General features: G+C 45.7%; 1 protein-coding gene across 7 annotated transcripts; it reads right to left on the reverse strand.

Moving 5' to 3' along the window:
• Positions 1-40,493: 40,493 nt before the first annotated feature.
• On the reverse strand, positions 40,494-195,245 carry EXOC2 (exocyst complex component 2). Of its 7 annotated transcripts, none has more exons than XM_060023749.2 (29): positions 194,960-195,223; positions 163,828-163,987; positions 159,795-159,971; positions 157,684-157,810; positions 146,729-146,842; positions 145,162-145,286; positions 135,510-135,590; positions 127,603-127,748; positions 127,387-127,468; positions 126,547-126,649; positions 122,764-122,882; positions 109,076-109,201; positions 104,332-104,456; positions 98,704-98,769; positions 98,373-98,530; positions 97,883-98,004; positions 96,720-96,781; positions 90,434-90,514; positions 90,108-90,167; positions 89,365-89,426; positions 87,562-87,628; positions 83,679-83,795; positions 73,427-73,568; positions 52,353-52,408; positions 50,274-50,396; positions 45,020-45,081; positions 42,823-42,882; positions 40,975-41,106; positions 40,494-40,759 (listed from the first exon to the last, which is right to left on the reverse strand). In XM_060023749.2, exons 2-28 carry the CDS (start codon positions 163,943-163,945, stop codon positions 40,998-41,000), a joined length of 2,790 nt encoding a protein of 929 aa, XP_059879732.1. In that variant the 5' UTR covers positions 163,946-163,987; positions 194,960-195,223; the 3' UTR covers positions 40,494-40,759; positions 40,975-40,997. The 7 variants fall into 7 exon arrangements, with proteins under 7 accessions (XP_059879732.1, XP_059879731.1, XP_059879733.1 ...); XM_060023748.2 differs by having other exon boundaries at positions 194,761-195,223; XM_060023750.2 differs by lacking the exon at positions 83,679-83,795 and having other exon boundaries at positions 194,761-195,225.
• Positions 195,246-288,358: the final 93,113 nt, after the last annotated feature.

Here is a 288,358-nt window from a genome sequence, read left to right on the forward strand (position 1 = left end):
GTTTTACAGCAATGTGATAAATGTTGAAAATTTTTATGAAATCCATGTGTGAAATTTTTTTGAATAGTCAAAAGTGTAAATTGTAACTCTGAGTGTTGGAGTGATGGAGATTTTTATTTTTCTTGTCCACTTTTTTGTATTTTCCAAAGTTTCTCCTATGATCATATATTTAGTACCAGAAGGGAAAAACAAAAGAGCACAAAGTGTAGTCCTTCTAGGTTGGTATATCCTTTTCAATGTGTGTGGGGGGGGTTTCTTTCTTAAGTCGCTATATGGGGTCCCCAGTGGTCCCGTTTCCAGGGGACACAGAGCTCAGGGTGGCCTTCCTGCCGGGAAGCAAGGGACCCCTGGTGCTCAGCTCTCCCCTGGCCCCAGGGGCTGCCAGTCTCCCACCTTCCTTGGGTCCTTGTCTTCCTGCTATTTCCCCTGGAAAGACGATCTCCTCAGAACCATCTGTTCTCCACCATGGACGGTCCATATGATGCTTGAGGCCCTCTCTGGTCCCTCTGAGGTCCTCCCTAAGCCTCCATCACCTCCACGCTCCCTGGGGGACCTGCATTCCTCCTTCCCCCCCGCCACCAACCCTATTTGCTCCTGCAGCCTCACTCTTTGCCTTACTTCGTGTGAATGGCAAAAGGTAGGGTTGCTTGAAAACAGGAAAGAAAAAAGCCTTGATGTATATTTTTAATTGTGGTAAAATGTATGATCTTTAAGCCCACGGCTCAGTGGCATCATGTACGTTCACTTAACGCTGTGCAGCCTTCACCACCATCATCCCCAGAACTCTTTTCATGTCTCCAACTGAAACTCTGTCCCCAATGACACTAACTCCCCCTCCCTCTCCCTCAGGCCCTAGAAACCACCATCTACTTTCTGTCTATGAATCAGACTCTAGGGGCCTCACGTAAGTAAAGTCATTCAGTACTTGTTCTTTGTAGCTGGTTGATTTCATGAACATAATGTCCTCGAGGCCCGCCCGTGTTGTAGCCTGTGTCAGGACTTCCCTCCTTTTTAAGGCTGAATAATGTTCCATTGTGTGGATGGACCACGTGTTGACTATTCATTCACCCTTCTACGGATGGACATGTGGGTTTCCTTCACCTTTCAGCTACTGTGGCTAATGCTGCTGTCAATATGGGGGTACAATACCTGTTCGGGACCCTTCTTCTAATTCTTTGGGATGTATGTGGAATTGCCAAGTTGCCTGGTAACTCACTTTTAATTTCTGAGGCTCCTCCACACCGTTTTCCACAGCAGCTGCACAGCCTCACACTCCCACCACCAGTGCACGAGCGTTCCAATTTTTCCACATCCTTACCGACACTTGTTATTTTCTGAGGAGCATTTTTTTTTAAACTCTGTTCATTAACAAACACCTCCTGAAGATCCACTGTGTTCCCGGCCCTCTGCTGGCCTGCACAGCCTCCACAGGGCAACACCCAGGCTGTCGAAGGAGGGGCGTGGACTGAACAGGCGTTGTGGGCAGGCGCCTCCACTGGCTGGGCGGCAGTGTGGCTTCCAAGAAGGATGCATTTTCATCCTTCATTTTTAAGCTGCAGAAACTGAGGCTCAGAAATCCTGAAGTCACTGCCCAGTGTTGGACAACTACTAAGAGGCAAAGCCAGGACTCTAACGTAGACCTAACTTCAAGCTGTAGTCGAGGGGCAGAGAGGCTGAGAGCGCCCATCCGCAGCCATCAAACCCAGGCTTTCTGAGACGTTTGGCCTTTTTCACCAAGACAACACCCACAGGTGGGGGCCGATCCCTTTAGATGGGAAAGTGACCAGAAGCAGAGACTTCCCTAAAGGGAGAAGAACCAAGGATGCGGGAGCACGTGCTGAGGTACGGCAACCCTCTCTCGGGTTCTCTTTACTGTTTCCCGGGTGCTAAGTTCCTGTGATCCTTGACGGAATCCTAGCGGACAATATTGTATTTCTCGCCTGTTGTTGGGGAAACTGAGAGCCGTGAAAGTAGGTACCTTGTTACAGTTGTGTGGCCAGCAAGTCCCCGGGAAGGAACCCGACCCCAGGTCGTCCTGCACCGTGGCCCCATCTTCCTGCTGTGAAATGCTCTGTTTTTGAGTTTCTTTTTTTTTTTTTTAATTTCAATTTTTTTTTTTTGGCTGCGTTGGGTCTTCGTTGCTGCGCGCGGGCTTTCTCTAGTTGCCGCGAGCGGGGGCTACTCTTCATTGTGCTGCGCGGGCTTCTCATTGGCTTCTCTTGTTGCGGAGCTCGGGCTCTAGGCACGCGGGCTTCAGTAGTTGCAGCACGTGGGCTCAGTAGTTGTGGTGCACAGGCTTAGTTGCTCCGCGGCATGTGGGACCTTCCCGGACCAGGGCTCGAACCCGTGTCCCCTGCATTGGCAGGTGGATTCTCAACCACTGCGCCACCAGCGAAATCCTGTTTTTGAGTTTCTTGAGCATCATTGTGCTAGATGCTGAGAGTTAGTGACGTGGAGATGTTGGTGGTTGTTAGGTTAAGCTTGGTACTTATCATGAGCTCCTTTGAGGGGAGGGAAGGTATCTTATTTCAGGTTTCCTAAATTTTAGTCACATATATTCTGCCTTCAAAATTTTGTTTATAATTATGTAAATATTATCGAATTAACATTTATGATGACAAATATTATTTATTCAATATGCTATTATCTATGTAAAATGTGACTTCTCAAAATACATTTAAAAGTCCTGTTATTTTTTTTTTTTTTTTTTGCGGTACGCGGGCCTCTCACTGTTGTGGCCTCTCCCCTTGCGGAGCACAGGCTCCGGACGCGCAGGCTCAGTGGCCATGGCTCACGGGCCCAGCCGCTCCGCGGCATGTGGGATCTTCCCGGACCGGGGCACGAACCCGCGTCCCCTGTATCGGCAGGCGGACTCTCAACCACTGCGCCACCAGGGAAGCCAGTCCTATTATTTTTAAAACAATCTTTAGGTTGACTCACTTTTCAAGTTTAAATGTCTGTTTTAGCATCATTGTAAGCAATGAAAACTTGTAAATACACAAAGTGGATGTGCTTGTTATATATCTATTTTCCAATATCCATTTAAAATAAATAATAACGACTGAAATAAAAAGGTCCACCCCTGAACCATCTGAAACACCCCTCCCGGGGAGACACCAAGTTCCTCAGGCCCCCATCTTCCCACAGCACCCAGCATGGTCTTTGTGTCAGTGTTTATCAAATGAATGGAGTATTTAATCAATTAGAAAGAATTAATTTCTTGATTGACTATTGACTTCATGGGAAATACATTCTATTCCTAACCTGGTCACTTTCACAAGCAGTGACATCTCCTATTAATGAAAATGCTGTAATACACTTGTTTCTTTTTTTAAAGAAGGTTCAAGGGTTCAGTTTGCAGAAATGGGACATGGCAGGTCCTAAAGACACGCCTCCCCCGGGGACCACGCGCCGTCTGCCCACTGGCCTCTCCAGGGCCCATGGGGCTCTCTAGCACTCAGGCGGGACAGGCTGGGACAGGCAGGCCCCTCTGACCCCCCACCCCCACCCCGCTCCAGGAGCGACCTCACCCCGCGGACTCTCTCTGTGATTCTGGTCTCACATCCCTGCTGCCCGGGGCCTGGATGGCTCCCGGGATGCAGCTCAGCGGCTGCTTTCCATGGCAACAAACAGCTGCAGCAAATTCAAGGTCTTCTGACACTTAGGGTCCCAGTCACCGTGTGGGACATTAAACTCTGAAGGAAAAAGAGAACCGCTTAAGTTTGGATAAAAGTGTCTCTTCCTCTTCTACTTTTGAAGCAAGTGTGAGGGCTGGCGACGGGCAATTAATTCTCTGTCCGTGAGAGGTGCCCGCCCCTCGGGCCACTTTCCTCCTCCCTCATCTGTGACCCGCGGGCGGCCCTGGGGTCCAGCTGGAGCCAGGGCTCCCATCACCATGATGACCAGGATGGGTTACAGAAGAGAAGGTTCTGCGGAGGGCGCTCTCCGACTTGAGGGTCTGGGGGGGTGGGGGAGGGGGGAGAGGCAGGGGTCGGCACACCTCCACTCATCCCACATGCCTTCTTCTGCCCCGACGACTCTGAAGGCAGAAGGGCCCTCAGAAGTCCCACTGGAGATGCCGGCAAAACACCCAGCTATTTAGCACAGCTATTTGGACAACAGCGAGATTTGTGGGACCAGAATATTTGAGTGAGAATAGGGTGGGCCCTAAGCATCCTGGTCAAAGCTTCCTTCTGGGGACGTTGGAGAGGAATATGGCCCCTTGAAGGATGGACCAAAGGGGAGGAGAGAGGGGTTCGGAGGGGGGCGTCGGGGGCAAGGTTGGGGGAGCAAACCCGGTCCTTCCCCCGACGTTGCCCAGTGAGCTCCAAGGAACTTTCGGCCTCTTCCGCTGACAGGGAGTCGGAGAGGGTGGGGTTAAGGCCCTGGCAGGCTCCTCCCCCCGCCCCGCCCCGCCCCAGCAGGCGCCCACCGGGGACCCGCGGGAGCACAGGGTGGGGCGCAGTCGGCGTCAAGGCGCCCGCCGGTCGTTCACTCTTCCCGGGCTCCTGGAGGTTCCCTCACCCCCGCCTGCCGAGGCCGGGGCGCGAGCGAGAACCCCCGGCCAGCCTGTTCCTGGAAGCCCAGCGGAACCCCCCTGCAGCCCGGGGCGTTGAATGACTGCCTCGCAATTAGAAAGCAGCAGCAGCAACGAAAGCAAAACCTCAGGTCGGGGGAAAAACGGCCCTCTGCTCATCCGACAGCCCAGGCCTCGGGCCCCCCCGGTGCCAGCAGCGTGGGCCCCCTCGGGGCTCTGCGTCCCTGGGGGCCTGGGGCGGAGCCACCCTCCCCCGTGCGAGGGTTCTGCCTTTCCCCTGCGACCTCCCGCCTGGGTCTCCTCCAGGGTCTGGAGCCCTCGGACCAGGGCGCCCGCAGGCTTCCTCAAGCTGCGAGGGCCCCCGTGGGGCTCGGCAGGGAGCGACCGCCCTCGCGCTGCGGGGCTGCGGCGTCAGCGGGGCTGCGTCGGCGCGGGAGGGCCGCGGAGGGGCGGAGCCTGAGGCCGGAAAGACGGGCCGGCGGCCGAGCCCGCGGGAGCCGCCGTATAGCTCGGGCGGCGCGTGCGCTGCACAGAAGGCAGGAAACTCCGCCGCTGCCTTCTCCGGTGCCTCTTTGCATGTCTCCTGGGGTCAGTGCCGCCTCCTCGCCGGGAGGGGAAAATGAGTGCCGCGCGGGGTTTCCTGTGAGTCAGAAGCTGGTGTGCGCGCTGCTCTGGGTGGTGGGCGCGAGAGCACAGGACGGGGAAGGCCGCGGCGACACCCTCGGGGGAGGACGCGCCGGCATCGCTGGTCCAGCCTCTGCCTCCTGCCCCCGGCGCCGGGTCTGCTGGGTCCAGTGGCCGCTCCACAGAGCCACTGCGGAAAATTAAATTATATAAGCGTGTAATACACCATATTAAAGGAAAGACAGCAGGTCCTCCAAACACTCAGCATTTCCAAATTATTTGGCTGCCGTTTACTGTCGTCTCTGCCCTGGGGGCTATGTGCATAACCGTGTCCGTGCTGCGGAAGCACCACACGGCCCTGAGCCGCCGCCCGGGTCTCCCGACTGCGCCCCTGTGACCACGGTGGGAGCGTTCGCCCCACGGCACTCGGGGGCCGTGGCACCTCCTCCAGCCGGGCCCGCGGAGAGGCAGGTGCAGGTGGGAAGGACCCGGGGCCTCCCGAGCGGGCCCAGGGGAGGTTTATAGGGGCGAGGGGAGAACGGGAGAATGCGTGCTGCTCCCAGCCTTGAGGCTGCCCCCCCTCAACGCCGCCGGCCACCTCCTTCTGCGGGGCCTGCTCTTCCACATCCGACGGCGGCCGCCCCACACTGTGGCTCGCTGGCCCTCTCTCTGTGGTCCCCGTTCCTTCTCTTGGCCATGGAAATGCGCCACGGACCTCTCCCCGGTGCGGACTCTCCAGTCCTCCCAGCAGTGTGTTTCCTGGAGCCCCTCCCTGGGCCAGGGCACAGGAGAGGCAGCCCACACCCCCCGCCCCGGGGCAAGGGACACACAGGCGTTGCCTAACGTGCAGTCTGTCACCCTAACCCTCTATGAGGCAGGAGAGGCGGTAGGGACCTGGGCAGGGTAACCCCCAGATCACTTCCCCGTTTCTTTCCTAAGCGGGCTTCTGCTCGTCTCTGGTCACTGGCTGCTTCACCAGCCCGGTGCCCCACAAATAAGAGAAGAGCTCGGGAGAGACGGGGTGTAACGCGTGTGCTTCCGGGGAGGATGGGCTTGGATGGACCCTAAGCATCCCTCCTCCGTGGGGTGGGGCAGCTGCAGAGCGCCCGGCACAGGCTTGCGCGGGCTCACCCTGGAGAGCAAGCACGAAGCCTCTGCCCGTGGCCCGCACGTGGTGAGTGTCCTTCATCGTAGCCGTATTTGCCATCAGAAAAGGGACCTCCAAGGGCGGGGCCACGGCCACGTTTGTGCAGTGCCTCAGTGGGCACACATGCTGAGGAGCTCTGTCCCTTGGTGTTTGTGTGCGTGTTTTGGGGGGGAGGGTTCAGCAGGGACCACCCACTCCTCCAGGCTCATCACTGCCTGCAGCGCAGCAAACCTGCCCCCTAAGAGGAGGTGCCCCTGCAGGGAGGCCTGGTGAGAGGGCTGTCGCCTTCGCAGCCCCTTGTGGTGGGAGGAGTCACCAGGGCGGGCTCTCCAGGACACAGGCCCAGCAGCCCCGAGAGGCTATCCTCCACCTGTGGACTCTCTCGGAAAGGTCCAGGGCCCCAGGTGGGGTCAGCCAGCAGGAGAGATGCACCACGATGGCCTGGTTAGAGGGGAGTCCCTTGGGCCCAACAGAGCAGGTCACACCCTGCTCTTCCCAGACCTAACGGTTTAACTAGGGGTGGGAAGAGGGCTATACAAGAGGGCAAAAATATACAAGGGAGAGTGGCCCAGATGGCAGGCTCAGCCCATCTCCCAGCTGTTTCCATGGCACCATTGGTTCTGTCCCATGCTTGTCACCCAGGCCAGGAAGGCACGTGGCGATGAGGCGCCCAGGTGAGCGGCGTGGCTTTCTGGGGTGAGGACTGCCTCAGACCCCAGCCCTTGACCCCGAGACAGGCTTCACACCTTCGAGTGGGTCGTGTGCACCGCACGGGTGACCTGCGTTCTGTTCTGTCTGCCATAGCCTGTTCCTGAAACACTGAAGGTCAAGGCTGATTCTCCAGATGCAAACAGGGCCGCGTGGAACAAGGGGAGACTATCGCGTTGCTGTTTCTACAGGCCAGGTTTCTGCCAAGTGGCTGAAATAATGTTCGAACTGTCGTGTAGACAGAGGGGCCCCTTTCAGAGGGTGTGCATCTGGGGTCTGTTTTCCACATCTTTATTCCAATGTTATTCTCCTAATTTGGACACCTTAAATTCAGCTGCGTACCCATACCGCCGTTATGTCATTATTAGTAATCCCAACTTCTTGTTTAATTTGCATGCAAGATAGGGCTTGCCTGTAAAATGCATTGACAGAGGCAGTGTTCTATTTTTAGTGAAAGAGATGTTATCTCCAAATTACAGGGAAATGATTACATCAAGGTCCTCTGTTGATGAAATAAATAAACCACGAGAAAGAAATAATGTGTATGAGTCGCTGAGAACCGAAGCTCGTTGGCTTTCTTGCATCTGAAGGTCCCTTTGCCCACAAGTGTTGTCCAAGTCACATGGCCGTGCGCCCTTCGTGGTTCAAGGAACAGCGACTGTGACGATCCTCTACGTCCCAAGAAAGTCCTCGACCACAACCCACCAGGGCAGGTGACTGTGTTTAGGGGGACGAGAAGCAATATGTCCCTTTGGCTTCTACGTGCAAACTCGCGGCGGAGGTCCTTCCACTCTTCTGGACCCAGAGACGGAGGTGCAGGGCGGGGAGGCTGTGAAGACAGAGACCCCTGGACGCGGGGTCTCGAGCCCCAGCGCCACTTCTGCAGGGGTAACCTTGACAGTCTTCTGACATCCTTGGGCTCAGATCTCCCCAGGTGCAGAGCAAGGACGGCCTGGTCCCCTCCGCTGCCGTAGCCACACTCTCCCTGGGGCGGGGTCCTCCCAGGGTGACCTCCCTCCAGGGTTCTGGGAAGGACGCCCCTTCCTCAGAGGACCAGTCAGGTACTTCGAGTTGTTAAAAGTGTGTATCAGAAAGCTCCCATGTTCCATCTCTCCGATAATTGGTGATGTGGAGCATCTTTTCATGTGCTCTTTGGTCCTCTGCGTGTCTTCTTGGGAGAAACGTCTCTAGTCTTCGGCCACTTTTGACTGGCTTGTTTGTTGTTTTGACACAGCGCTGCATGAGCTGTTTGCATGTTGTGGAGATTAATCCCTTGCTGGCCGCTTCGTTTGCGAACGTACGCTCCCATCCTGCGGTTGTCTTTCTGTTTCGTTCCAGACCGGCTCGGGTGCGGGACTTGATGTTTACAAAGACGCGGCTCCTGTGAGGGGATGGGGTGGGAATGCTGGACTCCCTGTGCCTACGTTTCCTGTCAAACCTAAACCTGTTCTAAAAGATAAAGCCTGTGGATTAACAAGAAGATGGTACCACTGTCGTCTAGGTGATTGCAGTCCGCGCCATGCTTAGCCTGCTGGGACCTTTGTGCAAATTAGACACACATTTCTTTCTTAAGGCATTTTATTGCCAGCAACCAGGGAGTTGTGCTGGTAAATATATAAATGCTGTATACGTCTGTGTTTATAAATATGGACACAAGACTGAGGGCCGCGCAGTGTAAGACCTGCACGACAGTGCACGGAGGCGCTGCTTCTCCATCAGTCCACGGGGGAAGCAGACACACAAGTTAGTTACTTGACAGAAAGGCAGGATGAGCCAAGTCCAGTACGAGCGGAAAACAAAACCACGGGAAGGCAGAGGATGAAGGGAACTGCACGGCCGGGAAGACAAGTGTCAGAGGCAAGAAAAGAAGCGGGGCCGCTGAATGGACTGAACCCTCGCCGTCTGCGGTCACTGTTCGGGCAAGCAGAGGGTCTGCTGACGGGCTCCTGGCCTGGCTCTGAGGGCGAGGGTCTGTGCAAACCTCGAGGCCACGCAAACATGAGACACTGAGTGGCCTCACAACTCTCCTGGGCGACACACCAGGAAGGGGCTGTCCTCTTCACTCTGGCTGTCACAGCCCCCAAAGCAGCCTTGAAACTCACTCTGCCCCGCAGGGCTGAGGCCGTGACCGCAGCACAGGGCGTGCGCGGAACTGTCTCGTGGTGGAGCCTCGGCTCCTGCGCTCGCCTTTGCCCAGATGCCCACGGAAACATATTTGGAGACGGCCGAGCCCCGGTTGGCGCCCACTGGTTTCCGGGTCATGGCTTTAGCCTCCCTGCCCTCGTTCACGAGACAAACACGCTAAACCAGCCTGGCTCCACGGAGAGCTGCCCCGGGTCCGTGTCCGAATGAGCTACCAAAGCTCACGCCCAGTGGGGGCAGAGGCACCCCTGGAGCCCCCGCATGGTGTCCTGCAGGGCAGCCAGCCAGGGTGGGATCCAGCCCACGTGGGAGCGGGGCAGCCACGGCCGGGCAGAGCCCTGGGCAGAAACAGGGTGGGGGTGTCCCATCAACCTGCACTCGCCTGGCATCCCAGCCGCCCTGTCGAGGGAGAGGCTGCAGGAGAAAGGCCAGAGCTGCCGGAGCACAGAACACACGAGCTGTCCTCACCACGGAGGCTGGGGAGACGTGGGCTCGAAGAGGTAGATCTTTAAAATTAGTGGCACTCTCCACGTCCATTGTGTTTTTCCAGAAATATTCCGTTTTCACTCTGACTCTCTAGCTAGGTTGTTTGTGTATATTTACATGTAAGGAGTGAATGAACAGAAACAGTCATAGAAATTACACTCATCAACTTCAGGCCAGAAACTAAATCTTCTAGACGTTAGTGGGGGGTAGGCAGATGGGCTTCTGTCGTATTAGTATCTGCGTGTTTGAAATATTTCATTAACAAATAAACCTCCACCAAAGAAGCTATACGGATGGCAAGTAAGCACATGGATAGATGTTCAGTATCATTCATTAGTCATTAAAGAAATTCAAATTTAAACTATAACAAGTTCATATGCCTACTGGAATGGCTAAAATAAGAAAGAAAAAACCTGACAAGAGCAAGGGTTGACAAGGATGCAGGGCAAACAAAACTCTCATAGGTTGTTGGTAAAAAGGCAAATGTGAAAGCCAGTTTGAAAAACAGTTTGGTGGTTTCTTATAAACATACACTTACCATATGACCAAAGTATCCCACTACCAGGTATTTAACCAAGAAAAATGAAAACTTATGTTCACATAAATTATTTCTTAAATGCATTTTTTAAGTGAAAGGAGCCAGACTCAGAAGCTACCTACTGTGTGATTCCACTTACATGACACTCTGGAAACGTCAAGAAACGATCAGGACAGAGAAAAGATCGGTGGACACCAGGGGTGCAGGTGTGGGAGTTTGGGGAAGGCTGACTGGCGGTGGCCACCCAACTGCATTTGTCAAAACGAGAACTGCACATCAAAAAGAGAATTCTACTGCATGCACATGAAGGGGAAAGAATCTGCATCTAAAGTAGGTTTACCTAGTGGCTTCAGATCTCAGGAAAATCATTTTCCCTTCTGAATGTCATAGAATTCTGTTTTCCTAATAGGTAACATTCCTCGAAGTGCCGACTTAAATTTCAGAAAGAAAAGCAGGAAAGAAGCTGACGTCACTGACACCTTCTGTGGGTCCCAACATGGAGGGTCAAGAAACGGTCGGAAAAGAGAGGCCAGCCCCCAGAGGGCCACGGCGAGCCCCTGAAAGCCACAGGAGGTTAAGTCGGAAGCATTTCTGAGATCGCAGTTTGTTTCTCCGTCAGTGTGGGCTGAGGACGGAGCGGGGAGAGTGGACAGCAGGGCAGGTGCCCCGAGGCGTGAACCTGGTGCTCCTCCTCTGTCTGTCACCAAACTCCCATGGCCCCTTCCCTTCCCTTGGCATTTCTCTCTTGCTGGACAAAGTTTCAAAATGCCAGGATCCAAGAAATCTTCAGCAGCCCCAGCCAGGTCCCCCGAGCATAGAAAAGTCAGAATCCCATGGTCACTCCTTTCTTGGCCTGCCCGCCTGCTGGCTCCCCCAAGACTCTGTGGGAGCCCGCGGTTTGAAGATGCGGTGGGGTCCCTGGGCGGTCGGCAATCTCCCTTCACTATAGTCCTGGGGCTGCTAGTGCTATATGGGCTGTGTCTCATTCATCCCACATCCCCAGAGACCGACAGATCGTTCCGGGTATCATTGATTTGTGAAGACGTGCAGAAAGAAAGAAAGAGCAGGGCACCTGGGCTCGGGCTCCTGCCTCTGGCTTTGCCTCTCCCAGGAAGGGGGAAACTCCTGAGACAAAAGAGCAGATCTTCTGGGGGAAAGCTAACTGATCTTCGATGGGTTATTTGCACAGCACCTCAGACCACACACACTCAGAATGAATATTTCATAACTGAAATGAGAATTACCTTAATTGCAGAACCAGCCAAGTGATTTCTAAAGAGAGTGCGTTCAGTTCCCTTTGGCCCAGCTAGAACACACAGGCGCTCCTGTGTGATGTGCTGTCTCTCCTCTATGCCGGGGGCCTTGCCGATGAGACCACTGGTCGTGCGGGGCAGCAGAGACACAACAAGGAAGAGCCGCGGCCAAGACAAGTGGTCAGAGCAGTGACTCATCTCACTCGCTGCAGGACTGATCAACGTTCGCTTTCACAGGGAAAACGCCCAGGTTAAACTCGGTTCTTCAGTTATTAGAATTGCCATGTGGTTCCCCAAATCCTTGGCCTTAGTCACTGGCATGAGCTGAAGTGCAAGAGGAGGTCTGCCTGGAAGCTGGCCTCATTTGTTTCTGATTAAGATGAACTTTGTGTTAGAAAGGGAAAAGAAACAAGTCTTTCTGAGGTCTTCGGGCCGGAGTGTGGGCTTGGGACCTGCAGAGGCAGGAGTTCTGGCCCAGAGGCTCTCCTGCTCCACAGGCTGCAGGAGAAACCTTGGAGCCGTTGCCCCGAGGGACGGGCACCTGCCAGCCCGGCTTGGCCTCCCAGCCTCTGGGCCCTGTGGCCTGGCCCAGGCTCCAGGTCTTGAGACACTCTGTGGTGGCCCCACGTGTGGGCCTCAGAGCTAAACACTGTCGTTGACGGGAACCTGAGTAATGTTTGGTGGTTTCCCCAAATTAATCTCTCCGGCAACTATTGTGAATACTCAAAGTAATGCATTATGTTCTGCTCTGGAAAGAGTTCCAGAGGAGGACACTGGCTGTGGCTCTGAGGTTTTATACACAGACGTAAAGTTGACCATCTTGACCACTTTCAACTGAGAGCTCAGTGGCCTTACGTCATTCACACGGTAGTGCAGCCGTCACCGCCGGACTCTCTGAAACCGAACCTCTGTCCCCGTTAAACTCTGACGCCCCACCCCCTCCTCCAGCCCCTGGCACCTACCCTCCTGCTGTCTGTCTCTGTGAATCTGATTCCTCCAGGGACCTCATGTGAGTAGAATCACACAGTACTTGTCTTTTTGTGGCTGGTTTATTCCACTAGGCATCTCGTTCTCAAATTTCATCCCTGTTGCACCAGGTGTCAGGATTTCCTTCCTTTCTAAGGCTGCAGAATATTCCATTGTTTGGATGGAGCACGTTGTGTTTATCCGTCATCCTTCTACGGATGAACACGGGGTTGCTTCCACCTCCTAGCTATTGTGAACAATGCTGCCGTGAATATGGGGGTACGAATATCTCTTTGAGACCCTGCTTTCGTGTCTTCTGGGTACACGCCCAGATGTGGAATTGCTGGACCACGTGGTAGTTCCACGTTTGAGGAGGCTCATACTGGTTTTCCACAGTGGCTGCCCCGTGTCTCACTCCCATCCTGCCTTGGTCAGTGTGGGCTGCTGCAACCAACTACTGGGTTTTTAGAAACAAGAAGGATTTACTTCTCACGGTTCTGGAGGTTGAAGGCCAAAGGGTGATGCAGGCAGGCTTGGTGCCTGGGGAGGACCCTTCCGGGTTCACAGACAGTCATCTTCTGGCCGTGTCCTCACATGATGGATGGAAAGGGCATGGGAGCTTCCTGGGGTCTCTTTTACAAGGCCACTAATCCCAGGAGGTGAAGCCTCAGGACCCGGTCACCTCCCAAAGCCCCCACGTACTCATTCCCTAAGCCTAACCCTGACCCTGACCCTAACCCTAGCCCTAGCCCTGACCCTGACCCTAACCCTGACCCCATTACTTTGGGGTTAGGATTTCAGCATATACGCTCAGGGGAACACAGGCATTCAGACCACAGCACCCCAGGACTGAATTTTCTTTAAGTTAGAGACATACAGGTGCAGTTTTAAGCGAATGGAGTTGGTGGGTAACTGGGGGCTGGGGAGCAGGAACCCCGGATCAACCCACCACCAGCCATCCGGCATTTTCAGGGGCCTCTTCAAAAGATGTGTCCTTGGTGGAGTTTTGAAGGAAGGCACTTTGTCAGGAGGCAGGGAGGGACGCAGAGGTGCTGTGCAGTGTGCCCATTCAGAGTCCCCGGCGGAGTAGGGCCCTCCACGTCCTCAACGTGGACTGCGGGGAAAGCCCAGCGGGTAAAGTGCAGCAGCCTGAACCTGGCAAGAGCTGGGGGGCTCAGTGCACCTGGGGACAGATTGGGTTTTCGGGTTTGGGGGGTTTTTTTGGCAAGGAGGGTAGATCTAGGAGAATCAACTGCAGGGACCCGCTGATGTGAATTCAGACGCTTTGAGGATAATGACCACAGTACACATGCAAATAGCCACGATTCGCAGGTGTTAACTTACTGATTCCCTAACACAGCTCCACGCAGGAAGAACTATACGCCGCCACTTTACAGAGGTGAAGTGAGTCACCCAAGGTCACGTGGCTTACGGGGAGGAACCCGGATTCAACTCCAGGCTGTCTGGCTTCAGAGCCCAGGCCTCTGCGCACTGCTCTGTCTTCTCTGCAGAAAAAAGCGCCTTGAAAACCCAGACGCCTGCCCTCGAGGTGAGGGCGATGCAGGCGGGGAGACAGAAACGAACGAACAAACAAACAAGATACATAGCACGGGGGCTCAAATGTAAATATTTTTGGCTCTACAGGCCAAAAGGAAAAGCCGAGGGTGTTCAGTCCGTCTCCGTGGCAGCTACTCGGTGGCCCCACTGGGTCGAGATGGCATCAGACGACACAGCCGAGAGTCCCGTGACCGTGGCTCCAATTCAAGTCCGTTTATGGAAACTGACATTGCATGCCTGATGGGCTTGGGCCCCCAGAACGGGGGCGAGGGGACTCGCACCTTCATTTTTGTCTTAGATGCGTCTCTACCTGATACTATAGGAGGGTCTGCAAACCACAGTCCATGGGTCCAGTCCCGCTTCTTAGTTCCACCGTATTTGACCTCACTGAACAATTTCCATTATCTACAGCAGCACCAGGAGTTGCTCTGGTTGCCTTAAATGACCTTGTCGACCCAAAGTGTAAATAAAGTGACTTTTAAACCAACTATACCACATGCCAAGCACACAGCCTGGGGCATGTGCTCAGGGCAGCTCCAACAGTTCCTGAGGTTGGGGGGGACTCTTGCTCCATCTGTGACCTTCCTGCTACCCCCTCCGCCAGGATTATTGCAAAATAAATCCCAGGCATCACACCAAGAAATAAATTGGTTTTAAAAACACATATGCCTTAGAAAACTTTTTATTTAACATAAATATATCAAGCAAATCAATTAAGGGTTATAGTAAATGTCCATGAATTTGTATTGCTTTAGATTCATCTGAGTTTACCAGAAAAATCCTCAATATTTCCTGATATAAATGCACCAAAGACATCTGACTAATCTAGTTGAACTGAAATCAGATTCCAGGGCACATTCATTTAAAAAAAAAAAAAAAGCCAAGGCCAAAGAGAACATCACGCAATATTAGAAAACACAGGAAGGTTTAATTTCCTCGGAGAGCCCTGCTGACCTGCGGGCGGGGTATAACGAAGCCACCCCTGCCGGAGCTGGTGCGTAACCAGAGGAGGCCCAAGGACGGGATGCTTGCAGCCGCTCCCCTGAGGAAGACGGGCTGACACACATGCAGCTCGGGCCAAAGTCGTCCCTAAGAACCAGCACGCTGTGACCTGTAACCTGTGGCCTGGGTCGCGATGGAGCATCCTACGTTCACCCAGCACTCTTCAGCCAGCAGGGCACTTTCTCTCCCACATCATTTCACTTGCGCCTCTAGGAACCTTGCTCAGAATCAGGAGAGCTTGGATCACAGCCTGTCCCTGTAAACCGCCGCATCTGGACACAGCCTCTCCCTCCGCTGGGAAGGCCCCTTCTGGTCACATCTTTCTGCCGAACTACATTTGTCCTCAACAGCCTGGCCAGAAAGAGGCCTCCGACCTCGGGGGACGGGGCTGGGGCAGGGCGGCCACGTGTCCTGGAGAGGACCAGCCGGCAGTGTCCCCGGGCGGCAGTGTCCCTGCCCGCCCGGGGGATGGGGGGCAGGTTCCGGTCCCTCCACAGTGGCCAGGCAGGGCCTCGGACACCCCGTTGCCTGTGGTTGAGGCTGCACCTGCGAGCCTGTCCCAGCGTCACAGGCAAAACCCAGTCACCGTCGCGGACTCTTGAGGGCTCCTCACCTTCTTCCTTGCAACGGATGAGATGTGAGAGGAACTGCCACGAGCCACCCGCAGTGGCCGCGCAAAGAGACGGGCTTCGCTCTGCCCCGCGTCCCGGCTCAGTGTGGGGCCTCCTCCGCCCAAAGAGATGGGCTTCGCTCTGCCCCGCGTCCCGGCTCAGTGTGGGGCCTCCTCCGTCGGAGGCTGCAGTGGCCGAGCTCCGCAGCCTCGGGCTCCGCGGGGAACACCCGCTTCAGCTCCAGACGCACTTTTCCACCTGCGGACGAAGGTCGAGTTGGAAAGGGTGGTTTAGCAGTGGGGCGCTGTGGGGCTGCGGGCTCGGTGCGTCCTGCCCTGCGGGACCCGCGCGAGGGGCGCTGGTCTGCATGCTCCACAACGGGGCACGCGGCCACCGGGACACCTTGTAGACGTGCGGCGACGGCCATCCCGCTGCCCCGTACATACTGAGGGGCGTTCCCGGACCCAGGCAATCTGTCTTAAGAATGGGACGGTCCTGGGCCCGTCTGGACAAGTTGGTCACCGCCACATGTCTGGGGACCCTTCCCTGCACTGCCTGCTCCCCCCGGGCATAGTTAACCCTCTCAGAGGGGGAGGGGTAACACTTTTCAACCCAGGCATATTCTTTTCCTCCTCCTACGGTACGCCGTTCCCTTTGTTTTCTTCCTCAGAATGAAGAGCCACGTGCACGGCGAGGAGCAGTGCCCGTGGCTCAGAAAGCGCGGGGCTGGGACCCCGCCCGCTCACGAAGGTCCAGACCCCTCTGTGTGTCCCGGAGCCCAAGGATGCGCGTGACGCCCCCGGTCCCTGGAGTCCACCGGCCACAGTGGCCCTGAGGATAAGCGGAGGGGCAGTGCAGGCTGCAAGTCTCCCCCCGTTCCGTCTGCTCCCAGACTGTGTCCCCAGAAAACGGAAAGAAGGTGGCTAAGTGCCCTCCTGCAGCACGGGACCAGGGAAGCTCTGGGCCGGATGACCCTGTTCTAGAGCTTTCTCGCAGGTGAACGGTCGGGGGAGTGCTGCCTTTGGTGTGGGGGGACGTTTCTCAAAACTCCCAGTTCCACCTTGGCGCCGGGGCGGCGTGGGCCCTCTCGCCATCTGTCTGTACCGTGTCCGTGCTGGACACACCACGAACGTGCAGGGTGACCAACCAGCCCCCGGCCCGAGCCCGCGGGGCTCCCGGGACGCAGGCTGGCCCCGCACGGAGGCTTTCTGCGCGTCCAGGTGCAGGGACACCGGCTCTTCACGGCTTGCATCGCTGGCCCCGTGGCAAGACCGGCCCATCGTCGATCCTGTCTGTGGACATGTGGGGCGCAGATGGGTTCAGGACAGACGGAGAAGCAGGGCGGCGGGAGCTCGCCTGGCACCTCACGGGGGGTGGGTGCCCATCTCACGAGAAGGTCAAGGCACGGAAGCAGGTAGCAGAGCCTCCCGGGAAGCTCTGTTCCCTGCCCGGCCAGCAGCTGGACACCACCTGTGAGCAGGGGTTCTGCCTGCGGCGCACACCTCCCACTCGACGCCTCACGGCCAAGGTCGGGCTGCTCCCGGGGCTGAGAAGCACCGCCTGCGCCGTCCACGTCCCCGACCCCGTCCCCGCTCAGAGACGCACAGGGAGGCAGCTCTTCCGCCCCCGCCCCCAGCTGCACCCACCTGCAGGGACCCCAGGCTCTTTGCCCTCCCCCGCTCCTGGCTCCGTGCCGTCCCTTGTGCCCCGCGGTGCCCACTCACCACTCCGTACCCCACAGACCTTCCCTCAGTCATCATGGGGGCCCGTCACTGGTCAGAGCACTTAGAGCCCTGGGAACCCGTCTGTGTACTCGTGTCGCCGAACTCCCATGAGGCCCATGAGGCTCCGGGCGGCCCTGCTCGGCCTGTGAAGCACTGCTTCCTCAGCCGGTCCCCCGACCCTTCACCACCGCCCCGCCCCGCCCCGGGCTCCCTCCTTGAGGGGCTGGCCCTTCTCCGTCTTCACATTTTCTGGCCACAGACCGGCTCGGTCCATCCGGCCGCTGTAGCAAAGCACCACGGACGGGGGCGGCTTGAACGGCAGACATTTCTTTCCCACGTTTCTGGAGGCTGAGCCCAGGTCAGGGTGCCACCCGGGCTGGTGTCCCGTCGCTCGTCCTGCTTGTAGCTGCCATCCTCTCGCTGTGCCCTCACAGGTCCCCTCGGAATGGCTTCGCATAAGGACACTAATCCTATCTCGGGGGACCCACCACGCGGCCTGATCACCCACAAAGGCCCCTCCTAGCTGCACACCTTGGGTTCAGCCTTCAGCATATGATTCTGGGGGGACACGTTCGTCCCATGGCAGAGGTGTCCCTCTTACAAGCGTCCCTCTGTCATCGCACGCTTCCTCCTTCTTCCAGTCATGCCTCCCGATGGCCGAGGCGGGCTGGTGCTTTGGTCCCACCTGGAACGTCGGGCCCAGGCACTGTTGAAGGGGGCACGCGCACCCTTTTGCTTTTCCTCATTCCTCTCCCGTGTTTGCCCATAGTCATGCCTGTCTGCGTGGCGGTCACTGTAGAATAAATTGCGGTACAAGTGACTCGTAATACAATCAGCATTTTCCGTGTTGCTGCAGAGAACTCGAACTGTGTGGCGTTAGTTCTCTGCTGTTAGCATGCAGTTTCCTCCATCACCCGCATTCCTGTATGTCCGCGATTATTCCCAGATGGTCACGTGGCGCGAACGATTCCCGGGAGGCCCGGGGCTCTGCAGGGCAGGCGTCTCCTCACCTCATCAACCTTCTCCCGCCGTTTGAATGGCTCTCCGATGTCTTCCTTCGTGTATCTTTAGTTTTGGACTGTTGTTTACGTTTGTCCTCCTCCTCCTCTTGGTGCTGGAAACACGCAGCTCATAAAACACCAAAGCACGCGCTGCTCTCTGACTCTCTAAAGGACCCCGGGAGGGAGGCGAGGCAGGACTGGTCACCCAGGAAGCCATCGCCCGGGTGATACCGCCTGCTGCTAACTGGCGAACCGAGAGTCCGGTTCCTCTGATTCTTAGTTCTCCGGTCGGTCTTTAAAAATCAAGGTGACGGGCACACGTGGTAGAGACCGAAGGATGCCGCGTGGCTGCGGTGGAAGCCACACGGGCCGCACCTTGTCCCCGCCGGCCCCGTGTTCTCTGACCAGCTCCTGGCGGACGCCCCTGAACCCCGTCGTTTCCCACCGCCCTTCCCCAGGGCATGGATTTTAAGCGAGTTCCTGCGCTCCTGCCTGGGGGCCACAGCTGCTGGAGCTTTGGCTGCCTGTCTCTGAGACTCAGAACCATGCCCCCATCTGGCGGAGCCTGGAGACCCTGGCCTCCTCTGTGAGCTGCATGGTGGCCCCAGGGCCCACACATTCCCTCCATCAGCAAACGGGCCCTGAGGACGCGGACGTAATGCTCCGCCAGCCCTGTCCCTGGGGGGCTGACACAGCAGCCCTGCTCCCCTGGGCCATGGGCTCTCGCAGGGTCCCTGATGGACTCCTTGGGCCCAAGGTGGGACACGGTGGGAAACAGGACCAGGACACGCTGGTCTTCGTTTCATCCCCAGGCTCAGCAGAGACCAGCGAGGGCCTCCTCAGAGCCAGAGGGCACGAGGGCACCCCTGGGGTCTCCAGCCCTGGAGGCGAGCGAGCCCGGAGGACACAGCTATGGCCAGGAAAGGCACGCAGATGGGGGTCACGGAAAAAAGGACGATTCACTGAAAGAAACGTTTGCACGTGAAATGACAGGGCTTCCTGGAGGCTGAAGGGGCGACCCCTCAACGCCCTGTGAGGCCCTTGATCCCACCCTGGACCAGAAACAACCATGGTCTTCTTTTCTATCGAGAATGTTAGTGAGATGATTGGTGAAGTCAGAATATTGCCTGGAGAGCAGATTGCAGGACCGAGGTGATGATTCTCGACGTGGGTAACAAACGGTGCCGGGCTGTGCGGGATGCCTTTGTCTTTAATTTTAGGGAACACACAAGAAGTTAGTGGTGAAGGAGTATGATGTCTGAGCTCCCAAATGGTTCAGGAAAAAAAACGTGCAGAGAAAGAGGTGGGTGGGGAGAGGTAATGGGAAGCAAGTATAAAACACCAACTCAGAAGCTGGGTGGAGGGAACATGGGAATCCTTTATACTACGGTAGCAACTCACGTGTAAGTCTGAATGGTTTGAAAATAAAATGTTGAAGAACGACCACACAGACAGGATGGGGTCAGACGAGGAACGCAGCCCGCAAGCCGTAGCGCGGATGCGCGAGCTAAGGGGCGGCGGGCGCCGGTGGGTGGGAGGTCCCGGGCTCAGGGACCCTTGTGGGGCAGGAGCTGCGGGGAAAGAGGCGGGTGGGCCTGGACCCTCTTCTGGAACTCAGAACGCTCTCCGCTGGGGACCCCACCACGCACAGTCCTGACTCTCAGGTGGTTTCCTTCCCTTCAGCTGAAGCTGTCTTTTTCCTCCACTGTCAATCCATCGGACTGGAGTTGATCCTTCCTCCGCCGTGAAAGGCTCCCTAGTTACTCAGCCCCTAATCTAACCTCATCTGATCTGATCTGATGCTCCCTTAGAAACCAAGGCCCAGCTCTGCTCCTGCACCGGAATCCCACCAGGGGACTTATTTGGCTTTTCGAGGTGGCCCCAGCTTCGTGGTCAGGCCTGTGTGCCTTTGTGTCATCCGAGCTCTGCTGCTGACCCACTGGGGCGACCCTGCTGGGGCTCTGCTGTCCATTAATCTGCCTGACAGTGGACCCCAGCCTCTCCCACCACTAGACGCTCGCTGGGACACAGCTGGGCCCAGCGCCAGCCTGCCCTCTCGGCCCTGCCCGGTGGGAGGATCCTGAGGGGGACAGTTGGCAGGGGAGAGCCTGGGGAGGGACAGCCTGGGGGTAGAACGGCGTGGGGAGGGGGCAGCCTGGAGGGGCGGCCTGGGGGACAGTGTGGGAAGGCGGCAGCCTGCTGAGGCACAGAAGCGGGTACGTGGGGAGTCCATGTGACAATGTGCTGAATGAGTGTTGAATGAACTTGAAATCAAAGACGAAACCACAGCCCGTGAGAGGAAATGAGGATGGTTCTAGAGAGAGTGAGGCTGCATACACAGCTCAGAAAGGATGGAAAAGCCGGGCCGGAGGGTGGGGTGTAGGGCAGGGCGGGGCGGGGGTGGGGGGCGGTTCAGAGGCCCAGACTGTGTGAGGCTTTGGTTTTTACTTTTCAGATGACGGCGGTGATTGTTTTCTTCTTTTTCAGACTTTGAAGTGATCCATTAGGGGGTTCCTAAGAATCATGGTAAATAAACAGCCTGGGCACATCTTCACGACCTGCTGGTGGCCACCGGTTTCCGCGGTCTCTGCGCCATTGTTATGACACAGAGTCTGGAACAAACACGGGTAGGGGTGGAGAGCTACACCCAGGAGCCCAGGTCTGGGCCTTTCCAGAAGCCGTCATGGGAACTGATCAAAGAAAATGGCAAAAAGTGGATTGGCAAAGACAAACGCATCTTTCCTCAATAAAGTCCATCTTGTATTAAAATTAGAGATTCCAGTTGGGAAGCCACAAGGGCCATGGGCCCCTCAGGGAGCCAGGAATAGAGACGCCCTGATCCTCTGGGAGCGGACGGGCCCCCACCGGGGTCCCGCACATCAGGAAGCTTGGGGCGGTGGTCTACAGCAGGTCTAGCCCTTCATGGACGGGACAGCGGGCGGGGGCCATGGACACTGGGGTCACGTGGGCGTCCAGAGGTCTCCACGGGCTCAGCACCAAGGCACATTTTTAATGGAAATATTTGGAACCTGTCCCTTAACTCCTGCCCCAGGTTCCGATCTTGTGTGGGCCGGCCCGTTCCGGCTCTGGGCCTGGGCTTCCAATCCCTCTCCACCTGATTCCCAGGACCTGGCGCCTGCCTGCCCTCCAGAGCTGCAGCTCCTCCCCCCAGCCCAGCCCCCATGCCACTCAGCAGGACGGAGAGCTGGATGCCCTCCGTGGGGCTGGGGGAGGGGCCCAGGCAGGGGAGGGATTGTTTTAGCTGCGGCACCTAGAAAATTCTAGAGCAGATACAAGTTAGCCGTGGGGCGTGAGGGCACGCAGATTTGAGTGACAAGAGGAAGGCTCCACTTTTGTCCCCTGGCGGCTGCCTGCCCGGGTCCCTGGCCTTCCGTGGCTTGTGCGGGCGTGGACACGGCATCACCCCCAGCCTGTCCTGAGCGGCGGCGCCGGGGACGGGGACGGTGGCTGAAGAGGTGGAGCTCACCTCTTCCAGCCTCTACTTTGTGACTGACGCGGTCTTCACAAACGCACAGGACAGACACACGCAAAACCACCCCGCCCCCTGATGGCCCTGGGAAGGCGAGCGTCTCAGTGGAAACAGTGATGGAGCCGCGTTTGGCCGGCTCGGCAGCGAGCGCGAGCACCCGGCCTGACTCAGGGGAAGGAAGTAGTGTTTCCACTCAGCTCAAAACAAGTGGTTTGAGGACGGCTTGTGTGTCACTGGCATTTCCCTGTTGTGTTTATGAGACGAGGTGGGAATAGGCCTCGTGGTTACTCTAATCTCGTCTTTTACAAGAAATAAGAAGCCCCTAGTGGAACACTGGCGGGGGGCTGTGCGGCCCGGGAGACGCTGGGGAAACCCGAGGGCGCCCGCGGGGAGGGGCCCCATTTCAGGGTGGAAACCTGGGCCGCCTTCTCGGGCTGGGCCGTGCAAGCAGCAGGTGTCCGGGGATGGCGTGCAGCCAGCGGTGCCTTGGAAGACGGGTCAGCACGCAGCAGGCGTGCGGGGCGCAGTGACCCCTGTGTCCTGGGGACTCTTGCTGAGGTCGGCCGTTTCCCCAGGAACCAGATCCACGGTCCAGAGGTCCCAGTTCCCACTCTGCGGGGACAGGACTGCATTGATGAGGGTTGACGCGAGTGAACTGCCCCAGAGATGGGTGGACGGTTTCTGCATCCTTGGGGAGGCCGGGCCACATTCCCAGAATGCAGCGCCAGCGGAGGCCCAGACACAGGCCCGGGCTGGGGGCCGGGGGCTGGGGGCGGGGTGTCTGGGAGCCAGGGGGCTGGGGGCGGCAGGGCTGGGGACCGGGGGCTGGAGGCTGGCCTCCTCTCCCTGGAAGGCAGACTCCACCGGAATCTCCCAGTCCAAGCAGCCCCAAAGACTAAGCTGCCTTTGAAGTGACATCTCGGGTTCGTGTCTATATTTAAACTGGAGTGAAAGAAAATAAACCAGATGAAAGAGTTCACTGAAAACAGCCACCTCGGCGAGCAGCGACACCTGCCAGCCACGCCGTCTGGGCGACGCCCACGTTCCACTCACCTGTTCGGGTTGTGATCTGGCAGCAAAACAATGGGAGGAAAAAATCCCCCCATTTTCACAGGGAGGTTTAGTGGAAAATCTTCTAACAAACAGAGTCAGAAGCACAGCACAGCAATCTCGAAACCACCTTCTCATCGTTGAAATGTTGTTTTCAAAATCGCCCCTCTCCTCGGCCACCTCTGGTGGTCCGGCGGTCACACGGCCGCACCCCAGGCTGCACCGATATCACCCGTCAGGGGATGAACTTGTCCCCCCAAAATTCGTACGCTGCACTACCTCAGGAGGTGCTGTGTTTGAAGACGGGGCCTGTAAGGAGGTGTTTAGGTAAGATGGGGTCACTAGGGTGAGGTCCTAATCCCACAGGACTGGTGTCCTCAAAGAGGCGATGAGGACACAGACAACAGGACACACACAGGATGACACCACCCGCAGTCATGGGGAGGAGGTGGCATCCCCAGGCCCAGGAGAGAGGCCTCGGGAGGGATCACCCGGCCGACACCTTGGTCCCGGCCGTCCAGCCTCCAGGACTGAGTGGAAGCAACCTTCCTGTGTGTTTAAGCCTCCCCGACTGTGGAACTTAGTTATTGGCGGCGGCCCTAGCAGACCCGTGCCATCTTCCTAGAGACTGTTTTTATTAAAAAAGGAAGCTTGGAGGTCAGCGAGCCCCCTCACTTTACAGATGAGGAAAATGAGGGAGGCCCCAAATCTCGGTGACTGAACCCACAACCACTGAGCAAACCGACAGGCTCCCTACTGTACAGAGTGGCCAGGAGGCCCCCGCAGGGTCCAGGCGAGGGTGGACAGGGTGGAAGGGAGGGTGCCAGTGGGGGCAGGTTGTGGACATATTTTAAAGGTAGACTTAACGGTATTTACCAGTAGAGCAGATGTGGGTGCAAGAGAGAAAAGAACAGCCAAGAATGATGCCAAGGGTTTGGCTGGAGCGCAGAGACCTGAGGTCCTTGGCTCGGACAAGGTCACCAAGGTCCCAGATGGGCCAGGGGCTCGGGCGAAGCTGAGGGGAGCCACAGGGCCAGGCCGTGGCCAGGACGCAGCAGAGGCCGAGACTCAGGGGCTGAGTGCCTGCTGCGTCCCTCCCACCCAGACGTGGATTCTGGGTCACGACACACGGCCATCCCTCAGTGTAAGAAGGTACGTTACCGTTTCCTCCTTCCCATCTGGTGCTCCCGTCATAAATCTTCTTCTACATGTTACAAAACCCCGTATTACCTTTTCCTACTTTTGGTTTAGACAGTCTTTTAAAGCAATCAAAAATAAGAAAAATGTCTTTGATGTATATTCTCATTTTGAAAATGTGCAGGGTTCTTGAGTGTGTGTGTGTGTGTGTGTGTGTGTGTGTGTGTGTGTGTAGATAATTTCCACCTGGCATCTTCCTTTTGATTGAAGAATTTCCTCTAGCATTTCTTGTAATGTAGGTCTGCTGTGCGTTCTCTCGGCTTCTGTTTGCTGGAAGAATCGCCTCAGCTGCCGTTTATCTGGAAACGCCTATATTTTAATTTTGCCCCTCATTCTGGAGGGAGACTTTGATTTGGTAAGAAATGCTGGATAGGCAATTGGCTTCAGTACTAAAGATGTTTACCCACTGTCTTTGGCAGGATTAGTCCTCCTCTAGTTTCCGCTCATTAAACCTACCCGTTTAGGCTAAAAATAAGTTCAATACATCTTGTACGTGATAGCCCTTCACATACTTGAAGACAAACATCATTCATCAGTATATTAATTTAAAGACTTAGTGCCAATGTGCCAGATACGAGAGTAACAGAAACTAGAGTCAGAGACGAAAACAGTAGAATTCTTGCTTTCTGGGACCTCGAGGTCTAGCAAAGACAGAAAACTATTGCAACATGGTAGGTGAACTTCCACAGAGAATTGGGGAGCGCAGAGAAAGGATACCCGGCTGGAGGGACCAAGAGTGTGAGGAACAGGCGCCTGGGAGGGAAGCAGGAGCTCGCTGGGCCTGGGGCAGGGGGTGGGGGCCCCTGGGCGCGGACGCTGCGACACAGCTCACGTGTGGGGTGAGGGCGGGGGAGCGGGCCTGGACCACATCGCGGGGCGCTGCCGTCTCCCTCGTGCGGCGAGAGCCGCTCACACGTCTGGGCAGTGGGGCAGCCTAGACACTGGGACAGACACACCTGTGACGGTGTTTCCGAGTGCAGAAGCAGAAGGGCGCTGTTCCCGGCTGTGCTCTCAGGGCTAAGTCCGCTCCTTAGAAAGAGAATCTCTACACGCATGAGTCCGAACAGGGTTTCACAGGCAGAACAGCGTGGGGGACGCCCGGAGACGGCATTCAGTGGGCTGGGCCGGGGCCTGGGATGCAGAGACAAGCGCCATTGGACAGAGACCCAGGTGCGGGCAGCCGTCTTGGGAAGCCCCCGGGAGCAGGCGAGGCCGGGCTTGGGGCACAGCTACGGGTAGACCTGAGGCTGGGAGGGAGGAAGACGGTCATTTTTAGTTAAAGCTTAGAGGGTGAGGGGAAGCCGTGCCTGAGGACCAATACAGAGAAGGCAGGGATGCCTGGCACAGAGAAGGCTGAGCGCGTGGCCTGGGGCAGAGGTGACGGCTGAGGCAGCATCCGGGACGTGGACAGGAGGGGGCAGGACAGGACTGGTGGTCGGCCTGGGCACCAGCTGGGCGTCCGGCGGGGCCCACACGCCGCACACACCAGGGTAACTGCTACCATGGAGGCCTCGGGGAGACAGGGCTGTGGGCTCCTGGGGGTGCGGGCCGCAGCAAGCCCACCTCGTGGGAGCCTGGAAGGAGGAGGGTGCAGAACAGACTCAGCAGCGAGGCTGGAGGAACGTGGCTCAGGTCAAGGGCAAGGTCGCCCTCACCGCAGCTCCCGCCAGGCCTCCCGGTGCCCTCCACCTCCGGAGCCACAGTGGGGCTGGGTAGCGGGGCGGTGAACCGGGCAGGTGCCGTCCTGTTCCTGAAGCTCTCAGCACTCCACCACCTTCCCCACCCCCGTCCTTCGCTCTCCGGGCACCCTCTGAGCCCCTTTAGGTGGTGGTGGGGGGCGGGGGTGGGGGACTCGAACTTCTGGCATGTTGAGAACATGGTCCTCAAATTGCCCCCGAACTACTTCTTCTGAAATAATTTTAGGCTTCAGGAAGATGGCAAAGACGGTTCGGGGAGTCCACAGCCGGCGCCCGGTTCCCCTGATGTCAGGATCTTACACACGTGTCATCAGTGACCAGAACGAGGCCCCAGGCCTGTAGAAACGCGGCTTTCTATGCAGGTCCGGCAGCCGGAGGAGCTTGCGTACACCCATCCCAAGAGAACAAGCCCCAGGGATGGAGCGAGAACAAGCCCCCTTGATGTGGCCCTCGGGGAAGAAGCCGGTAGCTTCCACCCTGGACGGCGCCTCCCCACCAGTGGCTGGGGAGAGACGGGCTGCCCAAAGGTGCAAAAATGACTGAAGGGGCAGGCTCACCTCTGGTGGCAGGAAGGACAGCTGGAGGCCGGGGCTCCTGCGGGGTCACAGCCCAGGGAAGCAGCTGCTCCAAGTTTCCAAGCCCATTTCTGTTCTTCTCCGTATTTCCCGGCTCAGGTGGGAAAACTCACATCGACGAGAACAGAGCTGATGTGACCGGGTCTTCTGGGCGTCTTGGCACCTGAGGTGCGGGACCGAGCGGGTGCGGGACCCGCTGCCACCCAGGCCCAGGGCAGGGATGCTCCGGGCTCTGGGCCCAGATGCGGACCCTTGATTCCTGGTTCCCGAAGCCCCTGACTTCCAGGGGAACCTTCCCGCTAACGACCGTGCTGCATCTTGATGTTTTAAAGATATCCCGAAGCACTTGAGTCTCACCTGTACGTGAAGGAGCAAACGTATCATCTATTTTTGTAAAGAAACTTTTCATTTTCTGAATGAAGTTGTGTTGGGATCTTCTCACAAGTGAAGTGACACAGAGGCTCCCCGAAATGAAGGAATGAGGTCCGCCAGGGTGGATGAGCGGGGCCTCAGCCCTCGCCTCGGGCTCAGCTGGAGGGAACCACACACCAGAGGCCGTTAGACGGTCTGGGCTGAAGGGCGATCTTCACCCCCGCTCAGCCGGCTGCCCCCCGCACCCCCTGTTCCGCAGACACCGCTCTTCTCTAGGGTCTCCTTGAAAGCGGGGAAGGGAAAACCAGGGTCTTCTCTTGGCCAAGCCCCTCCCCCAGCCCCTGTTGTAAAACGCGGAGGTGGACACGGGGGGAGGGGCCCGGCTGGTGAGGCTGATTCCGGGGCTTTGGCCCCCTGCTCCTGGGGACGCCCCAGCCTCGCAGGCAGAATCGTGTATCCAGGTGAGAAGCCGTCTCAAAGGCCGGCCGGGCCCCACCCGACCAGGTTGAGGTTGGAGGAGAGGCTCAGAATCCGGGAATTTACACCGGAAGCCTGGCTGGAGCCGTTTGGGCCCATGGACGTGGATTTAATGAAACAAGATCCCTGCAGGGAGGAAGGCAAAGTAGAGGGGAGTCCGTTCTGGGGATAAGTGTGTGGCAACAGCACAGGTGCTCAGAGCAACGCTCGGGTCGGGTCAGGGACCCCAGAAATTCTAGGACACGGAGCAGCTAAATGACTAAGTTTGAACACGTTTTCTAAAAAGTAGACCTCGGTGCAATCCCTTCCTGTCGCCTTGGCCCCGGAGCCCCTGCGCCTGCTGGGTCCCCTGTGTCCTGCACTTGCCCCAACCCATGACCCAGGAGTCCTGTCCTGGACCTGCCCGTCTTCCTGTCTGACATGATCCCATCCCTCCGTGGCTTTCTTGCTCACAGCCCTGGGGGTCCTGAGTAGTACATATGATTTCTTCAAACCCAAACAGAAATGTCAGGGAGTTGGGGAAGAAGAGAATAAATGCTTACGTGTGAACTCAGAACAAGACTGACAAAGGGTAAGTGCTCCAGGCGATCAAGGTGCCCGAGGTCAGGGCGCCGAGTCTGGGAGGGCAGATGCTCAGACCGTGTGACCAGGGTCACCCAGTGCCTGGGCCCCCGGCCCGTGGACGCTGCGCATACTGACGTCAGAAGGTAGGCGAGTGGCTGGGCGTTGGTGCCCACATCCTTTTAATCAGCGGGAGGGAGCTGGAGAAGCCGGTGACGGGGACAGTGTGGGAAGCGCACCTCACCTGTGTCTCCATATGTCCGGAGACACACAGGCAGTTTTCAGAGGTTCTGATGAGGAGCCTGCAAGTGTCATTCACACGGTCAGTGCAGGTAACACACCATGCACTCCCCCCCTCCCCACCGTGGAGGGTTTCCTGCTGTGCCCTGGCGCTGTGACGCTGAGGTGATGGGCCTCAAAGACCCCCCAGCCGCCTTCTCCTCACAACGGTCTCTCTTCTGACGAGGATGGAGGTTCTGTGTGAAGTGACAGGACCGGTCGGAGGGGCCGTTAGGATCTTGCTGGCTTGGATGTCCGCCCTCCCCATTGACCATCAAATCCAGGGCCAGGGGCTCAGTTTGATCACAGAATCGCCTCGTTTTAAAGAGCGGTTTATGTTTCCTGTTTCCTCCTTCTTTCCGGGCTCTGTCTCTGCTTCTCACGCCGTCCACCTGGCCTGTCTCTGTCCTGCCTTTGGACCTGGCCGTCCCCGTTGTATCTGTTTCTGTTTTCTTTGGGATCAGTAACTTCTTCCTTTTACCTTCTGAGTTTGACGCTTAGCTCATGTTCGGTATGTCTTCCTCCTAAAGTTTTTCTTCAGCTGCATCTCACACTTCGGTGTAAAATTTTTCATTAGTATTCAGCTCTCGATGTTTTTCTAATTTTGTGATGGCTTCTTCTTTGACCAATATGTTCTTCAGAAATCTGTTCTAGAATTCTCACACATGTATGGGGTTTTAAAAGTTATCTTCTCATTACCGATTTCTATAATAAACTTTTATTGTGGTTAGGGAACTTGACACTGATTGTTTATTTCTTGAGGCTCTGTGGCTACTATGTGGCCAATTCTCTAAGTAATGAATGTAAGCTTCTATACATTTCTGCCAGATTGTCTTCTAATTGTGCTTTTCAAATTTTCTTTAAATTTGATAATTATTTTGCCTACTTAATCCATTAATACTGGAAAAAAATGTGTTAAAAATCTACCAATCTGATTTTGGATTTCAGCAATTTAAAAATTATATACCTTGAGGTTATATTATTAAGTGGACCTAAATTTAGAACTATTTTATCTTCCTGGCAAACTATTACTTTTATCACCATGTAGTAGTTATTTTTATTCCTGAGCACATTTTGCCTTAGAGTGTCATTTGATAACAAATTAGCACTACTAGCTTTCTTTTTCATCAATATTTTCATGGCATTTTTTTTTGGCCTGGCATTCTTTTGCTTTCAACCTTTATGAATCTTGATCCTTTAGGACCCAGAAATACCATACAGACGCAGTTATTGTTGTTCTAATCTGAGGTTCTATTTTATCTGAAAACATTCGTTTGTGACATTGTGTCAATTCATTTAAAAATATACTTACCTTCGTGTTCACATTTTCCATTTTCTCTTTTTTGTGCTTCACCTCCCCCCAAATTAATTGTTTCTACTGTTTTTTTAATTCCTCACCAATATACACTGATTTGAAAGTTTTCTGTATTTTTCTTTTTAAAAAATTAAAACACAATTTTTCACTTTTAAATAATTTAAGACTTACAAAAAAGTTTCAAAAATAGTATAAAGAATTTGCGTATTCCTTCTCTTCACCCAACTTCTCCAAATATTAATCACTGCACAATGACCCAAGCCAGGAAATTCACACTGATAGGATTAATTATTAACGCATCTGCAGATCTTATTCAAACGTCACCAAGTGTCCGCTGATGTCCTTTTCCCGGTTCAGGATCCCATCCAGGACCATGCATCACAGGTAACTGTCGGGTCTCTAACCTGGGACAGTGCCTGGTCGTCTTCTGTGACTCGACCCTCTGGAGACGATTAGTTTGGGATTTTGTGTAATGTCCCTTAGTTGTGCTTGTTTCGTGTTTCCTTGTGATTAAATTCAAGTTATGAGCATTGCTTCTCTGGCATTTTTGCCAAAAAATATGTTAATGCTGCCAGTTGGCAAACTGGAGGTGTTTCACTCCAGTGTGCGTTCTCCTCCAGATACTCTGCTCATCACGTCCTGTTCTGGCCACACCCCCGAATTGGCATCTGGAGGAGCGCAGGCCCAGGCAGCCCGCTGAACCCCACATGTCCAGAACTGCCCCGCGTAGCTGCCTGGGGTGTCTGACGGGGCGGCCTCTTGGGAGCCGGTCTGGAGAACTTAACTTGAGACGGCCCAGTACTACTCAGAAGGATGGCGATCTATTAAAGTCTGAGATTTCAGTGATGTGCTTCCTCCTGGACATCAGAGCCATATTCTAAATTGTTATTTTAGGAATCCAGTAACTTTAAGAAAGAACCCTATTTAAAGAGAGCTGGGGGCATATTAGAGATGCTCCTTGTGCCTGTCTTACCAGAATTTATTTTGAGGCAGAAAACATTTCACTTTGCCGAGTGTCTGATTAAATCTTAAAAATAATGCAGACAACTCATAAAGGGAAATAGACCCAAAGAACAAAGACAATGATTTTCCAAGGGCCTCAGGAGCAAGTCAAACAGAAATCAACTTGGACCTCCTACCCCTGGTTTGCAGTGACTGCGAGCACAAAGTTACCAGCAGATAAGTCAACGGTCTTGTGCACGAGGCAGAGCCAATGTTTGTGTCCCATCTACGTCCCTGGAATACATTCCTGAGCGCTGAGAGAACACAAACCAGTCAATCTCACGCTTGGAGACGTGATCGCGTTTTGAGGCTTCATTTATTCAGCATCTTTACTGTGCAACTGCCAGTACATACCTATGGTTAACATCCCACTTCTGTTCCTTTTCAGCCTCGGAAGCACCTAGAAATCTAGAGCAGTGTGTGTGTCATCTGAGCCCGAACACTTGCTACACAGATGAGTAAACAGATGCATCGAAGGGTGAAGAGCTTTCCCAGCATCTGCAGAGCTGAAGCCGGAGGCTGCATGGAGCGGCCAGCTCAGAACCCTCCCTTACTGTCCTTCATCCCACCACGTGGGGCTTCCTTTTCCCTTCTTACCACGGGATCTTAGGTCGGCAGTTGACATCTGTTTTCTTATCTAACACAAGCATGTGAAGTCCGTAACTCTCCCCTAAGCGTTCCTTTAGCTGCATCCCCCAAATTTTCATGTTTAATGTTTCATTCCATTTATTTACTTTCCATTCAGTTCAAAATATTTTCTAAATTCTCTGGTGATTTCCTCCTCGACTCAGGTTATTTAGAAGTGTGTTAGCTTAACTTCCAAATATTTAGCTTTTCTAAATATTTTGTTGACTTCCAATTTAATTCTCTGTATGATTATATGCTATTATTTTTAGATTTGTCTTACAGCCCCATGGTCAGTCTGTCCCGGCAAATGTTCCATGGAACTTAAGGAATAGTGTGTACCCTACAGCTGCCGTGTAGTGTTTCATAAATGTCGCTCAGATCAAGGTAGCTAGTAGTATTACTCAGAACCTATGTCTCTCCTGATTTTTTTGTCTAGGTGTGTCAATTGCCTAGGAGTTTAAAACGCTCCAAATAGGAGAATAACGGAATCGCACATTTCTCCCTTTAATTCTGTCAATCTCTGCTTCATGTATTTTAATGCTCTATTATTAGGCCAGACACACGTAGAATTATATCTTTCTGACCATTTTATAATTATGAAAAATTCTTCATCTGACACTTTTCGTCTTGAAACACCTACTTTCTCTCATATTAATATAGCCACGCCAGCCTTCTTTATGCTTAACTGTGTGCATGGTGTATTTTTTCCATCCAGTTACTTTCAACCTAACTGTGCCTTTCAATATAAAGTGCATCTCTTGTATATAGCATAGTTGGTTTATGCTGTTTACAATCCATTCTGACATCCTCTGCCTTTTAATTGAAATGTTTAGTGCATTAATGTTTGATGAAACTGTTGCTATGGTTTTGTTTGGGTAAACCATCCTGTTGTTTGTTTTCTACTGTTCTGTTTTCTGTTCTTCCTTTCATGCCTTTTAAATATTATTTGAATATGAAATACTTCAAATTGTAACTGAATTTTTCCGTTACAATTTTCCTATTGCTTTTTAAGCTATACTTCTCTATGTAACTGTCTTATTGATTGTTGTGGGATAATAATTTACCCCCTTTGCACAGTCCATTTGCAGTCAATTATTATTTCATGTAACATGTAGAAATCTTACAATCACATGTCCATACCCCCTTCTCTCACGTTACACCTGTAGGTGTTATAAACCCACATCAGACATATTACGAGTATGTCACATATATCATAAAAATCTTCAGAGAAGAAAGAAGCAAAGAAAGTTTTGTATTTCCTCAGCTCTGAGATGTATTTATATCATGCACATAGGTGTCTGTACAAATACTGAGGTGTATGTACCATCTCAGATGCTCTCTGTCAATTTCTGAAGACGTGAGGCTCCATCAGATGTCACCTCCTCTCAGTTTGAAGAACTTCATCATTTCTTATGGTGCAGGTCTGCTGGCAACACGTTCTTCGTTTTATCTGAAAATGTCTTTATTTTGCTTTCATTCTGGAAGAATATTTTCACTCGACATAGAAGTCTGGTTGACAGTTTCTTCCTTCTGTCACTTCAGACGTGGCTATTTCACTCTCTCCTGGGTCTGTAGTTTCTGATGTGAGGTCAGAATGAATTCAAAACCTGCCCCACCTGTGACAGCTTGTTTTTCTACTGCCGCTACTGGAGTTGCTCTTTATCTTTTTTGCCTCTTACTTGTTCTCCTTCTAGAACTCTGATTAAACATACGTCACACTATCTGGTTACATCTAACACTTTATCCTAAACATTCTCCTCTCTATTCTACGTTTTAGATGATACCCATTGGTCTACTGAGGTTGGTCTCAGTTGATTTTCCTGTTCTCTTGAAAATGTCCTCCATTTTCCGTGTTCTTCATGTGTCAGGTGATTTTGGGTGTTAATTCTAGACATTAGGAGATAAGCTGCTAATAATCTGGATCAGCAACCAAATGCAGTTGATTTGACTTGAATTGCAAACTCAGTCTTTGCATGTTTCTTGACCGGTAGCTTTCATCTCAGGCTGCGTCTTCATCTTTAGCTGAACTGTTCTGCTTCATTCAGCTGCTGTTCAGGGGTGTCGGCCAGAGAGTTAGACAAACAGAATTTGGGGGTCTCTTCTCTGGTTCCTTCTTTTCTAAAATTCTCCCTCTCTCTCCAGTAGCTGCACTTTTCTGGATACAATCTTCTAAGAGCAGAAACACACCAGTTTTCCCACCGGCGCCCCTTGTCACCCTCTTCACACCGGGTGTGCCAACTACACCTGGTTCCCAGCTAAAAGCCACAAAAATGGGAAATCACTCCATGTACCTCTGATAATATGAGTGTGGATTCTGCCTGCTCTGTTCACTCCTTAGTGCCTTCAGGTTGTTGCTTTATGAATTATGGCTGTAGTTTATGGTTGTTATCTGCAAGAGTGTCATCTGATAGGATTTTATCCAGCAAGGAGAAGAATCAGAACTCAGTACCTTTTGAAACATTAAGCTTTACTCTGACTATAATCATTATCCCCTAAAATACTAATACTCCTAGTGTGCATAATGAAAGGGAAATACTTTCATTTTTCTACGTAAAATCACCTCCTTTTATAGAGATCATCCTTTTTCTGAGACTTACTTTGAAAGTATACCCACAACGATATGCTGGAACCTATGCCTGTCGCCATAGCAGCAGCCACCACCGCCCTACTTATGCTAAGACAAGCCTGCAGCTCTGATTCCTCATGACGCGACCCAGGAAAACCTGCCTTAGCAGAGCTCAGCCCGCACCTTCCTGTTCAGCAGGACGTGCAGCCCCACAGTGGTCCTCACGGCGCCTCTCGGCCCCTGCAGGCGTCTGATGCCCACTCACTCTCCAGTCATCTCTTTCCGGTCATGAAAGGGTTCGCTATCAATTACCTGTACTTGTTCAGTTGATGACACTTTAGTATAAATGAGCTGGGTTATTCAGTGGCTATCTTTCTATGTCCGTCCTCCTTAAAAATTTTTACTACGGAAAATTTCAAATATATCCAAAGTGAAGAGAATGATGTACGTCTCTCACTTTAAATTATTAAGCTTAGTGAGGAAGGCACGTCGAAAGGTGAGATAAGGCCCCTGTGCCAGTTAGCCAAGTTGTGAAGGCAAAGGAAAAGTTCTTAAAGGAAATGAAAAGTGCCCCTCCAGTGAACACATGAATGGTAAGAAAGTGAGACAGCCTCACTACTGATACGGAGAAAGTTTTAGTGTCTGGATAGAAGATCAAACCGGCCACAACATTCCCTTAAGCCAAGTCTAATCCAGAGCAAGGCCCCAACTCTCCTCAATTCTATGAAGGCCGAGAAAGGTGAGGAAGCTGCAGGAGAAAAGCGTGAAGCCAGCAGAGGCTGGTTCCGAGGTTGAAGGAGAGAAGCCGTCTCCATAACAGAAAAGTGCCAGGTGAAGCAGGAAGTGCTGATGGAGAAGCTGCAGCAAGTTGTCCAGAAGATCGAGCTGATATAATTCATGAAGCTCCACCGAACAACAGTCTTCAACGCAGAAGAAACAGCCTTCTACTGGAAGAAGATGCCATCCAGGACTTTCAAACCTTAAGAGAAGTCAATGCCTGGCTTCAAAGTTTCAAAGGACGGGCTGACTCTCGTTAGGGGCTCTTGCAGCTGGTGACTTTTAAGTGAAACCAATGCTCATTTACCATCTGAAAATCCTAGGGCCCTTAAGAACTATGTTAAATCTACTCTGCCTGTGCTCTATAAATGGAACAACAAAGCCTGGATGACAGCACATCTGTTTACCGCATGGTTTACTGACTATTTTAAGCCCACCGTTGAGACCTACCGCTCAGAAAGTAAGATTCCTTTCCAAATATTACTGCTCACTGACAAGGTACCTGATCACCCAAGAGCTATGATGTACAATGAGGTTCATGCTGTTTTCATGTCTGCTAACACATCCATCCTGTAGCCCGTGGATCAAGGAGCCATCCTGACTTTCAAGTCTTACCATTTAAGAAATACATTTCGCAAGGCTACAGCTGCAGTAGATAGTGATTCCTCTCATAGATCAGGGCAAAGGAAACTGAAAAGCTTCTGGGACGGATTCAGCAATCTAGATGCCATTAAGGATCTGTGATTCATGGCAAGAGGTCAAAATGTCAACATGAACAGGAGTTTGGAAGAAGTGGATTCCAACCCTCATGGATGACCTTGAGGGGCTCAAGACTTCAGTGGAGGAAGGAACTGCAGATGTGGTGGAAACAGCAAGAGAACCAGAATTAGAAGTGGGGTCTAAGATGTGACTGAACTGCTGTAATTTCAGGATAAAATTCGAACAGATGAGGAGTTGCTTCTTATGGATGAGCAAAGAAAGTGGTTTCTTGAGATAGAATTTACTCCTGGTAAAGATGCTGTGAAGATTGTTGAAACTCTAAGAAAGGATTTAGAATACTGCCTAAAGTTAGCTGCTAAAACAGTGGCAGATTTTGAGAGGACTCCAATTTCGAAAGAAGTTCTACTGTGGGTAAAATGCTATCAAACAACATTGCAGGCTACAGAGAAATCGTCCGTGAAAGGAAGAGTCAGTCCATGTGGCAAACTTCATTGTCTTATTTTAAGAAATGGACGCGGCCACCCCAGCCTTCAGAGACCACCACCCTGATCAGCCTGCAGCCACCACCAAGCAAGGCAAGACCCTCCACCAGCAAAAAGATTATGACTCGCTGAAGGCTCAGATGATGGCTAGTGATTTTTAGCAATAAAGTATTTTTTAATTAAGGCATGTACTTTTTTTTTAGGTATAATGCTATTGCACACTTACAGTATGGTATAAACACAACTGTTATATGCACTGGGAAACCAAACAATCTGTATGACTCTCCCTTTTACTGCAGTGTCTGAAACTGAGCCCGTAACGTCCCCACGGCCTGCCTGCAGTGACTCTGCTGGCTGTCCATGGATATGCTCTTCTAGCCCCTGTGCTTCCTGTGGATTAAGCAGATAGATCTAGGGGTTCAAGTTTGACTTTCTGGTAAGACTTTGTCGTCGTTGTATTGTGAGGCTTATTTCTAATCATGGGATAAAAGATGTTTTCTGCACACTAAGGCTGATTTGGTACTGTCACCCCTGGGGGTGGGGAGTGGTGTCATCAGAACAGGAGGCCATGGCTCCTCTCCCCTACTATGCCTTTCAATTTTTGAAAGTTGCAGTAAATGATCATGTCTTGTGAGCAACAAACCTGAAGACCATGCACATGTAAGGAGTTTGGTGTTATGATCAAACAAAACAAAGAAACAAAAAGTTAACCTGAACTTTCAGTTACAGATGGCAGACTAAAACCGCACATTAACCTTAGCTCTAACCAAAACCCTACGAAAATGACAGTGCATTTGTGTGTGTGTGTGTGTGTGTGTGTGTGTGTGTGTGTACGTGTGTACATACAGCATCCATGCCCAGTACATGCACACAGTCCATCTACTGCACACAACAGTACAGATGTAGTTATACAGAGATAGTTAATAATCCAATTAAATAAATATATATGTATATCTGCAAAGAAAAAGGAGAACAGGAGACGAAACAGCCACAGGAGTTTAAAAGCTGCCGAGGATATGAGTGAGTGGAAACTGATGTAGCTGACCTAAAAGTCAGACCCTAAACTGGCAGCATGAAAAGCAAGGATGCAGCCTAGTCTACATGGCAAAACTGAGCCCCAAAGGCTCAAGAACTTGTGGTGTGGCAGCTCCTGAAAGTGGGGATAAAGTTGGGCTAAAACTGAATGGTCGGCTCAAAGGCTGATAAGAAAGAGGCAGATGTTCCCAGGGCTCCTCACCTGTCCCCCTCAGCAGAGCCAGGGCTTCCTTCTCCGCGATGGTAAATGCAGGAGCTTGTGCGATACCAGGTCCAGGGGAGAGCAGGGGTGCTGCCCTGAAAACGTGACCTCCCAGCCTTCTTCCTGCTCTTGCTTCCAGACGCTGAAGGCACCTCATACCCACTTGGCATGAGATCAGAAGAACCCCGTCTGGGAAATCTGATCAGCCCCAGAGAAGTGACCTAAATGTATCAATTTAGGGGACTCCCCAATGAAAAGGCCCATCCAGACCACCCTGGTTGAAGCCCACAGTTGATAAGCCCCTTCCACCGCAGGGAGCTCACGATCCAATCCAGCTTTATAGTGCTCTACTGCTAAATATAAGTAGATATCCAAGCTTGCTACAGAGCTGAAGAAAGCTTATGATGTTTATTCTAATGCATAAGACAGAAGAATACAGCAAACTGGAGACTATGAAAAAAGAAAAAAACTTCTAGAAGTGTATTATTATTCCCAGAGAAATAAGAAATAAACAGGACTCTACAAAAAAGAATATTCAGGGGACAAAAAACTCATACATTAAAATCAACATAGCAGAAATGGAAAACCCAACAGGAAGGCTGGACAGTAAATGTCAAAGTTTCCCAGGAAGTAGGATAAAGGCAAAGAGAAAACAAGAGGGAAAAGATTTTTAAAATTTTAAAAAGGTCCAGGATAGGAGATCCTAATACTAAAAACAAAGAGAAAAAACCAACAAAACCACACACACCAGGGGCAGAGGAGATTCAAAGAAACGATTCAAGACAACTTCCCAGAATCTAAAGACATTCGATTCAGCACTAGGAACCAAAAGGCATCACAACCCAGAGCAACGTCAGGAACTGAGAACTGGGAAAAGGAGACAATCCTTCAAGCAGAGCGCGACGGAGCCGGGCACTGAGGTCGACGGTGCAAAGGCTCGAGAGCTGGGAAGGAGGCCTCCAAGCCAGAATCCTCACGCGGCTATCACGGTCTCAGACACTCTCCTCCGCCCACCCTTCTCAGGGAGCTGCCAGACCAAGGAGGGATGGAGCGGTGGCTGCTCCAGCAGCAGCCGAGGCAGGGACCTGAGGGCACAGGCTGGGCGACCTTACTTACTCCAGGCGAACCTGAGCCCGTCTGCAAGGCCCTCCCTGGAGCTGGGGTGGAGGGGCTCTGGGGTGAGGGAAGACTACGTAGAAAACGCAGCAAGGGCGGCAGCAAAGGCGGCGACCCGACGGAACTGACCGGACACCCGGAGCCCAGGAGGGGCCTGCAGGCTGACCCAGTGGCCGGTGGGCAGTCGGTGCCAAGTCTCCAGTTCCTCCGACTCCTTCCCTGTTGCTCTCTGGTCACTCAGGAAACCAGGAAGCTGCCAAGCCCAGCCACCACCTCTCCGCACTCATCCCCTGGACCCCCGCCCCGCCTGCCGACGGCCTCTGTTCTTCCCATGATCCCGTCGCTCCGTGACCGCTGTGGCTCAGCCCCACTCAAGTCCCTGGGCCTCCCGGGCAATCAGAGTCAGCAGTGGTCTCTGCTCTCAGGGGCTGCCGGTGCCCAGCTGGAGGTCTGTAGGCAGGGAGGGCGGGAAGGGAAATTCGAGAAAAACGTGACAGAAACAACGAAAACCAGCACAATGGTCAACAGTGGCCACAGTCACAAGCCGGGACAGTCATGGTTCCACAATGAGGAGGACAGTGCGGCCAGCTCCAGGGCCAGCCGGTCGAGGGGCGCGCCTGGCTTTCACCAACAGGCACACCCGCGGACCCAGCTCCTGTTTGGAAAACATTTTTGTTATGTATTTATCACCTGGCCAGGCACAAAAAGCCTTTCCAGTGATACCTACACCGAAACTGAATGAAAAGTGTGGGTGAACAGAAACTGAGGTGACATCAGTGCACAAAGAGCCCGATGAATCTCATACACAACAAATATGCAACCTGCATTTAAAGCAAAGCTAGTCACTGAAATTGATGTTCTGTGTTATGCGTATCGGACATTCAATCCATGTTTTAGATTGCAGAGCGTATTCACCTTCACGACAGTACTGGTAGGTAGTTTTATGACAATTACTTTAACCACGTATTAAATAAAACCTAGTTGACTCTTACTTTAGAACCCTCATCTTGATGTAAAAGCTGGTTCAAACACACTGTGGCTCTCATACAACCACCAGCTGCACGCCTGACAGCACGTGATCAGGACAGAGACCCAGCACCGTCTTGAACCAAATCAGAGTTGCAAGTGCAAGCTCTTTAGTTCTCCTCCTTCAAGAAAACTGGATGAAGGACGGGGACAGGACAGTGACTTGGGTGCCGCGCCCACCGCAGGGATGCTTGTCTGTGACGAGGGAATCATGTCTGGAACATGCACTTTCACGGGACACAGATACGGGGAGTCTCGGCAAGCCCAGACCACTGCCAGTACCTTCCTGGTGCTGAAGGCCAGGCCGACGTGGCTGTGCTGGACCCAAGGGCCTCTGGGCGCCTCGTGTCTTCTCGGCGCCTGTTTTCGCCTCTCGGCTTTCTTCTAACTTCACTACAGCCAGCAATCTCCTCTTAACCACTAAACCGTCTTCTGTAGCCCAAGCAGCTGTTCTTCCAGCAAGTCCTCCGTGAACCCCCTCCTTTGGGTTTGAGGTTCTCATGCTCCGACGCTCCATTCCGAGCCACAGAAGTGCTTCCCTGGTCCTCTTCTGCTTAAGTGTTACTGTGCTTCCCTGAGCCATGAAGTCCTCGTCTTGGCTCCTATGGGCCTGACAGGGCGGGGCCCCCAACAAGAGGCGAATCATCGGGACCCCTGGTAATGCTTTCCAACAACGATCAGACAAACACAAGGTAAACCGGGATTTAAGCACTGGGTTGGCCCAAAAGTTCCGAACAAACTTTTTGGCCAACCCAATATTTATTGTGAGGGTTATAACTAGACATATAAAAAGTTACACAGCTAATGAAAATGCTGAAATGAAGATGCTTAGGGAAAAAACGTCAACTAACTTACATCTCGTATTAAAGACACACTCTTTATTGGCTGAAGGCTCTGCATCAGATATTTAAAATAACACAAACACTCAGGATTGCAGTTTTGTAATTTAGTTCTCAGCCGTGGCAGATACAATGGTTAACATGCTTAGGACAGACGACAGTCCGTATATTTCTTAATAAGCTTATCCAGCACATCTGTACAAGGTGAAACGTTCCCTTCTAGTTGCCACGCCCCATCCCCCAACAGCAACAAATGCACAAACACAACAGGGACTCACTTCAAACGATGGACACTGCACATGGCCATGATGGACCGCAGAGCTCCCCGTATTAATACAGACCTTAATGCCAGTGTTGAAAAGGGGATTCTGTGACATCCCTGGGAACATCTAAAACCCTGACTCAGTTTTCTGAAGCAAACGGTGTGACAAAGTCAGGTCAGGGAAGCTGACTCTGAAGGAGGTCGCGGCAGCCTGACCTGCTCTGGTAACGGTGTAAGCGGCAGCTCCCACGCCTGGTGACACAGATGCCACCAGAGCAGACCCCCCGCGGCCACCAAGCAGGCCACTCGAGGGGCCAGAAGTGGCGCGGAAGGTGCCAGAGGGACAGCGCGGACGAGGCGCCTGGGCCCACCGTTCCCCACGCGTGCAAGGGGGTCCTGGGGCAGGAGGCACGATGCCGCAAGGCTCACGTCAGGTTCAGGGCGAGTCACACAAAAGAGGCCCGATGTCACGAGCGCTGTGAACATAGAAACCGGCAGCAGTTAACTCACGGATGGAGGACCACAGAAAGCACAGCCCAAATGTCACACCTTTTTATTCAGACCACACGTTTTTCTAAAAGTCTACTTGAATCGGGAGCCATCTGTATGCAATAAAGGTTTTAAGCACAGCTGCACAATTTAGGACAGCTGAAGCTCCAGATGCTCGCATGTAACTTCCCGATGAATCTCTCGTCGCCGCCCCAGGTGCCCTGGAAGCTGCAGGAGGCCCCGGAAGATGCTTCGGTGTAGGCCTGAGCCGCCCCGTCTTCCGCAGCCTTCACCATGCAGCATGCAGCTACGAGAGAAAACGCTGTGTTTTAAAAAGGCATTTGAAAGTCATACGGGGCCTAACGTAATGAAAGCGACAAAGCAAATGCCGCTTGGACATTTTATATCAGGTCATTTTGGTTGAAATATAACACATACCAACATCTTCCTAAGCTACCAATTCAAGGGAATGGAAAGAGAGAGAGATCGCAAGCCTAACCGGAGCTTTCCGTCCAGATATACCTGTGGGTGTTCGGGGGAGCGCGTCATCTGGAAGGCACCTGCGTCTTCACGGCAGGCGGGGGGGCGGCCTGGAAGCAGGCGAGCTGCAGGTGCACGCCGCTCCTGACCCGGCTCAGCAGCAACTCCAGCAGCCTGTGGGGAGAGGCGCTGACAGCCACGGGCGGGCGGCGGGCGGGACCCAGACACGCTCACCCGGTCCGGTCCGGTCCCCCACACGTCCTGCCCCACGGTGCCTCCCTGGGCCAGGAAAGTCACTCATCTGTGGATTCTGGACTCAATGACAGAAATAAGCCGACCAAAGAAGCTAGCTGCAAGGACATACACGTGCAGACGTCTTCACCTTACACATAAAATCGCCCTCTGTCCCCTTCCCCTAGATTAGTTAGATGCTCCCCCAAACAGACTGATGTTTGGGTATTTGAGCCTCTAATTTTAAACACTTCACATACACTGAAATGTACTCTTTTTGGCATCAGCTCTGTGCCCGTTGCTAAACGCACCGCAGCAGCCTCAAGACCCCCGCCGTCGGGACAGAGCAGTCCCGTCACCTCCAAATCCTCCTGTGCTGCCCGTCTGTCGTCACCTTTGCCCTCACCCCACCCCGTGGCAACTACTGGTCTCTTTTCTGTTGCTCTTATTTTGCATTTCTGCCTTTTGCAAACACTGGAGAAGGGGACTGAAGGGGTGAATGCAGCACAGGAACACCCAGGGTCAGTCCCAACCCCAGCAATAACCTGCCTGGTCCCTGTGCTGGCCAGACAGAGCCGCATCATTCTGGGGCCACAAGGGACCTTACAGCTCGTCTGGCTCAGAGGAAGCAGCCAAGAAACGAGCTTACTGGGGTCAAGAGACTACTTCCTGGTTTCACGGCGCTCCCCGCAGATCTGAAACAGCCCCCGTCCTGGCCTTCACTGTGGTGTCTGCTGCTCCTGACTCCCTCAAAAGCACTGGTCTTTTGAGCCTAGCGAGCACTAGCTGCACATGTTAACGATACGTGGCTGCTTCAATCTTTCATGATGTTCATGCTAGAGGAATGGTCAGCATTTGAACCACGCAGTCAGCGAGAGGAGCAGGAGACTAGGAAGGTCTCTGCCGCCCGTCCTCCCAGCCCCGTCCACACCCTACAGGCTCCCTCTGCCCTCTGAGTGTCCACAACATCCTCTGTGCTGCCCCAGGCCACACCGAGGGTGTCACGCAGTCAGGGCTCCGTAACTGTCTGCCTTGTCAGCCAGCTGCAAGGGTGGGCGGACCTCGGCCGGGCTGGGGAAGGGGCCCAGGCCGGCGGTGTTTCCGCTGTCTCAGGTGAGGGGAGCCCGGGCACTCGTGACCTTTGCCTGGCCTAGACTTTGTCTCGGGTCAGAATTTCCTGTTACGTGAGTAGCAAAGTTTGAGGTCAGGCTGAGACCATTCATACAATATTAGCGAAACGTATATAACTTTATGATGTCATGTCTACAAATTTAGTCTTAACACTTCATATTATAGAGCACAAAATGTACACTGCTGACCTACTGGAAGGAAAAATCAGTGAGTCCTGCATTTTACTATGCTGTCCTCTCCTTTACGGTTCTCGAAGTATTTTCTTAAAAATTTCAGATAAGAATATAGTTTACTGAGTGAGTCAAAATAAACTTTCTTATGGACGTTTAAGGGACTGGTACGGTCACTTAAAACAGTAAAAGAACCAATTTCTGAATCGTCATGAAACCCAGGTTTTACCTCCTTCTGCTGCGTGGGAGACAAGCTAACAACGTGTACCTGAGGGCCACCGAGTACCGCCTTCCTCAAGGCCAAGTCTCCACCTGAAGAGGAGGAGTTTAGGTCCCTGAGACCAGCACCCAGACTTACTTTCTGTCCGCTCCGCTCGAGAGCTGCGGTAGGGCTTCCAGAGCCTGCTTGAAACTGGATCTGGAACACAGACAGCATCCCAGGCAGGGACACGCCGGCCCCACCAGGAAGAGGAACGTCAGAAAAAGCGCATCTTACATACAGAGAAACATACAGCCCAGTAGAAGCAGGGGGAAAAGTGAAAGTGAAAGTGAGGGTTTGTAGGAGCTGGGCCAGAAGAATTCAACCAGCAAATAAAACACAACTTGAAAAGCAAAGGAGAAGCTGATTTTTACACAAGGGTGCTACTCACCGTGGTAGGTGAGAGCTTCGTGTGGAGTCATTAAATTTAAGGAGGTCTTTACTTTCAAAACAAAGCTGAAGTACACAGATGAAACAGCTGGTAAGGGAGGAAGAGGGCTAAGTAGAAACAGGGATGATCTTGTGCAACAGTATACAAAGGGGGTACTTCTAGAATTGACCTGTGCAGGGCCTGATTTCCAGCCAACCTCTTGTAATAACAACATGTCTTAAGAGGATTTAGCTGTTATCATATTTAAAATTTGTAATGGAGAGGGTGTGTGTGTGTGTGTGTGTGTGTGTGTGTGTGTGTGTAATTCAACATCATTTCATTTCATGAAATACGGAAAAGGGAGTGGATTTAAAAACCACCAATTTGGTATGTTTAACTTTTTAAAGTAGAAAGTACCAGAAAAGTTACTAAATCAAATGAAAAGCATTTTAGGGGAGATTATTTGGTAATAACTTGTATTGTTCACTAAGGAACAGTTCTCATCTCTTTTTGTTTTATGACTATTGACTAAAGTAAAGAAATAAATGTAATTATTTTGACTTCAAAGTGGCCTTTGATTTTTTTCTTTTCGTAAAAACGTCTGCATCAGTGGACCAGGAAATAAACTTCTGAGCAATGTTTCTCAAACTAGGGGCAGGTATCAGAGCAACACACAGAGAGACAGCAAAGTACCAACAGGGCCCCAGAAATTGGCAGGGTGCCCAGCTGTTCCTGGTGGGTCAGGTATGGGGGGGTGGGGACAGGTCACAACTTGTGGGCACTCAGTCCTCTTCCCTGACGTGGAGAGAAGTCTCTACCGCCGCCTCCACTGTCACCTGATTTCCTGTAAACCTCTTCTCATTCGATGAAGAGCAATGTGAGGCCACTGCTCTCTATTTTTACATCACGACCAAGAAGAAGAGGATGAAGGTGACCCCACCAAGAGTTTACTGGGTGGTTTGACATAGTTTCTCATTTAATTCCCCCAAAACTTTGCCTAGAAAGTATTATTATCTTCCTGTCACAGATGAGGAAGCTGGGCTACGAAAGGTCAAGTCAGTGGGAAAGAACACACAGGTCTGTCCTCATGCAGAGCACCTCACCCATGGGTCCTGGGCGGGTGCTTTCTGGTGTCTATCACTCAGCACTTGTGCAGAGCAGCAGTGGTGGGAACGAACCAGAAAGGCTCCCGGTCAGCCGCCAGAACAGAAGTAAGAGGCTAATAACCTCATGTGTTAGGAAAAAATGGAAAAGTTTTCAGCTGTCGCAATGACAGTCAGGATGACGGCACGAGCACACCGTCTAAAGCTGGAAACGAACGGTAAGTACATCGCACATCGTGTTTAAGCAGTTCCCCTGTGGACCCAACACTTCCCAGGCAATACTGCCAATGGGGTAAACAATCTTCTGTAGGTAGTGCTGTTTCAGTTCACCTACTGATGTTTCAATGATAGGAAATCCTGACTTTCATTCAAAACAGCTAAGAATTATCACCAAATTTCCACTACAAAATTCTGCAGAGAAACCACAAGGTCTTCCTCTTATGCTGATACTCATGATGCTTGAACTGTCCTTCAGAGTCTGTGATGAATAGACTGACTCAATTCTTATTTTCTCCTTTTCAAAAGAAGTATGCAATGCTCTGCTACACCGCTTATGAGACTAAGACTTACCTCAGTGAATGAGAAACATGAAATTACATTAAACCTTTTTTCCTTCTGTGCTACAAAGGAGCAGTCTCTGGAATCCTTGGCTCACTGTAGGTTTGTGCTTTTAACAAAACAACTGATCGCACATGAACTATGAGACCACAGTCACAAGCGCTCGCTGTGATCAGTCACCTTCACCTGGGACCTCACGCCTGTACGATGAGCTTTACTACAGGGGCTTTCGGAGCACTCACGGCACGGCCACGGAGCATCTCACCTGCTCTCTGGCGTCAGGTGAGCAGCCACGGTGTCCCTCAGGGTGCAGATTTCAAGCCTTGCCTGGAGGTGAGAAAGGGACAGGTGACCATGGGAACTATGTTGTCTGTCAAACAGAAACAACGCGAGGGTCGGCCCCCAGCCTGCTCCACGCAGGGCAGACCCCCATGGCCACAGTGGCAGCTCGTTACGAGTGAGCAGACCTTCTAAATCAGCCCAAAGAAACCGGCCACAACAAAGTTCCCTTTCACTGAAAACTGAGAGTCAAGTCTGACTGTGTGGAGGCAGGTGTCCTGCTCTGAAAGGTAGGGGCTGTGCCAGGGCCGTCCAGCCACCAGATGTCACCCTCCAACCAGTGCATCCCCTGGTCTCCCTGGGGAGACCAGGACTGTCCTGTCCTGAGACTGACAGGAGGTGGAAGGACGCGGGCTGCCACACTGCCTCCTGCCCTGCCCTTCCAGGCTCCACGATGCTAACCTCAGAGCTAAGCTCTGCAGACTCAGTGCAGCGCTATGAAAGTCACAGCTGGCTTTTCTCTTTCTTTTCTTTTTTCTTTTTAAAAACAAAACTTGACAAGTTGATCCTAGACACAACAATATGGAAATGGAATAGCACAGCTGGAGAAACTCAGACCTCCTCATTTCAAAACTTACTGCAAAGCTACCATAATCCAAACAGTGTGGCACTGGCACACGGACAGACATGTAGATCAACAGGAACATGGCTGCGTGCCCAGAAACAAACCCTTACATTTACGATCAGCTGACTTTCAACAAGGTGCCGAGACCATCTGGTGGGAGAGGTGGTCTCTCCAACACATGGTGCTAGGGACAGCTGGATAACTGGACGTCCACACTCAAAAGGACAGAAGGTGGGTCCCTTCCTTAAAAACTGACTCAGAATGGATCACAGACCTAAATGTAAGTGAAAAAACTATAAAACCCTTAGAAGAAAACAGGAGTAAACCTCTGTGACATTAGGCCAGGCCTGCCTTCTTAGGAATGACAATAGAAGTACAAGTGACAAAAGAAAAATTAGATAATTTGGGCTTCATCAAAATCAAAACATTCTGTGCTACAAAGGACACCATCGCAAAAGTGACAACCCCACAGAATGAGATACTGTTTCACACACACGGGGACGGCTACGACCAACCAGACAGTCACACGTGCCGACGAGGATGTGGAGAATTTGGAAACCTCATACACTGCTGGTAGGAAAGCACATGGTATAGCTACTTGGAAAACAGTCTGGCAGCTCATCAAAAGACTAAACACAGAGTAGCCACATAACCTAGCGATTCCAGTCCCGGGGGTATCCCCAAGAGAAATGAGAACATGTGTCCACAGAAAACTTGTACACAATCGTTCACAGAACCTTTCTTTGTATCAGCCAAAAAGTGCAAACCCAAATGTCCAACAAATGATGAGTGAACAAATAAAATGTGGCATATCTATACAATGGGACGTTATTCAGCCACAACAAGGCATGACACAGGCTGCAATAGGGACGAACCTTGCAAGCATTACGCTCAGTGAAAGAAGCCCGTCACAAAAAGCCATATTCTATGATCCCACTTTTATGAAATTTTCAGAAGAGGCAAACCAGAGAAAGAAAGCAGACAGGTGCTTGTCAGTGGCTGGGGTGGGGGCTGGGAGGGACGTGGACGGTGACCGCTAACGGGGCTGGGGTTTCTCTCTGGGGTGATGCAGCGTTCCACAGTGGATTGTGGTGACGGACTGCACAACTCTGTGAACACAGCAGAAGAAAATCCACTGAACTGTATTCTTTTTATCTTGCAGACGCACTGTACGGCATATGAATTTCATCTGCGTAAGACTTTTAAGAAAAAACAAGCTAACCTAACGCCTCTACCTCTTGGCAAGGGTGGAGAGGGTGTGCTCTGCACACAGCTTGCTGCCCTCGGAGCCCTAGGGCCCCCAGCGAGGACACCCTCCTTCACCTCAGGTACCGCAGTGTGCGTGCTGCCCAGGAGACCGTTTTAAAGACACAGCCCTCACCTCTAGGCGTGCACAAAACACAAACAACAATGAAAGACATGGCTAGTTTTTAAATTAACCAATCAAGATAAAAGCTGACTTACATAAGATACAGTACATTCAGTGAAATGTTCAGTTTGGAAAGCAATTGTTTGGTTTCATTTTTCAGGGGTTTAGAAGCCTGAAACAGTTTGTAATGACAAAGCGTAGATATGACAATTTGTCTCTCTTGTTTACATTCTAGTGTATATAAAAACGAACCTACAAGGAAAACATCAAAGAGAAAAAACAAGGTAGAACTTTCGGCTGAATATTTTAGGAGAAGGATTAAATCACTGTAAAACTAGTATCTGCTAGAAATTTTATTCAAACAAAGTGATAAGGAATTAACCTATGAATTATGCCAATTGTAAAAGCTGTGATTATTTATACAAAAATACATGGACCGTTTGCCAGAAAACGCCCCTGCCGGCGGCTCTCGGGAAGGTCTGAGGCTGACGGCCAGGCCAACCCTTCACGCGGGCCTCGCAGAGCCATCTGATCAGGAGGGGGTCACACACAGGCATCCCGAACGGCAGTGGCCAACGTTTCACAACACAACTGACGCCAGTCTCCAGGAGGCACAGAGCTCAGGAGGCCGGGCTGCCAGCCGGTTCCGATGTCTCTTTCTGCCCCTTCCTGCTGACCCTCCTGCGAGAGGAACTCAGTCATCAGCTAAATGGGCTGCAGAAAAAATCTGCAGGGAGGGGAGCTTTTTGTTGTAATTCCAGGACCGCCTAGGCCCAAAGCAGCTACTGCAACTTCCTTTCAATTCATCTTCACATACACAACTCCTGTTACTGATCTCCTCCTGCACAACTATTAGAACAGCCATGATCATGGAAATATTATGAAGTTTCTGTGATGGATTTTCCCCTCGCCAGCTTGCCAGGTCAATACACACGCTCAATCCCTTTCACCCTGCGTTTCTGTGTGCACTTTTTCAAGTGCAGAGACTCTGGGAGAACTTTACGGCGAGCACCTGTGCAGCACAGACTCCGCCGCCAATGTTCTCCACAGCACACGCATCTGCCACAGGCGTCACTGCCTGGAGTAGGCTGTTGCAACTTTTTTGATTCTTTGAGTTAAAACTTACACACTGCACAATGGACAAATCTTCGAGTGCACATCTGGTGAGTTCGGGCTGCTGCACACACTGTGTGTGGGAACCATCCCGAGGTGTAGGACCACCGCCTGCAGAGCCCCCTCAGCTCCCCAACTGGTGTCAACCACCCAGGGGACAGCATCGTCCTGGGGTTTTCTCCACGAAAATGATATCCATCCAGTACAAGGCCCCCTTCACGCGGCTTCCCTGACGCCGAACGGTAATTGTTTTATGGATCCACCATTTGTTTGTTTACCCTACTGATGGCCACCTGGGCTGTTTCCAGTGTTTGGATGGGTAAGTGTATACTTAGTTTTCAAAGAAACTGCAAGAACTTTTCCCGAAGCAGCGGTACTATTTCACACTCCTGCCAACGCGTGAGAACTCGCTTCTCTACAGTCTTGCCAAAACTGGGTGCTTTCAGTCTTTAATTTTCTTCTTCCTGCTGGATGGGAACTCACTGTTGTGTCAGTTTTCACGTCTCAAATAACTAACGATGTGGACCATCCTTCACCTGCTGATTGGACATGGAATCACATGTCCCAGGGTCCCTAGAGCTCTGTTTACTTTTTCTCAATTCTTCTTCTCTCTCTTCTTCATATTGGATAACTGATGTTTGGTCTATACATTCACTGATTGTTTTTCTTTTGTCCTCTCCATCCTGCTGTTATTACCATCAAGTATATTTTAAAATATTAATGTATTATACTTTTCTACTCCAGAATTTCTACTTAGTTCCTATTTTAGGGCTCCCATTTTTCTGCTGAGATTCCCTGTCTGTTCATTCATTAGGAGCATAGTCTCCTTTACATCACTGAACACAGCTGCTTTAAAATCCTTGTCTGATTTCTAACAACTGGGTCATCTCAGGGCTGGTCTCAGCTGATTGTCTTTTCTATTGAGAATGGGTCATGTTTTCCTGTTTTGTTCTGCTTGTGCATTTCAACTAAATTTGGATTGTATCCTGGACATTGTGAATGTTATCTTGAGAAGACTCTGGGTTCTAGAATATGCTTCTGAAGAGCTGATTTTTGTTTATTTTAACAAGCAATAAATGTATCTGGACTCAGACTGAAAACCCTCGGCTCTGGGGCAGCTTTTCAGTTCTTACTTCGGTTCTTGCCTTATGTGGGCTGCAGTGGAGTTTGACCAGGCGTGTGGTTTAGGGGCCAACCAGAGACCCAGGCAGTGTATACACAGAACTTACGGCTCCTGCTTTCTGCTCCCTGGGATACCTCCCTTGCTTTCCTGTAGTTGTGGCTGCCCTGAAGCCTATTCTTCTAAACTGAAAAGACAACAGGTTTTATGTAGTTTTAGTTTCCCCTGGGCCTGCATTCAGGCCAAAATCCATGAAAAGTGAGGAATTCACCCAAGTGCCATTTCTTCCAGAATCAGCCACTCATGTTCACTCTCTAGAGTCTTCAGGTTTTTGTTTTTACATTTTTTATTTTTATATATTATTCAGGATTAGAGTTGTTATCTGCAGGGGCTTGGCCTGATAGGAGGTCCTCAGGCATTACTAGATGCAAAACTTCTGGTACTTTAAGAAGATACCCTCACAATGCCCTTGGGCATGAGGGCGTACAGGGGGGCTCACACCCCCACAGGCCTGCACACCCTGGTTCCTACTGATCTGGCTACAGGCAAACCAAGGCTCATCTGGCTTACAGAAGTTACCTTTGCTATTGTAATTACGTAGTTTAAGTAAATACAACATAAACCAATGGAATATGAGTAGAAAAACAGTTATTTGTTGTTTCTATGCAAACTGCATTTGCATGCTCTGGAAAGACTATTTACAAGAAGTTTCTAAAAATTTCCTGTTAAATTGAACGTGGTGAAGACAACTGTAAAACAGAAAAACTCACAGAACTTCAGAAGGAATCTGCATTCAGATAGTTTCACAAGAGTCACTGTACTCTAAAGGGACAGGAACTCTGGACCTGTCGACGTCATGGATATGGCTCACACAGGAGACCATGTGGCTCTCCAACCAGCAGATCCACAGAAAAATACGAAGCCTGTCTGGACCTCCTGAGGCTGATGACTGAAAACACATCTCTGTGTTTTCAAACAACTAAGTTAAACACAGAACTGAGCGGCTGTTGTACCTGCAATGCTCCGTTTTTGCTGAAGGATGAGACGCACTGCATCAGCCTACTCAGCTCTTCAGAAACTGCTTCCACCACCCTAGACAGCACCCGAGGCACCAGGTCTTTGGAAATAGTGAACACCTGATAGAACGTTGAAAATAAGAAGAAATGATGCATTATGAGGACTTGCCTTGACCAGAACTTGTTAAAAACAAAGGGATGCACGTAGCAAAACACCCCCCAGGTCTCCTAAGCTGTATTTCTGCAGGATCAGAATTGACGAAGGAAAGGCAGACACGGGCTTGCACACAAGCTGTATTCACTGATTCGTTACAAAAAACATTCCTCTTAAAAAATATTGGCAAATGTAGTTTTGAAAGGTATTGTTGATGGGGACAAACTGAAATAGTTTTAAAGATTTCTTCCTCCTCTACCCTTTTCACAAGAAGAAATACGATTTCTAAAGAGGAAATTATAGAAATAAAAACATACTGGGTCAGACTCTCCTTGGGTCAAAACAAATGCTACTTCATACTGGATACGTTATTCTGTATTGGCCAACAGAGTTCCCGATTTTACTCTTTGCTGAATTAAATATATATTTCCTTTCATTTGACAAAAACGTTGTTTTCAAGCTTTGAATTTTGATATTTGCAAACTAACAGTTTGGACATTTGGAGAAACATATTACTATCCTGATTTCTAAGTTAGACTAAATCGTATTTTCTTTTTCGCTTTTCCTTTTTTCAGATTCAATCACTAGTATTAAACCTTTGGGTCAACCCAAACATAACCTGAGTACTGAAGAAAATTTGGGGCAAGTTAAGATCATGTGGGAATAGTAAATGTTAAGTACAAAATTCTGTTTTCAGCCACTGGGATATATTAAAAAGGGCCTTGAAAAGCCTAATACAAACAACGTCATGGTTATCGACCGACAGTGGACGTTAATCAAAGTTGCCTCAGTGGGAATCACCATCATCACTAAAATGCCCACATATTCTGCAGCTCCTCTGATTACCACCTGCCCACCTACGACTGAAATGTCTCCACTGCCTGATGATTTAATGTTACACTCTAACTTTATCGGAAGCTAACCTAACAAAAAAGCGCTTTTATATGTCTTTGATAAAATCAGGGTTGAAAGTATATCACTCTTCATAAAAAGATGTACATGGCAAATTCCTGCCTGAGTCAGATCACATAAAAACTTTACTTTATGGAGAAACATGTATGCTCTGCCTCACTAGGAAATGAAAATTACAAGACACCCCACTCCGCTTTCTGCTCTGGCTGCTTCAGACTCAGAGCCAGGTGGAGGCTGCAATCTGTGTCCTTTGCTCGCTCTTCTGTTTCAGCCTTAATGATCCACATTTCTCCAGTTCACCTTGGTAACCCAGGCAGCACGTGTGCATGTGGAGGGTGACGTAAACCTGACACCCCCCGATGCACCTGCACCAGACGCAGATACTCAGAAGGTTCTCGAGCAGCGGTCAACTGTGCCTGAAATCTTCTACTGAGAACTTCTTTGCTGGGCCCATTTCATCTGGTGGACAACAGTTCACTGGCCACAGCCAACCTGGAAGTCCACGACTGCGGAATTACGAAGGCAGTCACAGCAGGGACAACGGCGGGACACTAGGCACAAAGTGCCACGGGAGGGCAGGCTGGGTGTGACCAGCAGCACCAACGTCCAGGGGCACCTCTGTGAGATGCTGAGGGGAGGCCACCACCTAACTTCTTCCCAACACGCCCCACAGCTGCGAGAATAAGATGTCAGCGCTCATTTGTACACTGGTTAAAAACGGGGCAAGGAATTTTCCAAGTTAGGGAAAGACATCCTTTCAATTTCTCTTCTCTTTACCTTTCAAATATTCATGAGTTTAGTTTTAATTATGAGAAAAGAACATACCCAATTTCAGAAAAAGACTCTCTCACAGTTAAAACACACATGTGCGTGCGCTGAAACCAGAGTTGTATTTTATTTACACCAAAAATACATTCTGAAGGGAAAAAGACCTCCATAAAACCCATCGAACTGGCCTCTTCTTTCCTCCAGTTACCCACGTCCCTTAGGAATAGCTAAGGACGGCTTACCTCTGCATGCACAGCAATTATATTCACCAATGCTTCTTTTAAGTAGTTTCTGACACCTGAAATCAGATGGGGGAGGGAAAGGCATTTAGTGGAGACACCAGTGTGGGTGCTGCTGTGGCTGCCCCTGCCCCGCACCTTCCAGGAGAGACAGAGGGGCAGCACTGGCCCAGGGCGCCTGAGAGCCAAATGGCCCGAGGGCTACGTTCGGTCAAGTTATTTTAAAAAAAGGTTAAATTAATTAGGAGTTTTCTTTCATTGTTTTTCCACTTCTGTCACTGTTCTGTTCTCTGTAATTGCTGATCCGCCTGTCAAAAGTGAAATTTAAAACTGCCCTTCAGTTTCTTCATACACATATTCTTCATATGTACGTACACACACACACACACACACACACACACACACACACACACACAACCACCCCCGCCAGACAAAACCCAGAGGACAGAAGGAAGATATTTACCAAAGTTTATGAAACATATGCTAAACATCTACTATAGCATCTTACTTCCAAATAAAAGTCGAATTATTATGCGGGATGACTATTTTGATCTTAAAAGAATTAGTTCTGGGTGAAACTTCTGAAAAAGACACACTCCAACCTGATTCTGTAAAGCAAGTTAGAGACTGGACAAACCCATGACTTCAGGATGGCATGGCTGCCCTCCAGGGCGGGCACACACGAGAGGGCAGAGCGCAGTCTGCAGGCAGCGGGCATGGGTTCAGTCCAGCCTCCTCTCTACAAGCAGTGACCTGTGGCAGGAAGACAGGGACCCAGCTTCGCCTTCTATCGACAAGAGTGTGAGAACGCACCCGTGTGGGGCTGCAGTGAGGGGGTCCTGGCATTCACATGGCTCCTTAAGAGCTCCTTCGCTATTTTGCAAGAAAAAAAATATAAAAACAAAATGCTGCTTTATTGTAACTCTAAAACAATGGCTTTCACTTGGAGTGGAATTAATATCTCAGGATTCCTTCTAGAATTAATTGCACAAACTGACAATTCCTTCTCTACAAAACAGAAAATTCTACTGTATTGCAAAATCATGATGATGTTGAGGAGGCTCTTCTCCCATAATGTCGTCCAAGCTACTGATTATTCAGGGAAGTTGAACTGCAGTCACCTTGTTGGCGTGGCATTTGCAGATTCTCAATACACAGCCAGCTTCCGGTTCTGCCATGCACCCTGGTGTGTAAGGAGGCACACGGCTTTTCTTCTGAGGAGCCAACCTCATAAATATTTCTTGGGGATATGGAGGTGCAGGCATTTTTAATTCTATTTTGCTGACGGAGTAACTGAGAAAACTGGTTGAAGAATAATTAAATACAATCCAGAAACAGGTCGATTCTTCCTGAGAGAAAAGGACAGCTGCAGAGTAACAAGTCTTCATATCAGCGAAGGCGGAACACGTGACTTGTGCTGACGACCAGGAAAGCTTTCTGCCCGCAAGAGGAGGGCTGTCCCCCAGGGCCCCAGGCTGGGCGTGAGGCAGGCCACGAGCACGGGGCCCACAGGCCTCAGCCGCTGTGCTCGGGTCAACTCCGTGACCACTGGACTCAGGTCTCGAGTCTTTAAACTGCAACAGTGTGGAGGGCTGGCTCACGCATGTACAGAGAGAAAACGCGGTTACTAGAAGTTTGGCCCGACACTGGGCCAGTGAGGGTCTAAGCCAGAGGAGGGGCTCCCACGGCCTCTGTCTCCATGAAACCGGGGTCCTGTCAGTGCTGCTGGGACCAGCACCAGGAGTTGGGCCCAGCCACGTGCCTGGAACATGAGGGCAGCTGTGAGCTCCTCAGGTTCTTCAAGGGAACAGAGACGAGTGGGGCCAGAGAGCTGCCTGAGAAGCAGAAAATCGGACTTAGGACGAAGCAAGCTGAGGCCATGTGTGGGCGACCGCTCGCCCTGGGCCCGATGCCCACGCTGCCCCAGAGAAGGCGGCTCCTGGCAAGAGCACGGGTCTAGGCGCAGCCATTAAGCCCCCCAAGGAAGAGGTAAATCTAACTCACTAATCCAACTCCAAACACACAGCTGTGGAGGTAAGAATAAGAGTGCAGGCGCTTCTAAGAGTCAGGACCATGTTTGCGTTGAAAGAAAATTTGAAAACGCAATTGAGCTTCCCGTTTTATGTGGCTACAGGGTAACACGCTGGGAGGAGCATAGCGCCTCAGCCTTGCACAAGTAAGAACACTTTATCTTTCCTGGAGACTTTCCTTTGATGAATAGAAGGAATGAAATAATTACCCTCCTCCCAAATAACTCTTTCAAGGAGTAACACTGGAGGGACTTCCCTGGTGGTGCAGTGGTTAAGACTCTGTGCTCCCAATGCAGGGGTCCCGCGTTCGATCCCTGGTCAGGGAACTAGATCCCACATGCATGCCACAACTAAGGAACCTGAAAGCCACAACTAAGGAGCCTGCCTGCCGCAACTAAGACCCGGTGCAAATAAATAAATATTAGGAAAAAAAAAGGGGGGGGTAACGGAAACAGAGAAGGGAAAAGCTGTGGTCCTGGGATGAGAGGACATACAGCTGCTCCTGGACCATCACACGTCACATCAGGAGGGGGGTCAGGGGGCCCACAGTCCCATGAGGAGTGGGCAGGGGGCAGCGGCAGGTCTGAAAGAGCAGGCGGCCCCAGGGAGCTCGCGAGACGTGATCACAAACTCCGGAGCAACACACGTGCTGGTGTGGTAACAAGAAAAACTTAAAAACACAAAAATCAATCATTGACAGCCTCCCTCCAAACAGCTAATCGTTGTGCTGAAACTGGTTAGCGCTAAGGGAATGGATTCATTCACCCAGCGTGAATCTGCTGGTTCGACTACATGCCAGGCACACGTCGGAGGTGCTTGGGCACTGGGTCCTCCAGGCAGAATGTGCGTAAATCCCCAAAGTGCTAGTTCCCGAGTTTCACCCCAAGGTGCTGGGTGCTCATATTTGTGTCCAAGGGGCAGGGAGAAGTAATGCCAGGTGCCCACATGGAAGGGTTGTGTGCTGTAGAAACGATCGCTGTTCTCCGACGGACGCTAACCTGTGAACCATTTCCTTGCTGTCCCTGTTCTGTGACGTTCCTGAAAGGTGAGGGGTGGTGTGCGGGGGTGGGGAGGTGGAGGCCATCAGGGGCACTGGGCTGGGGCCTAGACGCCTCGTGTCCAGGGACTGAGGTCTGAAGGCCACAAGCGTGCAACAGATGAGACCACTGAGGTCTTCTGAGGTTGGAATCGCAATTCCTCCCTCTAAGGAGAGACACAAGGCCAGGTCACCCTGCTCGTGGCCCTGCTCCCCAGGCCCTGCTCTGAACCTCGCAGGGACCACACTGACGCTTTCAGGTGTGTTTCTAAAGCCTGAGTGCAGATTTGCTCCTTGGGTTTAACTGCCTGTTGAGTTTCCTGCTTTGAAATGTTGCTCCAAATCCACCTGTAGGAGGATGTAGGCTCTTTCAAACCTGCAGCACAAGAGGCCTGGCACAGTGGAGGCACCAGAGGGCACCCCCGGCCTGGGGGAAGCTCCAAGAGGAGCTGCAGGCACATTTTGTCATCCGCGTGGCTGAGGCCTCAGGGGGCAGCCGGGGAAGCTGGGGATGCGTCCGCAGGGGCTGTGGTCAGAGGCCCGGAGTGGGATCAGGAGAGGATTTTGGTTACAGTTTTCAAAGGCTCCACGACACTGACGAAGGGACCATCCTTAGTGAACTTCAGTGATACACGCTCTCTCTCCACTGCATTTATCTGTATGCTTTTACTATTACGAACATTAATGGCTAATGACGACTTTCAAGTTCCTCAAGGTGACAGAAGGGACACTCAGTGTAAAGTCAGAAGACTCGGGGTCTAAGTTCTGGCTCACCTGCATACAAATGGTGCGGCCGTAAGATAAAAGTCAGTTCACCCTCTAGACAGCTGCCTACTTCGCACAAGGCAGAGATGACAACATCTGCTTTGCTAACAAAGCTGTGATGAAAATGTGATGTGTGTTTATTCCCTTCTCCTTCAAACATCTGCTGGGCACGGCCAGTGGGGTGCACCCCCATGAGCCGAACAGGCGAGACCCTCCCTCCCCACTGAAGAGCACGCACGCACCCTGGGGTCAGGACTCCTGAGAAGCCTGCCTATTTCAGGTACCATTTCTTAAGACATAAACAAAAAGTCAGCTAGAAGCCATGACCACTAGAAAATATACACTGATTTCTCTTTCTGAAACACACCGTGCAGAATCTGGACAATGCATCTGGTCTCGCCTTGAAGAAAACAAAAAATTGTTTCTTTCTGAAACAATTTTTCAGGATCCATTTGAAAAACACAACTTAAATAAAGAAGGTATAGCAGGACAGAATATTGCTGAGGCTAAAAACATTTGCTTTTAAAATACGATTTTTCTAGCTGCATCCTAAAGCAAAAGCTTGCTCCAAATAATACAACACTCAACACTTACTAAACGCTCACTGTGCCAGACACCTAGGAAGACGCTTGGCTTATTAGAACGTATGAACACTCGGCAAATGTGCTGGCTTCAGCTTCGGCTTCAACAGCAGCGGGTCATAAATGCTCACTTGACGGGACTAGCTGGCAACGTGAGCATGTGCACAGGAAGAATAAAGCAAACGGACAAGAGCTACTTTACTGTGATGCAGTAGTTAAGTGTTTGTAGAAAGGTTCCTCCCGCACAGCTTCCCATGTTATTTAGACACAGAATGAGAGCAGCTTCTAAGTATTTACAATATTATCTCCTTGACGCTCTGAACGTGAAATTAGAATGTGTCATGATATTTGACCAAAAAGTGCCCCTAACCACGCAGCCTCAGTCCAGGCCGTCACTGAGCAGTTCACCCAGTGGCCCAGGTGGGAATTCTCCACGGAGAAGGCAGAGCCCAGACCTTCTGGGCAAGAGCCTCTGGGCCCCTCGCAGGGTGGGCTTCTCGTAAGGGGGCCTGGACCTCAGAACATCTTTGCCAGCAATGGTCTTGTTTTTCATAAAACTCTATTTGTCAGTTACTTGTTTTAATCAAACAGGGAGGACACTTAATTTTGGAATAACTAGTAAAATTTTTATTGAGTGCCTATTAATATTACATGCCAGACTCTATTCCATGTGCTGGGGACACGGAGTGACCTCAAGAACAAACCCACAAAGCACAAAGGCCCCCTCCTCACAGGGCTTACACACCACCGGGGACACACCCAGATTGGAAAACATGGCCACCTTCCACAGGAGACAGCCTCACCTCATCTCTGAAATAGCCCCCAAGAAGGCAAGTGGCTGAAACAAAACTGTCTGGCAGCAAGAACAGAGGGCTTCTGTCTGATGAGAACCCTCAGCACTGTTTGTGGAGAAATGCTCCCCGACAGGTGGAAAGGAAGCAGCGCTCCTATGGCCAGTCCCAGCTACAGCCTGTAACAGGCGATGCACACGGGGGCACGGAATGACGTGGATTTAAACCCTGGCTGGAAAACCAGTTAATTCACTGAAACTTCAGGTTTTCCTTGAAGTATGGGAAAATGCTCATTCAATTAAAAAGTGTTACACAGGCAGATTTGAGTCTTCTTATAAGTTTGGCAAACCACTAGGCAGACCTCTCTAGAGAACGGCCACATTAAAGAACAGAACAGTGAACAATTTTGAATTGATCAAGCCTACATTCTTAATTTAATTTGAAAAAATTAATTGCTCGTAAGGAATTAAGATACAGAAGTGTAAGTTTCCTAATAACAAATACAAGTCCAATGAGCTTTCCCTAGTTTGGTGTGTATTCTTCCAGATGTTTTCCAACGAATATAAATTTTTTCCCTAAAAAATGACATTACAGTACACACTCTTTTCTTGAAACTTACTTGCCTCCTTCCATGATGTACCACACACACTCTTCCATGCCAGTGTGCACACACTGACCTTACAGTTTTCAGTGGCTGCCTGGTATTCTACAGCACAGATCTGCCATAAGGTATTTATCTTCTCATTTATCTGACTTATTTGTTTTATTTTTCACTTTATTTATTCATAACTTACTCTCCTACTACTCGACAGTCCTGTTGCCTTTCAGTATTGACCGTCATAAATAACGACACAACCATATCAGACCTTGTATTCTCGTAGAATAACTGACTTAAGACACCTTGTAGAAGTGGAACTGCTGAGTCAAAGGTTTTGGGTTTTGACTGGTTCTGTCAACCTGTCATTGAAAAGGCTATTCAAGATTAAACTCCTGTTTCTTCATGCCTTTTTACTTTAACTTGGATTCTCTAATTACTATAATTAACAATAACCATAATACATGCTCCTCAACGATGATGATGACAAAACTTTCCATTAAAACACTAGAAGAAAAATTCAAGCGAAATGCAAAGGTCAAAGGAAATTTACTGTGTTGCACAAGACTTATACTCAAACTGACTGTATAAAGAGTATCTGAGAAAGAGCTGGACAGAAAGACGGCGCATGTACAGAAAACACCGGTACCCCCCTGACCTGTACCAGGAACACAAGCTTTCCTCTGAAGCATTTCCTGTCACATCCTCCAAACACAGACTGGTCTCTAGGTGCCCTGCCTCATGTTGTTTTGAAACACGACAGTCAGTAATAAAAGCAATCTAACGCTGGAAACTCTGGAGACGCTACCTACTTTATAAACCACACTTCCTGTTTTTAACCCTTATGCCCTAAAGCAGCTACCGGTCCTAGTCTACAGATAAAAATAGATTGAAAAATACTATAAATATCCCACAGTGTACTTTTTTTTTGGTCAAACTGAAACACTACATGAAAGAACTTTGGGGTACTGTTTTTTTCAAGTAAATTATCTATTCAATTACAGTGTGAAAATACATTATTGAAATTACTGCCTATTAAAAAAAAAGGCAACCAGAACGGTATCAATACTGTTGGACAGATTGAAAAGGCCTGAACATTCTGCAGCAAAATCAGCTTTTGTTGGAACAGAGAACGGGCTTTTAGGTCCAAGTCTTTATGTTTTAGTTCGCGCTTTCTTAAATTAATGACCTTTTCTAAACTGATAAATGTCTTCTGAAATGTAGAGGATTTTTAAATGAATACCTGGGGTGGAAAGGACACCTTTCACGTGTAGTATATGAATGAATGACATGGCCTGTACAGTTTTCTGTTTTCTTTCTCAGAATCCTTTTTTTTTTGCTTTAATTAATATATCTCCTAGCTTTTAAATATGAATAAGAAAACTTTTCCCTATGAAGATAAAACAAAATATCACCAGCAGTGAAAGTAACAGTAAAATTATTTCATAGCTTATTTTTTCCATTTGTAAGAAAGGATTTATATTCGTAAGAGTTTAGCCTTCATAAATTTCAGAGACAAGGAGCTTTGAAGAGTCCAATATGGGTAAGGGAGTCACAACCTCTCCCACTTCAAAGTTAAAGTCTGATGTGTAAAACTACATGAATTATGTAGTCTATGAATTATACTAACCTAAAATATTACAGAACACTTTATACATTTAGCATGAAATATCAGTTTCAACACTGAATTTTAGACTTAAAGGTATAAAAATTTGATTTAACATGAATCAAATTCCTTTGTTTCAATTTCTTCTTTTGGCAGAGAAAAATTGTTTTCATTAGAAGGCAACTTCAGTTAGAAAAGTGAAAGTGACAAGAAAGTAGAACTCATTCTACGTATGCAAATGTGTCTCACACTGTGAGGTGTCACAGTTGTATATAGTCCTTCATAGAGGTCTGTGGTACTGAGAGCTTCAAATTTCAAAATCTCTAGGAGTACTTTTTTCCCCCAAGAATGACTTCAGTGGACTCAAACTTAATAAATGCTTATGAGAGAAGCCAGGCCGAAGAACGTGGCTCTGGAGCCCGACGGCTTGGTTCAGGACTGCGGACCCACTACTCAGCCCGTGGCCGCGGATGGACACACGCGTGGCCACCGCAGGTGGCTCGGCCCGAGCGGCCCTGCCTCTGACGGTGGAGCCATCAAGGTGGAGCAGAGCACCGAGTCCTGGTCTCAGTACAGGGCTCCACCCACAGTGTGAGAAGTGAAATCCAATTAGGGTAAGTTTCTGCCATGGAACCAAAGAAAAGACCTTGGAGTCAAAAACAGTGGAGTTGGAATAAAGTGGAAGGCAGAAAAAAACATGAAAGCCAAGAGTTAACTTGGATTTTAGTCTTCATTTACACAATAATGGGTCTTTTAAGTCAGCATTTGGAGAAGCCTAATTGTGAGGGAGGGACCCACAGGCCTGGCCTGCACCTGCGGGAGGCCGGAGACGTCAGCTTCCACCCCTGGGCGAGCCCGGCTCCCAGACTCCCGCAGGGATACCTGCAAAGCCACAGGGGGCTCCCTTCATTGACAGGATGTTGCTTCTCTGATCCCAGAGCAAAATCTTCACCCCAACATCTCAGATCCACATAACTTTTTCTCTTGAAAATTTTACTGACAATTACTTAGCTGCTCTTCCACCTTCACCGCCAAAGCTGCTGTTACCACTCTACGGAATTCGTTGCTCAGGGCCCCGTAACAGGTTTGTGCAGATTCCTTATCCCAAAATGAATGCAACCCTTTATTCTTCCCAGTGTCTTTATCATTCATGACTATAAATCTCACAAGTCTGCCATGCTTTGAGATGATCCCGAATCAGCCACTGCTGGTCCAGGGAAAGGCAGGCCTGACATGCCCCGGCCTCCTGCCAGCCTCTGCCGGTCTCTGCAGCCGGGGAGCCTGGGAGGCTGGGGTGGGTGGGCCGTGCGCGGGAGAGAGGAAGACGCACCTCAGACAGAGGAAGGCGGAAAGCGCTTTCTAATCTAACTATTTACAAACGGTAGGACATACAAAGTTACACGGTACTGTTGCCCCTCTGGTCTGACCCATTTCCTCACCCCCCGCACCTCTCCACTCAGAAGACAAAGACTCCGGAGACAGAACTGGGCTGAAGACACAGTTGTACTGCTCTGAACAAGCCACAGACTTTTCTTACTCTCCAAGTTTAAAAAAATCTGCCCAATAGGGAAAATATTGTCTTAGGCCAATGGGGTTGTGGGGAGGTGGGTCACTCAGGCGTCTCAGCTCTCAGAGGCCCCCCTCAGCACAGGGCAGAGACAGCAGAAACCATGCGGCCCTCGGGCCCCGGCCTCCACAGGGCATGCCTGTCCTCCGCGGGCAGTGCAGGACCACCCCTCCTGGTGAGGAAAAGGGGACTCTGATGAACAGTGCATCACAGTCAATTTTTTTAAGCTTTACATTTAACCACACAAAAAGCATTTCTGAATTGAAATCAACGAGTTAAAGGTCTGAGTCTGAGCTGGCTTTCAGAGCTGAGAAAGTACAAAGCGCCGCACAAAGATGTGAGTTTGGGAGAGGTGTCAAGTGGCCATACTTGCTAATCATGACGTTTTGCTGTCGAGGTTTTTAAGTCTGCAAACAGGAGTTTTCTCCTCTTTTCAAAGTAAGTAGAACTCACACGTAGGGAAGCATGTAACTCCTGTGTACGACGTGATGCTGCGCGTGCCCCGCACACACAGGTAACCAGCATCCCGAGGGAGATGCAGCAGGCCCTCCTGCGCCCCGCCCCTGTCGCGCCCATACCCGGCAGCTCGCCACTACCTGACCTCCACCTCCCCTGGGCAAGGTGCTGGCTTTCACACAGGCAGAGGGATGAACTCCCACAGGAGGAGCACAGTTTGTGGCTCCCCTCAAGGTTACGGCCTGGTTTTGTGTGGGAGGGTCTCCCTGCCACACAGACCTTGACTGGACGAGGATATCACGCTCACGCACCCACCCCACTGGCTGGCGGGCGGGCGGGCGGGCTCTGGAGCCGCTTCCAGCCTTCGGCTACCTCAGGCAGAGCTGCAGTGGAGGCTGCTGTCTGCAGAAACACCCACCACGGCGCCCTGGGGTGGGGCTGGGTCCCTGCCAAGGGGCTTGGTTGCCCCCGCGGCTCCACCAGTCTTCCCGCCAGTCTTCTCCCGCGGAGAGCAGAGCAGGGCCCTGAGCGCCACCACACACCCCGTCGTCCACAGCAGTTTACGTGCCGTCTTGCTGGATGGTGGCCCACGTATCCCAAAGCAGCACGTGCTCTAGTTTAAAGAAAGGGTTTCCACGCCTATTTTCCTTAGCATAAGATGAAAAAGCCACAGCACAAAGGAAAAAAAGAGAGAAAAGTCCAAGAATATACACCAATTTTTCCTTTCATTAATACAACCCGACCGTGCAGCACAGGCGGGTTCACTCCTTTGCCTCCCATCACGTCTAAAGCCTCTCAAGGTGTCTTTGTGATTTCATAAGGCCTATCATCACACTCCTTCAGTACACAGACCTGCTCAGACCGACACGCGTTCCACGTGTCATCTGAAGTCCTTACTACCGTAATCAGAGGCTGTCACACCATCTGCAATCAGAAATGACAGCAACTGCAAAAATGAAAAACGCGTTTTCAAATACATCATGTTCATGAATCTACCTTGGTTGTCACTCAAACAGTTTGATTATTAGTATGAGATATTAACAGAAAATTGAAGTAAACTGATCCAAAAGAAAACTCACATCCCAAGTAAACTTCCTGCACAACGTGAAGATTTTATTCGCATCACCTTTCATTTGCTCCTAGGGACCGGAACTGCTCTGCTGACGTCTTCCTCCCGTCACCTAACACCTAGCCTCAAACCGTCCCACCACTGGCCTGTTTACACGGTGGAGAGATGGGGGGTTTGCCCGATTAATCCCCTCACTGATAGACGAGACAGAGAGACAGGTCCCAGTTTTGTCAACCAAGCGTCCTCGGCTTTAGGGGAGGGAAGCAGGTCTCTGAGCCCCTCCAGGCCTGTGGGTCTCCTTTCTACTGTGGACTCCCAGGAAACATTTGAGACATTATTGTTTTAAAAGCACACACTCACAAGTTTCCCACCGGAATGTGCAGAATAAACAGCCACCAAGGTGGCTGTTGTTAAGCTGTACTCCAAGTGGTTAGGGGTGGTTGGCCTTTGCTGCTTGTTATTAAGGGAAGATGGTTACGGACGTTTTTGCCTGGTGTTGGGAGAGACACAGACAGGGACGGCATTTCTAGCCCCGGCGGGACAGGCTAGAGGAAGTGAAGCATCCCGAGGCTGCTCTACGGTTTAGTTTTCTCACGGAGCCCAAAAGGTGTGCATCCTCCTCTCTTGGACGAGAGCAAGCCTGGCAGGTTCTGGGTGCGCGGTACGGTCAGGCCGTGACGCTCCCCGGCACACAGGGCCTGGGCCAGGCCGTGAGGGTCTGTCTGGCGGAGGAATCCCTTAGATTCTATTAACCACTGACTAATATACCAAAGCACTTTTTTGTTAAGAAGTCGAAATACAACATTTGGAATCATATGAACCTCAGCTTTCTATTGTGATAAATGATGTTTTAAGTAACTGGGAAAGTGAACACTTGCCACCATTTTCAGGTTAAAGCAACAATTTGGAGTTGTCTGCTCACTGGGCTACCAATGCACCCCATCTATCCACACACTGAGACCACTACGGTACACCACTAAAACCCGCAGCTAACGCCGAGAGCAGAGGCATTCAAGTTTATCAGCGTTCTGCAGCCATCTTCTTTACTAGAACTAGGGGAATATGAGCCATGGCTTTGGTTCTGAGGAGGAATCAGGGTGGAGACTAACGTAGCTACAACATCTAGGCTAAACTCACGAAAATGACGGCCCAATGCCCTGTCGGTCGAGCTGTCAGTGTCCCCAGTGGGGGGCCGGTGTGCTTGCTGGCTGGGCTGTGGCCAAATGGAGGGGCCGGCACAGCTGTCAGCTCACTGTGCCAGGGCACCGGGCCTCCACTGGCGCTCAGGTCGTGCCCAGAGTCGGAGACCAGAACAAAGGCAGACCCTCCAGCGCCCTTTCAAACTCCTCACACAGAACTGTCTGAAGACAAATACTTGTAAGTTCAGAGTGAGCATTAACCTCAAAGGTAGCCAAGGTCACAGGGAATAAAATAGCTGGGATGAAGAAGGCAACGCCAAAATGGCAGGATACACGTGAGTGTCCATTACTGTGCTGTTTCCCGCAGCACACACAGCTGTGAAGCGTGTAAACGAGTTTTAGAAGAAGACTCCTAGCGCATAATTAGACAAGATCAGGTGAAGTGAGGAAAAAAATCCCCAACACTGTCCGGAGGACATAACTCGTAATTACAGAACATCCACGCAGCCTTCCTAAGGCCTCACTAGCCAGAGGGGACACAGCCCGCCACGAGCCGATGGGCAGGAATGTGATGTTAAGCAACAGGCCAGCTGGTGCGACCTGAAGGGAAGCGGCGGCACCACTGGGACACAGGGCCACCAGGTAATGTGGTGCTTGTCTAATCATGGACAAGCAACGGACTTTTGGGTGCGACTTAACAAGAGTGAGAGGGATGACAAAAAAGCCAGGGGGCCCCTAGGAAGGACAGAGACATAGTGTGGAAAGAGCAGAAGAAAGTTAAGAGAGAGGAAGTTTTTCCGTGTTTCATATCATTTCATTCCCATCCAATGGCTGGTCCCACATCTGGGAGGAGAAGGCACACACTGGGTGGGACAACTGGACCACAGAAAGCAGGGAAGACCCGGGGCCCATGGGGGCGGCATTCCCAGCCAGAGAGGGGACAGCTTGATTACTAAAAAACACTGACTATGACAATGAATTGAAACTCATGAAATATGCTCAAGGTATGAATTAACGAAGATAATTAAAAAACACCTTGTTCATCACCTTTAATAAAAAAGAACAAAAGGGAACCAACTTACTCTGAAAACTCTAAATAAAGAGAAAAACCAAACATTTATCCTGCCTTTCCTACATGAACTGTACTTCAGAGTAACTAAATAGTTGATGACATTTTTTACTTTTTAATTTCGTGCTCCAGCTACCAATCATTAGTTTGCAATCTCTAAGGAAACAACAGATCATGGCAACAATTACCCATGGTGCTAAAACCAGTAGATGACAAGTTTATGACAAAATTTTAAAGGGTGGAGCAAGCTGGCAACACTTGAATCCAGTTTTCAATCTTAATATCACAAACATGGAGACAATCAAACGTGATGGACCTGCTGGTGGCAGAAAACAAATTAAAACAAAATTGAACCTGAAACTGATAAGGCTTCTTTATTAACCACAAGTTCATAGGAAACACAAGGGACAGAGGAACATGTGAAATGACACCATGAGGAAACAATAAGAAAAATTCAGAAAGTGAGAATATAAGAACCACCTGATTTAGTCAACAAATAAGCTGAAGAGGGGGCCCTAGAGAAAGAAAAAAGAAAAAAACTTCAGAGACACAGCAAGTAAAAGCAACACATAGACCTTGACAGAATCCTGATCTGAGCAAACCATCTAAACTAAAGCTCTTCTGAGAATTCTGGACACTGACTGGATATTTGCTAAAATTAATGAATTATTATTTGTTTCCAGATCTGATAATGGTACTGAGGTTATGTTTTTAAAGAAATCAGTCCTTATCTGATCTGTGTGTAGATGAAATGATCCTTCATCTGGAGGAGGGGGCAGAAGACTGGCCCTGCTGAAGCTGCCACGAGGTCAGGAGCTGCGCTTCCCTGCTCTATTGTGATAAATGTCTAGGAATGTCCAAAATAAGTTTAAACAATGGCCTTTGCAAAACAGCACGTTAGTTTACCCTGGTGCCAAACAGCTATCAGTTTCAGACACAATAAAATAAATACTTCAACAGATAAAACATGCAATGAAGAAAGTATGTAGGGCCACAGGTCCTCTCAAGGTTAATACGTTTCACACTGAACACCATCAGAGCCAACATTTAGCTTTACTGAAGAATGCTTGGCAGACAAACTGTAACCAAATGTCCGAAGCATTGTATAAACGGTTTCACAGCACTGACACTGATGTATGAAACTGCTTATAAAAAAGGAGAAAATGGCTGGGAAAAAAAGTGAAGTTAAATGATGAAAGTGTGTTTAAAAAAAGATGACTGACTAGGACCATCCTCCTTTGAAAAATGTAACATTGCCTTTCTCTCATAAATAGATGAAATGTAAGTTTATTAATATCTACCTGACAGTATGTTTTAAATGAAATTAAGAAAAACAGTCCAAGGAATTGATAAAACTACTCCTTCTGAGAAGTTCAGTACCGGGAAAGACTACTGACTTGGATGTCTCTCTTCAAAGGTGGAGTTCACGCGACTGGCATCTGTTTCGATCAGAAGCAGATGCGATAGTGTGCCAAAGTACCCCATGACCAGGGCGCAGGAAACCTGCGGAAGACAGGCACGAGAGGACAGCCGTGTCACTGGGCGTTACCACCTGTGTTCCACATTCGAGAAGAGAAGAGATTTCTAGAGTGTCCAACAAACAGCACCAAGAATGTGACGCTCGTAAAGGCGCCCTCAGAATTCTGCAAGCCGCAGTCTTCAGAGTAATTCTGGAAAGGTGAAATGACATTCGGAGACCTTTGGTGTGAGGATTTTTTCATTTTACACATAGATATAAAATTTTATAATATTCTAATTATTTCTGAATGGGTAGTCCACATGTTATTTTTGGTAACAGTTTTCTTATGTAATCAACCAAAGTTCTCTTCTTTAACATTAGCTGAATTAAGAGACAATTCAATGCGACATTCTGTTGAAAATACCTACCAGGGTAAAAACTAAACTGTAAATTAGTATTTTACTTGCTTGAGTAATTTCTGCCGAGGTGTTTCTCATTCACCAACCAACTGATGGACCAAGTCTGTCAGGGAAGGATCTCCCTGTGCTGGGTACCACCAAGGGCTGCAGGCATGGAGGGGGGGTGGCCTGGGGGCCTGGAGACAGTGGGGTGGGGCTGAAGGGGAGCGTGGGAGGGAGCGAGGGCCTGAGGGCTGCCCCCCACCCCCGAAACCAGAGGCAGGCTGTGGGCTGCGGAGGGAAAGACGTCTTTGAGTCCCCTCCTTTTCTACAGACCGTCTCTGTAACTGACCCTTGCACTGCTGGCCGCGGTATTTTATTTGCAATAGGAATTAATATTTAGATTCTGAAGTAATTCTGCTTCCTTGTTTATTAATGGGACAAAACAAGTTTTTCGTTTGCTGAAATCAGCTCCTATCTCTTGTCCGCACACCCAGAGCCAGCCACCTCTTGCTGGAAGTTCACGTCTGGTGCTTTAAAGGAGAACGGCGTCTCCCCGCCCTTCTGGTTTGAGTGGGGCTTCCCAGAGGGAGGGACAGCCTTTGTCCACCTCTGGCAGGGTCAGCAGCGCATGGGGGTTTGTCCCCTGCTTCTTCGCTACCCCTGCCTGCGGGAGGTGGGGAGCAGGCAGAGGGGCTGCTTCTCGGAGGGGCTGGGCGAGGGGTCTGGGCTCTCACTCTGACCCACCGGCACCGGCCTTCTCACCTACTGACTCTTGCGTCTTATTCTTCAGTCGGTTCGAAATGTGGACAGAGAAGAAGACTGTTATTCATCGGGATTCCCCAGGCCCCAAGATTCAGACGGTGTTTTTCTTTCTTTCCCTCTGTGCAGGCGGAGGTGGCGATGGGGCCAGAGTCCCTTCTTTCCCCTCCTCCCTGATACTGGACACGACGACTCATCTATCAGGAGGATCCAGAAAGCAGGATCGCAACAGCCCTGTTCCAGCATTTAGTAAACTCCCCGAGAACTTTCAGAAAAAGATTTTCCCTACGTGTGGTTACAGTTTAACAACTATTGAGATGAATGTTTAAATGGAGGTGCTGATTTGATGAGATAAACGGCAGGCAGCCTGGCCACTACCTCAGAGTTCTTCATGCTAACTAAGTGCGATTAGTTAGAGGTAAGTGCAACTAGCTCGCTGAAATACAAGGATCCAATTAAAATCACAAGAGTATTAGGAGAAAAGTGTTGGGGGAAGAAAACATACAATAACCAATCAAGATACTCTTCGCATGGCAGTGGAAATATATTTTCTTTAGGTAACTGCAGAAACGATGATAACTTAAAAAAAATGAGATGATTAGACAGTCAACGAACAGCACAGAAGCTATTTTTCACATTCCCTCCTCCCCCAATAATGCACTGGATTTTAACTTTAAAGGATAAAAAAAATACCTCAAGGGCTCCAAGATGATATAATTTAAAAAAATAAATGGATATAAAAATCACAAGAGAACAACGGATCTATTTTAGTTTTTTTGCCACCTCATGCTGTGTGATCTTTTTCACCAAAACAGCTGCCCTCACACATACCGCCAACCACCCCATAACAAACACAGAACCACGCACCACAGGCACAGACGCCAAGGTTACGACGTGGTCTCGGGAGCTGCCCTGGGGGTGCTGGTGCCAGGGCTCCCCCACAGGGCGGGGAGCAGCGCTGGTCCCTCCTGAGTCCCGCCCTGCTCTCCTTGGTGCCACTGGGAGCAGGCCACATGACTTGAGGGGGGACACGGGTGCATCCCAACTCCCCCGGGTCAGAGCCACCATCTCACCTCACACGCAGCACCACCCTCAGCTTCTCTACCACCTTCTAACCTTGGAAGCAGGAACAACTTGGGAAATGTGTAGAGTGCCTCGGATGTTACCAGACTTGATAATACTGGCTGAATTTGTGAATGAAAGGAAATTCTCTATCTGTCCATGAGAGGAATATTTTCTTACAGATTTTGAGTAGTCTCAGTATTCCAAATACTGGATCTGACATATGATTGATGTGGAAATCGTTCTGCTCCGGGTTCCATGCATCCCACACAAGTAGTCGGCTGACCACGCTAACACCCGGCACTCCACTCACTCACATCACCGATGACATAAATGTCTTCCCTCCTCCTGATAATGTCAATGACTACAATTAATAAAAAGGCCTTTGAGTTAAAAATCGGTTAAGTACTTTACCTTTATAAAAATGGTTAATTTTAAATTCATTTATTAAGTATCTTTAGGAATATATGTAAACTTGAATGCCTTTTAGACAGAACACCAATATTTAAGAGAAAATTTTAAGAAAGATTATTTTTCTTATTCAATATGTTTTAAAGATATGAACTTCCATGTGTATTCATAAATGAAGACTAAGACCATTCTCAATTTAGCTAAAACCTATCGGATGCAAATACTCAGAGCTCTTAATAACTGCAGATAAGAATAACGACACAGTCAGTTAAGTGACTCAGAAGTAACCAGAATAATCTTTCCTGACACATATACAAATAAAGAGGTGAGAATTTAAATATCCAACTGTCAGGTTAAAAAAGCACAGCTATGGGGCTTCCCTGGTGGCGCAGTGGTTGAGAGTCCGCCTGCCGATGCAGGGGACATGGGTTCGTGCCCCGGTCCGGGAAGATCCCACATGCCACGGAGCAGCTGGGCCCGTGAGCCATGGCCGCTGAGCCTGCGCGTCCGGAGCCTGTGCTCCGCAACGGGAGAGGCCACAGCGGTGAGAGGCCCGCGTACCGCTAAAAAAAATAATAATTAAAAAAAAGCTTTAACGAATATCTCTTCTTGAATCGTGAAATTAATCACCTGAATTTTTTTTTAAAAATCACCACAAACAGTATCAGAAACTAAATTTATTGCTAACTACTGCAATAAACAATCGGTTACCTACGTGATTTGTAAAATTCAGTTTTGGATGAAATTTTGGAGATGAAAATTCTAAAGATAATACTAAAGTTGTTAATTGAAATTATTTTGGAAGACTGAAGTCAAACTATTTTGGCTGTTCACCTTACACGAGGTCTCAAAACTTCAGTCATCTTTAAAGAAACTAAAAATCACTATATGACTATGCGAGACTGAAGTTCAGTTGGGGATCACGAAGTCAAAGCTACACCAAGAACAGAACTAAATACAGTTTATAAAAGTGAAACTAAAACCAACAATTTCTAAGAGGCTTTGGAACCAGAGAAATGGTAAATGAATGGCTGACAAAGCAGTGGTGTGTGCGTCTGCTCTGGAAGTTTATCTGAAAGACAGAGCCACAGGCCTCAATGCCACAGGGCCAGCAGAAGCTTCATTTTGTATAAAAAGTGGCCCCGATAATGATGACATCATTTTCTATCCATCACCACTCACGCTGAGGGCTGGGAAGATGGGAAGTGGCAGAGAAAGGACCCCAGGTCCCTTCAAGGCAGGATCTGGACAGTCTGAGTCAGTCACCCATCTGGAGGCAGTGGGACCCAAGACCCTAAGAGCCTGGCACTGCCCTTCCCACACCCTCGTCCTCACAGGGATTGAGCCAGACACACCTCAACTGTCCCTGAAGAGCACAGCGATGCTGCACAGAACTGCTCACATGTCAGGTATCCCTGACATGCACGTTTTAATTCAAATGCAATTGCTCAAGATTTAGGGATGCACAAAGCTTCCACAGGAAGCAAGTGCTAACATGCTCACTTCGGTTAAACAAATATGAACACCCACTGTGTTGTATTTATTAAAAAGTGAACAAGAAGATTAATGGAAACGAGAACATCACGATTTACTTTCCTATCGGAAAAACAACTGAGAAAAATCACTGTGAACCACAGAGCAAGTACTCAGAAGATAAACTGAGGCATGACCCACACGTCACTGAGGCTGTAACCTGTGAACTCCCACCCTCAGCTCGCAGCACAGGAGCCGGGGGCACAGTGACCGCCCACGTGCAGGACTCAAGGGCAGGCCGGGGAGCGGGGGGGCAGGGAAGCTCCCGGAGGAGGCATGGGAAGGGCAGAGTCCGAGGAAAGACTAGCAAGCCCAGAGGAAGCCAGCGTCCCGGGGACGCCAGGGTGCAAGGCTAGGCAGGGGAAGGAGACTGAGGGCCGGCCACCAGCAGTGGGACCGCAGGGCCCGCAGGAGGGCCATCTCTCCCAGGGAGAGGGAGCAGCCCGGGAGCACTCCGGTCACGGAGCACAAGAGCGAGCGTGTCCACGGACCCAGCCATGGCACAGAGGTGGAGTCGCAGGGGTGCCGGAGATGTCGGGAGGACACGAGAGGACACGGGGCCTCACATGGAATCTCTGAGGAACCACCCAGCCGACTTTCTGAAGCTGGGCTGTAAAGAGGAGTGTGACGGGGCTGTGAGTACAGTTAGGGGGACCAGAGCTTAGGGTTCAGTGCCTGATGTCCTAGCCACCCCTCCCCGACCCTCAGGAGGTCATAAGTAATTTGTGTCTTAGGATAGTTGAAATTTAGAAGATGGTAGTAAGTATTAAGCGATAATCATAGGCGAGGCACAGGTGTTATAGGCACGCAAATGACTGAAACTGTTTGCAAGGAGTTAACACATTTAGGATGTGCATGTGTGTGCATATGTACATACGTATGTGCAAGTGTGTGCACACGTGTGTGCACGTGTGCAGGGCCTGCTGTATCCTTCATTTGTGAACTGGGGATTGGTTAACTGCACAAGAGCTTGGTGCAGCAGGGCCCATGTGAGGTAATTCATACATGTCTCAGGGGAAGGAGAGAGGCCCCCAAGGGGAAGCAATAGCCAGGCTGGTCTGCAGAGGCTAGGGGCCAAGCACAGAGCACAGCTGATTACTGGGTATTGTTCCCTTGAGGAGAAAATGGAGAGATTTTATTGAAAAACATCCTGCGATCTGACCCTTGGAATTCTGAACCTTTCAGTCACTGCTCTATAAAAAACTTAAATGATGAGAAGTCTGGGAATGTGAAAGGAATCTCCTCACATCTTTGTTTAAAAATTTCTCCAAAACAGGGAAATAAAAAACAGATACAGAAATACATCTATTACGTTCGTGTACTGAAGAGTTACAAGAGAGATTAAAAGGACCCGAAAACAACCCCCGAGCGGAGCAGGGCCTGAGGACAAAAGTACACATGAGGGAGGATTACCGTCTAAGCAAAGGGAAGGACCTGGGGGAGGATGTGGGAAGTCTGGGCCACAAGAGGCCCAGTGTGCTGGAAGCAGCTGGAGGGGCCGCAGGGGGCGGGTGCCGGACTCAGTGCTGCCCGCTCTGTGGATTTTACCGCGAGTGAGCAGGAAGATGCCGCAAAAATTTTAAGCAAGTTACTGACAGGCTCTGACTTAAACTGTAAAAGGATATATTTGGGATGTGAACTGTAATCCAGTTTGGACACAGAAAAACATGGGTACACAAGAGTCCTGGCATTGCAGGAAAAAGATCAATTATGGTCAGCTGTAAGCAGAAGGCTCGTATGTCTATAATGATGGTGATTTCAGGAATTAAATACCTGCAGTCACATAAAATATTACTGATTTAATGATTCTGGCTCTTAGCTTAGAATTTTGGCATCACTGTATCGTTACCCCTAATATGAAAAATAACAATAAAAACCAAAGGTATTAAAGAGTAAACAATGTTATCACCATCTAATAAAAGCATCACACAACAAAAATGACAGGTGATCACAACAGTTAGTTGAAAGAACGAAGGTAACAACCTGCAAGCAGGTCACTGGTACAGCCACACTCGCCTTGAAGAACCGATGTCTAATATGAACAGAACCATTTCCACATCACGCTACATCGACATAACGATGTTAGTAGGTTGCTTGGCTTTATGTATTCTACAGTACTTCATACAAAGAAACAACTATTTGATCAATCAAAAAGTTTATTTCATTCAACAAGCAATAGTTAGTTCTAAAATATATATTATGAAGTGATTTAAGTGACTTTCATTTGATGTCAAAACGATAATACTGGAACTGTCAGTCATCTTTCTCCAGTTTAATGTTCTTTGTTAAATTATTATAATAATCTTACTCCCATACGTTTTCCTTGTATCTTTCACCTTTTTGGCATCAGTAACTGGGTCTTCCATAGAAGTGACCAAACGTCTTAAGTAAATTTTTTGATGAAGGTTGCAAGGTCATTGCATAAAACTGTCACTCACAGTCTATTATTTCTATGAAGTAAAGAAATATCATAGGAAGCAAGTGTACGTTACTGAGATGATCACACATTATGAGGTGTAATTAATTATTCTCTGGAATTTAAGAATAACTTTAACCATTTTAAGTACTAATAACCCCAGGCTACCAAAAAGTGGGTAAGCTAATAAAAATTTAAATCAACCCCTCAGTAAACATGAAAAAAAAAAAGGGAATAAACAGAAAAGCATCTTCAGCCTGTATTGAGAAAAGGAAATCCATATTTACCCCTCTGGATGCATCTGGAGACTTCAGTAACTTCAAACCACCCACCTGTCGGGGGCAGGCAGTCCTTCCAGTCGAAGTAGCCTGCGTAAATTCCAGGTTCTAAGGAGCCAACGATGGGGTCTGCCTTCAATTCAATGTAGTTTTCAAAGAGTCTTTGGTCCAACTCTTTCAGTGAGGCCATGCTAACCTATAAACACAAAGAAGAGTAATTATGAGCTGTCTGCTTGAGGGTGAAGAAAAAAGTAAAACAATTTAAATAAATACTTCAGTAGATTTTAACAGTTTTTACCAACTTCTTACAAAAAGGCAAGATTTTTATTTTACTTTCAGTAATAAAGACCACTCTAGTGCAGCTGTGTAACAAGATAAGAATTAGTCCTCTGTATAGACCAGGGGCCGTCTTCACAAGAAGGTCAGCCCGCATGAACTAGTTCTTGCTGGAAGAGCGGGTCAGTGTCAGCCCCGTGCGTCCATGCCTGGTCTCACCACCACCCAGGGGCCAAGGACTTGCAGAGGGGGTGGGCTGAGCCCTCAACATGGGAGGAGTGAGAATCTGGGGAGTGCAGGGTCGGGGCTGGCACTAGACTGTACTAGAGGTTGTAGACCATACAATACAGCATGAAAAGATACCAGGAAAAAAGAGCACACCTGTCCTTTCAATGCATACTATAAAGCTATCATAGTATACGTATAATTATAGTAATAATGAACACAATGTAATACTCAGTAAGAGACAGATCATCTCGCTGAAGATAACAGTTAAAACTACAAAGCCTCTGGGAAAAAGAAATTCAGGACATTGGAGCAGGTAAAGATTTTGACAGGATATGAAAGACACTAAACATTTTGAAAAGTAGATAAACCTCATCAAAATTTAAAATTTCTACTCAAAGAATATATATCTGACAAAGATATACACAGATTTCTAACATCACTAATAGAAAGGTAAACAACCCAATTAACAAATGAACAAGTGAAATGAACAGGCACTTCTAAAGACGGTACCTGAATATGAACAGCTAAATGCATAAGAAAGATGCTTAACATCACTGTTTATCAGGGAATGCCAACAAAAGCCAGGAGACGGGCTAAAATAAAACAGAATGTGAAGTGGTAGTGAGCAAGTGGGGCACCTGGACACTCACACGTTGCTGGCTGAGTGTAAAGGATATCCCCACTTGGGAATAGTCAGAGGTTCTATCAACTTATTCCATGACCAGCAATTCCACTTCTAGGTATATATGTAAAATAAGAGAGTACAAATGTCCACAGAAAGGCTTTTACAGCAGTGCCCACAGCAACTTTATTCATAAAGACCTGAAACTGGAAACAACCCAAAGCCCATTACCAAGAATGAGTAAGCAAAATATGTTACCTAAACTCTGCAATAAAAGAAACAGATTAGTAACAGACACACAATTTGGCTGAATCTCAGAAATGATTAGGTCTGAGCAAAAGCAGCCAGACACGGGAGGCTACAAACTGTACGGCTCCACTTCACATGAAGTTCAAGAAAAGGAGAAACTAACCTGTGCAGACAGAAGTCAGACAGCGGTGAGAGGGGTGCCCATGCAGCTGTCCCACTGCATGGGACTTGGCACAAGGAGAACATTTTATATTTTGATCTGGGTGGTGGGTACTGTGCAAAAAGTCACCAATCTAATACACTAAAGACTTATATGTTTTACTGTATATAAGGTATATCTCAATTTAAGAAAAAAGGTTGAAAATAAATGTACGCACAGATAGGTACCAGACAAATGAAACAAAGAGAATCAACGATACTCACCTCATAAATTTTTTTGTGAAGATTAGAAATGATAATTTATGAGCCTTGTGTAGCACATCTAAAATACATAATAAATGCTAGCAGCTATGATTATCATTTTTCAAATGCCCTGTTCATACCATCTGAGAAGCACAGATGTCAGCTGAGTTCACCTGACCCTATTATGCAAGGATGGGGTCTATCACGAACCCACCACCTGAGAGTGATGGATGAAAGTTACGTGAAAAAAAACTCTGTTAGGAAGGAAACCACAGTCCAGTAGGGCAGACAGACAAGAAAACACACGAAAGACAATGTTCACGGAATGTGGCTGATAAGGAAGCAGAGAGAGCAAGAGTGACCAGGGCACTGCTAAGGGGCTGAAAAGCTTCTCAGGGAAGGTGGGGCCTGACGGCTTCCAGGCCAGCCGTCTCTAATGGAAAAGGGGAAAAAAGGGTGCTAATTCAACAGTTATGTAATTAGAAATAGGTTTTCTCACACAGGTTTGAGCTGTGCAGGTCCACGGATATGTGGATTTTTTTCGGTAGTAAATACTACCATACTGTACGAACCCACAGACGGGGAGGGTGGATACGGAGGGCTGACTCTAAGTTACACGACTGGGTGGAGGGTCAGCACCCTAACCCCAGCGCATACGTAGTTCAAGGCCAACTGTAGTTCAACAACCAGTAATAACATGGAGAAATACAGAGCGTGTTAGGAGGCAGCATTTTAGAGGCTTGTGATGATCTACCAGCTCTCTCTTCGGCAGCAACGTGCAGGTCAAGGTGATCTGATGTCACATGTGGTCACGGGGGGTACGTCCAGGAACAAAACGCAGATGGCAGATGCCCTGCTTCCCCGGTGTCTACACAAGGGTCTGTAGCTCACTCAAATAGTTAACGAAACGTAAAATCATCTCATTGTTGTGATTTAATGTTTCCAACTTAAATTTTCTGGTTTACTATTTTAAAAACTTTTTGGAAGGAATACTTCTAAGACAAATAAGTTTCTGAGAAAGAAAAAAACAGTAGGAAAAAAGCCCTGTTATTTTCATTTCAAAGATGACAGAAAGAGTGCATTTAACTGAACCAGCTCTACAGAAATAAACTCGTCAAACTATAATCAGAATCTCTATGCAAGTGAATCTGGATTACTACTTTCAGTCAAATTAATATATTTTTAATTCTTTACAAACAGATGGCTGGACAGTGAACTGACATTCCTTCATGTTACTGAACCATAACTTGTCAAATGTGGACAAAATAAATGCCAAGTAAATAGTTAATTTTAAAAAATAAACCTTTAATCCCTAGTAGAGGTGGCACTATTAAATCAAAAGAGCAAACTGTGATAAAGCAGGACATCCTGTCACTCTGACACAGAAGGACCACCTAGGACTTGCTGTCGGGAGCCACTTCTCCTCATCTTCCTTCTGCCGTGGTTCTAACCTGTGACTGATTATGATCTATATATTCCCCAACTGCTGGTTTTCTGTGAATTTTTATAATCAAGTTAACCAGCTCACATCCCATTAATCAGGCTTCACCTGACTGCAAAAATCCCTCTCCATTTACTTGACTATAGCCTGCAGCTGACTTGGTCACCTACGCAGAACCATCTGAGGGCCACTGGAAAGCACTTTACCGCCACCATCTCCTACACTGGTATAATGTTTCAAAGTGTACTACTCCAGAGTAAGTTAATTGTTTTCCCTGACTTAGTAACAAAAACCAAAAAGAGTTTCTGGGAATGAAAAACAACTTTAATAAAATGTCAACAGACAGCAAATTTCAGCAAGATTAGACATAACAGAAGCAGCAGTGGATGAGGAGAGAGATCTGAAGAAATATTCCTAACCATTACAGAGTATTTAAAGATGAGGGAAAAAACATGAAAGAAGAAGGTAAGAGACATGGAGAATATAAGGTCTGATATGATCCAACAGGAATTCTTGAAGGGAGAAAAGAGTGAACAGGGGAGAATTTTTTTTTTTTTTTTGCGGTACGTGGGCCTCTGATTGTTGTGGCCTCTCCCATTGCGGAGCACAGGCTCCAGACGCGCAGGCTCAGCCCAGCCACTCCACGCCATGTGGGATGTTCCCAGACCGGGGCACGAACCCATGTCCCCTGCATCGGCAGGCAGACTCTCAACCACTGCGCCACCAGGGAAGCCCAAGGGGAGAATTTTTGATGAGGTGATGGCTGAGAATTTTCCAGGACTGCTTAAAAGTATCAATCAGAGTCAAGGCAAAAAGGCAAAAAGGCAAAAAAAAAAAAAAAGTCATACCAAGAGACACATCATAGTTGAACTACAGAATGCTAGAGGTGAAGAAAATATCTAAAAAGTAGCCAAAGAGAGACTGTACTACATCTTTCTCAGTAATGGACAGATTAAAGACCACACAAACAAACAAAAGGAACAGATATGAACAATTCACACCTTGGGTCTAACAGACGCAAACGGAACCTGGTATTCAAAACTGAAGGACAGTCTTTTCAAGCAAGGTAGAATATTTAAGAAAACTTACCATGTATCACCTGCCAAGCAAGTTTCAACAAAGTTAATTAAAAATATGATATTCTGACATCAGAACACTTTAGTCAGAAATCTCTAACAAAGAAAAAACTAACTCCCAATATGGAAACTAGCTGCTCCCTCAATTTGGAAATTTAAAATCACACCTCTACATACTGATGTGTCAAAGGAAAACACACAATTAAAATTGGAACATATAAACTGGACAATCAGAACACCATGTGTTAGCATGCGGCACGCCACTAGAGAGAGGGAAATTCATAGCCTTAAATGTTCATATGAAAAAGGAGAAAGGTTTGGAATCAGTGAGCTGTGTAGACAAAACAAGTAAGCTCAGCACCCAAGTTACTGCCTCAGAAAACAAGGATGCGAAGAGAGATCAGTGAAGACAGAGGTTGGCTCTTGAGAAGATTCTGGCAAAGCTGATCGAAAAAAAGACTAAAATATTAAGCATGCAACATTAAGTATAAAAGGGGGTCATAACTGTAGATGCAGTTGAGATTGCAAGAATATGGAACTATTATAAAACGATTTTATGCCAATACATTTGAAAATTTAGGCAAAATGGACAAAGTCCAAGAAAAACACAGATGACGCAAATTAACAAGAGGAAACGGAAAGCCTGAATGGTTCTTTAACCATTAAAGAAAATGAACCAGTCATTAAAAACTGTCTCACAAAGAAAATACAGCCCCAGAAAGTTTTACCAGAATTCTTCTAAGTATTCAGATAACGAATACTGTAATTCCAACTCTATATAAACTCTCAGAAGAAGAAAAAAGGAGACACTCTAACTTATTTTACAAATTAGCATAACCTACATGCAGCAACATGGATAAACCTCAAAAACAGTACTGAGTAGAAAGAGGAGTCACAGAAAAATGCACGCCTGTGATCCCACTGATGCTATTTAAAACTCAGAAACAGGTAACAGTAAACAACGTGTTAATCAGGAACCACAAAATGCAGAAGTGACTCTACAAGGGGAGGGAGGTGATGCAAATGTGCACCGAGGGTCCTGATCACGACACTGCATTTCTTCAGCTGCAATTTCTTCTAATTCACATCTACACAAGAGCTATTCCTCTGTAGGGATAAAACATTTCATATAGAAATATTTGAAAAGAACTCAGTCGAGAAAAGAAGCAAACCAACATTAGAGTAGTCACAATGTGAGGTGTCAAATGCGACTCCAGCATCTGAAGGAAGCACCACAAGAAGAGCAGAGGACCTCGCCCGTGCGCGCTTTGGGGGAACAGGACAGGGCCATGCCACAGGAGGCTCTCTGTGGGACGAGACACCTGCATCTGAGACGGGAGTTGCAGGATGGTGCAGAGCGAAGGGACTTAGGGCACAGAGCGCCAGGGAGCGAGGCTCCTGCGAAAGCACAGTGGTCGGCTGATGAAGGGCCGTGCCTGAGCAGGAAGAGCCAACCAGGTGGAGACAGGTTCAGAGGACGCTCATCAGCCGTCCCGAGAGATGGAGGCCAGAACACCCCCAGGGCCCAGCTGGCCGCCTGAGACAAGGACGCACAGAAAGGGGCTGGCATGAAGGCGGAGGGCCATTTTGGTTTGGACACAATGACCTGATATACCAGGGGAACTTCCAGCGAAGACGTCTCGTAGGAAACAGATCCGAAGCCTAGAAACGGCCTGCAGGTTAAAGATCACGGGCACCACTGACAAAGGGACGGAGGGAGTAGACGAGAAGAGACTGAGGAGGGCCCGGAGCGCCCGCATGAGGACGGAAATGGGAAGAGGGGTGGGGTAAAAGACAACTCCAGTGGTTGAATTTTAGCTGCCAGGGTTCAAGGTTTTGACTTCGGAACCCACATCCTGCGCCCAAGTGGTGAATCAATGGTTTTACTCACTTATGCCCTGCACATCCCCAACTTTCCAAACAGACTTTGAGCTTCTCTCTCATCTCTGAAACAACATCTATGTGAAAAAACAGCAGCACTACGTACAACGGCCAAGACTTGAAAGCATCCAAGTGCCCACTGAAAGATGAATGGAGAAAGATGTGGTCTCTGTATACAATGGAATACTACTCAGCCATAAAAAGAATGAAATTCTGCCATTTGCAGCAACACAGATGGACCTGGAGGGCATTATGCTTAGTGAAATAAGTCAGACAAATACCGGATGATATCACTTATATGTGGAATCTAAAAAAAGACAACAAACTAGTGACTGAAGCAAAAAAGAAACAGACTCACAGATACAGAGAACAAACTAGTGGTTACCAGTGGTAGAGGGGAGGTACAAACTACTGGGTGTAAGATAGCCTCAAGTATATACTGTACAACATGGGGAATAGAGCCAATATTTTGTAATAACTGTAAATGGAGTTTGACTTTTAAAAGTTGTATTAAAAAACAAAGTTTTAACTAGAATAAATAAAAACAGCAGCAAAAAAAGAGAATTATATACAATTAAGCTAAAAATAATCAAATATGTAAAATATGGTACCCATGGTTCAAGTGACTCAAAAACCTTTAAAACTGATTGCTGTAAAGGACCTTCCCTGGACATATTTAAAAAAATCAAAAACAAAACACCTGTCCTTTCTCCACCTCCATGTTGGAATACCTGAAAGTGATTTAGGGGCTTCAAATAAAACCTCAATCAAGCATTTCATGCCAGACTTTAATGGCCATTATGACTACATTCCTGAGTCGGTCAAAAATCTGCAATTATCCAAACTCTAAATTAGATAATTCCTTTTAAAAGACTGGCACAGGTTAAAATATATGTAAAAAAAAAATTCCTTGGAATTATGTAATTACAGCTACCGCAATAAAATTACAAGCTAAGGTTTATTAAGCATATAGCTCTGGTTTTCCTTTCTCAAAGGTCTCAAAGAGTTAAGGATTTGTGGTTAACCTGGGGTGCACACTTAGAACGCAAAATTCTGTAAACAGTCAATGAGCATATGAAGAAGTGTTAACCTACCAAGCAGAGAAAGGCATGCAGATGAAAATACCATGAAAGAGTATGTTTACCTATCAAATTAGAAACTATAATCAGCGATGATGGCCAAATGTGGTGAGACCGGCTTCTGGAAAGCAATCTGGCAAACCCCACCAGGAGTCTTTGGAGTTGTACTCCCAGTTGTAAGAATCCACTGTGAGGAAGTAAGAAATGTGACCAAAGACTATCTTCCCCTCTCAGTAACAACAATGAAAATAACCAGCAGGAAAAAAGTTAAAATAATAAAAATTAGAAAATGGTACATCTGCACTAACAAATATAAAGCCATAAAACTCATCTTTACAAAAATAGTTAATAAAAATGGAAAAGTGCTCACAACAGAAGAGCCGATAGAAAAAGATACATTCAAGGTAAACAGAATTGGGGAAAATGTTTCATATTTTTTTTATAACATATATACACACAGGTATACGGTATATATAAGACACTAAATTATTATATATACTAAAATAAGACAGTGTTCATCTTTGGTGCATTTAGATGATTTAAAAATTTTTTTAGATTTTCAGTATTTCTCTTTTTAAAAAATGATAATTAGGTCTTACTTTTATAGTAAAGAAAAAAAATGCGTGACTGGAAAAACACTTCCAAGACTTGAGGAAAACTCAAAGGCGCTGGCCCTGCACGTGGAAACACACAGAGTACTCAAGGGCTGGCACCTGCTGTACGGGCTCCAAACAGCACATCCACTGAAGGCCTACAATGGGGCCTATTTTAAAGGACGTAACTTGTAGGGAAAGAGGAGTTGATACTCTGATCTGATAAATTTAATGTTTATTATTTAATGTTGTTTCATCAAGTCCGAAATGATGTACATTAGTCAACCGGCTTCATGTCCTATTCCTTTGGTGTGCTTCCATGGAAACAACTTTGTTCTTTATCTTAATATATGTATGGTGCTTGGCCAGAAAGCATTCTGGATTTAGCACGAGAAAACTTAATTTTGAGTCCTGCTTTGCTCTGCTGTTTACAGGTCAAGGCATTAACCTCTCCGAGCATTTTTCTGCATGAAAAAAATGGAGATAATAATACTTTCCTTGATTACTTCACAGAGCTGTTTTCATCAAATAAAACTGTGTATAAAAATCATTCTAGCTTTAAAGGATGAGTGATGATTAAATTTTAATAAACGCCTAACAAGCGTGATTATGCACGTACTGTTCCTATGTAAAAATTAATTCTACTCTTGAAGATGGGGACTGAGACAAAGGGGACTGAAGAGGCTGGCCATTTCTGTGCCGCTCCTGGTAGAGCTCCTGGCGGAGCAAGAAAGCAGAAGGAACTATGCCTGGAGGACCCCTGGCAAAGTCCCCACCTGCAGCCTGAAGGAGACCTGAGAGAGGTGGGGCCCATCTGGTAGAAGCACACCAGGCAGAGGCCCTCGGTGAGCACTTCCCTCTGAGAGCAGAGCAGAGCCAGAGAACAGATAACCAATGTTCATGGGACCCACGTGCCCTGGGATTGTTCTAGGATCTGGGCCTCCCGAGCTATCTGTCATTTGAGAAAGGAACCGTGAAAAACAGTGGCAGTTGGCAACTTTTATACCTTAATTCAAGAAATATATTTTACTCGATTGTCATCATGAAATTAATGAATTCACTCATAAAAAACAGAATCGGCACAAACACTATAAATCTAGTTTACTGTCTATTCCTTTAATACTCAACTGAATGATTTCAAAATATTCAATTCCAAATTCTGAGTGCCCAAAATAGCCCACCCCTGATCCGGCATATCACCTTGTCTCAGAACAATCTGGACAAAGGCTGGGAAGGACATCAAAGCCCATCTGCATGTCAATTTCATTCTTCTTCCTAATGATACAAACTGAACCTGACAGATAATTCCCACTCATAACTCTGTAAAAACCTAAAAATCTCCCTGCTTGTTATATGCAGTTCCTAATCACTTCATATATTTTTAAAATGGTAAAAGATTTCTTCAATAATAATGTTAGTGTCATTATTGTTACTGCATAAAAATAAAATGCCCACTTTCTACAAATACTAACTTTCTACTGAAAGAGAGCACCTTGCAGTTCTCAACACAAAAATTTCTGGAAATAAACTCGACATTTGGCCCTAAAGTCTTAAGTCACAACATTTCTCATCAGGATGATTAATCTTTACGAAAAGGCAAGAAAACAAGACACAGCCACCCACTCTGACATTTTCAATCTTTGAAAAAAAAATCCCAATCTAGTTCATGAACTGGAACCATCATTTGTAAAAAGTATGCAATCCATCAAGAGCACTTTTTGATTATAAGATTAACAAGATCACTATCTTTCTTATTCTTTGCACTGAGAAAACTGTACTGACATTAGAAAAGTGGTTCTAGCTTAGTTTTACTTAGAAATCTGATAAACTTTTGTCCAGGAACCAAGCAGCCTTTAATAATAACATGATTACTTCATTTTTTCCTTTTCTGCTTACTTGAAAAGTAGAATCAACAAAGTGTAACACTAAAAAAAACTACTCCATTGATTTATACAGGGCTCATTTTTGTCCACCTTTCTACAGGCAGGACTGAAGAGTGGAGGGTATGTACTTTTCAGGTAAGACAAAGCAACCTAGAGCTGTGCCCGCGTGCAGGAGTGTGTGTGCACGCACGCGTGTGTGCGTGTGCTCTGGCAGGCAAGCAGAAGCAATGCTGTGGCCCCCTGGAGCGGGAGGGAGGAAGAAGAGGTGGCTCTGCAAGCTCAGGGTTTGCTGTCGGCTAGAAGTAAAAGCTTTAACCTAAAACAAGCCAAATCAGAGATGACTCCTAAAGATCTGGCTTTGAAGCCTTTCTTTCCTTCTCCTCCCTCAGTTTTGAAAAGCTCTAACCTTGAGAGGGCTTTGCTCTAGAGAAAGAGGAGAGCATTACCTCAGTGACTCCAGTGAGCTGTGAGGAGAAGGGCCCGGGCGCGGGGAGGAGCGGGGGTGGGGGGCTGAGGAAACAGCTGGGAACGAAGCGGATGACACCACCACTTGTCCATTTAACGCGATCCATTTACCTGTGTTATTTTTTCTATTCCCTGGAAGTTGTGCTTTTCAAAATGTTCTGCGATATTTCGGAAGGTGTGACGTTCTAGGTAGCAGCAATTACTCAGGACTATTAACAGTCTCTGTTCCTAAAACCAATACAAATTTTTAGAAAAATATTTATAGTAACAAATTGAAAGTCTAACAGATAACATTTATCACTTGTTAAATTTAATTATAATCTCTTGGTGTTTAATATCAATATTCAATGCTTTGTTTTTCTTGGTTCCTTCTTTCCAGTAACAGGGAGAAACACAATACAATTCTATAATTCTACTAATTGCTCACTATGACATAACACACTATAGAGCCAAACAATGTTCGACTCAAATTCCTTTTGAAATTTATCAGCTGTATGGAAAAACAGATTGATGCAACACAGTAAACTAGTAAAACAGGATAGCTGCTTTCTTAGGAAAGGGATTCTACTTTATTGGTTATTCCACTTCATACGTTTTGCACCCCAAAAAAGCTATAAAAATGGATATTTAAAAATAACTACCAAAAAATGGAGAAACTCTCAGAAAATAATTTCTAAATTTCTTATAACTTGGAAGAGAATTGTAATGCCATCCATAGATGGGCTCCTTCAAACACCAGGCCTTCACAGAATTTCTTATGTAGAAGAGTCTCCCTCTTACGGGGACTCTCCCCCGGTCAGCCATGCAGGGCGCCAGTCTACACTCCCCAGGCTTCCCGCTATTTAAGGTGACTTCTTATCAAAATTACCAGACCCCCCAGGCTGATGAATCAATCATCCTCTCAGAGTTCAGAAGAACTGGCTTTCTAAATACAGTTCTAGGAATGGCACCGTCACTGTTCTTGGGGCTGTCTGAGCACTGTCCCTGCTCCCTCAGGCGTGAGGGCTTCTCTGGAACCACTGTGACTAACTTAGGGCCTTGGTTTAGATCCTTGACTAAAAACTAAGGCAGAACTCCTTCCTAGGAGAAGCTCTCACCCATACTTTGATCACTGCTGTGTACTAATCAGGGTAGCTTAGGTTAATGTCAGGAAGGCAGATGGGAATAACCAGGCCCTGGCAGGTGCACAGACCACAGGGCTAGGCTCACTGAGCCTGGATCACCCAAGAATTCCATTCAGCTCCCCCAAAATGTGTAAAACTTTCCATGTCTTTATTTAAAACTTTACTGTTTAGTTCTGGCAGAGTGTGGCCGATTTGCTGCCTTTTGTGGTCATCAACATACATAATTAAAAGGCCCAGGAATTATTACAGTGCTTTCAAAGCAATGAAAGTTTGTCAGTGGCCTGAATGACTCTATGGACAGGAAGTGGCGGCAAAAAAAAGCCTAAAACAAATGTGCTGTGCGTCTACTCCTCGTCCACGTTCTGTGTTCAAACCGCGTGAGGTGGGCACCAGGAGGTGACACGTGAGGCTGGGGGAGGCCCAGACCCCTGCCCACAGCTAACTATCGCTGTTATGTGGCCCTTGTAAAGCGTGTGACATAAAGTCACCGTGACGCTTCATCAGCCACTCTGAGCAGTGGCATCCCAAATATCTCAACTGGTCTCTCAGCCCCACGATCAATCCTTAACTACCCTCCAGGCACCGCCTCCCAGCTGCCCACCCCAGCCTGCCACACCTTCTCTGCCCTCTTCATTAATTAACTCTGGTTGATTTTTACCCTTGTAATCTGAATGGTTCTTCCCCCAGAATGGAAAAACTATTTGAGTGATTTGAAGTCTTACTCTTAGTAAGTGTATTTTTTCCTCAAATATAACCAATCACAGGAAACAAAAGTGGGAAGAAAACCTGACAAATAATCAAATTCTTAAAATTGAATGACTCATCAAAAGCTGACAAACAACTCAGATGAATACACATGTTTGAAAATAACAACTCAACCTATCCATGGCAGCGCCTGCAGACTGAGGACTGCACGGCCTTGTGTACTGTTCTGGCTACCCCACAGCATCTCTGTGATGCGGCCATCAGGCCACCCTCCGTGGCATGCCCGAGGTTCTTCTGTCAGTAAGCAGCAGACCAGCAAGCGAACCAGAAACCTAGCCCTCTTTCTTCCCACAAGGTGCCTCTCTGCTGGACAACAGGACAAGACCCTAAGAAGATCTCAATTACCTGGACCAAATCTAACACGGTACCATCCAATGGGGAAAAACACAGGAACTGAATTTGGTTCCAAATCTGGAACAATTTCAGGAGAGTGAAATGGGACAGAGAAGGTCCAGTGACCAGCAGAAGCAAGTGCGAAGCATGCAGGGCTCTGGGTGACAGAGGAGAGGAGGCGAAGGCATGGCTCTGCGGGAGTCCCGGGCTCAGAGCAAGCCGTGTTTGCTCGAGTAGGGAACATGTGAGCACACGGCAGCTGCTCCAAACACTGGAAAGATAGTCACGTAGAAATCAGGCTTGTCCCAAAAGACCCAGAAGAAACGTGGTTGGCCAGACAGGCAGCAAGGCCTTTCTCCACTGAGAAGGATCCTTCCTCGCATGTCCTCTCCCATTCACAGTGGGAGAACAGTTTGAACTCACCACATCGCCCTCCTCAGCTGCCACTCATCCCCGACCCAGCGCAGGCAGCTGCCCCTCGGCCATCCACACGCCCTCCCACGAGGCCTGGCTTCTGTCTGACCTGGCCTGATGCTCTGTCAGTCTGCGATACCGTTAACTATTCCTTTGCTTAAACGCGCTCTCCCACCTGTCCCTGGATTTCCTTCTCTGATTCTTCCTTCTCAGGGAACTTCCAGGCTCTCTGCCTCAGGCCTTCCCTTAAATACTGGCACCCTCAATATTATTTTTATATATTTGGCCCTCCTCTCCTCCTACTGTTTTCCCTAGTATTCTCATCCACTCCCAGGCCTTACACTGCTGACTCACAAATCTGTACCTAGATCTCTCTCCTGGGGTCCAATCACCCACTAGACATCCCACCTGAACATTTCTCATTCAACACATCTGGTCCCAAACTGAATTTTTAATCTTTCTTTAGAAACCATTTCCTTCCTGAATTCTCTTCATGAACAGTACTGTTATCCACCTAGTCACCCAAGTAATTAAACCTACAATAGCTTTTAAAAAAAAATTACTTTGATTAAACCCTATTTTTCCTAATATAACAAATCCTTATTTAGGAATTCAAACTTATAATAACTGTAGAAATTATATATGGCAGGAAATTTAGTTCACATGTTTTCTTTCTTGACAGGTACATACACATACACACACATCATTCAAGCTAATGACAAACCAGAGAGGGTTGTTTTTTTTGTTTGTTTGTTTTTTAGGATAGCTGGAGTTTGAATTTCAACAGCTGAATTCACATACAGGATAAAGTATATGTGTGAATCATTGCTAAACACATGCATATGTTTAAAATATATGTGTGTTTATAGAAAAGGTGATTTGGTTTTGGTTTTGCCACGGAATTTTGTGTTCAAATAAAATGCTATTAGGGAACTTAACAACAACAACAACAACAACAACAACAACAACAACAAAAAATAGAGAAAAGCAGAGCTTCTCTGTTTAAAGAGGGAAAATGGGGAGAAACGGTGCCTGTCCTTTGCCTGCTCTCCAGTTTTCAAGCACCAGGGTACCACACTCAGGATCTCCACACAATGCAGAGAGGAGACGGAGCTACTTAAGCTGCAACTTCAGCTAAAAGATTTTTAAGTGTGGAATATTTACAAAATTATATTTTTACTAAAACTTTCACAAAATAAAACACAGCTCCAAAGTAAGAGTAGCATGCTACAGCAGTAATGTGGTAACAAAGTATTAATAATTTAGACTGAGTTGTGAAACAGTCATAATGACATGTTTTATAACAAATGACATTTTACTTTCTATTTATCATCTTAATTATCTATGATCTTACTTACAGAAGTCAAACTAAAGTCTTCATGGATACTTCCAAACAAATCAGGAGAAGAAACATCAACGGAGAGACTGAATAGAAAAGTAAGAGAACAAGTTAAAGCACTAAAATTAAAAATGGTAACATAATGTTATATGTCAATTATACCTCAATCAAAAATGCAATGAAACCTATGTAAACCTGACTTTAAAACCTCTTCGTCAAAAATCATAGAACTTTCTGTTTTTTAATATTTAACACCTAACAGCTCAAAGTAGACACTGTGGACTATCTATTAACATGGGCCACATAAAATGTGCTTTTGGGGTCTTCCCAATAATTTAATTTCTAGGTATAGACTCTCATAACTGAAATGTTTTTGCCAATCAGAATCTAGAGGGGATTTTTTCAAGCTCACGTTCATAGTAAATGACTTGAGGTGAGCTGAGTTAGGAAATTAGTTAATTTCCTAACAAGTGACCAGACACAGAAAGCTGCAGGGGAGGAAACACCAAAGATCCACTGATTAATTACAGATACAGCAGAATCACAAGTAACACCTTAGCAGGATTCCTTTTCTTTAAATCTAACCAACTGATTTTAGAATTCATATGGAAGACTAAATAGATAAAAATATAAAATAAGTTTAAAATAAAGAAGCAATAAAAGGATAACAATCTGAAAAACATTTAAAAAAAAAACTACTGGGCTTCCCTGGTGGCGCAGTGGTTGAGAGTCCACCTGCCAATGCAGGGGACGCGGGTCCGTGCCCCGGTCCGGGAAGATCCCACATGCCGCGGAGCGGCTAGGCCCGTGAGCCATGGCCGCTGTCCAGAGCCCTGCTCCGCAACAGGAGAGGCCACAGCAGTGAGAAGCCCTCTCAAAAAAAACAAAAACAAGAAGACAAAACTACTGATAATTAAAACAACAAACACTGATAGGAAACATTTGTGAACGAACAGAACCGCAGATAAAGTTCAGAAATACCTTCACTACATATTAGAATTCAATGATGTAAGGCACAGAAATTGTAACAAAACAAGAAGACAAGACTTATTTAATTCAAAACATCAGTAAACTGATGAACAATACAAATTCCTGGTAAATTAATGTGCTAATAAACATATAAAAATCAAAGAAAAACCAGAATAACTAAATATTTATTAGGTCTCAGAGAGATAAGTGTCTTATATACTGAGAGGCAAAAACCATGTAAATATGGAAATAGACAAACATGGAAAAAATTCCAGTTGTCAGTTATAGATTTAAGAGGCATTTATTTCAGTATCATCTGTGTCAGAGAGCATAAACCTTAGGTACACAGAAGTTACACATGCCAAACAGTCAGAAAAAGTAGGTTTAAAAAAAATCCCAGAGAGCAGCATTATAAAAGAATTATCACATGGATTTGGGAATATCAGGAATAGAGATGTGTCCCCTGGAGTTCAACTAACCTAGAATGGCCCAGACAGTGTCCCTTCAACAGGAGTGCCAGGGTAGCCCCCCGCACCAGAACCACAACAGCTCTCAACGAGGAGTCGCGCATTTTAACTCCCTATTTTATTATTTATAAAGCCTGTTCCTCTGGATAATCAGTAAGCTAACTGCGTGCTCAGTTTGTTCAATGTGCCCCTAGGAAAGGTGAGACAAGTTCAGAAGATGAAGAAATTGTGGAAAGAATACAGGCCAAATATATAAAAATATAATTCATATGACTACTTGCTCTCTCTTATTGGAAGCCCCAGGGTATAAGACCAAATACAGAACAAAAGCCTGTATTTTCAATCCTGGTAAATGCATCGGTGAGGCTACTCTCAGCTCTACTTACTGTGCAGTGTCTACATCGGCATCAGGCTTGGTGCTCAACTGTTCCAGACAGCATATAAAAACCTAAGTCAAAAATAAGACGTTTCAGTGGTATGAACGCTTAGATACTAATCTATTTGGACATTAAAGATAATTTTACATAAATAACCAGAAATACAGTGTGTCTCTATTAAGTGGTGTGTATGCATATATACCTTCTGTAGGTGGACAGACTGTATGTCCCATATATAGAGTATACATTCACACACACACAGAAGTATGTAAGCACTGGGAACACACATCCCAACGTATAATGCCAAGTGCTAAAAACATTTAAAGCACCTATGTTCTGATCCCATTGTTAAGTTCTTGAATGTATTTTATTTCCTTCCTCTCACTCATTCACTCATGCGTTCAACTGGGTTTATGTGCCCACAAGGCACTGGTCCCAAAGAACTTGGTGCTCTAGGTACAATGTAAACAACTGTCATGTCATTTAATCTGTGCTCTAACAGATATATACACACAAAGTACTGTGAGAACACAAAAAAGGGGAGCATAATAAAAATGAGTTATTGGGGTACTGCTAAGCAAGGTGGAACTAATCTTACCTTGAACTTATTTACCATAAACTATTATGTTCTCAGACAAGAAGGAAAAAAGAATCCATATTTAATATCTGCTATACACTGATTATGAGTAGGAGGGAAGACTAATAATTCGCATTATTTCAGGCTTCAGGGCATCAGTGCTTTTACAAAGTACCTGCATGATGTTGATGCTTAGTTGGCAAACCTCTTCCTGGGTTTTCGGTTGTTGAAAGACCTGTAAGGAAGAATGAGAATTGTTGTACTTGGCTAAGAAAACTTTTTGTTTATGAAGTTCGATATAAGAAGTTAACATGTGGGAAAGTGTGTCCAGCGTGGGTCACCTGACTCTGAAAGGGGACAGGAATGGAGAGCTGGCCTCGGGCCGAGTGACTGTGGCCTGAGTGACAGGGCAGCAGCTCTGGCATCGCAGTGACCCAAACCTGCAAGGGGAGTCCCCGGCTGCCCGGCCCCCACCGCAGACGGCTGCTCTCAGACACTCACGCTGGCTTCTCCGGGCTTGCACTCCAGGACTTCTCGCAGCGACTGCAGGGAGTGCACCACGCAGCGCTCAAAGTGGCATGGCTGCAGAAGACAAAAGCAACAGGACCTGGGCATGCAGACCCCGAGCAGAAGCAAACTCGGCCCTGATGCCCAGATTTCCAGACGTGAGGAAAGGGATGGAGACACACACAGCCTCCCCGCCACCCGGACCTAGACCTGGCATGTTCTGCACTTGATATTTAAAGACCATGAACCCTGACAGTTGGAAGCACATCTAATTCAATTAGAATAGAAGTTGGGTAGAATGAGAATTTTTCTTCAAAATTCTACTCTCCTGAGAGGCAGATGCCGGGATGAAGCGCAGACGTAACATACTCTGGGACGAGCTCCATCTCCCGGGCCTTCCTCATCTCCCAGGGGACGTTAGTATGATGACCCAGAGGAAGGCCGACCTTTCATTCCAACCATCTCTACGGTCACCTTCTATGCCCATCAAGTCAGAAATGAAACCTGAAAATATGTCCAACAAATGGGCTTCAGGATGAGTCTGAATGAGCCCTAACTACACCTCCTCGTGCCAGGCCCACTCCAGGGGACGGTGACACGTGTTCTCATTACGTGTACATTCTGGGATGGAGTCGACAAAACTGTCACTTCTACAAAAAAAAAGTACAGAAATAAAATAAGTGGACTGCAAAGTAGAGTAGGGGCCATGAAGAGAACAAGCGGGCACTCAGAGGAAAACTGATGGAGGGGTTCTGCCCTAAGCAGGAGAAGCCCCTGAGCCAGTGACAACATCCAAGCTGAGACCAAGGGCAAGAGGGGCCGCCCCCGGACAGAGACAGGAGGGGCCTGGACGTGCCGAGTCACCACCACGGGCCAGAGCCTGGTAGAGCCTGCACGGGGCAGGGCAAGGCTCAGTTCAGCTGAACCAGCTCTGGGCAAAATCTGCTTCAATTACTAAAAGAACTCAGGGAAAAATCGAACAGAAAAAAAGACACACCTGTATACAAACCAAAGAGAGACAAGTTTACTCTCTCACAAAAAGGAATCCAGGCTTAAGGAAAATTAATAGCACCTCAACTTAATGTCATTTTAATACTGCACTTTGGAGCCACCAGAGGGCACCATAAAGAACATGCAAAAGTCTTTAAGTGCAGAGAAAGAAGGTCGGGGGCGGGGGCGGGGGCGGGGGCGGGGGCAGGGGCAGGGATGGATGTGACAGAAAATACCGCCTACAGAAAGTAAAGTCCTGGTAGACACCGGCCTTACGAACCCACCTACCTGCCCCAGAAGGTAGGAAAATCTAAGATGTTACAATAATAACACTGGGAATTCAACCCCAAATCCAATGGCAGGCAGTTCAGTGTTCCTGTGCTGTTTCCTAACTGTCTTGCCTTAGAATGTGAACAGAGAGCCCGGAGAGCACTGCCAGTGGGAAAGGGAGCACATGAGTCTACACAGCTGCGATTTCTTTTTTCTGAAAAGAAAGAACAGGCACTATCTCTGCATTTTGTCAGTGAATCACCCAAGCTGCTGATTATAACATCATATATCATTCCAGTTATTCTGAAAGGAGAAAATTCTCAGAATTATCCAAACTGAAAAAAGGCAGAAAACATTTTCAACTAGAGTAGAAAACAGGATGCTCTCCAACGAGCTGTTTCAGACACTCAGCTGAAAGCACAGTCATGGGGGCAAAGCTCATGTGCATTTCTTTAACTTGATAAGGACTCACAGGGAAAGAAAAACATCCTTATTTCAAACAAACGGGATCAGTACTATGTAAATGCTAAGAAAATGTAAAGTAGTGTATGTAATAGCCTTTGAGACAACTGACTCTCTGTTCAAAACCTGAGAATTTCAGATGTTAGGTAAACACTCAAAGCTGGACCCTGGACATTGCTCTAAGCCTGGATGTACCTTCCCTCTCACGGGAAGTCTGTGCCCACAGCTGACAGCAGGCTCAGCTCCCAGAGGCCTATGGGATTATTAGCACGTTTCTTCAACAACGTCCAATAAGACACACTGGCTGGCACCAAATCACCAGTAAGTGGCTTTAGATCTCTGGCTTGTGCGTCACCAAACACGAGACCAGCTACGCTATGGATACAGTATCTTACCATGTTACAAACTTTAAATTTATTAGAAACAAGCCTCTACAGTAACCACTTCGAAGGACTTTCATGGGGGCTTATCTACTACAAACAAACAAACAACCTTAGATGTGGCTGTTGTCTCACACGCACACACTGGGGATCCAGATTTGCAGCCATCACACATGCACACTAGACTGCGTGTACAAAAAACACTAACCTGAAGCCAATACCTATTTTATGACTAAGTTGTTCATATTTTGTCCTTTTTTTTTTTTTAAATGAACATAAATCCTTGAAAACAGATGCTCCGTTTTCTCAAATTGAACACACATCTTTTTCTTTGCACAAGATGACCTGAAGCTGGTACTAAGAACCCAGGGTCAGGGCTGTGCTGTCTGCTCTGCCTGGCTTGTTTCATTTGGGGCAGTAATTCAGCAGTGCTGGTCCAGCGATGTCTCTGGCCTGCCATCCAGGCCTGCTGTGATAATTAGGGATGACAGGGGCATAGGATAGAGCTTTGATAATAGTAAGGCTTTACGTACATTTAAGGTATTTTTATCAGAGTGGTCCCGGTATTACAAGTATTAGTTTAATAAATTAAAGTTCTCTGTATGTGTATAAAGCTTTGTATTACAGCTTTTTTCTACAGCATCTCATTTAATCGTAACCAACACCACTGTGAACAAGCATTCTGCTTCTTTAACTAGAGGCAGAGAGGTTAAGTGGCTTCTGAAGATGGCACGGCTACTGAGACAGAACTGAGGACGTAACCAGACCAGACACTGAAGCAGCACAGGGCCTTCCCTCCACACCAGTGCCGCCCAACACAAGTGCAGTGTGAGCCACAAACACACGTCATGTACGTAATCTTAGATTTTCCAGGAACCACAATAAGAAAAGTAAAAGAAAAACCTAAATTTTAGTTTATAACGTGTAATATATCAAAAATTATTTCAACATGTAGTCAATACAGACAGTTGAGATCTTCTTTCTTTGGAGTCTGAAGCTGTGCCAAGTGGCTGCTGTGCTGGGTGGTACCGTCTGCTCTACACCTCCTTCCTCTAAATACTGGGTGGGCCAAAAAGTGCCTTTGATTTTTAAGTAAAAATACAAGACACATTTTTCATTTTCACCAAGAACTTTACTTAACAATGTATTCGCCCTTTTGTTCCACTACCTTCTGCCATTTTCAGGCAACTTCATAATTCCATATTCCCAAAACTTTTTATCTTTTTGAGCAAAGAACTGTTCCAGGTGCCTTTCACAGTCTTCCAGGGAATTGAGTTCTTTTCCATTAAGAGAATTACGTAAAGACCGATAAATGAAAATCTGAAGGTGCAATGTCTGGTGAATATGGCAGATGAATCAGAACTTCCCAGCCGAGCTGTAACGGTTTTTGCCTGGTCATCAAAGAAACACGTGGTCTTGCATCATCCTGATAGAAGATTATACGTTTTCTGCTGACTAATTCTGGATGCTTTTCATGGAGTGCTGCTTCCAGTTGGTCTAGCCGGGAGCAGTACTTGTTGGAATTAATCATTTGGTTTTCTGGAAGGAGCTCATAATAGAGGACTCCCTTCCAATCCCACCACACACACATTACCTTCTTTGGATGAAGACCGGCCTTTGGTGTGGTAGGTGGTGCTTCATTTCACTTGCCCCATGATTTCTTCCGTTCCACATTATTGTACAGTATCCACTTTTCATCGCCCATCACAATTTGTTTTAAAAACTGAACGTTTTCATTACGTTTAAGTAGAGACTCGCATGCGGAAATACGGTCAAGAAGGTTTTTCTCGCTTAACTTATGTGGAACCCAGACATCAAAGCAATCCACATAAGCAAGCTGGTGCAAATGATTTTCCAACACTTGATTTGGATATTTTGAGATATGTCGGCTATCTCCTGCGTGGTATAACACTGATTGTTCTCAATTAATGTCTCCATTTGATCACTGTCAACTTCAACTGGTCTACCCAACTGTGGAGCACTGTCCAGTGAGAAATCTCCAGCACGTAACTTCGCAAACCACTTTAGACATGTTCTATCAGTCACAGCACCTTCTCCATATGCTGCACAAATCTTTTTTTGCATTTTGGTTGTGTTTTTATCTTTCTTGAAATAATAAAGCATAATATGCTGAAAATGTTGCTCTTCTTCTTCCATCTTCAATATTAAAATAGTTACACAAAAATTCACCAATTTAGATAAGTCTTTTTTTTAAATGCACGCTGATATGACAGGTGTCACATACAATCTAACAAAATTGTTTCAAATGAAGTTAAACACAACTAAGTGCTACTAGAGCATCTTACAGAAAAAACCGAACGAACCTTATGGCCAACCCAATATTTAGTTATAGGATAGTTTGTATTTAAACATAAATACTTCTGAAAAATAAACCAAATAAAACAAATTTTTATTAAAATTAAATCCTTTAAAATATAATTACAGGGACCTCCCTGGTGGTGCAGTGGTTAAGAATCCGACTGCCAATGCAGAGGACATGGGTTCGAGCCCTGGTCCAGGAAGATCCCACATGCCGCAGAGCAACTAAGCCCGTGTGCCACAACTACTGAGCCTGCGCTCTAGAGCCTGCGACCCACAACTACTGAGCCCGTGTGCTGCAACTACTGAAGCCCGCGCCCCTAGAGCCCGTGCTCTGCAGCAAGAGAAGCCACCACAATGAGAAGTATTCCCACCGCAATGAAGAGCAGCCCCTGCTCGCCACAACTAGAGAAAGCCCATGTGCAGCACTGAAGACCCAATGCAGCCAAAAATAATAATAAGATTTAAAAATATACATATATAATTATAAGACTTATTAAAAATAAATTCCCCTAATTTCAAGCATGATTTAATTTACAAAAATTTGGAAGTAAGCACTGCTGTTCTTACTTGTACAGCTTTGTATTAACTTAAGAAAGAACTTTGAACTTTGGAGGAAAAGAATAATTTCAACTTGTCAAAAATTCCCCAACTGAGATTGGGACTGACATATATACACTAATACGTATAAAATGGATAACTAATAAGAACCTGCTGTATAAAAAAATAAATAAAATTCAAAAAAAATCCCCAATTGTCAGAGGAAGGCTGTGGACAAGCACACAAATTCAAGGACATGAAGAAATGTTACAGGGGGTGGTTGCTCCTCAACAACCTGAGCCCCACTACTTTGTAAATGTGAGCAAGTCAGACCGTTTTATTCCACTGTACCTGTCTACTAAGGTAAGGCAGAAACTGTTGGGGCCAGGATTGTGCTCTGCTGAAAAACTACATTTTTTCCAGCCTCCGTTGCAGACAGGGGTAGTAGGCACGTGGATAAATTATGGCCAATTAGATGTAAGCAGAGTTGTCAGTTGTGGCTCCTGGGAAAATGCTGGACTTCCCTGCTGACAGGAATAAGGCTGTGGTGGCTGGAACTGCAGTGGCCATCCCGTGTCATGAGGCCATCCTGAGAGAGGAGCCACACTAAGGGTCACGAAGCAGGAGTCGGAGGAGCCCTGGACACTGCCCGTACTACATGACAAAGCTGCCACACCAGTCCCAACCTCTTTAGTGGGGGAGAAAAAGGAAATGCCCTCTTCTTTAAGCCACTGAATGTTTTAACCTCGCCTGACACCCACATACAGGTTGCTGTGGGATCCATGGGACAGACTCAAAAACACGAGAACTCACAAACTCTAACACTAACACTATTTTCAAGGGGATTCTGAAAATCTCAAAGCCCCATCTGAAAAGATGATTATTCCAGAGCGAACAGACCATGGTTTTAACTGCCCACCTGACCCCTGCATGCGTCTGGAGAAGTTCGCTGTTGCCTGTTTTGCCTTAGGGCCCGGCAACAGCACTGGTTTCCTATCGTGCTTTTCTGAAAAATTCAAATTGCTGGGTAACTTAGAATTACATTAAAAAATGTAACACAACAAAAAATAGTTAAGAGTCACAGGATGAAGAAAGATCACTCTAAAGGGGGATCCACTGTTTTTACTCAGTTTTAAATACCTGTGGTTAGTGTTAAGCAAAAATGACTCTGAGAAGGAAAACTTTAAGAAGTTTGCTTCTGCATTTCCAGAAACGTTTTAGAGTTGCAATAGAGAGCATATGCTCATTATCAAAATAAATCAATTATTTTGAATATAACAGACACTAATGATTAATCACCAAAAAGAATTTAAACTTACTAGGGATGTCAGGCCTTCACTGTCGACAACCCAGTCTTCCTTTTCAGCCAATCTCTTTACTTCTACAGGGAACACAAGTACACGAGCGTGTCTTATTATAATTATCTCACTGAACTTCAGAGAGATAAAAATGCATAAAGGTTATGGTTTTTAATTGTTTTATATAAGTTTGTAAAAAATCAGTGAAAGTAGGGAGAGAATATAATTCTGGTAGACTCAAGGATTTAAGTGTGTATCACTCACTGGATTTTTCTAATACAACATTAATGTAAATAAAATTGTCTACTGTGTAGCCCAATCTGGAGAATGCTGGGCTAGGTTCAGTGACAGCTTCAGACAACAACTTAGTAGTTACTCAGCACTCCTGATAAAATTAAACAGGTACAATACAAGACACACGGCATTTCCCCCTAAGATTTCTGATGACCAAAGTGGACTCTCTCTCAGTCCTGTATGCTCCCGATGATGACAACGTGATTCCCACGGAGGGAAGAACACGACCAGTGCACACCTGAGGGCTCAGCCCCGACCCGGGCCAGGGGCCGGTGCTGTGCAGACACAGCCTTCCTACAGCAAAGTCCTTGGGACAGATACCAACGGCTTGTGCCTTTCACAACAATATTCTTGATTGTTTTTGAAAATGTTTAATAACCCAAAAGGCTGCTTTGTAAAGATAACCTTCATTGTTTATGACTATATGCAGAAATCCTGAAAACTCTATAAAAGTATAAAGAAAATGAACACCTATAACTTCTACGGCAAAGAGAAACTGTTAACAGTCTTTCTTCTGATTTTATGCTGACATTTCTAAATTAAAAATTTTAAATATACATATATATATTTTCAAAATTGGGATCATACTTTTATACACATTTTATATTCGACTTTTTCCACTTAGCATTTTCCATAAGGATGTTCTCATATCCTTAAATATTTTTCAAGTATACCCATCTTAATTTATATATGGTCTGGCATCTCAAAGTAAATAGATTTGAAAAGTTTCAAAAAAGGAAAAAAGTTATCTTGAGCAGCTAAAGACAGTCTGAAATACTCAGATTTCTATCAGAGCATCTTTAATGTTTTTAAGGATTTGGAAGCTGGAAAGAGGTGGCATGTGCAAATAACTGTTGTCTAGCCAATGTCATCAGTTTTTCTCAACATACCTTCCGCTGTGTGCTGCAGTGTGACCACCACACAACGCACTCGAAGGTCCAAGACGAGGTCCTGGATCGTCTGTAACAGGTCATTAGGAATCTCAAGGGCAGTCAAGGATTCATAAGTAAGCCTGTAGAACAAACACAGCAAAACAAATGTCAGCAGAGCAGGATCTGGAAGCAATTCCAGACATCATTTTGGCCATCCCACAACGATTCACAATGGTGCTTATAAGCTACAGCGTTACGTTGAAAACATGGAGAAAGTAAGCCCATTCACAGGGATATCACAGTGACACTGAACTAAACAATGAAAAAGGTGACATTCTCATCAGACAAAAGCACCAGCAAGGTTTAAGAGCTTAGTTATCAGGTGACACACGGGAAACAGTGGACACAAAAGGAGACAGTAAAATTCTGTGTTGAGTGTATTAAAAATCATATCCCACACTGAGTGTGTGGTGTTTCCTCCTTTTCCGGAGAACGCGCCCACATTTACCTCAGAGTCTGGATGGCGTGAGCGAGCCCCTGCCCAGAGAGCTCGGCCTTCACTTCCCAGCCTCTGCACTGCCGCCCTCCGCCCTCCGTGACGCTGAGCGGGAGCAGGGCCCCCCGGAGCAGCTTCACCAGACAGTGCATTACTTCCTGGATCATTTTCTAGACAACGATGAACAAACAAAACTACATTAAAAGGTATCAACTTGATTAAATCAACTGGAAGAGTCGGCCTGCACAAGACAAATGTCTTCAATGTACATCAAGGTCTCTAGTCACTTTGCTTGAGAAAACCCTACCCCAAGAAAAAGTCTACATACCTATCCTTAACTCACCTTAAAATCATTTTGTCTTTGCCTTACATTCTTTGATCTTTCAATGTGGCCTGACTTCTCAGCAGTCTTAAAAATTAAAAAAAAAAATTAGTTGTCTTTAGAAATAATTTATAAAAAAAAGAAATGCTTTAGCAGTTGTATATAAAGAAAGCATGAAATATAGTTATAACTTGATTAAAAGGAATGTATAAGAAGTAATCTAAGTTTCTGATTAAAGGATGACCAATTAGAAAACCCTTCTTATTCCAACAAGAAGCTATTCATCTTCCTAAAACCTTTAAGTACAATTCTCATAAATAAACCTAAGTATTAAACTGAAACTTTCTGTAGGTGAATTTCACATGCTGTTTTCATCCACAGTTTTCTACAGTTAAGCCTACGGGCATTCAGTCCACGATGCCGCTCCAGCACCACTTCCCGGGCAGTGGGTGCAGAAACGAGAGGAGCAGAAGCTCTGGACAAGTGTCCGGACGCCTTTGGACACCCCGCTCCACTCCTCCCGACAGTTCTCGTGAACATGAGCATTAGCGCTGGCATTTTACTTTAAAAAATTCCACATCACTGCTCTTCTTCCAGGGGCCTCACAGTCTAATTTAGGAGGGAATGTATTCTAGAATTGGTTGTTATCTGTTTACTGATGGCCATGTTTTCCTCTGATTTCTTTCTCCTTAATGTGTAGAAGACCACTTTACACTGATTAAATGAGAAATCTGTTCCACTGGATTTCAGTTAACTTTTTATTACCAAATTTTCTAACAACTAAATATTATTATACAGAATGTCCTAGCAGAGCAAACTTAGGGAACTTTCCAAAGGACGAAGTAATCACAAAATGGTACAATGTAAAAGAAAATTCAGATACTTCACCAACATAATGTAAAAGTTACCCCTTAAAGGTAAAATACTGGTGTATTTGGTTAGAGAACTTTTTACTTAGGAACAACTGCATTATAAATAACTATGACATTGATGCCAAGGTAATTTTAAAATACTTCAAGGTATGCTATTTCTATTTAAGGTATAAGCTAGAGAAACAGTGTGGAGAGTTGGTCTACAGGATCAACACCATTGACGGGAAGGAGTAAGACAAGGATAAGGATTGCTGACGTCTTCAACAAAGTATCAGACACCCTGACAGAAGAGGCCAGCACACACAGACACACACACCTCTTCCGGAGCTAATTTACACTTATCGTGCAGCTTTTATCATTTTTTTCTTTGTAGAGGTGCGCTTTTAAAAGAATTTAAGTTTAGTTTTTAAAAAAACTAAACCCCAAATTCACAATAATAATTCAATAAGCAAATTTCTAAGTTCATTGGCCAACAACCATCAAAATTCTTTGTATATCAGGATTTACAGAAATTGATTCTTTTTAGGACAAATGAGAAGTAACTGAAGCGTTTTAGAGCTGCAGTGAGGCATGACCAGAGGGGCTCATGTCGGAGTTTGACCAGCTACAAAGACAAGAGACACAGGGCAAGGTGTGGGGAAAGGGGTGGAGTCCCCTGCCCTCTGCAGGTGGGACACTCTCCCCAACCTCCACATGTCCTTTGGGGGTTTTATGAAGGCTTCATTAAGTAGACACGATTGATTAGATCACTGGCCACTGGTCACTGAACTCAGCCTCCAGCCCTTCTCCCAGAAGTCTGGGGGTGGGACTGAAAGCTCCTACCCTCTAAACACAGGGTTGGTCCTCCAGACAACTAGCCCCCATCCTCAGGTGGGAGACACTCATTATCACAACAAAAGGCATCTTTTACCACTCCTCACTTAGGAAGTCACAATATCAAGGGTGAGCAAGATCAAATATATATTTCTTATTATAAATCTCAAGATCACCGTTCCAAATTTACACCTCCAGCCCAAATCATTCCTCTGAGGTCCAAATTTGAATTTCAGGTTGCCTACTTGGTGTCCGCAGAAGGCCTGGGCAGAACAAGGTGAAACGGTGGTGCTTCTGGGTCCGGAGTTTGCTGGCCTCCAGCTGGGAACTGCAGGGTCTCCAGCGTGCTGATTGCGGACTTTGGGGCTTGCTACCCTCCACAGTCACACGAGCCAACTCCTTAGAGCAAAGCTCATTCTCTTTCTATACACGGTTGGAAACAGAGCCAACACCCTATTGGTTGTTCTTCTGAGCCCTGGCTCACTGTGCTGTGGAGGACGGATGGGAAGGGCCTCTGGAAGAAGGTGTCATCTGTTCCCGGGAAGGGTCAAGCCCACACAAACCTGCAAGTGTCCCGTCAGATGGGGTCTTTTCTGGTTTTATCTGCCGTAGCACCTAACGCTGAATTTTTTATACAATGGGCTTGTTCAAGGGGAAGATTATTTCACAGTCCTTTCTTTGTTCTGTGAAATATTTTTGAATCAAAAGAGTGAAAATCAATTGTTTGAAAAACATCATACCAAAATTCAGGTTAAACTTTGCCAGAACAATTCTGCCCACCAAACAGGTGCTAATGCACGCATGATGACACCTACTGGACAGAATAACTATTTAAACATCGAGGGCCTGTCTCCAAACACAAAAGAAGTGGAGAGGGTAGGGGAACTACCTGTAAGGCATACCTCTTGCAATTGTTAAAAAAATCGTTACTTATTGTTTTAATCTGATGAAGAGTTGAACATCTCCAACATGCTGAATTATGTACACTTTGCCCTACTTTTAAAAGAAAATTTAATTTTGGAACAGAAAGGACACTGTAATTTACATACTATGAGTTATGCAATTTTTTAAAATGCTGATTCCTAAAGTTTAAAAATTATTTGGATACTTTAAAAGTTTTCACCTCAAAATACACTACATTTAAAATATATCTAAAGGTAAAATCTTAACCTACTATTAACCATTTTGCTAGCTAAAAACCTTAACTCTTTCCTGCACACACAGACCAAAACTACTTTGTGGTAAGACCAACGGCTAGATCGCACTGTTTTGATTCACATATGTTACCTCACATGGCCTTGACTGGTCTGAAGAACTATTTGTTAAACTGTTGGAAACTCCATCTAAATCTTTTAACAGATGAACTCGAAATAAAACAAAACAGTTTTACAACAAGAAAAAATAAGAAATTCCAAGTAAATTGTGTTCAAATATTAAGAGAGCTTTCTTGTATGAGATTGAAACCCTGGAACTCTTCCCAATATTAATTTAATTAAGTCTCTGGATCTCACTCATGACATGATTGGCACCCTTTCCTAACTCCTCCATTCCTTCCACTGTCCTCTGGTGTCTTTCTGGCTTTTCAATAGAGAGTCACTTAGTTTAAAAACATGCCCAAATCTGTACAGCGAATTACACTTAATAATTATTACCATAAACTTTTAAGAAAAGTTTATGAGTATAAACTGTTGGAAATTCCACAGGCACACCCAACTCAGCACAACTGATCACAGTGATTTTCCAGTGCTGTGACTCCTGAGCTCATTTATTCCTCATCTGCAACCGAACACTTCATCTAGACGTTTAGACAACTAGGTATAACCTGTGAGAAGGAGAATACCGTCCCTTTTCACTAAATCATCTCAGATCAAAAAACCCTAGAAAGATGCAAGATGAGGCAACTACTGTCCATGCGTGGGGGCCACCTCCAGACACCGCTCCAGTTGGAAGGAAGACACTCGGCTGGAAACAAAACTAGGTTTCCAGATGTTTCCTGGGTTCTGCTCCTTCACACGTGAGAACCCGCCTTGGCAACGTTCAGCACGTCTCTGCTCTACATCAGTCCCACACTTCTCACCACTACTGAGCTTTGTTCATGAAACACCTACTGTGTGCCAGGCCAATGACACTTCAAATACTGGAATAAATATTTACTCCAAATAATAAGAGCAAATTCTTTTTTATCTCCCCGACACGGTTATAAGCACTTCACTTAATATTAACTCATCTAATTCCCAAACCATCCCCCTGGAAGTAGGCTGAGAAGTAACGGTATCTGCCCAAGGTCACAGCTAGTAAGCGACACACACTGGGTGTTCTACTCTAACCCTGGCGCTCTGCAAGAGATGCTGTGAACACAGCTGTCCAGGCACTGGCGTGGCAGCACCTCCCCTTTCCAGTCTCACAAGAGCTCTGCTTTAGAGGGAGCAGGTAAGAGGAGGAGGGTACAACACGGCAGGAGGGGGTGGCTGTCCCCCACTGCAGCAAAAGGCAAGAAACCCAAACCTTCCCCACCACAGAGGCCGCCACTCTCATCCAGCTGCCATGAACAAAAATGCGGGCTGATCGGGCACGTCTGAAAGCACAACGCTGAGAAAACTCTTTTCAGGACACCTAAAGGCACTCTCTTCTTCAGGCAGCAATGAAGGCCAGCCAAACTCTACACATATTTTATGGAAGACTGACTTTCTCTGCACAGTGAACTTTTTAACAGAGCTTTTGTAAAATAACCAGGTAATACAAAATGGACATGAAAGAGTTGTGAGGTATGTTATTTATTGCTATAATATTTGAATGTGTCAGTAACTGATACACTGCTGAAATTAATGTCAGAAAAAAACAGAGGGATAACTCATGCTTAAGAGGTAGGTTTTTCTGCATGAAGGAGTCTGTTGTTTTGCATGCACTATTGTTTTTCTGTTTTTCATGTACTAAGTAAATTTTATGGCTTAGATAACTAACCTTTCATTTAAACAAACATCTAGGGATCTACCACGTTAAAAGGAAAAGAGATAGTGGCAAACTTCTTTAATAGCAGCATGAGCATGTATCCATGGTCAAAGGAGACTGGATGGATCCTGGAGAACCAAGACACCCACCACCTTCTGTCAAACTGCAGAGGTGTCCTTGGTGTAAAAGAGCAAAAGCAGTTTTGTGCTGGCAAGTGCACTAGCCCCAGGAAGACCCCGCCTCTCCCAGCTTCCCCAGGGCTGTGAAGAGTCTCCTCGGAGATACGAAACCAGAGCTGTCTTCTCCTGAGCCACCACAGCTCCAGGCAAAGGGCCTCAGAGTCTATATTCTGGGACCTGGAGGCCTGTCATGGGCACTTGACGTGAGACAACTGAGTGACGAGTCCGAATCTGTGTGCTACGCACAAAAGTCAAGAGTCGTTACTTTACGCTCGTAATTTCTGTGCTCCAATTATACATGATTAGTACACGTGCAACCTGTGAGAGTGTAAACCCTTAAACAACTTCTCCAGGCTGATCACATAGGGGCCAGAAAACAGGATCTTTAAGTTCTTTCCAACTAGGAAGTTCCCTCTCACTTGAGACCCATGTGCAAGATGCAAACATTTGATCCCTGTTGTATCACCTGTTCATCATCAATTGCACGACAGTTTCATCCACCACATGGCCTGACTGGCATTATACTCAATTCAGATTCTTTTATTCTTTAAGCCACTGTTTCCCTGAGCACTCACCCCTGCCTTCTGAGAGAGACGCTCACTGTTCTCCTTTACAACCAAGGACAGTGACTCCCGGAAGAGCTGAGTAACTTGTTCAAGGCCATACAGCTATTAAGTGTTAGGGCTTTACAGCATTTTCTACTAATCTTAAAACATCTGACAATACTTAGAGGCTTTGGGCTTCTGAGGCTTTAAAAAAGTCACTTCAAAATCTAAAATTTTTAAGACTAGAAATCCACGACTTAGCTACAACTATAGTCAAATCTGTACACATACCTCACTGAAAAGGCTTCCGTTAACATATGAAATCCAGAGTTTCCAGAAGTTGGGCAGCTGACTTAAAACAAGCTTGGTCAATTTTTCAACAAATGCCACCCGGTGGGGAGTTTGGTATCTCCATGCTAAAGAGGAAAAGAATAAAATACTATTAATATCCTTTTGAATCAAGACTAAAAATGTGTTTGGACATACTGCTGCTCCCCCACCTAAAAACGTGCCCCGTGCTGTCCCACTTGGGCTGCAGAGCTTTTATCTGCTGATAGACCAGTATTTCCTTTTCCCACCAACTACCAACGCCTGTGGCGGCACAGTGAGCAGAGGGGCCTGCTTGCTCAGCGGGTCTGGCGGGGCAAGTGGGGAGCGGAGGCAGGACAGGAGACCTTCACAGAGGAGGGGCTTCGGCTTTCCAACCCTGTTGTCTTCAGGTTGTAACTCAGTGGTGGAAACTCAGTAAGGAATCAAATTATCATAAAGGGACATATTCAAGCACAGTCATGTAATTAAAAACTCCTCCCATAACAAATACATTTAACAGAAAGTAAAAACACCGAAGCCTCTTGGATAACACATCATTTAACGCAGCTATTGTAGAAAGTGGGAAACAAGGTCTGACAGATTTCTTGTGGGAAGAGTAAGTTCGAGGGAATAAAGGTGAAAGTATTAGGTCTGCGAGCACCAACTATTTCCCAATCCCCCCACCCTTTATCACCTACAGACCAACTCAACATGGACTGACACGAGCTGCTTTCCAACGGTGGCAGTAGCAGACCTGGCGTGGCCACAGCTCCGGTATCACAGGCCAAGAACAAGGCAGGAGACAGGACAAGATCTAAAACCTGAAGCTTTAGAAGACCCACCTCATAAGGGTGCAAGCAGACTCTTACACAGGATAGTCCCCAAAATTAATTTCGAAAGACTAATTTTTTGAAAATTAGTTTCAAAAGATCCATGCTCCTGCAGCCGAACTGATCTCCGGTTTGCATCCCCTGCTGGGAGAGCTCATCGGGCTCCCGAGCTCACAGATCCTCGGCCAGGTCTGCGGGGAACACGTGAAAGTGACCCAAGCTGACGAGTCCCCCTTGGTCTGAAGTTGCGACACCCAGGTGGCTCTATGTGTGCACACGTCCTGCACACACACCGTCTGCTCCCAAGAGCAGTCGGCACAGAGGATGCCTCCACCCCAAGGGAAAGAGGGAACACTGCCTTCTCACCACTTAAAAAGAAATCTTTTTAAAAACCACAAAATAAACAAATAGGAAGTAAACTCAGCTTCTCTCTTGTTGAATCCACTAATTAGTAAGTATTCTGGGCTTCCCTGGTGGCGCAGTGGTTAAGAATCTGCCTGCCGGTGCAGGGGACACAGGTTTGAGCCCTGGTCTGGGAAGATCCCACATGCCGCGGAGCAACTAAGCCCATGCACCACAGCTACTGACCCTGTGCTCTAGAGCCTGTGAGCCACAACTGCTGAGCCCGCGAGCCACAGCTACTGAAGCCCATGAGCCTAGAACCCATGCTCCGCAACAAGAGAAGCCACTGCAATGAGAAGCCCGTGCACCGCAACGAAGAGTAGCCCCCACTCGCCACAACTAGAGAAAGCCGGCGTGCAGCAATGAAGACCCAAGGCGGACAAAAACAAATAAATAAATGTATATAAAAAAAGAAAAAAAATTAACAAGTATTCTACGTGAAACGACTTTATGATGGGAAAAGTATCTGGACAAGTATAAATAAAAACAAACCAATTCCAAAAGGCTTCCAAAAAGATTCTGGATTCTATTGGCTGAATCTTTCTATAGCAGATAAACTGATAAAATGATTTTGTCTGAATTCCCCTTGGGATGGAGCGTCCCCGCCAGAGGTGCACACTGGCTGCAGGGCCGTGTTACCGAGGGGCTGGCACTCAGGCACCAGGGCTCTTGGAAAACACACGGGCTCCTGCAGCCTCCTGCCCGGTGACAGGGAACAATTCTGAGGGTCATGTGTTTTTGATCTTTTTATCACCAGCAGATTCTTTACACCCACGTGTGTATGTGTGTACTGAGAGCCCTTTCCCCTTGTTCCTTCTAAGCCTACTACATCCAAATTCTGATCATTATAACTAAAAAATGATTTTGGATTTTCTTTTCTTATTGATAAATTCCCACATGCTCTATCACCGAAAGAATAACTTTAAGAGTTATCTCCTAAGACTGATGAAAAGAACTAAGGGAATATGGCAGGAGTATCTAATTTGTCTCAATAGAAGTCATAACGTAGGCTTTTTTTGATCACAAGATCAAGAATGAGCTTCCTCAACTTTATTCACAGCTATTGTTTACTGCAAGCAATCCCTCATAATGTTCCAATTTCAAGTAATAACTCTGGAGAAATTAAAGCTGACTTACTTTGCTTTCACTTCTAGCCATGCTGGAGTAACAAGGGCTGGATTTAACCTCTGGTGGTGAACAACTAGAAAACTGTGGGGCGGGGGTGGGGGAATATCTAAACAAGCATTTCATAGGCAGCACAAGACTGTGACCCCTAAGGGAAGGGGAAGTGAACAGGTGGGGAGCCCACAGCTGCTCTGGATTTCTGCCTGCCATTTCTAGACAAGAGAGGTCAAGGGAGGAGGAACTGAAGCAAAGCTCAGTGGGCTTTCGGAGTTGGAAAGATGGAGTTCAGGGCAGCGGGGGTGAGTGGATGATACATGGAAGAGTTCTGGAAAGGAGGGAGGAACTACGTGGGAAAAAAGCTCCCGGAATCCACATAAGAGTCTTCCTAAGTCATGCTCATGTCCAGTGAACTTCACAGCCAGGCAAAGAGCAGCCAGGGAGTAGTAAGGCCAAGGGTTCCCAGGAATCATACGGGAGGGGAGCAGTCCTCCTGAGTGACCCCAGGCCATTCAGGAGTGGTCTCAAGTCTCCCTAGAAGGCAGGCTACTGCTCCAGCAACTAACCACAGGCCTTGGATGAATCAAACTTATTTGCAAGTAACCGGTAAAACAAAGTCTCACACTCTTTAAAGGAAGAGAACAAAACCCCGACACTCAACACTGAACATTCCCAGTGTCTGAGAAACAATGAAACATGATTAACCAGGCTAAAAGGGGAAGGAGAATCAGAACCAGAAACCAGGGAGAAAACTAGTCAAGAGTAACAGAGCCACAAATGACAAAGAGAGAATTAACCTCTAAGGACAATGTTCAAGTAAAGGAAAACGTGAAATAATGAGAAAAGAAAGGGAAGATATTTAAAAGAACCAAATGGAACTTCTAGAGATGAAAAAGTACATGAAACTTTTACATGAAACTTCAGCTTAGATGCTGAAGATAAAAGATCAGAGAAGGCATAACAATTAACTCTACAGTGGAGCACAGAGTGGAGAAACTGGGGTGGGGAACAGATCCTCAGTGATCTACGGGATAATCCATTGGCTTAACATACATGCAGTTGGGATTCCAGAAAAGGAAGCAGAGCAGAAAGATATCTGACAAAATGATAGCCAAAAATTTTGCAAATTTGATGGAAATTTCCAGAATTAGATAAAATTGATGCAAGAAGCTTGACAAACCCCGGGCAGGATAAATTTGAACTGTTCAAGATGATGTAATTCATTACAGTCAGCCTCAAGTATAATTTCTAACTGTTTTAAGCCTGTCAGCATGTCCACGGGTGGTAGTGAATCACATAAGGGCAAGGAAGGGGTGTGGAAAGGGTTTTCACAGATCATGTGTCATCCTACTCATTAAAGAAAGGAAGTATTTTTTTAAAACTCAGGTGGGCTGCACTTCAGGGTCAGGCCCTGGCTATATCTGCTTAGAGGGCTACACGGTACCACAATGTACAGAATCAAACAGTTCTGCTCTCTCCAGTGTTTATTCTAGAGTTTGGTGGGCTGGGTGGAGAATGGAACAGGACAAGAAGAAGCCACACTGACAGTTATGGAATCCCTTCATTTAGTGCAAATGTATCATTTGATTTTAGTGCTTATGATGGACATTCATTCATATTATTAATAGAACTTTAGAAAAAAAATCTCTACTCCAGTACTCAGAAGAATGATATGAAATACTTTGAAATAATCTTTAGAGGTATTTGAACTTAATAAGAAGTAAGGTATTTCTATTACCTTATTTGCATTTCTTATATCTATTATTGAGGTTGTAAGTAACCAGTGACTAACAGCATCTAATTGGTACACAAAGGCATTATAACCAACATGTTTTGTATCTCATATAGGTAAACAATCAAAAGATCAATGTCAACCTCAGGAAGAAATGTAACACAGTTACAACTTGAGATGCCTTAGCGTAGAAAAAATGATTAGCAACTAATTTATGGGTAATAAACAAACAACTCTTTTCAAACCAAATTTTAAAATTCATTAAAAAGGTGTCTACTATTTTTCTGTACTGACTACAGAGATTCACTTTTGTTGCAACCTTCATCCTAAAGACGTTCTCAGATAATTTTTTCTGTGGCATATTTTTAAAAATTCAACCACAGAAATGTGTTGAATAACACTGACCTGTGCCCAATGAAATGACTTACTAAAAAATCAAATGGCATTTCTTTAATGTACAATGTAAAATTCATTTTAATTATCTAAATTTAATTACTGTGTAGTTGCTTAAGTAGAAGGGATGATGGCTGGTAATACTCAGCAGCAGTAACACAGGTGATTATGGAATTTTCCAAGAGAAAAATGCTGGCTATTACACGAGTACAAATTTAAAAGATACAGGTGGGAGGGAGACACACACCGTCATCTCGACCAGGCTGAAAGTTGCTACCCCTCTTCAGAGACGCCGTCTGGCCTAGATGACCCGGCACGGAGGCACGCACATCGCCGTCCAGGTCCAGCGTGGCGCTGTGAAGGCCCGGTGGCCCTGGAAGAGAGAGGCAGCGTTTCCATGGACTCACAGAGCTTACTAAGTGATTTAATGGACCTCTTCTCTGAGAGATTTCTTGCTCAACCGTTCCATTCTTTTTTTTTAAAGAAGACATCTACTAAAGTAAAACCAGAAATATTTTCTCTAAATAGCTTTTAAAAGTCACTCCCACCATACAGATTTGGAGGATTAAATCTATTACTCTGGCTTAATACAGACATGTAACTTACATATCATTTCAGAATGAATGTTCAGCAAAACGGAGGGGAGGGGGTTCCATAAACATAAAAATCAGGATGAAAAATTCTTTTTTGAAAAGCAACTTGGCACTTGGAAAGGAAGGTACAGGGTTTAGTGGAGCAGACTTAACAGCATAAATCTTTGACTTCCCCCTTAAAATTTAAATCTCCAAATACCACAACTTCTTTCTTTGCAATGTGGGATGTGATTTCTTATTTCTATTCCCACTGCCAGCCACCTAGTTGGGACCCTTTTCACCCCACACTGTTAATATTCTAGAAGCCTAACACTTCACTAGAGAATGTCAAGACATTCTCTTTATTGTCCTGGATTAATACCACCAAAATACTGCTATCTTGATTCTCTTCTCAGAAGTCTTCCAGAAAACCCTCAGAATTCCAACCCAAATTATCTAAGAACCAGGAAACACTTTTTCTAAGATGGTTCTCCAGAGTCACCAGGAATGGAATCCCGTGTTGCTAATCCTGTTAGTGAGAGGCTGGCATTATGGGTAGAATTCGCCTTGTCAGCCTGCAGAGGTGCTATAACCAGCACTCTGAGCTCTGCAGCTGAGCATTCAAAGACCTCCAAAACAAGCTGAATTCAATAAACATTTACAGGGTGCTTACGGTGCAGAGGACACTATGAAAATGCATCTTTCATTTTCCTGCCTCACTTCCTACCCTTTTCATCATCCTCCCCATCCTGTTAATAAACACAAGTCGCCTCCTGCTGTCGCAGCTCAAAGTGCTGTCTACTTTCCCTGCCCTCCGAATGAACACCGTCTCATTGACTCAACATTCTGCCTTCTGCTGTTCATTAGCAGTTCCAGTCAGAACTTCTCGGGGATAAGGATCAATATTAAGTCTCTGTCCACAGCTGGATCTTCTGCATATAATTCCTTCAATATACACTGAGTGACTGATACTAAATTATTCAATAAGAATGCTCTTCCTTTGTTTTATAACTTAACAGAATATGAAAAGCTTATAGATTTGTTTCCAAGGGCAAAAGATGAAACCCATTTATAAAATAATGATTTTATGCCAGTGATAGTGTCAGTTATCCAGTAGCATCAAACAAGTCTTCACTGAGCCCTCCCACGTGCCAGGAATTGCAGGCCCCTGGGATACGGCAGTGGGTTAACAGGTAAAGGCCTGTCCTCAAGGTGTTTACATCCTGGCAGTGGAGGCAGAAAATCAAGACATAAGTGAATACAATATAAGCAAAGAGTCTGCTTTCATGGCTCCTCCCATCATGAGCCACTCAGCATGATACAGTATGAGCTATCTCCCCGCCTCCTCACAGATTCTACCAGGCAGGTTTTACAGAAATAGAAACCAAGTCATTTGAACAGATAGTTTCAGTGGAACGGCATTTTATTAAATACCCACGATGTTTCACCTACTATGCTAAATGCTTTATTTACATGGACTTCTACTTCGGAACACATTAAATCTAGGATAAGACTTGTAGAATTCAATATTTTAAAATAGCAAGAAAAATGAGAGTTAAGAAAACACATAGATGAAGAAATAATATTTTTTATAATTGATTTTTTCCCCATCTCAAAGAGGGATTTGTGTGGAAGCTTTGAAGATTTATGACATTTTCCTCTGAAGTGTACAGAGTCACCACTGCTATTAATTGTAGAATTCAAGAAATTAATATCAAAATATCAATTTTCTGACATATTTTAAAAGGAAATGTAGGGACTTCCCTGGTAGCACAGTGGTTGGGAATCTGCCTGCCAACGCAGGGGACACGAGTTCCAGCCCTGGTCTGGGAGGATCCCACATGCCACGGAGCAACTAAGCCTGTGGCCACAGCTACTGAGCCCGCATGCCACAACTACTGAAGCCCATGCACCTAGACCCAGTGCTCCACAAGAGAAGCCCGCGCACCGCAATGAAGAGGAGCCCCAACTCGCCACAACCAGAGAAAGCCCGCGCGCAGCGACAAAGACCCAACGCAGCCAAACACAAATAAATAAATTTATATAAAAAAGGAAATGTAAAAAAGCCCAAACTTGGCACCACATTAAATGTTTGTATAAAATGTGTAATTTATGTAAACATGTATATTGAAAGGTGCAAGAAGAGAATGCTTTAATTCAAAACGTTATAAGTTACTACCCTTGAAGGTTTCAGGACTACAAATTTTTGATTAGAAGGAAAACCTCCTAGTTTCCTAAATACACACTGTATACCATTCCTACAAAAATATACAATGATCATTAAGTAGATCCTCAGAAAAAGTTTTTCCCCGTAACAGGACTACAAATTTTTGATTAGAAGGAAAACCTCCTAGTTTCCTAAATACACACTGTATACCATTCCTACAAAAATATACAATGATCATTAAGTAGATCCTCAGAAAAAGTTTTTCCCCGTAACATTAATTTAAATGCATGATATTAAGTCCTGTATAGTTTAATTTGAATAAACTTGAATTTTGAAACTGTTAAAAGACTGATTTATTTTTCCCTTTAATGGCAGAAACTATTAAGAACATGTGTTCCTTCTATTAGAAACCGTATCATCATTTTCTACGATATCAGGAAAAGAAAGCTTACCAAGAACTAATTTCTTATTTGGAAGTGTCTGTCGAATAGCAGCAAGGACAGCACAGTAGCAGGGAGAGGACGGCCCCCAGACCCTGGGGACAGATGCGTCCGTGGGCGTGCTGGGCCAAGGGTCCGGCAGGTGGTGCCCTGCACAGCCCGGGGACCAGCCGTGCAGTGGGAGCCCGGGCCTGAGCCCAGAACTCGCTCTCCTCTAACAGACTGCTCCTTTCTCTGGTCAGAAAAAGTCTTGCAATGAGTAATCTTATGGGGAATTAGGAGGATTGTCCTTTGAGGAGAAAATTAATGAAAACACTTAAAATCTCAGTTGTCAGAAATTATTTACTATCAAGTGTCAAAAAAAAAAAAAAAACTTGAGGATTCTGACACTCCTTTTAAACTTAAATTACACGACGATATTTATACCCCACAAAATTATTACAAATATGAAGTGCTTCTGATGATAAACAAACATTATTATAAAAGAAAGGAAAAGATGAAAAAAAGTTTCTGTAACATAAAATCAGCAAAAGGTTTTAAAATATAAGAAATCCGTTCATTTGCTCTTGACTGTTTTACCTCACAATACGATAGCAGTACCTCTTGATATGTTTAAGAGAAATGTTATATAAAATATACTGTTATAAATGAGAGTAACTAGGAAGTTTCATAATATCATGCTCTTATTTATGTGCAGACCATACACAAATGAAAATTATGTTACTTCGTATATTTTCCCTGAAAACACTAAATTATCTGCCCTGATATCCACCTAAGGATGGTGTTCAATACATATATACACAGGACTTGGGTTTTTCATTAGAAGCTCAGTTTGCACTAAGCTGTTCTGCAGGTGACAGAGCCTAAAGTTTTTGTAAAACTGTGTTTGACTTTGTGTTTTTCAAACCTAAAACTGCATTAATGAGTTATGGGAGGTCATTTGTTTTCTTGAGAGTAGATTTTCTCTAGAAATGAACTGTTCCTACGATTTTATCCCTGACGAAAGTTTTTCTCAAATAGGATCACAGCCCAGCTTTCCCTCATCTGTGCTCACGCTGACAACTGCTCCCTATCCCAGGGGCCCCCGCTCTGTGGCAGAAGGAGTCACAGGCGGCATGTGCTTCTTCACCTGTAAAAATCAGGGCTTGAACTACACAAGCCTTAGTGTCTTTTTCAGCTCTAAAATTCTGATTCTATGATACAAAATCTGAATTTGAAACTTTGAACCACCGCTTATTCCGCTCCCTGGAATAGTTTGAGACAACTGAGGGTGATGAGTAGCAGTGCTGTTTAAATGTATAAACAGTCTCTGCCCCTACACAGAGAGCACACGTGAGCGTTAAGTCGTAAAAGGAAATTTCATCAAGAAAATATTAAAGGCGACAAAAACAGTAACAGGGAAAACGTCACTAGGATTTCATACTTGTTATTGTGGACCTTACAGCTTGGCTATTTTAGAGGCACCAAGCAGAGTAACCAATAAACACCCTCAAATGACAGTGTGCTGATAAGATCAAGATTACTTGGCCGCAATCTGTCCAAGTTATCTGAGGAATAACTATGGGGAAAGATTGCTCTCCTGACAAAACTTCACACAGCAACACTTCCATCAGTACAGTATTTCCAGTCCTAAAATTCTATATGGTGTTTGTAGGGGAAAAAAAAAAAAAAAAAGGGATACTAAAAAAATTCTAGAACTAAATAATCCTAGGGTATAGCTGTATCTTCTAAATTCCATGAACTAATATTTGGGTTTTTACCAATACATCAAAGAAAACATATATATCTTACCTACATATGCTTGGAAGAAGCATCTTGGAAGAAAAACTCTTTTAAACACTTAAAATTAAAAAAAAATGACTAAGCTTCTTAATTACTGACCCTTGATAGAAGAAACGTTCACGTGTTGCGGTCTGGGGAAGACATTCTGGCTTATACACGCGTCAACTTGAATTTTATACTAACTGGAACAGCCTGTTTGTGGCTGTTCAATCAAACACACATTGTACGTCTGCTTTAATTATTACAGAAGAGGGCACAGTGGCCAGAAGTAAAGAATGTCCACGCTAAAAGTAAAGATGAAATGCCTGTCTCCCTGGGCCACCAATGCTGGTCCTTCTTGAATGGTGAGATTCCCTTCCCAGGTGCCAAGGCCACACTGACTCGCTGTGTACATGCTGGTCTGTATCCCTGACATGTTTGATGTTCTTTGTTCTGACAAGATATAAAACTGTGCTGAAAACCATGCTTCTCTGGAACAGTTCCTCAGAGTTATCTGAGAGGCTGTCTTCTGGGCTACAGTCCTCAGTTTGGCTCAAATAAAACTCTTTTCTATCAAATAAAATTCTTTTCCCATTACAGATCATTTATTTTCGTTGACACACTTGAGTCAACATTCTGTTTCTCCGGTTTAAATAAAGCTTCTAAAACATGCTACCAGCATTCTCAAAGGGAACTATTTTTCTAATTGTGAGTATGCAGGAGAAATTTAACAGATTACAAATAAATATAAAATTAGAAAAATCACCTTTGGAATACTATATAAACAAAACAGAAATTTACTTTTAATAAGAGAAAAACAGAAAATCTGTCTTCAGAAGTTGCAGAAGTAACTTTCTTCAGAACACTAACAATCCTAGCTGCTTCACCAAGAGTAAAAGTGGCAGTACAGAAATCAAGTTTAAAGTGTATTACTTTTCTAAAAGAAAAACTATTTATCTTTCACAATTTGCTATGAACGAGTTGAAAGATTTGCTATTTTTTTCCAACCATGAGATTTTTACCAGATAAAAAGTCTTCAGCTTTATGCGAACTTCAGAGATATGGCGAGATTTTCTGCAAAGCTCAAAAACTTAAGAGTTTACCTTAAAACTCTGAGTACGACAAAAAACTGATAATGGCTTTAGGAAGATTTGTAAGAAATGCTTGTTATACCAAGGATTCCACATCACACATCAGCCAAATCCTCTCAACTCCAGCTATCTGGGTGCGCTCTCCCTTCTTTAAATGCAGTGGTCAGTATGTGTTTACCAGACTCCCTGAGACACAAAGGGCAGGAGAGGCTCTTCTGTGGAGGGGGAGGCCTGCAGACGTGGGCCAGGTGGTACATCAGCCACGTGTACTCGGCCCCCGGCCTCCCGCCCAGCTTGCTCCCAGCCCACGTGGTACGGGGAGCCCTGGTCTATAGCCAACTCTCCAGGTGGCCCACTTCCTCAGCCCGAAACACCTCCAAACACACTTTCCTGCGCACAGCAGGCCCCTGTCCTGAGCAGCAGCCGGACCACCCCCTGCCGCTTGTTGACCGTGCTCGGGGCCAGGAGCCTCTGCAGACCCAGGCCTGCTGGACTCCTGTCAAGCACAGCACACACAAAGGTCGGTGACTGGGATGGGGTGGGTGCAGCAAGGCAGCTACCAACCTCCAGGAACGAGACTGTGTCCACAGATAAGAATGTTCTTTTTGATCTGATGCTTCTATACATACATTTGAAGTTCCTACGGGGTACTTCTTCAATTTAAAGGGGATCGTTTAATCCAAATTAAACCAAGGAAGGCGTATTTAACAGGCCGCATAACCTCACTCCACTTCTTAGGGCTGCGGGCCAAATTCTGAACTGTATTCCAACATCATTCGGAAAACAGCTGAAAGGAAGAGACTCATTTTAAAAGCAAGACTACAGGTGTGAACCTTGAAGAAGCGCTTCTCAGCTAACATTGGCTATATAAGCAAGAACCATACATTGTAACAAGCTGGTTAGGTGAATAACCAAAACCAAATTATTTATGCTTTTATTTAAGTACGACCCTTTTCTGCAGTTATATACAGATTTAAGTAGAGAGCACCTACTTAGACTGTATAAGCAATAGAATTATTACAAAAATGACAACAGGAGACATAAAATATCTGTACCCCTGAATATTCTAAAATTACCAGGCAATGCTAGCAATTCAAGGTGTGCGGGGCATTTACTGTCAAAACCGTTTTCTCTGAAGGCTGGAGGTGTGTCTCCCCCCAGACAGACAGTGAGCCAAGCAGAAAAGACCCAGCGCTGGGACGTCACGCGGAGAGGTCCTCCTGACGGAAGCCCTGCTGCCCTGTCTGACCTGACACAGACAGACGCTGCCACCAGGTGACCAGAACCGAGCACAAAACGAGGCAAGTCTCACTCCTCCGACCATACCCAACAGCTGGGGAAGCACTGACAGGACCTGCGAATGAACGCTGTACTATTTGAACAGTAAATCAAATGCTCAAGTGCTAGTTTACTGACTTCTAAAAAACTGTTTAAGTTACTAGTATTAATTGCTAGTCCTCATTTTAATTTGGAAGCTAAATTTGTCTTTTCAAATTAGATTAAAAAACAAATTTAGAATCACGTAAAATCCTGCTAAGCTGTCAGGTAATTAAAACTGCTTATGTAAACTTATACTGTTTACAAACAACAGCGACAATTTCTAACAGGATGCACTGTGAATCTAATTCATGGCACACTGAGTATCACCTAGGTTTCTTCTCTTTCTGAGAAAAAGGACAAAAGGGAAAGGAAAACCAGACCACCACTTTGCTGGAGAGAAGATTTTTGCTATTACAGTCATAAACTGGTACTTTTCTTCTAGTCCTCTCTCCTGAATCTACCTTCTTCTGTAATCCTTTATGGCTTACGAATCTCAAAGTAAGTGAATAAAATCCCACTACAAGTATTTAGAAGCACTGCCTCTTCTAAAGCCAACTGAAGCAACAGTGAGCAGGTAAAGCACAATTCACATCGGGAGGACTCAGTCACAGGGACGGGAAGGTGGAGACCAAACCAGTGTCGCCTACCTGTACTTGCAGGAGCTGTGCCTTTTCTTCTTTTTAAATCAACGTCTATCATTCTGGGTTCACGTTGGTATAATAAACATTCAGGAGAGAAACTACTTTTTAAATCTCCAAAAATGAAACTTCATAAAAGAAACTTCCTAATGTACAACCTCATGATAACAACTTTAAAATAAAAAATTAGAAATTTTATTAGAAATCTATGTATAAACGTTTACTGTCTTTTTAAACATAGAAACATTTTTGTAGTTACGTAGAAGATCTGACAAATCTGCTGCCAATTTCTTAATGGAGGCTTGCAACCTAATCTGGTGCCCAGGAGCTACCTGATGCCAAATTGTGGAAATACTAGAATTATATTTTTTTAACCCCAGTGATTATCTACATAAAGGTCACATCTTTATTTTTTTAATATCAAGAAAAAATATAGTTTAGTTATACTAAATTCATGAAACTGTACAAAAATTTAAAATGTACTTTATGCATGTATTTGATGAGCTTGAATTGAAAATATAGTCTTTTTATTTCAGCAAGTCATTAATAATCTGCTCTGTTTGAAACAATTAAAAGAGTAGATCATTAGCCTCTATTCTTAACATTTTTCCTCTATAATAGATCCGTACTGTGATGGTTCAGAATAAACCTTTCAGGTGTGACGTATCTCTAAGTTTTCAAAGAGAACCTGAGCCACATGGAAATGTGTTCCCATCTGCTGTGTGACTGTCTGAAAGAATCTATGGCTTCCATTCTAAACGCGTCACTTGCCTCTGCTCTAATATGTCCTCTGGGAAGCCCTAGCGGTGCAGACAGCAGAAAGCAGAGATAACTGCTCTAGATGCTTCTCCCTGGAGTCACCACATGTAGTCAGCACGTATTTTAAATGAGTTTAGAGTTAAACTCATTTTCAGAACAAAGGAAAAAACACACCTTTGAAGGCTACCTTTCAAAATCCTGTTTGAGAATGTCCGTAGGGGGTTAAACCAAAGGCTTTTCCTGACAGGAAACCTGAAGATTTAGTCTAATTTTGGCCCTATTTCACAGAAATTTTAAGAGACAAATGACACTTCTTATAAGGCAGTAAAAGTTTTGGAAGAGAAGCTGTAGAGTTGACTAGCTCAAGCTGGAAGAAAACAGGCCCTTCCATAGGTGTTTATGCTTTCAAGATGAATTTTTTTTTTAATGTTGATCTTTATTCTTGTTTTTTTCCTCCTATTTGTCTCCCCTTAGAAAAAAGGAAAGATCACATTTGGGCTACAGAGGCGGCCGCAGAAGCGGAGTGAGAATTCCTGGATACCTGGCAGGGTGTGTTGAGGCGTAATGCTCATCTCCTGTCTGTGTCCTGGTGTGCGACATCTAGGGGCACCATCTACCAGGTTCGTATGCGTTATTATTATAAAAATTGGAATCCAGAGAAGGCTCTAATGCAGTGTTTATAAAAATATCAACCCTACGGCCTACCTCTGCTGAGCAATGAATGCTTCACATACAGAAGAATGTAACCTGGACAAATGTGGCTTTTTTATGTAGGACTGCTGTCTCTGAAAATCTATCACCATCTTGGCTCATGAACTTTTATTGAAGACCACAAGACTAAATACAATTAACATTTTAACCCAAAGCATCATGTAAAGATTTAAAAAAAAAAAAACTTGTATGTTAATTAGGTTTCTTAAATTCATGCATAAAAACCAGCTTTACTTACAAAGACACAAAGAAGTCTTTTCCTGTCTAAAATATTTACAGTCTGTCTTTTTAAAATTGTATCTCACCTCACAAGACTGGGTTATCCATCAGTTACAAGCATTTCTCTGGTGGTAGAAGTCCGAGTACAGGTGTTACAAATAGAAGAACGTACAATGCATTCTTTAGGTTTAGAATGCAACAAGCTTTCATTCTGAAAACAGGTTCTGGAGAAGACCTGAATGAAAGCAATGCAGCTTCACAAAAAGGCACTGCCATCGTGCCATCCGTTCACCATGTTCAGAAACACACTTCATGAAATACTATCTTCAACCACAGAACACAGGTCTGTGGAACCACCGTGCAGGACACGGAGAAGCTGGGCTGTCTGTCACCTGGCTTCTCTGAGGCAGCTTCCTCGCGTGCAAAACAGATCCAAGTCATGTACCAAACCAGACAACTTCCCAGGTTTCTTCCAGACCCCAAATGTTGTGATTACGAGAGGATGGCCAACAGAAAGTCCAAATGATATTTAGGAGACTTGCCCTCATACTGACTGCACTTCTATTACACCTAACTAGGACGCTCATAAATATCAATTAGGAGTCTATCGGGAACAATCCGGTGTAGATTACATGAAAGAAAAATTGTACTTATTCCCAGCAAACGTATAATTAAGGCCAATATCTTACATAAACACACCCACACATGCACATGCCTATGCTATATAATGACATTACCTGTACACGGGTAGGCAGGTGCACAGTAAAGAGCTGACGTGTCCAGTGACATATGCACACTCTGATGACAACAACCAGGAAGGCATCTAGGTGCCAAGTGGCCAAAGTGGACACTATGTCACCACGGCTAATTCTTCTAGGAAACACAAGTTCTGTCTCCATCTGTGTCACTTCTCGTATCATCTGCCTTTGCACTGGCTATTGATTAAAAAGCCACATTAAGTACATAGTATCCGTGTACTTAAAAAGATACTGGAGGTATTAAACTGCTTTTGAATTTGACAATTAACTGAATACTTGATATTAAGAAACCACATTTCAGGTAATGATAATAGTATTTTAGTTACAGTTTTCACAAAGCATCTTTACCTTTGAAAATTACATACTGAAATAATTATGGATGAAATGATGTGACCTGCTTCCAAAATAATTCAGGGTGAGGGAGGCGGTGTAGATAAAACGAGACTGGCTGTGAGGGGATAACTGTCGAAACTGGGCAGGTACACGGGAGGTTGTGGTATCACCTTTGGTGCTCTTAAGTATGTTTGGAATTCTCCAAAATAAAATAATAAGAACTCCTGATGGTGAGCTCAAAAGAACACACCAACTTTCCAACTGAAAGACAGTTATCTGTTGGGACTGTCTATACTGTTCATATTAGTCGTGTTTGCTGACAACAGGTGGGCACGGCTCAGGATGTTCCTCTGAATGTCAAGGACGATTAAATCCTAACCTATAAACATCTGGCTAATGAATTTAGGAAATTTACATTGTATTGTCACGAAATCTGTGGAGTAAGTTCAAAGAGTCGTAAACTGTTATGTTTCCCTTCCTAATTTTAAAGACCAACTTATGAAAATAACTTTAGGTAAACCTCATCACTAACAAAAGGATCCACGTAATGCACATTCCTCCAAGCACTTCATATGCGAGCGGCAACGTCTACAACAGGCTTGGTCAGAGTGAATAAAAAGGCAGGTCTCCAGTTACACGGAAGCTCGTGTCTTTTTTTTTTCTTCCAGAAATGCTGATTTTCAGCAGTTTTGGATAAATACATATAGCAATACATAACACCAAGATGGCAGGGCAGGAATCCATTAGGTAAGGGTGTGTCTCTATTGATCTTCAAGAAAGATTCAGACCTTTAGTGATGGAATATCGGTTATCAGATCCTTCAGGTATGGGTGCGACAATAAGGCATACGAATTTTCCTGGCACTTCTCCAATTTCAAATGGTCTATATGCTGTCTTCATAAATGACACATGCTTTCCAGAAATTCAAGTATTTTCAGAACTAAATCATACAGTTGGATTGTTTCTTATAAGCCTGAGTAGGGAAAACGTTTGTCAGACCGTGATCCTGTTTGTATCACTGTATTTACAGCCTCTTCACTGGAGAGGGGAAGGGTGGTACTTACTGAGCACCTACTGGGTCTCTGGACTACTTCCCCGTGGCTCCTTCCCTGGAAAACTCACATCCCTCATTTAGGTTCAGTGGCAACAACACCTCCTCTAGGAAACTTCCTTGGGCCTCCCGCTAACGAGACTGAGGCAGAGTTCTGCACTCCCCACTTTGCAATACCTTTCACAAGTACACTTATGTAATAAACAACACGTGAATTGTTTAAAGACATAGGTCTCTCTCACTAGACTACAAGCTCCAAGAGGCCAGAGACCTCTGGGTCTTGCTCATCACGGCTCTTCAGTCCCGAGAGCACATCCACCACACTGATTACCAGCCCCGGCTGCACCACAGTCTCCTGGGAGCTTTAAAAAATACTGCTGCGTGGACTCCACTGCTAGAGAGTCTAATCAGGTCAGGAATGGGGAGGACGCTGGGAAGTGACAATCTTTAAAAAAAACCCAGGGGGTTGTGACGGGCAGCCACGTTGAGAGTCCTGCCCAACAGAGCAGACTCAGTACACAAGAACCTGAGGACCTCTAAATATCCCCCAATGACCTCAGACTGTGCATATGTTGTTTGATGTCATTTTCACTTGCTAAAACTATAAAATAATTAATGACATACTAGAAATTTAGATATGGCATCAGTGAAGAGATATTCGGGTTTTCCTAAACATCAACAATAGAAAAGAACAGACTCATAGCTGGAAAATACTCAACTCCAAGCCACCTAATTCACGACAAAACTAAACTATAAATAAATAATCATGGCCTCTCTGTGGCACCTCCTTCTGTGCCAGGACTGCTCTCATGTTACTTCACTTTCTCGTCCAGAAACCTTGTAAGAATCGCTGCGCCTTATTTATACAATCTATTTGGTGTCTCAGGCCACTGAAACTGCATTTGCCAAGGTCATCAACAGCCTCAGCACAAAATCTAAAGGACACCCCTTTATCGGACTCTTCACCTTAAAACCCTTGCTGACCCTCCTTTCCCTCCCGGCTCCCTGGCCACCTGCAGGTTTCTCCTCCACCAGTGCTGTAAAGAGCACTCCCTAGGACTCTGTCCTACATTCCTACATTTTCTTCCTTTTTCTCCTTCTTGGGTGAATATGTCAACTCCCAGGGACCATCTACGTGCAGACCACACCCAAACCTCTTGCTCTTTAAATTCAGTTACCTATTGGACGCGTCCACTTGTTCGTCAGACAGCCGCACACCAACCGGTCCAAAGAGAAGGGAAGACCATCTTCTCCTCCTCGCCCCAGCCCCACGGCGCCCCATCCCAACCAGCTGCCAAGGCCAGACCTCTGGGCATCACCGAACCCCTCCTACCCCTCCTTCCCTCACCAGGTCCTGGCGATCGCAGGTTCCGCACAGCTCTTGAATCCCCTCCTCCTCCACACCCACGGCCCCCGTGCCGGCGAGATGCCTGAATCACCACAGCAGCCTCCTAACCGGCTCCACTGTCCCCGTCTCATCGGGTCTTTCCCAGGCTTCAAACCCCTGGACGAAGGAGGCCAGGGGCCTCCTCACCCGGCCTCAAGTCCTGCCACTGTGCTGGCTGTGAACCAGCTGTGACTCTTCCTCCACTCTCCTCAGGGCCTGTGCTGGAGGCGGCCCAGCAGGCATTCCTCATCCTCTAGGTTCTCTGCTAACACAGAGTCCTGTCTAAGACACGTCCCCAAACCTGCCATCTACCAGTCACAACCTGGTACTTGGTTAGTTGAGCTCCATGAGGGCTGGGACTGCGTCCGTGCACCTGGACTTGGCATGGTGCCTGGTGCGCAGCAGGGCTCAACATGCACTTGATGGAATAGTGAGTGTACTGTTCCTGTTGATCAAGACTAGTATCATTTCTACAACATCATGTCACTTCCACAAGAGGTAACTGTTCTGTAAGCCGAACCTCTGTCAACACTGCCAGTCAGCCATGAGACAGGCATGCTGAGAGGGCTTTCTCCCTCCCCTGCTCTCTTACTCGCCCAGGGAGGACGCTAACCGGGGTGGGGGGCAGGTATAGTTACAAAGGGAACGACTCATCCCTCAATCTAGAGCGTCCCCAGAGTGTGTCGAGTGACGAGGGGGAGGACTCAGGCAGGGAGAAAGGGTCTTGCCTTTGAGGTCCCGCACGCAGCCCTCCTGGCAGCTGTGCATGAGCTGGAGGATCCATCGGTGCTGGGCTCCGATGCACTGCCACGCAGGGTCGCCTGGCGCGTGGAGGTCAGACAGGTACCTGAAACAGCAAGGCCAAGGCTGACCCAGTCAGCTTCTGCTGCACAGCCATAATGAGGACAAGAGGAAAGCTAGCATATCTTAAAGTCATCACTTTTAAGAAAACCTAAAACTTTGTCAATTAGTAAAGCATTCGTCAATACTAGTCTTTAATATTCAGTTCTAAATGAAATATATTCAGATTTCTTTTCAGGCAATTAACAAACAATAAACCTACACTTTAAGAAGTTAGGACTTTATAAAAATACAACCAAGGAGACAAAGACAACTTGCAATGCCCCTATAACGCCCAGTGAGAGCGTATCTTTATGGTTACATTTTGTTCACAGACTGTTTCTAATTAGTTCTCAGTCACACAGAAAACAGGTGAGAGCCAGCAGAGGCCTCAGCGTGAATATTTCTTCATTCCTTTCTGGTCTGAAATACGGCCACGAGGTGGCAGTGTGACCCTTTTTTCTGCAGGATCCAAACAGGGCAACACTTTATTACACAAAGAGATTTGGTGACAGCAAGCACTGACTTCTAAGTCTAAACTCTAATTCATGAGAAGATATTTCTCTAGAAAATACAGTATAGATGGGCATTTTTCTTAGTTTTTAAATAGTTCTTAAAATATTTAAAGTCTTCTTTCTCTGTAAAAATTCCAAACCCAGATAGACAACTTGAAAAATTTCTGCCAAATACCATTAAAAACTTGGCCCTCATGAAATATATAAATGTAACAAGTTAAATCCAATTAAATCAACCTCAAAAGCTGGACTTATTGTCTTAAAATAACTCTTAAACCCTAAGCTGTCTGTTGTCTTGGGGTTAAAAGTTTTGTTCAAGAATAAATTTTAATTAATGGTGACAAGCTGTGACCTCTAAACACGCAGGGACACACCTGGGCTTCTCTCCCCAGCTTCTGCAATACTGAGTATTTCCTTACTTAGCAGCTAATTAGAGGAGAAACAAGTTAGTGGCAAATAAAACACTGAGAAGAAACCTGACATCACATTCGGGAACGACCCACCTCCCCTGACCTCCACGGGCTAACGGGGAAGAATGGTTTCCGAGGACAGCGGGGTGTCCCGTGCGGGCTCCTCTCCTACCCGAGCCATGACCCTTTATTTATAGGGGCCAGGAGGCTGGCTGTGCTGAGAGTCTGGCAAATCAATTACCAGCATCCCCAGGAGGATCTAACAGGTGACGTTCAGCAAAGCCTTCAAAACCTAATCTGAGTCTTCCCCTCACACAGGCTTTCCTCTTCTATCCTCTGGAATGTAAATATGACAAATAGTACATTGTGTCATTTCTTTCCCCAAAACGTGAGCTTCCACCCTTCCTGCCAGGGCGGGACTGTCTGCCGGAGGTGCCCTCAGACAGGTCCTGCTGCACCTCCTGACGCTGGCACTCAACAGCAACCTCAGATCGGCAGCAGCAGTAAATATGGCACCGTCCCTGTCGGAGGGCGGCTTCCCTCCCTCTGTGTGCACACACCACCAGCAGCACACAGAGGGGCCGTCACAGGGCTCGCTCTCGAGCAGTACAGCAAGATCAACATGCCTTTCTGCTCAGCATCTTCTCAGATTATGTCCTTTTAGTATGCTGACTAGGTCCTCCCAAAATTTAATAATAATCCTCTTTCTATCATCTTGCTAATGGGTATTACATAAAAGAGTTTTATAAAGAAAGATAAATTTCTTGTCTCAGAAACTCTGCAGTGTCTCAGTTCAAAAGCACAACTTGTGCTAGGCTCTTCCTTGGTTAAATGACTTAATGCAATGAGCGTCTTCTTTTCTTTTAGTTTGTAGTTTCATTTCAAAGATCTTGGCTTAGCATATGATACAGGTTATTGCTATTTCTTTTAAATACGTGTTATCCGAGAACACTTTTTAAAAAACATTTTTAAAGGGCAGAAGGTAAGGAATGTTAATTATGATGAGCATAGGCTCAAAATTTTTAAATTTAAGAATTAAAGTAGTTAGCCATACTCGAACATGATTTTTAACAATTACCAAGGACAGAATCACACTGGCATGGAAGAAGTATGTGGTACTTTGCTTCTTACTTGAGCTACTAGCCTCACCAGAGTAAGGAGAGTGAAAAGAATCAGGATGTCTTTAGGTAGATACAGCAGTGAACAACAGCACAACAACACAGGGGTAATCTGACTTGCTCATTCCCTGCGCAACCTGGTTACGTGAGAGCTAAGAGATGGGAGTTTTGCTGATGATAAAGCTGAGAGTCTCACCCCCACTTGGTGCTCAAAGGACTGCGCACCATAGATTCCAAAGTCCAACAGATATTTGGCCTGGTTGTGATGTTGTTTTTCCTATTCATTAATAATGAAACCCGTAATTTAAGAAGGATGATAAAATCGCTCAGTATCTTCTCAAAGTATCAAAAATAAAATAATGATTAAAAAATAAGTAAATGACTTGACATTCTCAGTGACATTCTTGTTCTTTTCCCTTTAAAATGACAGGGAATAAAACATTAAATAGGCCATTTTAAAGAATCTTTTTTAACACCCACCATCTTTTAAACGGTATCCAGTAGGTTAACCAGTCACAGGAACTGTACATGAGTAATCTACATAAATGGTAACTCGCTACACAAAGAAATCCTGCACTCAATAAGGCTTAACGTATGACTATCAGCAAATGAAAAAGAGTAAGTGTAAACAGGTAAATAGACACAAAGCCCGATTAGTGAAGCAACACAGCAGAACACAGACAAGATGCTAACCAGCTATGTTTCCTACATGAGAGATTAACCTTCCTGGAACTCTGTTACTTTACATGTTAAAAAAAAAAAAAAAAAAAAAAAGGCGGTTGGATAACTAACGTGCAGTTTATTCGCAGCATTAGAGTTCTATGATTCTACAGGCCAGAAAAATCTCCCAAATGCATTCTTTCCTCTGGGGGCACTTAGAGAAAAGCAAAGACAGGCTGTGAAGCCAGACAGACAGGGAGGCCTGTGGCGGTGCGTGCTGAGCAGCGACCGCTCTGAGTCCCGGGTCCTCACCTGCGCGCCAGGTGTGATGCAGACACCGCATGGCGGCTGTGAGGCTCAGACACAGCTGCGCAGGCTTGTTTGGGGGGGGCAGTCAGCAGTTCCAGCGCCCCTGCGCCTGCTGAAGCCCCTCCCTCTCGGGCAACATGGTTCCCTCTATGCTGTGGTGTCCATGGCTTTTGCTGTTACTGCTGTCTTTTTCACGTAAGCCCTCCCACTTCCCTTTCAAGACTGAAAGCTTTCAGAATTTTCTCTGCTGCTGAGCCCTGGCCACTCTCGGGGCACCAGACACCCTCCCGCCTGTGGGACAGTGCCACCCTCGAAGCCAGTCAGGGAGTCCCCACCTGCGGGGGCCCACGGGGAGGGCCCCGCAACCCCAGGCTGGGGAAGGTGCTGTGGACGGGAGGAGAGGTGCAATGAGGCTACTTTTCCTTTCTCCAAACCGGCAGGATTTCCTTGCCTTTAAAGAGTGAGGGCTCCCAAATTTTTGAGTACACAGAAGAATTTTGGTGTCCTACACTAGGTATCCCTAAACTTCTGCTACTTGTCTTCCCTTTTACCGTTTCATCAGTCTCCCAATTTCCCCCAAATCAGCTTCAAGAGTTACATGATGTATGCAGCACTATCCAGACACATGTGATTTGTCAAAATTCTTGCAGAAGGTTTACCTTATATAACGTTTTTGGTCATGTAAGGTCGATGGTGTCTCAAGCAACTTATCCAGAAGTAATTCTCTCAAAGCTTCAATCCGTGTTTCTACTTCAGCATAATCTGTTTAAAAAGGAAAGAATTACACAACTTACAGAATGAAAATTTAAAATCCAATTACGGAAAGCAGAACAGTGGCTGCCTTGGGGTAGAGGGGCGACTGAGAAGAGGCAAGAGGGAAATTTCAGGAGTGATGAAAACGCTCTCTCCAGGGTGTGGGTTCCATGGGCGTGGGTATTTGTCAAACTCACTGAGCTGCAACATGTAAGCCTGTGCATATCACTGCATGTAAATTTATCACAATAAAAATAAAATTATTTACAAATTTAATCAAGCCCTGTGATATTTCTCCTAGTTAATAAGGCATGACCATAAGGCATTTTAGGCTTTTCTTATTTTCTGTAACTCTAGCCTTAGAGATAATTTCAAAAGTTGTTTAGTTTACTTTAAAGTAGGGTTAGAATTCATAAATATATTGGTCTTTCTGAAGAGGGAAGATTAAAATGTAGATTTATGTTTCTGTAAAATATCTATAATTGATTCTTTCCAGTAGAAAAGACTTTAAATAGCAACATGATTAACAAGCAGCAAAGAATGTCCAAGACTAACCTATCCTACAGTTTTCACTCCATCTTAGTAAGAAAAGCCATCCTGTTACTTCTGAAGTAACTGTCTTACACCTGAGAAAGGGCACCATATAAACAAAAACTAAAACGAATGTAACATTCTTTGCAGACTACATTCCACATTCTTCCTGTAAAAGCAAAGTAGAAAATCTAAAAGTAATAAACAAATCTTACATTTCTTGAAAACTTGCACCTCCGTTTTCCCAAAAAGTGACTTGGCCTTTTCATAATCATTAATAACCACATCATAATCACCCTTTAAAATAAAGAAACATTTTGGAGACTGTCAGTAAAGTTTAATGAAGACATTTGGTTAAGATAAAAAACATCTTAACAACTCTTTAAAATTTATGACATCTACGACCATAGGTACACAAATATGCACTCTACCTTCTGGATATTCCTTTCAATACTTAGAGGAAGGTTGAAGAGAAACTTAAATCGCTGCAGCACATTGAGCGCATTTCTAGTGGAATCCGCCTTGTCCTTACGACCCAAGACTTCTTGAAATAATGTGTCTGCGGTGTTACTTGCTCCTATTTTAAAAGGACAAAAAGAAACTTAGATAAAAACTAATTTTAATCAGAAAATGTGTCACTGGACAAAAGAAATAAAATGTTAAGACTGCTATTGCACTTAATATTAAAACTCAGTAAACTTTTCTAAAAGTCAGCTATATTGGAGTTTTTTTTTACGATTTGCTAAAATACAATTTCCTTTTTGCCTCTGAAGTCTTTTCATATGTGCATACCAGTTAATGGTATCCAATTAAGAATAACCACACTTACCGGGCCCAAATAAATTGTCTAATGTCAATCTACGTTTATTTTAGCTTCTTTTAAGTTTTACAGCATTATGGAACCTTAGGTTATTTCATTAATTCAGACAACAGGTTAAAACCCACACACATACACGCGTGCACACACAAGTACACTAGTTAAATTCTCTGGATTCAATATTTACAGATCCATAGTAATAAAAAAAAACGGAAAAAATTTTTCAGAAAAGTTGTTCAAAAGAAATATTTTAGACCTAATCCTACTTCTACATAAAATTATCTAATTATGTAGCAGGCACAAAAAATGATATAAGCAATTTAAAGTGTCAAACTTTAACACACCACTATTAATGAATATTTCTTAAATCAGCTTAATATTTCTTAAAATGATACGCAGACTGGACATTCTATATATATGTATTTTTTTTACCTTAAAGACCTCAAACTCTATGAATCACTGTATGAAAGAGTTTCTTTATCTAAAACAAAATTTACCGTGTACAAAAATAGTTAAGCTTTTTCAACTTGTGAATTATTTTTAATTAGTCACAAGGAAAGGGAAGAAAAAGGATAAACTTTTTTTGGCTGTTTGACCACTGCTCATAAAAAGTTTCTACATTATCTGGTCTAGTGACTATACTTTAAGCAAAGATGAAAAAAAACGACCTCAGTCTCGCTGGGTGGCTGGCATGCCGCATTCTCTGGTCCACACTGTGGGTGGCCTGAGTGTGTTAAAAGTCATCTTTGTAACATAATTGTTTTATCTAAATAATGTTTAAATTCTGTTGAAATTTTAAAGGCCTGGTATAAAAACTTTGTTTTGTCAGGACAGCTATTTTCACCACCTGCTATTTAATGTAGAATACTAAATTTCTACTCTGAGAAAAAAAATATATTCCTTTCTTGCCACCAAACCATATAATGATGACTAAATGAATACTGGAAATGTGATTAAGGTTAAAAGTATTTTTCTTGGAAGAAAATTAATATTAAGCATTTGTTTATCATTTAGAAATAAACTTCACGAATTGAGGCTTCATGAATGAATTAGATACGTGAATGGGGACTGAATATTTTTAAAGGTTGATTACTTATGTGTGCGCTGCGGATGTTAAATCCCCAAGCACTTTCTCTACAATGAAGGAGTACAAGATATCAAAACTAGATTTTTTTTCATCTTATTTTAAAGACAATAAAAAAATACAAACTAATAATTTCAAACTCCCCTAAAAGTTATAACAAGCACAGGTAGAAAATTTGCTTAAAATTAAATAAAATATAAATATTTAATACAGAAAAACTTATAGGCAGAAATTATAAACTATAAAATTAAAATTTAATTTAGTTACACAAAAATGTATACATATAGAGAATTCTAATTTACGTACAAATTTTAAGTCATGAAATTATGATTTTAATTTATAGATAATTTCTGTCCATAAATTATTCTGTTGCAAACTTTACTGCATTCACAATAAAATTCTGGGAGTTCATAGCTCTGATAACTGGATGATTATAGACAGTAAGAAACGAAACGAAAGCAGGGAAACCGAGATTTGTGCAAGCGGATAAAAAAGCAGCAGCAGCTCACCAGCCACACCTGAGGGCAGCTGAGAGGAGAAGGGCGCGCTGGCCCCACGAGCGGAGGCAGGGCCGCCCTGAAGGCCACCTGTGCCAGCCCACGAGCAGCCCTGGGCACGTGCAGGCTGAAGGCTCTCCCCTTCCCCCCGCAGGGACACTGCGTCATGGTCTGGGGGATGGATGCCCCCCCTGCACTGACAGCAATGACACTGGCCTCAGCTGGGCTGGCAGGGCAGTGATATTTTCCTCAGCATGAGACAGGGAGATGCGGATGGACCCGGAGGGCTCCACGCCACGTGCAGTCACAGGAAGACAGACCCTGAGTGGCTCCACTTACACGTGGAGCCTGAAAAGCCGAGCTCTTGTAAGCAGGCCGGGCTGGGGCCTCGGGGAGATGGATGCGCTCTGAGGATGTGATGCACAGCATCGGAAACAGAGCTAACAATGCTGTACTGTAGCCTGAAAGTGGCTTCAAGAGGAAATCTCAAACATTCTCATCACAAACAAATGGAATTACGTGGGGTGACAGCGCTGGCGGGGGTGGGGGTGGGGTGAACACGCGGCATCACAGACAGGTATCTAACCATCACACTCCGCACCTTAAACTTGCACAATGTCCTGTGTCAACTATATCTCAGCAGAGCTGGAGAATAAGATGGGAAGACAAGTCACTGCAGTACTGCCCACTGACCAATCAAACTCATACCTGCCCTCAAAGATGGAAAAACACTGTAACTGTGCCAGGAACCCGTCATCCACAAAAGCTAGTCATGTACTTCTGATGGCGCCTGGTCATTTCAAGCATGTTTATTAAAGTAAACACGAAGCTCTCTCTGGCCCCTTTTCATGGCACTGGCACCCAGCACAGAGGACAGTACGGGTGATGTATAACCTGCGTCTCTGCTTGATGGGAGCTGGGGGGAGGGGGGGATGGGAGGAGGCTTCCCCCTACACACTCACGACACAATTTACCCCAGGAACAATGAAGCTGAATGAAATTTAAGGTAACTTTTCAACGTATACTTAAATTCATAGCAAAACCAGGACACAAAGAGACTGAACAACCTACTGTATGTCTCGTTTCTCTTAACAGACTCCAGAAAACGGCCAGACAGGCAGCTATCTGACATTACAGGGCGACATTACATGAACAAGGTCACTACCTGAGTCACCTAGTGCTTGTTCCCAGCCAGGCCTGACGCTGGGGTCCTACAAACCGCTGTCACGTCACCAGTGCACACTTCTACTGGTTTCTCTTCTGGTCTCTATCCAGCTCCCTCCAGTGCATTCTCTGGACAGATGACAGAATGTTTTTTTAAAAGTTCACCATGTGAATTCCTTATGTAAAATCCTCCCACGGCTCACCAGTATTCTCAAGATAAAGACAAACTCCACAACGCCGCACAGAGAGCTTGTCATGAGCAGACCCCTCTACCCGGCAGCCTCAGCCCTCACGTCTGCACCCCAGGGTACTCGGTCCTGCTTCATGGCCCACAGCCATCTCCCCTGAGGTCAGCGCCTTCCTCCTCGCGCGGCCTGCCCCGCCCGGGATGCACCTGGGCCCACTTAGTGCCCACCGGCCAATGTCAGCCTGCCTGGCCTGTCCCCCTCCTCTCCTGAGGCTCGCAGTCCTCCCCCGTCCTCCCTCCATCGGGGCTCCGGGACCCCTACCAGCAGAGCACTGTCACACCACAATTTAATCCCCTACCTATCTGGTCCTACTTTTTCACTGGATTATAAACTCTCGGAAGCAAAGCACAAAGTTTCATCCTCCTGTCCCTGAAGAGGAATAAGAGTGCTCAATAAACGCTTACAGGGCAAGTGCCAGAAACCAGCCTCAGAACCAGTGCCCAGGACTCTGTCCCCTGAGGGAGAGACAGCACAGAGCCCATGTGCAGGACCACGTCAGTGATCGGGCAGCTGAACCGAGCAGAGCAAGCAATCCTAATAATCAATGCGAAAACGACGCTTGTTCTGTGACTTAGAAAATTTTTGCTGAAACATTAAAAACTTGCTTACTGTTGGTTATAGATCAATAAGAAAATGAAAAAACAGTAAAACTAATTTTTATTTAGCACACTATAATAAAAAACATTAGAAACTGAAAATTCAATGTTTAATTTCTTTGTAAAATTTATCATCAAGATAGCCCGCCTCTTCTTGTCATAAAGTTTACAGCACGTATCAAGCATCTTTTCTGCGCTCTGACAAACAATGACGCTCGTTTCCACGTCTGTCTGCTGTACTTCCAGCTTCACTGGTCAGCTCTGAGCGCTCCGTCGGCCTCACTCCCTCTGGGACAGCCTTACCTCCTCGTCACACCTTCCTGGCTTCGGTGGGGAAGGCCACCCTCACTGAGCTCCTCGGGCCTCCCAGTGTCCACACCCCACCACAGCCACTTCTACAACCCAAGTCGTGCTGGATTTGAATTCCACTCACACTGTCATCACTTTCCCTTTTCTGATGCACTTTCATCTCTGTGGGCCAACTTCCCCTTCTGAGTCTCCATGTCTGCGAAATGTCTGCAAGCTTCTCTCTGGGAGACGAGGAGGCTGCCCACAGGCACACTCTGCTGTCTGAGCAGGACCTGGCAAGCGTCTGCAGTGGGTCCCCCCGACTCTGCAGGAAGAGCAGCTGGGCATGTTACTGCCGAACGTTCAGTGGACCGCAGAGCTAGCAACCAGGTGTGTGCTTGATGCAACGTGGCAAGAATACTGGTCACTGAAACCCACGCATCCCAAACCAGCAAGGCAGTCTGTAGTTTAAAGCGCAGGCTCAGAGCCAGATGCACAGACACAGATCCCAGCTCTGCCACTTACTGCTGACGTGACTTTAGGTAACGCGTTCAATCCTTCTGAGCCTCAGTTTTTCGTCAATAAAATGCGGGTTACAGCACAAGCCTCCCGGGGTTACCGCAGGGGCTGAGCATCTGTGGACTGTGGGAGCAAGCCCTGACACCAGTGAGGGGCACAGAGGTCTAGCTGTCCCAGCTCTGGCGACACACACCTAGACCACAGGGTCCCTCCCCGCACCTGCCTGCCTAGCCCAGCCGCACCAGCCACACGGGGCTACTTCGACTTAAAAGCCAAATTATTAAGATTGAATAAAAATTAAATTCCTCAGCAATACTAGTTCCATTTTAAGTGCTCAAGAGCTACATTTCCATCATGGCAGAAGTTCTGTTGGACGGTGCTGTTCTATGCTCTTGGAACAGGTAACAACACAGAGTGAGATATGTGGATCTGATAGAAATTAACAGTCATCACTTCATCACTGGCTTGAAATCAAGAAGGAATTATTAAATACCAAGGCAAATATGAGAAGCATGTATCAGTGAAAACAAAAAAGAATTTCAATGAAAGGCTTCAACATTGATAAATTCTGAACAAAAGGGACTGAATTTCTTAGTCAACATCACCCTTTAGAAACAAAGTGGAAAAGGTTGCCCAAATTTAAAAAACTTTCATTTAAAATAACTCAGGGAAAATGCACATAAGTTAGTATGTAATTATACACAAGATTAAAGCATTAATATAATCTAAGCAGATGTAGAGAATGGACTTGAGGACACGGGGAGGGGGAAGGGGAAGCTGGGACGAAGTGAGAGAGTGGCATGGACATATATACACGACCAAATGCCAGTGGGAAGCAGCCGCATAGCACAGGGAGATCAGCTCGGTGCTCTGTGACCACCTAGAGGGGTGGGATAGGGAGGGTGGGAGGGAGATGCTAGAGGGAGGAGACACGGGGATATATGTGTACGTATAGCTGATTCACTTTGTTACACAGCAGAAACTAACACACCACTGTAAAGCAATTATACTCCAATAAAGATGCTAATAAATAAATAAATGGAGAAACAGAAATTCAAAACAAAGAAAAAATATATAATTTAAGCAAACCAGACTACATTTGCACTCCTGCAAAATTTCTGTTTCAGTTCCCCAGCGGTACAGCTCCTGAAGATCGGTGAATCGGTGACCTGGGCACGCCGTCGGGGCAGGGGACCTGCTTGTTGGGCGGCAGCCACATCCCTCCCAGCTCCAAGCTCGACGCTGGACCCTGCACGGCACTTGACACAACCAGTCTTACAAATGTTCGCCAAGCTGACCTAAACTAACACGACTTACCCTAAGATAGCAAACATCAACATCCAGTTGACATAAAAGTGTTTCTAGGAAAAACGGATTGTTACAAAGGAATATAATCTACAGGAAATTTTTATCCCAGAAAAGTCCTGAGTCTCAAAGAAGTGACACTCACGTTAAGCCAACTTTACCCAAAAAAGAGCAAATTTCAGTAGAAAGGTAAAAGGACACATTTCTAGAAAAAGTTTGTGCTTATAAAGGAACAGAAGTAAAACCATTTCCCTTACAAATTTTATACCACAAGTCCCAAAGGAGAATTACCTAAACTACTGAAAAGAAAAAAATTACATTAACGTACTATGCCAGGGCTCACCCATGAAACAGATCATGATTTTTTCCAAACCTGAGCAAATATCCATTTTCTTCTACTGATACAATGAGATACTTACTAAGCCAGATTGTTCTCACAAGCCACCTTTTAAAAGTTACTGACATAATCTTTTTTTTAAACAGATATCATGGTTTGACGGCAACTTCTCCAGGGAAAATAACATCCCTAAACAGAAAATATCCATCCAAGACCTTAAAATGTCTATGTTAATATAGAAATAGCTTTAGTAAATGCTCACTTGGGCTGAATTCAGAATATAGCCATTTGAACAAAGCTGGTGACTTGGTTCTCAGATGAGAACGAGGAACGAGGTAAAATCCCAAGGCAAAATGGTGATGATGATGATAGTAATACCAACAACCAGAGACCAAAAAATTTAAAGTGCTGTTAAACTCATAAATTTTGGGATGAAATCCAAGTGCTCAAATTCTACTACCAAGGAAAGCCTGTATCAAATTAAAGCTTCTTTCTAGGAAACACTTTTATTATTAGAGCTATCCCCAGGTTTAGATATTTGTCATTGACAAATAGATATTTACAAAAAAGCTCAGAAACTTTTGCTGATGGGACTAAATTAAGCTAGACGTGCAAAACTGACTTGCTATCACAGTCCTGCATTTATAGAATCACTAAAGAGCCGATGCCGGGGTTCTTAAATGTTTCCGTTATTCTCGAGCCTACTCTACCTCCTGGAGAAATCATATGCTATATATGCTTATACTTGAAGACTAGGAGAGTCCCCTGGGCGTTACTGCTCCTTGTCAAATGTTTTTACTACATACGTGGAAGAGAATAATTTACTTTTAAGCCACTAATATTATCATAGGGATTGATTTATCTGATGAGTTTCTTCTAAATCAGTAGGATAAGTAGCTGCAAGTACAGATGTCAGAAAAAAGAAGGGGAGGTGGACAGGGCCTCAAATTGCATGTATCAGTTTCTCTTGGCCTACAATTCCTACAAAATGTCTCAGAGTTGGAAACACTCAAGTATGCAGCTGCCTTAAAGTTGTTTTGGAAAAAGGTAAGGCACAAATAAATAGACAGCAGCTCGGTATCTGTCACTCTAGTAGCTGATGTTATCTGCATTGACGATGGCACGTTCTTGAAGATGCTTTTTCAGGTTTTGGTCAATGACAATCTTGGTTACTGCTGCAGCATTTTTCTATCTTTGATGATGCTATTTATATTCTGGCCTCCTTTATGGTAACAAATTTTACTTTTTAAGAAGTACACTGGCTTGCTTTCAAATGATGAGTTCTCATAAATAAAATGCAAACAGAAAGAGAACATTCATTTTCAATGTTTTTATTTCCCTTTATGTTCATTAAATCACTACTATTTAGAAATAAATACTAAAATACAACTTACTGCCTTGTTCTGTGAAACCAGGTCCAAGAACTGTATCAAAGCGTGTTATGAAGTCCATAAATAGTTTTGGGTAGTAGGACAAAACTTACTGTTCAGAACATTCTCCAGTTTCTGCGTCATGGATCCTTCAACTTTTTCCGTTCCATCCGCTTCTAGTTTCTGATGGATGGCTAGAAAAAAGGATCTAGTTAAAATATAGGCTATTTTAATGGGTGGGAAAACATTACGTCAAAATGACGTTTTTAAACAGCATAAAAAATGGTCATATTTTCAGTGCTAGAAAGAAGCACAAACACAAAAACTCTGCACAAACTCTGCAAAGTAACCAGCAGACACCAGTATTAAGTCATGGTAGTTTAATGCTATTAAAATAGTACATAATACACATACTTAATCATCTGATCACCAAGGCTGAGTGGTAAAGACGGTTGAATTAAAAACGAAAAGTGAGGCTTAAATAACTAATATCTTTGATATCTGGCCATAAGAAAGTCATTCTATTTCTCAGTTTCACCAACTACAAAATAGAAATACTACTATTTGATATCTATCAACCTCAAAATATTTAATTTCAGCCTTGGGATTTAACATGGCAAAATACATATTATACATATTCTATTTAGTCTGTAATTATTTCCCTGGAGGTTCTCAAGAAATATCTAGTAACATCTACCAATACGTCAATTTGTGGATGTACGAATTACACTGGAGTTGTTTGCTAACACTGACGCACATCTGAATGACTCTGATAAAGAGTATTAGGAAAGCGTTAATTTATATTTAAAAACTTTTACCTACTGAAGAGGAGGCTTTAAACAGCAGATCAGGCTTGCTCAGGTGACTCATTAAGAAAAATTTCAAAACAAATCTCCAAATACAATTGCAAATGCAAAACTGTGACACAGTAAAAGTAATAAAAATAGCAAGGCACATATTATCGAGACATGACCATAAGCAGAGCACCATGATAAGTTTCTAACGCACGACGCACATCTGGTAAGAAGCCAATGATGAGCTTCTAATGTTATTTCTATTTCATAGATGGGAAAACCACAGCTCAGTAAAATTAAATAAGTTGACCAAGGTCACAAAGCCAAACCCCAAATTTGAGCTCAAGCGGTATGATCCCAGGACCAGAAGCTTCACCACATCCTGCCCACACTGCATGGACAGGTGACCCAAACCCCCTCAGCCTTTGTTTCCACATCTGTAAACTGGGAACAACAGAACTACTATGTCAGTGGGGAACTGCATTCAGTTGCAAATACAAGACTTCTTTCCAAAATAACAGCTGCTGAGACAGCCAGGATTCTATGCCTTTCCCGGACATGCTCCAGCACACACTCCGCTGCAGGACAGCTCACTCCCCAGCATCCCGGCAGGACTCCAGGGCAGCAGCACTCCAGGACATGAGCTCTTCTCTAACATTCAAACTCCTCCTTAGAAGGAACTGACAGGTTCTGCCTCAACCCACCAGTCAGGAGTGGCAGATTTACAGGGGAAAAAAGTCTGTCTAAGCAAAACTGATGGAAAAAAAAAAAAAAAAAAACCTGATGTGTGTTTCTTTAATCAATTACAATTTAGTTGGTTTCCCTTGACTCACTGGTTAGGGAATTCTGGGTCAAATGAGCTTTGAACATCGACGACTTCTTTTAATTAGTTTCTACTCTTAATCTTGTCCTTTTTTATACTTTTTTGTAAAACAACCTCAAATTTTGCATGAAACTCTAAAAATATATTACTTCTCTGTTGAAAAAAACACATTCATAGGAAGAAAAATATATATATTTGGGGGGAAAAACCAACTACTGCATTTTTAATTGTCTTGGTTGATTCAGGAATGAAAAGTTATTCATCTAATATTTTAAATTTGGATTATGTGATGACATAAAACATTTCCACATACCTTGAACTGATTAAGTTAAATGGAAAAGAACTTTCCTATCTTTAAGGAATGGAGATAAAAAAGCCCAAATATTAAAAAGCGAAACTAGAAGGACGCCTATGTTTCAAACAAGCACATCTGTTCGCACTGCTCCTGAGCAAAGGCTGCTGTGTTTCTGACAGTCCTGGCTGGAAGGGAGCCAGTGGCCACGTGGCATGTTATTAGGTGGTCATCGCTCCCGGTCTATCGGTGGCAGTTAAAAGGTTACACCTGAGAGCTTCTGCTCGAATGCTGCTTCTAAGTCAGAGTCTGCGCTAAATGAGTCCCCAGCCACATTCTCTGCTACTGACAGGCCCCTCGCCACTCCACAGGTCCAGGCTGCTGCATGGCTCACAGCCCTGTTCTGCCACAAAGCGGCTTCCTGGGCCCATCTCCACACAGCAGACCCGTCAGGCTGTCAGCCAGCATGAGGACCCAGAGACACTAGGATCTGATAAAGGCAATCCTATTTTCCAGAAAACTAATGCAAATAACCCAAGGTCTGGGTCACTTGACCTTTTATTTTCTCTGAAAACATTTTTAAATAGTATAACTCAATAAGCAACTTGGGGGCTTCCCTGGTGGCGCAGTGGTTAAGAATCCACCTGCCAATGCAGGGGACACGGGTTCGAGCCCTGGTCCGGGAAGATCCCACATGCCACGGAGCAACTAAGCCCTTGCGCCACAACTACTGAGCCTGCGCTCTAGAGCCCGCGAGCCACAACTACTGAGCCCTCACGCCACAACTACTGAAGTCCGTGTGCCTAGAGCCTGTGCTCCGCAACAAGAGAAGCCACCGCGATGAAATGCCCGTGCACCGCAAAGAAGAGTAGCTCCCGCTCACCACAACGAGAAAGCCCGCACTCCGCAACAAAGACCCAACGCAGCCAAAAATAAAGTAATTAATTTAAAAAAATTGTGACCTTGATAAGCAGGAAAACCTCAAGAAAAAAAAAAAACTCAGTCCACAGTCACAGGCTTGTTACAGTTGCTCGTGTATTAAAACTTAAATATGTGAAGCAGCTGAACACCATAAATCTATATTTGGGAAACAAAAAAGTGTATGTGCAAGTTCTACTCAAAGAAAAATCAGTTACTGGAAGATTGCCTACTGATTCAAAGAAATGATTTGTTTTATTGAACTCTGACAGAAGAATGTAGACATCGAATTTTCTAATTTCAATTTAAGAATTCATAATATTTATGTAAGCATTTACATAACGCCATTATTAGGTGAGCACTAAGGAAAGGCATGAGTGCAGGTGGAGTCCCTCAGGAGTGTCAGGCACACGGCCATCCACAAGCTAGCTGCAGGCTCTAACCACTGAATGCTGTGACCGGCCTGGGTGCGGCAGGCATTTCAGGCTACACCAGAGACTGGCAAACTACTTTTGTAAGAAACACACTGTAAATACTGAGGCCTTTGGGGGCCACAGGGGGCCTCTAGCACACATTCTTCTCCCTTGTTTTCTTAAACAACTCTTGAAAAACAGGCATGTTCAGCTCCTGACGTGTACAAAGACAGGTGTGGCCCAACTTGGTCGAGTTGCCGACCTCTGAGGATAATACTAAGATAGGACAGTAGGCAGGGTTAGGTTGAGATGTATTAATAACTCAGATTTATATAGAACTTTTCAAACATTTAGTTCTCTACTTCTTACTCTACCAAATTTTTATCAGAGTGGCTAAATCATACATAAATTACATCTAAATTGGTTGGGTACTCTATGAATTCTTTCCTTCCTCAGTTATACTGAAAACAATAACAACATAATTCCCACTACTCCTTCGAAGACTGGCAGGTACAAAGGAGCCCACTTAGAAAAGTGGGTCCTGGATAAGCGCATGCCAAGGTTATCTGCACCCCTCAACAGAGTGGCACCCGCTCCTGGAGCAGCAGCAACGCACGGACGGAGGGAGGGCCACGCGTGTTCTGAGCAGTACGCGCTGCCACTCTGCCTGGGCCTCCTCCCTCGGCGACCCCTCACCTAGCGTATATGGTAAAGAAGGCCAGGCCCACAGCTGTTCTCACAAGGAGCAGCTGATGGGGCTGGACCTGCCACTAAAACAAATGATTGGCCAGGTGAGGGTCAGAGGGACTGAGGAACAGCCGGCCTTTCCTGTAAGGAGGCCCCACAGGCACCACCGCAACGGGGGAGAACCTGGGCTTCAAGGCTTTGAGGCCTGGAAGGGAACAGCAGGGTGACAGCCACGGGAAAGGGAAGTACGCTACTGGGAATATTTTTGCAGGATATGGTAAAGAAAAAACTATAATAATGAACACACCGAGGTTAACATTGGCAGATTAGTTATGCCAGACACGCTTCTTGCCAAATTCTAATTAAAATACTCATGGTACACAAAGGAATAAAGAAAACAGCATAAAACCTTAAAGGTAAATAAAAGCCATACGAGAAGGTAATTGCTGCCAACCGTACACTGACTGGGATGCACTGAAAAGAATCCTTGGACTGTGTATGAAAAAAGTCCACTACAGTCAAGAGAAGAACACAGCTGATATCAAAAGGGCAGAGAAAGGTATTTATCCAGCTAACTCTGTAACACAGGGTGGCCCAGACATGACACACCTGCAGACTTTTTCCCAAGTCTTCAAGACTACAGAGTCTCCCCTACTGTTCTCACCTCCAACACCCCTTTAAGGAAAGGACTGTTTAAGAACACCATTTCCCAGCACCCAGCATGCAGGAGAGGGAGGGAAATTAGCAGAGGGCTCCTCCCCTGGGCACCGTGCAGGGAAGCAGCAGGGGAAGAAGCCTCTCAGAGACACCCCAGGGAGTGACAGCTGACCGAGCGAAAGAAAAGTGTCAGAGCCTGCAGGTGTGAGTCTATAGGCTCTAAAAGCTCATCAAGTGTTGGGTAAAATGAATAAAAGCAAGACCTACATTCCAATATACCCTGAAAAGGTGTTTTGGGTTTTTTTTTTAAATAATTTAAGGCTAAACAAATATATCTTAAGCATTTAGGCAGAGAGAAAAATAAACAAGTCACCTACAAGTAATAAAGAATTACTCTGGCTCAGGATTTCCTCTCTGTGACACTAAAAGACCCTGAATCAATGTTTTAAAAGTCATTCTCTTATGGCCAAGAGACCATGCTTTGTATGAAAGCAAGAGACACTTCTGCATGCAGGAATTCAACAGATAACGCACAGAGTTACAAAACAAAAAATCCGAAGAGGAAAGATGACACATACACAACTGGCAACAAACAGTAAAGCCAATGAAATGTATGTGTATAAATGGTAAATTTTAAGTAACTGTGGTAAATATGAAATTAAATGCAAAAGACAAGAATAAATCTAGAAACAGAATCATAAAATAGAAAAGGTAAAAAAAAAAGCAGCTAGGTCTATGACTTCAGATTAAATTAAGACCAGAAAAAAGGAAAGCACATGAGGAATGCAGATGTGACAAACTGTTGTCATGCACATCAGGAGTCAGAGACAACCTGTAACAAAATGTAAGACCATTTCTTCCAAATCTGCAAACAATATGGTCCATATAGCAGAGGTAAAAATGAAAAAAAAAAATTATAGAACAAAAGGACAGAAGTTTCACTTATGATAAATGTACATGGCTTAAATTCTTCTATGAAAAGGCAGAACCTCTCAGAACGGCATAAAAGAATATAAATCCTACCATTTCTTGCTTATAAGAGAGAAACAAAATCAAAATTTCTCAAGGTTAAAAGGAACTTAATGCATAATATCATCAAGCAAATGCATACAAAAAGAAGGGTATGGAATGTTAATCCTGTACAGTAAAGAATTTAATCTCGCCCAAAGAGGGGGTTGGCCTTTGCCCTCGGCTGCTGGAAGGTCACCTCTAAGCTCTTCAAGCATCTTCTGTGATGGGGCTGCACCACACAGTCTGACAACGTGGTTTATGGTAAGGGCTTTGGTCACTTGGCATTGGCTCGATCTGCAGAGGGACTGGAGATGGAGGTCAGCTGTTGGGAGTCAGCTCGTGTCTATGTGACAGAGTCCCGATAAAAACTCCAGACCCAGGCTTGGGTGCAACACTCCACGCCACCATCTCACATCACTATCAGGAGGGTCGGTGCCACATGACTCCACCCGAGAGGACAACCAGGGCTCCCTGTGGGTGGGACTGCCTGGCCCCACCCCAGGTGCCCTTCCCCAGGCTGAGCTAAGTTGTCTCCCTTCGCTATAATAAACCACAACTGTGAGTACACAACTGTTGAGTTCTTCCCGCTGATCACCAAACCTGCGGTAGTCCTGGGAAGTGCCCCAATTTTGCAGCTATTATTATTACCTTACAGTGTAATATAGTATCAAGAGAATCCAAGCATCAAAAGTTACAAAGGAAACATGTTTTACATACAAAGAAAAACTGACAGAATCAAAATTAAAGAGGGAGATTTGTCTGGCATGTTTATTATAAATAACCTAGACTTAAATAACATAAGTAATTAATCAGGCACTGATAATAATACACCAATCAGTGTGCCCTGAAGAGAACAGGCAGTTGCAGAAAACTGGTATCTATCAAGAAACACATTTTCTTTTCATAATATAGTTAGACTAGAAACTAACTTTAAAAAACAAAAATCCACTACAAACTACTAGATCAAAGAGGAAAATTTCAAATTTTAAAAACACAGAAAAGGCATAACTGAAGAATCAACGTAAACAAAGAAGTAGGACACACGCGTGAATGAAACTGGCGACAAGGGCCTATTACAATGAATTTTTAATGACTTTTCAATTATAATGTAATTCTAAAAGGCATGAAAATCTTAATGAAATAGAGAACTTCAGGAGAAAGCCAAACCAAAATCCACAAAACACAAAAAGCAGAGATTTCAAAAGTGTATCTATATACACACTGCCAGTGTCTATATATACACCCCAGGGTCTCTCTCCAGTTAGAATAGACACTAACGTCTCCTGATGGGATAAGATCGGAAGCACACACTACCACATGTAGCCACAAGGGTCAAAACTGAATCCTAACTGGTATCCAATCAGGTAAGTCCCAGCAATACAATGGAGAGTAAAATAAGCTAATGGCACCATGAGGAAGTAATGAGTCAAATCCAGAATATGGGATATCCTACAGGACAAACAGCCTCATGTCTTCAACAAATCAATAGCATGAGAAAAACGAAGACGGGTAGCGAAGGTGAAAGGACTGTTCTAGTTTGAAAGAGCCTTAAGAGACTGAAAAACAAACAAACAAACAAACAAATGAACTGTCTGGGTCTTATGTGGATCTTGGTTTGGACAAACCAAGTAAGTGTAACTGGGGAAATTTGAATTTGGGGCCTTGAATGATACTGAAGGATTACTGGAACTTTCTGAGCTGTGGTCACGCGGCTGTGGTCGAGTACGTAACATCCTTATCAGGGGACTCACACTGAAGTGCACAGGAGAGAAAGGTCGTGCTGCCTGAGATCAGCAAAACACAAACCAGCCAACCTCAAAACCTGCGATGAGGCAAGTATGGAAAACTATGACCTGTTAAATCTAGGTGATAGGTATATACGGAAGTGATGGTACTATTCTCTCTACTCTTAGCATGCTTGAAATTTTTCATAATAGGAAAGTAAAGCTAATTACCTGAGCAGACAGTTTATTAGCTCTTTCAATGTATCAATGCTCTCAAATTTCAAATAATTCCTAATCTACATAACCCACTTCACAGTACGAACATATACTCGTACAGATCCACATGATTCTGTATAACAGTAGCACCAAAACCTGACCGAAAAAGCATTTTTTAAAACTACAGTTCAATTTCAATTAAGACTACAGTTGAAAAAATTTTTAAAGAGCTACTAATAAAACAAATCAAATGCTAAAGTATAGTAAAATAATTACTCAGAGGAGCCACCTAACGTATAAAAGATTTCTAGCACACACAACTATATACACAATATAATTCCAATTTTTTAATAGGCACTCATATAAGCTGAGGGGAAAAAAGACCAAAAGGAAATACATCAAAATGTTACTGTGATTATCCCTACAGTAGAGTTGTAAGTCATTCTTGATTATTTGTCTGTTTAATATTTTTTGTAATGTACATTTACATCAAAAAATAGAAAAGCTAGATATATGTATGTTTAAAATTTTCTAATTTACCATTAAAATCATTTTCTATATGCCACAGAGTCACTCGCTTATTGGTAGTTGGTCAGCATTATCATCTTTGCTAAACTTTAAATTACCAGTATACTTCTAGGACAAATGTCTAATAAGTGAGACTAAATTTAATGCACCAAATAAAATCTCTTGAAATCTGCCAGGAGTGAAGCCATTTACATAAGTAAAACCATAAATAAATGAATACAAGTATACATGTGTTTACAAATACATATGTTAAAAAAAAAGGGTGGAGGGCTTCCCTGGTGGCACTAGTGGTTGAGAGTCCGCCTGCCGATGCAGGGGACTCGGGTTCGTGCCCCAGTCCGGGAAGATCCCACATGCTGCGGAGCGGCTGGGCCCGTGAGCCATGGCCGCTGAGCCTGCACGTCCGGAACCTGTGCTCCGCAATGGGAGAGGCCACAACAGTGAGAGGCCCACGTACCGCAAAAAAAAAAAGAAAAAAAAGGATGGAGAGAAAAGTCAAGCATGTTTTTGCTAAGGAAATATTGTAATTACAATAGTTATGAGAATTGCTAATCACATATGGCAAATTATCATGTACACAGCTACCAGGCATATCGATAACTTCGTTCAACTCGAGAACACTAAACTCAGTTCATTTATGCTCAAGTTTCTGCTGCTGACATAGCACCACTGACAACTTAGAATATCAATAAGCACAAAGAAAGCAGCACAGCACACCATCAAAAAACGCAGGGCACAGAGACTTTATCAAAGTTTACCTGACTTCTCAGCTCCCTCCCAGGCATTCACAACTCACTCCTTCAAAGACCTAACTTCTACGTGCAGAGAGCTGTACCAGATGCACGTTTAACTTGTCAAAAGGCAACCAAGCGTGTCTGGCCCAGGAGGAGAAGCGTTTTAAAAAAGCTAATAGGACGTCCGAACTTTAACAATACAAATTAATTTAAAAAACTAAGTCTTTCTGAATTGAGGAAGGTGTGGCCTCTTAGTCTACAGTTTGGGTTATAGGTATTTAGCTATACAGGTACTTAGTTATAGGTGTCTTTGTTTTTAAAAAGAATTGGGCTAACTTTTTTTTTAATATATCTTACTTTTTACTAGATAAACAATAATTTGATTTTTATTAATTAAAGGTAGTTAAAAAGAAAAAAATAAAATAACCTATCCAACATCTTCCCTTGAAATGTCTAAAGCCATACCATTTCTATTAAATACCATTTCCTTCACATGTAAGGATGAGTATGTGGGTGAGGGAGTTAGCTACCGTGCGGGGCTGGTGGGGCGATGGCTACAAAGAAAGGACACGTTATCACCAGTTCTTCCCAGACCAAACACACAATGGGTCACATCTACAGAATTAGTCCCATGTGCAAGATACTGATGGCTGTACAAGGATTTTTAAAATTCTAGAATTCTACCCTTGGGATTTAACTCCTTATCGTCCCTGGACACCAGACACTGCGGGGAGGCAAAGTGGTCTCCTACTTCACACGTGTCTGATGGGTGAGCAAAGCCTCGGACAAATACTTAAGGTACCAAGCCTTCAAAGAGATTCCAGCCCGGCCGCAAAGACTGACTGGTGGCCACTGCAGAGCTCCGCTCCCAGGGACACAGCCTCAGCATCACAGCCTGCAAACACTCCGTACGTGCAGGGCCTGGTGTCCGTGGGGAAGCCCCAGCAGATGGCTGGGGGTCACCTTACCTGAGAGGGCGTCCTGTGCCTCAAAGAAAGTACTGAGTCCCCCTTTCACGCACGCCAGGCTGCCCTCGCTCTTCTTGTTAGCCTGTCTCTTCAGGTGGGTGACGGCCATTTTGAGCTGTTCAAAACTGAAGTGAAATGAAGAAGCCACAAGAAGATGATGCATCAAGTGTGAAATACTGAAGCCTACCCTGGAAGGATACAGACTGATACAGTATGTAATCAGATGAAACCAAGCTTTCAAATGCTTACCTAGATCTAAACCTTTACATGTTATGAACACCAAAGTTACAGCAGCTATACAAGGAGATCTGTAGCCCTCATATGTCAGAACCCTGGGAAGTAAATACACATGGAGACATTCTTATAATCGACCCAAATCACACACAGGATTTGCCAGGTAAGGAGTTTTGAAGAGCGTCTCCCAGATGTGGAGACCTGGACCATGCACTGCTGGGTGACAGGACTAAGAAGGACCCCCTGGACGTCCACTGCTATGCTCTGGACACAAGCTGCGCACGCTGTCCTCTTCAGCCCATCATGACCAGGCCCCGCCATTAACAGTGAAATTACAGAAAACCTGGGGGTCAACTCAAAATTTAAATAACTAAACAGATCACACTATTTCATCTTTATATCTCAGGCAGAGAAAAAACAGTCAGATCTCTGTATTTTAGAAGTTTTATTTCCACCTGAGCTAAGAAAATCTGGCTATATAAAATGTTAACTATATTCTTGAATGCCAAGATGGCCCTACACAGAGAACAGAGATCAATCCTGACATGGTGACAGAAAAGCACATCTATAATGTGAACTCAGAACCATCTTCCACAAAGAAAGTGACAGGCATTTGCTCTAAAAATTTATCAGGCCAAATTTACTCTAGGTATATACCAACTTTTCCTGTTTTCTATAATGGTTTTCATCCCAATAGGTGAGGGAAGGATTTCGCCTAAGGTATATTTTAACAAGTTGGCTTTTCAAGAATACAAATTTTAAACACTAAGCCACTGATTTATTAAAACATTTTTACTAAATATAACTGTTTTAAGCCAGTCTTGCGAAAAAGTTACAGATCTGCTCTTGTACAGAGGGTGGGTAAACTATACGTAGCAGATACAAAGGAGGACTTTAATTGGATATATGACCCTTGTTTATTTTTTGGCTAATTTTAAGCCAAGTCTTTGCGAAATGATAAATAACTCATCTTCCTTTGCTCTCTGGTCAGGGAAGGAGGTGTGTTCCTCGTTTTAAAGCAGCACTCGAGAATTCTGTTACTTGAGTAGGGAGGGGGATCACATTCAGACACAGGACACAGCTGAGACTCCAAAGTTTTAATGGGTGGCATAAATAACGAAACATATAGAAAGAACATGATAGTAGGAAATAGGGGTCCTCTTGATTAATGATCCCATTTTATAAATAAGGAAACAGATACTCTGAGATGTTCACAAGCTCACCCGAGGTCAAAGGGCTGCTAAGCAGCAAAGCCAGAGGGAAACCCGCGTTACCTGAAGTCTGATGAGCTGCACCCCGTGAAACCACACAACACAGCCCAGCACCCACTAACCTGGTGTTGGAGTGGTTCTCTATGAGGTACCAGGCAGCCGAAAAGTTCTCACTTGTAAAATCAGCACTCATTCCAGGGAACAGCATTTCTAAGTCCTTCTGGGGAAATTTACCTCTGAGGGAGGAAAAGGTTTAAGATATATTTTGAGTGCTATTACTACAAAGATGTAACCAACAGTAATAAACGTGAATACAAACCATTACAATGATACATGATACATCATGGAGCCTACGTTTGCATGTGTAAAAAAATATACTTCCTACACCTCAGCTAACTTAACATATAAACTTTGACTGTATATGTGAGATAGGAAATTAGTTAAAATACAGAAATTACATCAAAAAAAGAATATAAGATTTTTTTTTTCCTTTTTTTTTTTTTTTTGCGGTACGCGGGCCCCTCACTGTTGTGGCCTCTCCCGTTGTGGAGCGCAGGCTCAGCTGCCATGGCTCACGGGCCCAGCCGCTCTGCGGCATGTGGGATCTTCCCGGACCGGGGCACGAACCCGTGTCCCCTGCATCGGCAGGCGGACTCTCAACCACTGCGCCACCAGAGAAGCCCGAATATAAGATTTAAAGAGGCTGAGTTGATACTTCATGAAATCTATCCAAACATGAAATCATTTCCTACTCAGTAGATAAAAATCAAAATTTGGGTACACTGAAATTAAAAACAGTAAATCAACTTGTTACAATGGTTTTTGTTCAAGACCTATATGAAAGTTGTTTTAAGACACACTGATGCCTGATGACCCCTACTGATAAAATCAGATCTATATGGTATCCATGTTTCTATGCCCACGTCTAGATCAATTTCAAGAAAAGCTTACACTACCTGACACTCCCTTATCTGTAGCTCACTTTCTTGCCCACATTTTTAAGGTCAACTTCTCGATCAGTTCATTTATCTATTCATTCAAACACGAATTAAGTACCTACCACAGGTGTCAGGCTCCACACTGGAGGTGAGCAAGTTGTGTCTGAGAGCAAACAGAACTGGGCAGGACCCGGCCCACTGAGGGCTTGTGAGCGAGCAGCCCTTACAGTGCCCACGCTCCGCCTGCAGAATGAAGTCCAAGCTCTGCGGTCAAGTCCCTCCACTTCCCAAACCTGCTTCTCTCTCAGGACTCATTTCTGCTACCCTAATCCTCGAAGCTGAAGCTCCAGCAACGATCACAGTTTCCTGCAAACATCCTGGTCGTTTTTACCTCGTTCCCCTCTGACTGAAATTGTTCCCCACCCCCATACGGGACACACAATTATTTTGTCTCTAAAATTTATTCAGTGGGAGAGATTATCCCCAGCCTGGAAGAAAAGGTGTGCAGGTCTGATGACTTCTCTGAGAGTCCCAATGCCACATTATCACAGACACAGCCTCATTTAAGAAGTTAGGCAGCCTTGTCCAAGGGCAACATCCCACCTCCACCCACGAGCACTGCCCGCTGGAGCCCTTCACCTTGCAGGTGACCAGTCCCCTTGGGCACAACTGGCAAAGGCCTGGAGCCCACTCTCTCCAGGGAGAGGGAGGTGCTCACCTGGGCTCGGGGGCCCTGACCGGGTGGCCGGGAAGCCCGTCACACCCTCCAGCAGCTCTCGCCCACCCTCCTCTTCTCTACTGGCTCCTTTGTCCCCATTCTCCCCCAGAGGGCAAGGGACACAAGTCCAAAACACAGCTCTCCACGATCTCCCCTGGAAACCCGGCATCTGGACACGGAGGCTGGCACCTCGGCCAGGAGGTCCCATGTTCCCTCCTGCTACACTTAACCTCTCTCACCACGGAGTTTTCCTTAATTAGGGGAAGAAAAGGTTTAACATGGGAGTAACAGACAAGGTGAGATGAGACTAAGGGAGCCGTGGATACCAAGCTGGCATCACCTGAGTCTTAGTAACTTGGAGACCAAGTCAACCTTAATCTTTCCTCACTGGCTTCAAGAGTGAAGAATAACTGTAGCCTCAATCTTCTTGGGGGATGTGTGTGAGCAGGTGTGCCTCTGAGTGTGTGCTCCATAGGCACGCTGGTCACTGTCACCAGAGTCTTTGAGAGGGAGTTGGAGAACTGCATTTTTTGAAGTTTATTTTGGTTTAGATTCTTCATGCTGGTTTGATACTTTACTTAGTAATAAAATCCTGTCACCTTTGGAAGTTTTTATCATTTTATTTATTTATACTTCATGCCTCCACGTTGGAACTCTGGGGGAATATATGGCTGAGTGGAGACTTAGCTGAGCCCCAGGGAGGCACCCAGGAGCCTTCCGCTCGCTCTGAAAGGCAAGGGTCACGAGCCACAGTTCTACCTTCACCACCGGGAGGTATCTGCCCAGGAGCTGTCTAAGCTGGAAAGGACAGCCTGGTGCACCAGTGGGGCCTCATCAGTGCGAAGAAGGGCATGGCGGTCCACCTACTGCTTTTTCGTCAACGTGGCGCTCCATGTAGTCCTGAAGTTAAATAGTCTTAACAGAATCAAAAGTACCACAGAATCACCTGATACCAACTAAATCCCTGCTATTAACAGTCTTTATAAATTATTCAACTCCATGAAATTCTCACCTAACAAGGGTCAGGTCCACACTCAAGACACTGAAGATACAACTGACAAAACAGCAGCAGAAAGGGCCTCTGGGAGCCAAACTGAGCTTCTCTCCCTCGCTCGGGCCCTGCAGCTTTACTCTCGTTGGGTGGTTCCTACCCATCATCAAAGCACAACGTGAGAAGAGTAGCTGGAGTTAAGTATGACAGGACAAAAAAGGCTCTGAGACAGTGACAGCAAATAAAGCAAAGAGGCACCAAACGCAGACACGAAACTAAAAAATACAGAAGCTGTATGCCACAGTGAGATGGCTAAGGCCACGCAGTTCCCACAGGTCTGACAGCAAGTACTACTCAATGGGTTTAGTTTTAAAAAAAGAAGAAAACTTTGTCTTCCTGTCTGGCATACTGAGATCAAGGTCCACCCACGTTGTTGCAGATGACAGGACTGTCCTCCTTCTCACGGCTGAGTAACGTTCTTGTGTTCCTGAGTAACAATGCGAGCCTGGGCACCCACACGTACAACTCCTTTAACCCCCCGTCCGTGGATGCACACTTAGGTTGTTCCCATATCTTGGCAACTGTAATTAATGCTGCAAGTGAACACGGGGTGCAGATAACTTTGAGATCCTGTTTTCATTTTCTTTGGATAAATACCCAGAAGTGGGACTGCTGGGTCATATGGTAGCTCTATATTTAACTTTTTGAGGCCCTTCCTGCTGTTCTGCACAGTGGCTGCACCAATTTACGTTCCCACCAATAGCGCAGGAGGGTTCCCTTTCCTCCACACCTCTTCCAACACTTGTTATTTGTTGTGAGCCATTCTGCCAGGTGCGAGGGGATCTCACTGTGGCTTTGCTTTGCATTTCCCTGATGGTTAGTGATGCTCAGCACCTCTTCATGTGCGTGTTGGCATTCGTGTGTCTTCTTCGGAAAAACGTCCGGATCCTCTGCCCATTTTTTAATCAGATTGGCTTTTTTTTTTTTTTTTTGCTATTGAGTTGTAGGCTTCTTTATATATTTTGGATATTAACCACTTGTCAGATGTGCAAATATAAGCCCCTTATCAGATGTGCAAAATATGTGAAATATTTTTTAAAAAGTCCAACTATAGAAATAGAGTAGGAGAGCGGTTGCCTGGAGATGGGGGAATAGGGAGAGGTAGAAACTTTCACTCACGAGATGAATATGGTCTGAGGATCTAATGTGTAATATGTGACTATAGGTGATAACACCATAGAGAGAATAGAACTTATATGTTCCCACCAAGAAAGTAAATATGTGAGGTGATGAATGTGTTAGTTACCTAGATGGTGGGACTCCTTTTACAATGTACACGTAAATCAAATCACTAAGACGTACACTTTAAACATCTTACAAATTTGTCAATTATTTCTCAATAAAGCTATAAAAAAAAGTTAAAAAACAAAAGGTTATATCCTATACTGTTAGGATGCTTAAACTGGTGGTATTGAAAGATAACAAATCCCAACCATCTAGAACTTCCCACACTTAAAACTGATCTGATCCCTAAACCTTAGTAACACCTCACCTGTAATGCCCTATGTTGTTGTTTTTACACATGTACAGGGTCTGCTTCATCGCAGGATAAAGGCCTGAAGTCTAGTGTGGGCTCTACGAGAGGACTCTGCTGCCCCGGGAGCCCCTCCCCACACCGTCCTCCGCAGGACTCCATGGGCTCTGCACCCCTGTGCGTCCCTTCAAGCGCAGCCGGGGGGCAGGGGCTGACCCTGAGTGCTGGCATTAGTGTGAGTGGCGACATTTGGAAGGGGCCACGTGAGAGCTGTCCACTGAGATCTGAAGCATTAATCCACCCCACCCACTGCACTTCTTGTACACACAGCTCCTTCACGCACCTGAACGGGTCAAGACTTTGAAAGGTACTGGATCTCTCTTGGTCAGAACACTAAGTCCTAGTTCTCAAACCCTCATCATCACCCCTAAGAATGAGTTTATTTTAGAGTGATTTCTTCCTGAAGACATTCAACTCTTACCAATCTTACTATACATTTAAATTAGAAAAAGAGTGATTAGGAATCAGCCGTACAAGAATAAGACAAGTTACACTAAAGATGACAACACTCTGTCACGGAGTCAGACAGTTCGATCCAAACCACACAAGTGGCCCGCCGTCAGCCCAAGACCCGACGTCCCCTCCCCTTTCGCGGACAGAACCACCTGCAGAGAGAGTGGGGTGTCCACGCCTCACTGAGTACGAACACCAATAATCCTCAGCAGTTGTGCTTATCGTGCTCCCCTTGCTATTGATCGAGTGATTGGATTTTGACCACAATGTCTGAGGAAAGAGCTGCTGGAGCATTTCTGGGAAAGGCCTCCACACTTCTAAGGAGAACTAAGAAAAGACGGTGTCTTTCTGCCCTCAGACTTTACCGAGCTTCGTTATCTCCTGTGTATTATTACAGTTTCTGCAATACTGGATCTTTATTTTAACACTGTTATTTCCTGTGTATTACTGTCATCGCAACACTAGAAACCTCTAACGCCACTCTACAGTTATGAAGGAGATCAGTGCCACTCAAAGAGCAGCAGAACAGCAAACCCAGGCTCCTTACATCTCAGTGACACTTCTGAGCCACAGACTCAGCCAATCGTGGAGTCCACCATCTCTGGACTTTGTATATTATGAGAAAATAAATATCTTTTTTGCTTAAACCAGAATGAATTTTCGTTTTTGCTACTCACAGCTGAAGGCATCCTGAGTCAAGAGTCTATCCCAAAATAAGGTCTTCTTTGCAAACACCTCAAAATGAATGTGAAACAGAAGATCCAGAAAAAAGAGACAACGAACGACAACACGGGAAGCAATGATGCTCTGTGGGGAGTGTACCCACAAAAGCAGAGACGGCCCACGGCAGTAGTTACAAGTTGGCTAGCGTTGTTGGAATAACCTTGAGGAAGATATTTAACCTCTCTAAGGTTCCATTTATTCATGAGGATAATGGGATCATAGTATCTTCCTCTTAGGAATATTTTGAGGATTAAAGTAGGTAATGCAGTGTGGAAGGCTTAGCAGTTTCTGACATGTGATAAATGCTCAAAAATGTTACTTGCTGTTATTTTTATTCTCTCCACTTGGTTCTCTATATTTAACAGACTCTTCGTAAGAACCATTTTGTTTGATTCTCGTAACAACATGAGTTATGTATTCCCATTTTACAGTCAGGAAACAGCCCCGGAGAGGTTGCATGTAAATAGTCAAGAGCAGGACCCCACACTTCTATTGCCAATTAAAGAACCAGAGAATCTCAGGCATGAAAAAAACCCCACAACTACAAATCCAGAAAGATAGAAACTGAGGGAGACAGTGATTCAGAATGCAGAAAATTGCTAATGGTCTTGGTAACAGCATGAGGAAGGGCAGAAACACTGTGTCAATGGAGCACGAAGTCTGGAGAGTTAAAACTTAAACCTCTGTCCACAATAACTGGATCTTAGGCTCTGACCCTCCAAGTGAAGTGATGGCTTAGCAAGTCAGTAACAGCAAGGTATATTCTGAGTGATTCAAACTAAACCCACTAACTGGAGGATGAAAGCAACACAGAGTCTACCATGTAAACATGGGAAGTGTTTTCATTAAGGAACCAACAGTTTCAGTAGCTGACAAGCTTCATGCCCCTACAGCGCAAGCTCCCCATTAGATGGCAGTGTGAGCTCAGATTACACCTTCCAAAAAGGATTAGCCATGAAGCCCTAGGTACAGGGACCTGACTGACCCAGTGGTCAGATGCAAAACAGGAATGCTCTCAACACAGCAGCATTCACTTTCAAGTACGAGAACGACGGGCAGTGATGACCCGCGAGCCAGCAAAACAACAAAAACCCTTCTGAGAGAAAGTCTAACTACCTGCGCAGAGGAGCCTGGGTACGGCTGCATCACTGTGCTCACACCAAGGGGAACACGCTCTCCTGACCTGCAGGTAGAAAGATAGGAGGAAAGGGGGCTCTTCCAAGTGTGTGTCACACTCAATTCTCATAGCTTTCACTCCAGCACCAGTGTTACTCTGCACCTTAAATATTATGAGCTTGTTTTACGTTGTGTGTTTTTTTTCCTTTTTTGGTCCAGTTTATGGACCTAGGCACTACATCACAGCCCACAAATCTGTTTTCATAACATTTCTGAAAATTTACCCAAGGCTTTTTTCCCTTCCACACTCATACTAAGAATTATTTTGTCACCTTTCCTTGTCTTCTAAATGGAGCAGGAAAACTGGCCACCTTTTCTTTGTACTGGAAAGTAAACTGATGAGGAGCAAGTCAGACCTGCATTGTTCATGAAGCCTCTGTGGAAATAAAGATACTAGTGGTGCATCAACTGACTACTCTAGACAGCTCTTCCCAGGCAGTAATTTCACAAAAAGGTTGCAGATCCCATAAGAACAGGAGGGGCAAAGCTCCATTTTAAGGCCCTAACTCCCATGTATGTACTGTCTCCAAAAACATTACTTATAGATATTCTCCTAGTAGGCAAAGAGTACTTTTAAGAAATAAAACAGAGTGAAGGCTTTTACTTATTAATATGAACCTGTTTTTACCTTCTTTTTCAGTTAAGTTTGTCTCCATCATAATTTTAAGCAGTGCAAAGAATGCGTATTTGTGACAGTATAGTAAATCAGAAATACAGACTTTTTACAAGCAAACCCTAGTCTCAGTTCAAAGTGAAGTTATTTTTTTCTGAGCAATTAGTAACATTTTTATAAGTATCAAGGCACCATGTGTGCAGAACATCAGTTAAAACTCTAGGGATATGCAGAACTTCAGCAGACGAAGGAGGCCCATAAACGCCAGGTGTTAAGCCTGTGGGCTGAAAGACGGCAGCGTGCACACCGAGCACACCAATAAAACATTTATTAAACTCTGCCTCACACCAAAGAACAACACTGTATTCGGCTACTCGTGCTTGCTACTCATGGTCACATGAAGTGGCCACAACACTGCAAGGCTCCTCCTGGCTCCACCTTGTGCATTTGACTGTGGGCTGAGCATTGCCATGAACGCTCAGCATTGTAATTACCAGGAGCTGATTCCTCTTCCAAAGGCGACCTCACTACTCTAGTCTGGTAATTCATCAGGACCACGGTACTTTATAACAAGCAGTCATAATTCTTCAAACCTTCTCAATTAGTATATTTCAACAAGCAAGTAATTAAATCCTGTTATTCCTTCTCTGATGACATTTTTTTAAAAATTTAAAATAGGTCCTCTCCCGTCTTTTAATTATAAAAGAAACCCCAAATGACATTAAGAAACAGAAATAAGAGACATAGTAAAAGGAAATGCTCTCAGGGATTCTAACCTCAATGTTAACACTATTCTCTACAGGGACCAAAGCTTTTATCTAAAAGATATTAAGAGAGTCAGGGAAATAAAACCCACACCAATATTTTAACATCTGCTTTTCCTTTCCTACTGTCTTTTTCTAAAATAAGGCTTCTCTATCTGAAGTCAGACTTCAATAAAACAAATGCAGTTTTCCTGACAGTATCTTTAAAAGGTGAAAAGGAACCTGGAAAAACATTTTTCTGGCCAAACTATATACTCTTCTTCTTGGTTTCTATACCTTTTCCTACCTTCACCTTCCATTTTCTTGCTTCCTAGTATCTCTATGCACTCTTTTTTTTTTTTTTAAGTGAACGCTGTTGTTGTTTTTTAAATTTATTTGTTTTATTTTTGGCTGCACTGGGTCTTCATTGCTGCGCACAGGCTTTTCTCTAGTTGTGGCGAGCGGGGGCTACTGTTCATTGCGGTGCGCATGCTTCTCATCGCGGTGGCTTCTCTTGTTGTGGCTCACGGGCTCTAGCACGCAGGCTCAGTAGTCGTGGCGCACGGGCTTAGTTGCTCTGTGGCATGGGGGATCTTCCTGGACCAGGGCTCGAACCCGTGTCTCCTGCATTGGCAGGCGGATTCTTAACCATTGCGCCACCAAGGAAGCCGTCTATCCACTCTTCCTTTTGACCAGAAAACTTGCGAAAGACTTTAAATGGGCAAAAAGATTCCTGGCCATCCTTTCACTGTCTGGAGGGCCTGCCCAGGGTCCCCTGATCTTCCCCCATCCATGCCTTGTCTCTGCTCTGCAGCTCTGTTACAGAAGCAGAAGTGGAGGGTTGATGGTGACCAGGGATGCCTGGCACAGAAATACATGTCAGGTGAAGATGCAACTGGTTACTGAGGAGAAGTGGCCGGTGTTGCGCCTTTCAGCATTCCTCACTGCCCATTATGTCTGTCCTCTGGAATTCCCCCTGAACTGGTTTTAACATTTCACTGGTTTTCCCATTAATTAATGAATTAAATAAAAGCTTGGACACGTGCGCATTTTGTATTTGTATGAGAGTCAAGCTTTTACCTTTTCAAAAACTATCCTTTAGTTATTCCATGGCTAAGCAGATTATTTCTGAAACTTTCAAGTAACAACTTCAAAGAAATATTACTGTAAATTTTATCACCATTTAAGCACTTCTTGAATGTACATAATACTATTTTAAGATCTGAATACAATTCATCACCCTGAAATCTTAAGTCATAAGAAGATTCTTTCCCTGGGGGCACAGCACTGAGTAGCGCACATGTAAGAAGAGCAGGGGATCACGGTGACGACGACGAACATCCAACCAGCGCCCACTGCGAGTAAGCGTCCCCACTGCTGAAACGCACACGCCGCGTGACCCAGGCCGCCCAGTCTGCACCTTGAGGAAGCTGAGCAGACTCCAAGTCACCCTGCAAGTAACGGGAGGGCCAAGATTTAAACTGAGAGAGGGGCTCAGACCCAACTAGACTGCCTCAGAGAAGAAGAAAAACAACTTCTAAAGAGCCAGGCACTTTTAGTGCTTCTGGCTGATTACCAACGTTACCTCGGGATTATCCCGAAATGTATTAAGAAAAAGAGCTGCAAGAGAGAGTTCAAGCCGAACCCCTGTGTGAGCAGCGGCAGTAACAGGAACAATCAAGACAATCAAAAAGTAAGAGGACATGAAAAGGTAAAGAGATCAAACGAGGGGTGAGTTACATGCTAAACTAAAAATTAGGGAAATCCATTTTATGATAGTAAATAACCAATTTAATCCTAACTTTGATAGTTCCATCTAAGGCTCAGACAAAAGTCACACCATATTCCTATAATCCTGGTACAAGGGTGCAAAACTGTATCTTCCTTACAAAAGAACAATCCAAAGAACGCTTCTGCTCCACACTTCCTTTGTGGTGGGCCTTGGAAAGAAGCCGAATCCAGGCCACTGAAGCAGGCCACTGAGAGGTTTAACTCTCAGCCACAAAGTCCATTCATGCAGGAAACTATGCTCAAATAAAGACCCAGCAATTACCTTTCTTTCCTGGACCTTCTTGATCCTTAAACTCTTAATTTATCGGGTACTGAAACCCTTAAAACAGCTCCAGAATGACCCACGCTGGCCAAAGAGCTTCCCAGCTGTGACCCAGGACAGTCCTCGCTCACTAAAAGCTGCCAAACCCCAGGCCTTTTTCAACACAAGACAACTTCCCAAGACAAACACGTGCTCCCTCCCTCTCAGCCAGGGCAAACCCCAGCAGGTGAAAAAGAAGCTTACTTTTGATTTACTAATGGTCTTCAAGTGTAGGCTTGAAGGTTAAATATATAAAGATCAGTGGACAACTTTCTCCATTCCTAGAAAAACCTAAAATAAACTATGGCTAAAGCATTAGCAGAACTAATCTGTCACCTGCAGAAATGCTTATGGAGAAACGCTCAATAGTAACTTCACCAGCAGAGTCACTAAGGCCGAGAGACAAGTCAGGAACAACTAACGCGTTAGGTGAACTGACTAAGGAAGCTGCAAGGATAAAGGCACTGACTATAAAATCTACGAAAACACTGTACTAGGGAATGAGAACAGGGAATTCTAGATTTGGTCCGAGACATCTTGTAAGATTTACCTGCCACAATTCTGGTAAAGTAAGTCTGAATTAAGTATGAATTACAGGTAGGGGTTGTAAACAAAATGACAGGACTACCTTGGTTCTACTTACTGCCAAATATATCCTGAAAAATCAAGCACATGGAAAATTCTGTTTTAATCTCAAGTACCATCTAAATATTTAAACTTACCAACTCCAGACAACCCGTTAATTCTCATATCATTAAAAGTATTAGTTATTCAAAATTTCAAGATACTTTTCCTCTTCACAAAATGTAAACTCAAAAACTGAAGAGGTAAGTAGCTTTCGCCAACAGTTCTAACCAGTTGGAAGGTTCGCTCTAGCAAAGCTGACCAAGCTCCTAGAGATGATGCCCGACTCCCAACAACAGAGTGTCTTCAACTGTGCTTCCCTGGATGTTCCTGGAGCCCGACTCTCTTCACTGAGTGCACAGAACTTTTCAGCAGCTAGAAATAAAGACAATGGAGGCAAGGCGGTACTCACTTTTCAATCTCGATGCCGAGTGGATTAGCAGGACGCAGGGACAAGGGAGGAATCCCTTTATTCCTGTCAGTGCGCATGTCATAGTAATTCATCTCATCAACCCACACAGCAGACTGATCCAAAATACCTACCAAATGAGGAGCACAGCCTTAATAAGATACACACTCCCCAGGCACTAAGTCTTACCATACTGCTTTACTGTTGAAACACCTAATACAGAATGCATGCTACAGTAATTTTTTAAAGATTTGAAGGCACAAAAGCTCCAGATTTTTTTTTTTTAATGGCTGGTAGCTTAATTAAAACCACTAAAAATCTATAGAAAGGCAAAAATAACACCTCTTGATTGCACTGTACATTATTCAATACAGAAGACAAGTTAAGCCTCTGAGAAAAAGTTCTCTAAAACAAATGTATTTTACAAATAATAAGCAGTACAATTAATTTGGTACATCAACAGAACACCCAACAATCCTTATATCAATATAAAGAAATCAAACACCTTCCACGGAATGCACGGCTTGTGTGATGGAAATGACTAGGATATTCAGGAAAAACAAAATATAATCTCTGAAAACAGTACCCTCTTTCCTGTGGCTCGGACTGGGCTGAAACAGAGGCTGGGCAGTGTGCGAGGGAGCAGAGTAGAGCGCAGGGCCGGGGGACCAGAGGGCTCCTCGTGAGCCTTCTAACTCTATGGGCACCCACAGGTCTACCAGGATGACACAAGGAAGCTCTGTCAGAGGGTAAGCTCAGGCCCAGACACTCCCAGGTTCAGGTCTATAGGCCTTTCCTGAGCCTGTGCTGTGCTAAGTCCTGGGCAGAGTGTTTTAGCATAAAATCAATACTTTCAAATAAGTTTTCTTCACCTGCTGTACAAACATGATACAAGATGCTGCTGGATTCTGTCAAAATGTTTTTAAGTTCCTCCAGAAAACGGGAAACAAGTTCCTGCTTTAATTTCACAGTTCAGTTTTCAAAGACATTAAATAAAAGTGAGTAAACAAAAACAAAAATATTGTATGTATATATATGTACATACGTTTACATACACACACGTACATAAATGTAAATTCCATTTTTGGTTTTCCCTTAAGTTCCTCAAATTTTTATTAAAAAGAATCAAGGAATTTAAGGATATAATGCTGAAGGAAGGCTTTATGCTCTAAGACAGAAAACAAAATTTGCAAAACTCTTTGCTTTTCTATATGAGAGAAGGCCTGGGTTTAATTATGCCTGTGATAGTCCTACATTACACAAATATTTATTAAGTACTGACCATGTGCAAGTCATTACAGGACCACAAAGATGAATCTAACAGTATTCTTACTTTAGCAGAGGAGATGCCATATAGATAAAGAGCTAGGAGACGAATGATTAAAAACACTAATTTATGGAGCCCTTAGTTTGTGTGAGGACCTATGCTAAGCACTTTCTCCAATGTTCTAACTCATTCAATCCTCTGAGGTAGGTGATTCTGTGACTCCACTCCACCCACAGCTGGCTGCTCGTGTGATCAGAGTCCCAGCTTCTCAGACCAAGCTCTGTGCCCCAAGGTGAGGAAGCACGGGTTAAGGGCACAAAGGGAACACAGGAGGGGCTCTAGGGCACAAGAAGAGTGTGATTTCTAGTTTGGAGGCCAGAGGCACACCTAGGTGGGCAACATCTTGTCGGGGCCTCAAAGGACGCAGAAAGTGAAGGAACACGGAACATTATTTAGGCATTACTGGCTAATTTGGCCAAACTAGGTATGTATTTCACCTCAAATCTTATCTGTATCACAGCAGGAAATGCAATTATTGTATTCAAGATCAAGAAACTAAAATCGGCATTTCGGACGTGTTACATGAACAGCTTTTATACAGGACAGAACAGCAGTTCTAATGATTAGTTAGCATCCTTAGGGTTTACCGTCAGCTCAGCTAACTGCCTTTTCAAAAGTAATGCAGACTTTAACCAATATCCCATTCCTGAAAAAATAAACATAAACTGAATCTAAGTTAATGACATATGAGAGTAAGTAAATTTTATACTAATTTACCAGTTGTCAGTTTTAAAAACAAAACCCACTTTTATTTTCTTCTTTAGAGTAAAGTCATGGGAGATGATACCTATTTTCTCAGGTCTGAGCAGCTTGAAGGAGACTGTGGAGGTTCCTTTGCCACCTGACTTGGTTGTGACAATAATGTCTCCTTTGTCGTTCTTGGCCTGTCCCACGCGACATACAATTTTACTCGCAGACATCCACTCTGCTGTCAGAAGGCAATTATGCCCACAAATTGTCAGACCTGAAAGTAAAAACATGCATGAACATAACAAAGTCCAAAGAACAGCTATTTCATGAAAAGACAATTCTTCTGTCAGTATCGCCAGGCCTTTTTCCTGAACTGAAAAACAGAACTAGAAATAGCATTTCCTGGTTCATCAGTTAGTTATTTCTATTCTTGAATATACCCAATATCATTTGCAAATAAACGACTGTCTCTACTGAATTTGCCTATTTTTTCTCTAATATTTAATACTTCTTTTAGATTATATTTAAGTGTCTTCAAACATCACTGGAATTAGAAAATAATAACCATAATAATGTCTAGGCACTCCAGATTACTTAACTATGAGAATCTTAGATTGCTTTCATAGGTATTAGAAAGGAAATTATTGTTACTTTTAGAAGTCCAAGTTCGGGCTATAAAGCTCTAAAGCGTATTAATAAATGTGTACATCATTCCCTAAAAAAATATTTATCATCTTCCTGAAAATAATCCACACATACTTTTCCTAGTGTTCAATTATACATGATACTACAGAATGAACTAAAGTTTGTAGTTTATGTTAAGCACAGCCTGAAGTCTGTTAAATCAGTAAATGTTCTCAGGCATTACTGGATTACTAGTGCATTTTTCATGTCTGTACATCACTCCTGCAACGGCAGTCCACGCTGCCTAAATGTTTCCCTCATGGTCCTGTCGCTGTACTACACTCTGCTCCCCAAATCTCAGCCCACGCCTGGCATCTCTGCCCAGGCCCACGTAAACTGCGATGCAGACAGGGAAGACGTGGCCCCAGGCAGAGGACCACCATCCCACCACGTGCATTTCTGCTAAACAGAGACCAATGTAATAAACATTCATGGAGAAAATAGACCGAAGTGTATTCAGCAAACACCCAGACACTCGCACTTCCTTTTCTCACCATTTAACTTTTGATACTGCTCGGCAGTCAAGTTTAGCAAATGCAAGCTTTTTGTTTTGTTTTTTCAATCAGATACCAGGAACACCTCAACTTATGCCAAATTCGGTTGAAAAAATGTAGGGAGGGATTCAAGTCATCTTTTGTTACAACTTAAAGCACTATTTAGTAAGAATGTTATACTAACCATAAAGGAATAAAAACAACTCCATTTTAAAGATGTTTATTGAAATAATTAATTTCAGAGATTTCCCTAAGACATTACTATTTATTCATGTAAGGAATTCAGTTTTTCTAATGACAGCACTTCAAAGTTCCTTTAGGACTAAGTTTTCCATTGGCTTTTTAAATGTGTAATGACATTTACACATTTTTAAATGCATTCATAATTCAAAATTATTTTTCAAAATGGGAGTGTTTGTTAGTTTTCTTGATACTCAACTTTTATTATGAAAAACTTAAGCCTTTTAAGAGGTTGAAAGCACCCCCTGAAACTCCTCTCCATCTCCAAGGTAAGCCTGTGAAACACTTCAATACAGACAGTGCTCTAATAATTTTTATGTGCACATAAATCAGTCTATGTATTTTTTTATATAAATGGGAAATGTTTTAATTTATGAACTGTTTAGTTATAGATGGTATATATTTCAATATCACTCCAGGTCAATACATAACTTGATATTTTTAAATTTTACAATATCAAAAACATTTTTGTGATTTAAATACTAACTTTAGAAAGGAAATAACGCAACCCAATGTCAGGACTTAATGTATTAAAGTTCCTAATATAAGTCCCCTGCTGGGGAGCTATCTTATGATTAAAACTGAGAAATGGGAGATTTCAGATATACAGACATAAAGTCTTAAAAACATGTTCAGATGAGCAAACATGTATGATATCCATGATGATGGAACTTTGGGAAAAAGCACCCGGAATAACAGTTTATTCATCTCGTTGTAGCTGCTATCGAGGTTCCTCAGATTTAATATCTGTTCTGCATTTTAACTAAAGAAGTTAATAATCACCATATAATTTAAAACACAGATTTAAACAGATCATTTTAAATGCATGGAAATTAAATAAGATCATACGATCTATTTCTTAAACATGTTTTGCCAAGAAATCTGCTTCATGAAATATAACATCTTTTTTTTTTTTTAAGTAACTTGTAGAATTCCAAATAAAGTGTTTTTGTAGTATTTTACTTGGCTAGTGTAGATGTCACCGGAGTTATAAAAATGCTTAAAGTATTTAGTAGGTTAAGTTTGCTTTTTTAAAAAGTGGTTTCTTGGCAATACATGGGCAGGCTGAAAGCTGAACTAGCAGGTTTATAAAAGTCGTGCGCACTCAGTCAAACAGGAATCGCGCTGCCTGAAGCTAAAGAGAGATCAGCGTCCACACAGACGGGCAGCAGTCACGTGTGAGGGCTCAGTGACTGCCAGTTAAACTGAACCTCCATCTAGATGGTCTATTTCCATGAATTCTAGGGATTTTTCCACTTTGGATAAAGAACAACCTGGAATGAGCTTTGTCAAGAACCAAGACATAGGATAAGACAGACTACCTTCATAAGGATAATAAACTTAAGTTTTATTTACTGAAGAATCAAAAACTGTGGCTAGAGAAAACAGTATAAAATGAGACACAGTTAAGTAACACTAGTGAAAAGAACGAGCTGGGGAGGGCAAGACTCAGTAATTAAACATGCCGCCCAGCTCTAATCAACCTTCTCTTTTCCAAGGGATTTCTGGATGGCCAAAAACCAATGTGTCAACCAGCAGCTATAATGCAAGAAAAACAAGCTCTAACTCATAATCTCTAGTATTTACCAAGGGGTCCTTCATGAATTAAGAAATGAGTCAAATGAATGTCTGGATCCAAATAAATTAACATGTGGAAAATCAGAATACTCATTCAGCAGCACATATTGAGTTGCCTCCCCGCTCTCTTATTCTGAATGTATCTGCACACCCTCATGCAGAGTTCACATGAAAATAACCCAAACTGACCACACACTGATACTTATGGTTTGCTCTCTATCCTGGCAGTGCTTTACACTCATCTGTGTTTTAAAAAAGCAATGATAAGGCTCCATCTTTAGAGACTGAGACTTAGCAGCTAAGGCAAGAGCATTTTTTTAAGTTCTAGAGAAGATGAAGACAAGCCAGGTGAGAACCACTGACAGACCAGAATAATGAAATAACCAGCAGGAAAGGGTCTCCCCCAGAAGAAGGGGGCACACTGCAAACCAAAATCAAAAAAACTCGCGCAGTGCCAAGTGGATGCAGTGTTCTATTGCTCGCGCCCTTGGGCTTATAAAGATAAACAGCATAAACTGATCCTAAAAACTAAAACGTAGCTTGCTCTAAATATGTAAACATTAGGGGAGCCTAATGCAAACCATGGGCGGGCATGAGTTTGCAGAGAGCCTGTGGCTGTTAAGTTTGGAGGCTCAGTGCTCCCACCCCAATGGGCATCGGGTGTAGACAAATGCCCACAGGTCCCAGGGTGCGGCCCGGCAGAGCGCACAGGCTCCTCTGGGTGGAGGGAGTTTAGATTTGGTTCCGAGAGCAATAAGGAACAGAAGAGGCCTAGCTCACCCGGCACCTGAGAAGTACAGACAGCTGTATGAGGGGAGGCCAGAAGAGCTGGGTGGCTGTTTTGGCAGTCTTGGCAGGAGAGGCCGACCCCGAGGAAAGGAGGCAAACCTCGGCTGTGGGGGGCTTTCTCAATGACCAGGAGAAAGACAATACAGGCAAGATCTGACAAAATAATGATTTTAACAGAAAAATCAGAAAACCAAATAATTCTTTCATTTCTATTCAGATCATCCTGTACAGACCTCAGGGGTGTTTTTCTATCACCTTCACTATTTCAAAATAGTATATCTTGCCTCAGTTGCCCAACATAAAAATGCATTCACTATGAACACACAGCATCGTCCCTGCCCTTACCTATGAGGTCAGCTGGCCCAGTCCCCAGGTTTTCTCCCCTAATCGTGACCTTTGTCCATGGGATTCCTTCATTTGGAGAGATGCCTGTCACAAGCGGGGGTTGTCGTGTTCGAGACATTCTGCTTGTTGAGGAAAGTAGAGGTCAAGCTACAGAAGTAATCTGTAGAAGAGAAAGGAAAAAAGGGTTAGTGCCTACTGAGATGAGCAGCAACTAGAAACGCCAGAACTAGACATTCAGTACCAAGACACAGCAGTATTCTGCAAACATACAGCGCCAGGTTTTTTAGCTGTCAGTTAGCCTGTCTGCCAACAATTCCTGCACATGAAGGTGACTAAGGACACTAGCTAGTACTGGGAGGGAGACATCAAGAACATAAACTTCTGATGCAAGGACAGACAGAACCTAAGGTCCCCCTGAGCTCCATGCCACCACCTGCTGCACCCAAAGTATATGCTGGAAGCTCCTGAAGGAGCACATTCTGAACTAATCAGATTCATAAAATTAAAGAACATCTCCATTCTCATAGGTATACTGAATTTCATTTTATTTTTGTGTTAGACTTAGTGTAGCAACTCTTTTAAATGTGCTCAAATCAATACACTGACATCTTCGACACTGAGACAGAAGCAGAGACTTGCTAACTGTCCCAGTGCGGAGCCGGCAGAAGTGCAGCTTCTGAGTTCAGATGCCCTGAGCTCTAGTCCTGGCGCTCTAATTCCACTCCAAACCTCTGTTTTCATATACGGACACTGCGGCCAGTAACAGAACCTTCCATAAGGCTACAACAAAGATCAGGTACATAATCCCAGCAGGGCAGAGCACCTAGTGCACAGCAGGCAACCAGGAAATGAGAAAACCTCACTAATAAACCCACAGAACTCCTCAAGTGCTCGAGGCTTCAGATGCTCCAGAAGACAAGGGAAGGGTGGGTTCAGAGAAAAACAGCTGCTGGTTGTCTGTCTTTTCACAGAGCGAAGTTAGACAGTGGCCCCTGCCTTCACCCCACCGTTAGCCAGATCAGTTCAATCTCTCACGAAACCAAACAGAAGGGACCAGGACTGAGGGACAGACACCAGGCACAGAGAGGAGGGCGCCAACCCTCTCACCCAACTCCGCTCTGTCCGGGTAACAAGAATCACTCTGGAGAAACTAAGGAGCCCTGGAAAGACAGAACCGAAGACTCTAACATGGAAGGGTCCTCCCAGAAAGGACTACTTGCAGCCACATCACCCAAGGAAAAGCATACACAGACCAACTCTGCCCATGCATAGACTAAACAAGCAGCTGTCACAGCCTCATCCTAAAAGGCACAAGGACAAAGATTGTAAGGTGGTCAAGGAAAATACGTGAGCGAGAGATGACAGTCAGATTAAAAACAAAGATCCAGGGCTTCCCTGGTGGCGCAGTGGTTAAGAATCTGCCTGCCAATGCAAGGGACACGGGTTCAAGCCCTGGCCCGGGAAGATCCCACATGCCGTGGAGCAACTAAGCCCGCGCGCCACAACTACTGAGCCTGAGCTCTAGAGCCCGCGAGCCACAGCTACTGAGCCCACGCGCCACAACTACTGAAGCCCACGCGCCTAGAGCCTGTGCTCTGCAACAAGAGAAGCCACGACAATGAGGAGCCCACGCACCACAACGAAGAGTAGCCCCCGCTCACAACTAGAGAAAGCCCTGCACACAGCAACGAAGACCCAACACAGCCAAAAATAAAAAAACAAATAAATTTAAAAAAAATTAAAAAAAGATCCAGAGGAAACAGAGATAAGGCTACAGGCTACAGTGCTTCCCTGCAAATTACATTGAAGTACTAATCCAGGACCTCAGAATGTGACTGTATTTAGAGATCGCGACTTTAAAGAGGTGGTTAAGGTAAAATGAGGTCACTAGGATGGGCGCTGATCCCACAGGACCAGTGTCCTTATACGAAGAGGAGATGAGGACACAGACACACACAGAGGGACAACCACGTGAGGACACAGGGAGAAGGTGGCATCTCCACGCCAAGTAGGGAGGCCGCGGGAGAAACCAGCCCTGCCAACACCTTGATCTTGGACTTCTAGCCCCCAGATCATGAGAAAACACATGTCTGTTGTTTCAGCCTCTGGTACTTTGTTATGGCAGCCCCAGCAAATTAACACAGTGGATAACAGGAAACACACACACACACTTCAAAAGTACTGTAAACTCTGACCCCCAAATAAATATCTGCAGAAGGAGAAAACTTTTATGCCTAAAAGAACAGGATGCCATGAAAAGGAATCAATCCAAGAATAACAGCTCTTGAAACTTTCAAAAGAGGCAAAAGAAAAGAGATTTATATTGTCCTGTTAATGTAAGAACTGACCGTTGGTTTAACAGAAGTGGTAATAAGGCTGCAAATAGGCAGATGTGTATGTGGGAAGAGGGGGAGGGAGTTTTAAATTTTATCCAGAAGTGACTATCCAGATATTGGCAGATTAGCCACAGAATCTGGAAACATGGAAGTGGGTGCTGGCAGAGTGAGCTAAACAAGTCTGGGCTGTGCTGGATAATACAGATAGGTGACAGACCTTTGTCCCTGGTTTCTGGGAGAGAGACTCAAAATCCAAGGAGTGTCTTGGCTCTTCATGAACCCTCAGTACCGCTCGTACGTAGTGCTCATGGCAGCCCAGTACCAGGACTGCCAAACCAGAGACGGCAACCCTGTGATTAGAGGGCTGGGGTTCTGAGCCAGGTGCCATCAGCTTGGCTTCCTCTGAGAAAGGGGAGGGGGCTGGAGACTGAGTTCAATCATGCCTATGTAAACTCCTTTAACGATTAAAACAGCAAAACCACAGCAGCAAAAAGCGAAGAACCACAGGAGGTTACCATTCACCTAATAAGCCAAATGAGGCAACCCAAAATTATCTTGAACTCCCCTCCCTCCCCATCACACCCCCTGAATCAAACAGAATCCCCTGGCAGAGTCCAAGGTCCACTGCTTCTCTCCCTGGATACTGAAGCCAGCCAGCTCCTAACTGGTCACTCTGCCCCTGTTATCCCTTCGCTGCAATCCCCCCTCAGCAAACACTGGAGTCAGTTCTCCAAACTACAGATCTAATCATCATTCCTGATTCAAAAAAACATCTCCCCCACTGCTCAGTGGTCTCCAGTCCCCATGACATCCTTAGCATCTTATTAAAACCTGTCACCATCAGACTCTTCTACACTCCTAGGTCATCCTCAGTCATTTCCCTCACCCATCTGACACTAACCACACAAGCCCACTCACCTCTTAAGAACCACCAGGTACTTTTTATGCCTTCCTGATTTCATTTACCTTATTTCGACTAAATAGAAAGACTTTCCAAGTTTGTTAAATCCCTACCAATATTTCAAAGTCAAGCTTAAATGTTACCTTCTCTAAAAAGTCTCCCTGATCCCTCCTCCTTCTATAACACTTCTGTTACATAAGTGTTACATCTTAGATACCAAGTCTGTATCTCCTCATTGAAAACACATAATATTCAATCAACTCTACTTTTCTAATACCTGTCATACAGTACCTGACACAAAATAAACATGCCAGATGACTGCTGACAGAAGTTAAATAAATGTTTTCTGAATGTTCATGGTATCAGTGGAATACTGGAATTAAAATAGGATGAAGAGGTACAAGGGGTAGAGAATAGGGATGGGGAGAGGTATTAGGTATACACGTGAAAAAACAAAAAAAAGTTTAAAAGATACTTGTATACAATAGCATCAAAAAGAATAAAATACTCAGGAATGAATTTTACAAAAGTGCAAAACTTGTACTTTGAAAATTATTTTAAAATGTTGAAAGAAATTAAAGGCCTAAATAAATTGAAAGATGTGGACAGGAAGACTTAATATTGTTAAGATGGCAATACTACCCAGAGTTAGGGTTAGACCATTTTCAAGGTCACACACCCAATTCGTTGTAAAACAGACCAGACCCTTGGTTTCCTGACTCACAGGAGTCTGATACCACTCTTTCCTTTAGAGCATCCTGCATCTTACTAGGTCATCTGTGTATGATAGTCACATTCTAAGAACCTTAGTTGTTTCTTACATGACTGGGGGCACTGGCTCATCCTGCTGCGAAACAGAGTTGAAATTAGAATACCTCTGGTCTCAAAAAAAATAAAAGGGCATGCACGCGCGCGCGCACGCACACACACACACACACACACACACACACACACACACAATTAGGACAAGACACTTTCAACCTACTCCCAATTTCCCAAATCCATTCTGAAGGTGTTTACAGAGGATCATAAATCTTACCTATGTTATCCTCAAAGTTTGTCCACGTAAAACAAAGTAGGTCTGGTAATAACAGGTAATGTCTGGGCCACTATGGAGAGTCATGAATCAAAAACTATGATCTATTTTCTTATTTATGATTGAAAAGTACAGCTCTGTTCCAGATATACACATCAAAGGCAGCTGAAAATCCAGTGTTCATTATGTTGGTTCATATACAAAAATTAAATGGCATTTCCTTACCATGAAGCATCACCTACACATCCCCAAGCATGGACAAACCCTTATCTCAGGAAGATCAGTGAGCCATGTAACTTACAAATGTAAGAATATGTACTTTCTACACTACAATGTCCACAACACACACAACAGTACCTACCCACAAAATATGCGCTCAATAATTATCTGTGGAATGAATTCTGGAAAGAGATGTCTCTTTTCAACCCACCTCCACTTAGAAACATTCTGCATTATAGGTAACGTTCTTACATTTAAAATCACAAATAAATGAAATACATTATCATCACTCTCAGGAAAAAGTCTAAGCCTTAAGAAAAGAGAATTTAGTTTCTGAACATGTTCAGTTTCACAACTCATGCCGAATCAACAAGGATATTTTTAAAGGAAAACTTTCATCTAGAGTTGTCATTAAGTGCCTATACATTTTGCTCACAAGCATTTTCCAAATGCAATAACGCAACAGTCTTTGAAATTCTGTCATAAGATCTTTCTTATATAAATACACTGAACAGAGGTTAACAAAAGTCTGACTTTCCTGTCATAAGCCTCATTTTTTAATTAAAACAATATCCAGCGTTTACATTATACAGCCATATAAGATAATGAAAGAGGTAAGGAATAAAAAGTGAAAGAACCTACCCTAAAATTACACACCACAAGCTAATTTTATCTTTTGAAAGTGGAATGACAGAGACAGGAGGTAAAGTAGCTATTACTTACTCATGTAAGGAAAATTGTTGCAGACACAGAATAAGCCATTTTTAAAGGCAATATCCTCACCCAAGCACACTAATAATAAAGGATTCAATTATACAAATGGACAAATAATAAAGGCTGACAGCAGCAGAGTACTGTATTGGGAATTTTACATATATACATAGGTACACTTAGATGAGCTGCAAATTGTTACACACTGGCTCTTAGCCTAAGACCATACTCCATGCTTAAAACCTGTTAGGTACCAAACAGGGTTATAGATTTGCTAAAAAGGAATCATACAGAAATCTGTTGTGTTGCTAAACACTAATAATGAACTATAAGAGAAAGAAAGAAAATAGTCCCATTTAAAAACCACATCCAAGAGGGAGTCCCTGGTGGCGCAGTGGTTGAGAGTCTGCCTGCTGATGCAGGGGACACGGGTTCGTGCCCTGGTCTGGGAGGATCCCACATGCCGTGGAGCGGCTGGGCCCGTGAGCCATGGCTGCTGAGCCTGCGCGTCCGGAACCTGTGCTCCGCAGCGGGAGAGGCCACAGCAGTGGGAGGCCCGCATACCGCCAAAAAAAAAAAAAAAAAAAAAAAAAACCACATCCGAAAGAATAAAATACCTAGGAAGAAACTTAACCAAGGAGGTGAAAGACCAATACTCTGAAAACTATAAAGCATTCATGAAGGAAACTGAACAAGATACAAAGAAATGGAAAGATATCCCGTGTTCATGGATATGTTCAGAAAGAATTCATATTGTTAAAATGTCTGTACTACCCACAGCAATCTACAGCTTTAATGCCATTCCTATCAAATTATCCATGACATTTTTCACAGAACTAGAACAATCCTAAAATTTGTATGGAACCACAAAAGACCCCGAACAGCCAAAACAATCTTGAGAAAGAAGACCAGAGATGGAGGAATCATGCTCCCTGACTTGAAACTATACTACAAAGCTACAGTAATCAAAATAGCATGGTACTGGCATAAAAACAGACACACATATCAATGGAACAGAATAGAGAGGCAGAAATATACCCACGGTTATTTATGATAAAGGAGGCAAGACTATAAGATGGGGGAAAGACAGCCTCTTCAGTAAATGGTATTGGGAAAACTGGACAGCTACGTGCAAATGAACGAAATTACAACATTTTCTCACACCATAAACAAAAACTCAAAATGGATTAAAGACCTAAATGTACGAAAACATAGGAAGTGCACTCTTTCACATTGGTCTTAGCAATATTTTTTTGGATCTGTCTTCTCAGGCAAGGGAAACAAAAGCAAAAATAAACAAATGGACTACATCAAACTGAGAAGCTCTTGCACAGCAAAGGAAACCATCATCAAAACGAAAAGATAATCTACTGAATAGGAAAAGACATTTGCAAATAATATGTCTACTAAGGGATTAATATCCAAAATATATTCGTACAACTCAATATCAAACAAACAACCTGAATAAAAACTGGGCAGAAGACCTGAATAGGCATCTTCCCAAAGAAAACATGCAGATGGCCAACAGGCACATGAAAAGATGCTCAACATCACTAATCACTGGAGAAATGCAAATCAAAACCACAATGGACATCACCTCACACCTGTCAAAATGTCGATCCTCAGAAAGACAAGAAGTAAGTGTTGGCAAGGATGTGGAGAAAAGGGAACCCTCATGCACGGTTGGTGGGAATGTAAATTGGTGCAGACACTATGGAAAACAGTATAGAGGTTCCTCAAAAAATTTAAAAATAGAACTACCATTATGATCTAGCAATTCCACCCCTGGGTATATATCTGAAGGAAACAAAAACGGTAATTCAAAAAGATACATGCACCCCAATGTTCATGGAACTTTATTTACAATAGCCAAGATATGGAAGCAACCCAAGTGTACATCAACAGATGAACAGATAAACAAGATGTGGTACATATATACAATGGAATACCACTCAGCCATTAAAAAGAATAAAATTTTGCCATTTGCAACAATATGGATAGACCCGAAGGGTATTATGCTTAGTGAAAACAGTCAAACAAAGAAAGACAAATACTGTATGTTTTCACTTATATGTGGGATCTAACAAAGCAAATGAACAAATAAAACAGAAACAGATTCACAGACACAGAGAACAAACCAGTGGTTACCAGCAGGGAGCGGGGGAGGGGATGGGTCAAACAGGGGATGGGGATTAAGAGGTACAAACTACTAGGTATAAGAGAAATAAGTCACAAGGATGTAATGTACAGAACAGAAAATATAGGAGTATTTTATAATAACTTTACATGGAGTACAATCTATAAATATCGAATCAATATGTTGTACACCTAAAAATAATACTGTAAGACAATTATACTTTAACCTAAAAAATAAAAAAAAATTTAAAAAGCAATCATAATTCTGACATGTCTCCAGACTCCTGTTAATGTGTCAAGAACATTTCAACTACCTGGACCTGAATGGGAATAAACGGGACTAAGAGGACCCTTTTAGGAATTAACCAGGTAATAGACACTTGTCTGATTTCTTTTGATGTTGGTATGGTGTTGATATAGTTACAGTGAATAAACATACACGTAAGAGTGATTTTTTTTTCCTTTTTTAGTTAACGGAATAAAAATATATCACCGTTATCATATGAATTGCAGGTCTAGTTTACAGCAAATTATATTTAGTGGGACAATAAAAACTACACTGAAACATTTCTGGATTTAAGGAAGCACTTTTTCTTTTCAATGTGTTACTTTTAAAATTTATTTATACAGTCGTGATTTTACCCTTAAAAAAATAATAATTCTTAACAGAACCAAGGAAAGAAAATGGATCTGCATTAAGAAAGTAAGTTTTTTCAGTTTCTCTAGGTAGACTGAAAAAAAGAGAGAGAGAGAGGGAGAAGAGAGTGGTAGGTGCAAGGGTCAGTAAATCATGACAAGAGAATAAAGCTTTATGTGAAGGGACCAATGAACTGTCCCAATGGCAGGTACAACCCAGAGACTTTTAGAATGGGAGCACTAACACTTTTGATTGGCTGTGCTTTTTTTCCCTCTCCCACTCATACTCCCAAACTTTTAATACATTCTCCTGCTCACACTGCACGTATACAGGCCAGTGCCTTTTAATAAGGAACAGAGCAGGTAGCTGGAGAAGGCAGAGCTGAGGTTGGCAACGCAGCAGAACCTGAAGTTAAAGCTAGAAGAGCCCAAGTCTAAGAGAATTCTCCAAAACTTGCCAGATATCTGGAGGGATGCTGGGCTCTCTACCCAATGTGTGATGGACAGGTGACCCAACTGACATTTATTCATGTTATTTTTTAAATTAATAAGCTTTATTTTTAAAGCAGCCTTAGGTTCACAGCAAAATTAAGCCAAGAGTACAGAGTCCCCAGACTCCCACTGCACAACCCTCCCCCACACCACACACACACAACCTCCCTTATGATGGACACCCTACTCCAGTGGTATATCTACCACTGGTATACACACTGGTATATCTACCACAATTCATGAACCTACATTACACATCAGTGTCACCCAAAGTCCATGGTTTACATTAGGGTTCATTCTTGGTGTTGTACATTCTGTAGGTTTTCACAAAGGTATAATGACACATATCTACCACTGCAATATTTAATGTTAAATTTTAAAGGACACAATAATACCAGTTGAATGACTCAGTCATATCCCATTGCCTGACGTCCAGGTACCACATTTCGCATCTTCCTTTAAGCAGCCAGACAAGGTAAGTCTTATCAGCTCTCCTGCCTCCAAGAGGAAGCCGAGGCTCAGAGAAGTAAACAGACTTGTTGGAGCTCAGACAGCACGTGAGGGGCGGAGCTGGATACACTGCCTGACTCCAACGTGCCCACTCTTGACCTGATTTTGTGCTACCTCCTAGAGCGTCTGTACTCGTGGAAATAGGACCAGGTGAGATATTTTGTTTTGTTTCACTGAGGTACTAATAAGCAAGGCTAATGTTTTGGCTGGAGCTTCACTTGCTTAGTACCTCAGTAAGGAAGCACTTTAATACGACATTTTGTCAATGATTTACGTTCTGCAGACACAATGAAAATAAGAGCGTAAGTGTTTTCTTGCTTCTCAGCAGTGTTTCTCTAAAAGAAAGAACTGGAAGAAGCTGAAATAATTTCTCAACTTGATGCGTTGATTTTTTTAATGTGAGGTTTTGCTTTACCATGGAATTATCATTTTGTGGCAAATACATTCCTTCCTATGTATACGAACAAAGGACATCTTCACTCAAGGACAACAATTCCCTTCAAAAAGGTTTCAGAATTTCATTTGAATTTTATCTTTTTAGATAAGTAACAGTTTCACATGGTAATCTAGATATATTTTAATAAACAGAAGTATATCCAAGCTGTAAGTCGCTGAATGAAGCCTTGATAGAACAACCTCAAAAACTTAACATTTGTGAATAGTCTGGAGATCTAGATTCTAAGCTGGGCTCTGGCATTAACAACTAAAAGCCCTTGGTTACTCTTATGTGCTCTGAAACAGTTTTCTCATCTGTATATAAGGTGGCTGGATGAGATTATTCCTAAGACCGCTTCTTAGTTCTCGATTCTATGAGAGTCTTATAGGACAAAGCTTTTAAATTCAGTTACCAATGTTAAGACTATAGAAACTGGCCTCCCTAGCTTTTCACAATTAAACTAAACTATGATAAAAGCATGTTGTTATTCATTTAAAAATTCTTGTATTTATTATAAAATATTTTTGATATATCATTAGAAGAATCTGAATTTTTAAAATCTTATATTTGAATATTAGGGTACTAGCCTAATTATCCCTTTCATTTTCGAAAGTTATATTGCAAAGACTAGGCTACAAAGCTTTTACAGATACTCTTTAAAAATAAATTATTAAAAGTAAACCATTATAGTTACCAGATTAAAATACACAATTATTTATTTTAAAAAACAAACCACAGGTTTTTTTTCATTTCCCCCATTTTATTAAAGGAGAAACAGAGAAAGAGAGAGATGAACAGACAGACTGAGGGAAGGAAGGAGGGGAGAGGGAATGCAACATTTAGGTAAAAAGAGAGACTTTTACTATGGCTTAGAAATTCTCATTAAATAAACCAAAGAAAAATATGGAAAAGATACTAGAAACAAGCCTGGTAAGTCATTCCTGTGTGACGGCACAACTAAAAAAAAAATCTGCATATCTTACAAGTTTCTGTGTTAAAGATTTGTTTTGCATTTATTTTCTTTTTTTTAAACAATAAAAATTTATTGACTATCTACTAACCTTACATCACAAGGCATTATGTCATAAGTAGGGTTTGTATATGGAGAAAAATACAATCGTAATAAATTGTTTTGCATTTTTATCTTGCATTTAAAGTCTACAAAAATGCCCATGAGGTCAAGGATTTTAAAATGTTAAAAGCAGATTTTTGTAAAAATCTTCACAAACAGCTTTGAAAATATTCACCAAGCACTTTTGTATAACTCAGAAGTCAGAAAGTAAACAGCTTCACAAAGCTTAAACTATAACTCTGAAATGGTTATGTATTACTAATTTTAAGACACTATTTTTGAAATACTTCTGAAAACAACTGTTTAACTGTCCGTATTATAACCCTTAGAGTACTACTGAATCACAATCTATTCAAAACCGAAAGAGACTGCAGACGAGTTCCTGTGACTTGCCTAGGTCTTTTGTTTCTGTGTTCTTTCCATAACACCATGAATGGAATTCAGAAATCAGCAAAACAAAATAAATTAACAAAGTATTTTTATCACCAAATCTAGTAGGAAATTATTCATTACTGATGGAAATACAGTCATGGGAATTTACTGAGTCGGCAAAAATAAAGGCTGCCAAGTTAGTGGTTTATCTTATTGCATGAGCCATTAAAGAATGAAAATTCAACGTGAAAGAATATGAACGTCCCTTCTTCATGAGACTTTAACTCACTGTAGTAGCCCTTTAAAAACCCCTTCTTCCTCTTCTCAAAATAATGAAGCAGTAAGAATTATTTTCTACATGGAATACTGGAATACTACGGGAAAAAAATGGAAACTTGGGGCTTCCCTGGTGGCGCAGTGGTTGAGAGTCTGCCTGCCGATGCAGGGGACACGGTTCGTGCCCCGGTCCGGGAAGATCTCACATGCCGCGGAGCGGCTAGGCCCGTGAGCCATGGCTGCTGAGCCTGCGCATCCGGAGCCTGTGCTCCGAAACGGGAGAGGACACAACAGTGAGAGAGGCCTGCATACCGCAAAAAAAAAAGGAAACTTGGTTTATATAAAAGTTATCTTGGTCCACATCAACTTGACTATTTCTTCGAATCCTTGTGTGAATAAGAAGCATTATTATCAAGCCTCACGAATAACCAATTCAAACTTTGTAGATGATAAATCTAAACCCATGAGTATACACTAACATACTTTGACGAAACACACACAGCTTGACAAGGACTATGTAACACACGAAATGCTAAACATCTTCTATGTTTCAGGTATCATACTGAGCTCTCTAAATTAAGAAAAATCCCTCAGAAAATGTTTATATTTCTTTTTTTAAAAAGAGAAGTTCCCATTTTACACAGGAGCATTTTATAATAAAATACTGACCGAATTGTTTCAGGATTCAAAATTATTTTTATTTTGTTACAATCCTTCCCCCCCCCGCCCAAAAAAAACAGAGTTGAGTTAGAAAAGCTTTTTCTTGTTGGCACCTTAAAAAGCAAGAAAAAACTGACAGTGAACATAAGAATCAACTATCCAACTCTCTTCACCAATGATTTTTCATGAAGGCTTTACAAAGGAAGAGGCTCAACAAAAGGTACACCTGTATAAGACAGTAAGGGTCCAGACTTTCAACCCAATTAGCTCAGGGTCTGTGTCCGTTTTGAAAAGCCCGTAAGCTTTATGAAAAACAAAACCAGGCCAAGATGGCAGAGTAGGAAGACCCTGACCTCACCTCCAAAGGTCGCAAGAAACTGCAACTACATACAGAGAAACTATTGATGAGAAAACCGGAAGCCTACAGAAAAGATCTTCTGTAACCAAAAACATAAAGAAGGAACCACACAAGACAGGTAGGAGGAGTGCAGATGTGGTGCAGTTAAGACCCACAGAATGGGGTCCCCAGGTGGGCGACCCACAAACAGGAGGGTAATCACAACTTCAGAGGTTCTCCCCAAGGAGAGTGTGGTTCAAGCCCCAGGTCGGGCTCCCAGACTGGCGGTGCTACACCAGGAAGACGCCATAGTCCCCAGGTCGTTTGGCTTTATGATCATGGGGGTTACTTTTGGGAGTGCCAGAGGGCTGTGGGAAATAGACTCCACTCTCAAAGGGCGCACACAGCATCTCACAAGAACCCTGGATCAGACCTGCCTACTGATCTTGGAGAAACTCCCAGAGAGAGAGGAGGCAGCTGGAGCTCACCCTGGGACCACAGACCCTGGGACCACAGACCCTGGGACCACAGACCCTGGGGCCATAGACCCCGGGGCCACAGACACGGGCGGCAGCCACGTTGGGGAGCTCGTTCTGTCAGGAGGACACTGGTGCTGGCAAGGGCCATTTTGGAACCCGTCCTCTAGCTCATTAGTGTGGACCTGGCACCGCCCAACAGCCTATGGGCACCAGTATGGAGTGGCCTCAGGCCAAGCAACTAGCTGAGCAGGGACACAATCCCGCCCACCAGCAGGCCTGCTGCCTTAATACCCCCTGACCCCCCAGCCATCCCAGGACCCAGCCCTGTTCACCAGAGTCCAGGACCCAGCCTGACCCACCAGTGGACGGGCACCAGCCCTGGGACCCCATGGGCCCCAACTCCAGCCACTAGGGAACACAAGCTCCAGGACCACCAGCCTGCCATGTCAGGACCCAGCCCACCCACTAGCAGGCCAGCACCAGCCCCAGAACCCCCTGGGCGCCAGCCCTGTCCACTGCAGGCCAACACCAACTTTGGAATACCCTGGACCCTACAGCTAGCCATGTCAGTAACTGGTCCCACCCACTGCTGAGGGGACATCAGCTCAAGGACCCCCCAGGACCCTGCAGAAGACACTCAGGAACCTGGCTCTGCCCACCAGTGAGCTGGCACTAGCCCCAGCACCTCCTGGGCCTTGTTCGTGCCCAGCAGCAGGGCACCACCAGCTCTGAGACAACTTGGACCCCTCGGCCTCAATCCTCACCTTCCCTGCTCCTCCTCCTCCCTTGAGAGGGGCTTCAGGGTTCCCGCCTGGATTGAGAAAAGGACAGGCACGTCCATCGCAGAAACCCGTGAACAGTCCAACTACACGAAGGGATTAAAAACCATCCCTCAGGGCAAGGAGCCACCTTCACCTTTAAGAGCAGGCGTCCACACACAGCCGCCTCAGTCAGGATGCCCGTGGCGCTGAGGCCACAGGTCCTCCGTGTACCAGGGCGCCTAGCTGTGTGCTCTGCAGCCTCGTCTACAGGTGTCACAGGTGCCATGTGCTCTGCAGTGTCATCTAACACGTAAATGACACGAGGGACACCTTACTGTGTTTGTAGATACAAATCTACACCGGCTTCAGGCTCCTTGGTACCCCACTGTATGGGTGTATAATTAAAGTGGCACTGAGATGGCTTCCAATTTTTTCCTATTGGACCGTGACAATGGACACTTGACTGCAAAAGATTTTTGCACATTTACCCAATTATTTCCTTTCATTACATTCAAAGAGGGATCACTGGCCAAAGGATGTACATTTAAGAGCCTAACGTAAAAACCAAACTGGCCTGCAGTGCTATCAGCACATCTCCCACAAGCAACAGTGGGTGTCAGAACCTCTGCAATCTGCAGTGATCTGACAGGCAAAACAAAATAAATGGTTTCAACTTGCACTGTGTGTAAATTCCATTTTCATCACCTTTGCATCTTTTTATTAGGCTTAATTTCCTTAACTGTAAGATCTCTAATGGGAATGTTCACCCTGTGTCCACTGTCCAAATCTTCCCAGTTATCACTGTCTTTTCACATTGGTTACGGTGCTCTTGGGCCTCGGGAAATCTTGAGTCTTTTAACATCAAACCCATTGACCTTTTCTTCGCCACTCTAGAGTCACGCATTCAAAGTCATGTTCCTGGTACTTTAATGCTGGTTTAATCTTTATGATTATTTACCTCCTCTGGAATCTATTTTGGAATTTAACTCCTTTGGAATCTATTTTGGAGTACTGAGAATAGCTGGTCGACCACAATACCATCTCACTGAATGACCCACTGTTCTCTCCACTGATCTGAAATGCCACTTTTATCTCTGACAAAAATTCTCATTTTGAGTCTGTTTCTGGACCCTCTATATTTCACCCCACTGATTTATTTTGCACCTATGGCATAACTCAATTTTATATTATAATCAATTATCTGATAGGACAATTAATCTTTTTTTTTTTTTTTTTTTTTTTGCGGTACACGGGCCTCTCACCGCCGCGGCCTCTCCCGTTGCGGAGCACAGGCTCTGGACGCGCAGGCTCAGCTGCCATGGCTCACGGGCCCAGCTGCTCCGCGGCATGTGGGATCTTCCCGGACCGGGGCACGAACCCGTGTCCCCTGCATCAGCAGGCGGACTCTCAACCACTGCGCCACCAGGGAAGCCCAGGACAATTAATCTTTAACAAGTTATCTTAGCCATCTCTCAGAGATATTGGTCCAGATGAACTCTAAAATACTTTATTTGATTCTAAAACTAATCCTACTAGAATTCTGATGGGAATTATCACCACCCTGACATACTCTATTTATACTTTTTTGTCTATCTCTACTGACTAGAGTATAAGTTCCAGTAGGGAAGGGGTTTTTGTCTGTCCACACACTGCTGTACACCCAGAATTTAGAACAGTATGTCATACAACTGATGCTTAACACATATTCGTTAAATGAACAAATGTATAAATTACACAGAATTTCTGGATAATTTCAGGGCATTTAAAATAGCTACAACATTGAATCTTCCCACTTACTCATTTTTTATGACTGTCAATAAAGCATTCAGCTCTGTTCACAGGGAGCGTTCATGTAATTTATCTGAAACCAACTTATTGAGCCTCTCTCAACTGAAATAATTTCCCAAAAGACCTTCTATGTTTTCTCTGCAGAAAATTTCATCACCTTTAAATACTGTAACAGCCTTGGCTCTTACTCTTCAATATTTGTGTCACTTACTTCAGTTGCCTTATTGCATTTGCTGTAACATCCCAACCAGTGCGAACTGTGGTATTCGCAAGCACAGGTGTGACCGTAGCAGGCAAGCCTCTAGAGCAACGCTTCTCCACCTGTTTGCCTTCCTACCCCAGGAGAAGCATTTCTATTTAGGTCTTTTTCTCAGTCACTCCCAAGAAGTTTCAATATCATAATGTAAAACCTGTATTAGGTACTGTATGTCTATATGCACTTTATACATAAAGGTTAAGATGTTCCTGTCCCCTCAAAAGCTAATTTTCAGTTATTGCTCCTGTTGAGAATACATGCTCTAGCACTTCACCACTAAGATGTCTGCTATTGATATTATGTAGTTATCTTATAGAAAATGTCTTTATCCTTATTTACTGAAAGTCTATTTTTTAAATCAGAAATGAAGTTTTAATTTTATCAAATATTTTTCAGCATCTTTCAAGATATTTTTTTTTACTTATTAATACAGTGAATTGAAATAATTTTCCTATTAATGAATTAGTGGGCATTCTAGGAATAAACATTACTTAGTTCCATTTTACTAGTCCTTTAGGTATTCCTGGATTTGATTTGCTAATACTTTATTTAGGAGTTCTACGTCTTTAATCTTATTTACAATTAGTCAGAAATTATCTTCTCTTTTACTCCATTGCCTGTTTGCTGTAGTAGCAGGAAGCACTCAGCAGTTTACAAATATTATTAAGCATTTACTGTATCCAGAGTGCTATTGCTACCTTATAGAAAGAATCTGAAGTTTTCGATACTTGTCATCTTATAAATAGTACAGGAATATTTTTCCTTGTAGGTTTCCTATTACTGGCCTATAAAACCATCTCATTCTAGTACCACGCTGGGTATGATTATTTGGGAATTTGCTTAATGATTATGGGTATGTATTTTATAAATCTTCAGACAATTTTATTATATTTTTCAGAAAGTCAGGTATTTTGCTCTGATTTTCAAGTTTAATATCATACTATTTTCTTCCACAGCTATCATTTTATTACTTTTTCCATCGTCTTGAGTATCTGTAAATATCTTTTTCATGGTTAGACTGGTCAATATTTTGTTTTAATGACCTTTTATAATAACAGTCCTTGATGTAAGCTATAAATTCTACCTTCTTTTTCAGGAGCACTGTTACTAATTCATTACTGACAGCTTCAACATGTACTAATTCCTCTTCCTTGCATTTTATTTTGCTTTTCTTTTTCTATCTGTCTGGACTGAACACTTAGTTCATTTGTTCTAATCCAATATAATTCTTACTCTTGGTCCCCCCCAAGGGTAAGGCTTTTTTCCTCTAGCTTACTTCAAGATTTCCTCTTTTTGATTTTCTGCAGTTTGAATATAATACGATTAGAGGCAGATTTTCTAGTACTGATCCTACTTGATATTCTCCGAGCTTCCTGGATCTGCCGTTTGTTGTCTAGTATTAACATTGGAAAATTCTCAGTCATTACTGCTTCACATCATTTGCACAGAGAGGGGGCAAATGGAGACTCACCCACCCTGTCCCCCAGAGTCCCCCCTGACACCCCATGATCATGCCCCCACCCTGTCCTCCACCTTGCCCCCTAAACTGTACACTGAATAAGAAAAAAGAAATTTTATAGAGAAAATAAAGAGAAAAAAATCACAAAAAGGAAAGAAGCCACCTGTGGTCCAAGTCCCTCTCACCAAGCATCAGCTCCCTAGGTAAAAGAGCCAAGACTCTCACACAGGAGCCTGGAGCTTCCTAACGGTGGCTCCTTAAGCAAGAAATGAGCCAATAGTGGCTGGAGATAATCCGCAGTGATTTTCTCACTTTTTGGTCACAAGAACCCTTTACTTTTTTTAAAAAAAAAGAGAGGGGGCGGCTTCCCTGGTGGCGCAGTGGTTGAGAGTCCACCTGCCGATGCAGGGGACACAGGTTTGTGCCCCGGTCCGGGAAGATCCCACATGCCGCGGAGCAGCTGGGCCCGTGAGCCATGGCCACTGAGCCTGTGCGTCCAGAGCCTGTGCTCTGCAACGGGAGAGGCCACAACAGTGAGAGGCCCGCATTACGCAAAAAAAAAAAAAAAAAAGAAGAAGGAGAGGGGGGACCCCAAAGGGCTTTTTGTTTATATAAGTGACAGCAATTAATAGTTACTTTATTAGAAATTAAAACCTACAGGATGCTTCAGTGGCTTTTTTATTTCTAGTGTGAAAAGCTGCAGTAATTTTTGCCTTTAAGAAGCTCATAATGTCTACACGTAAAACCATTCAACTCCTTTTTCTTCAAGCTCTAAATGATTGGTCTCAAAGTGATGCCACGGCTTAACTGGCAGGATGATCCTCTAAAAAAATGTTCTGAAAAGTATGTAAGACCAAGAGAACACTTAAACAAATTGGTTAAAAATAATGACATGTGGGGTCATATATATACACACATATATATATTTAGCTAACTATTTGCCATTTTAGAATACTTACTGCCAGGAACTTTTTCTATAAATTTAAATCATTTTTTATATATACATTTGTATATGTATACATATTATGCATATTTATATAATTTATGTATAAATATGTACATATAACACACACATACACACACAAATACATATGTAACACAATATATAAAGCTTCCATGGGACAGTTTCCTGACCAGATGTTTAGAAGAGCTACAGCCTGCATATCAAGTGACATTTCCTGGACAAGACCCTATTGTGAAGAGAGAGAAAAACCTACCCAACTGACACAAGCCTAGCACAGAAAGCTTCTAGTAAACAGGTAAGCCTGGTTCTGACCTTGGAGGCCTACAATCTGGGCCACACTGGGGGGCTGCCATCCTCCAGCAGCAACGCCAGGCCAACACCACTGTCCCTCCTGCCCCCAGAGCCAAGGACAGCCTGCAGGTCCAGATGCAGGGAAACAGGTCGACCACCTCAGCCAGCTGTGCTTGAAGAGTATCAGCTTCCTCAAAAACACCCTCAAGGCCTAGAAAGGGCCCCCAAACCTGACAAGAAATGACAGACTCTTGTTTCCTGCGATGGATCCAATGGAAATTCAAGCTCTGGGCTAGTAATTTATATGAGCATTTTCAATTTTTGCCAATAAAAAAATCTAATTTCTTTCTTTAAAAATTAATAATTATGGGCTTCCCTGGTGGCGCAGTGGTTGAGAGTCCGCCTGCCGACGAAGGGGACACGAGTTCATGCCCCGGTCCGGGAAGATCCCACATGCCGCGGAGCAGCTGGGCCCGTGAGCCATGGCCGCTGAGCCTGCGCGTCCGGAGCCTGTGCTCCGCAACGGGAGAGGCCACAACAGTAAGAGGCCCACGTACTGCAAAAAAAAAAAAAAAAAAAAAAAAAAAAAAAAAATACTAATTATATAATCTATATATTTACAACTGTGTTACTATATAATTTTTATATATATTATGATTTTAGAATGTATAGAAAAAGTTTAGTTTTCTAAAATACTAAGTAGTTTTATTAATAATGGTAAGATTATCAGAGATTAAACAGCTTGTCCAAAGTCACAGCTAGTGAGTGGCAGAGTTGGGATTCAAAACCAGTCCTCAGAGCCATGTTATTCTGATTCTCCATGTGGTTTTTCTTTTCTTTTTTTTTTTTACTTTTTATTATGGAAATTTTAAACACACATAAAAGAAGAGAGACCAGCATAATGAACCTCCATGTTCCCATTTTGTCTCTTTTTCAACTACATCTCCTCCTCAACACACTTTTATGTTGTTTTTGAGGGAGTATTTTAAAGCAAATCCCAGATATCATACCATGTCATCCATAAATATTTCAGTTTGTGTCTCTATAAAGGACTTTGTACTCAGCCCAAGTCCAACTGTTCTATATTGTCTCAAAAATTATTTGTGACAGGGCGTTCCCTGGTGGTGCAGTGGATGAGACTCTGTACTCCCAATGCAGGGGGCCCGGGTTCAATCCCTGGTCAGGAAACTAGATCCCACATGCATGCCACAACTAAGAGTGCACATGCCACAGCTAAGGAGCCCGCATGCCACAACTAAGGAGCCCACCTGCCGCAACTAAGGAGCCCACATGCTGCAACTAAGGAGCCCGCCTGCCACAACTAAGACCCGATGCAACCATATAAAAATAAATATTAAAAAAAAGTATTTGTTACAGTGGATGTGGTAGAATGGGGATCCAACCAATGTTCCTAAGAAAGGGAAGGAGGGAGGGAAAAAAACCAAAACCAATGCTACCTTTGTACATCTATTTGATGAATATGGACAAAGGCTGAGGACAGATTCCAGAGGTTAACATTCTTGGGAGAGGGTAGAGGGTCAGAGAAATCGTGCTTTTAATACATTTTTATATTGCTTTCCCTGTGGCAATGAGCACATATGTAAACTTTTGAGGTGCAGTCAGCCTTGGGCTGTGCAGAAAGGCCAATTCTGGAGCACAGTACAGAGCAGTCCTCATGGATGGGGACCCAGGCAGTCTACCACTTCCTTAGGAACAGTGACCACAGTTTCCTCTTGGTAGTTCTGGACCTGCTCACTACTCCTGCAAATCCATTTGCATAGGAAAGGGATAACAATAGCATCCCCTACATTTAAAAAAAAAAAAAAAGGAGAAAAAAAGAATTATTGTACCAAGGTCCCTGATAAAGAACAGTCCTCAATGGGTTTGGTTAGGACTGCATCGTATTCTTTTCTGTACTCCCAGCACCCAGCCCAGGGCCAGAACAACATGGACACTTGGCAGATAGTGGCTGGGAAAACAGACCAGGGAACACATGGGCTCACTGGCGCTCTCTTCTTCTGGCTCTTCAAGGACAGCAGCAAACCTCAGGCCATGTGGGATTCCAGCTATAAGACACCACCAAGAGGTGGCCTTTGAGAGGGATGTCGACCTGATTTGTCCCACTGCAGGACAGATGCCATTCCTTGATTCTGTGCTGTATCCCATTGTTTTTTTTTTGTTTGTTTTTTTTTTTGTGGTACGCAGGCCTCTCACTGTTGTGGCCTCTCCCGTTGCGGAGCACAGGCTCCGGACGCGCAGGCTCAGCAGCCACAGCTCACGGGTCCAGCCGCTGTGCGGCATGTGGGATCTTCCAGGACCAGGGCACGAACCCACGTCCCCTGCATCGGCAGGTGGACTCTCAACCACTGCGCCACCAGGGAAGCCCTCCCATTGTTTTTTTAAACCAATAAATCTGTGCCACAATAGCAATCACCAAAAACTACTACAGAAACTGAGTCCTCTAACTGTATCCTAAAAGTTTACTCGATCACCCTATGACAGCTCCTCTGGCCACCCAGCCCAGTGGCGCTCACTTTACAGGCAGGTTATAGTTCACACCACAGGAAGGAATCAGAGGTGAATCCAAATTAACTACCAAGACCCGCTCAGAACAACTCCTCTTCTTGGGCTGCCTCTGGGAGGGGTGGTCTCCAATTGTAATGCCCAAGAGGTGAAAAGTTTCCTATTCTATTACCACTTCCACAAAGAATTACCTGAAGATCAGAAGTCTAATGTGTACGGTCAGATCTTTAATACTGAGTCCCCTTTTCCCCAAAAGTACTTAAAATGTTTAAACCAAAATGAGTTTTACCCCTCATAAATCTCTGATTAGAAAAATATTTATTTTTCACCATCTTTTATTTCTACAAAAACCAAGCCAAAACTGATTTAAGTTTGATTTTTCAGTTTAAAAACTCCACACATAAAAAAAGGAGCAGTACTGAGAATATAAAAAGAATTCCAAAAAAACCCCACAAGAGATTCCAACTCTTCAGGTCTAAATAATGTAAAGTCCAAACAAAGACAGTAATTTTTCCCTTAGACTTAAAGACGAATTTGTCTCCAACAGAGAAGCATTTGGAGATGCTATTTTTAAAAACGCTGCCACGGTATTGTGGCTCTACAGATGCTTTCCTCTGCCCTGCAAAGGACTCGCTGCTCTTGAGGGCAGTTTCCACTCCAGTGGCCCCTTTTCCTGCTTCCCTGCTCAGGGCTCATTCCTGGAGGACTCAGCCCAGTAAATTTGAAGCAAGAAATGGCGGGACTCAGTCCAATCAGGATTTATCCACTGAGAGTTCAAACAACCGGTTAGCAATGACACTGTGCAACTCAGGACCCTGCAGGGCTGCTGCGGCAGAGGGCTGGGTGACAGGCAGTACACAAGTAGCACTTCTATCAAAGATAAGCCTAGAACATTTCACAGCTCCTGTTAAATATTTGTTTCCAAAACATAAGTTCAATTTTATTTTTAATGATTACTTGACTGTAGCATCTATTTATCAGTGTTTTCTCTCTCTACATAATTTTCATTTGCTACGTAAAAGACATAATGAAATTACTAACACTACACACATTTTGCCATAATCAACACACAAGGTTACATATTTTATGATTCCATTTATATGAAAATTCAGAACAAGTAAACCCGGAGAGACAGTAAGTAGATTAGTGGTGGCTAGAGGAGGGGAACGGGAAAGGATTGATAGTGGAGTGATGAAAATGTTAAAGAATTCGATTGTGGTGATGTGTACACGATTTTGTGACTATACTAATTTTGCTTCAGAATTCCTAGGAGCATTAGATTATCATTATCACCACAAACACAGAACCTCCCAAAAATGGACACAAGAGGAAATACAGGATGGCAGTATTTTTTTTTTTAAAGCATTTGACACTACTAAGTTCTAAAATCTTCTGATACAAGATCAAATGAGATTAAGGAAGGCCAAGGCCAGGACTGAAAGGGAGCAAGGGAGAGGAGGAAGGCTTTACCCTCCCAGCTCATTTACTGAAACCCAGGGTTAAAATCAGCGGGAAAAGCAGTCAAACAACAATAAGCCACCTATATTAGCCCCTCTGGAAAGCGTCAGTGGCCTAGCCTTTCCAGTCCTGAACAGGCATCAGCAACACCAACTCCATTTCAGCAAGACTGTTGGGAAGACAGCGAGAGGAAGAAGTAAACAATGGAAAATCCCAATGACATCAACAGTCCACATGTGCTCACTTTAAGTCACAAGATATTTAACCATCTCTATGAGAATGTTCAGGAATGAGAGAGGAATAAAATCAAGAAACTAAGCTAATTATAATGAAAGAATTAGGAAAAAAAGGGGCTTCCCTGGTGGTGCAATGGTTGAGAGTCCACCTGCCGATGCAGGGGACACAGGTTCGTGCCCTGGTCCGGGGAGATCCCACATGCCGCGGAGTGGCTGGGCCCGTGAGCCATGGCTGCTGAGCCTGCGCGTCCGGAGTCTGTGCTCCGCAACGGGAGAGGCCACAACAATGAGAGGCCCGAGTACAGCAAAAAAAAAAAAAAAAAAAAAAAAAAAATTAGGAAAAAAAGATATTATCCTAAATATATATTATTGCATGAAAACAAAGTTTCATTTGTCTCATTTTAAAAAAATTGAGTAAATTTAAAGATCCAATTGGCTTTATTCAGCAATTCATGAATTGGGCAATACCCCATCTAGCAAATAGAAAGGCGGTCCTCCTCAGAGCTGTACCCAGTGTAAGACTTCTGCAGGCAGAAGGGGCTGGATAAAGAAGTTACCAGCATAGAGCTGTTTCAGGCAAGGTCACCTTCCTCCGGGGAACAGCAGGGATTACCTCACTGTCCTGACCAGGCAATTTCAGACTGACTGGTTAAGACTATCTTCCTGGGAAAGCCTGAAACTGCAATTAAATTAGGTATTAAAGTCTCAGTTTGGTGACATGGGTTTTAGCACAAGTGCTTCCATTTGGGGCCTGTTGTCTCTTTTTTTAATAGTCTCGACTTGTCAAATCTTTACCATGAAATAAGCCAATATGACTGCTGACAATATAATAACTACAGTAAACAGGCATGCCAAAATCAATGTAGATTTTCACAAAAGGTCAAGGAATCAACTGTCAGCTTAAATTGGTTACTTTTATTAAAATTGTTATACATGACAGGATGTCACTTAACTCCCAGATTCCTTTACATAAGCAGAGCTGGATTAATTTGACCCAAATTTTGTATAATAGCTTTCCCAATTTCTAAAAATGCATCAACTTTGTCACTTATCTTGAAATTTCTGCTTTACTTCCCTAGCTCTATCTCAAAAGAAACTTCTCCAAGGCCACATATCTTGGCACAACGAAAGCAAAATCACCCCAGCACTCAGCAGTGCCATGAGCCTCGGGGATCAAACAGGGAGACAGCGCAGGCGGAGGCTGCAGCCCAGCTGGGAGGGATCGAAGCTGCTCGTGCTTAGGAGAAACTCTGGGCACAATCCCGGCATCCGAAAGAAAGTAAAGTAAACAGTCGTGCTCTCTCCCATCCACCCTGTTAGCAGCCTCTCGGCTGAGGGAGACCACACACTCGGACCACACAGCGCCGGCTCAACTCGCACGCAACGTCCAACAGCTGTCACTCGGGGCCCGGAGCGGAGGGGGAAGCGGGGAGGGAAGGAGAGGGGAGGGACGAGGAGAGAGATGGGAGGGGGGGAGCGGGGGGGGGGGGAGGGAGGAGGGGATGGAGAGCCAGAAAGGGAGAGAGTCAGGACAGCGAAGAGTGGTTTCCCTGAGAAAACAAGCCAGTCCCGGCCTTGTGTGGCCTTGACCTGTACTCCCCCAACCAATTTAGTAGCTGATGAAGGATTAACAAAGCATCCATTTAACATCAATTAACCTCCTATCCATCACAGGTCAAAAGAGAAAATTACCATTATAAAAGCATTTCATTAAAATAAAGACAAACGTATTTTCTTATAATCTATAATATATACTTAAATAATGCATTTTCTTTTAGATTTATATTACGTTGGTTTTAACCCGCCTGCCTCTTTTCCTCTAATGAAGCCCACAGCATGAATATCAAGTGTTTCTGCAACAGAGGTCAGAAAATTTTAATTTTATAATTTTCCCATATTTCACTGTGGCACAATCTTTAATTTTCCAAAAGACTTATTGATACAAAAAAACACAGTAAATTATTTTTTACATAATTTCAGGCTAAATGTACATAGAAAAAAATAACAAGTAGCAGCATTTGGGGGGAAAAAACAGAAAACGTAACCACCAAAGTAGCTTTAAAAGGATTAAACCAAAATTTTTTACTATTTAGTAAGGAAGAATTTTGATTGGAATAGCAGACAAGAAATCTGAACAAAACAAGTGATCAGGTGTTCTTTCACTGTCAGGTACCCAGAGGCCCAGCTCAGCTAAAGGGATTAGGCCAGGAGTTGGAAAAACAGAAGTTCTGACTCACTGAAGACTTGGAGAACCTTCAGCAAATAGGCCAAGGAAAGCCTCCTGATGCTGAAGCACTATTTTTTGAGGTCAGGCCGTAGAAAAGTGAGTTTCCCCCGCAAACCACCAAATCATAGTAATAATAAACTCCCAAACTCCTCCGCCGCCACCCCACCCCCCGCCTCCACCCCACCCCCCGCCTCCACCCCCATGCTACTCAAATGAGCATCACCAGGGAGCAAATCAGGAAGGGGGACTCTCAGCAGCCCAGCCCGACCCACTAATACACATCTAAGCCATTCTGTGCACAGGAGTGTCTGAGAAGCACTCGGTAGACCTATCCTGCCCAGAGCCGCCCTGGATCCAAAGGACCCCCAGAAAAATCTGGTTGCAGAGCTGCCTAATGAGTCTGAAGAATAAAATCATACTCAACTAGACTCTTGGGCCACCCACCAACAGACCCAAACTGCAGAATTCACGTCTTCCTGGAGCCACTTCAACCTATCCTAGGATAGACCTGCCCCCCATGGCAAGGCACGGCAGGGGCAGGTGGCCCCAGAGGGATCTCCCAGAGACCTGGGGAAAAGTCTCTGAGAATGGTGATTTACCTCCTTCTGTCCTCTGTAAACTCTACTGTTCCTGAGCAAGGTCAAGTTCTATCACACTGCCACACCCTCCACCATCTCAAGCTCAGGGTGGGACAAGTCTCAGACACAAGGTCCTGAACTCCTGTCCAGTGTCCTAAGTTAATCATCTCCCTCCTGCTCCGTCTCAAAACCATGGTTAACAAAAACAGAGTCATGCACAAATCTGAAAGAATCCGTGGGGTACCAAGTGTACTAAGAAGGCTCCTGAGGTCTCAGAAGGGATGTCAGCAGAAGAGCTGGACAGACAAGAGATAAAGCATCCTTGCTTTCCCAGCTCTCCTTATACCTCTTTCCCTTATTACTCCCATGAAGAAAGTATAACTGAGGTATACCGGGTTTTTTAATGAATGTGTAAGTTTCAACTCATTTGGGGAGAAAAAATCCAATGATTTAAAAACTATAACTGATAGGGCTTCCCTGCTGGCGCAGTGGTTGAGAGTCCACCTGCCGATGCAGGGGACACAGGTTCGTGCCCCGGTCCGGGGAGATCCCACATGCCGCGGAGTGGCTGGGCCCGTGAGCCATGGCCGCTGAGCCTGTGCGTCCGGAGCCTGTGCTCCACAACGGGAGAGGCCACAGCAGTGGGAGGCCCGCGTGCCAAAAATAATAATAATAATAATGTTTGGAGGTACGTACGGTATTAAAGGGAGAGAAGGTACACAAGGCGACTAGCAGGGAATGCTGGAAGCCAGACAGTCCACAGGGAAAGCCTGACAATTCCACCCTCCAGAGCTCCCACACACCTCATCTGTCACATAAATACTTGATTACCCAGCTATTCCCTTAAAACAAGCACTGGATTCCATCTTAATTAGAAGAGTTTATTAAAACACTCCTTTATTTCCCAGAAACTATAAACTCTCTGCCTCAGCAGGCTAAGTCTCCTCCTAGGGGACAATTACCTTCACTACATTTCAAAGCGAAAAGCTGTGGGTCCAAAGGTGACTGGTCCTCTAACTCATGCCACTGGACACTGATGACATATCAAAAATGAAACAGAACAGTGCAAATCCATCCCCTCTACCACCACCCTTCAAAAAAGAAACGTAAGAGCGAAAACGTCCAAGAAGATACACTACTTATTGGAAGGAAGAAGGAGAGTGCTTCATGTCAAAGCACGGCATTATTCGTTCGTCAAGTCTATTGCCAGCTGTCCCCATGTCCCTACCACTTCCTCTTTACTAGATCCACATGGGGTGGACACAACATAACTTCTTGATATTTTAGGAAATGTAATTTTTTAGGGAAAAAAATGTCCAGGTCCCCCTGGAAAGACAGGTCACCTGGACAATACTGAAAAGGTCATTATCAAATAAAACAGATTTCTATTTGTTTAGTGGACCCAGAAGATTTGAGATATATAGAGAGACTAGTTACCCAGCACCTCAAAGATGACAGTGTCAGATTCCCATCCCTAAGAAAAACAAAGAGGGGACTTCCGTGGCGATCCAGTGGTTAAGACTTCGCCTTCCAATGCAGGGGGTGCGGGTTCTATCCCTGGTGCGGGAGCTAAGATCCCACATGCCTCGCGCCAAAACAAAATACAAAAACAGGAGCAATATCTGTAACAAATTCGATAAAGACTTTAAAAATGGTCCATATCAAAAAAATCTTTAATAAAAAAGAAAGAGAAAAACAAAAAAGATGCAGATAAACCGGGATCTGAAACGAGGGAGTACCCTCAGATTGTTCAGTCAAAACAAGTATCTATTAAGCATTGGTTGGGTCTCTGGCACTACACTAGGGAAATGACAGGAACAAGACCTAGTGACAAGGGGGTCCCAGGTGACCTTGGCCTTCAGCAGAGTGGTGGGCACCTAACCAGACAGCAGTGGGGTGACTGATGCGGCGTATGAACAACTATTTAAGAAATCTGGCTGGAAGGGAAGGAGAGAGAGAAACTTTAACAGGTGAATGTGAAATCAAAGGAGGATGCTACCTTTTTATTGTTGTTTTTCTATTTTGCTTTGCTGCTGTCTGTCTAAGCACGTTTAAAGGCTGACTGGAAGGAGCCTTTAGCAAGAGAGGAACACTGAGTGAAGTGCTCCCAAAGGCAGGAGTGCAGGGGTACAGGGATCCGTCCTGGGGTAAAGGCAACCACTTTCAATGTAACTGGGAGGAGGAAAAGTTCTGGAAGAGAGCCCAGGGTTCTCCTCTGAGAGCTCTCATAGTTCTCAGGTGGCAAGATTATCTGCTTAGTAGAGACTATGTGTAAGGACGAGAGGTTTGACAAGAGTAGAAAATGCTTAAAATAGATTCTGCAGAGAAGCAGCAAGTGGCTAACAAAGAAAACTCTAAAAAACTCTTTGATGGCCACTTGCAAGTGGTGACCACAGATTTATAGGGGTACAAATCTAGACGCTACGATTTTCCCCTTCTGGTCTCAGAACCTCAGTTCAAGCATTTAAAAAAGGCAAAGAGTTGAGATGGTCCAATACTGATAATCTGTCGGCCAGATGCCACAGAAAGATGAGGGAGGACACAACTGAGCATCCTGGTAGAAGGGTGACGGAATATCGGGTAAAGGAGCAGAGGGAGGTAACTGAGTGAGGGTCAAAAAGACAAGAGACTGCCAGCAAAGAGTGGGTGGTCTGAGCTCCGGATTTCAGAGGTGAACCAGTCTCAGGTTGGGGCACCTCTGTCCTGCTCCCCCAGCCCCCAGCACCACACCTCTGGCAGCAGCCACCCCTCCGCCGAGGCTCCAGCTGGGGCAGCTCTGCTTTCTCCTTTGCCCCCTCCAGCTGTTTAGTAGCCCTTTGGGCCTCACTATCCCGTTTGTTCCCTCACTCTGCCCACACCTCTGCAAGTAGTTTCTTTATTTAAATCTCATTATTTGAACCATCTGGCATGAATTCTGATTCCTGACACCCAGATATGTCAATCACATGGGGCTTTCATTAAAATTAAACTAAAACCAAATATTCCTTGCTTTTTACCTTGCTTTGTCTTTCAGTAAAATTATAATACAACAAAAGTTAAAATCATACACCCCGCACTTTACAAGCGGATATGGCCGTAAAAAATGCACCAAAGCTTACAGATGAAACTAAAGGTCGAGCCTGTCGAAAGTGGCACAGCTAGCAAGTAGCAGAGGCAGAGCTCAGTCAGCGCTGCACAAGGACTTCTGAAAGCGAACTGGTGCCAGACAGCACCACAGGTCGTGGCGAGGGCCCGCCTTGCGCAGCTCACATCCTAACTAAGATCCAGGTTTCCTAAGTCCCAGTGTCCACTGCTCTTTCCATCCTGGCACCAAGACTGACTGTAAGTGGCAACTAGTAAGTAGAAGGAATTACTCAAACCCAAACCGAAAATTAAGCAAACTGTATAGTCCACCCCAGTCTTAACTGCTACCAACAGTATTAAAGGATGTTAATGAAGCTTTTGAGCAAACCTAATACAATTTTCCAGGAAAAAAAAGCCTCGTAAGTCAGTTCCAAACTCCTCTGCCTGAAGTTCAAGGAACTCCATAATCCAAAATGCACTCACTTCCCAGCCTATGGGCCTCTGTCTCTCATAAGCCACCCAGACGTTCACATGCCTTCTCTCGGAAGGGCCAAATCCTCCCCCATCAAGTTCTGATCTCCATGAAGCCTTCCCAATTGCTCCAACCCCAAAAGATCCTTCCCCCCTCTGAATTCCTGCTGTACTTATACTGAATACTGCAGCTTAGTTCTTGGCTATTTAATGGAGAGGGCAAAAATATCCCCTTTCTGAATACAGACTAATTTTATTTCTAACATGTGTCAGGCATATGCTAAAATTGGGATACAAAAATGACTAAGGCTAATCCCTGTCTGGCAAGAGCTTAGTCTGTTGACAGACGTGTAAATACCAACAATAGCTACAACCCCTAAGATACCACAGGACAGGACAAGCGCTAAGTGGTTATAGGATTCACTGAGTTGGAAAATTTCAAAGCAGGAAGAACTCTGAGATAATCTAGTTTTATATATCCTCAGGTACAAGGAAACGGAAGCCCAGAAAGGCTGCTAAGCAGCTCAGCCCATGCTACAGAGCAGGTGGTGGTAGCACACGGACCAGTAAATGGTGCTTCGACTCCATAATTTTCAAACTGAGGTCTAAGGATACCTACAGGTGTGTCCACAGAGATGCATCATTTCTCTACAATTACTGTAAGCTTGTGTTTGTATCAACAATTCTTTCCAATCGGCATAAACATGCACAGAATCATGAGAGTGTAACTAACACTTCCACCTTGCGGTCTCACCAGGCACTCCCGGGGATCCAGGAACACCTTCCCCAGCGTCTGAGAACAATCAAGGCCCTAGCATTCTGCTCAGCAGAGTGACGGACGTTACTTCCCACCCCAGTCAATTTACAATCCTCTCTACCCAACACGGGCCTAAAACCCACGCACTCGGAAAACATGTCAGCTCTCCTCTGTGGCAGGCGCTGAACTAGGAACCCTGGCGAGACGACAGGAGTAAGGTGGAGAACGGGTGAACAGTAACGGAGAGGCTAACCGTACAACCAGCATTTCCTACATGGCCTCAGGCTGCCGGGCCCAGCACTGGAAACTGGCCGAAGTGCTTTATTAAAAGGCTGCCTGTGCAAAAATTTTAAGTACTAGTCCCCCTTCCCATTAGAGTCACACAGCACGGGCCCTCCAGTATTTGTGGGATGAATGAAAATTCGACTTAGCATGCTGGTAAACCGTCTTTTAGAGAGGTAACTTTCAACACGATATTCAGCTCGGGAAATTAAATGCCTGACAAGAAGAAAAAAATCATTTTCTGAAACTTCCAAGAATTGTTCCAAGTTGCGCTGGGGGGCCCTCTGTTTAAAACTACTAGACTTCTACTGAACCAGACAGAAGAGAGCATCTAAGTACCAAGCACGCATCGCCCTCTTCCCATCACCCCTGTGGATCCACCACGTTGGACACACAGGCTCCCCGGGAAGCTTCCGGCTGTCAGTTCCTGTCGTTACACCAAGCCTGCCCAGAACGTAAGCAGAGCATCGTCAGGCATTCGAGGAGCGGTGCGCACACCCTCAGCGAGAAGGAGCTTTTCAATACAGCGCATCCAGGTGACTTACTTAAGCGTTCTAAAACACTTTGTTAAAGCTTTCCTTGCAAGTTTACTCAGATTCATTAAAAGAAAGAAAAAAAATGAAAAGAAAGGCACACGTTTCTCAGACTCGCTCTCGGAGGGGAAGCGCCTGCGCGCGGTTTCCCGCCCGCCTGAGCACGCCCCGGCTTCACTGGGGGAGCGCCGGCGTCCGGGCGCGGCCGCCAGGCAGCCCGCGCTGAGACTGACGGCTACGCGCGCCGCCACGATGAGCTCCGTCTAGCCGGCCGTCAAGTGGGGATAACGCAATCGACCCGGAGGCAAGGCGACGGGCGCTAGTAAACGCTCGGCGCAGCTCTCCAGTGACGCGACCGAGGAGAACAAGCAACACCCGCCTCTTGACTTCGCTCCCCGCCAGTGAACCCCGCAACCCTACGCTGGGACAGGTAAGCAGGCGCTCCAGGGAGCAGTTGACGCCAGCGGCCACCCGCCCCCGCGGCTCGGCGCTCCGAAGGCGCACGCCGGGAGCCGGGGCGGGGCTCCGAGTCCCCAGCGGGGGCCCCGGACGGCGGGGAGGGGGCGGGGCTCCGGGACCCGCGCAGGGCCCCTCCGCACGGTCGCGGCTGCAGGGCGGCGCGGGGCTGACGGCGGCCCCGGCCGGCCTCAGCCAAGGCCTCACCCCCCCACACCTACCTGCAGGCCCGCACGGACAGGGCCCCGCGCTCGACCAAGGGCTCCCTGGCCGCTGCCGCCCCGCCGCCAACGCCCTCACTTCCGCCACCGGAGCGCCGAGGGCGTCGATCCGCCGCGCAGTCGAGCGTCGAGCGCCCGACGGCCGAGCCCCAGGGGCGGGGTGGGGGCGGGAGTTGGGAGACGGATGGGAGCGGAGTACCCGTCCGCGACGCCGGTTCCTCAGGAGCCTCAGGCTGAACCTCCGCGTCTGGGCGGCAGGCGACGCGCAGGCCGGAATGCCATGGTGCTCGCGGCCGGGACCCCTGAGCGTGGACAGTGCTCGGGTTCGGTGGGCGGGCGCTGCCGGGAGCCGGCCTCCGACATAGAAAGGCGGCCCACCCGGGCCCGGCCAGGAGGAACCGGCTGCCTGACAGGGAGCGGCCGCCGCGGGCCGGCCGGAAGTGACGCGCAGCCCCGAGCGCTGCGGGACGGAAGAGAACGCGCTCTTCCGGCCACTCGGTTTAGTGCGGAAGGAGTCGCGCGTTGTGTGTACCAGGGATGAGGGCTGGCTGCGCTTCTGCTTCCCCGCCCCTCCTCTCCGCTCGCCTGTGCGGGTTACTCCAGCCGACGGGCCGGCCTGTTTGCTCCGGGGCCTGGGAGTGTGTATCCGTGGTGACGGCTATGGAACTGCGCGCTGCGTCCGCCCTTCCGGACGCGGAGGCCGAGGTCCAGCCGGGGAACGGGACCTTCCCTCCCGGAGGCCAGGCAGCCACTGGGTGGCAAGCGGATTTTCTCAGACCTAGATGCAGATCCGGGTTCGGGTTAGTCTTCCCTGCCTGCAGGGCTCTGGCAGTCATCACTGTGCAGTTGCTCACTGTGTCTGATTTATCATCAGGGGGCTTCCCGTGATATCACCTGGGACAGGGACCCGTTTGAGAGTGAAAGAGGTATGACAGAGGGGCCAGTACCGCAAGATGCACTGGGTCTGCCCTACTTCACACACCCAGAAGGTGCCACCCTCGTAGAACATTAGAACGGCCTCAGGGGCACAACTGTAGCTCTGGCCGGGGATAACGTTTTGCGGGGGTGGGATGCTGTGCTATGGGATGCAAGGTGTATTGTGAACCTCATACCAGCGTACGGTGCTGCGTCCCCAGTAGAGCCCTGGCTCCTGCGGCAGGGAAGGATGCTCCTCCAGGGGACACAAGGTTCCACTCAATCTAAAGACCTCTCCTCCCCTGGGCTCCTCATACAGGCGACAAAAAAAAAAAAAAAATGACCTTTATGATCAGTAGGAAATAGGGGCAGGGAGGATTACTTCTGGACTCAGGGCACTCACTGAGCATCTTTTCCGTGCCTGGTGATAGCAGCAAATGGATAACGCAGCACCCCTGGCCTGACAGGGGTATGGCAACCAGGGGCTCAGACCCCACAGGGACGAAACAAGCAACATCATCAAGCAGGCAACCTAGGCCAGCAGAAGTGCTGCTGGAGAGTGAGGGACATCCGGAACGAGTGATAAAGGAGGAAGATGCTGAGAACCTCTGTGGCCCCAGGACTAACTGCAGCAGGAGCCCACAGCTCAGCCTATCAGCACTCCTGGTGCGGGTGTAACTCCGTGAGGCACCAGTGACAGGACCAGGTGAACACAACAGGGTGTAGCAGTGCCCACCAGAGCCCACCCGTACCCCCTCTGCTGCCCCTGTGCTCTCTGGCACCTGCCGCCGTGCCTTGGGTCTTTCTTCCTGGACACGTGGTAGGCTGGAAGCACTGGAGAGTTTCCTGGCCCGGAAGCAGGCTTCAGCCAAAGACGGGCGAGGAGTTGGTGTGGAGCTCCCGGGGCGGCTGGGAGGCACGGTATGCAGCGTGCCCAGAGCTGCCCTCGAGGCTGGGCCCCAGTACCCTCAGGACCACCTTCACCCACACCTCCACTTGCTTCCTCCCCTTTCCCACCTGGCTTCCCCATCCCCTCCTGATGTTTCCTGGTATCACCTCCCAAGTTAAATTCGAGCCTGGAAACCATATCGCAGGGTCAGCTTCCGGGGGAGTCCAGCCAAGACAGGCGTTATCACAGAAAAATAAGCAGCCTATTTTTATTATAATTTGAATACCTTTACGTGTTGAATTGCACACCTATATTAGAGAAATACATCCTGAGAAAAAGAAGGTAACATTTTGGACAAACGTTCGCAGTTGTGGGACTTGGCGTGACTTCGTTTTTCTCCCCTTTACCTCGGAAGGAGTGCTTCCGTGTGCAGTAACTCAGCTTTCCCAGGATCATTCACTTTAAACACAGGAAGCACGAGTCAGCGGCCTGAAGCACAAGTCGGCAGTGGTACCCTGCCTCACAGTGAAACTGAACCTGTTTCTCGTCTCTCCTTTGCTCTCGGCGATGCATCGTTTCCCAAGTCAGGCGATCCTGCCATTAAGCTGGTATGAATGACTCTTGAGGACTCACAGGTCTTTCCTGGATCAAAAAAATGATAAATAATACTGTATCCCTGAGACAGAAACACTAGAAGAAGAAAGAGAGTCTTTTGCTAATATAAAAATTACTGGTAGTGTTTCTTTTTTCTTAAACTTCTGGTCCACATTCTGAAGCCAGCTGGCAAATGTTAGTGCAATACGTGCAGAAGCTGGCCGGAAATTAAATCATTAAACCCAAAATTGCTGTAGTAGCTGCTGAGGCAATGAAATGTCACTGTAGAGCTTGTGTTTGCAATTCTGCATCAGATTTCGTTTGTCCTAGAGAGGAAAAAATCACTTGGAAACATGGAATTCCTTTGGTTTCAGTCTTAGCAAACACTGTGATGGCACAGCTCCCCATTCTGTAGATGTTTTTTACATTAAGTGAACACCTGAAGTGTTTCATGCTACATGGTATATCAGTCTGTAATGGACCATAGTTAGTACAGATTCTAATCCTCGAAACAACTATATTTTGCCATATCTAGTGATCCTTTTTACCAAAGACTGACGATGGTTTGATGTGTTAACGCACAGCTTAACAAAGCCCCTTGATGGCAAATTCCTGTCTCCATTGTAGATAGCACAGGGCCTTACACAGCAGGTATTCAATACATCAGGCCAGCCACTCAGTAATAGCACTAACCACAACCTACGTCAGTGTTGAGTGGAAAACGAAAAGTTAACAATCATAACGATACATCATGATAGTGGCAGAGTTGGGGGAGATGGCTGTTTCTAGCAGTCAATTTCAGAACGTGCTTTATGGTCACTTAGAGGCAAACGTGAGCCCAGCTTACTGTGTCCATCTTGACAATGTATGAATTGCTGAGAGGTTTCATCGAATACCACCCAGCTTTGTCATTCTTTGCTGGAGTCTTTTATGATTTAAGATCACAAGGACGATTTGAAATCCTCCAAGGTTGTAACAGTTATGACGTTGTTTTAGCAATTCTCAGATTGGGCCTGTTGGTTAAGGAATCTGGCTACCCTGTACTCCTAGCAGATGCCTTTGTGTGGACTTCAGCGTCTGTGTTTCTTGTCAGCTTCAAAGCGCTGTATCTGCAAAGGCCTCAGAATAAATGTCTCCAATTCTACAGCAAAGCAGAGCCCTTGTGTTTTTCTGCTTACCTTCTCTTTGCGTATTTTGTTAAGCACCCTGTAAATAAAGCTGGGTCTGCGCAAGATACCGTGTTTCCACAGCGTTACCCCGCTGCTGCCACCAGCACAAAGACGCAGCTGTGTTTATTCCGGGGTCTCTCCCGGCTGTCTGTAGGTGGTCTGGAAGAGGACAGATTGAGGACAGTCACTGGCTGCCAGAGAGACATGAGAGGTGTGGCACCTGGAGAGAGGGAACAGGGTTGGAGTGAGGCCTCCCTGCCCTGCTAGGCCCTGCTGCTGCTGAGGTTCTGTGACTAGGAATTTAGACCTCTTTATGTTCTAAATGAAGGACTTATCACTGAATGAAAGGTAGCATTAATTTGTTTTAAATTGCTAGGCAGCATTGGGGGTTGGGAGCTTTTTCGTTTGTCTTGGGTTTTTGAGTGTGTGTGTTTTGTCTTTTCCGACTTTCCACTTTAAGGTCCTATGTGCTTTGCATTTATCAGTAGCCGTAGAAAATGGTACCGTGTTCCCAGTTTACTCCACTGACGCGATGCTTGTCCTAACGCACGGGGGCTCGGCGCAGCTGGCTGCCTTGGCCTGCTGCTCTTTGTGCCCTGCTGTAAAGGCAGATGTCGCCAGCTCCGGCTCTACTTAGGCAGGGAGACATGTTGTCGGCCTCTCGGCTGTTGCGTAGGATTTCAGTCCTCTGGACACTTCTTTATGAAGGCTTCCCGCTTCCCAGGAGTTTTAGGAATGCCTTGAATACGTGTAATCTGCCTGGCCTCAAATCTCATTCTTTTTTATTCTAATGTGACACGATGTTTATGAGTCCTTTCATTGCTCGGCTAACTCCTTGGTTTCCCACCAAGCTGATAAAAGATTTTAAACTCCCTGAAGGCAGTTTTCTCACCCTCTGTTTTCAGTAGATTTCGCCTACATTGTGAACTAAGCTATACCCAGCTTGGGGTAGTGAATGTGTTCCGGACAGCAACAGCAAGCATCAGTGTGCAGGACCTGCTCACCACACCCGTGTCCCGGCTCTCAGGCCTGTGCATCCCGGAGGTTGGTCCTGCCCCCCGCCCCCTGTGAGCTCCGCTGCCAGCAGCTGCTGCTACTCTCCCACCGCCCAGCATCCTGGGCCATCCCCCAGGAAGGCAGAGCTCCCTATACACTTTCCGTGGTACAGAGGGACGAGGAGTACACAGAAAATTGAAAGCCAAAGAAAATATCCAGCCCACACTTTAGACAACAGTCTGAACCTTCTTCCTTTCTGACTGGGCCCTTATAACAAAAGTGATAACATAGAGTTCTGTCCCCAGCCATCTACCAAAGAGAACTGTGTCTGCATTGGCACAAAAGATGTGCCAGAGGACATTCACATCGGTGTGTGTGAAATGCCTGAACACATAAATAGTGGCATATTTATGTCATGCAGTACAGCAGAGCAATGAAAATCTACTCACAGATAATACAGCACAAAAGAAGACAGACACAAAAGAATAAATACTGTATGATTTCAATTATATGGGCAAACAGTAATGTAGGGGTGGAGATGAGACTGGGACTGGACAAAAAGGAGACTTTGGGGTGCTGGCAATAATTGAATTTACTTTTTGACCTGTGTGATAACACAGGTGTGTTCACGTTGTGACGGTTCATCCAGTTTTTCATTTATGATTTGTTTACTTTACTGTATGTGTTTTTTTTTTTTTTTTTTTCTTTCTTAGCGGTACGCGGGCCTCTCACTGTTGTGGCCTCTCCCGTTGCGTGCTCCGGACGCGCAGGCTCAGCGGCCATGGCTCACGGGCCCAGCCGCTCCGCAGCATATGGGATCCTCCCGGACCGGGGCACAAACCCGTGTCCCCTGCATCGGCAGGCGGACTCTCAACCACTGCGCCACCAGGGAAGCCCTGTATGTGGTTTTTTTTTTTTAAACCTATGCAGGTCCTGAATAAGTACCTGAATTAAATAAGTACCTGAATTTGAAAAAAAAAAGAAGCGATAACAAAGTATAGCCAATTGATTTGAGTAAGAACTTATTTTTGTGCTCCTGGTGGAGTTTGAGCAGTGACATACTAAAAATAAACAAATATCAATGGTCCCTGAAAAATCAAGAGTTGACTATACTGCTGTTGGTTTAAATACACATAGATAGATAGATAGGTGATAGGTAAATAGATTGATAGATGGATAGATGGATGGATGGATGGATAGGTAGGTAGGTAGATAGATAGATATAGAGAGAGATTACACTGAGAGTCCAGAAACCCACATTCTGGGCCAACCTTATATGGACCCTGATCAGGTGCATTCTTTGACCCCTTGAGAGGTCCAGTGATCTCATTTTTGAAATAAGGTGGTGGGTAGGAGCCACCGTAAAGCCCCTGTAAGCCCTGAACTCATGGCTCTGTTTTCCAGCAAGCGACTGTTCTGCAGTGAATTTGGGCCTTCCTCTGTGCATAGGGCAAGACAGGTGGGGCTGTTAGTGGGGATTTTCGGAATAACTATATGCCAGTGGTAGCAGGTCACACTAATTTTTCTTGGTATTCAATTAAAGGGATCTTTTTGTTCTTTGAATTTGTCACCTATAATGCAATCCATTTTAAAACAGAACTTCTTGGTTGCCTTCTCTGAACTTGAAGCAGATTGTTGATCCTTTTCTGTTTCTGTAACTTTTGCCCCCTGTCCTGAATCGCGTCCACACCTCCACAGCCCCCAGCCCCCGTGAACTAGTATCTTTGCCTCTTTGTCCCTGGCGGTGGCACTGGAGTGGAGCTGGAGCGGAAAGTCAAACTGTAGGAGGTTAGCTGTGAAGTAAAGCAATGAGAGGAAAACAATACAATGTAAACATGTGGGTTGATTTTCAACGTTGTGTTTTTATTGAATTCCTACTTTTCCATAAAGTAATTCCTTCCAAGCTTGGCCACATTTTTTCAGAGCCCAGATGTGTGAGGCTGTGCTGATTTGCATCATTGTGCTTTACATACATTTATCATGCGGCATATCCATCCCGCTAACAGAGACCCTCGAATGCACAGATATGAATGGCGGATTTTCGCCTGTGCGCATGCTTTCTTTCCAATAAACAACAGCTTTTCGAACTGCAGACTTTTGAGGCTCCCTAACAAAGCTTTGTTTGAGAACTAGTGGAGACTATCTCTCTAATGCTGTAATTATAATTTTATCCCAGAAATTTATATGCTCTGCTTGCTGATTTCAAATTGTGGAAGAAAACTTCAGTGACTGCTGTTAGCCCTTTTGTGCCATGTGTGTGTCGGATGTGTTTAAATGTCATTGTCACTGCTGTGAACTGGCCTTCTCTTTGGAAGCTTGTATTTGTCAGAACACATTTAGAAGGAGGTTTTCATTCTTTATGAAAATCAGTTTTGAACCAGAATTTACAGACCATATTTTCCTTGGTTACAGTGCTGGCTTGCTCTGAAGCGCCAGTTCTCTTCCACTGTCCAATGGAAGAGCGACCAGCCATGGTGTGACAAGACACAGCATGGGTTAATAGCCAGGAAAAAAATTAAACACCATCCAGTTGAATAGTTTTTGCATAAACATGCTGCTAACCACTGACTCTAAATGTGGCAGCAATTTTTCTAGTAAATATAATTTCAGACCAGAAACTGTAGTGTAAAGTGGAGCATCGTCCAAATAAAGGAGGAGCAATGCATTGCTGTACGGCCCTGGCCGCCTCCGACCCATGGGGTTGGCATGCTTTAAGAGAAATAAGAGTTAAATTAATTCTCAGAGAACTGAGAATGTTCTTCCTGAACAAGACCAGGCAGCTTCCCACGTCAAACAGAGAGGCAAGCTTTTTGCATTTTTAGTTGATTTCCTATACTTACAGAATTTTCACATTGCTTTCCTTTCTTGGTTTACACACCGTAATTCTTTCCTTTCAAGATGTGTAACTTCCAGACTCACTAAATTGTATACATTAAATGTGTGCAATTTTTGTATTCAAGTCTACCTCAATAGAGCTGGTAGTAATTTTTTAATGTCTAAGATATCTGTTTAACTGGTGCTAGAGGCAGTTGAATTCTAACAGGCACTTTCAAAAAAAGGTTTGTTTTCTGCACAAAACTAATCATCTAGCCACTAATTCAGAGAGGTCCTCTGTACATGCATTTTGCAGCAATCCGAGCTTGCTTTGCAGATCAACAAGTATAGACACAGTGCCTCATAGTCTGGGCATTGCTCTTTCCCTACACGTCCTCTCTCTGTTTCTATAAATTAAGCTTATCTGCCATTAAAGACATTCTAATTATTTGTTCGCAATATTTATTTTCCAAAAGTAAAATAAGAACAACATATTTTGGACTGTGGAAGGTGATGATGATAAATAAAACATCCTGTTTTGTCTTTTTATTTTTTGCATGCAGGTCTTGTTTCATAAATATTTACAATTAGGGCTGAAGCAAATTCATTGTCTGAGAGAATCTTTGGGGGGAAGATTTTAACAAATAAGAAAATAAGAGCTAGAATTCTGAAGAATCTGTCTTTCCTGCTTGTTTTTCAAGCATACTCTAACATATTTATTTATTTTTGCGGTACGCGGGCCTCTCATTGTCGTGGCCTCTCCCATTGCGGAGCACAGGCTCCGGATGCACAGGCTCAGCGGCCGTGGCTCACGGGCCCAGCCGCTCCGCGGCATGTGAGATCTTCCCGGACCGGGGCACGAACCCGTGTCCCCTGCATCGGCAGGCGGACTCTCAACCACTGCACCACCAGGGAAGCCCCACTCTAACATACTTAAACCAGCAAGTTTTGAGCAGAACCATGTAAAGGACTGGGGTATTGGTTAGGTTTGAGTTAACACAATTATGTAAGCAGAGTTAGGGGTGGAAATAATCCCAGGCACAAGGCTATTGACACAACTAATCTTGTTACAATGCTAGCCCAGATAAACACTGCTTTAAAAGTGAGCGACCTGTACACTATTAATCTTTGAATTTTTTAATGTGAACTTATTCGTGTAGGAAGAAGTCTATATGTTATAATTCACATTATATGCACACACATTCACATTATTGTGATCTCGGAGATACAGAAATATAGGCCATTTGTAAGCTTCATACGAGAATACAATTAAATACACATTATCACCACCTTTTTCTTTGTAAAAGGACAATAACAAATCAAATGCACTTTGAAAGTATGTGCCCATCCTTATTAGGAATCTAATAACTGCATGTTAAACATTTTTAAATTACCATAAATGTTATATATTTCATGACGTTTAATGAACCTAAATAACTAACTTAGAATACTGACCTTGCTTATAAAATATAATTAGAGGATGCAGGTAGCTCTTTTATGGAATCAAAGCTTTCTCCTTCATCCAATGAGATTTCATGTTGTCTTAGCATATCAACAGCAACCGCAAATTAACTTTTACAAACTTGAGAGACCTTACATTTTTTAAAGAGGGAATCAGAATATTTCTCATTGTAGAAGCACTTAATGAACTGCACTTCTAAGAAGACTAAGCAAGCAGCTTATTTAAAGGTGGAAAAATTAAAAATGTTAGCAACTCTGGTATATGAATTTAGGCTGACTTATCTTTTCAGCATATCTGTAATAGTTATAATAAAATTAATATTGCTAACAATATTTACAATTAATAGTAGTCTGCAGTCGCTGAGAAACACTTAGAGACAAAAACCTTCTTTCATGTACAAAATCTGTGGGAGTCTGAGGTGTAAACATCTCCATCCAGTTTTGGAGTTCTTTTCAGGCCATCGTGAACATAATCATATGGAGAGCCTCACGGCCAGTCCAGGGGGCACCGCACCCTGGGGGTCAGGAGGTGGTGGCCACTGGTCCAGAAGACTGAAGCAAGCACTTGGACCTGCCAGAGACGGTAGCAGCAGGTGTCAACTTCTTATCCCTTTTGCATAAATAATTTGTCTTAGATTCACAGGGGTTGATTATATCCTGTGGCTTTTTATTACTGAAAATCACACTTTCATAGTGAAGAGAAAAATGGTTAGAAAACCAGAAGAGGCAGCCGCAGGCAGGCGAGGCCCCTCAGCTGACAAGTCATGGTGCCTGGGGGAGAACTGAGTAGGAGGGGACGGGGACGCGAGCGCACAGACCAGGGCCCCTTCTCTCCTGCCATCCCCCTCCCTTCCCTCCTTCCATTTCCACTTCCCAACAGAACAAATGCCTCTGAGAGAAGTGGAAGGAAGAGTAGCAAGTGACTGCAGGGACTTACTGATGCTTCGGCTTTCACCTTATAAAAGCCACGGGAGGTGGCGGGTGGAGGCAGCCAACCCAAGGGCAGGGCTGTGCCCTGCGCAGGGGCCCCACCTCGTCTGCGGGCAAAGACTCGCCTGGCAGGTAGGCCAGGGGCTTGCTGAGCTTAGGCCGGCGGTGTGCACCGTGGGTCACTGCCCGCCGCACACACCCACGCATACGTGCACGCACACATGCACACGCACCCACACCCTCTAAGAAACGAATGAAAACTTAAACCGAGCTTGGAGGTATCAGCCGCTGGGAAGGGCTGCAGGGGTGAGGGTGGCCCCTGGGGGTCGCAGTCCCACGGACGGCGGGTGTGAGGACCGGGGGGCCACCAGGGGGGCTGCAGGCTTCTGATGTTCAGACTCCGCTTGTCCTAACCCGCTTCAGCCCACCTGCCTCATCCTGTCCCTCAGTCACAGTTCAAATACTTGTTTTCCTCGCAGCTCTTTCATCTTTTCTGTAAATTGAGGCCTTCGGCAGAATCCTCTGTGAAAGGAATGCTGACAGCAGCATTCTAATGTTTAAAACATTCTCCGATTGACACACTTCTCTTTTGCGGCTGGCCTCCTCATCACAGGAAGGTTGTAAACTGTGCTTTGCTTTCAATGGCTCTTGAGATTGTCTGAGGCCGTGTAACTGGAGAATCGTGTTTGGGAGGGTCTGGGCTCCACTCCCCGACTTGAAGGGAGTGGACGGTCTACACTGGCAGATCCTTGGCCTGGAAGTCTGTTAGGTGCCTTGTTCTCTTAGTCATGCACCGCTTTTTGCCTCTATTACAAGAAAGTGTGCAGAAGAACCAGCTTATTTTCTCAAGAAAAAGAAATCAGGACCTGGTTTATTTTGCCTGTGCTTTGGATAAACTAATCCAAATCAGGTAAGTTGTCAGTTGTATACAGTTGGATGTCAGATGCAGAAAACCGATACATAGATCCAACGAGTCTGTTCTCCAACACTGTCCATGTACCTCATTTGCTGTCCAAGTCGTTAAGTTTCCAGAGAAAGCACAGATGAGAAGATGTTCGTACTCAGGCTTTCGGTTTTCTGTTCTGTGCAGTCCCCGCAGCAGCCTGTTCCCCTGCAGGTAACGGCCCACCCCTGTCATGGAAATAATCCTCCAGCCCAGACTTGGCGGTTTTATTAGGAGTAGTTTCGACATTTTAGGAATTAATTTCTGTTGGGCAATTCCTAAATTCGGCTGTGAATTCTGTCTACGCACAAGTTGTAAAATATACTCTGGAGTCATCCTACATCCCTACCTAAGCAAGCGGCAGCTCCGCCAGACGCAGGGAAGGGCTGGTCACCAGAAGTGGTTTGGTTCTCGTTTGTTCTGTGATGTACGTTTCTTTTAAAAAATATTTTGCTATTTCACATCTAGGGAAGAAATCATCAGCCATACTAAAATGTACTGTTAATTCCAGCAAAGTGGCAATGATACTGGGAAATATTAGAAATATGTAATTTTTATTTTTGACACTTTGTGCAAGTATATCTTTCCCCATATCTGTTCTGACTCAACTACAAACGGCGAGTCTCCTAATGGACTGCATCTCAGGTGGCATATATTTTCCTAAGGTGTAATTTAACATAACAAGACAGACATAAGAAGAGGCCCACTGCTGGAAAAAATGATGTGAGTGTGAATAATGCAATATTTCCTTTTATCGTTTTATTAAAGTCAGTGAAATGAAAGGAAAATACTACATAAAATATATTTGAATTTACCAAGCTAGTGAAGTTCTGCTAGCTTGTTTTCTAAGCTGTTCAGAAGGTCGGAAGAGCTGCACTGGAGCAAACATTTGACACGGCCATCCAAGGCCAAGTATCTTCTTTATTTAAACTGTAAAATTTTTGTGTTTTTCATGCTTGGTTCTATTACTATGTCTATGTTTTTAATAAACATACACTTACTTTCCTTTAATACCTTTTCTTAAAACACAAAATTTAATGTGCTTTTTAAGCAAGTGAGCCTCAAAGAATTCTTATGAACCTCAATTACATATGTTGAAAAATACTTTTGAAGTTTATGAAGACCTGTGTAAACATGAAGCGTTACCACTATTACATGCACAGCATTTCTTATAGAGTGAGTTTCAAATACATCATCAGTAGCACATGAAAAACTATCATTACGTTATTCAGCTCACATCTGTATGTTCAAAATCAGTACTTCAGCAATATTTACATAGTCCAACAGATTTTGTTCTCCTCTTTAACACCCTTAATTTTAAGACAAAACGTGTGTGGAAGAGAAATCCTATTCATGAATTATAGTGAAGCTTTAATAAGTTTGTTCACCTGAGAAGCCAGATACCTTTAGTACTTATTTTTATGGGAAGATATGTGCCATTGTCATTTATTCTTTGGCAATTTAGCACTATTTCCAATTTTTAAAAAGTAACTCAGAATAGCAACTTAATATTATTAATTGTTTGATTAAAATGAACAGATGAAATTTCTTTATTTCCCAAATCATCTGCCCAAACTAGTTCAGACGTTTTTGAACATTTTACTTTCAGATCATAGCGTGGCAGCTTTGCTCCATGAAAAGGTCTCATCAATGTCCCATTCTGAGGTGAACTGATGTACAGTTAGTGTGCCCGTCAATTACACCAATGGCAGAAATGCATACAGACCAAGGGAAGGTAGCTCTCAAGATTAAGAAAATGACCTAGACTCAGCCCTATTTAAGACACGAAATTGGAAATGTATTTGCCCCTCAACTGGCACTTTTTCAGGGAGTTTTATTAAAGTAATTGTCTTTGGTAAATAAGTTTATTTAACATGTGCATATATTTTCAACCATTCTAAAGTTTTCTTTTAAAATATTTCATGCAAAATGTATCAGATATTAAAAATTCACTCTATATATACTGTTATTTCAGAAATGAAAGATGCACACATTCAGGATGAAATCGAAAGGCAGTTTTAAGGTGTAAACTCTCTAAGCCATGTGTATAAATTCAATTTTTGCCAAAATTGTGTTTTTACACAACTTCATTGAAATAGATTCCTCTTTAAATATTAAGCAATACAAAACTTACAGCAGTGGTAGATTATTAGAATAACATGGGATAACATCTTGATAAAATTAAAAGTTCCACCGTTAGCCTTCATATTGCTGAAGAGAAATGCCCATGCAAACCAGGATGTGATTTGTACAAGACTCCAGTGCTGCTGTGAAGCCTTCTGACATGCATGAATCCAACAGAAAATTCGAGCCAGTGCATCTTATGAAGATTTAGACATGGACAGTGAATTGCTGAATTTTACCAAATAGTTTTGAATGTTACCTTCTATTTATCTTTCATTTTTTGTGGTAACTGAGCCCATCACCATGTTGTTGTTTTTTTTCTTTTTAGGGAGAAAGTCAACTTGTCTCTTTAGTTTCCTGAAAAAAACAGGCATTTCTGACGGTTTATGTTTAGTCACAATTTATACACGCCATCCTGCAAATCCAAACTGGGTGCAGTCGTCTTTTGCTGATGGGAACTGGCTTTTCTTCTCATTGTCCTAGTTTGAAATTGAAATGCTGCACTGCTGAGAAAATGCCATGAAAATATAACCCACTGCATTCCAGGAAAATAAATAAGCAAGGCCACCCAAATTTTCAATTAGTGCTTGTGCAGAGTGCAGGAAACGGCAGGAGATCCGTCCCAGGCGCCCCAGGCAGGGTCGTGCACACAGAGCAGTGGCAGGAGGGCTGGAAGGGGATGCAGGCACAGTGTGAAGATGGCCCGTCTCCAAGGAAAACTGCAGACCAACGGGGGGATGTGACGCCAGAGGCAGGCGGCGGGCATCACGTCCTGCCCGCGGAGCTGCCAGGCTCTGTGATTCGGGGGTTTAGTGGTAAAGTAGCACTTGAAAGTTCTTCGAACGTTATATATTTAAAGCCTAAGCTTCCCGAACGTTCTCAGTATCGCCCACATACAGAGTTTTAGCCGCTGGAAGCAGAAATACTCCAGACAGTTGGTGAAAAGTATAAAATGCTCATGAGTTAGAAGTGTCAGGCTTAAGGGTGGGTTGTCTCCCACTTGGTGGTACGGCTTGTAGCCAGTGGGTGTGTCATGAGGTAGGGAGACGGGGCGCCTTCCCTCCCCAGAGCAAGGGCCAGTGTCTCCTGAGTACAGATTTCTGAGGGAGGAAAAAAGTTACGCTGTAGAAGTGCCTTTCCTTAAATGTGTTTCTCTGAAATGCTCAAATCACTGATTTGAAGGTAATACTTGACAGCCACAAAAGGAAAGCTGGAAAACAAAGGACCCTTCAGGGTTTGTGCGTTCGTACCCCGACTCCTGCGTTGTTCCTTCACTTGCTTTCTGTTTCACTTCTCAGATTTCACTACAGCATGTGGAGTTTTACAGCTCATCATGTTGGAGTTAGTTAAGGAAAAAGGAAAAAGCGTTGGTTTTCCAGCTGCATGATGTTGGTTGAGCTTACAAAACAGCCCCTACTATTCGGATGGATTTTATCTGTGTTGTGGGTCTACTTGTATTTAATTTCAAGCCACACAAAGGCTTGACGCAAAGTGAATCTACACATCCGATTTACGCTTACAACCAAGGAGTGCAATGACTGAGGAGTTACTGTGGGCTACAATCCTTAGAACAAGGAGTTAGACTCGCAGGTGACCTTGCCAAGCTGCACCTCGGGGCGGGACCGGCAGGGCTGAGCGGAAGACAGTGCCCATCACTCACTCCAGCTGAAGACAAAACGTGAAACCCAAATCATGCTTTGTAATTATTGAAATAAGAATGCTGTGTATTTGTCATAAATTTAGGAGAGCTTTAAAAAATGATTATTCATCACCTTACAAAAACAGAGTAAATGGGACCCAAGCACTGACTATTTTTCTTCCTGGCGGATTCCTTCTAGCTGAGAGCATTTTCTTGGCAAATCAGCTATTTTGTTAGGTTCGAAAGGCTATCGTTTCCTTTTCACAGTAAAATCAGGAATTTCATTTTTGTATAATACTGCAGCGTTTCCTATAATTGAATTCTAATGATTTGGGGGTGTGCTCTTTACCTACTTTCCCTACACAAAACACGGAACAGGGAAAAAAAGAAAGAAACCTCTTTCCATTTGCAATAGTTTCAAAATACATATGCCTTTAGATTTAGTAAGTTAAGCAGTTTTCAGCCATGGGGAGATCCAGGGCTGAGTCCCGTGGTGACGGAGCTGCCCTCAAGGGGACGTCCCAGGAGCCGGGAATCCCCAGGCTGCGTTGTCGGGCCTGCCCCCCACCCCCAGGCCCTCTTGTGCTGCGTTTTTGTTTCTTCTCCTTCTTTTCCTCCTTCTCCACCGAGGCGGGGGCCGTGAACCTGCTTCCAGGAAATCATCTATTGAATTCCCACTAAAGCGTGAGCTATTCATTGGGTTTAACTTATTTATTCAGCCCGTGTTCTCACCGCACTTGGTGAGAAAGAGAGAAATGACACTGGCGCTTGTCCTTTGGATAAGAGAGCAAAACAGAGAACCGTGAGGCAAGGCTTCGGGCTCCACGCAGAGTCGGAAGAGACCTTGACACCACGTGGCCCAAACCTCTGATTTTATAGGTGAAAAGGTAAAGCCTAGAACCAGACAATTGGAGGGACTGTATTTCCAGTAAAACTCAGTAGGAACCTGCTCGTCTAGCGTCCTTTCTGGATTGCTTCAATAGCACATCTTTCTCACAGGTTGTGGCGGGTGACATTACTGTTTAGGACAGTCCCTGCCCCTCCTACAGGCTTCCCGTCCCCCTGGGGTCCATCTCGGCCCCGGGCTTCTTTCCATGGTGGAGCAGCAACAGAGGAAGCCTGAAAAGCAGTCCTGGGACCTGTCACCTTCTTTCCCTCCTGGAGAATGTCTGCATCATGTCTGCTTCTTCAGCCAAGGTCCTGGGAGAAAGACTGGGTGGGGCAGAGCTGCAGCCAGGACGGGGTCACGGGAGTGAGAGAGAAGTGCTGTTGTCGTCACTCCTGAGGGTTCAGGGTTGTTTGTTTTGACAGCAAAGCACAGCTCAGCCGACGTGGTGCTGCTACGAAGGCAGTGTGGTTCCCCGCCTTCAGCACAGCTTCACCGTGGTCGGGGGCCCTTCTGTACATCACCATCCTGATTGTTTGCACTAAGCTCAAAAAGTGGGCTCGTGGAAGGCAGACACCCATGTGCTCGGCTCCAGGGCTCCGTGGACGGGCCCACAGGGGCCCAGCAGCAGCAGCAGGGGCCCCCTGCACCAGGGGGTGCTCTCCTTTGACCAAATGTCGAAGCATCAGCTGGGCTGCCATGACAGGATGGTCTCGCAGGAGAGCTTTCTCTCTTTGATAACTTCAGGTGGCCTCTGCCTGGGCCACGTGTTCCCACAGGCAAAAGGCAGAAACAGTCGCCATGGCGGGCTAGAGAATTATCTGTTTCTAAGACAGCAGTAGAGCCGGCCACAGAGTGTACTCAGGATATCCAGAAGGTCCTTTTGGAGGAGGCGGCTTTTCTGCTGGGCTTTGAGGAATGTGCTGGAGCTCAGCATTCAGAGAGCAGGAAATGGCCACTGGCCCCATGAGTCCTCTGTGAGGCGGAGCCACGGAGGAAGGCCTGGAGAGCTTCATAAAGTGTGTTGCACCTTCCGGAACGAATCTTTGACTCAGAGAGTTAGTAGTTACTACATTGGGGCAAGCATTTGCTTGTTTCGTTTTTGTTTCGATGGGAGAGGAGGTTCTGAAACGTGATCTCTCCCAGCGTTTTTTTCGCGGATAGTTTGGCTCAAGTCCTGCACTTGGCTGTTTGCTCTCACTCCTGCGTCCCACCCACCACTGGGCATCAATACAGGGCAGCGTCTGGCCGAGCTGCGACCCTGAAACCGAGCACAGCTCTTGATACAGGCCCTTAGTGAAGCGCAACCCAATCCACGCTGTTGGCCTCCCTCACTTCTACATTACACTTTATGAAGTGAGGGAAATCCAGGCCCATCTTTAGCATGTAGAAGAAACATCAGAATCATCGTCAAGCGTTCTCCCAACATTTATGATGACTTCTCCTGAACAGCAAGTCAAGTGTCTTCTTTCCTTGAAGGTCACAGCTAAGCCACACATCTTCTTATTTTATACGTAACTGCATGCGCCTTCACAAATTCATTGGTGACTAAAATTTAAAAAAGAAAACAAAACTGGAAAAAGCAATGTCTGTTTGTCCTTTGGAACTGACTGACAAACCATGGCTTTATTTCAGCTCAGTGTTTTAAAACGATATCCTCAACAATCTGAATTTCTCGTCCTATCTCAGCTCCTAGAGGATCTGTGTACGTCCCTGAGTCCAGAGGTAGAGCCTTAGCATCCAGGGAAAGCTAGTCCTTGGAGGGATTGCTCATCTGAGAACATCTGTCTGCTGGCCAGTGCGCAGCTGGTGGGAATTGCCAGGGTAACATGGAAAGAAGCACAAAGACTATGTAGTCTAATACAGATTTTCAAGAGGTCACAAATTTACTAGCATAAAAATGGCCAGAATGATTTACGTAAACCAAATAGGCACTGCAGAAATCAGGGTCCATTGCTGCTCTCCTCATTGACGGCTGTGTGGATAAACATACAGAGATGGAAAATGGGCTTTGGAATGCAGGAGACTTGAGCCGAAGCCCTGGTTCTGCCCGGTGTTGCTCTGGGCAACGGAACCCCTCCAAGCTTCAGTTTTCTGAGGAGCCGCACAGAGACCACGTCTTCTGTTTCCCAGCATCGTGGTGTCTGGCACAAAGCAGATGCTCCTAAGGATTTGTCTCCTTCTCTTTTTCCATCATACGTAAGCACCCACCGTGAGCCTGGTAAATACGAAATCCTTAGCAAGTTCCTTCTTGCGCGAGGCGCTTGGCTCAGGGCACTGTAGCCAGTGCTTTTTCTTTTCCTGCCCTTCAATCTCCCCCTCCCCGCCCCCACTGAAAGACAAACCCAAACCAGAGCCTGTCTAGAGGTCATGGCACAGGGCCACCTCCAAGAGAGAAGGCCACTCTGAATTTAAATTTGTCACCGTTTCCCTTAGAGGGAATGAGGGAGAAAATGAATTTAATTTAGTATAAAAAATAAACATTTCTGGGTGCTGGAAACGTCTGTGGGGTTTTAGAGCTGTTATCATTAATCAGTCAAGCGTGTTTACCCGGAGTCCTGACGGCTGTGAAGCTGAGCCGCTCGCCCGAGCCCTTCAACGGAGACGCCACTGCGGCCGGGACACAGGGACACATGTGTCCCCAGCCACCACCTGGTGCCCACTGGCTCACGGATGTGGTCCCTTTCCATGGCTCGAGGGGGAGGAACAGCCGGGAGGGTGGCCTGGCCGCAAAGCCCGGCTGCCCTGGGCTTGCCTGCGGGTCTCAACCTGCAGCTAAAGCTTTTCCTTGCGGTTGTGTTTTTAATAGTGTCTCCTGCTGCAGTTTCGAGAGGCAGTGTCTTCTGTGAGCTCTCTGTTCCCTGGGTGTAAAAGAGCGTGGTAGTTGTTACCATCAGCTAACCCTCCCTAGGAAGGGGAGCACGGCATTCCGGGGGCGGGGCGGGGTTGCTCAGGTGCAGACTTGCAGCATCCGTGGTCCAGCATGGGTGGGTGAGGGCTGCAGCGGGAGGGGAGCTCTGATCTTGTCCTGTGGCTGTGCTCCTACCGTGTACAGAAGAAACCTTCCAAGAAACTTTCCAAGGAAGCTCAGTGTAGAAAATGGGAAGCCTTAAAAATGAGCAGGTTTCCTGCTGAGAACAGAATTTGGCCTCCAGTAGACACACATGTGTTAGCAAGTATTATTCTCATTATTATTAGTGAGTTCAGCAGCTCGGTGGCTTCGGTGCCCATGGCTGCGATGAGAAGGTGGAGGGGAACATCGGGAATTCCGCTTCGGAGGTGTTGCGTGGAAGACGGTCGAGCTGGGCAAGGGCAGAGCTAGAGACATGGATGTGATCTTTAAAGGAGGGGTCCTAAAGGAGATCGTGGGCATCGAGAGGCTGGGGAAGGGAGAAGGAGCCAGAAGGAGGGCCCCGTGTGCTGGAGGGAGATCGCACATTTTCTGCGGGAAATGGTGCTTTGAGCCAGAGGCATGTTCAGCTGTGTTGCTTCTCCTTCAGCAGTCGGTGAAGTGGGCTCGAGGCTTGACCGTGGAGTGTGGTGCGTGGCAGTCCTGGCACTGGGACAAGAGGGGCTCCTGCAAGGTCGGAAGCCCATGTGGCGTGTGTGCAGAGCAGGAGGTGACGAGTTGCAGGTGGCCCAGCTGGGACAGCACCCCGGCTCCGTCCTGCATGCCCTCCCACCTGGGGTATGCAAGCTTCACTCTTCAAACCCTCAGCCTTCAGTGGGCACTTCTGTAGGGACCACAGTGTCCTCAGCTCCTTCCCAATCTTTTCAAGGAGAATTGAGAAGCAGCAGTGATGGTTCAGGTGCTGAAAACGAATGAAGCCCCCTGACACACTCATCAAAATGATGCAGAAATTGGCTCAGGGATTTTGGGGTGGAATTTGGAAGTTGAGGGATCCTGTGTCCTAAAACCAATCTATAGATTGTGCTCTGCAAGCAACAGAAGGTTTTCCTGCCCTTTAAAATGATCATAATATGCTTAATACAGAAAATAAATAAGACATAAGTAATAGCAACAAAGAACAACCAAGCAATTCACATAATTCTGGAAGTCATTCTAGATGCTCCCTAACCTCCACAGGCCTCCTTATGGACTAAATCTTGTTCCCCACAAATTAACATGTTGGAGCTTAATTCCCAATGTGACTGTATTTGGAGACGGGCCTTTAAGGAGGTAATTAAGGTTAAATGAGGTCATAGGGTGGGGCCCTAATCCCCTAGGACTGGTGTCCTTGTAGGAAGAGAGACACACGCACTGTAAGGACATAGCCACCAGCAAGTCAAGGAGAGAGGGAGGCCTCAGAAGGAAGCAGCCCTGCTGACACCCTGGTCTCAGGCTTCCAGCCTGCAGAACTGGGAGAAATAAACGTCGGTTGTTTAAGCTGTGCCCCATCTGTGGAATTTTGTTGCAGCCCCAGCAGACGAGAACACTCCCAACCCACTTACCTAGAGACTCGATTCTACTGCTACAGCATCTCTCGAGCTTATTCACTCTTCGCCTGCCCCTGCGGGGGCCTCGGTTCAGGCACTTAATCTCTTTCCTGGACCATTGAAATCGCCTCCGTGTTGGTCTCGTGTCTGCCGTGATCCACTCATCCTTCGTCTGTCTCGGGGACCAGAGCCAGGAATAGTCTTCCTTTGAGGTCTCCCTTTGAGGAGTCTCCCTTCGAGGCTCTCCTGGTGTTGGGGCATGGAGGACGTGGGAGCGGGATGCTCACCAGGCCCAGGTCCTGAACACAAGTGGTCTAGCGGGGAGGAAACCAGCACAGCCCGGGACATGCCCGGGAAGGGGCAACTCACAGCACCACTGACGCGTTCGTTGATTTGTTCACTAAGTAGGCCGCGTCCTGAGTACTTGGCGCGCAAACCCAGTGGTGGCTGAACAAGAGGAGATCCCTGACTCGGCCGTGCTTACGTTCTCGTGGTGGAGACACCACACACAGGAACCCACGAGACGATTCAAGACGGGGAAGGTGCCGTGCACGCTGAGAAAGGTGATGGATGAGGTGGGGGCTGCTTTGACGGGGTGGTCAGAGGAGGAGAGGCATGCAGCGGACCACGTGCATGCAGGGGGAGCAGACGGTGCAGGGGCACAAGGGCGGGCGTGGGGACACAGGTGTGGAGGTCTGGCGAGACTGGATGGTGCAGTACCTTGTTGGCCACGGGGGGGAGCTGTATTTCCTTCTGATTGGAGCGGGCACCCGCTGGAGGGTCGTGAGCTGGGAGGCCAGAGGAGTCCAGTTCCCCTCAGGAAGTAGGAAGGAAACCCGAGGGACCACTGGATGTGGGCAAAGGAAAACGGTGGGTGCGTTTGACCAGTGCCGGTCCGGCCGATCATGGGATGGAAGCTGCCCTAAACTAGCATGTGTTAAAGACAGCAGGGGAGGGTGAGGATGGAGGAAGAGGGGAACGCGGGCAGGGCAGCGGCGGGGACGGGGCGCAGGAGAGGACGTTTGCGATGAGCAGGATGGGCCTGCTCGCCCCAAGTGGGTTGGACCTCGAGGGACTTGGAGCATAAGTACTTGCGCCCAAGAAGCTGACGTCGGAGAATTGAAGTTTTCTCCCAATTTTAAATGTTTTAAACCTTTGCAAAGATATAAAATTTCTGTCTTATTAATTTTTGTGGCACAGACAATTCATAATTAAAGAAATAGCTTTTGTCTTTCTGCATCGTGAATGTTAAACACTGTCTCTGATAGGGACGTATATAAATGACTTATAAGTATTAACATCAACGTTATAATTTTAAGGAATAATTTAAAGAATTTAATGACTATTCAAATATTGCACTAGAGTTTGCCACAAAGTAAAACCCTCTCCCGGTATTTCTAGTGAATTAAGGAAAAGGTACTTTTGTTTTGGAGGCAGGTGGGCATTAGCAATGGGGCAGGTTTGGATTTGAAATTTCACATGAAATTCTACTGTGCAGAGTTCTGAGATGCCTGTTCTCTCCAGCTCCAAAGGAGCTGCCACCAGAGGGAGTCTAAGGGCTCCTCCAGGACAAACGTGGAGCGAAATCTGAAGAAATCTCCCCCCTAACAGTTACCACTCGCTCACCTGTCTCCTAGGTGGCTGATTTGACAGTAATGGTCAAATGCTGAAGTTGGAGAAGTGGAGTTTTCTCCTTATTTAAATATTCCTCTTGTAAAAGCATGTCTGTTATAGAAGTTTCTGTATTTTTCAACATTTGCAGAGACATATACATTCCTAACGTCTGTAGAGATTTTAAAATGCAACCAAAATACGAAGTGAAACAATGACATATTCTGAAATAACTCCTCTGTTGTATTATGTTCTTAACCAGCCTTAATAAGAAGTAAAAATATAGGCTTGAACTGCTGTTTCTTTGTGGAATTCAAGCCTAGGAGGTCCCCTTCCCTTCTTAGCCGTCTGTTCCCTGACTTTAAACATTCAATAGGGTCTCAGCCAAGGAATGCACTTTTCCCCCTTTTGCTACTTTGCTGTGGTTCCTTATTATCCTTTGCAGAATGTACTGTGGTTCTGTTTACCTCTGCCCGCCGTTTCCAGACCTTTGTGGTTTCCTCTACAGCTGTGGGTCTTTCCCATGTGAAACCACAGGTCAGTCCAGAACCACAGAACTGATCCTGGCAATTAGAATTTTAGCCACTGTCCTGTGGGGTTTTTAGAGCCGCAACTGTCTCCATACTTAAATCCAGATCTTAAATGACTACCATCTGATGCCTGAAATAATCACGATTCCTCCAGGGGGCCTGGGTCAGCCTTTCTCAATTTTGTTGCACATTGGTGGGTGCCCCTCTCCAGCTGAAGCTCTCTCAGACAGGAGACCCACGGGAATGAAGATTCCACCTCCTCCGAGCACTCCGGCACCTACCTGGTCACCCAGGGCCTCGTCTCTGCAGCAGGAAAGTGCCCTGTGTAGGGTCTCCGTCTGAGCAGTGGGTCTCAAACGTGTGTCATCACCCCAGAACCCACCGAGGGCTGGATAAAACCCGGGTGCCGTGCCCCACTCTCAGAGTTTCCGCTTCACTAGGTCTAGGGAGGTTGTTAGAGAAAATAGCGATTCTGCTGCTATTTAAGGACGGTAAGGAAGACGTCACTCAAAGGGGCACTTCCACAGGCCCTGTAGCTGGGAGGAGAGGTGGGGCTCACTCAGAGCGCCACAAGGAGAGTGCGGGTTCACAGCCAAGGAGCAGGGGGCTGGGGAAGGAGGGTTACTCGGAGGAAACCTCGCGGCGGGGCGGCGGGGCGCGCTGGCTGAACTGACCCCACGGGATCGCCACTGAGGGCGATCGGACAGCCTGGGGGCTCCGGGGGTGAGGAGACCAATCAGATGGCGGCTGTGAGCAGATGTGGGTGGTAGGGCTCTGGCTAAGCCCACCTGACAGGCTTCTTGCTAGAACTGGACAGTGCGGAGAGCACAGGAGCCGAAATGAGGGCCCAGCTGAGAAGAGGGCTCGGAGGCCAAAGCTGGTCCAGGAGAGAGTCTCGGTCTCCGTCACGGTCACGGGGGAGAACTTGTTCTAGGTGATGCGGATGCTCTGGGCCCGGGAACCCAGTAGGAGCCCCGCGGGTCTGGGACATTGTGAGCTCCTTGGGGAAGCAGAAATGCACGCGTTGTGGGTTCCTCCATTCCCCCTGAAAGCGCTGGCATCGCTGTGACACCTTGGGCTGGAGCCCCGCACTGATAGGACAAGAGCCACCTGTGTGTCAGGGCCCGTGTCAGGCGTGGGGAGGGGGCATGGAGCCGTCAGACGGTCAGTCTGGAGTTGGGTGGTCCCTTGTGCTATTAACACTGCATGCGCTGTTAGCTGCTTGTGCTGTTTGACACAGAAGTGTTTGCTCGACCTCCCAATCCATCTCTGTGAGGGGCGGGTTTGGCATTGGAGCCGCCGGCACAGGAGACAGGAGAATGGCCGCATCACCCGCATCTGTCTGGGCCGCAGCCCGGGCTCCTGGGCTCTGCGTGGAGGCCGCTCGGCCCTCATCCCCATATCAGGCTCCACTAACGGCCTGGGGTCCTTTCAACCTGCTTAGCTGTTCGTTTCAAGGCACCTAGATTCACAGCACCCAAGGCCACGCTCCTCCAGCAGGTGTAAGTGGTCCCTCCCAGGCCGGGCGAGGAGAAAGCATGGTGCCGCCCCGACCGAGCAGGACCCTTGGCGGAGCCAGGAGGCTGTCTGACTCCCCTGGGGGGGCAGGCGCCCCAAACTCCCTCCCCACCGAGCCCCTTCTCCTCTGGCTCCTCTGCCCGGGTCCCTCCAACACAGTCGGACCCCGGGAAGTGCAGGAGGGGTAAGGCCCCGGGGGCAACGCCCGGTGTGTGTGCTGGGGGCACTAGTGCACACTCCCCCGGCCCCAGGTCTTGGAGAGGAGGGTCTGCGGTGGTTCCTCGGCAGATCCCACTGGAACTGGCTCCGTCCCCAGAGGGGCAGCCCGCTCAGCTACCCCTGCCCACCTTCCCTCCTTCCCTGTCTCTCCCTCTGCTCTCTCGCTGCACCCAAATCTTTTCTCGGTCTCTGCACTGAGGAAGATTCAAAACTAGAACACAGACTACTCAACATCACTCAACTGCAAAATAAGTAGGGTGCAAAATAGACGCAACAACTTGCGGTCCACAATAGCACTTAAAGATTGAGGGAGGAGCCGTAACGACGTAGCAGGCATTCACTTTTCCTTTCACAGGGAAAAAGAATGGAGAACGGTTGCTCTAAATTCTGCATAAGATTCTCTGCTGTCCCTTTTCCTGCTGCACATTCACACCTCAAACCCTGCACTTTGCCTCAGACCCACCTCGTAGCCGGAGCTCCTAATCAGTGACTTCTGATGAGCCGCTGCCTTTGACAGCGATGCCGCCGTCTCCTTCTGGAAACTCGCTCCCCCTGTTCTGGACACAGACTCTGTGGTCTCTGCACCTCGTTCTTCCTTGTGTTGCTCACGTTCCTCAAGGATGGCTTTTCTGTCACTTTGTCTGGTAAATGAAAGCTGCTCTCCCCCCACCCCATGTTCCACTTATTTGGGCTGTTTATTCTAGAATGTAAACTAAAAAGCAAACCATTTAAAAACAACTTTCCTTGGTTCATATTGTTTTCATTGGTATCGGGATAGAAATAGGGTTGGAACAACGTGAAAATTCATACTTGACCCCAGACATGCGGAACTTGCAACAGCCCAGGTGCAGAGTGATTAACGTGTCAACTGGTGTGATTTGTCATCTTTGAACTATGTGTAAATAGTGATCTGTTAGACACATAGTAAACTTCATAGAAGCTGATTGTATCATGTCATCCTGTGTAAGAGACTGTGGTGACGTGTATTTAATCATGAGAATAATGATGGAAAAAAATTGACACTCAAGAAATAAGATTTAGATGTCTGAATAAACATAATGTGGTTCTTCTGAAATGTATCTGCTATGATAAGCGAATGCATCTTCAATAGAGTTATTTTTATGTGAGAAGATTGAAAAACGTGTTTTAGCATAATACTGCCAAGCAGGCTGTCATTTTCGGGCCAGGGATGCCTAGAGTTGACGAGGCATCAAAATACGGGTGTTTTAAAGATAAGAGGGAAGAGTCTCAACCCGGAGATGAAAAAAAGAACTTGCGCCCATGACCATAAAAGTGCTGACGAGACCCAAAAAGTGCAGACTGAGGGGTTATTGCTTCATTGGAACATATCTTATTCCAAGGTTCTGTTTTAATAATCATTTAAAATTTTTGTTCAAAGTTAGTAGAAACATCCTGTCTTCTCCAGCAATAACTGATCTGTCGTAGGAAGGGCATCTTCATCGCACAGAAACAAGGTCACGCATCAGTCACCCTGCCTGCGTCTGCTCTCCTCTCCTCCACCCCCACCTCTTCTTCACGCTCAGATGTTTGCGCCGGTGAACTATGCTCGTCCCTCTTCATAAACATCACGCTTTTCTCTTTAGCTCATAACTGAATTCCTCGGCCAAGAGCTTTATGGGCGTCAGGCAGGAAGTGGGAATGTCACATAAAACAGATTGGGTTGTGAAAACAGGCAGTTCCCATCTCTCCCAAGACACGCAGATCTCTGAACAACCTCCCGGGAGGAGAGAACCAAGGGCATATTCCGATTTTATAGCATGAGGCTCAGGATATCTAATGAAATAGTTATGACATGATTGAAAATGAAATGCATTTCAGAAAGACTTTAAACGTCCAGTGGCGCTGAGATGAGTTTTACTGTATTCATGATTATTCCTTTCACTCTTTCTCTTCCCATGTGAACCGCATGGCAGAATGAAACAAAGCACTATTCCTGCTTTCCAAAGGGCTCAGTCAATACATTCAAAGCTGTTGTCATTTTCCTCATCAAAGGTGGCATTGTTGGAGGGAGCATGTATAAACTTTCCTTCCCGCTGAGTAGACCACGTGGAAAAACGCTTCTTTTATTTTTTCTTGTAGGAATAAAATTGCAGTCTTTCAACAGAACATGTTGATTATGCCATCTGGCACATAATTTCCATGCTTAAATTAAGCTGAGAAATCAATTCAGCGTTGAAAGATATTATCCGTTTAACATTTTTCACCCCCAAGCAATTCGAGAAAGTAGGGCAAAAATAAGTTGTTTTCATTTCTAAGTATGTGAATGATACAGGTCTGGAATATTTTCTTCCACACAGAGGAAAATTATAATTTATAAGTGGATCTCTGTGATCTACTGGGATTTTTCGTCCTGCAGTTACGCTCGGCTCTGCTGTGCTACTAACCGGAGCCCAGCCTGCAGGTTCCGGTGACGGTCGCAGGGGCAGCTCCAGTGAGTGGATGTGAAATGATCCAGTTCGTGTGAGGACCTGTCCTAAGAGTCGTTCACATTTTGTTCAGACTTTTCTTAGTTAAGCAGTTTGTGAGTCCGGTTGTTGCCAAAAATAAAGCACAATAAACAGTATAATATGCAAATAAGGGCTATTAGTGAAGCTAAGTAACTAACGGGTGGTGGAAACTCAAAACAAAAGGAGTGAAAATGGCCACTTTCTACCTGGGGATGGAGGGTCCTTCATCAGGATCTCCTGAGGATGTAAGTCACTGCCCAGGCACCTGAGAACTTCCCAGCCAAGAGCTGAAGCCACAGTAACGTTTGCCCAGTGCCCTGAGCGGTGGAACTGGGCAGCCCAAACAGTTGCCACAGACTGCCAGGATGAAAGAGCTTTGAAACTGAAGGTGTAGATTCATACGGTAGAAAATGGGGGAAAGGTAGCAATTGGTTAGAATTTCCTCTTTCATTTCTTTGAGGGATTTTAAAACGTCATCTATAAATAATGGTTAAACTTTAAGTTTTGCTGTTTAGATAAAGAATAATTTTTTTAATTAAGAAAGAAAGAATGGGAAGTTCCCATTTATGGTGGAGGAAGAGTTATACAGCTTTAACCATCTGGTGTCACCCTGTCCCTAGTCTTTGACGCCCACCTGCCTGTCGCGGTTAGGGTGCACCTGCCCACTGCCCAGGGGCCCCAGGAGAACAGAAGGGTTAAGTGCTTTCACACCAAAGGGAGCTTATGAAGATGCTGCAAGTGGGCAAATGGAGTTTTTCAGGAAGTCTAGAGTCTAGCTCTAGTTCAGCGGTAGATTCACAGTCTATCTGGAAAACAGATACTGAAAATTTTGCTACAGGGACTTTGCTAATAATAGTTCCAATGGCCCTTGACATTACTGTGAAGTAACCGGCTGTGAGCTAATGCAGCCCAGGGACACTGACCGGGGCGGGAGCCAGGGTTTGGAGCTGAGGTGGGAGTCCTGGGTCTGCTGTCTACTGGGCACACGTGCTTGGGAGAAGCTCTCTCACTGTGGTCCTGATTTAAAATCACGGGGAATTTCTTGCATTTATAAAAACAAGAGCAGCGTGTCCAGGAGTCTGGCCAGGGAGGTTCTCAGGCGGTGCTCCGTGCGTTATTGAGCCTGAGGCACGAGGACCAAGGAGCAGGCAGACAGAAACCCCTTCCCGCCTGCGGCTCCCGGCGAGGTCTTTGCGCTGCCTTACATTCCTCCCGGACACTGTCTGTACGTCGTGGGAACTGGACGCCAATCTTTTGGCCCTCGGCTATCGAGAGAGATGGAGATGGAGAGTCAGAGACAGAGAGACACAAAGACAGAGAGACAGAGAGAGATGGAGAGAGAGGGGTGCCAGGCAAGAAGCTAGAAGAGACATAGGAGCATTGGCAAGGACAAGTGCAACGCAGCTTTCTGGCTAGAAATCTCCAGCAGAGGCCACGTTCTGGAAGGACTGGCACAGAAGTGCGCCTCGGAAGGAGTTTCTCTGCTTGATGCCTTCGCTTTGGGAGGCTTGCGGCAGTGGATCAGGTCCCACCTGTGGAAAGAGGAAAGCAAGTGATGGAGTGATGCAAGCTGGGGGCTTAGGAGCCAGACCGCCTTCCTGCCCTCGTCCAGGGTCAGGGTCAGTGGAGCCACCGGGGGCTCCTCCAGTTTGCCCGTTTGTTCAAGAAATTAATGTAAAAGTGGATTAGAAGACTATTAAGTTCAAACTCATCTGGTTCACCTCTTCGCCATGTTTCACAGCCCAGCAATGTCTCCCAGCTCGCTGACCAGTTTGTCGGCTGCCACCAAACTCTCCGAGTTACAAAGAGTGATCGAAATGAATTGCCCACATTTTCAAGGCTAGGAAAAGGCATGAGTCAAAGAAATTCTAATAAAATTCTGACTCTCGTACAACTTGAACTTTCTACCTTTGCAATATGAAATGCATGTTTTATACACAATTTCCATGGCCATTTATAGGTGTTAGATCAGAAGCAGGAACTGGGACAGACAGGGGATAATCTAATAGAACAGCTACACGGTTCAAACAGAGTTTGTTTCCTTTTTATATTATCATCTGGGTATCTGTGAAATTTCATGCAAATCAATCTTAATTTACCACGTGTTTTGGGTCTTTCATAAAATATTCTGACTACGGTATTTCTACATTTTAGCTGTAAAGTTCTCCATAAGTGGGGGCACGAATTACATTTTTTAATATGTGGGATGATTCAGTTAGTACGGAATCCAGAAGAAGAAACACTTACCCCAGGTAGAGAAATGGACTTTCCACCAACTCCCAAGAGAATTGCTAACAGACTCGGGGGAAGGCAGTGTTGGAAGGTGCTGCCCCTCGTAACTCCCTAGTGTATTTTTCTACCACAGTTGAGGTTGCCTGTGGCCCGGCTCCGCAGATCGACAGGTTGTCAAACTATGTGAGCACTTTGCAAGAGCACTCAGGTAAGTTTGGGCTGAACCGAAAAGTGTTGTTGGTCACCTTGGTCACACGTTCCCGTGTTTCAGTGAGTCTGGGCTTGGCTGTCCTGAGATTCACCCAATCACGCTCATTTTGGAGGCTGGTGAGGAGAGGCCGCCACAGTTTACGGTTAGAAGAAAATCCAGTATGAAGCTGGGAGGTTATTCTCGGATGGGGGTTGATTAGGCCGGTCAAGTAAATATCCAGTTAGGAAAGCACAGCGAAGCCCAGCACTTGGTGTTACTTAGGGAAAGTTTGAGAAGTCAGAGGGCTCTTCAATTTGAGTCGGAAGAATTGGGGACAGCACAGAGATTCGCAGAAGGCCTCCTCAAGGGGTCTTTTAGGCATGTGTGTGTGTGTGTGTGTGTGCAGGCCTTTGTTCTCACAGGAGAATCATCTTGCAGACCACCCGCCCGTCTCAAGCAGGCGAGCACGTCGTGGTCCCATCTTCCAGGAGGGAGGGGAACATCGTGGGGCTTCTGCTCTGGTGCTGACCTGGGAGGAGCAGATCAGCGTGGGGATGTTTGGATTTAGTTGCTCAAACTCATTTCTTTTCCACATTCCAAGAGGATTTCTTCCCTGAAAAAAAGGGGGCACAGGAAAGCAAGTTCCAGTGTTTTTATTCAAACATAATCCCCAATATCCTTTCTGCACACTCCCCAAAAGGACTGTTGTTTTTAAAAGGAAAGTATCAGTTAAGACATACCGTGTCAGTAAAGGGACCTTTAAAGAGTCATTGGGTCTCTTGGCAGGACCACACTCAAAGCAGAGATCACAATCTATCCCTTTCTTGAAAATCTCCAAGGTGCTTTTGAAATAGTTAATAATAATAAACGCGATAAGGGAAGCCAGGTGGCCCGGCAGGTGTCAGCCGATGTGTGTTCTGAGAACCGAGGGTTACGTCCCTTTCAGAACACGTGCTTCTGTTCATTCTTCGGGGGCGGCTGGGGCACTTGGGTCAGCTTTACCCACCGCACTCAGACTCTTGGAGGCGGAGAGAATTCTGGTCGTCCCAGCTGTGATTTCACCTGCGGGAGCACAGGAGCAAAAGCCTCCTGGGACTTTGAAGCCCTGAAATTATTTGGAAAACACCCCCTATATTTGGAAAGTATTACTGCTGTTTATTAAATGCCCAATTAAAAACAAAACGTGGCTCTTCTTAAGGGTAATAAGAGCAGCAAGTAAAACTGAGCGTGCAGTCCGCGTGGGGCTGGTTATCGTCGCCGTGGGAAGGGCAGGGCTCGGTCCCGTGTTGCTCACGGACACTGGGGCAGCCCTTGCTTATTAGCCGGCAGGAATGCGCTGAGCAGGGCCATACCCATCTCGTTGATACCGCCGGGGACCCCGTGAGACAGCTCTCGGCATCCTTGGTATCCAGACAAAGAAGGAGAAACCTGCAAAAGATGTGTCAGGCAGCAACTCGGGCAGCGGGCCGGACCTCGGCAGCCCGCCTTCCCAGCCTGTGGTGCGGCCTCCCGACGGCCGGACCCAGGAACCCTGCGATATGCGTCCACACAGAACGTGGAGGGACCGCAAACCTCCCCTAGTAGTCGTGTGTTCATTTTGGTGTGTCTCAGAGAGAAGAATAAAGCTAGCTGGCTCATCCATCCGCTTCCCCGCCCCCATCCCCGTGGGAACCCTGAGTGGTGCCCAGAACTGCTCCCCAAGGTCTGTTCTTCCCGCAGGAGCCCCAGTGATGACGATGACAGAACCCCCCCCAATTACGCACAAAGGAAACCCGAGCTCCTCCCCGGGGCCTGTGAGGCCCCCGCCTGGACCCTGATCCCGGTCCCCAGGCTCTGCCCCCGACTCTGTCCCAGACCCCACCTCCGCTGTCCCCTGGGAGCATCTTCCCTCGTCTCCCACTCGGAGGCCGCCTGGGCTCGCACTCAGGTCTCCGCTGAGATGTCCCCCCTTCAGAGGCTCACTCAGCCCACTTCTCTTTTCCCCTCACCTTCCTTTAGTTTTCTTTTTCTCACGCAGCTGACATGGTGTTTCTGGAACACCCTGTAAGTACTTGTTTACTGACTCTCTCCTCCTTCAGAATGTAACCTCCCCGAGAGGGGGTCTTGGTCCCCCGTCATCACAGCTATATTTCCAGCTCCCAAAAATGTGTCACAAGGTACACACTCAATAAATATTTGTTAGATGAAAGCATGAACCAAACCAATGATCTGGTAGCTACTGTTACTTGGAATGAAGGTAAAGGTGGGTTTGTAAAGAAAACTATTCAGGAAATTTAAAGAGTGTCATAGAAATGAAGTACATTGGAGATGACAAAAGTTCTGAAAGCAGAATGAGAATGCCTAAAGTTTGGACAACACTGGGTATGCTGTATTCCACATTATTAGCTAAAAACGAGGTTCTTCCATTTTCTGTAAACTCTAAGTAATGAATAAGATTCATATATAAAATTATCCCCGCCAGTTAAAGACCTGCACCTGCCTATGTAGATGACTAGATTTCTGTAGAAGGCCAGGTTTGCATCTGGACTTCGAGTTACTGACCAGCGTTATTAAATCGGTGGAGAAATCGTGTTATACTCCTTTCAGAATTCCCCAGGACAGGTGACGATAAAAGACTGGCAGATGAATAAATAAATTTCCGTCTGCCTTAAAGACGGAGCAGTGGCTACTTGGTGACATATTTCTGTTTCCACTGTGGACAAATGCCACCTGACTTCACTCTACAGATTAGGTCAATTGTGCTGAACTAATAGATAGATGGAACCAGTTAGAAACCAGTGTGCTGATTATCCTATTCCTACTCATTTTCCTGTTGAGCCAGCCATAGAAAGTGGACTGAAGCCAGAGCGCAGGGAAAGGCTTTTCAGCCTGAAACACCCCACACGGCTCTATTTCTCCAGAAGGAGTACATGGAGGAGACCCATGCAAATTACCATTTAGTTCTCACGCTGACGTTGCTCTAGGATTTTACAATTGAGCGTGTGAGGAAAGGACTGACTCTGTCGGGCTTTGAGCTGCTTTGCAAGCATGAGCTGCCCGGGGTGGGGGCTCCGGCCCTGGTGGGTCTGTCGCCGTCACTCAGGGCTCGTGGTCACCGTGGCAGGACTCAGCCCTCTCAGCCCCGATCCTAGCCGCTTTCATCGTTCCTGTAGTGAACATGCACCACTGAAAATACCAGTAATTAAATCTCTCACCAGGAGAAATGAGCAGATCCGGAAGGTTTAAGAATGAGGAGAAAAACACGGCGTGGAAAGTCCCCGAGAAAGGCAGCGGCTGACTGACCGCAGGCTCATTCCCCGCACGGCGCTCCTGCCGGGGGAGCTGGCGTTGGGACATTGTTTGGAGAGTTATGGCAAGACCTACTGGAAATAAAGGATGTTTCTATAATGTTCATTGGGTTCGAAAAGTGGGCAAAGAGAGAAAAATCTCTGGTGTGTGTGCCCTGCTCTGCAATCCTGATTTGGCCGTGAGGCTCAGAGTCCAGAGGATTTCTGCCCCGGGAGACTCTGCCGACCTCGGTGACTGAAGACCCGGCCTCTCCCGAAGGTCCATAGGTGGGAGTCTTCCTCTCGTCGTTATTTGAAACAAGTGAATGTGGGTGGCTGCCTTCCACTCATTCACTCAGGAATATTTCCTGCCCGTCTGCTAAGTACTCAGCCCTCCCCCTGGTGCTGGGGACGCAGCAGGAACAAAAGGACAAAAATCCCTGCACCCACAGGGCTTACACTCTAGCGGGGAACGCAGACAATAAAAACACTTAAAAAGTGTGTAAGACGATAGATGTGACAAAGACTGTGGAGGAATAAAGGGGTGAGGACTTTAAGCCAAAGACTGTAAGAAGAGACAAAAAAGTTATTATATGACAATAAAGGGTCAATCCAACAAGAGGATGTAACATTCGTAAATATTCATGCACCCAACATAGCAGCACCTAGATAGGTAAAGCAAGTGTTAACAGCCCTGAGGAGAGACTGCTAGGGAGGGGTGGGTACAAGGGCACAGCCCTTCAGCCATAAGATGAGAAGGTCTGAGGGTCTCATGTTAAAACATGGTGACAAAACCGTAATGTATGGTTGAAATTTGCTGAGAGAGTAGCACCTAAATAGTCTCACCAAGAAAAAGAAGAAGGAGAAGGAGAAGGAGGAGGAGAAGAAGGAGAAGGAGAAGAAAAGAAAAAAAGATGAGTGTAAGTATGTGAGGTGACGGACATGTTAATTAACTCAACGGGGCAAATCCGTTCACAACGTATATATATTAAATCACTATGATGAGTGCTTTAAAGGTCTTACAATTTTATTTGTCAGCTGAGTCCATAAAGCTGAAATTAAGAAGAAGAAAAGGAAGAGAAAGAAGGAATGGGGGCAGGGAATGCTGGGGGAGGGGGCTCACAGAAAAAGATGACATTTGAGGAAAGACCCAGAGACCTGAACAGAAGCCACGTGGGCTTCTGGCTGGAGATGCTTCTGCGGAAGGAACAGCAGGTGCAGAGGTGCTGAGGCAGGAATGCCCTGTGCGTGTGGGGTGTAACCAGGCAGCTGACGTGACCGGCCTGGAGTCCTGCCTCTAAAGGCAGTGCTGGGAGAGAGGGGCATTTACTCTTGGCCTACAGCTTTCCTCAGGGTGCCAGGTCTGAAGCCTAGGGCCACATTTCAAGTGAATCTAATTAAAATTGCAAATCGCAACATCTCTTGATTTCTTCAAGTACTTAACAGAGAAAATATTAACTTTAATATTTCAACAGCTGGTATTTTCTATAAGTGGTTTGTGGGCTGTCAGAAACATCTCTCCATTAATAAAGCATTATTTGGGTATAATATGAATTAAGGAAATTGATTCTTTAAAAACATAACACAAAGTTTTTGACTTTTGAGTGAATGTTGGCCTCTTCAGGGTTGTCGTTTGGGAAGCTGGACACATATTCTGGTGAGTGGCCAGTCCTCAAAATGCTTTGCATTTCCTATTTAGGACTGTTTTCAAATATTGGAAAATTAAAATAAAACCTTATTTTTGGTCATTCTCTGTTTGAGGTGTATGAATTTGATTTTTGAAAACTTGCAAGTCATTCTCAGCAACCCTGGTGATTACAGAGGGTCATCTGTTACAATCTGACAGCAAAATGAGGAGTATAGTGGATTTGGTGACAGAGTTGAGCTTCAGCTAATTGGACAAACCAAGGCTTGGTATTCCTCTGATTCGCCAAATGCAGGATAAAGCAGAGGAGGTGGGTTATTGCAAAACTGTTATAAAAGCATGTCCTCTGGGGTGACTGTCTATTCACAGGTATTTTAACATATTAGCTGTGCTTTCTGTGGGCAACAAAGGTCATTTTCTAAATTGAAATTGCCCTTATATTTTGACATGGATTTGACTTTAGCAAAGTTTTTTCACATCAAACTAAAACAACCTGATGGAAAGAATGCGTGTATAATTTGGGGAATAAAAAGAAAGTGAGTCCCTGGGTACCCACCACTAAGGTAAGAGTCAAGTGTCCACATGCAGTGGGGTCTCCTCTGTTCCTGTGTTTCTCCCCTCCCCAACCTCCTGACCAGAGCAACCCCCCTCCTCCAGCGCTCTTCTAGTCTCTCAGCGAAACTTCCAGCTGTGCAGGTCCTGGCTTTCTCTCTCTCCCCCGGGGTACAGTCCACTGAGACCCAGAATCGAGGCACCAGGACTGAGTGCAGACCCAAAGGCCCCCCGGGCTTCAGAGCCTGCTTCTGTCCGCGGATAAGGGGCCCTGCCCTCTGCCAAGCAGGCAGGCGTGCATCCCCCGAGACCCTCCCACTTCCGTGATACCGCCTGCTCCCTTAGGACTGGTTTCTGCAGACATCCAGTCGACCGGGTCTTATATTAGACTTACACTTTAAGAATAATAGCTAGTTCTGAAAGATGATCTTGCAAGAACTTTGGCTTCTTTTTATTCGATGTACACTTTTTGGATTACGTGACTCCAATAATTTCATGATGGAGGAAAAGCAAGCTTCAGGGCACTGACATCAGCTGAACATTCTGTAGCAAGGGAAAACAGTGGTTTGTAAAGAAAAATCCTAGAATGTGGCAAGGGGAATAAGAGCAAGTAGAATTTCAGTGCCACTAAGGTCAAATAATTTCAAAAGTAATACGTTTCTTTCTAGGACTGATGTAGTGACAGCATCAAAGCAAGATACCTAATCATTTGGTTTTCCTGAGGCATCAAATTAGGGTCTAGGAAAGTCTCTAGTGGAAAGTCCTGTACTCACTTCATGTTAGAACTCTAGCAGTTTTCAAATGTGTCACCAGCTTACAAAGCTTCGCTGTTGGAGAACATGCTTCTTACACGGGAGGAGACTTAAACCTGGGAAAGTGAGTCAATTCACGTAATTCCATCACTGTGTTCGAAGTTCTGGCAGAAGGGCATTTAATGCTGCCTTCAATTAGAATTCGTTTGACAAGATGTAGGGCAGTCAAACTAAGTTCTTGATTTAAAATTGTAATTTGCAAAGAAATGACCTAACAAAGTATTTACCCCACATCAGCATGTAGAAACCAGGTGAGGAGAAAAGCGTAGGAACCGCCATGAGTATGTGGAAGCAGGGAAATGCTTGGTTTCTGGAACACGGCTCATGGGGCTTTTGCTTTCACTAATTAATTCCTTATCTAAATATAAGTTGGACTATTCTTGTGAATTCCTCATTTAATTTTTAGTGAACTCCTCTATATCCTGAACATTTTTCAACGTTTTTCCTACTTCTTCATCTGAAGCCTGGCTTTCCCTCCGTGCTTCCCCCGCAAACCCTCCCAAAAGGGGGCTGGCCCTTCTCTTTTCCCAGGCTCTTTCTTTATCTACATCTCTCCTGTTTTCATTTCAGGGGACTGTCCTGCCATCTCTCCTTCCATAGGTGCGTTGTTCACTTCTCCAACTTTCACGCTGTCAGAACTGACGCCCTGGGCACCCTCCCGACAGCTAGGCAACTTGTCTTCCTCCCTGACCTCTTGTTACTGAACTGAACTTGGGTCTTCTCACCTGGCAAAGCTGCTCTACAGACACGGGGTTGTGGAGAAGGCAAGCCCAGCATTAATTGCAGGGTTGCCAGCAAGGAGAATGGGCAGCTCGTGCTCAAAGGACCAGAACTTCCTGAGGGCTGTCAGAGAAAGGATTTTAAAGGCAGGGTGAGGGAGCGGGTTTCGGGGAGTGGGACCAGCTCGTGGACCTTATTCTGCTTGGCTGGTGCTGAGATGACAGGGTGGTATTTCAGAAGTCAGCATCGTCAACCTTCTCGTCCCAACCCATCTGGGGTCTACGGGCTTATGGTCAGCAGTTCCCATCTGGTGGGAGTCCGGTTTCTGTACAACAAGTTAGGGGTGAGCATCAGACATTGTTGCCTGTGCGCTTCAGGAGGAGCTAAGGCTCGTAGGACTCTGCTGATCTGCCACTAAAATTGTCACCAGTCTCCAGCCCAGCAGCTCTTCTTTGTTTCTACACATTCACATTTTCCTCATCATTAACTCCTGAGCCAGACTTTTGAGACTCAGGGGAGGCCTGATGCAAGTCCTTTGAGTTCATGAGACAGAGACATGAGGGTGGGGCTCTTACACCCAAGAGGGTCTTGAGGGGCCTGCTCCGGTTCACTCCGTGCTGCTGAGACTCAGCCCCATTTCTCAGCCTTCTAAGCCCCAGACGTCACCTGCACGTCGCCCCACAGACACGGCCTCACAGTCTCTTAGACCATGTTCCCCTGGCCCCCCTCCAGCACCTCCTGGCCTATCCTACCTCCCCAGCCCTCAGTAATAGGGAACGAAGGGCATTTGAGTGCACAGGTTCTCTATCGAGATCTTGGTGGTGATTACATAGGCCTATTACGGTACATGTGAGAAGTCATCTAGTTGAGCACTTCATGTGAGGCACACCTCTACACAAAAGAAAAATTCGGGCTGGTTTGGAAAGAGGCTGGAGTACGTACGTTCTACGTAGGTGAGAGGTGCCTGTGGAAATGGTAGACGCTGACTTTCATTCTTGCCTCAAAGAGGTTCCACCTTGTTGCGGAAGTTAGCTGTAGAGTTGACCAAAGACAGAGCCAACTTCTTCTCAAAGGAAGTTTGGATTTGCTCATGTATGGGGCGATTATTACTTGAGATCGTAGAATTCCATACATAGGCAACAGAAAATTAAAGGAGCAGGTGTTTACAAGTAGTTGTGTTAACAGTGGATGAGCCCAAGGCTATGAGGCTCCGGGTACTGTTTTCTAATGGGCCTGCTGAGACAGGCGAGCTGCAGAGATATTCCCGTGGACCTGAAGACTGGATTTGGTTGATATGAATGTTATTTCGATTCTAGTGCAGTGAACACTGAGCTTTTCCTTCTCGTGGTAGCTCAGTTTCTAAAGGTCATTTTCTGTTCATGACAGTCAAACTACATCCTGTCTACAGTTTAGTTTTACTTTTAAGTGCATTTTATTATATGATAAACCTTTGAAAATGTATGCTTCACGTGTGAACTAGACGGCAATTGTCATTCAGGACGTTTGACTATTGAGTCTATACATCCAGCCCCATTTCAGATCTTATGTTTTACACTTTGCTGATTTTCCTAAATTTTCTGAAATAAGCTTCTGTTACTTTTAAATCAGAAGAATAATTCCATATATAATACATATTTATATATTTTAGTTATTGTGTGTATATGTGTGTGTGTGTGTATATATATATATATATATATATATATATATATATATATATATATATATACACACACATATACACACATATATACATATTTGCTCCAGTGATCCTTCCCGAATTCCATCCCCATCTACTGGGGATTCAGCTACAATGTTTTTTTGTTTGTTTTATAAATTTATTTATTTTATTCATTTATTTTTGTCTGCGTTGAGTCTTCATTGCTGCACTCCGGCTTTCTCTAGTTGCGGTGCGTGGGCTTCTCATTGCGGCGGCTTCTCTTGTTGCGGAGCACGGGCTCTAGGCGTGCAGGATTCAGTAGCTGTGGCTCACGGGCTCTAGAGCGCAGGCTCAGTAGTTGTGGTGCACAGGCTTAGTTGCTCCGCGGCATGTGGGATCTTCCCGGACCAGGGCTTGAACCCGTGTCCCCTGCACTGGCAGGTGGATTCTTAACCACTGTGCCTCCAGGGAAGCCCTATACAATGTGTTTGTTTTTTGTTTTTGGCAGCGGTGAGCCGCTTCCAGGATCTTAGTTCCCGACCAGGGATTGAACCCGGGTCCTCCACAGTGAAAGTGCAGAGTCCTAACCACAGGACTGCCAGGGAATTCCCTCAGCTTCAATGTTTAACAAGCACCTCTCTAGACTACCCTGTCTCAAACCAAACTCCTACTTCTCCCTCGTATCTAAGAGGAGCACCTTCATGGAGACAGTGACCCAAACCATCTTCCTCACCTTTCTCGTGCCACCCAACAAGGAGGCCTGCCTGCTCCACCTTTTAGAATTTCTCCTCCCACTTCATGTCTTCTTTCCTATATTACTGTCCCTCCAGCCCACCCTCTAAGTCATGGGGGTGATCATTCTGAAACACAAAACTCACCAAAAATACCGATGCCTCTTGGATTAAATTCAAAGCCCTCAGCATGCCTGGAGACTCGATTACCTGACTCCTGCTGGTGTGAACCGGTCCCCACCCACACCCAGAACTTACGCTCCGGCTGGCCAGACCTCTGGAAATTACTTCACCTGCTGGGCTAATTTAACTGTCCTGCCTGTTCTCTTTAATGTTCTCACCATCCACCCACCACCATCCACCTACACATCTTTCAAGACTGAAAGTAACCTCCTACTCTGAATAGTTCAGCCCACTCACTTTTCACCAGATAGGCCCTATGGTTTTCAGCGCCTCTGCTTGTGATGGACTCAAATGCCTTTAGCAGTTCTCCTCACATTTCCAGGCCTACCATATTCAAGACGCTCAAGAACCTGTTCTGGGACTGAAGGATCGGGATCGCCCGTTTGGTTCGGGCCATCCTAGCACCTGATATAAGCAGCCCTGCCGATGAGCAGAAGAGTGGGGACCAGATCTTTGGTCACATTGTTATGCCTTGGCTCTGCAGGAATGTGCTTTAAAGCAAAGTAAAGCAAACAGGATGCTGAGAAACTGGCCAACTGGAGACTTTCCTGATAGTCATTCTGGATATTTAAGATGAATAAATGCCTTCAGACTTGGGCTTGGATTAAGGGAGTCGGTTTGCCGACTGCTGCCTTACTGTGTGGACACAGCTGGTGCTAGACATTCACATTTGATTATATTTGACTTACTCTGATGTCTAAATCTATTTTTTGACAGGGAGACCTAAAAGAAAAAAATCTGCCTTGGAGATTCTTTGTGAAACATTCAGGGCTATATTCAACTTCTTTCTTCCACACAAGTCAGAATGGTGCCTTTAAATGAATAAGGAGTTCTAAGGTCACCCTCTGTTACACAGTGGGAAGCGGGACAGAGAAGAAAGGAATGTGTCGGAACACAGCGGGCCGACCTTGCCACTGATCCTCTTCCTGTGGCCTAATTACAGCTGCTTTGTGGAGGGCCAATCATGTAACAGACAAAATTGAGAGATTTTTACACTAGAACATTCTGCGTAGAGAAAAAAGTCTGCAGCAAACTGACAATTCCATCTGGAAATTAGTTTTGTCATTTGCTGTGGTGCCTTGAGTCCTAATAAACATGTTTTACAAAACATTAAGCTTCTGGCAATGTTATAATGAATGATGATTATATTATGTCTATTTTAAAAATCCTTTTTTCCTTTTTCTATCACAATAATTTGAAATGAATCAAGCAGCTGCCCCACGGTTTGAGAAGCAGCTGTTTCAGGGCTCAATCAACCCCAACTCCAGCAGCTCCCTAGGGACTTACTTTGAACGTTTCAATGGTAAGTGACAAAGTCCTCATCTTTAAGTATATTCTGATATGAGTCACACCCAGAGAACTTGGGGAAAAGGAAAAGGGAGAAATAACACAAATAGTCAAGCTTTTTGTTTGTTTGTTTCAACTGCACACCTTAGGTTACTGCCAGAAGGCATGTTCATTTCTCCTGACCGAAAACCTTCATTCAAAAATGTCAATATCATTTAACAGCAAAAGCAATATAATTACTCAATTCAATAAACAGTTAACAAGACACAGACATTTTCAGCTAAAAGAGGACTTACAAGAGTGTACCTTTTAGTAATTTAGTAGTTAATTAGTAAAAAAAAAAAAAATCTTTTTTTTTTAACAACATCTGGTGAACAGTCAGTCTCTAATTTCTGAAGTTTGGGAATGAAAAGCCACGGCACAAATTAATTGCTATGAACAGCCTGCCAGCTGTTTACCTTTATGCCAATCTCATCCCTACCAGACAAATACATTTCAAATGTGTTTCTGTATTAAAAACCAAAACAAAACAGAAAGCAATTGCAGATTTCTGGGTATGATTCAATGCCATTCAGTTTACTAAGTGCCCTCCATGGGTTACGATGCCTTCATGGCTTTGGTAGTAAAATCAGGCGTGTCGTAGAGAAAAAGGGTGAATGGCGATCGCTTCAGTTTGCTGCATCCTCCAGACAGGCCACGCCCAGGAGCGGGGTGGGCAGAAGTGGCGCCGGATCACCTGCCTCACCTCAGCTGGTACCTCCCATGCCCTCTTTTCCCTGTGAGAGGGGTTAGTGTGAACGATCTCATGAACAGATTAGGACAAATCTACCTCTCACAAGAGCCAGTGGTCTGTGCCACGCTGTCAATGCCGCAACAGTAACGGACAGGATGGCAGTGGGTAGCACCAACATCCTGAAATACTTATATTGTTCTGTAGTTTAATGACTTGACAAAGCCCGTCTCTTTTAAAATTTTTAGGAAGTTTTACGGCTGAGTTAATTTACATGCCTGGTTTACCCAGACAATATCGGGCTACATTTTGCTTCGAAATGCATGACATCAGCCACTGACATGTAACCGAGGCCAAAACTTGATCTTGGTTAGAGCAACACCTTGTATTGATTAGGTCTCTTTCTTCTAAGAAACACACAGTATGTTCACATTCATATTATGCGTCCTCACAGAAGCCACTTGAATTTTCAAGGTTAAGGCGTAGCTTCAGTTTATGGATGAGAAAATAAAGATGAAGGACCCACTTCAAGCAGAAAGTTTGTCCTTACTGGGAGGCGCTCTTCAGTGGTAAGAAAGTTGGGCTGTAAGTCAAAGGGGTTAGTGTGACCTTCCACAGTTTGCCATAAGCTTTGAGAAACTGGACAGGCCACCTGTTCTTCCACTGCCCTGCCTTCTCCATCTCTGAGCGGAGGTAAGTTCAGTTCATTTTTGTATCTTCAGAACTATAGATTCAGAGTGGCAATGGGTATCTAGCTACATGATTTCTATAAAAACCCTTTTGAAAAAAGTACAATTTAGACACTGTGTGGGAAAATGTCTTCTAAGAGAGCAAACCTGGGTCTTGTCTTTCCGGAGGTACGCTGTGGCAGCTGCCTGTCCTGGGAGGCGAGATCCCTCGGGGAAGGGTGGATTGTCACCAGGAGGCTCTGAGTGGGTTCTGCAAAGCGAGGGTAGGCGCACCATGTGTGGATTTGGGGGAAGCAATTGTCACAGGTCTTCTAGGGAAAGAGGCGGCGAGAACTGAGGTCGTCCTTAGGGAAGGGAGCTGAGGGAAAGAGCAAAGCTGCTTCACGGGAACTTTATTTACCTCCTTTGGGGGGTGTGCAGCTTGAGGCTTCATCCATGTGCCCGGGTCCTGAGCGGACAACCCGGTGTCAGCCACATGGGTCTGGCCGGACTGCCATGAAGCTGAGGAGAGGGGCTGGCACGTGGGGTTTCCGGGGAGGTTGCCCCCGGGGGCTTGCTTACACCCAGGAGGCAAATTTGTCAGGGAGGAACGAACATCTGACCAGAAACCTGCAGATTAGCTGCAAAATGTGTCCCATCACTGCGGCAGAAGGAAAGGTGATTTTTAAAATGTTTGCATCATGCATTTAAGTTCTTCATAATTTAGGCTTCGTGAACAGGGACCAAAAGAAACAGTCATGCAGATTCGTCCTCTTGTAGAGCGTGGACAAATGTGATGCTTTGATTTTGTCTCCAGTTTAAGTCTAACCAAGTGCGTGGACTTTTCTTAAACAGAAGAGGAAGTGGCTCTGCACGAAGGAGCTGAGGACACAGTTACAGACGAAGGGGTTGACGTTTTACTGTAACTTCTGTTACACAGTAAGAGCAGTACAATTGTTAGCCTTTATTATTATTGTGCCAAAGACTACTTGTCAAAAATATGAAATAGGAGAAACACATCTTCCAGTTAGAGAGAATTACCTCTTAAACTAAACTCAGAATCGTCCAAGGATTCTGATTTCATTGGCCTGGACATTTTTAGAGCTCCCAGGTGAGAGAATGCGCAAAGTTGAGACCCACTGCCTTCAATAGACCCATAGCTGAATTCTTTCAGTGAGAGGGGGAAGAGAGAAAAAATCTCTAAGAGATGGGAACAGCTCTGCTTGTACAATGTTTTCACTATGGTAGTGCTGGTTGAGGGATGGGGCACTGATAATATTTACAGGAAATATGACAGTTACAGTTAGTTTGGGGTGTTAAGTATTTTATTCCTCTGATCAGTACTCACGCGGGTCTTTGGCTTCTTGTCAGTGGTCTGGTTGGTTTGTCTGTTTTCTAGTTTGGTTCAGATTCTATCATAGGAGACAAAAGATTCACTCCCCTGGCTGGCAACAACGTAATCAAAGTGCAAATCTATGTTTACTCCACAGGTAAATGATAGAAATCTCTGTGTTACTATTCTCATTGTGTGACACTCTCATAGTTGTGTGGAGGAATCTCACTGTTATTTTAACGTGTGATTCCCTAATCCCTGTGATGCTGAGTATCTTTTCATGTGCTTATTTGCCATCTGTACATCTTGTTTGGTGAGGTGTCTGTTCAGACCCCATTTTGTAATTGGGGTGTTTGTTTCCTTTTTTCCTATTACTTTTGTCATTTATTTACATAGTTTTTGACAAAATTGTATATATTTAAGGTGCACAACTCGACTGATACATGTACACAGAGTGAAATGATCCTTATAGCCCAGCTAGTAGCATATTACCTCCTCACACGGCCCATGGCTTTGGTGTGATGAGCGCACCTAACGTCTACTCTCTTAGCATATTTCCAGCATTCTCTGCAGTATTATTTAGCCGTCATGCCGTTCACTTGGTCTCTAGACTTGTTCTACATACCGTATCTTCGTGCCCTTTGACCAGTGTCTGCCCCCTGCCCACCCTGCGAGCCAGCCCATGGTAACCACCTTCTACTCTCTGCTTCTATGAGTTTGATGTTTGTTTTCTTCTTATTTTTTTTTTTAAATAGTGCATCTTTTATTTTCTATCTCTATTTCTACTTTGAGGTTTATGTAGAAAGCAACCTTTTGAAACCTCACCCCGACAAGACAAAATGTGATCTCTTTTCTTGCCACCCACAGCCTTTTATTTATTTATTTGTTTGTTTGTTTGGCTGTGTCAGGTTTTAGTTGTGACACGCGGGATCTTCACAGAGGCACGCGGGATCTTTTGTTGCGGTGCACAGGCTCCAGGATGCGTGGGCTCTGTAGTTTGTGGTGCTTGGGCTCTCTAGTTGAGGCGCACGGGCTCAGGAGTTATGGTGCACGGGCTTAGCTGTCCTGCGGCTAGTGGGATCTTAGTTCCCTGGCCAGGGATTGAACCTGCGTCCCCTGTATTGGAAGGTGGATTCTCTACCACTGGACCACCAAGGAAGTCCCTGTTTTCTTATTATTGAGTTTTAAGAGAAACTTGTATATTTTGTATACCAGTCCTTTATCAGATATGAGTTTTACAAATATTTTCTCCCAGTCTATGCTTTGTCTTCTCAATCTCCTGAGTGTCTTAAGCAGAAGTTATTAGTTTTAATGAAGTTCCACGTACCAACTTTTTCTTTCATGATCCTGCTTTTGGTGTTGTACCTAAAAAGTTATCACCAAACCCAAACTCAAAGTCTCCTAGATTTTCTCCTATGTTATCTACTGGGAGCTTTATAGTTTTGCATTTTCATCAGGTCTGTGACCCATTTTGAGTTAATTATTATGAAGGGTGTGAGGTCTGTGTCTGGATTCAGTGTTTTGCCTGTGGGTCCCAGTTTCTCCGGCACCATGTTTTAGAAAGACTGCCCTTCCTTTATTGAGTCGCCTTCACCCCTTTGCCAAAGGTCAGTTCACTGCGTCTGTGCTGGTCTGTCTCTGGGCTCGCCGTGCTGCTCCACGGATCTATGTGTCTTACTTTTCCACTAGTGCCACACTGTCCTGATCACTGTAGCTTTGTAGAAAGTCTTGAAGTTGGGTAATGCCACTTCTCCAACTTTGTTCTTCTTCAGTCTTTTGTTGACTATTCTGGGCCTTTTGTCTCTCCATATAAACTTCAGAATCAGATCGTCAACATCCATAAAATAACTTGCCGAGATTTAGATTGGGATTGCGCTGAACCTATGGGTCAAGTTAGGAAGAACTGACATCTTAATTTTATGTCTTCCTGTCCATGAAGATACTATCTCTCCATTTATTTAGATCTTTGATTTCTTTAATCAGTTTTGTTGTTTTCCTTATATAGATTTTGTACATATTTTGTTAGGTTTATACCTAAGTTTTAATTCTTTGGTGTTAAATGATGTGTTTTTAATATCAAATTTCAGTTATTTACTGCTGATATCTGAGAAAGCAATTGAATTTTGTGTATTAACCTTGTATCCTGCAACCTTAATATACAGGCTTATTAGTGCCAAGAGGTTTTGGTTTTTTTTTTTTTTTTAATCAATTCTTTGGGATTGTCTACATAAACAATGGTATTAGCTGCAAAAAAAGATAGTTTATTTCTTCCTTCTAAACTTGTAAACTTTTTATTTCCTCTTCTTATTTTATTGCATTAGCTAGGACTTCTAATACAATGTTCAACAAGAGTGGTAAAAGGGCAAATCCTTGCTTGTTCCTAATCTTAGGAGCAAAGCATCTAGTTTCTCATCATTATGTATGATGCTAGCTGTGGATTTTTTTATAGATGATCTTTATCAAGTTGAGGCTGCTCCCCTCTATAAATTTTTAATTAGAAAATATCATACAAATAATATACATGAACACATTCTCAGTGCAAAGAACTTAGTAAAGAACCATATATGATAAAACATTTATTTTACACTTTCGTCATCCCTGGTCTCCATTCCCAGTCATACTTACATTCTCAGAGGTGATGTTAGTGGGTTTATGTATATTACTCCACATAATTTTCTGTGCACACACATTTATATCTGCTCGGCAGTTTGGAGTTATTGCTTGGTTTTCCTTCTCATGTATGGAATCATGCTATGTGGCAAGAACATCTGTTGTCTCGCCATTATGTACTAGGCACCATTCCACACATACTCACTCATGCAATCTTCACAACACTGCCTTTGAAGTAGATGCTATTATTATTCTTATTTTATGGGTAATGAGCAGACGGCAAAGTTAACTAGTCTCTGTTCAACCGAAACTACTCCTTCCAAGGTCAGCTATGGCCCCCGCACTTGCTAAATCCAGTCCTCGTCTTTTTGATCCATCAGCTGGTGATCCCTCCTTCCTCTACGATGTGCACTTACACTTGGCTTCCAAGAAGTCGCGCTTACTCAGTTTTTCTTCTAGCACACTGGTCACTCTTTTTCTATCTCCCTTGCTGGTTCCACCTATTATCACTGAGTGAATGAATGTTGGAGACCACAGGGCTCAGACTTCAGTTCTTTCCTCTGTTTAGCCACATGTATTCCCTTGGGATCTCATCTAGTCTCTCGACTTTGAAGACCAGCTACGTGCTGACAGCTCCCAAACTTATACCTCTGTCTCTGAGCACCCTTCCAAATTCACATTTGTAAATCCAGTTGCCTATTCAGTGCATCCAGTTGACATTTAAAAGACAATTGAAACTCAACCAGTCTAAAATTGAACTCCTGATATTTTCCCCCTACAGGCTCCACCTATGGTTCCCTCTGAGACTTTCTAAATCTCATGCAAATGTGTCTCATTGGTGGACTCTGCTACATACACCAGATTCCCATGTTCAGGGGAGTACGGGAAATGTTGTTCTTTATTTTGTATCCTGTCCAAACAGAAAGGGGGTCAAAGAGGGTTAAACGAGCCATGCCAAGTGTTTACCACTGTCAGTTTACGTATTTATTTTTCAAGAAATAAAAACGTTTGAAAATTTTATAATTTATTCATTAATGCCTTTATTTTAATTTTTCTTTGCTTTCCTTAAGTTTATTATAATGTTCTTTTTCTAAATATTTGAATTGGATGCTTAATTTATAGATTTTCATCCTTCTTATTCTGGTATATATATTTAGGGCTATATATTTTCCTCTGAGCAGTACTTTCTTGTATCTTATAAGGTCTGATATTTAGTGTTTCCATGAAAACTTACAGTAATTTCTATAGTTTCATGAAAAGTTTATAGCTATTCTTTGTTTAAATGAGAGTTCTAAAATTTTCAAGTGACGGATTTTTTGTTTCCTGTGTTATTATTAATGTATAGTTTTATTTCCTTTTGTTCTGAGAATGGAGCCTGTGTTATACTTTTTAAAATTTATTGAGCGATTTTTATGACCTACTATACGGTCAATTTTATGAATGTTCCATGTTTATGTGAAAATAAGATATATTTTTTTCTTTAGGGCACAGAGTTCAATGTACATCCATATATATGTATCTCATTATATTAATTAGATCTTTTTTGATCACTTGATCTGTCCTGGGTTGACACAATGTGAAATAAAGTTTCCTGAAAGTAATGTACCTCTGTATATTTCTTCTTATATTAATTATATAATTTGATTTATGAATGTAGGTACTGTATTATTTGGTTTATAGAATTTAATAAATTTACCTTCTTTACTTGACTTAATACTTTCGCTCTGGGACTTCCGTAGTGGCACAGTGGTTAAGAATCCGCTTGCCAATGCAGGGGACACGGTTTGCTCCCTGGTCCAGGGAGATCCCACATGCCGTGGAGCAACTAAGCCTGTGCGCCACAACTACTGAGACTGCGCTCTAGAGCCTGTGAGCCACAACTACTGAAGCGCGTGCGCCCTAGAGCCCGCGCACTGCAAGTACTGAAGCCCGCGTGCTCTAGGGCCCACGTGCCACAACTACTGAGCCTGCGTGCTGCAACCACTGAAACCTGCGCACCTAGAGCCTGTGCTCCACAACAAGAGAAGCCACCGCAATGAGAAGCCCACGCACCGCAACGAAGAGTAGCCCCTGCTCGTGGCAACTAGAGAAAGCCCGCGCACAGAAACAAAGACCCAACACAGCCAAAAAAAAAAAAAAACCAAAAAAACAAAAAACTTTTGCTCTTAAATCAGTCTTAAATCATATTAAATCAACAACTTTTGGGGGGGTTTGTATTTGCCTAATATACTTTTACCATCATTTATTTTAATGTTTAGATTACAAATGGCATAATGTGGTACAACCTTTAAATCTGCTTCTGTTATTAAGAATGTTTTGCCCATTTGCATTTTCTGACCTGACCCTTATACCAATTCCTATGTGCGACAATATTTAACATTATACCTTCGATTTAAATTTAAATTTTTTTCATAATATGGTTTGTATTTTCTTTATTCCTTTTTCACTATTTCTTCTGATAACTTGGATGGTTTGAATTTTTGTTCTGATGGTTAACTTTATAAATTTACTTTACATTTCTTTAGACAATATCCTTTGACTTGCTTCTGTGAACATTATTGTAATTAATATACTTTCCTTTCTCATCTTTTTTCGTTCCCCTCCGTCATGCAATTTTATTTATTTTATTCTTCTTTGTGTTATTTTCTATCTTTAAATGTACCTTTATTACTTGATTCATCAGCTTCAGGTGGCATAACTGTCTATCCAGCGTAAAAGGCAAGGATGAAATCAGCATATTTATTCTTTTTTGCACCTTCATCTTCTTTTCTTCTCACACCTTTTGTGGTATTATTTCTACATTGAGAAGATTTATAAAATTTACTGTATTCAGCCCATATTTCCTTTAATCCTAATCCTGCAGTTTGATGGATTCAGTGTTCACTGCTAGTTTTTGGCCAGAGTCCATCCTTTAATGATTTCTTTAGTAAAGGGTCACGGGAGCTGAGTTCTTGCCTATTTTGAACTTTTGCTGTTGCCTTTTTATGTGAGTGAGAGCTCAGTTGACCTCCTTCAGTTACATTCTCAGACCTCCTCTTACATCACTGAGGCCATCACAGGTACTGGCACCTGTCTCCTGATGTCACATGTGACTGTGAGAGAAGCTGAGGCCGGCCTGACCGTTTCTTCTTCGAGATGATCCACCTAATGTGTGTCTCTCCTTTGTTTGGTTTGGATGCTCAAGAGATTCTTTCTTTTTTTTTTTTTTGTTTTGTTTTGTTTTTGCGGTACGCCGGCCTCTCACTGTTGTGGCCTCTCCCGTTGCTCCAGACGCGCAGGCTCAGCGGCCATGGCTCACGGGCCCAGCCGCTCCGCGGCATGTGGGATCCTCCCAGACCGGGGCACGAACCCGCGTCCCCTGCATCGGCAGGCAGACTCTCAACCACTGCGCTACTAGGGAAGCCCCCCTGCATGTGTTTTAATCCTGGTATCAAACTTGTGCTGTCGGAAGTGCAGGAAGTGTGCCCACATTATACTCAGGTTACTACCTGCTGCAGTTGTGTCTAGATCTGCTGGTCAGACGGTGACATCCTGCCACTTTGGGTGGAAAGTAGGTTATCATTGCATAGTCTCTAAACATCTGTTCTAGGCTGTAAGTTTTGATACACACTGGACGTTTTTGAAGGATCTAATTTGACCACAAATTAATAGAGATAATTACTGGGGAGGAAAAGGGGACTTATAAACCAGAAATGTGAAAATATAAAGTGTCATGATGTTTTGAATTTTATATGTATATATATATGTGTATATGTATCTCCGTGTGCGCGTGTGTGTGTGTGTGTGTGTCTACACACATTTCTGGATTATACATGTGTATGTTAATGTATGTAGGTGTATATGGCAAAGCATGTTTGAGGAAATACGCTAAAATGTTGAGAGGATACCTCTGAAGTGGAATTTTATATGATTTTTCTTCTTTTCTTTACTTCTTTGCATTTTACAAATTATCTAGAGTGAACATGTATTATTTTTGTAACCAGGAGAAATAAAGATTCTTTTTAAAAGTAAAAAAAAAAATCAAGTGTGCTTTCCTATGATATATGTACATGCTTTTTTTTGATGCGGTACAAACGTTATACATTTGCACGTTGGGTAGGAATACCTTTGTCTCCCACATTTTCAATCCATTTACATCTTTAAGCTGTAAGAACTGAGACAAGTCAGCTGGTTTTCCTTTATCTCTGAACTTTGATTGGAAAAAATGATGCTGTTGCCCCTAAAAGTCACATAATAATTTCATCTTAGGCCCAACTGAACCTTGAAGTAAGTGAAATAGCGACCACTCAAATATGGACAAACGATTTTAAATCTTGGGGTCTCATTACATTGGGACTGTGCAATGTTTAATTTCATGTGTCAGTTTGGCTCGTACCCAGTTACCTAATTAAATGCCATGAAGAGATTTTGTAGATGTGGTTAACATCTACCATCAGTTTACTTTAAAAAGTAAAATGGAAAACGTAGGTAGGCGTCACGCTATCAGGCAAAGGCTGTTAAGAGCAAAACTGAGGTGTCCCGGAGAATTTATGCACAAGACTATGGTGCTGACTCCTGCCTGCCAGCCGCACACATGTTGGACCAGCTGAGTTCCTTCAAAGCAGTCAATCTCTTTCTCTCCTACTTTTCTATCTGTCTATCTATCATCTACCTACTATCTACCTATCTACCTACCTATCTATAACTAATCTATGTATCTATCATCTATCTATCTATCTAATCTATGTATCTTATCTATCATCTATGTATCTATCTATCTACCCATCTATCTGTCATCCATCTATCTCTCCTATTGAATGATTCCATTTCTCTAGAGAACCCTCACTGATACAGATTTTGGTACTGGGAAGAGGGGTTCTACTGTAACAAACATCTAAAACTGTGGAAGTTCCTGCTGTCTTAGGGAATATAGATTGTCATGATCAGAACGTTGCTAGAGATGTGAACCTTAAAGGTACCTCCGGTGAGACTTGAGAAGGAAGTGAGAAAAATGTTATTGGACACTGGAGGTGAGCCTTGTTATGTGATGGTAGGGAATTTGGCTGAATTAAGTTCTATGTTGGGTGGAAAGTGATGAACCTGGATATTTAGCTGGGGAGATTTCCAAGCAAGGTGTGACGGAGGGAGTAGCCCGGTTACTCCTTGCTGTTTACAGTAAAATGCGTGAGGAAGGAGATAAACTGCAGAGGGGACCGGAAAACAAAAAGAACAAGCATTTGATGATTTGGAAAATTCTCAACCTATCCATATGGCCGAAGATGCCAAGGTGTGCTCTGGAGAAAGGGCTGAGGGTGAGGCTGGACAAGCTTTGGTGGAGAGATTAGGTTTAACCCTTGTGGGTCCCTGAACCGTTGCAGCAGGAGTAAGGGACAGGGATCGGTTGGTCCAGGAAAAACCCACGGAGGACCCTTGTGTCTGGCGACATTGGGACCTATGATATCCATGGAAGACCAACCGGATTTATGAGAACGTCACTCCAGCAGGAACACTGCCAGCTTGGACTGGAGTGGACAGACACAGAATGAGATGAGGGAAGCGTGTCAGGCTTCTGGGCTCCACGGGTGGGAACGCATCGCCCAGAGAGCAGGGCTGATCGGACTTTTCCTGGGGCCTCCGTGGGCCTGGAGGTCAAAGCGTGGAGACCCATGGGATTATTCCCAGGCCTTGAAACCTGGCGGAATTTGCCCTGCTGTGTTCTGAACTTGCTTGAGACAAGTGGCCCCCTTGTCCCCCATCGAGGACTAGGAAGCCTATCCCCTGCCTGTCCCACCTTCGCATTTTGGAAGCAGTTAACTTGTTTTCTAGTTTCCCGGGTCCCCAGAGGGAGAGGCATTTTTGTCCCAGGAAGGCTCATACCCAGGGCCTCATCTATATCTGGTTTAGACAGTGAGACTGGGGCTTTTTGAGCGGATGGTATTTATTTGAAATTTTGGGCTTAGAGGTGATGCTGAGATAAGACTTTTGGGGAAGTTGGGATGGGGTGAATGTAATTTACACGTGGGATGAACGTACATTTCGGGGCCAGCAGGGGGCCTCTCCAGGGTCGAAGGGCATCCCTCCAAAAGTCATGTCCACCTGGGATCTCAGAACGTGATCCTATTTGGAAATAGGGTCTTTGCAGGTGTCAGTGGTTAAGGTAAGGTGTGGTCACACTTGAGTAGGGTGGACCCTAAGTCCAAAACGTCGGTGTCAGAGAGGACCCCGGGTGACCGCAGAGGTGGAGAGTCCAGCTTCAGAGTCACGGGGGAGAGAGTGAACACACCGCTGCTGTTCGAAGTTACCCAGTGCGTGACGGTTTGTTCTGGCAGCTGTAGGGAGCTGACCCAGAGTGGTCATGCATTTCCTTACGTCCACAACAGGAAGCAGTAGGAGGAAGGGGGGCTCACCTTGCTTTCTCTAGCCCGGGGCGCGTGTTCCCCAGCAGGGCTAGTTAAAGGTGAAGTGAAGTGTTGAGGGTGCGACCGTCCAGATGGCCATCGTAGCCACACGCCGCCCGACTCACGCGCTGATTTGTGCAGCCAAAGCAGCCTGGGGAGGAAACGCGGCACCCTCCTCCCAGGAGCTCCCGAGGTTCCGAGAAACACGTCTGCTCTGGTCATCACTGGTTTTGGCCCCAGAAGAAGAACGAGTTCTTTGCTGGTATTTAAGCTTCTGATTTTCATTTTGTTGCTTTCTAATGCTAATTGCCTTGACCGAGATTTCCTCTGGGGATTCACACACGTGAAGCGTGGGCAGCCGCTCGCGGGGCCGGCACCCCACACTCAGGCCAGAGTGTTTACTCGGCAAAATGCAACTTCCTGTTTCAGAGAAAAAGGATTTAAAAAGGATTTTTAATGGGCTCCCAAGGCTCCTTGAATAGCAAATAGCTTTTAAAAGACAACGCTTTAATGGGATATGGGTAACCAGTTCAAAAACAAAAGTATTGAATATCCCTTTAAATGTACATGGGTTGAAAACACAAGAAGGGAATAGATTGGGCAGCTTCTTCTGGATTTTACAGAATTCAAAATGCTTGAAAAATTTCTACACATACGCCCAAACACAACCGCAAAGACTTTATCAACGACCTGGGGAGGTAGCAAAAGTGATGGGTGCAAATCCAAGCAGCTTGTGGGCGGCCGTGCCGGATGGAAATGGTTATCTCTCCTGGGACCCCCTCCTCGGAGGGTGAGGGGCACCGAGAGAGCCGGGGCGGAGGGGGAGAAGCAGCCCCGTGCACCGCCGACCTGGCTGACCTCAGTCCTGCGGGGCCATCTGCTATACATTTTATTTGCTCACGTTTGGAAGATAGTGGACAACGGATCTTCGTGTCAGCTGTGGATTTTGCGACAGCGAATTAGCACGTTCATTCGGCAGAAAGTAAGCAAGGCTTAGTGCAGAGCTGGTTCGTTGTAGAGCCTCCCTTTGTGCTGCTCAGTGAAGTGGTGCTGATGAAGCCCAAACAAATAGCTTTGTGCCCTGTAAGCCCGGGGAACGTACTTCTGGGCTGAATCCCCGTGGGCAGTGACAGGTGGGTACCTGGCGGGACCACAGGCTTCTGAGTGTGCAGCAGCCGCTCCTTAGCAACCTGGGTCTTGAACTAACAAGTTACTACACTGGCTTTAGGACAGAGAAGGAAAAGGTAGATACAGTCAGTTCTGACAAAGCCCAGCCTCTGTTAAGTGCCTACTGTGTGCAGGAAGCAGGTGAGCCACCGGGACTCCAGGGAGCGCGGGAAGGCGGGGCCTGCTTGTCTCAGTTTGGGCCGCAGAAGCAGATGCTGACATGAGGATTCGAGGACCACGGGTGTATTTAGTGTGATCCCAGGAAGCACGGGCAGAAGCGTGGAACACATGAGACCAGCTGCATGGTGGGCGCCTGCTAGTTCCACCGGGATTCCAACGGGATGCAGCCTGAGGCTGGTCCACCCAGAGCGAGGGAGACGGGGCAGCGCACCCGCCATGGCTGCTTCGGGAGCACCACCGGCCTGGAGGTCCAGCTTTCCCGAGCAGGCGGGGCGGGAGCCGGGGGCTGCTCGGCAGGTGCTGAGGGCCGAGCATGGGGTGAAGGGTGCCCGACAGGTGCAGGAGTTCAGAGGAGGGAGCGCGTCATGGGATGTGGCAAGGGGGCCCTTTACGGACAGGGTGGGGACGGAGGGCGCAGAGAGTCAGGGAGGTGGGGGGTTCTCAGGGGCTCCTGAAAGCCTGAGCTGATGGCGGAAGTTTGACTGAGGTGCATCTGCTCAGGGGTGCCCTGTGGGGCACCCGGCTGGCCGATCATGGACCGTGTTGCAGGACCGCAGATATTCAGCGTGAAATTTGAGCAGAGACACGTGAAGAAGAGCTTGGGTGTGGAGACCCTCCTGCTTGTCTCCCAGTATCCACCTTCTCACCGCCCAGAGCAGTAGGGTTTTCAGCTGGGTCCATAGCTGGCTGGACACGTGCAGACGTCATCCCAGCCTCTCTGGCCGCCAGGTGTGGCCAGATGCCTAAGTTCTGGCCGAGGTGTGTCGGGGGCGGGGGGTGAATGGAAGGCGTGGAAGCCCTGTGCCCCTGCTGGACAGCTCCCCCCTTCCTCTCCCCTCCTCCCTCGTGGCTGGAGTGTGCGCTTGGTGGGGGAGCATCAGGCGGATGAAGGTGGCACTTTGGGTAGAGCAGAGAATCAGGGCAGGGGGACCCTGAGCGCCTGGAAACCTTATGGAGCACAAGCACCCGTCAGCCAGGCTACACCTGTGTTCAAAAGTTAGGGTGGTGAGCCCAGCAGGAATATTCAGAGCAAGCCTGGGAGGGAGGGAGGCAGGAGGGCCACGCGTGCTTCTCAGCAGGCCTGCTTCTGCGGCTGGTGTATCTGTTACGCTGAGCTTTTGCATATGGTTCTGATGCTTAAATCTTCGATTGTCACTCCTTTTAGACCTCAATTTGCATATTTGCAAACTGACATTATGGTGACAAGAGTCCCTAAACTATTGGAAGGGGGGTCAGGACTGAGAGACTGATGGAGAGGAGAGTCCAGGAGGTTCACGGAGGGTCTCGGGAGATGGCCTGAGGGAGAGAAGACGCTGAAGACCACGTCCTGGGAAATGCTGAAGGCGAAGAGCCAGTGGGACGGGACCCTCAGCCCGCTGGGCCCACGTATGTCTGTGCGTGCGTGGGGACGTCTGTGAAGGAGGGGCATCTGGCTGAGAAAATGGCTGGGGTCGGGGTGCCTTGGGAGGCTCTGCAGTAGCAATCATCTTAAGCGAATTAAGCTGACATTTGGCAATTAACAAATTGTAATATTGCCCATTTATAATCTAATCGAATAAAATAGCCCAGATTTGTGTAACACAGCACATCAGAGATGAAGATCGCACGTGCCTTTACTCTCGGTGGCTTTGTGATGCTGACGCTAATGTGAGATTAGAATTGAAGAGCGGGCGGCTGTGCTTAGGCCTCGTCTCTTGGCCAGAGGCATCAAAACAGCATCCTCTGCCTGCATCCTAGGGACGGTCCCAGGCAGTGAGCAGTGCCCGGAAGGCACCCTCTGAAGACCTGGGAGCTGAGTCTCCTCCTTCAGGTGCCCCACGTGGGCGCACGTCCCTGGAGCATTCAGAGCAGGGGCCTCCGTGCTGTGAGCTGAGCTACCTTGTGTCGAGTCCTGTGCCTTTGGGAACTTTGTGCCTAAACCCCAAAAAGAGCTTCCCAGGGATCGCGATGCTGCACAGGGTGGAGACTCGGGAGATGCGTGGAGTAAGTCAGCCCATGGTGGACCACAGGCTTGGTGGGCCGTCAGGGCCTGTGTGATGGGTCGCTGAGCAACCCAGGCCTTCAGGAAATGTGTGCTGCTAGAACCTCTGTTCCTTGGGGGGGTGGGGGGGTGTACATCCCAGCTTTTGTTCAAGCTTCTTTTCTCTGTTGAGGGTTCAGAGAGACTCTGTGACCTGTCCCTTGCCTAATCAGCCTCTTTCTATAGATCAATACGTACGTTCACGTCTTTAACTTTTCTTGGGCGGTAATTTTGCGACCCATATGTACTTCATTAGTATGTAAAATGCTCTGCTATTTGAGCCGAAATGATATGCAGCCTGTCTGAAAAGTCTGGCAACAGAGGATAAACTTATTTCAATAGTTTATTAGTTACATTTTCAAAGGATATACTTAATACGTTTCCCCTCAACCTCCAGACACCTTTTTAGGTAAAGTAACTCAATTTAAAACAAGAAGTCTGATCGTTAGCCTGAAAAAATACAATAAATATACTATTTTCCCCGTGTTTCCAGAATATTTGGAGTGTACTTATTGCGATTTTGTTTCAGATTAACTATAGGATCATTTTTAATTTTAAATTTAGAGGTACTTCATCTGAAAAGCTGTCTGGAGGTTGAAAAAAAACATATTGAAGATTTTTTTTATAATGTAAATAACATGTTTAAAAGTAAGATTTTCATGTGTTTGTGGAATTTTTGTACATCGTGTAATTGATAAGCGTCTCGGAAAGTTTATTTTAAATTCTTTGTTATTGGTTTGGTTAAAAGAGACCAAGTGCTTCGACATTTATTTTCAACTGTCTACTCATAATACGTTCAGAAATAAAATATAAAGATTGAGGTTTTGGCTTGACCCAAACTTTACACTCTGCAGAAGATATTTTAAAAGGAGAAAATAATAAATTCGAAGTAGGAAATAGGGAGAAGCGCCTGACAGTCTCCATCAACGACCTGTCTTTGCGATAGAGCTCCACATGCTCTGTAAACCTTTACGAGGACTTCATGCCTGGGGCCCGCAGGGGGTTGAGATGAGATTGTTTTAAACTGATGCAGTGTTCACAGGCCAATGCCCTTCTCTGAGTGAAACCATCTTGTTTGCAGATTGGGGCACATTTCACCATCAGCGTGGGTCAGGAGACCGCTCAGATGCCTGGGTTGGGTGGTGTCGTAAACAAATCCCAGTTTTGTTCCCACAGCTTATCAGGGTCTCATCCAACCTTTGATGTATTTATGTCCAAGTTCAAGGATTCTGGGAGAAGCTCTGCCGCGCTCTCTGCACAGCGACGGTGGCTCGGGCTAGACCTGTGTCCAGGAGCCCCTTCGGATAAAAGTTTGTCTTTGTGTGTAAACCCGTCCCAGGGAGCCAGACCGAGCGGGGCTACCCCCGCTGGGCTCATGGTCATCAACCACAGACCCGAAAACTGCCACGGTTGGCGAATTTGAAGTCCCAGCAAAAAGTAGGGATTAGAGAAAATCAGTAGAATAGTAATAACCATTGAGACATTCTGGAAGAAATTTGCTTCCAAAACAAACTGGGTTTGTTAATCTACACCCTGCTCGCGGACTTGACCCTTCCCGAGTCCTCCCCGGCTTCGGGGGCAGAGCTGGGCGGACTCGCTCCCAAGCTCACTTGTGCAGCCGCACCTCTTTAAATCTTTTTGAACCAGCGCTTACTGGCTTGAAATGTAATATATTTTATACTTGCATTTTCCTCTAGTTTTGTCTACATATGCCTCAGGGGGAAAATGCTTATATATCCCCCCGACCTTTTAATAAATTACTGCTGGGCTTCGAGACACGTTTTCTCTGCACCTCGTTTTCCTGCCCTGTGGACTGAGATTTTCCTGTGAAAAGTTTTCCAGGGAAACTAGGTGCAGAGATTTTCTTTGCCAGCGTGTCCGACACCCACCTCCCACGCGGGTGGAGGGGCCATGACCACAGTGGTGCTTGGTATTTTAAGGGGCACATCCGTGTAGACTGAGACCTGTCAGTCGACAAGCCCAAGGCTGACTCTCTCAAGGTGGGTGGGATTAACTGTCACGTTGGTGCAGAGCTTTATAATCTCATAACTGATGCCAGCATCATGGACTGTGTGACATGTGACCGACTGTCTGAAACCCCTCCTCCTGGGAGTTGCGAGTTGGGGGCCCCATTCTGGCCACTGGGTCCTTCTTCCCTCCCTCCTTCCCCATAATAGGAATAGGCTTATATGACAAATGCAAACTCTACGTAAAAATACAGTTATAGCCTCAGCTGCCGACAGAGTTGTTCAGAAGCCATAAAGTGTAATGAAGTGTCTCAGACAAGACCCTCTCTGACGACGCAGCTGAGAGTCACCAGGACCCCGAGCTGCGGGATCCATGGCCAGAGGCAGCAGGATCATCTCCTTGTGAGAAGAGGAGAGCCAGGCAGGGAAGGCGGGATTTGAACTTGGCCTTGAAATGAGTAGGTTGTCATGTTCTTAAAGCTGGAATGCGGGCGAGACCTCGTTACGGGGAAGCAGTGCTTGTCGGTGTGGCCAGCGTCTGGGCAGCGGGGAGGGACGAGGGGAAGCGGCAGGCGTGGGGCAAGTGGCAGGCGGGGCCCGGGACGGCCTGTCTGACACGTGTGCCAGGGCTTCTAGGGACCCGTGACGGGGACTCTGTGCTTCTCGCCACGGCTGCCTCTGTTTATCTCTTTGAAGCAGTTGCAACTCATCCTCAAGCCTTCCTCCCAAGCTGGCTGCTACCTGCACTGGAACTGTGTAATCATTTGTGAGCCCCTGAAATCAGAATTTTATATTTTTTCAACTTTTATCTCTAATAAATTGATCTGTTTGTTTTGCGCTCCTCGCTCAAGGCCTGAAGATCGTTCTGGTGTAGATTCCGTCACCTGGCGCGTCAGCCATCTGCACAAGCCTGGCCTTACAAGGCTCTCCTCCAGGCCACTGTCACCTGAGGGTCCACACCCGTGGGTCACGGGAGCCCCTCAATTACAGACACGTGTGATAACCAATCTTCAGTCACTTCACGTGGCTGGACGCGTTGTTTATTCCTCTTCAAGTGCAGTCAAGCTATCAATAAACTGACGATTCCATTAGAGCTCTTCTGTATCTGAGTCCCATGTGCCAGTTGAGAAGCTGAGATGCGTCTAGTTCTTTCTTACACAAAGTTGGCGCTTTCGTCGTTCTCCGGTATTCACGCACCTCTCTTTGTTCAGCGTGGTTCCTCAGATGTGACTAAACGTGGTCAGAGGGTTATATCCAGATGCGCGATAAAACGTGCCCGGGGAGGGATTTCCAGGACACGAAGGAGGTGGCTGGCCATTGCGGCCCTCGGGTTGCACCCTGCATCTCACCTGCCCCGCCGGGGCCCCTGGGGCTCAGGTGAGGTCCCGGGCCCCCCACCCCGTTCCCAGGAGACCAGGGTGCAGTGATTGGAGGAGTCACCCTGGCGGGAAGGTTTCAGTAAATTCAGCCACTCTCTCCAGGACGGCCTGAGAGAAGCAGGGTCTGGAATCAATTTGCAGCTTTTCCCTGACTCCACTCTGACTGACTTCTTTGATGGGCAGTTTTACGGAATACTTGCCCTGCTCTGCCGCAGGCCCTGCTCCCGGGGGGCTGTGCGCCCGCCGAGAAATCTGGGTGTCTCTGGGCTCCAGGCCCAGCAATGCTGAACTCAGGCCCGCGACACCGTGCTTGTGGTGAGAGCAGCTTTATCTGTGTGCTAACGGTGCCCCGTGATGAAGATCCCTCGGGGAAGATGCAGGGCCAGCTCGGTTCTCTTTCCGAGGGATGTGGACCTTATAACACTATCCCGTCCCTGGGCGCCCGAGGAATTTATGAAAACACCTACCAGGCAGTTACGCTACATCCAAACATGGATCATTTCTCTTTTTCCGTTTTTTCTCTGTTTAAATGCAGATTCTCTTTTGCCCAGCTTTTCACACGCATTTGGACTGGCTTCTCTTGGTGTGTGTCCTCTTTTGTTTAACCACCGGAAATTGGAGCTTCAGGGCTTTTGTTCTCACATAAAACCGTGGCTGCTTTTTCTCCCAATATTTGGAAAAGTCAAAAGGTGCCACGTGGGCTGCCCACACACAGGGTGGGGCGTGCAGGGGTCGGGGGCCGTGCTAGTTCCTCTCCTTTCCTCTGCCGCCCGCTGGGAACTTCTGTGTTGTCTTCCAAGGTCGGTAAAATTCCCTGTAAACTTCCATCCTTTAAACACTTTCCCTCAAAGAGGCTAATTCCAGAATTACCCACTAATCTGGACTGGATTAGCAGTCAGCTGTGTAGACAGACTGGCAGGGAAGCTCCTAGAAATGACCACCTCCTTGGCAGGGGTGCTGGACACGGACGTTAGTGGGCTGGCTGTTGGGTGAAGGCTGAGACCCAGTTTCCTTTTGATTTAATGGGAAGAGGTCAAAGGGCCCCTGAACAGTATACAACACTCCAGTTCAAAGTAGATCTTGGAAGACACTGAAAGGAGAAGGAGGAATGTGGGAATGCAGTGGGACAGGGTTCTTTCATCCTAACCCAGTCGGGCTTTTGATTAGCTGTAGATGTTGAGACCAAAAAGAGAGCACCCCCAGAGCAGGCTCCCCCGAGCGAAGTGGAAGTTCCGAGGAGTGACGCGCTTGTCCCGTTTCCAGCCGAATCTGTCAGGAGATTCTGGGAGACTCTGAAAGAGAAGTCTTCCTTGTTTCTATGTATTTTGAATAAATAAAGTTGTTGGTGATTCCGAAGTTGTCCTTACAACAGCGAGGATTGTTAGCTGTGAATTCTCTGCTGTGTGTTACACACACCATGTAATGGGGAGAACTGCCCATCCTCTCTCCCTCCCCTGCCCTCCCCCAGGTCCGCCCGAGAGCTCTGGGTAAGATCACAGGCAAGGAGCAGCTTCAGGAAAGAACCCGGGACCTTCCGGCCCTCGGAGGTGGAGCTGAACTGGCACAGGTGCCTAAGGCAGCAACCGGAAGGCGGAAGGCGGCGCGGAGGTGGGCCCCACCTGGAGACAGAGCATGCTAGAGGCGCTGGGCCCAGGCTGCTGAGAAGCGGGCTCAGGCGAAGCCAGCAGACTGCAAGAAGGAGGCCCTTGCGGAGCTGGACAGGAGTGACTTCTGTCAATTCCATTCAGTTATTCAAGAAATAGGCATGTGCGTTGCTTGCAATGATGACAAATTTAGGAAAAAAATCCGATGTGACCTCCAAGCCCCCCCCACCCCCGGGACAGGATCTCTGGTCCGAATTCCCGCCCTCCGGCCCAGGGGGGCCGTGGCCATTACAGAGCATCCCAAACCCCGGGTCCAAACTCCAAGATGTCTAGGAGATGAGGTGACACAGATGAAAGTAATATGGGGCAGGTGGATCCTTCTCGGGGACGGAGATGCTGTCGCCCACGCAAAGCTGGGCTTTATGGGAGGATGCGAGGGAGGGGGGCTCCCACCAAGGACTGCACTTTAATTCCTCTTTGTGCCTTGTCCCAACTCTTCCTTTCACTCCTTCCTTTATTCAAACAACCTTTTGGTCACTCATTGTTGTCACTATGAGAGAGAGATGCTGGGGAGGAAAGTAGCCCACAAACCTTCCAAGATCTCTGCCTTCACCTGTCATTATTCCCAGACAGATACCTGTATCCCGTGCCCACACATAGGATGTGTGGCAGGAGGGCCAGCTCAGGCACGGGGTGCCCGAGGGAGTCACGCGAGTGCTCAGCCCTCTCCCCAGTGGATTGAATCATTACGTCTCGGGGAGCCCCAGGCACCAGCAGTAGTCTCCCCAGGTGATGTCCAGGTGCAGCCAGAGCTGGGGCTGCCGCGTAGAGCAGTGTCCCTCCAAGTGTGGCCTTGGTCCAGCAGCAGTAGCCCCTGGGACTGCAGAGGTGCCGTCCCACCCAGACCTGTGGAATCGGTGTCACCGAGCCGTCTGGGGGTTCTGACCTGCACTAACGTCAACTCCAAGAGTCAGACGGGGAGAGGCTGGTGCAGAGCTGTCACGGGGCACATATACTTACACACAGGGTGGAGTGCCTCCTATGAGCCAGGTCTACGAAGAGCAGAAGAGAAACATGCTTGCCCTCCAGGGATTTGCAGTCCGTCCTGGGAAACATGCAGAGCAATTGGGCATCAGTAACAGGACAGACTAACATGGAAATAATCGCAGACTTGGATAGTTTTCTGGTGACGTGGGTGACATTCAGAGGCTAGTTTTTAAACTCCAATCACAAGCTGACTGCGTGCATTAGTCCACAGTCACACTTCCTTTCCTACTGAGTTTTGTGGCCTTTTTTCCCTTGGTCTTTGGCATTGCTTGTTGGAAAACTGAGCCTGGAAGGAATTTTCCCCCTGGTAGATGATTTCCTTTTTCTGCTTGTATGTTGGGAAAAAATGTTCATGATCCTTGCAATTTGATAGAAATTCAATAACCTCACCAGGATGTGTCTCAGTGACTGACCTCTATTTTTTTTTTCTGAACAAAGATATGCTGTTTTCATCTGCAGATTCAGTACTTCACTCATTTCAGAATAATTTTTGTGTTGTATCTCTGATTTTTTAAAACACAACTCAACAATTCTTATGTGGCTAGACCTAGCCCTTCATGGCTATTAAAAGTTGCTAGAGGTGTTTAGAGTGGGATATTCTCATAGGCTGGCATTGTTTTCTCAGATATGACACCAAAAGCACTAGCAACAAAAGAAATAAACAGATAGATTGGACTTGACCAAAGTTAAAAACTTTTGTGTTTCAAAGGACATTATCATGAAAGTGTAGAGACAAACCACAGAATGGAAGAAATATTTGTAAATCACAATATGATAAGGGTTTAATGTCCATAATATATAAAGAACTCTTACAATTCAACAATAAAAAGGCAACCCACTTTAAAAATGGGCAAAGGATTTGAATAGACATTTTTTCAAAGAAGGGATGCAAAGAAGGTTTACAGGAAAAGATACTCAACATACTCATCAAATACAAGTCAAAAGCACAATGAGATATCACTTCACAGCCACTTGGACGGCCACGATGAAAAGGTGAACAATAGCTGGTGTTGCAGAGGGCGGGAGATGTTGGAACCTGATACAGTGCTGGTGGGAGGGCAAGGCGGTGCGGCCACTTTATAAAACAGTCTGGCGGCTGCTCAAAGCTAAGCTGAGTTACCACGTGACCCCGCGATTCCACTCCTGGGTATATACCCCCCAAACTGAAAAGCCCTGTGTACACAAAACCTTGTGTACATGGATCTTCATAGCAGCATTATACACAAAAGGCAAGAAGTGGGAAAAACCCAAATGACTATGACCTGATAAACGGATTAACAAGATGTGGTGTAGCAGTACAACGAAAAGTTATTCAGCCTTAAAAAGGAAGACTACGTAGAAAGGAAGGTTGCAACATGGACGAGACTTGGGAATGTTGTGCCACGTGATCGCAGCCAAACGCAGAAGACCCCGTATTGTAGATGATGCCTCACGTGCGAAGCTTCCAGAACGGGCAGATCCACAGAGACGTTAAATAGATCAGGGATGGCCTGGGAGAGGGCTGGGGGCAGGGGAGGAAGTGGGCGTAACCCCAGCGGGCACGGGGTTTCTTTCTGCGGTGAGTGAAGTGCCCAAAATCAACTGTGGTGAGGACTGCGCCACTCTGGGACTGCACTGAAAGCCACTGAATTGTATACACTGCATGGGTGCCTCTTGTCGTCCGGGAAGTATATCTCAGTAAGGCTGTTAAAAACTTAGTAGGTGTCTGACCTACGTGCTTCTGGTCACTTCCATATGCCACTAGCCACACCCAGAGGATATTTCAAGAATAATTCTCAAAGTTGCTTACTTTCTCCGCTTTCCTGCCCTCGGGACCCTGGCCCCTCCCCCCCATTCTAGCTGGGCTTCCTCCACTCCCCACCCCCCGCCCCGCCCCCGGCCAGTTTCATCCCGGAAATAACCGTGGAGGCCACACCTCCGCGTGCTCTTAGTCATGTTACCAAATGGGCAGGGTTTGCGCCTTTTGCTCTCGAAGGCTCTCCTGGCTGCCTGTGTTCCTGCTCGGATCTGGAATCGCTTGGTTTTTCCTTTCCTTAAGGCTCCACATTTTGGACTTTCTCCATCCACTTTCATATCTGCTTGCTGTGTTCTGTACCAGCCTTTCCTGAGACCAGTTCTTTCTTGAAACGCCTTGACGAGTGCAGCCAATACGGCCAACACGCAGCACTCACCTAGCTCTTTTAAGGTCTTTAAAACTTTTCTACTTTGAAAAAAGAAGCAGAAACAGTACGATTCAACTCCCATAAGCCGAAAACCAGGTTCACCATTTCCTAACATTTTTGCCCTAATTGTTGGAGTACTGTAAACTGTGGCCTTATGGAAAGAAGAGGGTACAGTAATGTCTTACTAGGAAAGTCCACTAACAACATAAACCCACCAAACCATCAATCAGCCGGTCAGTACTTGGTTCCAATTTTGTGCTCAACGTTCTGAGGACACAGAAGGAAAATGAAGTGTGGCAGCCACCCCCTGAATTCTGGGTGGGGAGGCCTGGTAACTTACCCGAAACCAGTGTGGAAAGGAAGAGACTGTAAAAGTAATAGAAGTTCATAGAAGGCTGGAAGAATTCTAAAATTATCATTGTGAGGAAACTTAGAAATTGTCCTCCAAACTCCTATTCTGTGGACAAATCCTCTCTACATCTTTTCTTACCAGTGATCCTACAGTCTTGGCTAAAATATTTTCAGTGTTGAAACCCACGACCTAGGGGTGCAGTCCATTCTGCCTGCCCTGTCGGCGATTTTCCTCATTCTCGATCGGAAAGGGCTTTGCTCTAAGCTTCACCTCTTGGCCCCAGGTCAGTCCCAGCACGTGGCTCCCGGCTGACTCCATCCCTTGGTGGGGCTTGAACGCAGAAGGCAGGGCAAGCGCAGACTCCGCACCGCACCTGCAGCCATCTGAGGCCGTCTCCACCCCCCATCCCAGCGGAACATTCTGGATTCTCTCTGACCATCCCCAGCATCCACGGTGAGGACCAAGAGCTCCGCGGGCTGCAGGGCAAGACCACCGTCTTCCTCAGCCGTCTCCCCTCCCTCGGCCATAGGGATCGGGGCTTTGGGGTTCGGAACGGAGCCCTAACAGCCCGTAGCTGAAACCCCTCCTCTTCCGGCCCCATATCACCCTGTGGGGTGAAGGGGTGTGGGACTCAGGGTCCTCCAGCCCCCATGGCCAAATTCTACCTCCGGGTTTGCCTCAGACCACCAGGCTCTTCATCCCACTCACATTGTCTCCATGAGAACCCAGGCCCCTGGGGTCACCCCACACACACGGCTTTGTGGATCCTCTCTTCCCACGACTGTTTCCCTTCTCCCCTCAACTCCTGAGGCCATGACACTAACCAAGCTTGGTTTCAGGGCCCTCAGGTTGTATGTCCCTTCCAAGGCTGGGACCTTAATCCCCAAGGCAGGGTGCTGGAGGCCTGACAGTTGTCCGCCTGGGGGCCCTCTGAGTCCCAGGGGTGGGGAGAGGGGGGGTCTCGAGCCTTTGCAAAGGGTGATGCAGGCCAAGGTCCCTCTGGGACCTCCTGGTGGTGAGGTGACCTCAGTAACTTGGCAAAGACTGCAGTGTCAAACCAATTGCTGCTTTTTTTTTTTAAGGTAGAATTTTAGTTATTCCCTTCACATTCTAGTTTTTTATTTAATTGGTATCATAAGCCATGGCTCAAAATTAACGGAGGCATTGCTACAGTATTAGGTAGATACTCCATATTAATGATTGAGTAAAATGAATTAGGAGCAAAGTTTTCTGAGGGGCATTTTGCCCACTGAAACCTGAATAACTAATAAGGATTCTAGAAGTCAGAACGAGAAGCAAGAAGCTAGTGGCTCCATCAACATAATAAGAACAAACAAAATGATCTCCGCAGGGGCCCCAATCACAGCATTTGAGAAACTTGAGTATTAGATAAAGGAAAATTGAAGAGTTTAGTAGCAACAACTGGTAACAGCATACAGACGGACCAACTCTCCTGTGTTCAGATTAACGGGGAAAGTTGAGTCATTTCGAGCGTAAATATGCCAGCTACATATTAATTTACATAAATTTGGATGCTCGCAGGAGAGCTCATTTTTGCCTTTTATAGACAGCAAGTATGGCCAAGTCTTTTGATATGTATTGTGCTTCCCAAAAGGAAAAAAAAAAAAAAGGTAGACTCCTCTTTTAATGGGTCATAACTTTCCAACACGAGAGAGAAGACAGAGCTGTGTGAGCACGCTGTCATGAATGGCCGATGTGTCGATGACCAGAAGAAACGTTGTACCAGAAGAAGGCATCTCAAGTGAAGTTTATATCCGTGTCCAAGAAAAGGGCAGATGAATGCGGATGGCGTGGAGCCGTCCGCAGACAAAGGGAGCTGTGGGCAGCCAGTCCTGTCGGCTTTCAAAAGCCCGGCTGAACTCCTCAGTGCCAAGTGTCTGGAGGACACACTGATTTAGCCGTAATTCCGGACGGGCTACGGCCAGCTGTGAGCTGCAGATGGAACTCAGTGTGTGACTTGGAGGACTCAGGAAGGAGGAGAGGAACAGGTGGGCGCAAGACTGGGCTTCTGAAGTGACCTGGAGGGGAAGGAAGTGGCCCCGGGGGCCAGCGTGGGAGTTGAGGCTTCATGCAAGGCTGAATATCAAGGGGCAGTGGTCTAATCCCTTAAACACGTGGCATTAGCGGTGCCTTCCACTCTGTGGAGGGTGATTTATTGCCTGACAACCGTGATGGCTGGGCGTCCAACAGCCAGAGCTGGCGATGATGAGAGGCTCACCTGGGTTTCCTCGAGGCTGGGCCTCTGCTTTTGAAGATGAGAGTTTTCTAGTCTTTGAGGATGAAGATTGAAATTTTGATGCTCTTTTTTCATGCTTATTCTGCTCATGACGTATTTACAAATGCTAATTCTGAAATACCAGTTTGTCTTGAAATGTGTTAGTTTTTATTTCCTCTTCCTATTTCAGTCCTGTGCAGCATGACATTATATGTCCTCCAAAATTTTTTTTTCTGTATTCTTCATAACAAACAATTTTGTCTACATACACTCTAACTACCTGTTTAGGAATTCATTCAAAGTTTTATTTTGCTGCCTTTCTGAATAAATTTTTATTGCTATGTTTGCCTCTCATGTGTTCTGTTAAACGTCAGTCAAAGTGATTTTATAACGTGGCTTTTTAGTTCCTAATATTCACTAGATACAGTAACGCTATTTGCCCTTGCGATGGCCGTGGCTAGTGTGAGACAATTTCCCAGCAAATGTGCTCTGTTTGTTACCTAGTATGTGTCCGTATTGACCATGAGACACAGTTTCTTCAGCGTTGTGATGTCATATTTTCCTTTCAGAGTTAATGGATTAGGTTGCATTCCCAGAACTTTAAAATTGTTCTCAATACAAGTTACATTTTTTCAAAATATTTTCTTACAAAATTGGGGTGCATTTTATACATTTTGTGTGAAGTAAACATGATGTTTATAGCAAATAATTAATAATCTGAGTATCAATTTCCCTGTGACCTGAAATTGTCTCATTAGTGCAAAAGCATAAATATACTGAATTGTATTTATCTTAATGTGATTTTCATCTTGATGTAGTTGGTTTGACAATGAAGAGGTTGGCAATAGAGAATTGGAGGAACCGTGGACATTTTGTATCTATTATAGCTGACGTAGAAAACCAAAATAATAAGTAGCAAACACTACTTTGTGATTTCTGAATTCTTTCTTCTTTTTTCCAGGGAGGAAATATTCAAGTTATTAACAAATTTAGGCATAGAAAAATAAAATACATATCTGATTTTAAATTTTCTAAGTTAAAAACCTCTCAGGAAATCTTAAATTTCTTGTTTTAATATTTTGTGTTTATTATCTTTTGCTGACTTTTCTATCGCAAAAACAAAACATACAAATACTGAAAATAATATGACAAAAACTCAGGTTCTCACCTTTCAAGATGAACAAATGCTGTGTGTTAAAATATTTGCTTCAGTCCAGTCTGTGTACAAGGTAAACAAAGTGTGTAGGTAACAGCAGAGCCTCTGGGTCGCTTTGCTACTGACCTGCTACAGCTGCAGCAGAAGAGGACAGAGGGAGCCCCTGCCGCGGGCTTTTCCTTCTCCAAACGGAGCCACTGGCGGCGCCACAGAATTCGGTACCGTCCGAAGCTCTCACTCAGGCCTCGTGCCCTTAAACTTCGCAGGCTGTTGGGAAAAAACACAGTAACAACCAAAAGGACGGTGAGGCCTCGAGGACGTGAAAGCCCGAGGTGCTTAGACTTTGGGGCAAGTACTTTGGATCCAGGCCGCTTTGCTGCTCACTCGCCCCGGGCAGGTTTGTTCAGGAGCCGCAAAGGCCCAGGCGCTCAGAGCCCTGGGCTCGAAATGCTGCTCGTGAGGTCAGGGGTTTGGAAATTGGGCCTGGGTTATGCCTGGGTGAAACCTCCCCCACTTCACAGGTGAGGACACTGTGGCCGGGGTAGAGCAAGCTCTTTGGGACGCACCGTGAAGGTGACAGTGTGAGGCTGACTCCATCCTCCCCTTCTCAGCACCTTCCTGTGAAGTCAGCTCTTCCCTAATCGATCTGAACCAGCGCCAGCAATTTTAACATTCAGTAGGTTTCTGGACCATATTTCTTATACTGGGCTTAGAATGGAGGGGAAACCGAAGAAATGTATTATTCTGCCTACTACCTAATGGGGCTTGAGTGCTAAAAGGAGAAGCTGTAAGAAGCAGCAGAAAGGGCTTCTTTTTCCAAGTAAGTGTCACATGATTAAATGGTTAACAGGTCCAAACTTCCCAGAGGTCGTGGACGGCCTTCAAAATGCTCCTGGGGATGAAATAGCGTTGGCTGCATACCCAATGCTAGAAAAACAGTTAGCGCTGTTTGCTGATTCTAGAAGGTCTCTGTGCCCATGGAGGGGTCGTTTATGTAGATCTTCTGAGAGAATCCTGTGCGTCGTCTTCGTGCGTTTTTCATCAGCTTTGCTTATCATTAATGTAGCCTTAAATCCTGGTCCTTGTGGGAGGAGAGGTGTACTCACCTGCCCATTTAATCGTATGGGAGCCTCCAAGTGTGTGTTATTCATCAGATTATAAGCATTTTACAGACAACAGCCTCAGGAGAGAGTTCCTTCCTTAAGAATGCCTCCTACTCACCCACGATGGGGTCACAGCTGTGCGTACCCTATACCCTCTGTAAGTTTGGTTTCTGTGGTATAGATTTGGAAATAGTTTATGCCAGTGATCAATCTGGGGACCTCTTCCAATTCTACCACCTGGTGATGTGACATGGTTACAGTAGACAGGCTCAGAATAGGACACGACTGGCACAGTTACAAGCTGGGTGAGCTGCAGTTTGTTCTGTACCTTCTCATCTGTAAAATGGGCACAGGGCATCTTGATTACCATGAAAATCAGAGCAGGAGCTGTTGTTGTTGTTACGCAAATATTAACACAAAGTGGGCCTCGTGGAAAGATGCGTGAGTGTGTGCCAGGAGGAGACCCCGGTTAGACTCTAATCTGGGCCTGATTCTCCACAAAAGGGCACTGCTTTCTCCTAATTCTGCATTTTCTGCTCAAGGGTCCTACTGACGGCACCTGCTGCTGGGACGAGATTCTCCTCTGGGTCTGCATGTCTCCATGGAAACGGCACCGTTGCCAATGGTGCTTCTCAGAGAGGACGTGGGGCCGATGCTGCAGCTTCCCGGCCGGTGGCTTTGCTGGGGTCAGTCACTGCCTCCCGTGAGGCGACCGGAAATCCTGTGGGACTTCAAACACTGGTGTAACCGGCAGGCTTTCTGGAAAAATAAGACGAATCCTCAAAACTCTGCACAGAGGCTTGGTACCAGACCGGCTTGGGGAGGATGGGTGTCTTCATCTCGGGAAGGACGGGGGTGGCCAGCTTGTTCAATGTGCCCTCTTATCTCCTTGGAGGAAAATAAATGATATGAAAATCTGCCCATTCTCATGCACTGCAGCAAGTTTCTCTCTTTATCTCTTAGCTAAGAAAAAAAAACCACAGGAGCAATCCAGAATAATGACCATCCAAAAATTATGTGTATCTGGCTTTGGGCTTTGCTTTTGTAGGTACATGTGAACGTGCGCCTGAAGTTCTGTCTGAAATTTTGCCTTTTACCAAATAAAGACACCCCCCCCCCCCATAAAGCTGGGGAAGAACAGGAGAAGCCAAGATGCTGTCCACCTTCTGCCACAGCCCGCCCTCCACCCTGGCCAGCTCTGAGGGCCCCCAGAACTGCCCTCCCTGCCCCCCAGACACACCTCTGCCCCCCACCCCCCAGGAGAGAGGAAGGGCAAACCCTGCGATGCGAGACCAGCATAGCCGAGATGGGGCTGTGAGGAAATCTTCACATGAGACTCGCCCCCGGTCCAGGAGTCCACGTGGTGGAGGGTCAGGTCCACTGGTCACTGGAAACCTGCCTTTGTGATCCCGCCCCTCCGTGATCACCGGCTCCCCCGACCCCCCGACCTCACACTGCAGTTTTCCAGCACCATCAACGAGCCCCAGCACGTGTACAATAAACGCTGCTCTCTGACATTCAATTCTGACTCAGCTTTTTAAATGGCATTAAATGTAACTAATGCAATCTCTTTCTAACCTCAGTATTTTGTATTTCACTTGTAAGCTCTACCACGGAAAATGAGATTTTCTTAGATCATAGAATCTAGGAATTAAAATGCAGTTTGAAAGACTTCTGTGGGTAATAGTCACTAAAATATTTTACTTTTGATTCATACACTTAAATTTTTTAATAGAAATGTTATTCAGTGTTTTTACCGGAGTTTTCTGTAGAGTATTTCAAGACCCTAGACCCTAGTTATATTCTGCATAGGAAAAATGATTTTCTTTTAAAAATGGTATTTATAAACCGTTTTCATACTTTTAGCAAAGTTAAAGGAATTAATTATATTGTTTTTTCATATGCGTATATAAATACATGTATCCATGTAACTTTTTATTGCATTTGCAGGAAGCACTATGTGTTCTAGATCAGCATGGGTTTGTGATATGCACCCTGATCTGGAATGTGTCCCAGGGTGCAGTGGTAAGTTTCAAGTTTAAATCCAGTAACTGGGCTTTTCCCACAAATTAGTAGCCGCTGTGGTCAGGTGCCTCCTTAACGCTGGACGTTCCCGCGTGATTTCTGTGATGGTGGCTTCACCCCTGTTCCCTGACTTGGCCGCTCTGTTGCGGGGCGGTGCGGGCCGGGCTCGGGGTAGCCCGGGTGACCTTGACATCCGCTCTTGGGAGACGGCGCGTGGCTCTGCTGGAGAAGGTCGGTTTAACGGGAGCGGCCGCTCCAGGCTGAGCCCTTTCTGCTCCCTTCCCGTCTATGTATCTGTTGAGGGGCGGGGAGGGGTTAGCGCCTTCCCGGAGCCCTGGATCTTGTCAGGCCCCAGTCCTCAGGTGCAGAGAGCAAAGAGCAAGAGGGTGAAGCTTTGACGTTATACTTTTACATGTTGTTGGGAAGTTAAAAAATAGGTTCATAGGGCTTCCCTGGTGGCGCAGTGGTTGAGAGTCCGCCTGCCGATGCAGGGGACGCGGGTTCGTGCCCCGGTCCGGGAAGATCCCACATGCTGCGGAGCGGCTGGGCCCGTGAGCCATGGCCGCTGAGCCTGCGCGCCCGGAGCCTGTGCTCCGCAACGGGAGAGGCCACAACAGTGAGAGGCCCGTGTATCACAAAAAAAAAAAAAAAAAAATAGGTTCATAGATATAATGGCACCTAGGGCTTTGTGTCCATGTACATATAAGACACATTTAAAATATTCACAGAAGGTTTTCAGGGAACATCATGTTCACAGATGTCACTGGTTCACAAGCAGATGCAAGTGTCTATCGTATAGAAGGAGCTGTGATTGTGGTCACTCGGAAATCTCCCCGTTTCCCCTGGGCCTCTGCCCCCAGGCTGGAGACGCTCCTGTCACTGCTGTCTGTTTCAATGTCCCCACTTGGACGCGTCCAGTGACGGATTCCTGCCCAAGACACAGAAGCAGGAACAAATCCAGGCTGGTAAGAGATGAGAGCTACAAGCAGGAAACCCCAGCACAGAAACAGGAGCCTCTGGCCACGTCTGGCCGTGCGTGCCCGTGACCTCGGCAGGGTCATTGGGAGGCGGCACCGGGTTTCCTGCCGCAGTGAATTATGTTGGGGGGCTTGGCGGGGGCCACAAGAGGCCAGGTGTCCCCACCCAGGCCTGTGTCCTGGAGACTCACTTTACCCACACCCTCCCGCCAGGTTTCTGGTTTCGAACTTCTCCCTCGCTTTAAGAAACATCCTTGGAGACAGCTCCGAACTTGGCTGCTTCTGTCACCAGCCGTCTTTGTCTTTTGTCCTCAACCTCTGCATCTCAGGAGCCGATGGGAAGGGTCGGGTTTCAGCAGAACATGTGTTTCCCTGCACTGAAATGTGGACTACTCCCTGGCGTAAACAACGGTGTATCTGAGGCCAGAGGCAGACTCACCGATGGGTATCAAAGCCTCCTGGAACCGCAAAGCGTTTCTGGTTGTTTTCTAAGGAAAGGTAGTTCCTGCAAGACAGGCCCCCCATCCTCGGCAGCCCCTCACGACTCGAGCAAGCACCTAGCATCACCGGCCAAGAAAAGAAAGCATCCTCTAACTGTTAGTTCTTTTCTTTTCGTAGGAGGGATGGGCTGAGTAAAGGACCCAACAGCACAGAGATATTTGTTTTAAAACACCCACAAGAAATGAGGGAAGCTAATATTCTTTGTAGGCCTGAAATATAGGAGAAATGAAGGCTGCTTTATTTAAGAGGCGATGGGTTGGATCAGTCTTGTGGGCAGTGATACATAATAAAGAAGGCAAGGGGACCCATCCAGCATTATTTTCTATATTAAAATGTGTGAGTTTTGCCATGCTCAAGAGGAACCAACAGTAGTGAGTAGAGAAACATGCTTTAAATACGGGAAAAATAATCAGTGTGGGGCTTCCCCGGTGGCGCAGTGGTTGAGAGTCCGCCTGCCGATGCAGGGCACGCGGGTTCGTGCCCCGGTCCGGGAAGATCCCACATGCCGCGGAGCGGCTGGGCCCGTGAGCCATGGCCGCTGAGCCTGCGCGTCCGGAGCCTGTGCTCCGCAACGGGAGAGGCCACAGCAGTGAGAGGCCCGCGTACCGCAAAAAAAAAAAAAAATAATAATAATAATAATAATCAGTGTGAACACGTTCTTCACCTCCAGCTTTTCCTTTACACACAGGACGTGTAACCCTGAAATGACACGTCCTCCTCTGCGGTGACGGATGCTGAGGTCCCTGTGTTCAAAGCGCTGGGATGGGTTTCCTGAGCCTGGTCATGTTTGTCAACCTTCAGAAACCAAAGCTTTTTGTCTAAATGCAGATTTAATGCAAAATTCCTCTCTTCATTGTACTTTACCTATACATAAAAACTCTGTTTTTCAAAGGACATAATTTATTATCCATATCTTATTTATACATTAAACATTTTATTTAAAAATAAAGTACGGTAAACCCAATTTGCATCCTTCAATGCAAAAGTTTATTTATTTACACATAAACTGATTAAAAATTTCTTTGCCTTAGGTGGTACACGGATATGTTTTAAAATCTCCGTAAAATAGAATAAAGTACTCCCTGGGGAGTACTCTTACCTGGGGCACACAAGTAATAGTAAAATAACTGAAAGTCTAACACATGTACTCATTCATCTGCCCCCAAAGGAATTTTTGATGTTACTTCTTCTTTGTTTTAAAACCAGGAGGGAAATTCAGAGTAACATGCTAAATCAAACCTTCACTTCTGAAAAATTCTTAAACTTTCTGCGAGGTTGGAGATAATGTTTTTAAAATGGCTAAGTGCCTGCTGAGACTGCTAAGCATAGATGTTGAAGCACTAGTCCTAGGATTATGGAGTTTTAGTAACAAATCAGAAATAATTTTACTGTATACAAAGATGAAGCACTAGACTATTACATTATGAAGACCATAGAAAGTGGTTTGTAAATTTTATTTTCTTTTACTGTCTATTTAAATTTCAAAAAAAACCCAACTCTTAAGGTTAGGAAAAATATTCAGTAAATAGTAAAGTTTCCATTTTAAAACCACTTAAAAATTGAGAAATACTCAAAGAGCAATAGATACCTTAAATAACTAAAAATAACTTTCACACGGTTCTAAGCCTTAGGGGAACGTACTGTTATGTATGCATGTTTCGAATTTTTATATTTCTTTCTTCCATTTTTATTAGTAGTCTTCACACATGGTTTTAGTAAAATCTTTATCTCTCATGAGTTGTATTCATTTAAACAGTGAAGAAAGAGCTTTCCAAGTTCATGTTTTTGTTAGGACTGAAATAAAATTCTTTAAGGTTCAGCATTTTCCTTGTGAAAAATAAAAAGTGTTAAAAAGGCGACATTTTTGGACGAGGTTTTGATAAGAGTTTTAGGACTGACTCAAAGCTTTCAAATTTCTAGGAGAAGAATAGGATACTTACATCGGAGCGACCACACTGACGTTTTACACCGGTTAATAGTCCTGTGCTCTGTTCAGTATTTTAAGACCTAGAAGGGCGAGGAGTGACTCGGGAACGTGCGGGGGCAGCGCCAGCAGGGGGCGGTGGGGAGCAGAGCCGCCGGCAGAAACCCGAGGGTAAGACCGAAACCACGGGTCACGGCCGGAAAAACGAAGCTGAACTTGCTTTGAAGGTCTCCTGCATTACTGAAAAAGAGAGAAGAGGAGAGATTTGAAGAAGTGTTTCTGATCGTGAATTTTGTTAGGACTTTAAAAAATGGCTTTCATTAGTTTAAAAACTCCATATGGTTTGGTACCATTTACATGAAATGTCCTCAACGGGCAAGTCTACAGACAACGCAGGTGGTCGCCTGGGGCTGGGATGGACGTCTGGGGGATGCCGAGGGGAGGAGGGTTTCCGTGGCGTAGGCACCAATTAAAGTCGTGGAGGTAAGTTCAGAACTCTGTGAAATACTAACGGCCGTTGAATTGTACACTGTAAATGAAAGAATTATGTGGTGTAAGGATTGCATCTCGACAAAACTGTTGCTTTAAACTTACGGCACTTTAGAAATCCCCAAATTTATTTCTAACGAGTATTAGTGTGTTTCTGGATAATAAACTATAATTGCCCTAGTGACTGAAATTTCTGTCAGCAGTTTCATTTCAAGCAGATGTAGATTAATTTATATCATTTTAGGTGAACCCAGGCAGTTTCTCAGGAGCCCCGGAAGAGAGCAGGTCTGCGGGCAGAGCTCCCTGGTGGTCCTCTGCTCCCCTCCGGGGCCCCCCTTTCCCCTCTGTGGACGGACCGAGGCCTTTACCCCTCCGCTGTGGTTTTAACTCTGCCATCACAGCACTTCCTCTTGCCTCTGCTCACTTGTGACTGAGTGGAAACCGAGAAGACCTTCCGTTCATTTCCAGCAACTTCTGTACAACCTTTGCACATTTGAGTGAGGGGGGAGAAACGATTTTATTGTCGAACATTTGCTAAGCCCGCTTTGGAAGCAGATGTTTGAACCTTCTGTTAAATTGCTCGGGTTTGGACGTCTGAATAAAACATTACTTATATTTTAAAGTTTTAATAAAATTAGTTTTTTATTTAAAATATTTACTTAAAACTGTAAGAATTTCCAAAATTGGGATTTTATGTGTAATAAATGATAGAGCAGGCAGTCAGATTCATATACATTTAATAAATATATGTCTAACTATACCTCCTGACTTTTTAACTCAGCATTTTTAAACTTTGCAAAGTGGGGATATGTATTTTTCAGACATAGGACCATTTCTGGAGAAATGTGGTTTGAATCACAGAAAGGAAAATTCCAAGTTGATTAACTTTATACTCTGTACTCTTTTCTTTATGAAGAAAGATCTTTTGTGCTCACTCTTGAATTCTTTCATTTCACTGGATCTCTATACAGCCAGTAATTGGAACATACTAGCTTATTTGTTTTCTTTTCTTCTTCAGGATAAATACTTTAAAGACATCAAAACAAAAAGTCACCCGTCTGGTTCTCCCAAACGGTGGTCGGTCTCACAGAGATGTCCAGCCCCCATGGCGTCCTGGAGATGAGATGACAAAGCGGTGACTTTTTTTTTTTTTAACATCTTTATTGGAGTATAATTGCTTTACAATGGTGTGTTAGTTTCTGCTTTATAACAAAGTGAATCAGTTATACATATACATATGTTCCCATATCTCTTGCGTCTCCCTCCCTCCCACCCCTCTAGGTGGTCACAAACCACCGAGCGGTGACATTTTCCTTGACAGTTTTCACTTTGCAGGTTTACCCAGCTCCCCAGTCCTTTCCTTTTCTCATCTTACTGCCCACCGCCAGCAGCCAAATATGCAAAAAGAAGGTTGAAACCCCCCAAAGCATTGACGTAGAAGAGCTGCAGGAGCCTGGCGGAAGCAGCCTTCCGCGATGACGTGTTTACATGTGTGTCTTTGCTGATCTCCAGTCCTCACAGTCTGACTGCGGTGGCCATGTCCGCCCCATCTGTCTTGAGGCTTATTTCTCTGTGTTGAACATGTCACCTCTCGGAATGTGCAGAGCGTCTCCCATTTACGGGAGAATCTTAGCATCTTAGAACTGGCAGAGTGGTCTGAGGCTGTGTGGTCCATCTCCCACCCCATACGACAAGTGCTTTCATGAAACTCATCCTGTGTGGAGGATGTGGTCTTATTTTTTCCGGAAACAGGCGGCCTCTACCTGCTTAGGCTAATGGACGGCTCTCATGGTGACACAGCGTGACCTTTCTTGTCACACAGGGGGCCTCTCCACTTGTCCATGGCTGTCTGTCACACTCAGGCCATCGAACTGCCCCCCGAAGCAGAAAGAGGGTCACCATCTCAGAGCCGGGCTGTGTCGTCTTAGACCCGAGGTAAGGTCACCAGGGAGGACCCTTGCCGTCCAGGTACAAACCTGTGCTCCCTGAGCAGTGGCCCCCACTTACTCACATATTTTGTATTCTAGTGTAATATACGATAGTAACCCTGCTGCCGAATATGCCTTCTGACTGTGGGATTAGGAGCACAAATGCATCCGTGTACTTTTGTCAGGAACAATTGACTTCACATTTCTTCTTCATAATCAAAAGGTGCTTCCTGAGCAGTTACAGGCTCGGTGCTGCTCTGTGGTTGAAACAGAGAACACTGCTTGATTTGCGTTCTGTCCTCTGGTCGAGGATGGTTTATACAGTCAGAAGACTTGGAATCACCTGTGATGATGCAGAGATGGCAAAACAAAAGGTCAGAGCTGCGCCTTATTAGACGTTGATGTAAGATCGTCTTCGTGACATTAAGCCTCACATCCTGTCCGCTTTCTAGTCTGCCCTCCAGATGCTTTGAAGGGGACGGAGCCTAAGCGTGAACTGAATGCATCTATGAGTGACGAATGAAGGAGAAGGCCTGTGTGCACACGGGTGGACACGCACGCACTCAACACGCGCGCACACGCGTGCACACACAGACGCCCCCCTTCCCCACGCACAGTTCCTGGGTTCTGATGCAGATGAAGCCAGCCACGCAGGCGATGTTGAAAGTGACGAGGAAAAGCCAAGTCGTGGAGGCGTCGGGTTCACCTGCTGAGGTTTCTCGGGGTCCCCTGGACGTCCCTGGCAGGGACACGTCTGGTGTCACAGAGAATCTGCACTCAGCAGGTGAAGGACGGGCACCCCGACCGACCCGCTGGAGTCGGGACTAGGGGTATCTTGGAGAAGTAGAGGTGATCTAACTATGCAAACAATTTTATGTAAATATTTGTAGTCGCTTTTGAAGTTAACACGGAAATCAATCCGTGAACTAGAACTACAGAAGTAACTTTTCTCACGGGATATTTACACAGTATGTTTATGTTGCAAATCGCAAAACGATGATAACTTTTAACCACATCTAATCATGCCTAATGTTCCCCCCCCAGCTGCACTCAGACGGTGGGGTGTCGTCTGTTGTATTTATTTACCAATTCTACACGCGACAATTTGCTGTAATTTAACCCAATTTCAGAAATTATATGATATGCACAATTTTCTCTGAGGAAAGACAACTGAATTTGTTTTTAGAGTTGCCAGATGTCCAGTTTTAAACGAGGCCGTCTGGTATCTGAGCTTTTACCCTGTGAACAAATTGGGACCCGTCTGCACACAGCTCCCCAAATGGGTTCTAGACGAGAAGCCTCCGTGGTTCCAGGGCCCAGGGCATCACGGGCCCTGGGGACAGAGGGTGGCCGGCCCGACACGTCCCCGCCAGGAGACGGGCAACCCGTGGAGGAGAAACATGTTCTCATTCTCAAGTTGTGATTCATTGAAGAAAGTTTTCATTTTATTGGACAGAAGGAGACATTTGAGAAATGGGCTGGTCAGTGATGACCACGCATCCCGAGCTCACGGCACTCAGTGTCCCGAAACTTCAGCTGAAAACGCAAAGCACACGTGCCCGCTTGGCGTCTGGGCCCGAGGCAGATGTGCCGCGTCCTGTTCGATCCCAGCTTCCGGTTTCTGGCCGAATTCAGCTTGCAGAAGCAGCGGCTGCTGGCCGTGTGGAACAGTTTCTTGTATAGTTTCGCGGCCTCATTTCTGGCCACGTGCAAAGTCCAGTTCTGTTTTTACAGCAATGGGCTTGTGCTCTGCCTCTCGCCCAGCACTTCGCTTTTTCTCTTACATGCACGCACGTGCCGTTATACACACACGCTGCTTACTGCCCCGTCCCCCTTTCTTTCCTTCCTGGACCCTGTTCGCTGGGAGCCGGGAGCCACTTTGAAACAGGAGACAATTAGCCCAGCAGGGCTGCTCAGAGCGCCGCCTTCAGCTGCCAGCCTTCGGTAGCCGCATTAGCACATTCACAACGTCAAGGTTTTCCGGTGGTTCCCTTCCTTTCTGTGACCCTGGTAATGCCGCCCTCACTGTGACGGGTGACAGACGCTACCCATAAAAACACCTGGCTCTCACGTTTTCTGTGTGGAATACTTTGAATTACAGATCCATTTTATTTCATTATTCTCAGAAAATCAATGTTTTAATTTCTTCCTAAGTCAGTTTTGTCATTTTTCCCCTGGGAAAAGTATAATACATTTCAAATGTATTGACAAAACTTGTTAGGAGTATTCTCCGATGAACTTTTAACACTTCTGCTCTCTCTGGAGCTCTGACTGCAGGAGGCCAAGGCCTGGCAGGGCCGGTCTGTGGCCTGAACTCCCAGGGAGGCTCCTGTCTCTCCCTGGAGCCCAGGATGATCTGAGGAAGCTGCTGGCCTTCTGCTGGGCCTGGGCTCCTCCCCCAGGGCCGGCCTCTGGGGAGTCAGGCTTTCTGCTGGTTTCTTAACGTGAGTCCCCACCTCCCTCCTGCCGAGCCCGTCAAGGTCAAGACCACCCGCAATGGTGGATCCCCTCCCCCCGACCCCCCAGGAACCAGCGACTCCAGAGCTGTGCTTCCCATTCCCGTTCCCACTTCATTTCTGGCTGCAGGAAGTTTCCTTACTCTCTTCACAGCTTATTCATACATCAGAAACAGTGCTTCGTGTATTTTCCCCTTCTTTTTGTAATGAGGGTTTTCTGTGTTTGCCACGTAACCCGAAAGAGGGTTCTTTCTCCCGGCTCATAGGTGAGTTTGGGTACTTTGTACCCATAGTAGTTCCTGCCGGAAATTTGAGGATTCCCGTCCGTGGTTTTCTGGCCTCTTTGACGCTAAGCTAAGCGACTGCTGCCGTCCTACTGTGGCTCCTCTGTGTGTTGTCTGTCTTTTCTCTCCGAAGCTCTAATAATTTTCTCTTTACCGTGATGTCTTCAGCTCCACTGGGTTGTGTCTGTGCATGGATTTAAAGGAAATCATCTCTGCGGTCCTGGACAGGGTTTCTTCCCTCATTCTTTCACGTTCTCCCCCGCTACCTCTGAGTGTTGCTTCTCTGCCCTTCTCTCTATTCTGTCCCCATGGAAATCCTTCTGGAAAGGAGTTTCTTTTTCCATATACCTCTCAATCTCTAATTTGTATTCCTCATCTCATAACTACAGTACATCCTGGAACAGGCGCTCTGATTTATCTTCTAATTCCAGCTACACATAGGCTACTATTTAATCTAGCTGCAGAGACTCTTTCTGATTCTTTTCAATATCTACTCAGTATTTTTTCTTACTTTTTATTTCAATGGTATTCCTTCATGAATTTCTTTGACATGTATATTTAATTAAAATATGGAAAAGTACTAATGACACAGAGTCATTTCTGGGAAAGTGAGGCCTCACCTTGTGATGGTCATACCCATTCACTGGTATCGCTTTGAGCATTTCCTCTATATGTACGTAATTCAGCTTTCAGTGATGTCTAATTTACACACTGGTGTTTCTCATATATACTCTCATTATACAAGGGTTTCTTTTAGCTCTTAATATGTTTCATTAGATCTGAAATGCAAACATTTATTCGACAAATATTTATTTATTTTCTAAGGACCAGGCACAGTGCTATTCATTCAATCTTATCTCCTGATTTTTACACTGTTTTATTGAGTCAGTCACCTGATTACTTTGCCTTATAGAATGCAGTTGTGCATAATTTTCTTGTTTACTTGGCACGTGCGTGTGTGTCTGTGTGTGTGTTTGGAATTTTTATCTTTTGGTTGGTAAAGTCTTTCTTTTTAAAAATAAATTCACTTTTTCTGATATATGTTACATAGTTGCTGTGACATTTGGTAGCTCTGTCCTGACATTTTGGTCACTCTTCTGTATGAAGGTAACTGTTACCACTCTCCTTCCATAAGGCTACTCTAACTTCTCTTCGTGAGGACCTGGCAGTGAAATGTTGGTTGGGAGGAGGGGGGGCTCTGCCGAAGAGCTGGGTGGTCTTTGTCAGAAAATGTAGGCCCTAGTCCTTCTTCCGAGGCACGGTAAACGTACACACTGGGGTATCACCGTTACCCAATTAAAAGTACGTTTTACTGTGGTAAGAACACTTAACACAAGATCTGCCCTTTCAGCAGAGTTCGGAATGCACACAACGCTGTTGACTGTAGGCGTCTCTCTACAGTTCATTCATCGGCTGAACTGAAACTGTGCTCCATTTCCCTTTCCCCAGTCCTGGAAACCACCATCCCGTAATTTGATTCTATGAATTTGACTATATCAGATACACCATATAAGTGGAATCATGCATATTTGTCTTTGTGACGGGTTTTCTCATTGAGTGTGACGCTCTCAAGGTCCATCCATGTTGTAGCCTGTGTCAGGATTGTCTTCCTTTTAATGAACAGTATTTCATTGTGTGTATGGACCACTTTTATTTATCCATCATCTCTCGATGGACACTTAGGTTGTTCCCGCATCTTGGCTATTGTGAAGTGCTTCAATGAACATGGGGTACCAATATCTGTTTAAGATCCTGGTTTCAACTCTTTTGGATAAATACCTGGAAGTGGGACTGCTGGACCATATGATGGTTCTACTCTTAATTATTGAGGAACCTCCATACTGTATTCCACAGTGGCTGCACCATTTTGCATTCCCACCAACAGTGCACGAGGGTTTCAGTTTCTCCGCATCCTCGCCAAAGCTTGTTGGCTTTTGTTTTTTTGATAATAACCATCCTGAAGGTGTGGAGATGGTATCTCCTTGTGGTTCTGATATCTGGTATCTCCTTTGCATTTCCTTGATGTTTAGTGACATGCAGCATTTTTCATATACCTGTTGGCCATTTGTATGTTTTCTTTTAAGACATGTCTATTCAAGTCCTTAGCCCATTTATGTATTTATTTATTTATTTTTGAATTTTATTTATTTTTTTATAAGCAGGTTCTTATTAGTCATCCATTTTATACACATCAGTGTATACAAGTCAATCCCAATCTCCCAATTCATCACACACCACCCCACACCCCTGCCGCTTTCCCCCCTTGGTGTCCATACGTTTGTTCTCTACATCTGTGTCTCTATTTCTGCCCTGCAAACCGGTTTTTTCTAGGTTCCACATATATGCGTTAATATACGATATTTGTTTTTCTCTTTCTGACTTACTTCACTCTGTATGATAGTCTCTAGATCCATCCACGTCTCTACAGATGACCCATTTTCGTTCCTTTTATGCCTTAGCCCATTTTTAAAACCAGTTATTTGTTTTTTAGCTGTTGAGTTGTAGGAGTTCCTTATATATTCTGGATATTAACCCCTTATCAGTTATATGGTTTGGAAATATTTCCCCCATTCTGGAGGTTGCCTTTTCATTCTGTTGTTTTCCTTTACTGTATAGAAGCTTTTTAGTTTGACATAGTCTCATTTGTGTATTTTTGTTTTTATTGCCTTTCCTTTTATGTCATATCCAAGAAGTCATTGCCAAGACCAGTGTCATAAAGACTTCTCTCTATGTTTTCTTCTAGAAGTTCCACAGTTTCAGGTCTAAAGTTTAAGTTTTTAATCTATTTTGAGTTGATTTTGTGTGTGTCATAAGATAAAAGTACAATTTGATTCTGTCGCATGTGGATATCTAGTTTTCCCAGCACTAGGGACAGGCCTTTCTCCCTTGAGTATTTTTGGTACCTTTGTTGAAGATCAGTTGACCTTATATGTATGGACTTATTTCTGGGCTGTCTATTCTGTTCCATCAATCTATATATCTGTTTTTTGCCAGTACCAAACTGTTTTGATTACTGTAGCTTTGTTATATGCTTTGAAATCAGGAAGTGTGATGCCCCCAGCTTTGTTCTTCTTTCTTAGGATTGATTTGTCTATTCATGATCCTTTCTGGTTCCACATGAATTGTACAATTTATTTCTGTAAAAAATGCATTGGGATTTTGACAGCAATTGAATTGAATCTGTAGATAGCTTTGGATAGTGTGGCCATTTCGACAATATTGTTTTCCAGTCCACAAACACAAGATGTATTTCCATTTGTTTGTGTCTTTAATTTTTTTCATCAATGTTCTGTAGTTTTCAATATACAAGTCTTTCACCTCCTTAGTTTACTGTATACCTAAGTATTTTCTTCTTTTTGGTGCTATTATAAATGGGATTGCTTTTATAATTTCCTTTTCAGAAAGTTTGTTTTTAGTATATTGAAATGGAACTGATTTTTGAATACTGATTTTCTATCCTGCAACTTTACAGAATTTATGTAATAGTACTAACAGATTTTTTTAGTGGTGTCTTTAAAGTTTTCTGTATACGGGGTAATGTTATTTACAAAGAGGGACAGTTTTACTTCTTCCTTTCCAACTTGGATGCCTTTTATATCTTTTTCTAATTGCTCTGGCTGGAACCACCAGTATTTTGTTGAATAGAAGTGTTGAGATTGGGCATCCTTGCCTCATTCCTGATCATAGGGGAAAAGCTTACAGCTTTTCACTGTTGAGTGTGATGTTAGTTGTGAGCTTTTCATTTATGATCTTCATTATCTTAAGGTACTTTTCTTCTATTCCTGGTTTTTGAGAGTTTTTATTCATGAAAAGGTGTTGAATTTCATCAAATCCCTTTTTTTCTTTTATAGAAAAGATTGTGTGATTTGTATCCTTTATTCTGTTAATATGGTATAGCGCATTAATTGATTTTTGTGTGTTGAACCATCCTTGCATCCTTTATGCTATTTTGACTGCTATTTCGACTCCTGTTGCTTGAGCCATTGTCAAAACCCCAGCTCCTGTGATCCCCTGTGCACTGAGTCTCAAATCCTGCTCACTGCTGTGTGTTCCTCTTCCTTTAATGCTTCGTTCCATGCTCTAGAGATTGGCTCTCAAGACTTCATATTCTACACGGCATTTCCATCTGTTCAGAGAGGAGCGGGGGGACTTCAACTTGTGCTTTATCTGCCATCTCAACCCCAGAGTAAGCCTCACAGACACAAACTACCTGGAGTCACAAGACAGAACCAGGGCTGGGAAATAATCGATGTTAATCGATATATTACACTCAAACTATTCACGCATAAAATAAAACTTAGAGAATAAGGGAAATGTACAGATGAATACACAGGACGGGAAAATGAAGCGCTAAGCCTCGAGGCTGGCCCTGCCACTCAGCCTGGATCAGAACCAGAATAGTAATGAGAGAAAACAAGTCGAAAGGAATTGTTTTTCAGGAGAAAGGAAAACACGTTCTGCAGCCCGAGTGGAGCAGATTTGTACCATCCAAGCACGAAGCACGGCAGGAGAAGAGAGGAACGATCGTGAAACCACCTAAGTTTTTGCAAAAAGCCAGATGTTCTTGATGGAAATATTTACCTACTATAATTGGGCCTTTAGGATACATTTCTGCTCTTTGTTGGAAGAAACCATACCTAAATATGGTGAATAAATATCACACCACACCCTTCTTTGAAAAAATACTTTTGTGATTTAAGGATGAGGCTTTAAAAGGACACGTGTAAGCGTCTCACAGATTTTAGAAGCTCGCATGCTTCTTACTGTGGTTTCTAAGCTTTTTAGACTGATTTGACCGTTGCTTGAGACCTGGGAATGTCCATAAGAAAATTAGTGACTTACAGTCTTCTCGGCGCTACAGAATAAAGTTATGAAGGTGTCAGAGCAGACAGTTACACATCTTGAACATTTGCGCTTAAAGTCATGAGAGCAAGTTTGTTTACAACTTTGTTTAATGGGATGTACACAGGCATGGAGAGGTAGACATGACAGTCAAATGATTGATTACTCGACCGAATTAATTCACTTTACAGACAGTAAACAGAGGCCCTGGAGGAACCACGTGATTTCTGTATGTTATGTGGTCAGTGAAAACATCAAGCTCTTCTGTGGGCAAACAACCTTGTTAATATGTTAATATGAATTTCTTTTTGCCCACTTTCATCCTTTATCTCATCATCATGGACATTACTTTTAGCACTTAGGTATGTCAGAGAGCTCTCCGGGTCAGTGTCCGCATTCTCTCCTTGCAGGGTTTGAAGGTGCCGCCCCTCTTGAGCTCTCTCTGCCCTTGGGTCCTGCGGTACGACGTTTTCTCGATTCTTCTCCGTTTCCAGCCACTCCTTGTATGTGTTTCAGCCAGGGCCCCTTCGTAAGCTGTTCTGAAACACCGGCATCCCCAGGCTGTGTCTTTGCATTCTCCTTTTGTAACGCAGTTTCTTCTCGGGGAATATTCACTTCCACCTCCTCCTGGTCTGTTCTCTGCAGATGACTCACAGGGCTTCACGTGCAGCCCCAGGAGGTGTTTGAGCTTAAATCCTGTGGAATGTGTGTGTGTGTGTGTGTGTGTGTGTGTGTGTGTGTGTGTGTCCCCGCATCTAGTCTTCCTCAAGGACAGCTTCCTCTCCCGCCCTCGGGGCTTGATTCACGCCACCACCAGCGAGGGGAGAAACCCTCTGATCATATTCACCTCTTCCCTGTCATTTGCAGAACTAGCCAATTTCTCTTTATTTATTTAAATTTTATTGAAGTCGAGTTGATTTACAATATGTTGTGTTAATTTCTGCTGTACAGCAAAGCGATTCAGTTATATATATATACATATATACACACACACATATAGATATTCTTTTTCATTATGGTTTATCACAGGATATTGAATGTAGTTCCCTGTGCTCTACAGTAGGACCTTGTTGTTTATTCACCTTGTACATAATAGTTTGCATCTGCTAATCCCAGACTATCCAGTTTCTTGATCTTTATCAGCTCCATTCAGCAAATACACCTTATATCCTATCTTTAATCTACAATATTGCTTCCTTAGTCTGAATTTTTACTGGACCTGATAGAATCACAATCTTCAGTCTCCCCTTTCCCAATCCATAGTCTTTATGTCGCCAACATTCTTTCTGAAATGCAGGTTGAAGCATGATTTCCATTGCTACACAGGGAAGAGCAGACACCTTACCATGGATCTGAAAGCTCTCTATACAATCAGCCCACCTGCAATTCCAGCCTAGTCTCCATTACCCACACCTTCTACAAGCACGCTACTCTAGAACTAAATATTTCCTTCCTTTCTTCCTTCATTAATTCATGCTAGTGTAATTTGGTGAGTGCTATGGGTACAAAACATATGCTTTCCTAAATATTCCAAAATTTATCTGAACAAGTATTACTTGGATAATCATGAGCAACTAGTTAAAAGCCTGTATAAAATGGTGGAAACAGGCAAGGAAACAGAGAATTGGGATATCGTCTGTTAGGTGTTAAGACAGAGGGACTCGTGGGGCTGAGTCAAGATTCAGGGCCCGTGATAGAGAAGGGGTTGGGGTGCCAGAGGGTGCGATGCATTAAAAATGCACAGAGCGGGCTTCCCTGGTGGCGCAGCGGTTGGGGGTCCGCCTGCCGACGCAGGGGACGCGGGTTCGTGCCCCGGTCCGGGAGGATCCCACGTGCCGCAGAGCGGCTGGGCCCGTGAGCCATGGCCGCTGAGCCTGCGCGTCCGGAGCCTGTGCTCCGCAACGGGAGAGGCCACAGCAGTGACAGGCCCGCGTACCGCCAAAAAAAAAAAAAAAAAAAAAAAAGCACAGAGCATTTAATTAGAGCGGAGGGATTTCAAAACGCCCATTTTTGTGACTTGAAATAAAGCAAATCAAAACAATTGTCTGCATTGAGACCCTTCTGCCTTTCAAATCTGTAGCAACGTGGATGAAGACCAACGCTGCGAGGAGAGCGGATGCCTCGGCCCTCGGTGCTGCTCAGCGGCGCTCTCAGCGTGGCCGCCTCTTAACGTGCGAGACGAAATAGTGGAATCTTTCTCCAGGAAACAGCGCCAAGAGTTTCGAGAGAAGCATATTAGTCATATTTTTTAAAAGATTGTTGTGAAGTGCTTCCAAGTGGGGAAGATTTAAAATCTTATAACCAAACCCAGGTGTGCACTCATACAACCAATTTTTTTTTATTACAGTGAAGGGAAATAAGAATCACTGAAGTTCGTAGTTGACCATAAAATCTCTAACTTTAGCTTTTATATAATTATCTTGCTTTCCGATATTTTGCAAGAATTATTGAATATCAGTGAACCAGAATTTGATGGACTTGACATTTTTCCCTTGACCCTGCTTACCTTCTATTTATAAGCCATGGTGAAATGATGGTTCCAGAGGAAGCTCTACATGCTAAACTGGCTTTCTATTTGTCCATCCAACCGTCCATCTTCTACCTTCGATCTCTCTTTATTTAGGGAGGCACTGAAGCTCAGAGCAGGCCTCAAGATCCAGAGAAAATCTGTCTTTAACCTTGGCTTCAGTCTCAGCCTTTAGAAGACAAAACAGAAAATGCACATCTAGTATCATTTCTGACCTTCTGTGTGGTCAGTGATACAGGTGATCGTCACACCTAGAGGCTTGACAAGGTCTGTAATACTTACGAGGCATTCATGTTTATTGTCAGTGTCTGAATATTCACTCTCAGGTAAAAGTGCCGTTCGAAGATGTAACTCGGAGTAAACCAGCATCCTTACAACATCCTTTAGAGGTTGGAACTGTAGGGCTCAGTAAAGCACGAATGCCTGTTTATAACTGCAAAAGTAAACTGCTTTAACAATTAATGATTATTGTGTACAAGGCTGTTTGTCCCCTCATGCAAGCAATGCTTTCTGGTCCAGCTTCTACCAACATAAAAATAGTTGTTTACGCCTGCATCTCTCTCCATTGGTTCTAAACCCGGGGGTGTGTTGAATTCTTGACTAAGAGCAGATGCGTTTGGTGGCCCCCAACCCCTAACTCCATGGGCTGAGGTCTCGGTGGTCTCCTGACCTGTTACTTCCGTTTTGTTCCCCTCATATTATGGGATTTGTATCCACAAAACAAACGGTTGTGTACCTGAGCTGATTTCAGCCGGCGTCTGTTCCTGCGCCTGCACTTGAGACAAGAAGCCAAGTGCCTATTTCATGCAGCGACTTTGGTTCTTCATGAGCTCTACTAAGTGGTGATGAGAACGGTGATTTCCGATGGACTGAAAAGGACTCTAAAAACCGGAAAAGGAAGTAACTTTACCAAGGTCACGTGAAGGAGCCTAGAAAAGGAGTCGAAAAGCGGGGTCTGGAAAGAGGTGTATCTGACCCCGGTCACTGGCTGTGTGTGAGCCCACAGACAGTCCAGGGCCCACGGCCTCTGGGGCCATGGCCATGCACTCAGCTCGGGGCTGAAGGCTCTCGGTCTGAGGGTTAAAGGAACAGGTTTCAGGTGTAATAACTTAATTTCTTCCCTTAGCTTTAAAAACCCTAGTCTATTTTGTGCAATGGCAATCCTTGTAGGAACTTAAAAGCGTAAAGAGGGCTTGATGTTAGCTTTGTTACTCCAGGCGTCTTAACTTCAAGCGGTGGAGAGCTGGCAAGTTCCAAAATGAACTTTTATTTATTTCAGTTGGACCTGTCCAGGATTTCTATTTCAAACTATTATAAGATAATGTAACCCTTGCTATAGCCGTGTAGTCTCGTAAAGCCAATCTCCAAGAGTCAGGTACTGAATGTATTCTTCTCGACTGGGTTTTAACTATTAAGGTTTTGGGGAGGGTCAAAGAATAGCACTTTCCCCCCTTCTGTGTTTGGAACCAAGTGGGAGATAAGGCCCAGGAGATGCTTGGGTGGAAATCAAAATTCCAAGTGTGCTGCTGACAGCGCAGGAGAGGCCCCGGCCTGGACGGTGACCACCTGCCCACCCCAGGCGGCTGGACGCACGACAGGAGGATCTGACGGCTGCGGGACCGCGGAGCGAGCTCTTCCTCTGCTGGTCAGTTTCTCCTCGAACTCACCGGTCTGAGAACCGTCGGGCAGGGGCAAGTGAGGACCGGCGGCACCCGGTCCCATCCCAGCAGCACATCAGCACTGCTGAGCGGCTTCAGAAACCTGGGTGCCCGGGCCCACTCTCCATGAGTGACGTTTCTGCGGGTGAGACCCGGGCATGAGCACTTCTAAAAGCTGTGCCCCGAGCCCAGCGTCCAGCCAGGGCTGCGATGGACTCTCCGCGGGGGACACAGGCCGGGGGTACCCCACCTTGGCCTCACCCAGAGAGGCCGACTGAGCCAGGGCTTCAGGCGCTGTCTTGGGTCCTGCCATCTTCCTTTCTGCGTTTAAGGTTTTCTCCTTAAATAAATCCAGTGTATTTTAAAACTTTTTATTTTGAGATAATTGTAGATTTACATGCAGTTGTAAGAAATAATGTGGAGAGATCCAGGCACCTTCCCCCCAGTTCCCCTGGGTATGGGGCGGGGGACATCCTACAAGACCACAGCACAACACCCCAGCCAGGAAACGGACTCTGGTGCAACCCCGGTTCTCGCCCGCTGTCACCTGCTCTACCTGCTCTGTGCTGGGTGTGCACTGAGCCCCACCATGAGTGCAGGGTCCTGAGACACAGTCAGGACACAGAGCAGAGCGGTTCTGCCCCAGGACCTTTGTGCTGCTCTTCAGAGACGCAGCCAACTCCCAGCCACCCGTCCCGGACTCCTACGACACAGACTTGCTCTCCATGTCTGTAATTTTGTTATTTCAAGGTGTTATATACATGGAATCACACAATATGTGATCTTCTGAGACTATTTCTCACTGAACATATTTCCTTTGAGATCCATCCGAACTGTTAAATGTATCAATACTTTGTTCCTCTCTATTGCTGAGTAGTGTTCCACGGTACGGAGGTACCACCATTTGGTTTCTTGTACCCCCATTAAAGGACATCTGGGCTGTTTCCAATTAAAACAGCAACGTGCATTTGGCATCTATATTAGTCAGCAAGACTCTACGTTGTTACCTCAAACTTGCCCCTGTTTGGTACTTTCTCATCCCCCGTGTCTGCCCTGTGAGGCCACTTGAAAGGAAGAATCTTTTTCTAAAATCCGAGGTAAAGCTCTTCTTTGACCTCAGGATAATTGCTCATTTTCTCTTTGCTCCATTTTCCTTCTATATATGGAATGAGCGTTTCTACTTCTTGTGTTGAAAAGGTTAATGCGATCACCTCTGTTTACACAGCCGAGAAGAAAAGTGTGATAGAGATTATGCTGACATCCTGGTGTGAGCTGGGGTTCCGGGGACTGGAAACCAGCGCCCCCCGCGGCCCCTCCCTTCCTGGGATCACTTAGTTCCCAGAACCTTGTCTTTCCAGGACGTGGCGCTCAGACTCTCTGCAGGCGCGGACCACTGCGTTCAAGTTGGCAGGTGCCCCAGATGGTTCATTATCAGCTACTTAAGCAGGAATGAGCTGAACCTACAAAGGCTTAGACTTGAAACTCGATTAAGATGTGAATTAGAGACGTGACGATAAAGTTCAGGCAGAACCCACACGCACGCTGTCTTCAGGCTTAAAGTTTGCCTTTTTCGTGCACTCTGTGGTTAACGTGTCTTATTTTTGTTCATCCTCGTGCCCAAAAGAGATGCTTGTGCATTTAGGGTCAGCACGCTAGAAGTTTGGAAATTCAGGCTCAGTGGGATTCCAAGCAGGCCTCAATCTGGATGAGGACAGAATGCCCCAGGTTGCAGGACCGCCATCTGGACACCGGGTTCCGGGAGCCACAGCCCGGAGGGCACTCAGAGCCCTCCTCCTGGGCTTGCCGCTGGAAGCCCAGCACCATCGCGCCAGGCCTGGGTTGTAGCAGGAGGCTGGTTTCTAAATTTCCCCAGTGATAGGGAACCTGTTCTAGGGACATCGCAGGGAAGTGCGTCCACATCTGTGCCTCGTCCTGGGAACATGCAGCGTTGGGAAATGATGCAGCGATGCAGACTGAGCCGCATCAGAAGGAAGCAGAGGTGGCTGTCTCAGAGGAGGCTGTGCAGCCCCAGGCGGGGGTGTGGGGCGCCGAGGCAGAGCCAGCGCCAGATCGGCCACTGATCAGTGGAGGAGGTTGGGAGGGATGCTCTCAGGTCACTTCTGGATCAAACGTCCTGCAGTCTGATTGGTACAGAGCTTCCTTGCACAGATCAGTGAGGGCAGTGACCCTAGGACCCTGGGAGGCTGAGCAAAGTGATGTGAACACGTCATAGCTGGGCGCCCGCAGACCTGGCTGTATCAAAGGGCAGTTGCCTGAGAGGTCTGGGTGCTGGGACCACCTGACTCAAGGCTCACAGAGCCTCCCCACTTCTGCCTCCTAGAACTGAGGTCGGGAGGGACGTAGGAAGTTTGCTGAGGTAGGGACTCTGCTCTGTCATTTCTATGCCGTCGAGGGGGATTCACTAATGATAAATTGACAAGTGAGTTTGTCCCCAGAACTCTGCAGTCCCATGTGTTGTCCTGCTGGTCCACGGAACCCCATCAACGCCTCTGTGAGGTCATCCCGCACAGCAGCCAGAGACTGTAAGCTTTCTGTGCCGTTAGCACTGGTGACAAAATCTCACTGCAGCTGCGCCCTGAGACCCCGAAGCACGGGGCATTTGGTTGTAAAAGTAGTAACTCGTGTCAACTTTCAAAGTGAAAATATCTGCAGTCCTGTGACGACCCCGGTCAGAGAGGCTTCTGGTCCCAGAGACATCTCTACACATAGTGGGGAGGGTCTGCTTAACTAAGGAACAGAAATCTTACAAGTGGGATGTGTTGAAGGGCTCATATGATGCTGGTACATAGCTCAGAGCGTCAACTGTGATACTTAGGGTGGTAGTAATGCGTTAGAACAGAAGTGCAGAGGGGCCAGCGTTTTCACCTCCTGGTACCTAGTGTGGGAGCCTCCTTGTTGAAATTTTACAGTAATTGCTATAGAAAATTATCATGGATTTGAAGGACATTAGGAGAGCTCTGATTTCTAGAAAATTAAAAGCAGGCAAAAGGAACTTTATTATAAAAGAGGAAAAGTTCTATGAACACTGACATGGAAGTAATGTTAATCTGTGAAGCTCGTAGATTCAAGGTCAATTGCTGTTTGGCCCAGAGTCCAGATACCTTGGTTTATTTCTAAAAATCACATGGCAGGTAAATTTACAAGTTACATTTTTCAGATAATTATCAATCTGCTAACTTCATATACTTTTTAAGTCTCCTTACTTTTAAACGAGTAAAGCTACAAGGCCTGGTGTTTTCTGTCGTATCTGAAAATCGTGTAAGGTGTGGCTCATCTTGCTGTGCAGGCCAACCCCGCGTGGGTCTCACGTGCATTTCCAGTTTTGAAAATTTCAGGGGCTTGATATATATTTCTGAATGGATGAGTCAATGGATAGGGTTGCCTGTCAGCAATAAAAAAAAGTTGCTTTGGGCTTCCCTGGTGGCGCAGTGGTTGAGAGTCCGCCTGCTGATGCAGGGGACACGGGTTCGTGCCCCGGTCCGGGAGGATCCCACATGCCGTGGAGCGGCTGGGCCCGTGAGCCATGGCCGCTGAGCCTGTGCGTCTGGAGCCTGTGCTCCGCAACGGGAGAGGCCACAACAGTGAGAGGCCCGCGTACCGAAAAAAAAAAAAGTTGCTTGTGTTTATCTTGCTTTAAAGAGAATAGAATTACCTGAGAAGAATATAGATGACATCATACAGACAATGGCAAAGGAAGGACTTAGTGGTCCCAAGCGTCTGACCACCTTGTCTGCACAAGCGCAAGCCAACAGTGTATGTTTGATCAGTTAAAGTGCAGATATTTTCGAATCATTCTTTACTCACTGTTCTAGGCTTTATTTTTCAAGTTCCACGGCTGTGATATGTGAGACCAGTGACACAGGGTCATGGCTGCCTTTTTTTTTTTTTGTCCCTGTCATCCAGAGACACTGGACTGGGGTAAGCCCGGGAGGTCCTCCCGCCTGCTCGTACATCCCGCTTTTGTTCAGCCCACGATGTAATTTCTCAAAATGGTTGTGTAGTATTTAAGAGTATGGGCTCCAGAGCCATATCATCTGAGTAACTCAAGTTTTGCTGCTTTCTAGCTGGGCGCCTTGGCTCAGCTACTGAGCATCTTGGAGTTTCAGTTATCTCATGTATAGAGTGGTCACAATAATGAAACACAGCCACGAGACGTTGTCGTGAGGCTTATGTTAACGGACGTATGCAGGGTCTTGTAAGTTTTCAGCAGGTGTCAGTGTTATTCCTTAAAGTGGTTCTCTGAATGGACACCTATCGGTAGATAAACGGAAGAATTGGAATAGAATTTTAAAATTTATTGTCCTTTGAATGTGGGCTGTTCTTTTTTTACATATTGCTGGAAATCTGTCCTACGTGGTATCAACCCAAAGTCCACCCTTCCTTCCTTCATTTTCCTCTCTCTGTTTCTTCTCCCCCTCCTCCCTCCCTTCCTCCCTCTCTCCCTCCCTCCCTTCCTCCCTCCCTCCCTCCCTCCCTTCCTTCCTCCCTCCCTCCCTCCCTTCCTTCCTTCCTCTTTCTCTCTGTTTCTTCTCCCCCTCCTCCCTCCCTCCCTCCCTCTCTCTCTCTCTGCCACACGGAGTAGACTGCGAGTGAGGCCTTGAGCAAAGTGAAGCTACAACACACCTGTTTTCATACTTGTCAGCATAAAAAGCAATGACACTGCACAGATTTGAAGGTCTTTGGTTTTCATGGGATTCGAGAGAAATTGATCTCCACGGTTCCCATTATTTTTAAATGAATTAGTTTAAAGTTCACTCATTTTCAAGACGATGTTTTAATTGGGATTTACGTGGAATTCATTCTGTATTTCCCGCCGCTTCCATCCCTCCTGAGAGTCTGTTATTGACAGACATTTGTGCTCTGGGGGTCTGAATAAGACCCTTCTCAAAGGGGCTAAGCTCTATCCCTCAGCACCATGTAAGGCAGAAATAATCTCCCTTACTAATTGCCTTAAGGTCTTCAGGTATGACGTTTCATCTGAAGGATTTGTGGGGAAGCATATACACGGTCAGCGTTCCAGTGGACATTCTTGCCTAATTCTAGGCTTTTACGGTTGCTTTCGGTTACGCATGTTACTAACCTACAAAATCTTTCATCCATTGCAAAATCCCAGGATAAGTCTCACATGGAGGAAAACTTTTGATGAATAAACTTTTGAACGTGAGTCCCTGCTAAGGCAAGGCTTCAGAAGAAAATGATTTCTTATGGATGTCATCTTGTTTTTAAATATAGATCCAACCGAGGAGATCTATGTGTAGGTTATACGTTGGTCTGTGGGCATGCAGCCTGGGTGTTTGAGGGTCTGTACCAGCCCCCAAAGCTGTTATTTACTCCAAGTTTAATCAGCACTAAGTAAAGTTGCAAGGACAAAGCAAACTTACATGAAGTAGCATCTAAATACAAATACAGTCCATAAAAAGAAGTGGGAAGTGCAGGTAAAAAGAACTGAGCAATTAGGCCACTGCCCGAGGTTCGCACGAAATAAGATGCACAGCAGCATTTAGAAGCTTTACTGGAAAGACCAGAGAAGCAATTCTAATTTCCACAAGAAGATTCAGGAGGAATGATGGGAGGTAAAACAGAAGTATTGTGGAGACAAGGAGAGAGGTACACGCAGGGCAGGCCGGGAGGATCGGGACGTGGGTTGGCATTCGAGGAGCCCAGGGCCGTGACTCAGGCTGCTGGACAGACGCAGAGCAGTGGGAGAGCTCTGATTGCCGAGGGTCTGTGCCCTGCATCTGAGGCTCTGATCTCAGTTTTTATTTGAGTGGTTTATAAATCTTAAAATAGCGGTATTTTTATTTTCTTCTAAACTTTAGGCTTGACTATTCCAGCTTCATTTCAAAGGCCCCTTGCAGGTGGGTGGAAACAAACAAGAAAGCCATAGGTTTTTTAGCTGATGTAATGCACATTCTTTCATACTCCTGAGACTTCAGTTTTGCCCCAGTTTTCGTGGGCAATGAACACAGTTAGGTTTGAGGGCTTCTGCCCTGTATCCCGGCACAGGCTGCCCTGAACCACCTGGTCCGTGACCATCCAGTTTCACTTTTCAAATAGTAAAGTAGCTCGGGAATCCCGTCTGGGCTTAAGGTCTCCACCAGCTCCTTGGATGTGCTTTGTGGGCTGGTCGTTAAAAACACAGAGGCCGAAACTCTAGGCAGTTCCCTGCAACACGAGGGAATTCGACAACCTCGGGGATGTTTCCAGCTGTTTCTCCCCACACAGCAAAGATGTAGCCAGTCACCCCTTCACAGAGGGGAAGTGTCTTCACTCCGGCCTATGAGCTGACCCAGACTGGGTTGGTCGGGCCTGCTGGGAAGGGGCAGGTTTTGTGTGGAGACAAATCCCATTTCAACACATTCATGGACCTTTTATTCAGGGGAGTGCTGTGACCATCCCCTGGACTCGAGGGTGTTGGTAACTCAGCCGGCACCTGCTCTCTCCCCTCTCTCCTGCT

This window comes from Delphinus delphis, chromosome 10, assembly GCF_949987515.2.
Source record: "Delphinus delphis chromosome 10, mDelDel1.2, whole genome shotgun sequence".
In the NCBI taxonomy this organism is placed as follows: domain Eukaryota; kingdom Metazoa; phylum Chordata; class Mammalia; order Artiodactyla; family Delphinidae; genus Delphinus; species Delphinus delphis.

Bases quoted from the DNA above. Each gene is read 5' to 3' on its own strand.
- EXOC2 (XM_060023749.2), bottom strand. From the start codon at position 163,945: ATGTCTCGAACACGACAACCCCCGCTTGTGACAGGCATCTCTCCAAAT. The intron at 96,782-97,882 runs GTATGTTGAGAA...TGTTCCCTGTAG, and splicing joins ACTGCAGCACACAGCGGAAG to AAGTAAAGAGATTGGCTGAA. The intron at 45,082-50,273 runs GTACAACAGCCG...TCTCACCTCCAG, and splicing joins GCAAAAACGGAGCATTGCAG to GCAAGGCTTGAAATCTGCAC.